We start from the raw sequence: 288,358 nt of genomic DNA, 5'->3' as shown, positions 1-288,358 counted from the left end.
TGTTGAAGCTGAAACTCCAATACTTTGGCCACCTGAACTGACTCACTGGAAAAGACCCTGATGCTGGGAAAGATTGAAGGCAGGAGGAGAAGGGGATGACAGAGGATGAAATGGTTGGATGGCATCACTGACTCAATGGACATGAGTCTGAGTGAACTCCAGGAGTTGGTAATGGACAGGGAGGCCTGGTGTGCTGCAGTCCATGGGGTCGCAAAGAGTCGGCAATGACTGAGCGACTGAACTGAACCCTGAGACAAGTCCAAGAATGGCCCCTGCCTCAGGGAAGGGCAGAGAGAAGCAGCAAAAATCCCATCACATGGCTTTGACATCTGCAGTGAAATCATATTGGTTGGCGCTGGTATTTGATGCTTATGAGTAAAAAGAGAACAAAAGCTGGTATCAGACTGAAGTTCAAGTCCTGGCTCTTCCAACTACCTTTAAATTACAACTTCTCTGAGTCAGTTTTACCATCTACAAAATGGGGAGAATTGTAACTCCCTAGGATGTTTGAATGTGGATCAAATGAGATAATTCACGGACAGTCCCTAGCATGTACGAAGTTCCTGAACATATAGGAAGCATTTGTAAAATACGATTTTCCATTCTTGTTTTTGTGTACTAGTGACCCATCTGGTCATTTGGAGAATTTACACCCTGCCTTCCTACAGGATGTGAAGTACTCTTTAACAGTCATGGTAGGTCATCTGGAAAGTCAAATTCAAAGTCACTTTGGACATGTCAGAAATATAAATGTCATGAGATGAACTACCCCAATGGTAACTGAGCTGTAACAATCCTCTCTCCCCTCCTCCTCCCCAGCAAGGCCTGTTCAGCTACATTATGTGACTACACAGGAGGAAAATGCTGATAAGAAATTTCCAAAAGCTCTAGCTCTAATCACTGCCCTTTGAACCCATGAAAACAAAATTTAATTGAATGGTCAGGGGTCCTCTGTGGGTTTGGAACATTTAGGGATTTATATATATGTATATGAAGTTGGAGATATCTCTGCAATAGACCTTAGGTACTAGGGATATTGAGTGAATTAGGGAGAAGATGGACTAATTCATTATTGTAGTATTCTGGTTGTCTTTTTCTGTATAACAAATTTCCCAACACTTTGTGGTTTAAAAGAACAATTTCATTTTCCTTCTCATAGTTCTGGGGTTCAGATGGGCTTATGTGGGGTTTTTCCAAGCAGCTGAGGTCAGATAGGGGGCTAGGGTCCTCTCCTTTCTCAAAGAAAATGATAGGACTTTTTTCTTAGGCTTGACAAGTCATTTCCCTGCAGGCAGCATTAGGTGATTGGGGATAATCCTAACACTTAATCTGGATGGGAGGGGGGTGGGCAGGGGTAGGGCACAGGCCTGAGAAGGTGCTATGGAGGCATTAGGACACAGTGGTTAAGAGCAAGGGCTTTAGAGATGGAGACCTTCGGCTCTGCTGGCTTCTCCACCACTTCATCAACTCTCCTGCTCACAAGCTGTGTGGCCTTGGAGTAAACTCTTATCCTCTGTGAGTTCCATTTTTCCCATCTTTAAAAGAGGCTAACAATGCCTACCCTACCTCGCAGACCGAATAAGACAATAAAGTGCAATGCCCTGTGTTTAGAGGATGCTTGTTAAGTTCGGTAATGGCAGGAGGAAGCATTTCAGAAGCCAAGCCTAGATGCAGCCCAACAAATGAGAAATCCCAGAGCTGAGAAATTTAGTCAGTTCCAGAATCTCTGGCAGTGACTAAAATCAAACATTCCCTGTATTACTTTAATCCAAGAAGGCAAAATATAACTTTTGATGAGCTAACTCGATTATGGTTACTTGTTTCTACCTGCATCCATCCATATCCTTGTAAGGTATCCCCAAAAGCAAACCATGGTTGGGGCTTATTCTGGTGCTTTGTAAGTGAGGGTTATTATTATTGTTATTATAGAGGTGTGTTTGGCTCTGGGGAGAGGGGACACTCAAATCACAGCACGCTCTAAGCGGGTGTGTGCTAGGAATGCCCACTGCTGGTCCTTTCCCATAAACTGTCAGATCTCTCCGTGACAACTAAATACACACTTTAGACATGTTTTAAAAATCAGGCATGCCAGGCCCAGCTCAGATTTCATCCCACTGAATCACCTTCTGCATTGGGCCAGAGGAAGAAGGCAACAACCTCAAATACAGATTAAGCTGCTTTCAGGTAGAATTACAGGACAGGAGGCCAGGCTGGGGAAATGTTTCTACGATTTAGGGACATCAGGGAGGACCCTACTGCTTGAGTGCTTCAAGAACTATAGAAGTTGGCAAGCATTTTGCTTTTTTTTTTTTTTTCAATCTTTGTAGGGCTTTAAAGCTCAATTTTAAGTACCAGTGAAAAACTGAATAGGCAGCAACAATTTATATCTCCATCAATATTAATGTTGGGGACAAGCCCTCCACCCAAGTGACAAGAAAGCATCCAGAACTAATCTGAGTCCCCGGGCAGATTTAGAGGATTATTATGCCTCGACAGGGGGTAGAGTTGAAACTCTCTGCTTCTGGCCCACTTTGGAAGATGATCTCTTCCCACTACAAATAAACAGATGATGGAAAATGCAGGCCAGGGGTGGAGAGAGCCTGACTAGGAAATTTTAGCCATCGACACAGAGACATTTTTGCTGCTCCAACAAGATCAAGGCTCAGCTGGGAGTGGGCAGAGTTCCTCAGCATCTTCTGTAGTCAAATATGCATCTTGGCCATTGGTCAGGAGAGGAGTGAGCATAGAAGATGTGCCCCTACCAGCTCAGTCACATGGCTCAGCCAGGCTCTTCACAAGAAGGGGCTGTTTGTGTTCTGTTCCTCTAAGGGAAAGGGCATTAAAAAAAAAAAAGACAGACAAAACTTCTCGGCCAAATTTGGATTATGTGATCAAGGAATAAAATAATCAGCAAGTCTAAGTGGAAATAGACATCATGGGAATCAATTAATCTAGAATTAGATGAGGTGAATACATAATGTCACTGAACAGCTATTTCTCGAAGCCTGAAGTACATCCTCTGCTGCGATTTCTAAATATAGTTTATTTGAACCATGTAGAGATGGAAAGAGATTTCCCAGGTTAATTAACCACCAAAATAATGTGACCACTAAAAATCCAGCAAGGCTTAGGCAGCATTAAAAGAAGTACAGAAACTTGAAAGAGGAAGATGATGTCATTGCTCCTTCTAGTGCTGTGGGTGCCACACCACATCTGAAAAGGGAGGAGCAATAACCCGGGGCATGTTCAGAGAAGATGCAAAACCCTGTCACATAGAGATTGTTCAGGAAGGGGATGCTTGTGGGGCACAGGGAAGGTGCTCAAGGGGCAAAGGGACACAATACCTCTTCTTGGTTTGTTCTATTTTTTCTCAATTTGAAAGTCAGTCATGTGGTTTGGCTTGTTTGTTGACTTGTTTGTATAGAAGTATAGACGTTCCAGGACAAATAACTGAATTTAAGCAGCAAAAAGTCCCTCAAATATTAGGTGAGAATTAGGTGCCCTGAGTTTCTTCCCTTGGTGAGGATGCATGGTCTATTGACAATGCTATGTGGAGCGATTTGAACAGTGGATAAAACTGGACCCAGACGAGGGGGATCCAGAGGCAGAGCGGTGCAATGGTGACATTTACAGCTCAGCTCTAGAGACAGCCAGATCTGGGGGCCTCCCCACTCATTTCATATGACCCTGAACACTCTAACTTCTCCGAGCTTCATTGCTTCACTAGGAAATGGAGATAAGAGTGCCTGTCCCATAGAAGTGTTTTGAGACGTAAACACATGAATGCATATAGAGACCTTCACATGCTGAGTGCGTACACAGTGCTTAATAAATGGCATCTATTCTTAGAGTTAGTCATGAGTATTAGGCATTTTATTGCCCCGATAGTCAACTTTCCAAATTCTCTAGATTCAAGGAACTTCCCTATAATATTACGCTTCCAACCACAATGAGACAGACAATTGATACCCTAATTCATGCTCTGGGATCTAGCTGGGAGGTGAGAAGCAGTAAGAAAGCAGTAAATGATGAAAGAGAAGAAAGAAATGAACCTGGACCCATATGTTCACAGCCAGAAACAAAGCAGGGTGGGACCCATGAAATCAGGCCAGGAATTTACAGGGAGTTCACTAGACTTTGACTTTCATGTGATTACTTTTTTTGTTTGGCTTTTGTAGGAATAAAATATCTGTTGAATAATAAATAGGGGTTTTCCTGAAAGCTGATGCTTGTGGTGATTTTACTCAATGACAAGGAGACTAGTGGGGAAACAGTGGTTAGAAAAGGGAACTATGTGTTTACAGCTGTGCAACGAGTATACTAGGCATATAAGCAACACCCTTCATACCATCCTCAGATCCAGGCTCAGATCCAGCCTTGCATCTGTTTGCAAGGAGATATAACCCACACATACAGGCACTTAATAGTCCTTTCTTGTCTACTGTTCCTCCAAGTTCTGTTCCCCCAATTTTTAGCAAAATAAATAAAATAAATGACACGGGCTTTCCCTGGAGCAAGGACTCTGCCTTTAGGACCAGGTGAATGGACTGTAGTCCCAACTGGTTTACTTAAATAACTGGTTTGACTTGAACAAGTGACTTAATGTGTCAGTGTTCTAACTCACATGGCAAAGGAAGTAACCTAGCCCTGACTGATCTTCTAGAGGTTCTCCCATCCTAATGATCACTTACTCTCCAAAGCAGAGAGTAACAGCCTTCTCTGAAGTCTAGTTACCTGGCCCATGAATCACAATTTACTTGAAAGCATCCAGATATTTACAATGTTAGAAGAAGTGGAAGAAGTCCTGGAAATAAAATAGCCTTGACTCTTCAGTTTATAAATGAAGAGACTCAGAATGACAGAGAAGTTTTAACAAAGAGAGACAGCCAATTAGATAATCAGGCCAATACTGACCAAACACGGTAAATGTGATTCTGGCTGTAGATTTTTCACAGAATCCCTTTATCAAGTGGTGGTGGTGGTGGTGGTTTAGTTGCTAAGTCCTGTCTGACTCTTGTGATCCCATGGGCTGTAGCCTACCAGGCTCCTCTGTCCATAGTATTCTCCAAGTAAGAATACTGGAGTGGATTGCCATTTCCTTCTCTGTTATCAAGTGGAAAAATTCTTTTCCATTTCTAGTTTATCAAAAGTTTTTATCATGAATGGGCATTAGATTTTATCAAATTTGTTTTGTGCTTCTATAGAGATGATCAGAGAGGTTTTGTCCTTTACTCATATCATCTTATTAATGTGATATTGCATCAATTTTGAGAAAATTAACCAACTCTGTATTCCTGGGAGAAATCCTACTTGGTCATGGAGTATAATTTTTATATATAGATGAATTTATTTTGCTAATATTTTGTTGAGAAGTTTTATATCTAAACTCATAAAGAATATTGAACTATAGTTTTTCGGTGATGTCTTTGTCTGGCTTTGGTATTAGAGCAATATTAGTTTTATGGAATTAGTTGAAAAGTGGAAGACTTTGTGGAAGACTTTTTGAAAAATCAATATTATTTTTCCATTGAATGTTTTATACAATTTATCAGTGAAGACACCTGGGTGTAGACTTTTCTTTGAGGGAATATTTTCAATTGCTAATCCAATTCTTTGTTTGTTATGGGTCTATTTAGATTTTAGTTTCTTCTTAAGTCAGTTTCATTAATTTGTGTCTTTGTATGAACCTTAATTGAATCAAAATTGTCTTATTTGTTAGCATAAAGTTTTTTCATAGTATGCCTTTGTAATCCTCTTAATTTCTATAAGGTTGGTAGTGATGTCTCCTTTTTCATTTCTGACTTTGATAATTTGTTTCTTCTCTGATTTTTATTTGCTTTGATCAGACTAAATCAGGCTTCTCAGTCTCAGTGCTACTGATATTTCGGTTCAATAATTTTTATTATGGAGGGTTCTGAGATGCATCATAGGATGTTTAGCAGCATCTCTGGCCTCTACCTCTAGATGGCAATAGAGCCCACACCCTCTCCTCCCCCCACCACCCCCATTCCCTGCAAGATACGACAGTTAAAGCTATCTCTAGCCAAAGCCTTTGACTGTGTGGATCACATAAACTGTGGAAGATTCTGAAAGAGATGGGAATACCAGACCACCTGCCTGCCTCTTGAGAAACCTATATGCAAGTCAGGAACCAACAGTTAGAACTGGACATGGAACAACAGACTGGTTCTAAATAGGAAAAGGAGTACGTCAAGGCTGTATATTGTCACCCTGCTTATTTAACTTATATGCAGATTACATCATGAGAAACAATGGAGTAGAAGAAACACAGGCTGGATTCAAGATTGCCGGGAGAAATATCAATCACCTCAGATATGCAGATGATACCACCCTTATAGCAGAAAGTGAAGAGGAGCTAAAAAGCCTCTTGATGAAAGTGAAAGAGGAGAGTGAAAAAGTTGGCTTAAAGCTCAACATTCAGAAAACTAAGATCATGGCATCTGGTCCCATCACTTCATAGGAAATAGATGGGGAAACAGTGGAAACAGTGTCAGGCTTTATCTTTTTGGGCTCCCAAATCACTGCAGATGGTGATTGCAGCCATGAAATTAAAAGACGCTTACTCCTTGGAAGGAAAGTTATGACCAACCTAGATAGTATATTCAAAAGCAGAGACATTACTTTGCCAATAAAGGTCCGTCTAGTCAAGGCTATGGTTTTCCCAGTGGTCATGTATGATTATGAGAGTTGGACTGTGAAGAAAGCTGAGCACCAAAGAATTGATGCTTTTGAACTGTGGTGTTGGAGAAGACTCTTGAGAGTCCCTTGGACTGCAAGGACATCCAACCAGTCCATTCTAAAGGAGACCAGTCCTGGGTGTTCATTGAAAGGACTGATGCTAAAGCTGAAACTCCAGTACTTTGGCCACCTGATGCAAAGAGTTGACTCATTGGAAAAGACCCTGATGCTGGGAGGGATTGGGGGCAGGAGGAGAAGGGGACGACAGAGGATGAGATGGCTGGATGGCATCACCGAATTGATGCACATGAGTTTGGGTGAACTCCCGGAGTTAGTGATGGACAGGGAGGTCTGGCGTGCTGCGATTCATGGGGTCGCAAAGAGTCAAACACGACTGAGTGACTGAACTGAACTGAACTGAACTGAGACATTGAAAAGTGTACCCTGATGTGCAAAATTATCCCTGGTTTAGAATCACTGGTCTAAATAAAGTTTTAATTTTATTGATCTTGTCAAATAATCAACTTTTTTTTCATTAATTTTATCTTTTTTTTTTTTGGTTTGGTTTTCATTTCATCAATGTCTGTTCTAATCTTAAACTTCTTACCTTCTACTTGCTTGGGTTTAATTTACTCTTTCTTTCTAGTTTCTTAAAATAGCAAAACTAAGCTAGTAATCTGGGGATACACGAGGTAATTTTAAGACAGATTATATTTTGGACAACTTGGATTTTAATAAATCTAGCCTCTTAACTAGAAGAACTGTTGGTATATTAATAAACAGAAACTGTAAATAAGAATTTTTCCCCAGCCCTAAATCTTGCCTTCTCTAAGCAAAATATTATGGAAAATAAACTTAGATGTGAGTCATTTCCAGTCAACTCTCTTATCTAATAGTGCTGGCTTTTCTAAATGACATCATTTGTCAGTTTTTCTTAAAACTTCTTTTTCACCTCCCATGTACATCCTGACCCCTTTTAACTCACTCATGTTGATTAGCTAATCTGGTTGAACAATTGCTATTTCTTATATAAGAGAATATTATCTTTTCTAAGTGCTATAAATAATGAATAGTACATGTAAGTAATGAATAAACAGTGATTACTAATGTAATTACTATCATAGATGATACAGGCAATGAAGGAAGTACCTTTTGGAGTAATTAGACTTTAAAACAAGGACATTTTCAATCATGCAAAGGCAGAGAAGATAGAATGAGGCACACTAGAAAGGAAAACTCAGTTTAGTAGCCAGACTGATGGCCAACTTCCATTCCAAGAGTAGATGCTAAAAGTAGGATGGAGTTACTTCCAGGAGCTAAAGGGAGAGATGGCATCAGAGCCGAGCCATGGAAACTAAACTTAGTCAGTGAGCACCAAGGTCAAAGCAGAACTGACAACAGGAAAATGGATAAAGATGAGAAGCAGGAAAGAATGTGACAAAATAAAGAAAGCCTTGAGGTGTGTCAGTGGACTGATAGGCTCATAGGTTAAAGGAAAGCTGCCGTCAACTGGCAGCCTGTTCCGTCTGTGTGCTCTGCACAGGAGGCAGGTGCTATGCTCCATCTATCCAGAGGCACGTGCATGGTCTAAAGGCCAGTCGGGAGGAAGGCAGTGCGGCTCCACAGTGATCCCACTACCTCTCCCTCTCTCAGTCTCTATCCCCAACACAGTCCTTTAACCAGTCCCAGTTCACCTTCTTTAACCTTCACCCTTCCAGTCCTTCTCCCTTGGTCCAGACCCAGCTTCTCTCTCACATATTACCGTACACATGCTAACTTCAGGGCCTCAGGAAATATTCTTTCTCTACCTCAAACTCTGCTGATTTTACATAAAATATAAACTCTTGTTTCAGGACATCTTTGGTGCCCTGCTGTTTACTGTCCAAAAACATATTGTAGCTTACTGAGTCACATAACTTGGAAAATGTTGAAATAGGAAAACCTGGGCTGCAGCTGATATCCCGTGGGTACCTTTGTTCTGGGCTATGAGACATGTCTATGAGCATGAAAACAGAGGAATGTTAGCAGAAAGAGATTTAAAGAAAAGGGAGAAGGGATCCTACAAGGTACAACCTTGTGATAGGAGCTAAACATGGATTATCTGATTAAATTTTACAATTCTATAAAAGAAATCACATATTCCTTATTTCACAGAGGGTGAAAGTGAGGCTCACAGACCCTAAATAACCTGCTTGCCATGGGTATGTGGCAGAACTGGGATTCCAACCCCAAACTAAATTACCCCAAAGTTTTCCTCTGACACCACACTGCTTCACATACCACTCAACAGGGAACATTATGGTTACCTTAGTAACCTCTGTGACAGTTTTCCTTTGTCTATCAGTGGTCCTTAGAGTAGAAAATTCCTAAAGAATGGCAGCTTGAATATGCTGTGACTGCCTTCGCTCCAGTCCAGCTACTTGTCCTGGATTAAGCACCACCATGATCGAAACTGACAATGATCAAAGCGGAGATCACTTTGTGTGCAGGACTTTTTCCACCTAAGCAAGGTGAGAACCTAGAAACAGAAATAGATACCTTAAGTTCAAAGATTAGAATATTGTGGATCCATGAAGAGAACTCAGTCCCCTGAGATCTGTGGAACCCCCACCTCTTACCCAACAATACTGCCAAGGGAATAACAACTAGGCCTGGATATGGATGTCTGGGCTCCTTGCCTCTGAAATGCTGAACAGGAGCTGAAAGGGGAAATTTCTTCTTTTTGCTCCCATTGTGGGAGAACTCAGGGAAGCTAAGAAACACAATGACTTCTTCCTGACACTGACACTTTGGTAGAGGATGATAAAGTGCCTGTTGTCCTACCACTGGCTCAAAGGAGCAGAGACCATCAAGCTTTCCATCACTCATGGGACACTCCTACTTCCAGTACATCAGCAGCTGAACCTAAGCCTAAGTGAGCAAACCATCAAGTCAATTAACAATTATAAACAATAATGTCTGGCAGTTAGAGAGAGGAGAACAAGCAGAACCATTCTGAATAGTGAAGTAGAGCTGCTGAAGGAGACTAACAAAATACTGAACAGGAAAGACAGTACTAAAGGTATTCAAGGCTAATACAGAGACGTTTGTCAGTACTAAAGGAAAGTGAGTAAGAACTAATAAAGTCAGTAAATGAATCAACAAAAGAATCACTATGAGATTCAAATCATAAGCCGGACAAATGCAAGAAATATTTCAGTGAGCTGAGCAACAGTATGAAAACATAAAAGCCATGAGATGAATGATAAAAGGCTTGGAGAAAATACTGAGGCATCTTGAAAAACAAGTCAGTCCCACAAAAGGAAAAAAGAAGAGAAAGATATGAAGCCGTCATTAAACATAACTAAATAATAGAAGAACACAGTTCTGAGGTAAAAGATGACTTGTGGCTGCAAAGTAAAAGGGTTCACGTCATTATATGTTTAAAATATAAATTAAAGCAATGAATTGTGTGGTTATATACACATAAAAGTAGAATGTCATGCAACAACAGCACAAAGGAAAGGAAAGGAAAGGTACAGGGGAGTACTCTGTTAAGGGTCTTAAGTTGTATATGAAGTGGTATACTTATTAACTCATGGTAGACTGCAATTAATTAAGAATGAACACTTTAATCCTGGAAGCAACCACTAAAAAATAGAGCAAAGAGGTATGACTAAAATCCAATTGAGTATACAAAAACAAACATTAAGCAATATTCAGTTAAAGAAAATTAAACCAAAAACAGATAGGACAAATAAACAACAAAACTGTGGGCTCCAACCAAACTGTCAATAATTACATTAAATGTAACAACTAAATAATTTTTAAAAGTGATTGTCATACTGATGTTCAAAAAAAGGAAAACCAACTATATGCTGTCCACAAGAAATGCACACTAAATATAAATTCACAGATAGTTAAAAGCTAAAGGATGAAAAAAGATATACTATGCAATCATTATTTATATATTGTTTAAAAGTGAGAGTGGTTATATGAATATCAAATTAGACTTCAAGACAAAGTGCATTGTCAGAGATAAAGGGACACATAAAAGGGTCAAATAATTAAGAAATATAAGCATCCTAAATATGCATGCATGAAATAACAGAGTTCTAAACTGTATGATGCAACATCTGACAGAACCAAAGGGGGAAAAAAAAAAACCTGTAATTAGACTTAGAGATCTTCATACTCCTGATAGAACAGGTAGACAAAAAATCAGTATAGACAAAGTGTAACATCTTCGTGTGTAGTCTATCACTGGGGGGGAGGGGGGCGGGGGTCCCTCAAACTCTTTCAGGAAGTCTATAAACTCAAAACTGATTTTATAGAAATACTAAGAGGTTATGTGCCTTGTACTCTGACTCTACACTAAAATAAAGCACAAGTGAGTATCTTCACAATCAGTCCAAATTTCCTGGATGGGATATAAAAAGTACTAATGCCACAAAAGCAGAATACACAAAGCTAATTACCAAAATTTAAAGCCTTCACCAAAATTAAAAATTACTACTAGCACAATAAAAAGGTAAGTCGCCGACTAGAAAAAAATATTTGCAACAAATATATCTGATATGGTAATTAAATGTAGAATATATAAAGAACTCCTACAAATTAATAACAAAAGTTGCTCAATTATTTTAGTGGACAAATAATTTAAATAGATCCTTCATAAAAGCAGATATACAGCTGGATAAGAAGCATATTAAAGGGTAAACATCATTAGTCATCAGGGAAATGCAAATATAAATGCTAATGAAATACCATCTTACTACAATGACTAAAATGAAAACATCTGACAACATCAAATGCTGGCAAGGTTGAGGAGCAACCTGAATCCTCACAGACCACTGCGTGGAGTACAAAATCATACAAACACTTTTGAAAACAAATTAGCAGCTTCTTGGAAAGTCAAACACGTAACAGTTCACATCATCATGAATGCATCCCAAAAGCATTGCGATAAGCAAAAAGCCAAACACAAGAGAGTATATTCTGTTATTTCTATTACTTTTAGAAGTTCTATAAAAAGTAAAAATTATGATATCCCTGGTGTATTTTAGCTTTATAAATTACATTTCAATAACAAATTAAAAGGAAAATCATTTCACTATCTTCACCATACAAAAAGCCCTAGATAGTACAATCTATAAATTCACTAATCCAGGCATTCATGGATTACACTAGGTCAACTCTTCCTCAGTCTGGAATTCCATCTCCTCCTTCAGACTGTTAAACCTACGGGAGATTTGATTGCCTTTATGTGGTATGAGGACTGATTGAATCCACCAGTGTCAATTTTTACATTGCACATTAGCAAATTTAGCTGTCTCACTTTTGAGAAGTTCTAATATTTTTCCTTGTAGTCTAATGGGTCATCTTGCACACACTCTAGATATGTGTCTGTCACTTACAACATCACTGGTTTAAGTCCTTTGCATCATGATTTTCTGCCATCTGCAGCTGAAAGAATTTAACTGATAAAGCTTGACATTGAAGAAGGAGCCAGATCGTGAAGGTGATTCTATCATGCTAAGGGAATAAGACTTCATCTTGCTGACAGTGAGCAAGTTCCAAAGTCTTTCAGAAAGGAGAGGGAAGTGCCTAATAGTGCTGTTCAGAGACTAAAGGCAAGGCAATCAGTTTTAAGTCCTAGAAGAGGAATATGGCCTGAATCAAGGCAGTGACAATGGAATGGAGATGAGGAGATGGAATTAAGAGGCTTAGCAAGCAGAATCCAAAGATGTTCAGGTGCAAACACTGACAGGTCTTGGTAGTGAATCCGATGTGGGAAGTGAGAACATGAGAGCCATCATGACTGATACGCAGATTCTCAGCTCAGAAAGTTCATTATGGGATACAACCTTCACTAAGGAGGAAACCCAGGGGGTGGAAATGATGACAATGATTCCAGCTTTGGGCATCTCAAATCTGAGGTGCCCAGGCGATATCCCCTGAGCCACTGGGACTACAGTTCTGATGCTCAGCAAGGAAATCCTGGTTATTGAGTTGGCCCCTTAGGTATCCTCTCGAGGCTGAGGCCTTTGCCTTAATGGCCGCAGTATTGCAGCCCTTCCTTAGCTCACACTGATGTCTGCAAAAAGCCCCATATTTACCCCCAGTGTCATTGCTGGTCTCTGCTCCTCACTATACTTGAGAAGAGCTGACATGGATGGCATCTCCCTCACCTGCTCCCATTTACTCTGTCTCTAGGTTTGATGTCACTCCTACTTCCAGCGGGAGGGCCCTAATGAAGCCTTCAAGTTTGCAGGCCTGGTGACCGACTTTCCATTTTCTTCATCAAGAGCACAGACCTGCATCCATTCAACATTTACGGAACTTTGCAGCATGCCACGCTTTGTGCTAGAGATGAGATACCCAGAAATGCAAAAGCATGGCTTCTGCCCTCAAGGAGCTTGCTGTGAAGAGACAGACATATACAACTATAGTGTGATACAGTGATCAGATTGACCTGTGTATGGTTAAAATTCAGGAGGGCTTGAAAGAAGGGAGAGTGAGTCAGGCTGTAGAAATCAGAGAAGGTATCCAAGCGGTGACAGCCTTTGGCCTGACACTGAAGAGTGTATAAGAATCAGCTAGATGCAGCAAGATGCAGCAGATATTCTAAACAAAAGCTCTGTGTGAAAACCCGAGATGGGAGAGAGCCTGGGGCTGAACAGCAAGTGGTTGCAGACAGCTCAACATGGCTAGACAGGGATGGGCACGGATGGGAATGTTTGAGGTGGGCCTGGAGGGAGAGAAAGTGATCTGCACAGCAAGTGCTAAACTAAGCCTTGCGTGGAGTTTAGAGCTTCACAGGGCAGTAGGCACAGGCTTTCTCTCATTTGGATTCTCTCCCATAGGGGAAGCTCATTAAGAGTCTGGAGTGGGAGAAACATAGCTTTGTCAGCGTCATCATGAGGTGATGGAGGAGAACACTTTGCTGGCCAGTCGGGGTATTTGCAGCTAGAGCAAAACAGGTTGTGCATTCAAGATGGGGCATTCCTGGGAGAGTCTAGCCAAGTGGTAACCGGAATTGGGCTCGGATACCAGTACCAGCTTGGGCTTGAGATGGCAAGATGACCTGCCTCAGTGCAGTACCAGGGTTCAGCTTGAGGTGAGGCCATCAGACCCAGATCCCAAGCCTTGGCCCAACTGCGCTTTCTGCCTGGAATAGGGCTAATTAACTCTAGTGGACATGGCAAAGTGACCAGGGTCCCATGGGAAGCAGTAGTCATAACAAGAGCCACGGGACCAGCAGGAATCAGACAGGCAGGGAGACTTTGGCCTCCAGCATTGAAGCAGCAGTTACAATGGCCGTAAGATGGGGGGGTGAATACAGGACAGAGAGAGGGTCAAGAGTGGTGGACAGGACCCAGCTCCTCCCATTTACATGCAAAAGGCACAGCTTTGTCCCAGCAGCACCCATAAATACATCTTGTCAGTTTCTGGAATAGTTTATTGGCTAGGAGTGTTTTTATGACCTTGAAAGTGAAAGTGAAGTCGCTCAGTCGTGTCTGACTCTTTGCGACCCCGTGGACTATAGCCCACCAGGCTCCTCTGTCCATGAGATTTTCCAGGCAAGAATACTGGAGTGGGTTGCCATTTCCTTCTTCAGGGGATCTTCCCAGCCCAGGGATAGAATCTGGGTCTCCTGCATTGCAGGTAGATACTTTACCCTCTGAGCCACCAGGTTATGACCTTAGACTTTGATTTTTACCCGATGTGTTGGTGAGGCTCGGAAGAAATTTATTAATAGTCTCATGCACGTTTTTGTGTGCTAAGTTGCTTCAGTTCAGTTCAGTTCAGTTCAGTCGCTCAGTCATGTCCAACTCTTTGCGACCCCATGAATCGCAGCACATTAGGCCTCCCTGTCCATCACCAACTCCTGGAGTTCACTCAAACTCATGGTCATCAAGTCGGTGATGCCATCCAGCCATCTCATCCTCTGTCGTCCCCTTCTCCTCCTGCCCCCAATCCCTCCCAGCATCAAAGTCTTTTCCAACGAGTCAACTCTTTGCATCAGGTGGCCAGAGTACTGGAGTTTCAGCTTTAGCATCATTCCTTCCAAAGAACACCCAGGACTGATCTCCTTTAGAATGGACTGGTTGGATGTCCTTTCAGTCCAAGGGACTCTCAAGAGTCTTCTCCAACACCACAGTTCAAAAGCATTAATTCTTCAGCACTCAGCTTTCTTCACAGTCCAACTCTCACATCCATACATGACCACTGGAAAAACCATAGCCTTGACTAGATGGACTTTGTTGGCAAAGTAATGTCTCTGCTTTTGACCATGCCATCTAGGTTGGTCATAACTTGCCTTATCCAACTCTTTGCCACTGTATGGGCTATATCCTGCCAGGCTCCTCTGTCCATGGGATTCTCCAGGCATCCTTGGGATTCTTCAGGCAAGAATACTGGAGTGAATTGCCATGCCCTCCTCCAGGGGATCTTCCTGACCCAGGGATCAAAACCATGTCTATTATGTTCTTGCATTGGCAGGTGGGTTCTTTATCACTAGCTGGCTACCCACTCCAGTATTCTTGCCTGGAGAATTCCAGTGATAGAGGAGCACGACAGGCTACAATCCATGGTGTCACACAGAGTTGGACACATTTGAGTAACTAACCCTTCACTTCAATAAATCCATCAAAATAATATTTCACAGAATTTAAGAGACCACAAATTGTAAGGAGCACCATTATTTAACCTATTACTAATAAAGTGAAATATTGCTGATTAATTACAAGATAACAACCAATTTTAAGGCATTTTGTTGTCATTAATCTTGTTGTCAAGTATTTTCTGTTCTCCCCCATTCCGAATAAATGAGAGGATACCACTTGCTGATAGCTTTGTTATTGGTGAAGTCATGTGAGTGATTCTGAGCTAATGAATTGTGAGTGGAAGTGACCCACTAATTACTTGCAAGTTTGAGACCTTCTAGGCCCCTTTTTCTAACCTGTGCAAAGTTACCACATGGGTTAGAGGCAGCAGTGGACAGGGCACACAATGCCTGACACTAAGATCACACTGAAATCAAGCCCCAAGTTGGAAGTTAGCTCTGGCATGTCTTCTTTGTGCTTCTGCCTCCCTGACATTTGAAAAGGTCATGGTTTCTGAGATTAATGAAAACTACTGTCACTCTGGGAAGACATTTCAGGATATACTACCGGCATCAACTAACACACGTGTCTAAACAAAGACATGTGTTTTCAAATGAAATGATAACAAATCACAACTTTAAGACACAACAAAAATGCCAGATTTGACCAGGGAAAACTTTCAGGACTGAGAAAATGAAATGTATACATTACATTTTCACTTTTCCTGTCCACCATCATTTGCTGTATTTGGTCTTCTTTTGGAGGGTTGATATATTTAGAGCATTTGGGAATTCATATGGAGAGTAAATGCTTTGACTGGGTCCTAATTCAGTTTTGAGACACCCAAGATGAGAAAGAGAAAAGGATTTATGGACTTTAGTCCTAAGAATTAAAGAGACATAAGAGGCAAAGTAACTCCCTGAACCTTCTCAGAAAAATGTTGGGAAATACAGACCAGGGAACAGGCTACAGATTCACAAACAATGTTTAGAAAGTTTGAACTCTACCCACACTTGCCAATTTTGTTTCATCACATCTGTGTGAAGATGTTGAAGAAGATGAGGAAGGTCTTTGCCCTTGTTGATGGACAGAACTTACAGAACCTTCCTGATTTAAAAGGCCTTGATCCATTCTATCCATAAGAATATTTAAGCTTGCGAGGTTATGTATTGAAATTTCCTAGTCTGGGGCTCATGGTTGCTATAGGAATTGGTTGGACAGATAAATTCTGAGGGGCTTGCATCCTAATTTATAGCCACTAGAAGATGTGTTACTAAGGAAATGACAACAGGCAGGTAGAATCTTCTTCCTGGAAGGCAGAAGGCAGCACAAGAACTGATGTGGAAGTGGAAAAGTGAACCATGAGTCTTGTAGTAGAAAGGCCCAGCAAGTTTCATAGAAGTGAAATGATGAAAACAGTGCTTGTAAAAGTGTCATTTGGGATATCCTGGTACAACTAAGCAAACTGAGCACCAGATCTGAAATTCCAAATACCATTCTCCACTAAAAGGGGTCAGGGTTCTTTGAAAAATAGTTGATTTTAGGGGTGGGGCTCAGAAAGTACAAGATAAACATGGAACATCTTGCTATACCTGAAAGTAGAGATGTACTACAAGAATATGGGGACAAGTCAAAAAGATAAGGAGTCAGCTTAAAGGGACTCAATCTGGGACAATTTGAGCCTCAAAATAAATACTGATAGTACAGATTATAACCCATGGAATGAAATAAGAGTCCATGTACCTGTACTTATGCAAATATATAAATAAATAATGAGAAAGAATAAAAATCTCTTCCTTACATTAGAATGGCGCCTAATAGATACGGAAGAAATGATGGAAATAAATATGGAAAGAGAAGTGAAATTAGAAAATAATTAGCCTTGGGCACAACCAAGAATCACCATGATACTAAAACCAGTGAGAAAGTTTGATACGAAACATGATTTTTATGTAGTCTAGAAGTATCTCTCACAAGACCCTTACTAACAAATGGAAAAAAAACTTACTTTACAGTATACAAATCTCACAGACACCACTTTCTCCAGCTACTCAGTTGTAACCTATAATGGACAATACATATCATTTGTCTTTTGAGATAATGTATTAAGAAAAACATTATTTCTGTGGTATGCCTTCCAAAAATGTATAAACTGAATCTAATCATGGGAAACATGAGATAACCCCAAAATTAAAGACATTCTACAGATCAACTGTCCAGCAATCTTCGAAAATGTCTAGGTCATGAAAAGGCTGTGGAACTTGAAGGATATTATAGAGATGTGCTACCTAAATGCATCATGTGACCCTAAACTGGAGCTTATACCAGACAAACACATTTTTCTTTTGCTATAAAGCACATTAGTGTGACAACTGATGGATTGTGAATGTAGATTAGATAACAGCTATGTGAATGTTAATTTCCTGGTTTTGATGAGTGTACTATAGTTATGTAAAAGAATATCCTTCTTTCATACACCTTGAAGAATTAGGCATAAAGAGGGCTTTGTACTTTCAAAAGATTCTGAAAGAAAATGATAAATCAAACTGATAAAACATTAACATGTTGAGAATCTAGGTGAAGGGTATATAGGGATTCTTTGCAACATATATATATATATATATATATATATATATATATATATATTTTGCAGTATAGGAACCCTTTGCAAAATTCCTGCAATCTTTCTACATGTCTGAAATGATTTCCCCCCAAATTTTTTTTTCAAAGAATGAATGAATAGAATATTACAGAATAGAATTTTTAAGGGAGTTTCTACAAAAGAAGAAAAAGTGTTGCATAGAGTATCATGCAGAGGAGACTCAAGTAAGGCTGGGGGCAGGGAGATCTTTCTACATACACACCTAGTTTGGGTCCAGAGCCATCTTTTCTGTTTTCTAATATCAAATTACACAATGTTCAGGTTCTCGCCCTCACACAGGAACCTACGTGCTCAACATCAAGGTAGCTCTTCAGATAGGACACCTGGAATCATCTCTGAGCATCCCAAGATTAGATCACCTGAAGGACAACACCCACCTCTAACTAGAGACACGTTATATTGCTGATTGTGTCCATACTATCTTTCATCTACAGTCTTTGCCCCACCTCTGAGCACCTAACCAAAGTTTTACAAGTTTTCAATAATGCCAATGCACAATCTCCTCTGAGTTTTAATCATATACTATTTGAGTTCATATTTAATCATAAATCAATGAAGGAAAGAATCCCAAATTCAGAGAAACTACATGCTATATTGAGAAAAGCATAGAACGTGGAGTCTTGCCTTAATTACTAATAGCTGTAGGTGAGCCTGGGTGAATTACCTCTATAGTCCTCGCCCATAAAACTGGAAATATGAACTAAATCTTCTTAACAGTGGCCTTCTCCACTTCTAAAAAAGATGATAACTATTTAGGAAATGGTCCTTCTAAATCTGACAGTTTTCATACCCATAAGAATAAACTTTTCCTCCTGAATTAAGAAATTAAGTTTTTATACTTGATTCTCAAGGTTGACCTAGGTTTGAGTTGATAGCATTGACACTGCTTTACTCAAGAAGATTACAGCTAAGAGGGAGCATTGCTACACCCAAGTTCTATTTTCTATCAACCATCGACAGCTATGCTATGTTTAGCTTAAACTATTTCTGGATATACAATAGTTAATCACCTTTTCAAGTGAAAAATTACATGAGGAAAAAGAAAAACACCAAAAAAATCCTATAATCTCTCCTAAACACCCTAACTCTTCTCCTGGATGCCTGGACCCCTGCCCTTCATCTCCAAGGTTTCTCTGTAATCACTGTAACAGCATGCACAAAAGCTGTCCCCATGTCTGTGGTATTCAGGTATCTATTTCCTTCGGGCCTGGCTCAGATTCAGCAGCTCTGAGTCAACAAGGAGTTGGTAAAGAGAGATTCTCACTGTGCCAGGTCTTGCATAAAAGCAGGACTCAGGCACACACACTGGACACTCATTCTCAAGACTCTGTCCTCCCGCTTGGGTTGCCCATCTGTGCTAAAGTGAAGTCGCTCAGTCGTGTCCAACTCTTTGCGACCCCATGGACTGTAGCCTGCCAGGCTCCTCTGTCCATGGGGTTTTCCAGGCAAGAATACTGGAGTGAGTTGCCATTTCCTTTTCCACATCTGTGCTAAAGTCTTTGCTAAAGGCATAGAAGTCTTTTCCCCAAAGTCCCAAACTTCCAGAACACAGTCTCTCCTACTAGTGAACACTAAGCACAACTCCATTTACTTTTTCAGAGTTTGCTCTGATGTGACTGTTCCTTTTCCCAAAGCAAAAATAATCCAAGTAAGAGAGAGAAAGTTATGCTAAATTTCCCTTGTGGGGCCAGACAAAGAAATACAATGGGGGCCTTATATCCTGGAGGAATGCAAGGAATCCCGAAGATGGGCAAAGGCCTCCTAAGCCGAGTGCATTTATAACAGGAGGTATAAGAGCACTGAGCTCGGACTGTGTCTAGTTGGGGCAGGAGGATAAACTGGCTCTGAGCTCTAGAGGGGTCCCTGAAGTCATGGAATTTCTGTGAAAAAAGAGCAGGCAAAACATATTTTAATTCCTCTTAGATGCCAACTTTGTACAATTATAAAAATAAAGTAGGAAAAATGTCAAACATACAAAAAGTGAAAAGATTAGTACAATAAACATCTATAATATCTTTACTGTATTTGTTCTCTTGCACTTGGATATGTTTCCATTATACATATATGTAAATATATACATGCACACATATGCAAAAGGCTGAAGTATTTTAGAGGAATCACACACTTCAAGATATTTCACTTCTAAATATGTAAGTTTTTATAGTCCCCAAATAAGAACATTTTACAGTTTACAGGAATAACATTGCTATTCTTAAAAGTAACAATAACTCCATAATCTCATGTAATACCCTGTCTCCAGTAAATGGTCCCAGTGGTACCAGAAATGTATTTCATGGTTGATTTCTTCAAAATAGTATATAACCAGACCAGGCCAACTATCTGGTTGGCTGTAACATTTTGTATTTATATAATGGTTTCCTCATGGTGTCATTTAAATTATTTCTCTAGCCCTGGTGGTTTTTTTCTTTTTCTTTTCTTTCTTTTAACAGTGGAAGTCAGATCTAAAGACTTGATTAGCTTCAGGCTTAAGATTTGGGGTTAGAAACTTTCACAGGTGGTGCTGTATAGCTCATATTGCAACATATCGGAGGAACACAATGTCTAGTTGTACTATTCAGTTCAGTTCAGTCGCTCAGTCGTGTCTGACTCTTTGCGACCCCATGAACTGCAGCACGCCAGGCCTCCCTGTCCATCACTAACTCCTGGAGTTCACTCAAACTCACGTCCTAGGGAGAGTAAATTTCAGCACTGGGTAAAGTAACAGTTTTGCTATAATGCTGCTGCTGCTAAGTCACTTCAGTTGTGTCCAACTCTGTGCGACCCCATAGACGGCAGCCCACCAGGCCTCCCCATCCCTGGTATTCTCCAGGCAAGAACACTGGAGTGGGCTGCCATTTCCCTCTCCAATGCATGAAAGTGAAAAGCGAAAGGGAAGCCACCCAGTAGTGTCTGACTCTCCACGACCCCATGCTTATACATATATCCTTAAAAATCGCCATGTTAAGCAAAATTACACAGTAAAAACCACAAGGCTTATGGGGGAAATGGAAATATCGATACAACATTCACAAACTTTGTTGGTGACACATAACGGAAAAAATAGAAACCTATTAAAAAATGGTAGCAGTTTTATATATGTGAAATGGTTAGGAAATAAATAAATACTACAACAAATATGACACTTAATAAATTATCTGAAGCTTTCTTGTGGAAGTGGGCAATCAGAAAAGTTACAGCTCATGAGTTATAAAGTGATGGAGGTAGAGTTGCCTAAAATTGAACAGCAAGATCCGATACCAGATGTAGACAGCTGTGGTCATCACACGTGTGGTGAAATAAGGTAGCCGGCATATGCCTGAGATGTGCACAGGGGTGCATTTTGTGTATTTCTAGGTGACTTGGTTCAACTGAGTTCAACATTCACCTGTTTCTTGTGCACAGAATCACGCACAAGTATATGAGAAAGTGTGTCACACTCAGTGTTTCATAGTTCACCAATTGCATTGGAAAGAATTTGCATTTCAAAGCAAATGTTATCAAAATTGAATGCATTAGCAATTTACATCTTCTCTCTTTGTTTCTTTGGTCAGTCGTGCTAAAGTTTCATCAATTTTGTTGATAGTGTCATAGAAAGAGCTGCTGACTTCAATAAACTTTTTATTCTTCTGTCCTCTGATCCATCTCTTGTGCTCTTTGTCACTCCCTTGTTCTAGCTGAATACATCCTTAGTTGCTCTGTCATGTCGGACTCTGCGACCCCATGGACTGTAGCCCACCAGGCTCCTCTATCCATGGGACTTTTTACAGGTAAAAATACTGGAATGGGTTGCCATTTCCTATAGTTACTCTGAGTTTAATTTGGCCTTCTTTTCTAGCTTTCTCAGGTGGAGAAGGCAATGACACCCCACTCCACTACTCTTGCCTGGAAAATCCCATGGACAGAAGAGCCTGGTAGGCTGCAGTCCTTGGGGTCGCTAAGAGTCAGACACAACTGAGCGACTTCACTTTCACTTTTCACTTTCATGCATTGGAGAAGGAAATGGCAACCCACTCCAGTGTTCTTGCCTGGAGAATCCCAGGGACGGGGGAGCCTGGTGGGCTGCAGTCTATGGGGTCGCACAGAGTCAGACACGACTAAAGCGACTTAGCAGTAGCAGCAAGGTGGAGGTTTAGATCACCAATTATAGATCATTTTTATTTTCTAATACAACTTTTTAGATTTATATATTTCTTGCTAAATACTACTTTATCTGCATCTCACAAATTCTGATAAATCACATTTTGTCATTGCACTAGAAATATTTTCCAAGATTTCCAAATCTGCAAATATAAAGTAGACATACTTTGCTCAATTTTTTCTATCAAGTACAGCTGAAAGTCTGGGACATTTTGTTATAAAAGAAACACAAGAAGACTCTGAAAGGTGAAGGGCAAAAGGCAAACAGGCTAGGGACCTTGAGACTAGTCTAATGACAGGGTAAAAGGGGCACTGTCAGTAGGAGTCACCCCCACATCTAGTGTCATTAGAGGCCAATTGGAAACCTAGACTTCCAACCCCACCGGTCAACAACAAGCCATGCCTCCTTTTTCTAAACAGGAATAAATGATAAAAGAGGGGATCTTGGAATACCAGGAAGAGAGAAAGAACAATGGAAAGAGCAAAAATATGAGTAAAGAAGGCTTACTTTTCCTCTTGAGGTTTTAAAATTGTATTTGACATTGGAAGCAAAATTACACTATTTGGTTCTCAATATATGTAAAGGAACATTTAAAATAGTTAAGATAGTTATATTAATATTATAAATGAAAGAGGGAAAAAGGATATAAAGTGAGAGGATATTTCTATACTTCATTCTAACTGGTAAATTGCTAACACTAGTAGACTATGTGGCATACATATGATATATATATATCCCTTAATTACATTAATTAATTATGTGTTAATTATTGCTTAAGGTATTATATATGCTCTCTATATAATAATACCTTGAGCAATTGACTTGAAAGTTATGTAAAATACTATGATTAATAAGTAAAAATGATAAATAAAAATGGAAGTCTAAAAATTGTTAAAATAACCCACAAGGAAGCAGAAAGAAAAAAAAATAGAGAAGCTGAAATCAGGAGGAACAGACAAAAAATGAAAAACAAAGGGAAGACTTAAGGCCTAACATTAGCTAAATAAATTATCTAAACACTCAACTGAAAGACAGACTAGTAGAGTGGATTTTTTAAAATGGAGAAATTTTAAGGATTCTTTATATGCCATCTGGATAAACAAAGCCAAAGCACTTGGCCTAATTGGTCCTCTAATAGCTAACTCTTTTCACGATCTGTCACCTAAGCCACAGCCAGGTGCTCTTTGAATTAATTCAAATATCACAGCTCCTATAAGACACATGCTGCCATTTTACAATGTTCAAAAATAAACCAATGGTGTAGGCCTATTTACAACAGCTCTAAATAATATATATGAAGAGAAAAATCACACTGGACCCAAATACAAAATATGCTTATAAAAATAAAAAATTTTCAACTAGGGCTTCCCTGGTGGCTCAGTGTTAAATAAAGTTCCTGCTATGCAGGAGATACAGGAAATGCTGGTTCAATCCTGGGTCAGGATTACTGGAGGAGGAAATAGCACCCGACTCCCAGTATTCTTGTTGGGAAAATGCCATGGACAGAGAAGCTTGGCAGGCTATGGGCCATAGGGTCACTAAGATTCGAATACGACTGAAGCAACTGAGCACATTGTCTTATTATGTATTACAAATGTGTTAAGTAACTGCTATTTTTCTCTAATCATGGTTGGAGAACATAGCAAGTAATATTTCAATTTTGAAACATGATATCCTAGCAAATAGTCTATTTTGGTGGAAGTCCTACATGCACTGGGAATGAACACGCCTTCTGCAGATGTTGCATGTAATATTCTGACAGTGTTAGGTCAAGGTGTTGTTCCCATCTTTATCTGTCCCAAATTTAACAAGTATTCTATCAATTACTAAGAAAAGAAAATCTTTAATGATAATTGCTGATATTTCCATTTCTCTTTATTTCATGTAGTTTGAAATTATTGAATATGTACACATTTATGATTGTTTTATATTCTTAATGAATTAATCTTTGAATCAAGTGTTCCTTTTTATCTCTGATAATCTGTTTGCTTGATGTCTACTTTATTCGATATTAAAAATCTGTACCACCTTTCTTACACTTCTGTTTGTAGGAAATTACTTTTCCTTTGATTTTAGTTTTATCTATTGGTTTCCTTATATTAAACTGTGTCTCCTGTAATCAACATATAGTTTAAATGATTTTTATCCATTCTGACAATCTCTGAATTTTAATTAAAGTGTTTAGCTCATGTACATTTAATGTAATCACTGATGCAGTTGACCATAAGTTTATCAACTTGCTGCCATCTAAAAAGATGTTTTCATTTTTCTATTTTTAATTTCCTACCTTCTTTTGAGTTAGTTTTAAGTAACCTTTTTGAGCTCCTCTATAAATCTTTTAGCTATACCTTTCTATAAGCTTTTATTTATGTATCTTTATTTTTAAGTGTTCACCCTAGACATTATGATAAACATTTTTAACTTATAAGAGTTTACTTTGAAATAATACAAGCAGTCCCCACTTTGCATGGCAGTGCACAACTGTAAAAATGATCCTGTAAGCTGAAACTGCAAAGCAATTTTAATAATCAATGGGAAAAATTACAGTTGTTCTGTGACCTTTAAAAATTTTGTCAAAATATAAAAAACTCTCCTACTGTTGATTATAAATGAATAGGGAAATGGAAAGAAATGGTAAAACTAGTGTTTATTTAGTACATTGTAATTTAGAACATTAGGAACACTGAACATAAACATGTTTTATTTGTTCATTAAAAAACCAGCCAAGAACAGTTTAAATAGTGTTTGCCTTTTCCTTTTCATCACATAATTTATGATCTAGAGCAAGCAGTGTTGATATGTTGACAAACTGTGACACTCCTTTCTGTGTTAGGGTCTACTTCCAATATTCTATCCTTTGTACTTGCAAATGTCATCAACTATCTCCGAGAGTTCCTCTATTAAGACATTCTTTGCCAGATACCCCTACTTCCTCTGGGGTACCTCCATCCCTTTTGTCACTTTCTTTAATTTAGACACATAATTTCACCTTCCCTAAGTTTCTCCAGCTGCATTTTTAGAATCTTTCAAACAGCAGCCCTGTTTGAAAGGGCTTTCAACAACATTTCCATAGTCAGCAGTACTTCTATAACTCCACTTGTGTTTGATTCAAATTTCACTTCCAGGGTTATCACTTTTCATTTCATCTTTGCACATTTATTCTTTGAGGGCCAATTTCTTTTTTGATTATTCACTTTTATAAAATGTCTTGTTGGTTTATCACTGGTAGACAAGAAGTCCCTTTGCTGACTGTATGAACTAAGAAAGGATGTGTATAGACCAATCCCTGGCAGACTTTGAAATAAGTGGCATGCATGATCATGTGTGTGTTATTTACATAGTTATTTGTTGACTGAAGAGTTAGGAGCAAATTTATATTGTACAATTACAGTTAGTATAACACGGCAATGGAACTTGAATTATGTTTTCGTGGTACTGGTATTATCTAACTAACAAGCTCATGCATAGTGAGCCATGCACAGGGAGGGCTGTACTACTTCATGTAAGAGCCTTAATATGGACCTTCTCATTCAACCCTTGAATTCACTTAGCTGTTCCAGAGATTGGCTTGCCTTTGACATCTGCATAGAGAAATCTGTCCACAATCCGTTTCAGTGTTATCACTTAGGCTGGGAAAGTTTTTATTGTAACAGAATCCCAATCTGGACAATTAAACCACCAATTTCACTGTAATTTCATGTTCTCTTTAGCAACAGATAATTTTCTAAGCAGGCTCAAAATTGCAGTATGTAATATTAGTCAATTTAGGTTTAGAATTGTTTTTTAAAAAAATAGCAAATGTACTTTGAGCACCTGTTTGTGTAGCCAATAATCTCTTGGAGATCTTAAAGAGCCATATATTTTATGGCCCCCAGGTCTGGGGAACCAGATTAACAGACCTCAGAAGATGACTAAGTATATAAAGGGAGAAACAGATTCTGTAAGTATTCAGATATTGAAGAGTACTTTGCTTAATCATATATTCAGAGGTCTCATGAAAGATAAGAAACATGAGAAGAGTTGCAGTTTAAGAAAAGAACATAGAGGAAATCACCTAAATTATGAGCATAAACAAACACCTATTTGAAGAGGGGGCATGGCATGGCACAGTGCAATTCTCAATCTTGGCCAACCATCAGAAAGACCTGGGAACTTTGAACAACATAGATTGTTAAGGGCCCACCAGAAAGCTCCCCAGATGTTTCCAATGATGAGCCAGGTGTGGGTAGCTGCAGTAAAAACAAGTTTAACACATGTTCACTGCTTCAATAACTGTGAAGCAACATTTGGCTGTTTCCATATAATCATTTGATTCCTATAAAGCAGATTTAGTCCAAAGACTACAAAGTCCATCATGAATATAACACTAACTTTGGTTAGAATTGATTAGATGGTATGAGTCACTTCTCCACATATAGAAAAGTGAGCCCAGGGACAACACCACGTTTATGGAAAAGTCTAATAGGAAGATATACACAAAAAATATTTTGTTTTCAGATGGCAGCTTTTGCTTCCTTTTTTGTTGCCATTAGCTCCTTCCACCCTGGCATGCCCTCTGGAATTCCTAGGGTGTGGGCTGATTCAACAGGCTTCTTTAGGCGAATGGGGAAGTCTTGCTTAGAACACTTCCTGCAGCATTCAGCTCCTTCTCCTCCTTGAAATATTTTTCCTTGAGCTCGCTCTTCCTCCCCCATAAGGGTAAGTCTCAGAGACCCTAGATTTCAGTGTGGGGGAAAAAAAAAAAGGAGCCTAGGAAACCTCCCCTTCCCCTGTGGAACAGGACCTTAGGCCAACACACTTCCAGTGAGAGACACTGAGGCCACAAGCTGGCCAACCTCAACACCAACAGGTCAGGACCCAACCAGCCCTTTGCTTGTCCTCATCGTCTTCTCCCTCAAGTTCTAACGGACCTGAAGGTTGGGACAAGATGGGTTCTGAACTTCCCAGATTGCCTCACCACCTATAAATCTCCTTTTATAAAATGCATGAGGAGAAAACTGAATCTACAGAATTCCCTGTATTCATGATGTTCTTACAATCCAACTGTATAGCAACCCTTGAAACTTTTCAGAGTGAAGGGGAAATTTTTCACTTTCTCTCTATTTTTGTAGTAAAATATTTTAAATTGCACGAGGGAGAAGGGGAAGGGGAGACAATAACTGAGTTATTTATTTAGCACACATGTGACTCGAACCTCACAACACATTGGATAACTTGATTACATTTCATCTTATTATCCAAACCATGTTAAATCTAACAATGATTCCCAGAAAGCTGGAAATGCTCTTAATAAGAGAGAAAGGTAAGCGGGTTTTCCCTCTGTGGTTTATAGACCATGGTTTATAAAGTGAGGCATTCCTCAAACCTCATCCCAGTGAAAAGGGGCATATTTTAGTCTTGTCAGAATTCTTATGGGAACTCTTACAAAATCTTACAGGAATTCTTACAATCACCAGGTGGTGCTTGAGAATGAACAAGGTCAAAACCAAAATCTTTGGGTCTTTAATCAATGGGAAATTTATAAGCATCTGCTGTGCCTCTGGTATATTACTAAACCCTGAAAGGTTACAGAAAGTAAACACATCTTGATCCTCAAGGTGTCTTGCTTTAGACATACATTCACGTTATTGTTGAGACAAAGGATCTTAAGGAGTCCCTGGCACATAGCAAGCCCCTAACCAAGAGGAGCTTTGGTGATTAACCTCTGCACTAGAACAGAGGCGCAGGAGGCTGTAAAAGCTGCTCCTGCAGCACTGGAAGAGCCTGTCACAAGGAGGCTGTGTAAGAGCTCAGAGATGCGGTGTTCTCAGGCGAAACTTAAAAGGTCAGCCAGAAGTCTCCAGGGGAAAAGACCATTTCAGGCAGAAGGAATAGCATGCACAAAAGCAAAGGCTTGAATGTGCATTCTCACTAAAGGAACCTGAGTGTGCCCAATGCCAGCAGAACATAGGTTGAAAAGATGGGGTAGGGGGAGATGTGGATGAGACGATGAATTGGGCCAAATCATGAAGGGCTGGAAGTTCAGGATTTATTCTGTAGACAATGGGGGAGCAAAGTGTGGATGGGGAGGGAGATTAGACCAAATCTGTGAATTAGAACGATCATTTGGGGGATAAAAAAATAAAAGATTGGGTAGTGTTGGTGAGGGGGAGGAAATGCAGTTAGAAGGCTGGTGATACGGGAATCCCAGGCGGCTCAGCAGGGAAGAATAAAGCTGCCAATGCAGAAGACACAGCAGACACACGTTCGATCTGTGAGTCAGGAAGATCCCCTGGAGGAGGAAGTGGCAACACCCTCCAGTATCCTCGCCTGGAGAATCTCAAGGACAGAGGAGCCTGGCAGGCTACGGTCCATGGGGTCGCAAAGAGCTGGACACAACTGAGTGACTGAGGAAGGATGGATGGAGGTGGGAATGGGGAAAGACATGATGAGGGGACCTAAAATAAGCAGTGAGCCACAGAGAAGGCAGCAGGCAGATGCAGAGAGCGGGCATGTGGACGTGGGCGGGGGGATGCAGAGCGTAGGACAAACTGGGAGATTAGGGTTGACACATATAGCCTGCTGTGTGTAACATGTCCTGAGAGCGGTTTCCCTAGTGGCTCAGATGGTAAAGCATCTGCCTGCAATGCAGGAGACCCAGGTTTGATCCTTGGGTCAGGAAGATCCCTTGGAGAAGGGAATGGCAACCCACTCCAGTACTCTTGCCTGGATAATCCCATGGACAGAGGGGCCTGGTAGGCTACAGTCCATGGGGTCACAGAGGGTTGGAAACGACTGAGTGACTGCACTTTTATAAGTAAGATAGTTAGTGGGAATCTGCTGTATAACACTGGGAGCTCACCTCGATGCTCCAGATGACTTAGAAGGGTTGGATGAAGGGCAAGGTTTGGAGGAAAGTCTAAGAGGAAGGGGATATATATATATTTACATACAGCTGATTCATTTTGTTGTTCAGCAGGAACTAATAAAGCATTGTAAAGCAACTATACTCCAATAAAAACACAGGCTTTTTCATTATGAATTACTGCACTATTATTTTTCCAAGTTATGGGGTATAGTTTTAAATGAGGTTCATTTCTGTAAATGGAGAGCTCTTTGAAAAAAAAGAGCTGGATTTTCCTCTCCATTCCTACCAGCTCTGTACATGTACCCAGAGAGACCTAACCCACTAGACTTTTGCAGACACCGCTTGGTGGCTGCTCTCTGAATTACAGGCACAGGGCCAGAAGTATTAAAATCAGCCCTGAACAAGATTTCCCAAACTGACTTGTGCGTGCCTGTGTGCTAAGTCGCTTCAGTCATGTCCAGCTCTTTGCGACTCCATGGACTGTAGCCAGCCATGGGATTCTCCAGGCAAGAACACTGGAGTGGGTTGCCACTTCCTTCTCCAGGGGATCGTCCCCACCCAGGAACGGCACCTGCACCTCCTGCCTTGGCAGGTGGACTCTTTACCACTAGCACCACCTGGGAAGCCCAAAATAATGCCAAATGCCACACTGAGGTTTCGCTGCACTTTTTCAGAGGTGATATAAAAATGTTATTTCTTGGGTTATGGGTAGGAACATTTAAAGGTGGCTTGCTTCAGCTGACAAAAATGAAAGGCTTCATTCTAGATAAAAGAGCAGAAAGAAGATTGGGGGAAAACAGAGGCCACAAAGGGAAAAACCCTCGATGCTCATGATACATCTTGCAGACCATCCAACCTGACTCACAGACTGCCATCAGTCACACATAGAACAATGAAGGAAGCCACTACGCTGAGGTCCTGCTACCTGAAATCAGAAATCCTCACTGTTTACAGCAGCATAAACAACAGCTGTTCAGCGCTAGGCTGGCGTTAGGAATACAAGAGTTTAAGATGGTTGACGTCTGTCTGGCTTCTATTTAAATCCATCCTCAGGAAAAAATGGGGTCGGGGGAGGGAAACGAGACCCTGGATTTGGCTACTCTCTCTTTTACACATGCTTTATATAATCGGTCCCTGGCAAACCCCAGGAACTCTGTCTTTAAAGTCTTTCAAATATAGCCTAATTTGACCATTACATACCATCTCTGCCGCCACCACCGTGGTCTTGCCGCCAGCATCTCTTGCCCGGACCCTGCGTTAACCCTCAGGCTGGTCTCCTCACTTCCACTACTGACCATCCTTCTCATGGTTTCTCTAACTCCTTACCAGGCCCCCCAGCTCTCCCTGCCTGACCCCTGCTACCTCTGCAACCTCACCTCCCTCCACCACCCCCTCAGAGTCCTGTTTCTGCTCCTCTGGCCTCTTCCAGCCATTCCAGCACACCAGGCACTCTCTTGCTTTGGGGTCTCTGCCCTTGCTGAACTCTCCGCCTGGAATGTTCTTTCCTCTACTGCACACACCTAAAGCAAAACCCTCTATTTTTTTTGTCTTGGGGGTTTTCCTTATATTTTATTATATATTTTTAAATTTAATGCTATATCCCTCCCTGGAATCTAATCTCCATGATGTCAAGGATTTAATCTGTTTCACTTATTGCTATTGTCCACTGATGAGAATAGTGTTGGTACATAGTAGGCTCTCAAATATTTACTAAATGCGTGAAAGACTTACCGAATGAATGAATGATACCTTGCCGTCACTTCCTAACCCAGGCTCATTCCCCCTCCATTCCTGAAATAATATTCATTTGTAGTCTCACAGCTCATCAAAACACCCAGCCAACCTGGCCTAAGTGATTTCCCTCAAAGTGAGGTGTGGAGCTGGATTTGGGGCTGTGAAAGGTCAGTACATTTTCAAGACACCAGATTAAGCTCTTCAGACCACTTCAGCTACTGTCAAGAACTCAGCAGCTGCACCCACTCTGCCTATGGAGGGGAATTCAGAGGGTGCATGGCTTCACAATAAACCTCAGATGGTTAAGTGAAGGTCTGCCATCACTCTAAATGAACTTAATATATTCATACAAACAAGATCTAGCTTTAAATAACGAATGCATGATTTCAGTCTTTTGATTAAGGAGACTTAAAATTAGTATCTCTATGAGGGGGGAAAAAAGCAAGCTTAAGGCTGTAAGAATCAAATTACCGCCAAGGGGCACTCTAGTCAAAGGCCAGAGCGCCCTCTGCTGGCTACTGGCGGCTAACAAAACTATGGGGAAAAAGTCACCAAAAGGAAGCAGCTTTATATTAAAATCCATAAATGGGGTTATTACAAACTATTTGAGTCTTTTCAAAGAAAACAGACTGTCGCTATAATAGGGGGAAATATGTAGTCCCAACTTTCAAAGGAGTTGAAGGTTTCCATGAGGAACAGAAATTTGGAATTAGAGGAGGATAAGTAATGTCATTTAGAACACACAGTGGACATATAATCCAGCAGGCAGGGGTGTGGATTGGTGCCTGAGCTGAGGATTGTAAAAGGAGGAAGAGGCAACCAGGTGAAGGGAGCGATGTGTACACGTGTACATGGGGAGTCAGATCCAGGTGATGGATCCCTAAGTGTAGAGGCATGGAGGTGAGAGAACATGCCCAAGGGCTTGAGGAGTTGAAAGTTATGACAACTGCTCCGTCTTTTCACTGAAGTGTAGCTGATCTACCATAATGTGTTAGTTTCAAGTACACAGCATAGTGACTCAGTATGTTGCAGATTATACTCTATTATAGGTTTTTACAAGATAGTGGGTATAATTCTCTGGGCTATATAGTATATCCTTGCTGCATGGTGGTCTGTATCTATTAATCCATGTCTTTCTATACACTAATAATGAAATTTCAGGAAGAGACAGTTAAAAAATTTGTTTTAATTCCTAGGAGTTGAAAGTCCTATACTCTAGAAACGATAAAACACTGATGAAGGAAATTTAATATGATTTAAAGAAATGGAAAGATAACCCATGCTCTTGTATTTGAAGGATTACTATTGTTAACACAGCCATACTACACAACGCAACCTGCAAATTTAATGCGATCCCTATCAAAATACCCATGACATTTTCCACAGAATTAGAATAAATAATCCTAAAATTTATACAGAAGCTCAAAAGACCTCAAATTAAAAATGGCTCTTGGCTGACCATGTGCCAGCCATTGACAGATCTATTTCCCTTGGTATGTCTGCTTCCATTCTGGTGGCAGGAAGTACCAGTTACCAATTTTCCTAACTGCTCTTCCGGCTGGAGATGGCCACTCGACCCAGTCCTGGCTGATGAGATGTAAAGGACATTGCTGGCAGATGGCGAGGATGTAACTGCCTTCATGATAAGGGAGGAGACACCCACTTAGAGAGCCCCCCACTCTCAAGGTGCTCGTGGAAGTTGCCATGAAAGGATGTGGTCCTTGCAGCTGCTGCAGCCATCTGCTGGCCACAGATGGAGACGTCGACACCACAGTGAGGACATCCATCCTTGACGACAGGACAGAGCTGCTGAACCACCCCTGAGAAAACATGTTGCTGATTCCTCACTATGAAGGAAAAAAAGAACCCTTAGGGCTTAAGCCACTGCTGCTTACATATTCTGCTGTTTCTAACCAATGTATGCTCATCGCAAACACTTATATTGTTATACTAAAAACACATATTATATTGAAAACACATATTATTATATCATTGAAAACACATTATATTACATGACATGAGAAATAATGGAAGATTTTAATAAGAGTGTAACAAAGAATTTTGCACTTCAGAAACATGAAGCTGATAACTATCAGAGAACAACAGAAGAGGGCAAGATGAGAAACCAAAGGGCAATTACCATACTTCTAAAAGTTCAAGTGTGGATGGGGGAGGGGAGGGCAGGGATTAGGGCCTGACCTCTGAACTAAGAATGGAACAGAACGGAGGTATTAAACAAAAAAGTATTTAGAAAGCAAAGTGGACAGGATTTGGTCAGTTATGGGGGAAGCTGGAAGATGAGCTGAAAGGAGAAGTTAGGAGTGAATTCCAAGTTTGGGGCTTGGATAATAAATAGGTGGGTCACTCCTAGATGTGCAGAATTTCAGAGAAGGAGCAGGTCAAGGATGGGGAGGAAATGATGAATTCTTTTTGGCTGGGTTTTGGGAGCCAAGTGAAATCCAGGGAGCAGTTGAATTTTATATCTGGAGTTCAGATGATCTGGATTTTAGATAGAGATTTTCAGCATATCTACAAGGACATGGCAACTGAAGCCATGGAAACAGATGTCGTCAAGGAGCATATTTAGAGTGAAGGAGACAGGAGGAGAGGGCCAGGGAAGAGACTTTGGGATGGCCAGTATTCAGAGACAGATAGGAGTGAATGCTCCATTGATTCTAAGAAATGGCAACGGGAGAAAGCAGAGAGAATCAAGCCTTTCCACGGCAAAGAAACAAGGTTTCCAGGGCGAAACATCCTACTTCAGAGGAGATGAGAGAAATGACACCCCTGCTGACCTAAACCAGAGTGGTCTTGTGGAGCACTGCAGCCAGGTTCGGGACACTGAAGAGGTGACCTGGATATGACCCAAGCAGATGTCCTTCCAAGGAAGAAACCCATGAGGAGGAGGACAGAGGAAGAGAATAATAAGGCAAGCTTGGGGCCCAGGGAAAGGTATCCCTTCAAGAAGGCAGCGGGTGGGGGCAGGGGCGTCAGAGGGTTGTCACGCGAATATATGTTCCTCGGTTCTTTGTCTCGTCACAACAAAGATTTGGAGCGACGGACATTAGAGCCCTCAGCGCGTCACAGCTCTCGGGTCTTGGACAAACTGTGTTATAGCTCTTAGGCAAATCAGTGTTACAGCTCTATTTTATTTAGAAGATAGCAGGAGAATCCATCCTCGAAGCATGAAGGCATGCCAACCCAAAGACTTGATGGGAAGAGAGTGGAGGAGCACGTTGGGGAGGGGGAGAGAGAGAGGGAGAGAGAGAGAAAGAGCGCACGCTCATGGGGGCGGGGGGGGGGGGGAGGGAGAGAAAGAGAGGGAGAACGTGCTTTGGCTCCTCCTTTTATATGTTTTTTCCTCCACCTGGGCCTGCCCTATGCAAATTGGGCTTAGCCGGGAGTGCTGTTCGTTCTAACTGAAGTCTTCACTCTGGTCCTCGGACCTTCTTTTGTTCTATTTTCGCGGGCTTTTCCCTTCCTTGTCTTTTAGCCACTGCCATTTTGGACTCCTTTTCCCTATTCTATCTACCTAACAGGGTTTTGAATGTGTTTCCTTATTTAGGGGAGGGTCCCAGCAGAGGAGGTAAGCAGAGGTATGAGACGGGGGATTGATGGGATAATTGAAGAGGTGAGGACCTTAGGTTTCAGGGGAGACTGGGAAGCATAAACTTCAAAAACCAAGTCAGATCACAGTTCAAAATAACTCTTTGATGGAAACTCCAGTCTCAGTTAGTAATAGCACTCTTCTCCCTCCCCAAATCATGCAAGGGCCCTAGTGTCAGGACATCCAGAAGCCACTCTGGCTGCTGACCACACTGGTTGGCACAGAACACAGAGATGCATACTCTTCAAGCCTGCAGGGCCCAACCTGTTTTGAGGGAGACCGTGAGCCCACAGGCCTGGGGGTCAGCATCCTTAGATTCATCACATGGACAGCCCAGCAGTCCCCAGGGCCCTGCCACTGACTCCTCATCACTGGTGGGAATCCTCCTTTTCTTTCTGCCTTTAGGCTTCGCCTGATCTGTGGGAAATTATTCCCCTCTCTTCTTACCTTTATGGGCCATCCCTTCTCTACCTGCCCTCTCTTCCATAAACTTGGGTATTTATAGAGAACAGGGAGTCCAGCTACCTCTCTAGTTCCATTTGCCACAAAGCATTCCTGAGACAGGCGGCTGTGGGTTGGGGATAAGTCAGGAACACAGGGCAAGCACAAATTAATACCACAATAAATTATTTTGTCGTGGAGGTAGAATCCAAAATTTGTGTTGAAAAATGTATCCATCCTTCACGAGAGGAGAAAATCTCTTCCACCGGCGATTGCTAAGCCATCAGTTACGAGAGGGCAGGAATTTAATGATTTTTCCTGTTGAACAGAAAGGATTCTACTAAAAATGACAGAGATGACACAGTGGAGGGACAGGTACCCTGAGGACTGCAGTACAAATCCAAAACTGCTGTTGAGGAAGGGGAGCGGCAACATGGAAGTATTGCTAGGCAATGATAAGTCCTTGGCTCGAGTTAGAAAACACACACTGTCCTGGCATACGCCTGCACCACCGTGGGGTTCCCTCCAGGGTGCGTGCCGGCCCCAGGGCAGGGAAGACGGTACACAACTGCATCATGGGATGGAATGGGATGCTGCCAGAGACGCGGCAGAAAGACAAAGGGACAAAGCAGACAAGGGTACTGGCTCGAGGCCGGTTAGAGTGTGGACCACGGAACGTAGGTCAGGAATAGACTCCTATAGTTCGAGATCTCTGAGGCAGTGCTATTTTGGGTGGTGGTCATGGAGTGGAAATGAAGATCATTAGAGGTGAAAGTAGCAAGGGACTAAGAGGATAGGAAGATGAATTGGCTATTCCTGCAGACAGGTAGGGGTTGGGGGACAGGATGACCAGGAGACAATGGAAAGTCTCTGAGCCACTTGCCAAAATCATCAGCAAATGTGGTGGGTGGTGAGTAATAGAAAGGGAACATGGAGAGAGGCAGCAGACACGGGAGCCCCAAGTCTCGTTGTGGGAGGCTTGGATACAAGAGCACAGAAGAGTGTGGCTGGGAAGCCACAACAGGAAACAGGAGGAAACAGGAGGACGCTGACCTTACTTCTCTCAGGAAGCAGCTCACAGTGCCTCTCACCCAGGGAGTGTCCACAGATGATTTCAGGATCACATCCCAGAGATTCTGATCAGGACTCTGGTCTAGCCCAACACATCATTCTAGATGAGGAATCAAGGTTCAGGAAGAACAAACTGATGTGCAGGTTCTCATCATCTAGACCCTACTGGTAGCCTTTCCACTATGCCTCTCTGATGCTCAAATCAAGCGCGCTTGTTTTAGAGTTGCCCAACTCCAGGAGGTGGGGTGGGGAGGAGAAGAGAGAGAGAAGAGAAGAAGGATGGGAGAGGAGGGGGAGGAGGGAAAGAGGAAGACAAAGAGAAGCAGACATCCCCACTCCTTTCAGAAAGTTACTCAGTTACAAACTGTGATCACCAGTAATAACAGTCTGCGGAAGGAGGGAGGGCTTTCTGGGTGACACAGGTCTAGAAAGGAAATTCAGTTTCATGGAAATTCAATTTCCTAGAAATTGTCAGTGAGGCTGAACCCAGAGTTGGTATTCTCCCGTGGCTCTCCCAGCACCCAGAGGGTGAGCTGCCAGACACAGTGGGGCCATGAGGACTCTGCAGAGGCAGGACAGGTTCCAATTCCTGTTGTCCTGAAACCCACCCTTGTTTTATAGGGCTTTTTAAGGATGATGTCCCCTCCTCTCAAACACAGCTGTTACATGGGAAATAAAATCCTCAGAGGCTGAAACAATCCCAAGAACAAAAGAGTCCTTCAAGAGGTCCGGACGCTCTGCAGCTCAAATTCTAGCTCTGCTACTCGCCCTTGTGTGGTTTTAGGGAAATTATTACATCTCTGTGCCTCTGTTTCCACATACATAGCTTGGGGATTCCTAGTGGTTCTTATCTTATCAGATCATTGTAAGGACTCACCTAAAATAATCCAAGTAAAATGTATGGCACAGTTTCTGGCACACACCATAAACTCAGCTTAACTCAATTCCTCTGCACCTCAATTTCCTCTGCTGTAACGTGGAAATTGTTATGGACTGAATATGTTTCCTCCCCAAATCCACGTTGAAATCTGAACTTTCAGTGCGCTCGGGTTAGGAGGTGGGGCTTTGGGTGATTAAATCATGAGGGTGGAGCCCTCGCAAATGGGAGGGCTACCTTTATAAAAGGAAACCCCGGAGAACTTTCTTGCCCCTTCTGCCCTGTGAGGACAGAGTGAGAAGATAGCCATCTAGGAACCAGGAAACAGCCTCTTACCAGACACCACATCTGCTGGTGCTTTGGTCTTGGACTTCTCAGCCTCCAGAACTGTGAGAAGGAAATGTTTTTTGTTTAAGCTGATCAGTCTGTTGCATTTTTGTTATAGCAGCCCAGATGGACAAACACAGGGATCAACAACAGCTCTTACCTAACTGGGTTATTATAAGGAAGTGTAAGAAACCATCCATGTAAAATTTTTAGCACTGTTTCTGGCACATAACATGCACGCAATCAATGTTGGGTATAATTCATTTATCTGCCCAGAAATTCTGCTCTTACATATGCTTGTCTAATTGTGTCATTTTCTTTTTTTGACCCAAATAAGTATCCTCTCCTCCATAAGTTGATGTAAGGAAAAGGTGAAAGCTCTCTGCTTGCTCAGAAGTAAAGCAGTGTAGCCAACCTCCTCAATAAAAATACCATAGGAATATGGCTCAGACGGTAAAGCGTCTGTCTACAATGTGAGAGACCCGGGTTCGATCCCTGGGTCGGGAAGATCCGCTGGCGAAGGAAATGGCAATCCACTCCAGTACTATTGCCTGGAAAATCCCATGGACAGAGGAGCCTGGTAGGCTACAGTCCACGGGGTCGCAAAGAGTCAGACACGACTGAGCAACGTTCCTGCTTCCTTCATAGTGCACTAGCTAGGCACTTAAGAGCTGTATTATTAATTGGCTGGACATATGATGTTACACTATCTCAGGGTCTGACCATCAGTTAATTTATTCACTCCAAATCCTTAGTCTGACATTGGTGATCACCCCAAATATGCAACTGTAATCTAACATTCTCACCCAGAAGCCAAACGGCTCTGTGAATTGGATGTTCCTTCTGAAAAGTCCACTGTCCATCCTCAGGTCCAAAGCATGAAGTGAGTCATTTCTGAAAAGCAGAGTCAATGGCCTTCTTAAGACGTGTGAAAGAGGGCGACTCAGTCTTCATGCACTTAAAGCGTGAGGCCTAGGATTCCCCCTGCAACAGCCTGAGCTACAGATTCCAGAACTCTCTAGTTGACCTGCATCAGAAGACACATAAAATGCCATATTTTAAAGATAAAAGGGGAGGTGGTGGTGTGAACTCACTCGTAAAGGGGAGTGTGGCTCTTTACACAACTTGAACAGCCTCCAGCCATGTGAGGGGAAGGGAACTTGACCAGTGGAAAGGTGCATTCCAGACCTCCTGCAGGAACAGCCAGCAGCCCCACGGTGGAAATAACTGCAACAGGCAGTTTCAGCACAGCGAGCTGCACATTACCACCACCAACTAGCTGAACTCAGACTAAGCACTGAGATAGCTTTCTGCCCAGCTCAGCCATGCAAACAAGAAAACCACGCAGCTGGGCTGATACGGTCTATTCAGCCTGTGTGACAGCTTTCATGCTAGCTGGCATCCAGTATTGCTTGGGTGAGTGTTTAACCATCGTTAAATAAATAAAGCCGCCAGTCCTCCTGAGACCTATTACATAGGGCTGCCCATGTGTAAAGCAGCTTGCTCGCACAAATCAATGCCTGCAATTTGAAGCATCTGGCCCAGTGACTTCAATTTTAGGCTTATATCTGAAACCATGGTTTGATTTCTCTGTTTGTTTAGCACATCTCACCCAATTGGCAGTCCCAGGGGCCACTCATCACACCTTGGTTTCAGCCCTTCTGGAGGATAATCTCTAAAAACCCCTGAAGGCCTTCTTGAGATGATTAGGGCTCATTTCACCAAAGTATGTAAACATACCCCTGTTGTCAAACATACTCTCTGTGATGTTAATTTTGTGTCTCGACTTGACTGTGGCCACCTGGCCAGATGAAATAGTACTTCTGGGTGTGTGTCATTGGCATTTGAATGTGTGGATTCCTTATAGTAGCTAGCCCTCCCCAGTGTAGGTAGGCATCCTCTAATCCACTGAGCACCAGAACAGAACCCACTGTAGAGGACGGAGGATTCAGCTCCTTCCTGCCTATCTGCTTCAACTGGGGCTTCAGGCTTCTCCTTCTCTTGGACTGGGATTTACACTATCAGCTTCCCTGTTTCTCAGTCCTTCAGATTTGGACTGGAATTACATCACTGGTTTTCCTGGGTTTTTGGCTTGTGGACTGCAGACCACAAGGCTTCTCAGCCTTCATAATCATATGAGTCATTTCCTCATTAAAAAAAAAAATCTTCTTTATATGTATGTATGTACATATGTAGCAACCCACTGCAGTATTCGTGTCTAGAAAATCTCATGGACAGAGGAGCCTGGTGGGCTACAGTCCATAGGATCGCAAAGAGTCGGACATGACTGAAGTGATGGATGGATGGATAGATAAATAGATAGGCAGATAAATTATTGGGTCTATTTTTCTATTTTTCTGGAGAACCTTAATATGCTGTCCAAAATTTCTGAAAATCTATAGGGCTTTTCCATAGAATTAGTAAATTTCTGAGCCTTTATATTACTTAACTAGATCATAATCAAATAACCTTGCCTTCCTGTTAATTTAGAAGATAAAATAACTTCTTAGCACTTCAGCTGTGGTCTTGAGATCTACTGCTCAAAGGAACCAGGGCTCCTTGAAGAAATGGTGAATTCCAGTTTGGGGGCTCAACCTACCAGATGAGCCCATATATCTCACTACACTAGAAAGTAAGGAAGTTAGCACAGCTGTTTCTATTAAAAGGACTTAAATGCCAACTTAAAGGGATTCACATTGCCAAAATAGGGGCAATTTGAGTATCAATGAGGTTAACTTCAATAAACTGAAACACGTTAAATATGTTTAGACCCATGAATTCATAATGATACAAAAAACTATTGGTCACTATTAGAAAGATGCTAATGAATCAACTACTTTGAAAACAGGTAGAGTGAAAAAATAAAGAATTTTTCCTGCCTTTTAATGCATACAGTGTATCACTATAAAATAAATTAGTAGGTAAAAAGTTTCTCTTTATAAAAATACTCTAGACAATAAATGAAGAAGGCATGACAGAATTAGAATATCATTACTTTGCAACTTCTATTACTGTATCCACAGAACAATTATCAATGACTGCCAAAATTACAGAAGGATAAATGATCAAAGATGAAATGCCTCCTGATGAAAGAACACACTACCTAAGAAGCAGTCTTGCTAAAAACTCAAGCTTGCATTTGATCAAGTCACTTGTCTACATCCAAATACCAAATTATTAGAAACATAGAGGACACTCTACAAAGTGAATCATCCAGTGTCTTCAACAAATTGCAAAAAAAGAGAGGAAACTATCAGTTAAAGTGAGTCTTAAGGGACATATCGGAGAAGGCAATGGCACCCCACTCCAGTACTCTTGCCTGGAAAATCCCATGGACGGAGGAGCCTGGTGGGCTGCAGTCCATGGGGTCGCTAGGAGTCGGACACAACTGAGCGACTTCACTTTCACTTTTCACTTTCATCCATTGGAAAAGAAAATGGCAACCCACACCAGTGTTCTTGCCTGGAGAATCTCAAGGACAGGGAAGCCTGGTGGGCTGCCGTCTACAGGGTCGCACAGAGTCGGACACGACTGAAGCGACTTAGCAGCAGCAGCAGCAGCAGCAGCAAGGGACATATCAACCCCTCTTCCCAATAAAAGAAAGCTATACTGATGTTCCCATGTTTCTTATTGCCTCTGGAATAAACGTGTTCCCTTTTAATCTCAAAGTCTCACAGTTTTCCCAGGACATATAGAAATGGTCAAGAGCTACAGAAATGCTTGTATTCTGAGCTACTGTTAATCCTTGGGTGCCTCTTATTCCAAAGTGTTTGAGATACCACTCTTCAGTGGATTATATAAACTGAAGGCTTACTATTTACTATGAGACACATGAATTCTATATACACCCTCATATCACACAAAATCTCTGATTCAGGGAAGCTAAACAGGATTGAGAAGATGAAACTGGTGCTAGAATCTGGGCTCCACAGGATTTGCCAAGAAAGGAAATCTTACTTAAGGCAGTTGTCCAAAGTATGAAGAGTGGAGGAACACATCTGAGCCATGATTCTTCAGGGGCAGACAGGAGTCAGGGGACCAGATGTCAACATTAAATCTAAGGGTGAGATGATGAGAGGTATTACGCCAAAAGCCAGACACCACTTGGGAACTAGGCTGGAGGGAAGAGGAGAAGAGCGCAGCTGACAGGGCCTTAGATTCTATGTAAAGGGCAAGGAACATTGATTGGCTTCTTTTTGTCTAGTATTTCTCCTTTAATTAGAGAGCTGCTTCTTCTCCAGCCCAAAGTCCTGACTCTCCCACTCCATAATGCAGGGCGACAACCAAGGCTGGGACTCTCACGGGATATTATCCAACTACAGTAGAGACTGGACAACGTGGCTGGTCCAAGGATGGACACAAAGCCAAGCAGGGCCATGTGGAGTTCTTCCATGAGACCCTTGTATTTAGATATTAGAGAGAAAGCGCTCTTTTTTCTGTAAGGACGAAGACAAGGATGTGTCAGCAATCATTTCCCCCATGACATACAGCAATGAGTTGTCTGTGGTAGAAGAGAATGGAGCCAATAAATTATTTGGAAACAAGAAGAGATGAGGGGGGAAGAATGATGTGGTGATCAGTCCCAATGGTGTTGCTTGGGCCCCTAGATCTAGCCTTGCCTGTAGTGAGTGCCATCCTTGAGCCTACCAATTATATGTGCTAATTCATTCCTTTGTTTTTCTTTTGGTGCATATTAGGTTACTGTCACTTGCAATGAAGACTTTCACCTCTACAACATGTAGAACAAACACGGATTGTCCAACCTGCTCAGCCTCCATTTACCCAGTTTGCTACTTTCATGAAAGACATATTGACTCCAACCTTACAAGCTCCTGCTCTCCCTGGCATGAACAATAAAATGGTCTCCTAGGGAATGGATTTGAATTATTCTGTGCTGAATATAATGTCTAAATAACCAAAGACATAAACTATTATTGTTCAATGTTATAAATGTTCATTGAAAAGAGGCACATAAACAATTTGGAGAGTACAACTCATTTTCCCACTGACTTTAGTTACCATTTCAAAAGTGTATTTCACAGAAGATGACTTCGGAGCAGGAGTCAGAACTGATCTTAGCCCAGGAACCTTGGTTTGGTTTTGTTAAACCACATAGCACTGCCACTTTGTGTCACTCTGTTTTAAACCCTTCATGTCTGTTGACTCATTTAATCCTCAACAATCTACTACAACAATGAAGTAGGGGTTATTTTAGTGTCATTTTACAAAGAAATGGAGGCACAGAGGGTCTAAGTAGGCTAATCAACCTAACAAAAGGAGCAAATAGAGAGGGTCATGTGTTTTGAATTTGGGGACATATGTCCCTCATCCACAAAACACAAGTTATGTGAAATGCTGTGTCCTACGGTACCAGGAGAGGGTGGGCTTTGGACTCAGAAGAAATTGAATTAGAATTTTTGAGTCTCAGTTTCATCATATGTAGACCTGGCTGGCAATACTTTTCTCTTGGGTTTGTTGTGTGGATTAAGTGAGATAGTATATGTCAGGAGCTGTGGGAAACTGTTGGAAAAACCCCTTCCTCCTGTGAATCAGAAGAGATTGACAGACTATTTGGACTTTTGAACAAGATACTTGAAGCATGTGAGTCTGTTCCTAGGAAACAGGCCACTCATGTGCAGCAATGAAATTAAAAAAAATGTTTAAAAGTCCCTCTTTGACTAGAAATCATGCTCGCTTGATTTTTATATTTCTATAAAAACACAGGGAGATATTTGCCACAAATGAGGTAAGAGAGTTGCAATCAGATATCACCGCGGGCCTGTATTTTCTACCCTGAGGAAAAATAAAATATGTCAGAACATGTATTCCCCGCCCCCAGGGAACACTCACCCGGTGGTCACCACAGAGGCTTGGCTGGGCATGCAAACAAAGCCCCATCGAGCATCACCAGGGGAGCCTCGCCAGCCCTGGGGGCAGAATTGTGAAGACAACTGAGACGCCCTGCCTTCCACAGGGCCTGCAGTCAACACGGTTAGAATCTAAACAGTGTTTGGCCCTGCATGGATAGTTACATAGGAGAACATGGAACCTTCTCACTTCAGCTCAGGGACCTGATATTTCCATCTTTGTGTGAATAAAACAATCAAGAGCAGGAATTCCAGGATCAACACGGCAGCATCAGATAGAAATTTCCACTTCTCCTCCAGGCAACCCACTCAAGTATTCTTGCCTGGAAAATCCCTTGGATGGAGGAACCTGGTAGTCCATGGGGTCGCAGAGAGTCGGACATGACTGAGCGACTTCATTTCACTTCTTCCAGGCTATCATACAAGATTAATGGAAACAGTAGCAGTGTGAGCGATGACATTTTGAGCAGAATTAGGAGGGGAATAGTCCTCAGCCTCAAAAAACATCCAAGGGTCATGCAAAATAACCAGATCGGGTGAGGAGTTATTAAGGAAGAAACGGTGCAGGGTGATACGCTCAGTAAGCTGGTTCAGGGACTCCGAAGATGCCAGTGAGAATATACTTCCCCAGGTAAAGGGCTTATCCCAATGTGATAGATACATATTCCATGAATATAACAAGAGCTGAGAAACCTGAAGAGAGAAGGGCAGAAATTGGCTGAGTAGAAGCTGCGTGGGGTGGAGGGTGGGTATAGTGTGCTCCTCAGAATCCTCTAGGCTCTACCTCCTCCTGCAGCCAAAGCTGCAGTATCCGCTTCCATGCAAACCTTGACTGGCTTTGCACAGATGCAGAAAGACAGAGCCTTGCCTCCGTTAAGGAGGCTTACTTCTCTTCCTGGGAATCCACTCTTGAATTTAGCCATGAGAAACCCAGGAATGTAGGGAACAGGAGCCAATATATCAATGCCTACCCTTTCATCCCCCAAGAGAATATTTCTCCTGGATCAAACACTAATTGCAAAGCAGGAAATTACCTCAAAAAATGTATCTTTTCGTTTGGCCTTCTTTTGTTTCCCTGTCCTAATTTCCTGCTTCTTGGAATCACAGCCCCCTCCAAGTCCACCCACAGGGAAGCCTTTGTTTCCGTCTCTGGATATCTGGGTATCAGGCTGAGAAAGTCAGTACCAGAAGCGGCCCTGAAAAAGCAAACTCTCTGAGTAGGATTTGGCAGTTGATTGCCTACCTGTGCGTCAGGTGGCAAGGACCTCATTTATGGTGACAATTTGAGTGACAAATCATCACAACTCTTACCTTGGGTTGACAAGATTAACTACTGGTGAAGATGAAGAGAGCTTGAACAGCACAGGAAAATGGTAGTTAAATGACAATTGTGATGTTCACTGCTTTGGTAACTGTTAGACTATCTTGGGGGAGAAGAAAGATAGCTACAGGTCAACCAAGAAAAACTGTGAAAAACAGAGGGCCTCTAGGGAAGCCCTTATGAGACCTTTATCTCATAAGGCCGCTGCACGGCAGACTGTACTGGAAATCAACTCAAAATCTGCCAAGGAAGCAAAGCTGCAAAGAAAACTTATTATGCAGCCTTGACAGTTCCCTCCTGTCACAGCCAGGAAAAGTGGGACCCTGAGGACCCGCATGAAATCGTGGAGGCAAACCAGGCTCAGAACTCTGAACTCTCTAGTCCCCTAAATCACCCCATCAAAGAGAGGCCCACCCTCCCTCCCCTTTGGCAGAGGAGGGCCACCTCCCCTCCCAGGAGCCCCCACCAAGACTTCATCTGAGGCTGCTGATCCTTACTGCTTCCAGGCTAGTGAACAGCATCAGAGCTCAGCACACCCAGAACTCAGAAAGGCAGTCCCCACTCCCAGGGAGAAAGAGTGTCCACAGTGAAGGAAGAGGAGGCTGGTGTGAACTGGCGGAAATTACAGGAAGTTGTGAAGGGACTGGATCTCCGGCATGCTGAACTGGGGTAGGTGTGCAGGATGTAAGGTCAGCGGTGGGAGGCGGCAGGCATTGGGAGGACACTCCTGTGACCCTGCACTCAGCACCTTGAGCCGTCCTAGCTGGTCGCTGAGGAAGTGCTAGAAGCTTGGTAGGTGATGGTCCAAGGTAAATGAGGTGAGGTGCCAGAGCTGTCCAGCAGAGTATTAAGGAAGTGGTGACAAGATTCACAGAGGTGAGCAAGTTAGACAGGATATTTCCCAGAGGGATAGCTGACTATGCCAGTACCATTTATCAATTAAACCATTATCTATCCCACTTAATTAAAAAGTCTCCATTTTTATACTTAAAACAATTCTACTCACAAATTAAAGGTTGCCTAGATGTGGGTGTAGAAGCAGAATTGACTGCAAATGAGAACAAACAACCTTTTTGGGGTGATGGAAATATTCTAAAACTGGATTTCAATGAAGGCACACAATTCTGTAAGTTTACTCAAAATCCTCAAACTGTGTATCTCAAATAGGTAAATTTTATGGTATATAAATTACACCTCAGTAAATCTGCTTTCAAAATTACTCCAAGTATATTGCTTAGACTTTGTAGCTTGTGTTATTGTCTCTGGACATGGCATTTCTTGAAGGCTGTTGTTCAAGTTGAAATACTATGACCTATAACTTCTTTTCAGCTTAGCTTCAGAAACCTGGGGGGTGGGGAGAGCGGTGGGGAGACCAGTTTCATTCCTAGATGATACAACCCTTATGGCAGAAAGTGAAGAGGAACTAAAAAGCCTCTTGATGAAAGTAAAAGAGGAGAGTGAAAAAGTTGGCTTAAAGCTCAACATTCAGAAAACTAAGATCATGGTATCCGGTCCCATCACTCCATAGGAAATAGATGGAGAAACAGTGGAAACAGTGTCAGACTTTATTTTGGGGGGCTCCAAAATCACTGCAGATGGTGATTGCAGCCATGAAATTAAGAGACACTTACTCCTTGGAAGAAAAGTTATGAGCAACCTAGATAGCATATTCAAAAGCAGAGACATTACTTTGCCAACTAAGGTCCGTCTAGTCAAGGCTATGGTTTTTCCAGTGGTCATGTATGGATGTGAGAGTTGGACTGTGAAGAAGGCTGAGCGCCGAAGAACTGATGCTTTTGAACTGTGGTGTTGGAGAAGACTCTTGAGAGTCCCTTGGACTGCAAGGAGGTCCAACCAGTCCATTCTGAACGAGATCAACCCTGGGATTTCTTTGGAAGGACTGATGCTAAAGCTGAAACCCAGTATTTTGGCCACCTCATGCAAAGAGTTGACTCATTGGAAAAGACTCTGATGCTGGGAGGAATTGGGGGCAGGAGGAGAAAGGGACGACCGAGGATGAGATAGCTAGATGGCATCACAGACTCGATGGACCTGAGTCTGAGTGAACTCTGGGAGTTGGTGATGGACAGGGAGGCCTGGCGTGCTGCGATTCATGGGGTTGCAAAGAGTCGGACACGACTGAGCGACTGAACTGAACTGAACTGCAAACATGCATCATTGTAAACTGCCCATCATTGTGTTTTAACTGGACAATTATGCCGTGTGATCCACAACCAAGCTTTCTTTGACAAGAGCAGGATCTCAAGTTCTCTACCTGAACACTGCCCAGTATTTCACTGGGCATCAATCTGATACTGAGATATGCTAAAAATGACTAATTGATTCAAAGGGCAATAGCTTAAGCATCATGCCACTGGGATGAGACAGATCCTAAGGTTTGTTTATACATGATGATTATGAAACAGTAAATTTTGTCAGATTTTTATCTGATTAAAAAAAATTTTTTTTGGCCAGCAGAGGGCAATCTGGTTCTCATGAAATGGGGGAAAATGAGAAAAGAACAAAAGTGGGGGGTGGCAGGGGGGAGAACATAAACAAATATATGATAATAAGATGGCATCAGTGTCTATGTGATTGGGTTGGTTAAAGCATTCAGTCTGGGTTTCCTCAGACTCCTGAACCACTTTCCTCCTTCCTATTCTCTGCCATCCTCCTTCCATCTGCATTTCCTACATAATAAATTCAGATGCATTTATTTCCTAAAAAGAAAAAAATAAGGCAAGAGAAAGACTGTGTCACCACTCCTGCCTGAGGTTAGCCTGTGCAGTTTTCAATACTTTTAACCACCTCTTTTCACGGGAAACACTGGCACTACATGAGGGGGAAGCTGCTTCCTCCCTTCCCCTGCTTAGTTGCCAATGCATGTCTATTAAGGAATCCTCTTCCACAGTACTCACAAGCCTAAGGATTCCCAAGCTTGAACCGGGGCTCCTCTGTGTGCCCTGAAGACTGCCTGCAGAAGCCATGGGTGGTAGGACAGGGTGCCCGTCACAGCTGCAGGTACTGGGGCCCACTCTTGAAAATGCAATCAGAGTCTCAGGCATCAGGACCTGCCTTCAGCACCTCTGCCTGTTCCTGATAGGAATGCAAGTGTGACTGCTGATCTAAGTAAGAAAAGCAAGGGATCTGATATCAGCCCCACCGAGGCACTCGAGTCTCACTTCAGACATGCCTCTCTCCAAGCCCCTCACAAGATATGCAGTGAGCAGTAAAGCGTGAGGAATGTCCAAAGAGAAGGTGGGGATCCTACATGAGCACAGACCCAGGCCTAGGATGTCTGTCCTGCCATCAACACGTGTGGGGGAAACAGGGAGACGCTGGGTTTGCAGGATCTGTCTGAGTGAGGAGGAAATGTGGGTATCAAATGTTACTTCTTCAGGCATCGAAACTGACTTTCAAAAATCAAACCAAAAAGAGAAAATAAGAAAAAGTCAGCAAACAGCTGGCCACATATTTCAAACATTTTTACAGAGACTAGTGCTTCCCCAGTCTGAGTACCACTGGAAAGTTTGCTAAAAAATACTAACAGGAACCTCCATACTGTTGAAAAACTAAAAACAGAACTACCACATGCCCCAGCAATCCCATTTCTGGGCATAAACCCAGAGAAAACCATAATTCAAAATACCACATGCTCTCCAGTGTTTACAACTGCGAAGACCTGGTAGCAATCTAAATGCTTATTAATAGAGGAATGGATGAAGAAAATGTGGTACATATATACAATGGAATATTATTCAGTTGCAAAAAGCATTGAAACTGGTTATTTGTAGAAACGTGGATAGACCTAGAGAGTCACACAAGGTGAAGTAAGTCAGAGAGAGAAAAACGAATATCGTATATTAACGCATATATGTGGAATCTAGAAACATTGTATAGATGATTTTATTTGCAAAGCAGACACAAATATACAGAACAAATACATGGATACCAAGTGGGAAAGGGGATGTGAAAGGAAGTGAGAGATTGGGATTAACGCATATATACTACTGATACTTTGCATAAAATAGGGAACTAATGAGAAACTACTGTATAGACCAGGGAACTCTGGTCAATGCTCTGTGGTGAACTAAATGGGAAGGAAATTGAAAAAAAAAAGAGGAGCTATATGGATACATACAGCTGATGCGCTTTACACCAGAAACTAACACAACATTGTAAAGCAACTATACTCCAATAAAAATTAATTGAAAGGAATAATTGACAGAACTGTCAATTAAACAAACATCTATATAAACAAAGATGGTTAAGGTATATAGTATCAATGGAAGTAACAATCTATAATAGGGGAAAAAAATTAAAAATACTGACAGAGTTCCCAGGGCCTGTTTAAGCAACCACTGTCCCACAGATGATTCGGAATTCCTCAGGTCTACAACCAAATGCCTGGACATCCCCCAAACTATCCTTCTCCACAGAAAGTTCTACTCAGTATGTGAGCACAGAGGACAATTTAGCTGGGGACAATAACTGATGAATGCATCTATGTCGTGCCATCTTTCATGACACCAAGACCAGGGCCTAAATATTAGGAAGCAGGTGACTCTGCCTAAGAAGTGTATTTCATAGAGCAATACTACTCCAAGCGTGGTCCAGGGACCAGCACACACATCATTTTGGAATCTGTTGGAAATGCACACTCTCCACCACCCCTGACCTACTGAGTCAGAATCTCTGGGGGTGGGGCCCAGGCATCTGTCTAAACAAGCTCCAGGGGATCCTCACATATGTTCCAGTTTTAGAGGCACTGTAGTTAAGATTGCTTCCTAAACTTTCCTGATGTTATATATACTTTTCCAGGTGCCTCAACAGGCAATTCTGGTTAAGAGCAGCTGAAAAGAGAACCTGGGAGTTTATGCAAGTAGCCGCACATGACTCTTAGCATCAGGTGAGTTTAGGAGGCTCCACAGGGGCCTCCCTGATTTCTACATCTTTATGAGCCCTGAGGGGGGAAGATGCTTTGCTGAGAGATGCTGGTAAGAATCACTGGTGGAGCTTTTTAAAAATACAGTTTCTATGGATCTTTCCCCAAGTCTAGTCAATCACCGTTATCTGGGATGGGTGGTAAAGCAGTAAATGATGTGTCTTGTTCTACTGGAGTAAGTGACTTACATGAAGAAAGAGTGACTTTTCAGTGGGGATGGCTCTGTGCCCAGGGATGCTGGGTCCCAGGGCTCCAGCTTAGGATTCTCAGCAATGACCCAGAACCAAGCTCAGGCAGAGAGGGCTGGAGCTGTGCTTTCCAGCAGACTACAAAGGCTTGGGCAAAAAAAGCTGGCAGCAACCGCACCACCTAGGCTGAGAACCAGAGGCTCTTCCCCCCAGACAGAACCGAAAGCGCATTGCCTGCCAATTCTGATGGGAGCGGAATGAGAGCCATACTTAAGTGGTGTTTTTTTTGTTGTTGTTGTTTGTTTGTTTTTTACCAGTCACACACAGAAAGATTTTAAGGAAACCAAAACACTAGCAAACACTAGGAAATAAAGTGTGAAAATAGTGCTTTTAAAACTTCTCTCTTTACTTTCTTCACCTCCTATGTCTGACATCTCATAAGATCAGCCTTTTATAAGACCTGATAGTCGCTTTATTTCACCATCAAGAAGCTCACTATTTCTTTGTCTTGCTACTAAGGTATTTCATAGTGTTGGTAAATTCTTTTTCTTTGTTAAGCTCTAAATACCGGTGAACCTGAGACACTACAGTGAGTAAACAGTCAACCCGTTTAAAAAGCTCTCTTTCTTCCAACGTCTAACCCTGAAGTGCCAAGTGTTTTAGGTTTAACACCTTATTCTTCAATTGAAATCACATCTATTGACCTTAACTAAGTGCTCAATACAGGGTAATAAATAATGGTGTTTCCCATCTCTTTCCCTTTCAATTACAAGCATCATCTGATAAAAGTGCAGAATGTGTTTGATTCCCTGGCAAGGAAAGAATGATACAGGAAATTCAACCACAGCTGTAAATACACATCTATTTTTATTGCTTAAAATGCTCCTGAAAGACTATAATCAAGGTAGCCTCTGCCAGGTGAAAAAATCTACATTTCGCCTGCCTGGAATATAAAGGACGGACAATTCTTGAATTTCAGATTTCATGAATGCTGAGAGCATTTTCACATGACATCCAAAAGCAGATGTGACACTTGACACGGAGACCAAGATCAAGAACCGAGATTCCAGAAAGAGCTCCAAATACCTTCGAATTTTCCTGATATTCTAACTTGATTTTCCACCCCTCTACAGTGAACCACTTTGTTATTTCTCATCTGAAGGGACTTACCCAAATCTTGGCCTTGGGACATATGGATGCATAATCACAGAGGGTAGTACAGCAAAAGTCTTGGGCTCCTTTTTGAGAAAGTGAGATGCTGCTCTCCATTCTTTTGCCTCAAAAGCTGACAACCTGCCTCACTCCCATCAAGAATCACAGCTCTAGTTTTTTAAGGAATCTCCATACCATGCTCCATAACGGCTATATCAATTTACATTCCCACCAAATAAAACTACCATATGGCCTAACAATCCCACTACTGGGCATATACCCTGAGGAAGCCATAATTGAAAAAGACACATGTACCCCAATATTCACTGCAACACTATTTACAATCGCTAGGACACGGAGAAGGCAATGGCACCCCACTCCAGTACTTTTGCCTGGAAAATCCCATAGACAGAGGACCCTGGTGGATTGCAGTCCATGGGCTCGCTAAGAGTCAGACACGAGTGAGCGACTTCACTTTCACTTTTCACTTTCATTCATTGGAGAAGGAAGTGGCAACCCACTCCAGTGTTCTTGCCTGGAGAATCCCAGGGACGGGGGAGCCTGGTGGGCTGCCCTCTATGGAGCTGCACAGAGTCGGACACGACTGAAGCGACTTAGCAGCAGCAGCAGCAGGACATGGAGGCAACCTAGATGTCCATCGCAGATGAGTGGATAAAGAAGTTGTGGTACATAGACACAATGGGATATTACTCTGCTATAAAAAGGAACACATTTGAATCAGTTCTAATGAGAGGGATGAACCTAGAGCCTATTATACCAAGTGAAGTCAGAGAGAGAAAAACAAATATTGTATATTAATGTATATATATGGAATCTAGAAAGATGGTACTGATGGTATCTGCAGGGCAGCAATGGAGATGCAGACACAGAGAATGGACTTGTGGACACAGTGTGGGGAGGAGAGGGTGGGATGAATTGAGAGAGAAGCATTGAACATATATTACCATCTGTAAAACAGATAGCCAGTGGGGATTTGCTCTATGACACAGGGAGCTCAAACCTGGTGCTCTGTGACAATCCAGAGGGGTGGGATGGGGTGAGAGATGGGAGGGAGATTCACAAGGGAGGGTACATACGTATACCAATGGCTGGTTCATATTGAGCTATGGCAGAAACCAACACAATATTGAAAGCAATTATTCTCCAATTAAAAATAAATTTTAAAGAAAAAAAATCATAGATCTTCCTGACACAAGTGGGAGGTCACCATCTCTTAGGCACACATGAGAGGTGAGTGACATTCAACAGCCTGACCCTTAAGTGGATAGCTTTCATTGGATCCTTTCAAAAATGGCTTTGTTCTTTTCCCTGGCATCTACTTTAATATGGGGACTTGTAACAGGTCCCAACAGCTGGATCTAGAAATTGCTGGTAGCCACCTCTCCATGTAGCCCAGTAAGTCTTCACCAATTACCACACAGAGTTCCTAATGGAAGCTTCAGGATGTCTCTTTCTTCAGCATTAAGCCCTTCCTGTCACCATCACCACCCCCATGGGATGAAAGGCAGTCTGCAAAGCAGGTTTATAACTTTATAATCATAAACCTACTTTTATTACTGAGGCATGACTTTCTTAAGTGAAGTGTAGTTGGTTTACAATGTTGTGTTAGTTTTCTTTACCCATTCATCTGTTGATGGACACTTAGATTGCTTCCATCTCTTGGGCTATTGTAAATAGTGCTACTGTGAACATCAGCAAACTATTCATTATCACGGTAATCCAAGTCTACACCCCAACCACTAACACCAAAGAAACCGAAGTTGAATGATCTAGGAAGACCAACAAGACCTTCTAGAACTAACGCAAAAAAAAAAAAAAAAAGGTGTCCTTTTCACCACAGGGGACTAGAATGCAAAAGTAGGAAGGCAAGAGATACCTGGAATAACAGGTAAGTTTGGCCTTGGAAAACAAATGAAGCAGGGTAAAGGCTAATAGTTTTGCCAAGAGAATGCACTGGTCATAGCAAACACCTTCTTCCAACAATACAAGAGATGATTCTACATATGAACATCACCAGATGGTCAATACCAAACTCAGATTGATTATATTCTTTGCAGCTGAAGATGGAGAAGCTATAAACAGTCAGCAAAAACAAGACCAGGAGCTGACTGTAGCTCAGATCATGAACTCCTTATTGCAAAATTCAGACTTAAATTGAAGAAAGTAAGGAAAACCACTAGACCATTCAGGTATGACCTAAATCAAATCCCTTATGATTATACAGTGGAAGTGACAAATAGATTCAAGGGATTAGATCTGATAGACGAATGCCTGAAGAACTATGGACGGAAGTTCATGACATTGTATAGTGTCAGGGAATGCTTAACAGTAGGATTCCTGTGTGCTGTTTTCTGTCTTGCATGAGCCCTCTGTTCCTTATCCGTTCCTGGCAACAGGGGCGAGTGGAGAGGCACACTGCTCCTAGGACTGAGGTCATGGGATGGAATGCATGCATGCATTTCCTTCATTAGCTTTTCCATACAGTGAAAGTGATTATTTACAACCCTCTTTCTTTTGATATGGATTGTCTCTGGCTTTATGACCTCTTTTACTCCTTGTTTCCTTGGTAACTTGTAAGTCTGGTCTTTTGATCTTTATCTTTGGTGAAAAGGCTACCTTGTAAAACAGTATATATACTCACAGAGTTCAATAAAGCACCCTTGTTCAATCAGAACCTGGGTCCCCGTGTCCTTCTTTCTCTCTCTCTCTCTCCCCCTCTGGTTAATTCTCTGGAGTGTGGAAACCTGCCGAGCTCACTTTTCTGCCCGGGCTTTCAAGACCTCCTCGAGAGGACGCCCTACGGCTTTGTGAGTGGTTCAAGCCCTGTTCTAGGGCTTTATTGGTTCTCTGTGTAAACCAAGGAATATTAGCCCCTTTCTCTCTCTCGCATTCTTATTATTGACTCCAGACCACCAGGTTCCAGGCCATTAAAGGACTGCAACAGTACAGGAGGCAGTGATCAAAACAATCCACAAGAAGAAATGCAAAAAGGCAAAATAGTTGTCTGAGGAGGCCTTACAAATAACAGAAAAGAAGAGAAGTGAAAGACAAGAGAGAAAAGGAAAAATATATCCATCTGAATGCAGAGTTCCAAAGAATAGCAAGGAGAGATAAGAAAGCCTTCTTAAGTGATAAATGCAAAGATATAGAGGAAAACAACGGAATGGGAATACTAGAGATCTCTTCAAGAAAATTAGAGATACCAAGGGAACATTTCATGCAAAGATGGGCACAATAAAGGACAGAAACGGTATGGACCTAACAGAAGCAGAAGATATTAAGAAGAGGTGGCAAGAATGCACAAAAGAACTATTCAAAAAAGATCTTAATGACCCAGATAACCACAATAGTGTGATCACTCATCTAGAGCCAGACATCCTAGAGTGTGAAGTCAAGTGGGCCTTAGGAAGTATCACAACGCAGAAAGCTAGTAGAGGTGATGGAATTCCAGATGAGCTATTTCAAATCCTAGAAGATGATGCTGTGAAAGTGCTGTACTCAATATGCCAGCAAATTTGAAAAACTCAGCAATGGCCACAGTTTTCCAAGGTGGTAAAGGTCAGTTTTCATTCTGATTCCAAAGAAAGGCGATGCCAAAGAATCTTCAAACTACTGCACAATTGCACTCATCTCACACACTAGCAAAGTAATGCTCAAAATTCTCCAAGTTAGCTTCAACAGTACATGAACCAAGAACTTCCAGATGTTCAAGCTAGATTTTAAAAAGGCAGAGGAATCAGAGATCAAATTGCCAACATCCACTGGATCATAGAAAAAGCAAGAGAATTCCAGAAAAACATCTACTTCTGCTTCATTGACTACACCAAAGCTTTTGACTGTGTGGATCACAACAAACTGGAAAATTCTTAAAGGGATAGGACTACTAGACCACTTTACCTGCCTCCTGAGAAATCTGTATGCAGGTCAAGGAGCACCAGTTAGAACATGGAACAACAGACTGGTTCCAAATTAGGAAAGGAGTACATCAAGGCTATATATTTTCACCTTGCTTATTTATCTTATATGCAGAGTACATCATGCGAAATGCCAGACTGGATGAAGCACAAGCTGTAATGAAGATTGCTAGGAGAAATATCAATAACCTCAAATATGCAGATGACACCATCCTTATGGCAGAAAGCGAAGAGGAATTAAAGAGCTGCTTGATAAAAGTGAAAGAGCTGGCTTAAAACTCAGCATTCAAAAAGCTAAGATCATGGCATCTGGTCCCATCATTTCATGGCAAATAGATGGGGAAACAATGGAAACAGTGACAGACTTTGTTTTAGGGGGGCTCCAAGATCACTGCAGATGGTGACTACAACCATGAAATGAAAAGATGATTGCTCCTTGGAAGAAAAGCTATGACCAACCTAGATAGCATATTGCTAAGTAGCTTCAGTCATGTCCAACTCTGTGTGACCCCATAGACGGCAGCCCACCAGGCTCTCCCGTCCCTGGGATTCTCCAGGCAAGAACACTGGAGTGGGTTGCCATTTCCTTCTCCAGTACATAAAGTAAAAAGTGAAAGTGAAGTCGCTCAGTCGTGTCTGACTCTGTGCCACCCCATGGACTGTAGCCCACCAGGCTCCTCCATCCATGGGATTTTCCAGGCAAGAGTACTGGAGTGGGGTGCCATTGCCTTCTCCAGATAGCATATTAAAAGCACAGATATTACTGACAAAGATCCGTATAGTCAAAGTTATGATTTTTCCAGTAGTCATGTATGGATGTGAGAGTTGGAGCATAAAGAAAGCTGAGTGCCAAAGAACTGATACTTTTGACTGTGGTGTTGGAAAAGACTCTTGAGAGTCCCTTGGACTGTGAGGAGATCAAACCAGTCAATCCTTAAGGAAAACAGTCCTGATATTCACTGGAAGGACTGATGCGGAAACTGAAGCTCCAATACTTCGGCCTCCTGACACAAAGAACTGACTCATTAGAAAAGACCTGATGCTGGGAAAGACTGAAGGTAGGAGGAGAAGAGGATGACAGAGGATGAGATGGTTGGATGGCATCACGGACTCGATGGACATGAGTTTGAGCAAGCTCCAAGAGTTGGTGATGGACAGGGAAGCCTGGTGTGAGGTGGTCCATGGGGTCACAAACAGTCAGACATGACTGAGCGACTGAAACGACTGACTGATGAACGTTGGGGTGTATATGTCTTTTCAAATTAGTCCTCATCTTCTCTGCATATATGCCTAGGATCGGGACTTCTGGATCATATGCTAACTCTTTAGCTTTTTTAGCTTTTGAGGAATCTCCATATTGTTCTCCATAATGTCTCAACTAATTTACATTCCCACCAGCAACTTAGGAGTGTTTCCTTTTCTCCACACCCTCTCCAGCATTTAGTGTCTGGAGACATTTTGATGATGGCCATTCTGATTGGTGTGAGGTGATCCCTCATTGGAGCATTTTCATTTCTCTGATAATCAGCAATTCGGTTCTTAATCTGGTTAATAAGATGGTCTTGAAATGAGTCTTAAAAAGTGCCCACATGGTTTGATTTAGAACTCTAGAAGCTGTCTTGAAAAGAGCCTTGGGATAATCTTAATATCCTAAACCACTGCTAAATGGATATAGAATAAGTGTTGGCAAATTCCAGGGTGTATGTTATATACTATAAGCAGTGTAAGGGAAACTTCAGTTCTCAGTCATACCATTCTTATTGTTCACTTTTTTTTTTTTAGCAAAGAAAAACTAAGGAAAAATAGTTTCCCAGGAAGTTTTCTCTTTAAAACTTTTCAGACATATTACAAAAACAAAAACTAAATGAGACAACTGCCTCATAATTTGCCATATTGGTTCAGTTTAGTTTAGTCCTGCTTCTCTTTCCACCTCTGACAGTTCACTCTAGGATTAGACTTAGGAAAATACACGTATGGGGGTAGATTCACCTTCTCATTGCTGCTAAGTCACTTTAGTCATGTCTGACTCTGTGCGACCCCAAGAACAGCAGCCCACCAAACTCCCCCGTCCCTGGGGTTCTCCAGGCAAGAACACTGGAGTGGGTTGCCATTTCCTTCTCCAATGCATGAAAGTGAAAAGTGAAAGTGACGTCGCTCAGTCGTGTCAGACTCTTAGCGACCCCATGGACTGCAGTCTACCAGGCTCCTCCGTCCATGGAATTTTCCAGGCAAGAGTACTGGAGTGGGGTGCCATTGCCTTCTCCACAACTTCTCACTGGTGACCCACCAAACTGCCAGCTGTTTCTGTATGTAAAGTTTTATAAAAAGGAATTCATTATTCTTCAGTAAAAATAAGGAATTCAGATAGTTCCAAATCTGGAAAAGACTCCCTTAAACATTGAGTTCTTCCTGGAAGCTGTTCTGATTGGTGTGAGGTGATCCTTCATTGGAGCACTGATTTTCATTTCTCTGATAATCAGCAATTCGGTTCTTAATCTGGTTAATAAGATGGTCTTGAAATGAGTCTTAAAAAGTGCCCACATGGTTGATTTAGAACTCTAGAAGCTGTCTTGAAAAGAGCCTTGGGATAATCTTAATATCCTAAACCATTGCTAAATGGATAGAATAAGTGTTGGCAAATTCCAGGGTGTATGTTATATACTATAAACAGTGTAAGGGAAACTTCAATTCTCAGTCATGCCATTCTTATTGTTCACTTTTTTCGTTTGACATTAACGCATTATGAGATTACTCTGTGTGGTGCTGGGTCTTGCTGCTAGTTTCCCTTTGATGTTACAGAACTACTATTACCCAGGTACGGCCACATTGGCATGTGTAGCGTTAAAGACAACAGAACGCTTCATTGGTTCAAATATTGCTTGACTATATATAGGCATCTATCTGGACTTGCTCTTCTGCACGGATCATCTATTGTCCTATCCCTGTATCAACATCACACTTTCTTAATTACCATAACTTCATGTTTTATATCAAGAAAACGTCCTCCATCTTTGTTGTCCTTCTTTAGAAAGAAATATCCACTTGCATTTTCACATAATTTTTATGATATGCTTGTCAATTTTCAAATACAAAAAACTTCCTGAGATTTTGGTTGAAATTGCGCTAAACCTATACGTCAATCTGAGTAGAAATAACATATTTACAATGTTGAGTTTTTCCAATCCAAAAATATCTCTTCACTCATTCAGGGTCTTCTTTATTTTTTCTCAAACATGTTTTATAAATTTTTACATAGAGTTCTTAGATAATTCTCATTAGATTTATATCTACAGACTTGAATTTTTATGCCTTTGTAAATGATGTATATTTTAATTACTTTTTTCTAATTGACCATTACTGGTATATTACATTTTTTGGATATTGATTATACATCCAGTAATCCTATTAAATTTACTTATTGAGTCTGATAGTTTACCTGTGATTCTTCTGGATTTTCTCCATTCACAGTAAAGTCAATGGTAATTTCTTCTTTAAACTGATTTGAAGAATTGATCTGTAATACTCTAACTCACAGGTAGAAAAAAAGTTTCAGTTAGAGAAATTATATATAATATATATGTTAGTTAGTATATCTTCTGTAAATCTTTAGAAGTTAGATTAAAACTACTTGCTTTATATTAGAACTTTTGGATTATTGCCCTCAGCATGGAAGAATCCAAGGACACCCAGTACGCAAAGAACATGTTTATTTTCTCAGGAGCTCAGGAAATACATATTCTGTATGCACTGCTCCCCTCCTCCCACCCCACACCCCCAGTAGACACAGCAAGAGAAAAGAATGCTGGCTTTTGGCCAATCTGTATTTCCATGTCGATTCCTTTCTCATCAAGCATGAAAGAAAACAAAAGACTGATTGAAATGACATCTTTTATTTGCTCCTCTGAACATTGTATTCTTCTCATGATATCAACATGATGCTATCTCATGTAACTTTTATAGAAGTCTTTTTCTTCCTACTTTCTTATCTTTTTTTTTTTCAAATCTCCTCCTTCCCAGGGTTACCAAGAAGTTACCAGTGCCCCGGCTAACTCCTTCTTGATAATGGAACTTGCCCTGCTTACAGAGAAGTCGGTCTGAGTTTGGAAGCAGGCCTGCTTTGGCTGTATCAGAAGGCAATGAAGACTCGTCCACCCACCGCTGGACCCGGGCAACTAACACAAAATAAAGCACCGGAGCCTTCGGTTCTGTCTTCAGCAATATTTATTGGAAACAGCAACGCTTCCCGTGGGAAGGCTTCATACATTAAGCAGTAAGATTTGCCTTTCACTCCACATGATCCACAACCGCAAGTGGCGCATCCGAAGCAGCACATTGAACCTCTGGAAGAATCTGTACAGCTAGATAAATAGAACTCTGGATACCTAACAAGACTTTAATGACTGATACAAAAAAAACAACAACAACTCATAAGCGTACGCATAGCACTGTACACACAAAATGAAGAGGAGATAGAAGGGACAGAAATAAATGTTGTTACTGAACTGCGAAAGAGTCTTGCATATGCAGCCACACATCTTAAACTGCTAAGCACAAAAATCTTCTTTATTTGGTCCTCATTGAGGGCAGAATATGCACAAACGATGTTCAAAGAACACAAGGTGAAAGTGGAATGGGAAGATAGTTACTGTTTCTTGGTCTATGAACTAGTGGAGAAATGGTTTCAAGTGCTCTTCTTGTGTTTCTGTACCAAATGGATTCATGAAACATGTAATTCACAAACAGAACTGAAGTGAAGACATCTGTTCCCCCTTCCGTGTACCTTCAGAAACGCCCTGTATACATATCTGGTTTCTGTACAGCAAGAAAGGAAAGCTTGGCGACCAGGTCCTTTCCAATTCCTCATAGTAGAGAACCTCTTCAGCTCCTCCCACAACATGATGTCTTACTTAGAGATAAATGGGAATCACCCTCTGGCTTTAACAGCAGGGAGGGAAGAAAACCAGCTGAGCCTCAGAAACAGGCAGAAGCAGGGGAACAAAGGAGACTTTTCAGAGAAGGCTTTGAACCCACACTCAACACTTTCTATGAGAGCGCCCAGGAATTCACTCATTCAGACAAGAAGATAATTTGCTGGTGAGGGAGGCTTTCTTGGACAGTTCTGTGACTCACACGTTTGGGAGGGGCTGATGTGAAAATAAGAACTTTCTCTTCTACTTAAATGGAGAACCTGAGACCTTGAGATGGCCCGCCAGTGATATCTTCAGTAGGATATCTTCAGTAGGATATCTTCAGTAGGATGGTGGATATGTGATGTGGCTCATGGTCAAATTCTCAGAGGCCACAGCCTCCTGAGAACTGTGTAAACAGCAGTTCTGTGACTACTGGCTGGTCTCAAATGGTATTGTAAAAGCACATGCCATGCCCACCAGGCTAAGAAGATATCATCCATCACCATGACTCTTGTGGGATCACACAAGTCAACCAAACATACTCAGTGGGGCTTGACAACTTGGACCACTGCAGCCTGCACTTGGGATGTATTGTAAGCAGCATTACCAAAGCAGTGGTTAAACCTAACTATCTGGGTCAAGAAGAGGTGAGGCAGCCAGCGTTAACATCCTAGTGGGGCAGAGCAACCAGAATCTCCACATAATTGATGGGGAAGAAGCCTGACTGGCCATGGAGCATCCCCTCATACCAGTTCTCATCAATCTGGTTAGTGAGTGTGATGATATCACCCTCTTTAAAACCCAACTCCCCTTCATTTTCAGGTTCAAAGTCGTACAGAGCTCGGCAGCAGGGCTGATCCATTGGGGCACCTGGGAGTGAGAGCAGGAGAGAAGAACACAGAGAGACAAGGGGTATTTAACACACGCAACTACTGCCTGTGGCACCTGCCTGCCTTGCTGCCCCTCCTCGGCTCCTCCCTCTCCTCTTCCTGCTGAAGCTTCCTCTTGGCACTGGTCCCCAGTGTCTGCTGCATGGCACCTTGCTCTCTACCAGTCTTCAGAAGTTCTCTCACGTTTCTGGGAGTTGCTGAATTCCTGTTTCTTTTTCCAGTATTAAAAATTGGTCACATCTATTCTTTTGGTACATACAACAAAGTTCATCGAGGCTGGCCTTCCTAACAATGTGCAGAGACGGAAGGCCCAATGACTTAAGGAGTCTTAGCGAGATTTGGACTTCCCAAGTGGCACTAGTGGTAAAGAACCCACCTGCCAATGCAGGAGACGTAAGAGACAAGGGTTCGATCTTTGGGTCAGAAAGGTCCCCTGGAGGAGGGCATGGCAACCCACTCCAGTATTTTTGCCTGGGAAATCCCATGAACAGAGGAGCCTAGTGAGCTACAGTCCATAGGGTTGCAAAGAGTCAGACACAACTGAAGTGACTTAGCACAGCACTGCATAGGAAATTTAGGTTCATAATGGAGCATGGCCAAATTCTTTCCACACTAGCACTTTAAGATCTCTGCCTGTATGAAATAGTACAGTTCATTACATGGACAATGTTTTGCAGCATCAGAATAACAGTGCAGTTCACACTTTTTAAAAATAAAGACCTCAGTCTCTGGAAGTTGCTGTAATATAGTGAAAAACAAGACAATATAAAACATTGTGTTCAAGTGCTTATTCTCTGTGACCTTGCATAAGGTACTTCAGTCTCAGTTGGTTTGTCTAAACCTGGAATGTACAGTTAGAACTTATTCCATGGTATTACTGTGGCTATTAAATGAGATTATATAAAAGTGATATAATTATACCTGTGCATTAATATACCACATATATGACTATGATGTGTGTCCATCAGAGCTATGGCATAGAAAAATAATATATTTACCTTGATTTAAATAATGATGGATGGGCCCTTATCTTAAAAGAGATCTATGTTAAATTAGTAAGCATACTGACAGAGTAGGCATACACATATACTAATAGACCCAGACAGGTGCGTGCAGATCCATGCCACCTAGATGGCTTTGAAGGGGAACAATTACATTTATTTATTTTTATTTAGAGAAAGCAAGTTAATGAGTTTCCGAGAGAAACGTGGAATATGCGATTGGTTTCTGAGCACCAGAGAACAGGTTACCTATAACTTACATGACTAGTCTTTGTAACCAGCTAACTTCTAAAAACCACTGCTGTTATCCACACAAGGAGTGCTCTGAGCAGCAGCTCAGCACAAGGGGCAGAGAGCTCCCACCATCATCACACACCTCACTTCTTTCCTTTGTAGTCTCCTGAGGACACCTATGTTTCCTCCCATCGAACACTGAGCACTAGGGATGCAAGAAACATGGAAGAAAGCTGCATATCCTTACAGTCCACATCTAGTATCAGACAGTTCCTCTTCTTCAACCAAGCAGATTACTAAGGCTGAATATATCGCAAGCACAGGTTTTTACCCGATCTGCATATAGCAGGTGGACAGCAGTGGTATCAGCTAAAAGGATACATTGCTAGGTATACACCAATATCCTTGATAGAAAATGAGTTTTCACTTTTATTGTACCAACCTGTTACCACAGCACAGTGAACTGGCTGGAGGGTAGGGAGGGGAGGAAAGTTGAGCAGCTATTGAGACTCAGAATATATTCACCTGCAAATATATACGCCCATGTGTTTCTTTGACTCCAGAAATCCAGTTTCCTAGAGCTGCTGTCTGTGGGTTATAAGTGAGTGTATGTGGGCACATGCTGTCCAGGGGCATTCACCTTTATGCAGGCAAGATTCATACAAGCAGAAAAACAGGCGGAAAAAAACCCATGACATCTCTACAATGAAACTGACATATTAAGGTGATTTTAAGACCACAAAGTCAGGTCAAAATCAAATGTGCTTGCTGCAGCAGGTAAGTGTGGGCTGATGGTGGACAGTGAGAGAATAAGGGACTTACAAAGATAGTTTAACAGAGGGGAGAGAGTAAAGGAGAGGAAGGGAGAGTCAATGAGACAAGAAGGAACTCCGTTAAGTTTCTATCTGATAACACCATTCTGTAAGAAATCTATTATGGTGTATTCCTCACATAGCCAGACTGGACCACTCCTATAATTTCTGGAAGCATGTCAACTGGGGGTGCCCAAGGCCTGTGGAACGGGTTCTGCAGCTATCAGCTCCTTACCTGCAGGTTTGGGGGTGCCTGTGTGGGAAAGGCCCCCATTGGGCTGAGTGCTGTCCCCAGTTGAAAACTCCAGGCTCATTCGAGGTTTAGGCTGATACTCCCTTCTTGGCTGGGATGAAGCTTGTCTTATTCTGCATTAAAAAGAAAAAGGGGATGCAGCCAATTAAGACACAAGAAAAAAAGCCATAAAATCCCTAAAATACTTAGGTTACCCACCAATCCACTATTGTGGAATACAAGAAAGGATCCTCAGCTTTCTTTTCTGTGTCTTTCTCCAGGTTTTATGCCACAGTCACACCCTCTATGGTTATACCCTCACCGTCTTCATTCTTCCTCTCACTTGCTCCCTCATTTACTCAGAGCTCACTTTGCAAGGATGCACTGTGTTAAGTGCCAGGAACACAAAGACCAATCAGTCACAGGTCTTACCCTCAAGCTCATGGTCTGGTGGGAAGACAGAACATAAACAACCGATTACTGTAAACTGTAGTAAACACTATTATGGAGATCTGCATAAAATGTTATAGGAACACAGAGGTAGAGCTGGGGGTGAGGAGTCTACCTGTCCATGGAGAAGTCAGAGAGGGCTTGAGGAGAAAAGTAAAAGATGGTTAGCAGTCATTTCTAGATGAACAGCTGTTCCCAGAAGACAGTTATTCCCTACTGAGCTTGAGAATGTGTGGAGGGAGGAGAGGAGGAAATACAGTATACTCTGGGTACAGCACAGAGGAAGGAGAAAGAATCCAAGGGAGACGGGAGGCAGTGGGAAAGGTACAGGCAGCAAACGTATTCTGCACACCCCGGAGTGTTTTCCACAGCGCCAGATGCTCACTAAGCAAAGTGCACGGCCAATCCGCAAGTGTGGGGGGCGTCTAGCGTACGGCAATTGTAGAATGACAGCTCTGAACATAGTTCAGAAGGAAGAAAGAAAAGTGGCCTTCCTGCTCAGCAGATGTCACAAAGATGCATCACGCTTCTTTAGTACGACGAAATGCATGGCTTTCAACCCTCCTAGAGGCTTCAGAGCATGACACAGGTTTCCACAAGGGTTCCCTGTCCAAACACTGGTCAAGGAAGACACTGAGGAGAGAAAGAGGCTGGCCAAATGGCAACAGGTTGAGGAAGTTTCTCATAACACAGCCCTATACCTGCAGGAGGCTTTGTGCATTGACAGCTATATCATCAGCTCTGAGAGCCTAATCTGGCCATAAGCTGAGAATAAAATCTCTTGAGGCAATCCTTTGATGTGCACACATTCAGCTCAAATAAAATAACACGTATTACATAGCACAGGGCCACCACACACAGCTGTGCAGGCTGTGCCTCACAGCTCTAATAATTACACCACCCCAGCCAGGATACGGGGCCCATCTGAGCAGGCTGAACAGGCATAAGTAATCAGCTCCCTCTGATGGACCTCCTCACCACTCAGAGAAACACAAAGTGTGAGACGACACAAGCTTTCCAATAGGTCACGCTTACACGGGAGCTCCTGTGGCACCGCTGCATGACCCTGAGCCCAGGTTTGCTGGTCTGTTAGGTGAGGTTAACAATACTTGGTTTACAGGGCTGTTACATGACTGATGATGATGTGCCTTCAGTACCCATAGCATAGCTGGATGGCAAACCACATCCATTATCATCAGTAGCCTCCTGGGGGTCCCATCTGTGGCAAAGTGTTACCTACGTATTGATTGCTCATAAAACACATGATGATTGTCGGTTAGTCACTAAGTTGTGTCCAATTCTTTTGTGACCCCATGGACTGTAGCTCACCAGGCTCTTCTATCCATAGGATTTCCCAGGCAAGAATACTGGAGCAGGTTGCCATTTCCTTTTCCAGGGGATCTTCCTGACCCAGAGATCAAACCTACGTCTCCTGCACTGGCAGGTAAATTCTTCACCACTGAGCCACCAGGGAAGCCCAGACGCAATATTAGGAAGGGATGAAGGAAAGAGAAGGAAACGAAGGAAAACAGAGCCCAGGATAATATAAAATCTAAACAAATGATTCACAAGTTGCTTATGTAGGATCAGTAGGAATCCTGAAGAAAGTTTTTCTTCTAATGTATTCTAATATTTCCACTTCTCTATACACCATTTTATAGCAAGGAAATGGAAATGGGAAATGCAGGGAACGGTACAATACCTTTCCTCCAGTCTGACAGTGACCTGCTGCAGGATCTGGACTGCCTGCTTATGGTACTCCAGCTGGGCTTGGACGAGCGCAGACAGCTGGCTCACCTGCTCGATCTGCAGATCAACAGGCGAATCACATCTTAGTTATCAGGTGACAGTCCTGAATCGTCTGCTACTGCCCAGTCCAAACGACGCAGCTACCCCTGACACACAGCACAGTGCTTGGCAGTGCCCATGTCTGTGCAGGGAGCCAGGCTAACTGATAGCTTTGCAGGTAACAAATTGATTAAAGGTAAGAAAGCATCCCTGTGCTTGGAAACTCTAGTTCTAGGAGAAGAAACATTAGTCAGAATCCTCCCAGAGATCACAAAGCTCTCATCAAACAGTCTCATGCTTAGCGACAACCTTCTGATTAGGATTGGGCTTCTTTGATTGACTTTCTATAGGACAAGAGATGCATTGACAAGAACATTCTTTGCTGTCTATACTTCTCATGCTAAGTCAATATCAGTGCTGTTAATAAAAATGTAAATATTGATTTCTCATATGAGGCACTATGGGAGGCAGTGTGGTTTGACAGAAAATCTTTTGTTCTCTCTGACCCTCATCTGCAATGTAAAAGGATTGGGTTAAGCGACACCTTGGGCTCACGCCACCTCTAATATTCTGAGCATCCTTGGTTACTCTTCATGTTGTGTCTTGGGTTGTGATCCAGTTGAATAGCGGCCTCTGAGTGAATACAGGCAATGCTACCCCATGAGTTTTGGAGTGGGGCTGGGTCCTTGGTGAAGAGAAGGGATGCTGTGACTCAGGTCACCCTCTCCCTCATGGTGTTCCTCCTCGGTAGGTAGATGGACACATTGTTTTACATAATCACAAACTAGCAATGTTCCTGGAGAGTCTGGAAGTCTGGATATGTTCAACATGCCTCCCCTGTCACCAATCAAGGGGGGTGGTAAATACCTAAAGGCTCTGTAAATATCTTGGCAGAAGCTGGTGAGCAACTGATGGGGCTAGAGGTGAAGATGAGCAAGGACAGAAAATCTGGTTAACAGGTCTTATGACATAAGTGGTTAGAAAGCAAATTTTAAAGCCATGCAAAATAATTCAGCATTCTGGAAATGTGAAGGCAACTTTTAAACTATCTCACCTATATCCCAAATGTAGTATCTATGTGACAATCTTCAACCTTAATTGTAATTACCTTTGGAAAGAAAAGGTGAACTTTACCTCAAAATATAGACCATCTTAACCATACATGAAGCTGGCACCGAAGAATCAATGCTTTTGAACTGTGGTGTTGGAGAAGACTGTTGAGAGTCCCTTGGACTGCAAGGAGATCCAACCAGTCCATCCTAAAGGAAATCAGTCCTGAATATTTGTTGGAAGGACTGATGCTGAAGCTGAATCTCCAATACTTTGGCCACCTGATGTGAAGAACTGACTCACTGGAATGAGACCCTGATGCTGGGAAAGACTGAAGGCAGAGGGGGAAGGGGATGACAGAGGATGAGATGGTTGGATGGCATCACTGACTCGATGGACATGAGTTTGAGCAAGCTCCGGGAGATGGTGATGGATGGGGAAGCCTGGTGTGCTGCAGTCCATGGGGTCGCAAAGAGTTTGACATAACTGAGTGACTGAACTGAACTGAATGTATATTGGACACATACTTACTGACTATAATGACTGATTTTCTTATTTAATCTGAAGTCAATTTGCCTTACATTTCACATTTCAACAGAGTATTTGCTTAAACTATTGGACTTATATAGGTCATCAGAATGTGAAAGTCAGTTGTGTCTGACTCTTTGTGATGCCATAGACTGTAGCCTGCCAGACTCCTCTGTCATGGAATTCTCCAGGCAAGAATACTGGAGTGGGTAGCCATTCCCTTCTCCAGGAGATCTTCCCAACCCAGGGATTGAACCCAGGTCTCCAGCATTGCAGGCAGATTCTTTACCATCTGAGCCACCAGGGAAGCCCATGTCAACTGAAACATTCTTTATCTCCCTACTATTTATAGTAGTTTAAGATTATTAGCAGACATAAATCTAGTTACACCGAACTTTTTGTTGTGCTGTCGTGTGTGTGTGTGTGCTCACTTGTATCTGATTCTTTGCTACCCCATGGACTGCAGCCTGCCAGCTCCTCTGTCCATAGAATTTTTCTATGTAAGATCACCGGAATGTGTTGCTGTATCTACTGCAGGGCCTCTTCCTGACCCAGGGACTGAACCCGAGTCTTGTGTCTCCTGCACTGGCAGGTGGATTCTTTATCACTAGTACCATCTGGGAAGCTCACAGCAAACTACAGGAATATAGAAACAGCTTTACAATTTCTCAGTCTACTTTATAATTTTAAATTATTAAAAAAAAATAACCATCTACTGAAGCTTTCACCACATAGTACTATCAGTCACTCACATTTTAAATTACATAACCCTTTAACACATTAATCCTGTTCCTCAAAGGTGACGTTAAATTAAAAACCACAGGAGAGTCACTCACATCCATCTCTAAGAGATTGAACATGCTTGACTCAGCAATCTCCTTAGACTCATCAAATTTCTCCAGAGCTTGACGTAACTCTTCATCAGGAATTTTGCCTTGTCGTTTCTTCTTGTAATCAAAGTCCAGGCGTCGCCCCTCCAACTTCTTCAGATGATGCTGAAAAAAATCAAGGGCAGAAATGTGCTTTGAAGGGACCTATGGAAAAGGACTACTTACAGCTCACTTCTTACCATGTCTACTGGCTTCCAAAATAAGACAGGCTAAATTCTAAAACATCACCTCACCAGAGAAATAAAGAAACACACATCAATGGGGGCAAATGCTTCTAAAGACTAAGACATTTATGTTTGGGAAACACCTTTAAAAATAATTAATAGCAAGGAAGAAATTGTGGAAAATACTGATGCCCTTTATTGTCTGCCCCTGTTGGGTCAAAGCTAAGGTGGACTATATGCCTCTCCACCCTATGACTAGGGGTGGAAGCTAGGAAGGTTTAGAAAGCACAGGCATATGGGGCTTACAAGTCTCCATCTTCAAGGAAATGGTATCTCATGGGAAGGCAGAGGAAAAATGGTTTCCTTGAAATGAAGTGAGAAAGAAAAGTATTCTTCTTTTTTCATATCATAAAACATTTGTGCTGGAAGGGATTTATTTTTGAGGTAATCCAGTCTATTAGAATCACCTTAAGATGTTTACTAAAACTACAGATTCTTGATCACCTGAATTAGAATATCCAGGGCCGGGGCCTAGGCAACTTGGTCTCAGCACTTACCCTAACAGACTGATGCAGCTTTAGAAAATCATGGATTAATTTAAGTCTCCCATCTGACAGATGGTGACACTGAGTCCTAAGACCTAACTTGAAAGAGGCCTTCGTCAGGACCTAACCCCCAACACTGCACAGCAATTCCCCTTTGCATCACCCCTGATGCATACAGTCCAGGAGTGGGACTGCCCAGCCTTGCCCCAACGCCTCCAGCAACCAATCAGGAAAGCAGCTTCGCAAAGCCACAAAGTATTCTTTTCCTACCAGCTGCAGTGTCCCCCTATTAATGGGTGGGGAAAATGTGCTAGACTTCTCTTGACCCTGGGTGTTCAGGGAGTGGGAGGGAAGGAAATGAAAATGGAGTTGGGAGTGGGGAAGGAAGGAGAAGGAGGGAGGAAGAATATCCTTGACCTTCCTGCCACCACACACCCTGCCTCCAGCCCATGCCCTGATCCAAACTAAGTGCTTATTCCTTTGGAAGGAATATCCTTTTAAAATGTCTGAACCTGCAGTCAGCTGCAAAACAGAGCACTGGAATCAGAGAGACACGCTAGGTTTGGAGTGAGTCTGCCACCTAGCAACAGCATGGCAGGGTTGAAGATTTAAGCTAGAGATTGCAGAGACTTCATTTATCTGAAAATCAAATTTCAGACAAGTTAAACAGATATCTGTTGAAAGAATGGATGAGCAAACATTACATACCCAGTTAGAGGTTAAAGCCAGTTGAACATTATTTATCTGGAAAAACTAAACTGTTCTACACGTTTTAGAAAGGAGAGTTGGGTATTCTTCCTCAAGTCTAACAACCATTATGAAAACACAAGTTTATAAAGTAAAAGAAGAACTGCATACACAAGCTAAGAACTGGTACAGCTGGTATTTTAGAGGCTGAAATCATCCCAGAAAACAGAGAATAATTAATAAAATTGTATAGTCAGGGAAAGAATATCCTTCTGGAGAAAAATGCTTGAAAAACTTGAAAACCAAACATGGAAAAATTAAATGTAATACTCGTGAGTGGCACAGTCATAATAGTGGGGCAAAAAGTACTACATTTATCATTTATCTTGATTTTTCATGCTGGATTTTTTACAGTTCACATGCTCAGTGTTGACAACGTGCATGGTAAGTTTTAAAAAAGAGGACCTGCATCTGTACAGTTCCAACATCCGGTTCCCAAACAACTAGTAGCAGGTACCTGAATTTCCCTCAGATCTTTGTCATGAAGATTCTGAAGGGGGTCAATGAAGTTCTGCTTCACTTCCATGTCCAAGGAGTCCTTGACCTCCGAGAGTTCCCTCATGGCCTCCCCCACCTCACCAAGCGCTGGGCCTGCAAGGTAATAAGGAAGCCCTTGAACATTAAAGAACAAAGATGAAATGCACTTGCAATAAAAGGGCCCATCACAGACCAAACCCAGGAACAGCTGCCTGTCTTCTGAAGACAACGAAGACAAGAGACGGTATATAATGCCCTCTGGAGATCAATGTATTCTCCATCTGAGGCAGTTCATGAAATATCACTGAGTACAACAGACTCAATGCCCCTGGGGGTAGGGGCTGGCATTCCTTACAATAGAGAATATAAAAGTTTGCTTTTCCTTTGAAAAGGAATTGGAAGCTCCCTACCCTCCTTTGGAGGAGCCTCTTGATGAAAGTGAAAGAGGAGAGCGAAAAAGTTGACTTAAAGCTCAACATTCAGAAAACGAAGATCATGGCATCTGGTCCCATCACTTCATGGGAAATAGATGGGGAAACAGTGGAAACAGTGGCTGACTTTATTTTTTGGGCTCCAAAATCACTGCAGATGGTGATTGCAGCCATGAAATTAAAAGACGCTTACTCCTTGGAAGGAAAGTTGTGACCAACCTAGATAGCATATTCAAATGCAGAGACATTACTTTGCCAATAAAGGTCCATCTAGTCAAGGCTATGGTTTTTCCAGTAGTCATGTATGGTTGTGAGAACTGAACTGTGAAGAAAGCTGAGTGCTGAAGAATTGATGCTTTTGAACTGTGGTGTTGGAGAAGACTCTTGGGAGTCCCTTGGACTGCAAGTCCATTCTAAAGGAGATCAGTCCTGGGTGTTCATTGGAAGGATTGATACTAAAGCTGAAACTCCAGTACTTTGGCCACCTCATGCGAAGAGTTGACTCATTGGAGAAGACCCTGATGCTGGGAGGGATTGGGGGCAGGAGGAGAAGGGGACGACAGAGGATGAGATGGCTGGATGGCATCACTGACTTGATGGACGTGAGTCTGAGTAAACTCCAGGAATTGGTGATGGACAGGGAGGCCTGGCATGTTGCAGTTCATGGGGTCGCAAAGAGTTGGACACGACTGAGCAACTGAACTGAACTGAACTGATGCTAGGAAAGATTGAGGGCAGGAGAAGAAGGGGACAGCAGAGGATGAGATGGGTGGATGTGATGGACAGGGAGGCCTGGCATGCCACGGTTCATGGGGTTGCAAAGAATCGGACACGATTGAGCAACTGAACTGAACCCTCCTTTGTAAGTACTTGGGCATGTGTGCTAAGTCACTTCAGTCGTGTCTGACTCTTTGTGACCCTATGGACTGCAGCCTGCCAGACTCCTCTATCCATGGGATTCTCCAGGCAAGAATACTGGAGTGGGTTGCCATGCCCTCCTCCAGGGGATCTTCCTGACCCAGGGATTGAGCTCATGTCTTATGTCTCCCGCATTGCTAGGTGGGTTCTTTACCACTAGCGCTACCTGGGAAGCGCTCCATGAGTACTTGCACGTGTGTATTCTAAGTCGCTTCAGTTGTGTCCAACTCTTTGTGACCCCATGAACTGTAGCCTGGCAGGCTCCTATGTCCTTGGGATTCTCCTGGCAAGAATACTGGAGTGGGTTGCCATGCCCTCCTCAGGGGATCTTCCCAACCCAGGGATCGAACCCATGTCTCTTACATCTCCTGCATTGGCAGGTGGTTCTTCACCACTAGCGCCTTCTTTATTTTCATCTATTTATTTATTTATGGCCACACTGCGTGGAGTGTGAGATCTTAGTTCCCTGATCAGGGATCAAACCCATGACCCCTGCAGTGGAAGCACTGATTCTTAACCACTGGACGGCCAGGGAAGTTCCCAGTACTCGCTCTCCCCTGGAGGAGATCTGTTTAAGGTCAATGTATTCAGCAAAAACTTGGAAGGGAGAGCAGGGCTCAATTAGGAAGGACAGTTATTTGCTGTGACCTCACATTGTGAAGGAGTGAAAACAGAAGGTGGTTAGTATGGCAGCTGTGGGTCCAAGGAGAGCGAGGTAAAGGAATTCACCAGGGGTGTCACATTAGGTACCCTACACAGATGAGCAGAAGCTAAGAAAAAGCTTGTGAAGTGGGGTGTTGACCCATTGCTGAGTGTGACAGTTCCCTCTGCCCCAATGCTCAGTCACTGCCAGACACACACAGTGGTAAATATCCAGGCATCTGGCTGTGTCTGCCAGCTATGGTAATGATGGGATCTTATGAGGAAGAAAGAAAGTGAATAAAATTTCTAAGACAAATTACACTAAAAAATGACAAAGCAACTCTGAAAACAAATAAGGGGCCCATGTGTACAAGACCCAAAACTGAGAATCAAAATATGAAATGGTCCTAATTATTTCTTGCAGGGTTTTTTTTTTTCAGTGCCACTAAGATCCCCAGGACAAATGATAACTGAAAATGTGAGGAAGCACACGTTACCAAAGTTGCAGTCATCTCCGAGCTCTCTTCCAAACTTGAGCATGGCCTCTGCCAGCAGCGCCTCTGCCTGGGGGTAACCTGGCCCTTTCTCCTGGCCACGGATTTTTGACATGGTGTTGATCATGCTGAGTTTGGCTCTGGAAGCTGCAGGCAAAGAAATCAGAGACTTCGAAAGTAGGCAGTGTGATGTAGGAAAAACAGGGCTCAGTAGAGAATCAGGCCTTGAGCAGACTCTAAGCCAGTTCAGCTACTGAAAATTGTACCTTCACCAATGTCTTTATCTATATGTACAAGCTGGTCCGCAGATAAAACACAACCATGCCCTTTTCATCACTAAACTCTCCCTTTCTTTCAGAATCTCATGAGGAAATTAGCAGGAAAGGCAAAGCTCTCCAGGTGAAGGTCCCATCTTTGTGTCCTCCTGCCCATCTTCCCATCTCTTCTCACTGCTGTGGCCATGCAGTTCTTCTGTGGACCTGGGAAAGCACTTAAAAACCATGGGGTTATGTGGCCTCTAAGTTCTAGGATTCTGCTTTTATATTTCAATTCTAGGAGCCTATGGACTGAAGTAGGAAATTCATTGTTAATTCTTGCAACGTGGGCCTTCTGCCATGTTTCACTTAGACCACGTATAAAACAGAACTATTTGCAAAATCACTTCTTCACTAAGATTCTGACAGTAAACAGACCCATGAAGAACAGAAATATTGTGTTCATTAAAAAGACTTAATTACTTCCCTTGAACATAACTGCTTCGGAAAATTAGTTTTGTGCCACAAAGACAGCATTTCAATTTCTTTTTTGCTTTTATTTTTATAGGTGAAGTGCCTAGAAGGTAAATCCAGTTTTCATGGAAGAAACAGCTTTATTAGGACACTGTTAGACCCAATGATTAACTTGATGCTATGGTTTCTCAGGTTCATTATCAGAGTTGGGACTGTATATTAATGTAGGATTCCATCTGCGTGGCAACCCCTTACAGAATCCCAGCTAATGCATATACTTCCAATATTTAGTGGCTAACATTTCATCTTGAACATTAGGTTCAAATAGGGTTTTATTTAAACGTTGGGCTTCAAAGGTTGAATCTGGAGACAAGGAGAATTATTATGAGAGGATCCTCTTGTAAGCCTGTCCCAGGGATATTATAATGAACAAGACACCTATGGTCTCTACCTTAACAAAGCTTACAAGGTAGCGTCTATTTTAAAAGCAATTAGAGTGAAGTGCACATACTAAGTGTCATGCAGGGAGATTATAGCAAGTCACAAAAATAGAGCAACACCGTAGTCTGTATGGGTGGGCCCTGCAAAGAAGATTTTGGGAGAGAAGCATCTTTAAACTTTGAGTCACATCATGATTAGCAGTTAGTCCTGCTAATAGCAATATACAAAGCCTGGTGGTACCTGGAAAAATATAAGAATATAAAATTCACATTTTCTTTACTCCTCATAGAAAAGTATATCATACATAGTTTTAAAAATTGAAAATGTCATAAGAAAACACATTTTTTGGGGGGAATAATATCATTAGAGTTTATATTCAAAGATTTTTCTACAATAAGCCATATTTGAAATCCAGGAAAGACAGAGTCCCTGACAATGTACTCATACCATAGGGAGGCATCAGATACGTAACAGTGGCAGCAAATATGCTGGATGCACCACACACAAGGTATCAGGGGAACACAGGGAAGGAATAACAGCAGCACAGATGAAACTGAGCTAAGCAGACGCTAGACAGTAAGAGGGAGCGAATGAATGGAAGGAAAGGAGACAAATGGAGATCAAACAGAGCAATGAAGCCACGCATGGTGGTTAATCCTTCCAAATCCTGTTTTGACCATTTTACACTCTGAAGATTCATTCCTTTTAGGAAAGCTGGTTACTGATTTGTGCGTACATCTTGGTTCTGCTGAGAGCTGTCTTCTGGTAAGTAATTACCTGAAGTAATTGTAATAGTGTAAATATACTGTGGCTGATTTCCAGATTCATCATTTTGAATGTTGTACAGTTGTGAAGAACTTTATTCTTCCACTAAGTACTTAAGAACATCTTAAATATGTTCTACATTTTCATGTGAAGGGGGAACAAAAACCATGTTCTGTTAGTTTATCTATTTCTTCAAATGAAAATATTTACCTAGTGATCCATATATTTGGAGAAATGGGCTTTTAAATTTATTCACAACTGTTAAGTATTTTTAAGACTCTTGGATTAGTAAGCCTCTGTGTTCTTGAAAAACACCATCAGATCTCTAACTTTTTTTTTTTTTTTTTTGCTTCACAAATTTGCATGTCATCCTTGCATAAGGGCCATGCTGATCTTTTCTGTGTTGTTCAAATTTTAGTACATATGCTACTAAAGTGAGCACTAAATTAACCATTTTTAAGTGTTAACATAAGTGTTTTTAAATGATTTTTAAAAGCAGTACTTTAAGAAACAGAGAGGAAGCCTAGAAATTACAAATTGAAGACACTAGAATTCCTATAATCTCAGTCTAGATAGCATCACCAAGTTGGATGTGCTCCTAGGCACCCTTCTCTTGTCTTCTGACGCTGCTGCTGCTGAGTCACTTCAGTCATGTCCGACTCTGTGTGACCCCAGAGATGGCAGCCCACCAGGCTCCCCTGACCCTGGGATTCTCCAGGCAAGAACACTGGAGTGAGTTGCCATTTCCTTCTCCAATGCATGAAAGTGAAAAGTGAAAGTGAAGTCACTCAGTCGTGTCCGACTACTAGCGACCCCATGGACTACAGCCCACCAGGCTCCTCCGTCCATGGGATTTTCCAGGCAAGAGTACTGGAGTGGGGTGCCATCGACTTCTCCGTCTCTGGTCTTCTAGAGGGACCTAACTCCTCTTCTTCATATTATCTTTATGTTTGCCATACCTTTAGTTTTTCTTTCAAATCGTTACCATCTCTGTAACTAGGCCCCCATCTTTACTCTCCCACCTTCACTATTCTAGTTCAAGCTGCCCCCACTAAATTTATTGCAGAAACAGCTTCTTAATAGCAACTTCTCCCCTGACCCATGAGAGCAGGATACTGGTATGTTGCTCTGCATATCTTCTAGACAGGATTAGAATGAAGCTGTACACGCAGCAGATGTGTAACCCTGACTGCTGAAGGAAAGAATAAATGCATAAACAGACTACCTTGGAAATTCATAGATGATCATGGCAGTGGTTTTCATAAGCAGATGCTGCTCACCACAAATAGAGAAAGCCTGTGCACAGAAATTAAGACCCAGTATAGCCAAAAAGAACTAAATATGCTTATTTTTAAAAGCTTTAAAAAAACATTTTATATTTTAATAATATGAGCATATATTACTTCCATTATGAAGAACTAAATTTAACATATTTCCCACTTCCTTTTCCAGCAGGAGACCTAATTTAGTTGTGGAACTGGATAAACAATACTCACAGTATCTTTATAGTCCGGGCACTGCTCTAACCTCATGAGTCTTTCCACTAAAAAGTTCTACTGAAAACTATATTCAGTGGAGCAAAGAGAATTGGCTAGGAAGAGAGAAGTTCATGAGGATTAACAGGTGAAATGCCATCAAGAAAAAACCCTCAGAGGCAAGGTCTCAGTGAGTCCATAGGTAGGTGATTTCTGGAAGAAAAGGCATCGGGCGAACTGAAACAGAAGGAAGTGACATCAGGGTGATCAGAAAGGCTGATGCATCCCCCAGAGGGTGTCCACTGCTTTGCCTTCTGCTAAGAAAGGGGGTGGGGAGGGCAGTTTCTTTTTTGTTCTCAAAAATCCAGATTATCTTTTCAGGAAGGGAAACAGGGGCAGCCAAAGCTCGATCAAATCAGCTCCTGACTCTAAAGCATCATCTGCAGCATCCCTTGACGCGCTTTTTAATTCTGGGCACAGCCGAAGGGAAGTCAAAGCTCTGCTGAGAGTAAAACAGAAGCTCTCGTCACGCTGCCAGATGGACTTATTCTCCTCTGACCTAAAAGTGGTGTCCCTGTGAGTCACTGCTCGGTCTCTCCTGAGTAACTAGCATGGTAACTAACTGGAATGTGGAAAACCCAGAACTTCTGCTAAATCTAAATTTTTAAAAATTCACTTATTAATTCAAATGAACAGGAAAACAAACCATTACATCTTGTCTCTCATGAAAAGCAGCATACTACATTAAAATACACATTAGTTTTGGCTCATTCGAACAAAGGAAAAAAATCCAGGCTTCAAATCTTGCTAGATATGTATCCCTGAGCATCAATTCTTTCTGAAAGCAGTTATCAGGATTCAGTGATAAACAGCCACAAGAGCAACTAGCACACACACACTCCACAGGCACTGGGGACAGGCGAAGGCACCGCTTTCTACCTTCCATGTCCTTTTCCTAGGTGTGAGTGTGTGTGTGTGTGTAGTGTCCCACCAACAACCGGGTTGTAGGGGAAACTATATTTCCCAGAGCCCCTTCCCTGCATGTTTCCAAGCTAGAGCTGCTCCAGAGTGAGGCTGTACGAGATCTGGGAGGCAACAGTGAAGCAGCAGCCATGCATGTGAGCCTCGGATGAACCCCAGTTCCACCATGTCCTCGAGGTCATACTCTGTGCCTCAGTTCAGTCCAGTCGCTCAGTCGTGTCCGACTCTTTGTGACCCCATGAATCACAGCACGCCAGCCCTCCCTGTCCATCACCAACTCCCAGAGTTCACTCAGATTCACGTCCATCGAGTCAGTGATGCCATCCAGCCATCTCATCCTGGGTCGTCCCCTTCTCCTCCTGCCCCCAATCCCTCCCAGCATCAGGGTCTTTTCCAATGAGTCAACTCTTCGTGTGAGGTGGCCAAAGTATTGGAGTTTCAGCTTTAGCATCATTCCTTCCAAAGAAATCTCAGGGCTGATCTCCTTTAGAATGGACTTGTTGGATCTCCTTGCAGTCCAAGGGACTCTCAAGAGTCTTCTCCAACACCACAGTTCAAAAGCATCAATTCTTCGGCACTCAGCCCTCTTCACAGTCCAACTCTCACATCCATACATGACCACAGGAAAACTATAGCCTTGACTAGATGGACCTTAGTCGGCAAAGTAATGTCTCTACTTTTGAATATGCTACCTAGGTTGGTCATAACTTTTCTTCCAAGGAGTAAGCGTCTTTTAGTTTCATGGCTGCAGTCACCATCTGCAGTGATTTTGCTCTTCTCAAATGTTGAGAATGTTGATTCTGGTGACCAAGAGTGCCCTCAGGCCCACCACAAGACTGTGCTGCAAACTCACAGAGGGGGTGACCTTAAAGAGCCAACCAGCTTCCACAGCTTTCCTTCCATGCCAGCTGCCCTTTGCAGTGTTGCTTCCAGAGCTGGGCCTGCCCACCCTCCAGAGTCCCAGAAGTTTATTTGCCTGGGTCAGGGCTGGTCAGTGAACTTTCTCTGATCCTTAACCCCACCTTTTTTACCTTTACTTACCCAGCTCTTTCTACAACTATATAAGCTCTAGTTCCTTTAATAAAAGTCTTAGCCCATAGTAACCACTATGGCTTTGCTTCCCTTACTGAATTCTGACGAATGCAGTGGCTGATGGTCTAATATCTAAACTAACAAGAATTTATGATCTCTCATGGGAAATAGATGGGGAAACAGTAGAAACAGTGTCAGACTTTATTTTGGGGGGGGCTCCAAAATCACTGCAGATGGTGACTGCAGCCATGAAATTAAAAGATGCTTACTCCTTGGAAGAAAAGTTATAAGCAACCTAGATAGTATATTCAAAAGCAGAGACATTGCTTTGCCGACCAAGGTCTGCCTAGTCAAGGCTATGGATTTTCCCTGTGGTCATGTATGGATGTGAGAGTTGGACTGGGAAGAAGGCTGAGTGCCGAAGAATTGATGCATTTGAACTGTGGTGTTGGAGAAGACTCTTGAAGGTCCCTTGGAGTGCAAGAAGATCCAACCAGTCCATTCTGAAGGAGATCAACCCTGGGATTTCTTTGGAAGGAATGATGCTAAAGCTGAAGCTCCAGTACTTTGGACACCTCATGCGAAGAGTTGACTCACTGGAAAAGACCCTGATGCTGGGAGAGATTGGGGGCAGGAGGAGAAGGGGATGACCCAGGATGAGATGGCTGGATGGCATCACGGACTCGATGGATGTGAGTCTGAGTGAACTCCGGGAGATGGTGATGGACAGGGAGGCCTGGCGTGCTGCAATTCATGGGGTTGCAAAGAGTCGGACATGACTGAGCGACTGAACTGAACTGAACTGAACTGAACTGATTCTTGATAGAGCCCTGAAAATAAGTCAATAAAAATGACCATAAATATTTCAATTCTGCAACTCTGTTTTCAGGACAGACATAAAAGAAAACAACTGTAGGTGGGAGTTAGCTGCTAATAGTGGGAAGAACTTTTCCAATAGTCATGTATGGATGTGAGAGCTGGACTATAAAGAAAGCTGAGCACCAAAGAATTAATGCTTTTGAACTGTGGTGTTGGAGAAGACTCTCGAGAGTCCCTTGGACTGCAAGGAGATCCAACCAGTCCATCCTAAAGGAGATCAGTCCTGGGTGTTCATCGGAAGGACTGATGTTGAAGCTGAAACTCCAACACTCTGGCCACCTGACGTAAAGAGCTGACTCATTTGAAAAGACCCTGATGCTGGGAAAGATTGAGAGAAGGAGGAGAAGGGGATGACAGAGGATGAGATGGTTGAATGGCATCACCGACTCAACGGACATGAGTCTGGGTAGGCTCCAGCAGTTGGTGATGGACAGGGAGGCCTGGCATGCTGCGGTTCATGAGGTCACAAAGAGCTGGTGACTGAGTGACTGAACTGAACTGAACTGAACTGAATTGAGAACACCAGAAAGGACAGTCAGTTTAACAAGGTAGGATTAAGACACAGACTTTGGAGTCAGATTGTCTGAGTCCAAGTCCTGGCTATATTTCTTGTTGGATGCTTTGGGCCTTAGTTTCCTCATCGGTAAAACAGTACTTCCCCATTCTTGGGTTAGGATGATGTAAGGATTAGATGATATAATGTATGTCACAATGTTGGTACATGATAAATATTCAATACATGTTGCCTATTGTTATGAATATCAGACATGCCAGTAAGTTCCCTGTGGGATTTTGTGTGAGTTACTTTACCTCTCTGAGTCTCAGGTTCTTCACTGATAAAAAAGGTGAAAAAAAAAGAAGACAGTTGGATAATTACTAAAACTTTTCCAAGATCTCTACATAAAGTGATTCTTCTTAGACAGAAGAATTCTCCAAGAAAGCCTTCAGCCACAGGAAACTTCAGCAGTTTTCTTAAGTTGCTAGGACTGTCCGTCTTCTTAGAATGACCCTCCCTCTCTATTTGCTCAACACAATACCAGGCACACCTTTTCTACAGTCTTTCCCAATTACCCTTTACCTCTGTTGCCTCTGAGTAGACGTGACCCTTCCCTCATTTTATATCTCCACCATGCCCTGTATATACACTGATAGCTCACATGATACTTTGTGTCTCTCTCTTCTGCATGTCTGTTTGCTGCTACAAGCTGAGAAACTACATCCTACTGAATTCTAGCACAGGGCCAAACATACAGCAGGCACGCACTTACTGACTGTGGGCTGAATAATTTTATTTTAAAATTCTGACTTTTTATATCATTTTCTGTATACATCATTTTTTCTAATCCTTAGAACTAAGACTTCCCTGTTCAAAAGCACAACAGTTTCCTATTGTGCTCTGAACAGAGTGAAAGGCTGCTGATAAGATCTAACTATGCAAAAACTCTGAGATCTGAAAGGATGATTTGGGAGAGCAGGTCATGTTGATGGCAATCTGGCTGATGTTTCCCTTACATACAACCAGATTTTAACATTTCCGAAGCTGCTGGGTCTTTTCATGTCTCCTGACTCCATTCTTTAAAGTGCAGAAGGGTGGGACCTCATTTCCTATTCCCTCTTATTATTAAAACCGGGTCTCAGGAAGCAAGTCATCTCTCAACTACACCATGAAATGCTGCTTTATGGGAAAATGGTAAGAAGCTGATCACACAATCTCCCGAAATCAAGACAGAGGCTCTCATTTTTTTCCAAGAAAAGAGGGCTCCTATGTTAAATTATAAGCCCTAAGGGGATAAAAAAAATCAATAAAAATCAATACATAGGGGAACTGGAAACAATTATGTATCCCCCATTACAGAAAAATTATGAATTTGTACTCCCTGAGTGAAGTGAAAATGAAACTCACTCAGTCGTGTTCGACTCTTCGCAACCCCATGGAATTCTCCAGGCCAGATACTGGAGTGGGAAGCCTTTCTCTTCTCCAGGGGATCTTCCTGACCCAGGAATCGAACCAGGGTCTCCTGCAATGCAGGTGGATTCTTTACCAACTGAGCTATCAGGGAAGCCCTGATTGAAGAGGTATTTCCTAAAAATCAGCTTTCTAAAGATTTTTTTCCACTAATTAAATGAACAAAACATTTATTGTCTGAACAGGACTATGACAGAGAGACTCTAAGAGAAATAAGGTCCAGTCTCTGTCCTCATGAGCTTATCGTCTAGTTGGAAAGTGACAGCACGCTCTACTCACTGTGATTTGAGGCAGATTCAGAGTATATTGTGAATAAAGACACAACATATTCACATCACAGGATAGAGCAATGAACTCTGCTAGAAAATTAAGGCTGGGGAGACTTGGGAAACAGGTGACAATCCAGCTGGGTTTCTGGAGGAGTCAGCTGTAGAGGCAGTGGGATGGGAACAGCCACTCTAGGCATCTAGAGAGTGTGAGCAAAGGCATATGGAAATACCTGGCGCATCTGGAAACTCCAAAGTGTCTGTGGCTGAGGTGCAGGGTCAAAGAACAAGGTGAGTAGGAACCAGGTAGTGAAGGGCCCTGAACTGCAAGCTAAGGAGCTGAGATTCTCCTATCGAAGGCTGCTGACAGAGAGTTATTTAACATCTAGACAGTCAAAAGGGCTTTAATTCAAATCAAATTACATTTAGATTTGGGGGAAAAGATTCCCATCATCATTGCAGGAAAAGTGGGATGTGGGAAGGGTCTTCCCCAAATGGGAAGCCACTGGAAGCAGGGAGACCCATTAGAAAACTGTAATTTAACAGATGAGTCCTAAGGAAACAGAAAGGGGTACGGAAGTGAACTTTAAAGTCCTGCGGTGGGTAGCACTAACAGGACCAGGTAATTGATTAAGTGTGAAGAGGAAGAGGGGCATTTAGGCTGGTGTTAGGGCAAAGGATGGCTGCCCATTAGAATTGCCTGAGGAGGTTTTTAAACTAGTGATTCCTTCAAAGGTGGTACTGGGTCAACTAGATTCCATAACAAAAAACCGTGACTCTTAACTCCACCTCACACTATATGTGAAATTAATTCTGCAGATCTAATTATGGACCCCAACACACAGTACAACCTTTACAAAATGATATAGGAGAACACATTCCTGACCTGTAGAGTAAGCAAAGATATCTTAAAACAGGGCACAAAAACACTTTGTCATAAAGAAAAGTATTTCTAAATTGGCCTATGTTAAAATTGAGTATTTCTATTCAAAAGAAATCAACAGAAAGAATTAAAAGGCAACCAAGAAAAATGAGTTAAGATACTCACAATACACGTATTCAAAACAGGACATGTATCCAAAACATTAAAAGGGAAAAAAAAACTCCTATAAATCATTAAGAAAAAGATAATCCAGTTTTTTAAATGGGCAAGAAGTTTGAACAGACAGATCACAAAAGAAGATATTCAAATGTCTAATAAGCATCTGAAAGGGGCTTGACTTCATTATTCTGGCAATGCAAATAAAACCACATTGTAACCACAGTAATGGTTAAAGCAGAAAAAAACTGAAAAAATAAAAAAATATCAAGTGTTCAGAGGATGTAGAACAACCGGAACTCTCAAGTTTTGCTGGTGGGAGTAAGAACTGGGAGAACATTTTGGAAAACAACTTAGCAATATCTATCTACAAAAGCTGAAAAGATACCCTATGCCTCGGCAATTCTACTTAAAGGCATATATCTATCAGAAATGTGTATAAGAGACATGTACAAAAATGGGCTATTCAAAGTAGCCAGAAAATAGGAACACCCAAATGTGTGTCAGTGAGAAAACAGATAAAAAAATTGTGCTCTATTCTCACAATGGAACAGCAACGGGAATGAAAGAACTGCACCTATGCACAGCAAAGACAAATACACAGGTGAGCAAAAGGAGCCAGAGCTGCAGAGTGCATGCTTCATGATTCCATTAAAGCAACACTCTGAAACTGAAAGAACTGTGTGGCATTAGAGGTCAGGGCAGTTTGCATCTGACGGGCACTCGTGGGAGGCCAGCAGTGAGCAGTTTCTTAAACTAGGTAGCGTTATGACAGTATCAGTTTGCAATAATTCACTGAGCCATACACTTAGGATCTGAGCACTATACTTTCTTACACTGTAGATCAGTAAAAAGCTCGGGGGGGGAAAAAAAACACCTTGATGCCTGTGTCCTACTCTCAGATGTCTGAGTAATTGGTCTAACCATCTATAGTTTTTAAAATCCCTTAGGTGATTCTGGCACCCCACTCCAGTACTCTTGCCTGGAAAATCCCATGGACGGAGGAGCCTGGTAGGCTGCAGTCCATGGGGTCGCTGAGAGTCGGACACGACTGAGCGACTTCACTTTCATGCACTGGAGAAGGAAATGGCAACCCACTCCAGTATTTTTGCCTGGAGAATCCCAGGGACAGGGGAGCCTGGTAGGCTGCTGTCTATGGGGTCGCACAGGGTTGCACACGACTAAAGTGACTTAGCAGCAGCAGCAGCAGCAGTAGGTGATTCTAACACACACCAAGTTTGAGAATACACTGCATTCCAATCTCTAGACTGAATACCTGGCTAGGAGATGATAAAAATTTGACATGATTTTGGGGAGACTTGGGGGAGGATGTATAGAGGTGTTTCAATTTCAGCAAATACAAAGTCTAACAGAATATCCACAAGATTGGACCAAACATACAACTAAATACATGGGTCTTAAGCCCCAAAGATGGTAGATTATCTGAAATACCTGGAATCTTTTTTTTTTTTTCTTTCCCAGTTTTACTGAGATATACTTGGCCTATAACACTGAATAGGTTCAAGGTATACAACATAATAATTTGATATACACATGAATGATCACTACAGGAATATGTGTCCTCACACAGTCACAAATTTTTTCTTCTTACAAGAACCTTAAGGACACCCAACTCTCTTAGCAACTTTCAATATGGTATTGAAATACAGAATTTAAATCACGTGGTACTGTTAACTATGGTTATCACGCTATACATTACATCCTTAGAACTTATAACCAAAAGTTTGTACCTTGGCCAGGTTAAATCCCTGGGTTGGGAAGATCCCCTGCAGAAGGGAATAGCAACCCACTCCAGTATTCTTGACTAGAGAATCCCATGGATAGAGAAGCCTGGCAGGCTACAGTCCATGGGGTTGCAAAAGTGTCAGGACTGAGTGACTAATACTTTTTTTCCCACCCCCCACCTCTGGCAATAATCTGATCTCTGTTTCTATGAGTCTGGTTTCTTTAGATTTCATATATAAGTGAGATCATACAATTCTTTTGGTATATATACATACATTCATAACATGGAATATTATTCAGTTATAATAAAGAAGGAAACACCTGGAATCTTGAAGGATAGGCCATTAGATAAAAGGGAGAAGGGGAAGAAAATTCACCCCAAATCAAGATTAAACAAAATTCTACAAGTTTTCTTCTTCATCTGGTTTTATATTTGGTAGGTGAGAATAACAAATATATTTGGTTCAGTTCAGTTCAGTCGCTCAGATGTGTCCGACTCTTTGTGACCCCATGAATCACAGCACGCCAGGCCTTCCTGTCCATCATCAACTCCCGGAGTTCACCCAAACTCATGTCCATCGAGTCGGTAATGCCATCCAGCCATCTCATCCTCTGTCGTCCCCTTCTCCTCCTGCCCCCAATCCCTCCCAGCATCAGAGTCTTTTCCAATGAGTCAACTCTTTGCATGAGGTGGCCAATGTATTGGAGTTTCAGCTTTAGCATCATTCCTTCCAAAGAACACCCAGGACTGATCTCCTTTAGAATGGACTGGTTGGATCTCCTTGCAGTCCAAGGGACTCTCAAGAGTCTTCTCCAACACCACGCTTCAAAAGCATTAATTCTTCAGTGCTCAGCCTTCTTCACAGTCCAACTACCACATCCATACATGACCACTGGAAAAACCATAGCCTTGACTAGATGGACCTTTGTTGGCAAAGTAATGTCTCTGCTTTTGAATATGCTATCTAGGCTGGTCATAACTTTCCTTCCAAAGACTAAGCGTCTTTTAATTTCATGGCTGCAATCACCATCTGCAGTGATTTTGGAGCCCCCCAAAATAAAGTATGACACTGTTTCCACTGTTTCCCCATCTATTTCCCATGAAGTGATGGGACCAGATGCCATGATCTTAGTTTTCTGAATGTTGAGCTTTAATGTATTTGGTAGGTAGCTTTAATTAGATTCATCATCAACCAGGAGCTTTACCTACACAATTTAAATTTAATCTTCACAACCATCACCAGCCTGTGAGTCTCACTGCATCATTCCCATGTGGAGAAAGGACTGAGCTGCATTCACAAGGTGAGGATGTAGAGACTCATGGAGACAGGAAAATCTGCCCAAGTTCTCCTATGTTACTATGAGGCAAAGACAGAATTTAGACTCCTTTGAGGAGCCAGAAATAACCCCTAACTTCTTTCTAAACTGCTGGGAGAACCATCATTGAAGCAAATGCATGACACTGCCCTCCTGGCATGCTGTGCTTACTCCTTTAATATTCTCCTAATTGGACTCCAAATCACCACAGATGGTTACTGTAGCCATGGAATTAAAAGATGCTTACTCTTTGGAAGAAAAGCTATGACCAACCTAGACAGCATATTCAAAAGCAGAGACATTACTTTACCAACAAAGGCCCATCTAGTCAAAGAGATGGTTTTTCCAGTAGTCATGTATGGATGTGAGAGCTTGACTATAAAGAAAGCTGACCACCAAAGAATTGCTGCTTTTGAACTGTGGTGTTGGAAAAGACTCTTGAGAGTCCCTTGGACAGCAAGGAGATCAAACCAGTCAGTTCCAAAGGAAATCAGTCCTGAATATTCATTGGAAGGACTGACACTGAAGCTTAAGCTCCAATACTTTGGCCACCTGATGTGAAGAACCACCTCACTGGAAAAGACCCTGATGCTGGGAAAGATTGAAGGTAGGAGGAGAAGGGGATAACAGAGGATGAGATGGTTGGATGTCATCACCGATGCAATGGACATGAGTTTGAGTAGGCTCTAGGAGTTGGTGGTGGACAGGGAAGCCTGGTATCCTGCAGTCCATGGGGTTGCAAAGAGTCAGACATAAGCGACTAAGCGACTGAACTGAACTGAACTGAATGACCGCTGTGCCAGGGGACACCTTGTCAAGTCACATGGGACAAATTGTGTGGTTGATCTCAGGAAGGCCCCTGCCGAGTGAGTGCTGCAAAGTCTTTGGAGCAACCTGAAAGAAGTATCCTATCATTGTTGGTATTATTTTCCGAGGGCTTTTATAACAAAGCTATCATAAACTGGGTGACTTCAGTCTAATTTTCTCACAATTACTGAAGCTTCTTCCCTACACTGACCCTATCCATCTCCTCCATTTGGCTGTTCCTCAGTTGCATCCTTTATAATAAATGGGTAAACATTAAACAAGTGTTTTTCTGAGTTCCAGGAGTCATTCTAGCAAATCAGCAAGCCCACAGAGGTGGTCAGAAGCACCAGAGGCTCAGGCTTGGGACTGGCATCTGAAATGGGGGCCTTGTGGGAGGACTGAGTCCTTAGCTTATCTGATGCCAACTCTAGATGGACAGAGCTGGAGCTGAGTTGAACTGTATGATCCCGGGTAGTCAGAGAATTGGCTGGTGTGGAGACAAAAACATACACAAACGCATCTAGTGTCAGAAGTGTCTGCAGGCAGAGCACAGAAAAAGCACAGTAGTTTTCCTTCTCCAGCTCTGAAACAGCATGCAGCACACTCATGAGCACTGAGGTTTTGACAGATATTAAACCTTGCAGAGATTGCTTTTCTAGAAAGGTTTCATGAACTGTCAGGCCAAGTGGACCCCAAGTGGACCCCAAAGTGGACCTCCTTTCTTGTGAGGACAAGAAAATGTGGTGTGTTCTAAAGGGGTTTGGTCCCAAAGAAAGAGATGGCAGAAGATGGAGTGCTCTTTTCTGTAGCTCTGGAAATAAGCAGTCTCTTTGGAACAGGGAGGGGAATGAAGAGTCCCAGCACAAACATGAGCACAGGTAAGGGACTGAAGGCAAGCAGGGTGGTGAACATGAGTGCTCACTGCAGGGGACAGGGAGGGCAGAGTCTGCACCTCATCTTTCTCCTCCCACCAAATGATCATGACAGGAGTGTTTACAAAGAAACCTTTCATAAATCATAAAAAGTACAATCTGTTTTAAACTTCTGTAGAATGCTCTCAAGAGTAGTGTCTTCCTCTATTCAACTGGGATATTCCAAATTAGAAAACATATTGACAGGGTGTCTGTCACAACAGGGAAGAAAAAAAGCCACCCCCACCCTGGCTAGTGCTGATGAAGGCAGCTGACACACTCAGGCAGAAGATGTGGCCACAAAATTCCAAGCCACATCCTTGTCTTCTGACAGAGGGGGAAACCTAATGGATTTAGCATCCACCAGGGAATAAATTTTCTGGAAGCCTTTCACTTCTTCAAAGGACTGACTTCCTTTCTCATCTCTACCTACATTACAGAAAACAAATCAAGCTGCCTCAAAGAGCAGAGAGTTTTATCAGACAAATGCTCAATAATTTGTACTAGTCTTCATAAATGCTACCATCTGTTCTGAAAATTTAGAAAAATCCCTGAAATATCTTTGAACAACTGAAGATCACGATGACATTTCATCCCATAGCTATCATTTCAGTAACATCTACTACGTGTAATTCACATACATAATCTCTTTAATTCTCCCCCAAACACAAGAGACAGCTTTGGCTTCTCTCATTTTCCAGATAAGGAAAACGAAGCAGAAAGAAATGATACAGTCACCCAAGGACATGAAGCAACAAGAAGCTGAGGACAAACCGAACCCTAGCTGTGTCTCAAAAGCCAAGTGTCCTCCCATAATGCCACTCCGACTCTGGCTGCTCTGTTACTTCTTCATTAAAATAGGTCAAATTAAGACATGTCAGCAGCAAGACGCAGAGCTCCAGCTATATTTACACGTGTTAGCTGTTTTAAAATGCAGAGGTGAGGGGCGTGTGATACTTGCTGTGATTCAGGAAGTAAGATGAGCACTGCCCCAGAGTGAAGAAACTGGCGATCTTTCCACCTGTGTGACCTTGGATGAGCCACCTAAACTTTGGACCTCTGCTTCCTCACCTTGAACCTGAGAAAACTGATTTTCAGTCTTACCTGATTTTCATAATGCCTTTCAGATCTAACAATATCTTTTACATGTCCTTGAATCCATTAGGATAAGTGAACCAGGTCACTTGTAAATAAGTACATGGTATCTATCCCAGTGTACACAGAGCCTCAGTGTAAAATTTCAAAACCAAAGAAACTTGTCCTTTGCAAAACCATCGCGAAGATCAAAACCAGTAAGTCTTACTTTAAACCTCCAATATAAAGATTTCAACTTTGTTCTATTTTTAACCCCTTCTTTACTCTGTTTTGTTTCTACAAGAATGAAAACAACAGCCAGACTCTTTCCTAATGATATGGTTTATGTGTATGGGTCTCAAGGTAATTTACTCTCCCTTATTGTAGAAAGTTAATAGATTTCATTATGGAAATTAATTACTAAATACAACAGATACTGTGAATGAACACTGGTAAAATCAAGAGGATCAAAGTGATATATTTAGATATGAAAATACAGCCTCTTTTTGAAGATAAAAAAATTGAACCCGCATTTTCCTGTGATGAAATCTATTACCACTGCCTACTAATTAGTGCAAGGACACATGTTGTCAAAGGAATACAGGGACAGGGTTCAGACTGCAGCTTTTCTGAGAAGAGCAAGCTGACCTCACCCTCACCGTGCCTGGGTAAAGCGAGAGATATTAATACTTGGTGACAGAAGTGTAGTGATGGTGAAATGAGGCGATAAGTGTAATCAAAGCAGGGACTCAGCTCAATGTTAGTTCCTTTGCTCCCTTTCCCCACTTTGGCAGGGGAAAAAATGTAGATGACGACCACTGCATGAAAAGGTCCACCAAGAGCTTTCTATTTACCTCCTTATTATTTATCAAAGCTCAATGATATCTTTAGTTGGAACAAAAAATTAAGTCTGGATTGTATCAACTACATTTGTAAAGTCTTTTAGAGAGATGACAATCGGAATAGGAACATCAATCCCCAAATCACACTAAGTTAGACTTGAGACTTAATACTTGCAATAAAATGTATGTAATAAGTAACACTTTGGCATATATTTCATGTTAGCAACTTGTGATGATTGTGTATAATGGCCTAATTTTTCCAGATAAAATCTCAGAATGTCTGCATGTCTGAGATGAACCCTCTGATGCTCCCTGCACTGTGAGCAATGTGTTCCCCAGTCTTGCACACTAACAATTATTAAAAGGGCAAAAGATTTATATGGTAATTAGGACTTAGCCAAATATCTTCAAACATTTGCAGGTTTTCTTATTTTTTGGGGGGGGTTAAGTGTTAGAAGGTATTGAGGAAAGGAAAGAGTATGTTTTTTTCTACTGATTTATACAAATATGCAGCTGTACCAAGGAAGCATGCTACTCTCAACCCAAATAATGGTATTTATAAAACACTTCTTTCCATGGTAGCAAAGCTCTGTTTGCCCCTGCAGAGTGGGAAGCAGCAGGGAGGTGTTTTAAAACAGAGCTGTGATATGCAGCCAGCATCCCTAAGAACCCATGAGATGGGACAGCGAACATCTCCCACCTCCACACTGGGTGTTAGAAGGTACCAGCAGAAGTCTCACAGTGTGTCCTGGGAAGGCAGGCAATTACATCCCAGGAGCAGAGAATGGTTCCTGCTATTTGAAAAGTACACAGTCCTTCGTGGACTAGCATCATGAGCCTCTGCTTCATCAGGTTTTCAGAGCAGACAGAACTAAGAGATTGCTGTGGGGAGGGTCTTGTAGTGGGACTTTTCCCTGGAGGCCTTGTCTGTGGAGGAATTGCTGGGTAAGCACCTGAGATACCCTGAGGCAGGGCTGCAGACCACTGGGAAGAGAAGAAGAGTGACATTTCTTGAGCCCTTACAAAGTTCCTGGCACTGTGCCAAGTGCTCTTCACTGCGACATGTTTCAAAGAGATCTTAGTCTCAGCACCAAGTGGACTTGTCCTACCACCCCCTGAGGGGTTCAGGGGACACCATCCTAAGCTGAAAAGATTTGACAGGTTTTCCCCATCTAACTCCTGCTTCCAGGTAAAAGAGCCAAAAATGATAAAGTCAAATGGCCTTTTGATTCCAGCAGACAGTGATATGCTTGAAATAGGAGCTCTGGCTGGGGAACAAATAGCCATATTGTATTAATTTTTCACTGTATAACAAGATCCCATAAAGTTAGTGACTTCAAGCCACAGATTTATGACCTCACAGTTTCTGCAGGTTAGACATCCAGGCACAACTTAACTGAGGCCTCTGTTCAGGGTCTCATAAAGCGACATTCAATTCAAGTTATTGGCAGGCTGCCTTGTTTATCAGGAAACATCCGTGTGGATGAGTGTGCTCCCCAGCTCCCTCGGGTTGCTGATAAAATTTCACTTCTCTGTGGTAGTTTTGACTGATGGCCCTGGCTTCTTACTGGCTGTTGGCCAGTGGCTACCCTTAGATCCTAGAGGCTACCCCTGACACTCAGTCCCCTCCTAAGACTGTCACAACATGGCAGCTTGCTTCTCATAGACCAGCAGGAGAATCCCTCTCACTCTAGTCTGCTAAGAAAGTTTTATATAATGTGATCTTGGGAGTAACAGCCCACAGTTTCGCCATATAATGGAACCTAATCAAGGGAGTGGTGAGTAGTAACCCTATTATGTTTGCCATATTCTATTAGTTAGAAGGAAGTCATCAAGATCCCACCTATACTCAAAAAGAAGAGATTACCCAGGATGAAATCATTAGGAGCCACTCTAAGTGTGGGCTTCAGAAGGTGGCTCAGAAGGTAAAGAATCCACCTGCAATATGGGAGACCTGAATTTGATCCCTGGGTTGGAAAGATCCCCTGGAGAAGGATTCAGGCTGCCTACTCCAGTATTCTGGCCTGGAGAAGTCCATGAAATGTCCATGGGCTCACAAACAGTTGGACACAACTGAGTGACTTTCACTTTCAGTTTTCTAGAGTATATTCTACACACACAGCCAGACTGAATGTGGCTTCATATTTTGTAGCATATGACAATGAAGACCAAATGGACTAAGGAGATACTCATGTGAATATGAATTCTGGTTCCTTTGCTGCAAGACTTTGGACAATTTATTTAATCTCTCTTGAAGCTTCAATTTTCTAATCTGAAAATAGGAATGACTATTATCTATATAAATATGAATATGCTGTCAATAGCTTCAGCTATTGTTTAATAGTTTAAATAATGTTCAGTCTCTTAAATGTGAGATTATATGCACTTTGTACTTTTTCTAAAGCAACTGTGAACTGTGAAATGTGCATGACACCAAGTAGGTATTATATATACAGAGTAACAGGCTCTGATTCCAGCCTGTTCAGGTCTGCAGACCATGACTCCATCAGAAAGTTTAGCTACTCCTATAGATGAAGCTTAAATATAATTAACATGAGTTGATTCTCTCATTCAGCAAATTAAGCACCTAATAAGCACTACTATGCTAGGGGTTAGGTATTATCTATCTACCTATCTATCTATACACACACATACACACACACACAAAAACAGACATATTTCTTGTCTTTGATGAGTTTATGGTACAGTGGGAGAGAAAAACAGTACTCATTCAATAAATAATGAGGGCACTATTTGTATATTAGTGATAATAAGCAGGAAAAAGTCCTTACTCTTGTGATTATATTCTACAGAAATGTAGGTGGTAAGTGGAATGTTTTTTTTTTTTTAAGGTAAAATAGAGGACAATTTAAAATCATGATAGAATATTAGAAGGGGATCTGAGAGTAATCAGGAAGGGCTATTTGAAATAGAATGGGCAGAGAAGGACTGCATAGGGAGGTGGAGTGACAAGAAAGAACAGTTATAATAGGGGCCAGGAGAACAGTGTTTCAGGAGAGGAATTTCCTGTGCAAAGGCCCTGAGGCAGGAGCCAGCAGAGCATAGCTGAGGATCAGCAACAAATCAGTAAGAGTGGCTATCAACCCAGGCGTAGGGGCAGAGCAAGAGCCAAGGCCCCACAGCCAAGAAGTTTCTTCTCAGCTCGATGGGAAGCCACTGCAGGATAACACGTGGAGGAACCACAGGCATGATCAACACTGGGAATAAACTGGCTGCCGCACAACTGCACTCATCTCACATGCTAGCAAAGTAATGCTCAACATTCTCCACGCCAGGCTTCAGCAATACGTGAACCGCGAACTCCCTGATGTTCAAGTTGGTTTTAGCAAAGGCAGAGGAACCAGAGATCAAATTGCCAACATCCGCGGGATCATGGAAAAAGCAAGAGAGTTCCAGAAAAACATCTATTTCTGCGTTATTGACTATGCCAAAGCCTTTGACTGTGTGGATCACAATAAACTGTGGAAAATTCTGAAAGAGATGGGAATACCAGACCACCTGTCCTGCCTCTTGAGAAATCTGTATGCAGGTCAGGAAGCAACAGTTAGAACTGGACATGGAACAACAGACTGGTTCCAAATAGGAAAAGGAGTACTTCAAGGCTGTATATTGTCACCCTGCTTATTTAACTTCTATGCAGAGTACATCATGAGAAACGCTGGACTGGAAGAAACACAAGCTGGAATCAAGATTGCTGGGAGAAATATCAATAACCTCACATATGCAGATGACACCACCCTTATGGCAGAAAGTGAAGAGGAGCTAAAAAGCCTCTTGATGAAAGTGAAAGAGGAGAGTGAAAAAGTTGGCTTAAAGCTCAACATTCAGAAAACGAAGATCATGGCATCCGGTCCCATCACTTCATGGGAAATAGATGGGAAAACAATGGAAACAGTGTCAGACTTTATTTTTTTGGGCTCCAAAATCACTGCAGATGGTGACTGCAGCCATGAAATTAAAAGACGCTTACTCCTTGGAAGGAAAGTTATGACCAACCTAGATAGCATATTCAAAAGCAGAGACATCAATTTGCCGACCAAGGTCCGTCTAGTCAAGGTTATGGTTTTTCCAGTGGTCATGTATGGATGTGAGAGTTGGACTGTGAAGAAGGCTGAGCGCCAAAGAATTGATGCTTTTGAACTGTGGTATTGGAGAAGACTCTTGAGAGTCCCTTGGACTGCAAGGAGATCCAACCAGTGCATTCTGAAGGAGATCAACCCTGGGTGTTCTTTGGAAGGAGTGATGCTAAAGCTGAAGCTCCAGTCCTTTGGCCACCTCATGCGAAGAGTTGACTCATTGGAAAAGACTCTGATGCTGGGAGGGATTGGGGGCAGGAGGAGAAGTGGATGACAGAGGATGAGATGGCTGGATGGCATCACTGACTCGATGGACGTGAGTCTGAGTGAACTCCGGGAGTTGGTGATGGACAGGGAGGCCTGGCGTGCTGCAATTCGTGGGGTCGCAAAGAGTTGGACATGACTGAGCTACTGAACTGAACTGAACTGATGTGGGAAATGTAAGACATGGGAGTAAGAATGAAGGTTATCAGGATACTGAACAAACGAAAACTTATAAAGGTAAATATTTTGATAAGAACAATAAACAATAAGAACCAGCTTTTTGATACAATGTACAAACAACAATCCTACACTCAGGCCACTTGAATTTTAGTTGCAGAGATAAGTCACACCTTACCAAGTTAAATATAGAATAAAAGCTTAAATAGTAACAAGGGCCTTGAAAGAAAATAAAATAGGGAAATGGCTGAGAATGAAAATGTTTTAGACAAGATGGTTGGAAAAGCCACACAAGTAAAGTGATATCTGAGCAGAAACCTGAGTGAAGACTTTGGGAAGACCTGGAGACAAGAGGTTCAGGCAGGAGGTCTGGTGCAATCCCAGGAATGAGGGTGCTAAGTGCATGGGAGGAGCAGCACAAAGGCTGGGCATGGTGATGTGGATGGACTAAGACAGAAATTGGTAGGATTACAGGAAACAAAGTCAGATCATCGGATCCGCTAACCTACCATGAGGTTAGAGGATCATGTTATTCTATGTTACCTATGTTACCTTTCCAGGTTATTCTAAACGGGGAACCACTGGAGAGATTTGCAGAGGGGACTCGAGTGAAGGTGTCATGACGACACTGGAGTGGCCTTGACTCAGATGGGAGACTCGGGGAATGCCTCTAGAGGAGGGATATTTAGGCTGAGGGAGGAAGGATGATTAAGACGACAGGCCTCACACATGGGGCAGGTGGGGCATTCCAGGAAGAAGAAATAGCCAGTGCCAAGTAATCTTTCGTAATCTGTCCTTATGCATTTTCATTATTTTTCAGTGTCAGGATTTAGAAAAGCTAAAACTCTGGCTGTGAGACTCAGTACAGACTCTTTATTCTTTAAGTGGAAGATGGATATATTCATTTGTGCACTTATTCAACAGACATGTTGAGGGCAAACAACACAGCAGGCACAATGCCAGGAGCCCTGAGAGACAAAATGATGAGCATGACTTGGGTCCTGTCCTCCACAAAATACAGCAAATTCAAGGTGTACTGGAGCCAAGCATTTGAAGGCATGCATGGCAAACAATGCAGGTACTGATTTTCAGCTCTACTGTATAATCACTGTATTTATGCATCTTTGGAAAAAGATGACTAAGAGGGTAGCCCATGGGGAAGAAATACAATAATCTGATGTAGTAGCTTTCCAGGGATTAATCAGATATTTTTAAATTAATAGAGGTAACTTTTATTTCTACAGGCAAGATTCCACAAATGAGGTTTGAAATTATTATTAAGAAGTTCTGAATAGACGTTTAATGACTCTGACTTAATGTCCCAACCTCAGGCATGTGGAGAACCCTAGAATGTATAGCACTCACAGGAAAAGCACTTCTCTAGAGAACCAAATCTCGACGGGGCATGACGTTTTTCATGTTTCAACTGCTTTTAATCTACACATCTTGGAAGTGTGTGCAGCATGATGACATCAGGGCCAGAATAACCTTTCAGTGCAAACTAAAAAGCTTTTCTGTCATCACCTCTCTGCTAAGGCTGGGAAGGAAACACAGGCAATCCGCATGCCTACTGTTTTTTGTCATGGGAAGTTCTCCCCTACAGCGCCAGAAAATGGATCTGCAGATAGCTGAGAAAAAATGGACATCAAATCAAAGATATCCTGATCCAAAATCAAGAGTCCATTTGTCTTGAAAAAAGCAACCGTCAATACACATTAACCAAGAAACTAACTGTCAAACACATATCAAAGTAGAATACAGAGTTTGAATGGTGAACCATCTAGTCCTGTGCTGACCATTATTGAACCACTGGACACACTGGACTACGAGCTTTGACATGTTGTTGTTCAGTTGCTCAGTTGTGTCTGACTCTTTTGTGACCCCATGGACTGCAGCATGCCAGGCTTCTGTATCCTTCATCATTTCCCGGAGCTTGCTCAATCTCATGTCCATTGAGTTGGTGATGCCATCCAGCCATCTGGTCCTCTGTTGTCCCCTTCTCCTTTTGCCTTTAATCTTTTCCAGTATCAGGGTCTTTTATAATGAGTCCGCTCTTCACATCAGGTGGCCAAAGTACTGGAGCTTCAGCTTCAGCATCGGTCCTTCCAATGAACACACAGGACTTATCTCCTTTAGGATGGACTGGTTGGATCTCTTTGAAGTCCAAAGGACTCTCAAGAGTCTTCTCCAACAGCACAGTTCAAAAGCATCAGTTCTTTGTTGCTCAGCCTTCTTTATTGTACAACTCTAACATCCATACATGATTACTGGAAAAACCCCCATAGTTTTGACTCTACAGACCTTTGTCAGCAAAGTAATGTCTCTGCTTTTTAATACGCTGTCTAGGTTGGTCACAGCTTTTCTTCCAAGGAGCAAGCATCTTTTAATTTCATGACTGAAGTCACCATCTGCAGTGACTCTGGAGCTCAAGAAAATAGTCTCTCACTGTTTCCATTGTTTCCCCATCTATTTGCCATAAAGTAATGAGACTGGATACCATGATGATCTTAGGTTTTTGAACGTTGAGTTTTAAGTCAACTTTTTCACTCTCCTCTTTCACCTTCCTCAAGAGGTTCTTTAGTTCCTCTTCGCTTTCTTCCATAAGGGTGGTATCATCTGCATACCTGAGGTTATTGATGTTTCTCCTGGCCATCTTCATTCCAGCTTATGTTTCATCCAGCCTGGCATTTTGCATGATGTACACTGCATATAAGTTAAACAAGCAGGGTGACAGTATATAGACTTGACATACATCTTTTCCAATTTGGAACCAGTCCATTGTTCCATGTCTGGTTCTATCTGTTGCTTCTTAACCTGCATACACGTTTCTCAGGAGACAGGTAATGTGGTCTGGTATCCCCATCTCTTTAAGAATTTTCCACAGTTTGTTGTGACCCACACATTCAAAGCTTTCAGTTCAGTTCAGTCACTCAGTCGTGTCTGACTCTTTGCGACCCCATGAATGACAGCATGCCAGGCCTCCCTGTCCATCACCAACTCCCGGAGTTCACTCAGACTCACGTCCATCGAGTCAGTGATGCCATCCAGCCATCTCATCCTCTGTCGTCCCTTTCTCCTCTTGCCCCCAATCCCTCCCAGCATCAGAGTCTTTTCCAATGAGTCAACTCTTCACACAAGGTGGCCAAAGTACTGGACTTTCAGCTTTAGCATCATTCCTTCCAAAGAACACCCAGGGCTGATCTCCTTCAGAATGGACTGGTTGGATCTCCTTGCAGTCCAAGGGACTCTCAAGTCTTCTCCAATACCACAGTTCAAAAGCATCAATTCTTCGGCGCTCAACTTTCTTCACAGTCCAACTCTCACATCCATACATGACCACTGGAAAAACCATAGCCTTGACTAGATGGACCTTTGTTGGCAAAGTAATGTCTCTGCTTTTCAATATGCTTCTAGGTTGGTCTTAACTTTTCTTCCAAGGAGTAAGTGTCTTTTAATTTCATGGCTGCAATCACCATCTGCAGTGATTTTGGAGCCCCCAAAAATAAAGTCTGACACTGTTTCCACTGTTTCCCCATCTATTTCCCATGAAGTGATGGGACCAGATGCCATGATCTTCGTTTTCTGAATGTTGAGCTTCAAAGGCTTTAGTGTAGTCAATGAAGCAGAAGATGTGTTTCTGGAATTCTCTTGCTTTTTCTATGATCCAACAGATGTTGGCAATTTGACATGTGACTAGTCCAAAAGGAGGGGCTTCCCAGTTGGCTAAGTGGTAGAGAATCTACCTGCCAACGCAGGAGACACAAGGGACATGGGTTCGATCCCTGGGCTGGGAAGATCCCCTGGAGAAGGAAATGAAAACCCATTCCAGTATTCTTGCCTGGAGAAATACCCATGGACAGAAGAGCCTGGTGGGCTACAGTCCATGGGGTCACAAACAGCTGGACACAACTGAGTGACTGAGCATACAACTAAGCACTGTCCAAAAGGATATGTTCAGTATGTGTAAAACATATACCAAATTTCAAAACTTAGTATAAGAAAAAAAGTAAAATCTTCCAATGATTTTTAATATTAGTTAAAATTTAGGATATACCAGATTAAATAAAATATCATTAAAATCAATTTTACCTTTCCTTTTTACTTTTTTAATATGACTACTTAAAAAAAATATGACTACTAGAAAATTCAAATACACACATGGCTTGCATCTTATTTTTATTGGACATTGCTGATTTAGCATGCCTGCCACAGGTATCAGAATACCCACATAAGAAAATGGATTTATATTTTCTCTGATGATCCATATGCTTAGATATCATGAGAATAGGGCCTCACAGTCAGTAGACATACACAGGACTTTTTGAGCTCAAATTACTTCTTATCTAAGCAGGTTGGGAATCTGTACTGGTTTACACTGTTCCTGTCAGAGTAATTTCACAGTCCAAGCTGGAAGACTTCACAGCTCTCTGTTCTCTGTCCTTTAAGCACTGCAGACCTGTGACCCTACTCGCTTGTCCTTACCTCATCAGTTAGCCAGATTTCCAGGAGCAGTTAGCTGTGAAGGCCTCTGGGAAGCTCTCCTCCGAGTATATGTACCTTGTGCTATTAAGATTGTGAGTCTCAGAGGGCAGGGGCCCAAAAGTCGTTCTGTTATCTAACCCTACTATGTCGAGAACTGCATTGGTCTCTGTAAGAAAGTAAATGCATCTGATAAACTTGTTGGTTATATGAGTAGAGCTGATGGTCTGGGGAAAGGAGTTTTTCTTTCTCCCCTTTGTATTACAGCAGTTTTATCACATTAGCCACTGGCTATCAGCTGTGCTCCATGATTCATTTGTTCAAATATTCCAGTGTTCACGGGCTGCCTGGAACAGAGCTGGGTGCTGGGGATATGGGTGGGGAAGGGTGGGGGCGAGAGGTGGGAATAAGGCAGGCAGAGTCTTGTCTTTACTGGGGAGGACAAACCAAAGTACACACACACCACACAATTACAGTCAGTGTGGCATGTGTCACCAGGGAAAAGCAGTGGGGATCATGAGAAGGTCATTAGTCTGGGAAGCTAATGTGGTCAGATGTCCAGGAAGACTTCTAAATGACCGTCTTGCTAAACCTGAGGGGCCTGTTTGCCTGGCAAGGTGGAGGAGAAAGGGGAGGCTGATCACATAGGGAGGGCCCTTTAAGCTTTGTTTAAAAAAAAAATGGTAAAGCACACAACAAAGTCGGACCTGACAGAGTAGGAAAACAGAAACAAACTCCTAAAGGCAGAGAAAAGCCCTCAAAGGCTTTTGTACAAGACAATGACAGGAGCAGATCTGCCTCTCTGGAGGTGGTTGAGAGCAGCTGGGGGCCTACACAGAGCACAGCTACAGATGCACAAGAAGTAACCCACTCTCTTAGGCCATCGTGTCAGCAGGAACGAAGTTTCAAGTCTGTAACAGATGTGTACGCCCATAACCACAAGATCTGGAAGCCAGAATGCATTCTAGAGTATGAATCTAATACAAGATACTCTCAAAGTACCCTTAAAGTATTAATTTCCACAGATGGGCCTGTGCAGATAAACCTGTTACTTTGCATAAGCCTCTCTCCTTACCCCAACCTAATCGTTCTTATTCAAGACCAGAAGCCAGTGATCCATGTGGGATCCAGTGACCCAATTCCTGGGGTCACAGAGAGGCTGAGCGATCAAAGCATTCATTCAACAGCACAAGTTTGGGAATGTTCTGCTCTTCTGTGCCCAAGGACCAGGGACCTCTGGTGGTGGCTGCATTCTTGTGCCCTCTTTGCAAGGACCCTGGGTCTGAACAAGTATACTAGATCAGCCCCCTTGTCCAGGAGCTCCAGCTAAGGTCTGCTCTCAGGGCAAGAAATTCATGGAGGAACTAAGTCATATCTCTTATAAGCCAATTAAACACATTAAATTCTATAGAATGGGCATATGGAATTTTGTTTTGTTCTGGATCCTTTTAGATGACATTTATATCAACTTGTGATTGCCTGGTGATGACCTTAATTGTCCTCCTTGGTGTCAGATGTCATTTCATTTCTAAATAGCCATTCCCAATATGTTGGCAGATAATAAGCACATTCAAAATACTGTTAAAAATAAATCATTTCTAAAAATTCAAATCTCCCCCAATTACCTCTTCCTGTTATCTTTTTTATTAAAATAAAAATAAGCCTCAACCCCACAGTATGGTCTCTTTCTGGATTTCTGTCATATCCACTTTGAAAGACCCTCTGCATCTTAACAAAGAACTCATTCTTCTCAGAAGCAAGACTGTGCAATGAAAAATTCCTGGGCTCAGGGAGCAGTCAAACCTGGGTTCCAGCCCTGGTTACATCCCTTCTTGGGTGTGTGACTTTGGTAAAGTTTCTTAAGTTCTCTGGCCCTTGTTTTTTCCTGAAGAAAGTTCGGCTAGCCTACTAAAACAGTTTTCTAGGCCTTCCATAACAACCTGCCACAAGCTGTGTGGCTTAAAATGACAGAAATTTACTTTCTTACACTTCAAAAAGCTGGGAATCAAGGTGTGAGCATGGCTGGTTCTTTCTGAGGCTCTCTGGGAGACCCCTTCCTCACCACTGCCAACTCTGGTGGCTCCTGACATCACTCGATAATCTTGACCTCTGTCTTCATGGGTTCTTCGGTTTTGTGTCTCTCTGTTTTTGTCTTTGTTTTTTCTTATAAGGACACCAGTTGTTGGATTTAGGGCTCAATATAACTCAAGAATGAGTTCATCTCAAGATCATTAACTGATTCTATCTCAAAATATGCTATTTTCAAATAAAGTCACATTTGGAGATTCTGGGTTACCTTGGATTTTGAGGAACATCCTATTCAATACAGCACACCTCCCTACACCGAATTCCACTATACCCAGGAAAACAGACTAAGGATCTGTGTTCATGGATTTTTAGCCTCTTTCCTACAATATGAATTGTTCAACTGTGTTTGCTTTTTATATCAGAAAATTACAGAGAAGACAATGTATATAACCAGCAACATACTGAAAATGCACTAATGCTGAATAAATACTATATTTTCCCTCCTCTTGCTTATATTTAATCTTAATACAACAACAGTAAGATCAAGTAATCTTAACACCATTTATGGGTATATCCTGGGAAATGAGAGAATACTTTAAGGTCCCATTCAAAGATAAAGACAAAAAATGCCCTGTCCTAAACAATGACTTCTACGGTAAGACAGGGCAAGCAATTCTCATTTCAGAACTGACCTACATCACAGTTGTTTAAATATTAAGGACCATGTTACATCTAAGAGAGGCCCTGCAACTCTGTGGAATACAGAGGGCATGACAAAGGCTCCAGGTAAAAATGAGAAACTTCATTTTTGTTATTGATTACCTAATTTGCCAACCATCTGGTCCATTATCTGTTAAATGCCATAGCGTTTCATTTACTTCTATATTTTCATGGCTTTTCATTTACTTCTGTATTTTTCTTTCTCAAATAATCTCATTTCTGATATGGTTTAAAAACCATTGAGAATGTTATTCCCATAACTTGTTCATCTTCAAAACACTGAAAGCTGAGTGAAAGCTGTAGGCAGCAGCAAGAGGTGGTAGAAAGCCCATCAGCACTGACTGTACTGGTCCACCTCTGCTTATTTCAGGCGTTTCCTTTTCTTTTCTCTTCTCTCACCCACTAGTACTCAGCATCCAGACACTGGGGCTGACAGTGCACCTCCCTGAGCACCATCAAAAACATAGAAATTTTGTCCTGAAGCTCCCAAAGAAACGAGTTTCAAGATAAGCAGCTTTCCCAATATTCATACTTTTCATTTAAATATATTCAAGTTTCTATACTCTACAGTTAGGAACTGCTTTACAGGAAGAGCAGTGAGGAGGTCTATCACATAAAGCTGCTTTGCTCTGTTACACTGTGTGCTCTGGGAGATCACTCCTTGTCTGCCTGGATCTTGTTTTCAAGGTACAGCTCCAACATCTCTATTATAATTCCCTTCTCTTAAGAGTGTAACAGGTTAGTAAGAACAAATGCTGACTGACAAAGTGCTTGGAGAAAAATCAGGGCAAAGAATAGCCCTCCACAGATTTCAGTGGTGTGTATGAACAAAAACCCTCTGTATTTTAAAAAAGCTGTTCAGTTTTCCTACTTTTTCACACCACTGGTACCTTACTCTGTTTTATCTGAAAATTCTCCCTAAAATTCTTCCTTACAATCCCTTTCACATGAAAGTTCAGTTATTACCAGCTTGCAGCTACCCTGACATCTTGTGCCACCCACACTGTCCACACAACATTGTTAATTACACTCTAGTCAGATAAATTGTCACAGAAGCTTCCAGTTACTTCAGTGTGAGCCTTAAAAAGCCCTCCCTCCCCAGTCAAAATGTTCCACCTGAAGACACTGGACCTCCAGAAGGGAGGATCAAGCATGCAGTAGTGCACCAGACATAGCATGTGTACCAAAGAGTAACTAGAAGGTCCCCGGAGGGATGCCATGAATGTAGAAAATGACCCCTTACCTGGATTGGGTTGAAGGTACTCAATTGTTTTCGTCATTATTTCCATCACAGCCCTGCTGGTGACATCCACTTTCTGAAATGACAAAACAAATTTCTAAATCAAGCTAATTATTAGCTTTAGAAACAAAGTTTTTTGCTTGAGCATATACACAACCACTGATGGTTCAACAGAGCAATGATGAGTTCTGCATTGGAAGGTGAGGGGCTTACAGAGCTGTCAGAAAAAGCCAGACCACTGACTTTGCATTCAGCTGTGTTCCATCAAGATTTGGAAAGCCCATTTAGCCAGAGAGGAAGCTGGAAAACATGCTTCAAAATATACTACATTATCTCCTGGTAAAATAAGGCAAATACAGCCACCTTTCACTGTACATTGTCTGAGGTGGTCACTGAGAATGGTTCAGTATTCACTTGGTGCAGGAAACCCCACAGAATCTTGCTCATCCAGAGATTCAAATCTTCAAGAACACTACTGAAGCTGGCCAGGCCATGGAGGGTATGCATATCCAAAGAGCCACCAAGTCTATGAAGGATGTCACTTTACAGAAGCAATGCATACCATTCCATCATTACAGTGCTGGAGTTGGCTGATGTGTCCAGGCCAAAGAGTGGGGCTGGACAAGGGCCCAAAATACAGTGATTTTTTTTGCCTCACCTTCCCAAAAATTCAGGGAGCAATGTTACTCCCTTTTAAGGGTTTTGAGGTAGAGTCCCTGGCACTGAGCACATCCCAGGTGAAGAGAATCGAAGATGAGGCCTGGACTTTCAGAGTTCATGGATGGATTAATCCCTACACAAGACCTCCGTGCCATACTGAGATGACCCCTACTGAAAAAGAGCAAATTGCTCCTCAACCTGAAGAGGAGGTAACACAGAAGGAAAAGATGGGCCCAGAAGAAACTGAAGAAAGAAAAACACATGACCCAGGAATAAATTCAGCATAAAATAAACATTAATTAAAGAAAAAATAAGGTCGATAGTAGTCTCTTATGATTCTTTGTGTTTCTGTTGTCTGTTATGATTTCTCCATTTTCATTTCTAATTTTGTTGATTTGACTTTTCTGCCTTTTTTTTTTTTATGAGTCTGGCTAATGGTTTGTCTATTTTATTTATCTTCTCAAAGAACCAGCTTTTAGTTTTGTTGATTTTTGCTATAGTCTTCTTTGTTTCTTTTTCACTTATTTCTGCTCTGATTTTTATTTCTTTCCTTCTGCTAACTTTGGGGTTCTTCATTTCTTCTTTTTCTAGTTGCTTTAGGTGTAAAGTTAGGTAATTTATTTGACTTTTCTTTTGTTTCTTGAGGTAAGCTTGTATTGCTATGAACCTTCTCAGCATTGCTTTTACTGAATCCCATAGGTTTGGGCCTGTTGTATTTTCATTTTCATTTGTTTCTATGCATATTTTTATTTCCTTTTTGACTATATGATAATAAAATGGACAACTTATAAGAAATCAATGAATTCTTAGAAAAGTATAACCTTCCAAAACTGAACCAGGAAGAAATAGAAAATCTTAACAGACCCACCACAAGCACAGAAACTGAAACTGTAATTGAAAATCTTCCAACAAAAAAAAGCCCAGGACCAGATGGCTTCACAGGTGAATTCTACCAAAAATTTAGAGAAGAGCTAAGACCTATCCTACTTACACTCTTCCAGAAAATTGCAGAGGAAGGTAAACTGCCAAACTCATTCTATGAGGCCAACATCACCCTAATACCAAAACAGACAAAGATGCCACAAAAAAAGAAAACTACAGCCCAATATCACTGATGAACATAGATGCAAAAATCCTCAACAAAATTCTAGCAAACAGAATCCAACAACATATTAAAAACAACATATTAAAAAAATGACCAAGTGGGCTTTACCCCAGGGATGCAAGGATTCTTCACTCTTCACAAATCAATCAATTTTATAATAAACTGAAAGATAAAAACCATGTGATTATTTCAATAGATGCAGAGAAAGCCTTTGACAAAATTTAACACCTACGTATGATAAAAACTCCCCAGAAAGCAGGAATAGAAGGAACATACCTCAACATAATAAAAGCCATATATGATAAACTCACAACAAACATTATCCTCAATGGTGAAAACTTGAAAGCATTTCCCCTAAAGTCAGGAACAAGACAAGGGTGCCCACACTCACCCCTACTATTCAACATAGTTTTGGAAGTCTTAGCCATAGCAATCAGAGAAGAAAAAGAAATAAAAGGAATCCAGATTGGAAAAAAGGAAGTAAAACTCTCACTGACTGTAGATGACATGATCCTCTACATAGAAAACCCTAAAGACACCATCGGAAAATTACTAGAGCTAATCAATGAATATAGTAAAGTTGAAGGATACAAAATTAATACACAGAAATCCCTTCCATTCCTATACACTAACAATGAGAAAACAGAGAAATTAAGAAAACAAGCCCATTCATCATTGCAATGAAAAGAATAAAATTCTTAGGAATAAATCTACCTCAAGAAACAAAAGACCTATATAGAGAAAACTATAAAACACTGATGAAAGAAATCAAAGAGGACACAAATAGATGGAGAAATATACCATGTACATGGATTGGAAGAATCAATACAGTGAAAATGAGTATACTACCCAAAGCCATCTATAGATTTAATGCAATCCCTATCAAGCTACCAATGGTAATTTTCACAGAACTAGAACAAATAATTTCATAATTTGTATGGAAACACACACAAAAAAACTCAAATAGCCAAAACAATCTTGAGAAAGAAGAATGGAACTGGAGGAATCAAGCTGCCTTACTTCAGACTATACTACAAAGCTACAGTCATCAAGGCAGTATGGTACTGGCACAATGACAGAAATAATAGATCAATGGAACAAGATAGAAAGCCCAGAGATAAATCCACACACCTGTGGACACCTTATCTTTGACAAAGGAGGCAAGAATATACGATGGAGAAACGACAATCTCTTTAACAAGTGGTGCTGGGAAAACTGGTCAACCACCTGTAAAAGAAAGAAACTAGAACACTTTCTAACACCATAAACAAAAGTGAAGAAGAACTGAAGAGGCTCTTGATGAAAGTGTGAGAGTGATAAAGCTGGTTTAAAACCCAACATTCAGAAAACTAAGATTATGGCAAATAGATGGGGAAACAATGGAAATGGTGACAGATTTTACTTTGGGGGCTCCAAAATCACTGCAGATGGTGACTGCAGCCATGAAATTAAAAGATGCTTGCTCCTTGGAAGAAAGGCTATGACCAACCTAGACAGCATATTAAAAAGCAGAGATGTTACTTTGCCAACAAAGGTCCATCTAGTCAAAGCTATGGTTTTCCCAGTAGTCATGTATGGAAGTTAGAGTTGGACTATAAAGAAAGCTGAGTGCTGAAGAATTAATGCTTTTGAACTGTGGTGTTGCAGAAGACTCTTGAGTGTCCCTTGGACTGCAAGGAGATCCAACCACTGAATCCTAAAGGTAATCAGTCCTGAATATTCATTGGAAGGACTGAGACACTGAAGCTGAAGCTCCAATACTTTGGCCAACTGATGCAAAAACTGACTCATTTGAAAAGACCCTGATGCTGGGAAAGATTGAAGCTGGGAGGAGAAGGGGATGACAGAGGATAAGATGGTTGAATGGCATCACCAGTTTGATGGACATGAATTCAAGTAAGCTCTGGGAGTTGGTGATGGACAGGGAAGCCTGGCATGCTGCGGTCCATGGGGTTACAAAGAGTTGGACATGACTGAGCAACTGAACTGAACTGAACACAAAAATAAACTCAAAATGGAGTAAATATCTACTTGTAAGACCAGAAACTATAAAACTCCTAGAGGAAAACATAGGCAGAACACTCTCTGACATAAATCACGGCAAAATCCTCTATGACCCTCCTCCCAGAGGAAAATAAAAGCAGAAATAAACAAATGGGACCTAATTAAACTTAAAAGCTTTTGCACAATGAAGGAAACCATAAGCAGGTAAAAAGACAGCCTTGAGAATGGGAGAAAATAAGAGCATATGAAGCAACTGATATAGAATCTCAAAAATATACAAGCAGCTCATGCAGCTCAATACCAGAAAAATAAATGACCCAATTTAAAAAAATGGGCCAAAGGACTAAACAGACTTCTCCAAAGAAGACATACAGATGGCTAACAAACACAGGAAAAGATGCTCAACATCACTCATTATCAGAGAAATCCAAATCAAAACCACAACGAGGTACCATCTCATGCTGGTCAGAATGGCTGCTATCAAAATGTCTACAAAGAATAAATGCTGGAGAGGGTGTAGAGAAGAGGGAACCCTCTTACACTGTTGGTGGGAATGCAGACTAGTACAGCCACTATGGAGAACAGTGTGGACATTCCTTAAAACATTGCAAATAGAACTGCCATATGACCCAGCAATCCCACTGCTGGGCATACACACCGAGGAAACCAGAATTGAAAGAGACACATGTACCCCAATGTTCATCGCAGCACTGTTTACAATAGCTAGGACATGGAAGCAACCTAGATGTTCATCAGCAGACGAACGGATAAGAAAGTTGTGGTACACATACACAATGGACCATTACTCAGCTATTAAAAAGAATACATTTGAGTCAGTTCTAATGAGGTGGATAAAACTGGAGCCTATTATACCGAGCGAAGTAAGTCAGAAAGAAAAACACCAATACAGTATACTAACAGATGTATATGGAATTTAGAAAGATGGTAATGATGACCCTATATGTGAGACAGCAAAAGAGACACAGATATAAAGAAGAGACTTTTGGGCTCTGTGGGAGAAGGCGAGGGTGGGATGATTTGAGAGAATAGCATTGGGACATGTATATTACCATATGTGAAGTAGATCACCAGTCCAAATTCAAGGCATGAAATAGGGCACTCCAAGCCAGTGCACTGGGAAAATCCAGAAGGATGGGATGGGCAGGGAGGTGGGAGGGGTTTCCAGGACGGGGGGGTGGGGGGGGGGGCACATGGCTGATTCATGTCAATGTATGACAAAAACCAGAATATTGTAAAGTAATTAGCCTCCAATTAAATTAACTTTAAAAACAAAAAATGAAAAAACAAGGTTGAACTATGAATCCTACTTTTTCCCAGAGGCATTCACTGGATGTCAACAGAGGGCCAGGCATGGTGGTAGGTTTCACTGCTCTAAAGAAAGAAAAATGAAACATCAACTTTTTGTTCAATAAGAGAAGGAAAGTTTTTATTTAACTTCCGAGAACATTGCAAGTTCTTGAACTTTGGGCTAATTGTAAAGAAAAAATCTTGGTCCTACAGTCTATCCTTGGGAAATTCTGAACAGTCAGTATTTGTACTCAGCAGGTCACCATGCCCTCTCTCTGTTGCACCCTTTGCCCCCACATGGATAGCAGTGCAGGGAGGCCCTCTGTATACCCCTCCATGAAATTCTCTTATCAGCTCACATGGTTCAGTCTACAGGGTAAATGACTACTGAAAATGAGTGCATCCTCCTATCCAAGGTAAGAACATAGAATACATTGAGTATGAAGGAAAAGAACTGATTTTTTGATGGTAGAATACCAGGTATCAATTAAGTTCACAAGAACTTCATTGTTTTGAGTTCAAGGGCACCGTCCTCAATTCAGAATTTTTCCATAACTTACTATATCTATAAAGTCAACCTTTCAAGGGTAGGGTAAAGCCTCCTTCTCTTTTATAATCAGAAACCGAACCATAACCTGAAGATTTTATTTTTCAGCTTTGTTTTTCAATATTCAATCATTTCCACCTCAGTGGTAGTCAGATTAGGAGTTTTAAAGAGTTTGTAACTACTGTGATTAATAGAGGAAAACAACTTTTTCTTATGCCGTCATTATGGTATCAAATTACCATAAAAAACACTCCTATTTTAGAGATACCTGTCCATGTGTATATTATGTACCACATCCTTTTGGCTAACTTGAGTTTTTAACACATCTTAGATTTGAGTACGTGGCTAAGTAGTATTTTATTCTGCAGGAAGTAGTGGTCCCCTGGAATTGTACAGTGCAAGACTTGTGTGGCTATACACGGAGGTCTTGGAAGTATTACCAACCAAACACTATGCACTCGATGTCATGAAAATGAAGTCAAAGGGTGTGTGCAGGAAGAAAAAAAAAACAGGCTGAAAGTCTAGGCTACATGTGTGACAGGATTAAAACACATATTTTCTGCTGGCTATATGGCAGAGCTTAAGGCATCTGATGGCAAATATATTCAAATGACCTGTGTGGTTATGATGGGAATGAAAAGAGTTCCAAAGGTTAAGGTTTCTAAGGGAGAGTGCCAGAGGGACTGAATTGGCCAGTTATTTTCCTGAAAGTGAAACATAGGCACATATTCCTCTGATTTTTTTATTTCAGTCTTTTCAATACAAAGATTTTAGCAACTCTCAATACATTAGGAGGTTCCTCCTCCACTATCCAGCCTTATAATTTTACAATTGTGGGTAGGGAGAGAAAGAACTCCCTCAACTCTCTTATTCATTATCACATTTTCCTTCTTCATGCTGCAACAAGGGTTGGAAAACTATGGCCAGCAGGCCAAATCTGGGCTGTTATCTGTCAACTTTTTTTTAATGGTTGGAACAATTCAAAAGAAGACTATTTTGCTGCATATAAAAACTATGTGAAATTCAAATTTGAGTGTCCTTGATTAAATTTTATTGGAATGCAGCCATGCTCCTTCATTTAAGCACCGCCAGTGATTGCTTTTTCTCTTCAGCAGCAGAGGTGAGGAGCCACAAAAGAGACCACAAACGCCCTCTGGCTCAAAGCCCAATGTATGTATAGAAAATGTTTGCTGCTCCTGTGCTGAGGTTCTATTGTACTTTCACAAAGGCATGCCATGCTGAATCTATGGATGCCCATCGTTCCACCAGCTGCCTCAGTCTTCAGAGACAAGATACAAGAGAACTGAAAAGCGCCAGATTGACTAGAACGGGGCCTTTGTTTTGAGGCACCTAAAAATGACCTGCCCTCATTGGAAAAGGAACAGTCAGCGTTTTCTGAACACAAATGGCTGCATAGGTGAAAAGTGCAGCATTTTTTGTGGACTAACAAAAGGACTAAAAGATATGACTTCATACCATTAGACAACATCATACCAGATTATACAGCATTATACCAGGTGATGTCACAGGGGACACAGTAGCAGAATTTAAGGACAAAAAAATGGACACCTTAAAATGCAACACAGTTTGTGGGTCTAGTGATCAATACTATATGGATGAATTAGGCATCCACTTGGACATGGGGTAAGTTACGGTGTTTACACAAAAGAAATGTTTAAATATTATATGAAACATGAAGAGTATTTCAAATTCTTAACTTTTCTGTCACTGAAGTTAAGAAAATGTACCTATTAAGAATGTACACACACCCACTTAAAGCACTAAGGACCTGAGGGAGAACACATAACTAAACAAGCCACAGAAACCTGATGAAAACGGCATTCTGGGAAAGTCTGTCTGGCAGTGAGACGCAGGCTGGTCCATTAAGGGGGTGTCTTAATAGTTCCCTCCTGACTTGGAAGAATTAGTGTACCTTCCCCAGACTGCTGTGCTTTACAGCAGTTACCTTATGTATTCGGAAAGCCTGATTAACAAACTGTGTGCTCACAACAAAAATAAACAATGCATTAGGCCAAGACTGCCCCAACATAATTTTTTTTTTTTTTTTTTTTTTGCTTCTTAGGCATTTACCTTTAATGAACATTGGCTTGGGAATATGTGGAAAACACTTAACTGAGAAGAAGCTAAGTTTCAGGATAAGCATAAAAATATCTTTAAGCTCATCGTGTTTGTGGCTCCCATCCATCCTATAATTCTATACCAGGGAATGAGTGTCTCAGTACAGTAATCCACACCTTCTCCTTTAACACCACCATGAAGACATTCCCATATATGACAGGTACACTCAGGGATGTGTAAAACCCTGAGCATGCTTGCTGGGACTCTACTCCTTTCCCTTCCATTTGAGATCTATCACTAGAATCCAAGTAAGAAGGACATTATTTAAAATGACACTATCGGTGGTGATTTAGTCACTAAGTCATGTTCAACTCTTGTACCCCATGGGCTGTAGCCCAACAGGCTCCTCTGTCCATGGGATTTCCCAGGCAAGAATACTGGTGTGGGTTACTATTGCCTTCTCCAGAGGATCTTCCCGACCCAGGGATCAAACCTGGGTCTCCTGCATTGCAGGCACATCCTTTAACAGCTGAGCCACCAAGGAGCCCCAAATGACACTATTAGTAACAAATTCCTTGCCACACCACTCAAAGGAGATGGCAACTAGAGTGCTTCATACAGAATACAGGAACTGTGGGTTTAGCCACAGTGATGGAGAATTCAGTAATTCCCAAGGCTTTTTTTTTATTTAAAAAGTTCTGACAGCAGTAAGTTCTTTCTTCTGTTAAGCCTGAATCTGTTTTCCTATAGCTTCTACTTATCAACGCTAGTCTACCATGTGGGGTTTAATAGAAGGATCTAGCCCCTCTCCACCCAATAACTAATTATACATGGAGACAATAGCCACGGGAGCATCTCCACAGCCTGCTCTGCAAACAATACACTCTCTCACTCTCATAAGGAATGACAATCGCTCCATTCTTTCCCAAATCTGCTTGTCTTCAAACTTGAGGCTACTCTTATATGTATGGCTGAGTGAGTCTCTTTGCTGTTGTCCCAAAACTATTACAATATTGTTAATTGGCTAAACTCCAATATAAGGGCTTCACCAGTAGCTCGGTGGTAAAGAATCCGTCTGAGACGCAGATGATGCCATGGGTTTAATCCCTTGGTCAGGAAGATCCCCTGGAGGAGGGCGTAGCAACCCACTCCAGTATTCTTGCTTTGGAGAATCCCATGGACAGAGGAGCTGGCAGGCTACAGTCCACAGGGCTACACAGAATCAGACATGACTGAAGTGACTGAGTATGCACTCCAATATAAAATAAAAAGTTTTAAAAATACTTGAGGCTGCCCCTTGAGATAAATTCCATTGTTGCTAAAATGGTCTATAGCAATGCTCTCAACTTGAGGATTCCTGGTTTTGATAGCTTTATCTTAGCCCCCAAGATGGTAGCTACACTTTGTCTTTGGCTCCCAGACAAGCCCCCAAGATGATAGTGATAAGATATCCTGATACCTTGTCTTGGGATCTCAGATGAGCCCTCAAGATGATAGCTTTAGCTTAGCCCCAAGATGATAGCTATACTTTGTCTTGGGATCCCAAATGAGCCTCCAAGATGATAGTGATAGCTATACCTTGTCCTAGGATCCTGGATGAGGCCCAAAGATGATGACTTACGGTGAATGATGCTGCCAGATTCGTGGTCTCCAAAGCAGAAGATTTAACTCCAGGACCAAAGACAATCTCAGTCACTCAGAGCTTTGTGTAGATTTTTATTTAAAGTGAAAGTGACAGAAAAAGCTTCTGACATAGACATCAGAAGGGGGTAGGAGAGTACCTGCCTTGCTAGTTTAAGTAAAACATTATATACTTTTCTGCTAGTTGCTAAGAACAGAAGAAAATACCTTAAGGCTGTAAAAATTTTGCCCATACCCTTTCCCATAACATACATCCTGGGATGACATCAGCACAAGATTAGCCAGAAGGAACAGATTATCCCAGAGCTCAAGGCTGTGGAAGTTCTACCCAGACCTTCTCCCATAACATACATTCTGAGCTCAAAAAGAGCATGTCCTTGAGCAAGAGATACTGCTGGCTAAGAGGCATATGTGAAATAGGCCTTTCAAAATAATGTGAAAAAGAAAGAATGTTCACCTCCTTCTGAAAGGGACCTTAGGCTTGGACTCCTTATCAACCTGCCTAAGTTAATTCTCTCAGTTTCAACAGCAGGGACTTCCTATGATACTTTTCAGGCTACAAAAGGAGACACTGTATTCCTTGGCTTGGACTTTGCCATAACTCATGTACACAGAAACAAGAGAAAATTTTGGAATTTAGCTCAGGTGCCCTCTCCTCTAGAAACGTTCCACTGATCTACCCAGTCTGAGTTAGGTCTTCCGTGAAAATACTTCCCAAAACACCAAGCACCATGTCTTATAAGGCACTCATCTCTGTGCCTATTTCTTCTATCAAAACTGAAAGCTCCTTGAAGGCAGGAACTGTACCTTAATCATCTTTGTATTCCTGATGTCCAGCAGCATGCCTGTCACATGGAAGCATTTATAGAGATTTCATGTGAATTAATGAATAGTCACACACACACACACACACACACACACACACACACACACACAGAATCACTGCAGCAACTGATGTAAATCTGTGAGGAAACCAGAGGTCCCTTAAATTCCAGTACTTCCTCTTGTCAGGGGAAGCACATTCCCTGACACCACGCATCCTGGACAGGCACTACAGTAACCACCTGCATGAGATATTTTACATGACAGGAGCTCCTCTGTAAGGAACACAGATCTAACAAGCCACTACCAACCAGAAGAATTTGGGAAACATCAAAAGGTGGTCCTACCACCTCCCAGATTCCTTCTCACCGGCATCCATCTTGGCTGAGCAATGCCTTGAGGAAGCCAGGAAGGGCCCTGAGTCAGAATGACTGGCAAAAGATAATCTGAAAGCTAAACTCATCACCGTAAAACCTGAGATTGTGGGCCATGTGGCAGAGCAGTTCTCCTGGGTCCCCTGACCCTACTTCTCTCTGCCCGGGCACCCTTCCCAATAAAGTCTCTTGCTTTGTCAGCTTGTGTGTCTCCTTGGACAATTCATTTCCGAGTGTTAGACAAGAGCCCACTCTTGGGCCTTGGAAGGCATTCCCCTTCCTGCAACACTCTTGCCAAAAAATCTGAAGCTTTTCAAAGAAAACAATCCACACAGTGGATTTTTGAGGAATCCACACAATGTTGGAGGAAGCTTGTAAGCAGCAGATACTATTGAAAATAATGAATAAACAATTCCATGTGAGGCAACTATGGAGAGGACAGAAATGGTGATAGCAGGGTTCCGGTAGAGACAGTACAATGGAAGGATTCCACCCAGTCAGCTCCTCGAAGGGAAGGCTACAAGGGCTAAGAGGTACACAGGTAATTTTACTGCATCTCAGCAGGAGAGTGGTTAGAGTGGCTTTTAAAAAATTATTTATTTATTTAATTGGAGGCTAATTACTTTACAATATTGTATTGGTTTTGCCATACATCAACATGAATCTACCATGGGTGTACATGTGTTCCCCATCCTGAACCTGCCTCCCACCTCCCTCCCCATCCCATCCCTCAGGGTCATCCCAGGGCGCCAGCCCTGAGCACCGTGTCTCATGCATTGAACCTGGACTGGCGATTCGTTTCACATATGATATTATACATGTTTCAGGGCCATTCTCCCAAATCATCCCACCCTCGCCCTCTCCCACAGAGTCCAAAAGACTGTTCTATACATCTGTGTCTCTTTTGCTGTCTCACATACAGGGTTATCATTACCATCTTTCTAAATTCCATATATATAGGTTAGTATACTGTATTGGTGTTTTTCTTTCTGACTTACTTCACTCTGTATAATAGGCTCCAGTTTCATCCACCTCATTAGAACCAATTCAAATGCATTCTTTTTAATGGCTGAGTAATACTCCATTGTGTATATGTACCATAGCTTTCTTATCCATTTGTCTGCTGACAGACATCTAGGTTGCTTTCATATCCTGGTTATTGTAAACAGTACTGCAATGAACATTAGGGTACATGTGTCTCTTTCAGTTCTGGTTTCCTCTGTGTGTATGCCCAGCAGTGGGATTGCTGGGAAACTAGGAATACCCACTTCTCTTTCCAGTAGTCTTGCTTGATGCAAACCTCTAATCTATCTCATTTTGTTGTCTAATTGCACCCCTGATAACACAGCTGAACAAAGGTTCTCTATTCTAAATGCTTGATGAACGGAAAACCAACCATGGAGAGGTGATCCTTCTGCAGGCTTCGGAACACTGAATAAAAATCTTTGAGTAATAAACACATTAACAGAAGGCACAGTTTGGGAGTCTGAATCTAAAGCACGTGTTTTCCAATTACCACATAAGTCTCTACCTTTTTAACATAAGTGGAGAGTGCAAAACTTGGTACAGAACCACAGATAAGGCAAAAGACAAGTGCAATAAAGTGGAATTAAATGATTTCCACACCTCACTTAAATCTAAATCTCTCAATTTACCTAGTTATAAGTCCAAATACAAAACCACAGGTGTGTTCTTCAATCAACAAAACTTCATTATAGGAATACTTAGATTTTGAAATAAAAACTTCAGAAACTCATTATTTTCTAGGAAATAGGAGAAATAAGCATTACCTGGTGGCTCTAACAGTAAAGAATCTGCCTGCAATAGAGGAGATCTGGGTTCAATCCCTGGGTTGGGAAGATCCCCTGGAGAAGGGAATGGCAACCCTCTCCAATACCCTTGCCTGGAAAATTCCATGGACAGAGGAGCCTGGTGAGTTATAGTCCATGGGGTTGCAAAGAGTTGGTCACAACTTAGAGGGACATCTGTGGGTCTTTGTCTGAAGCAGAATATTTATAAGATGTTCTTTTATTTCTATTACGTTGCAAGATTGGTATGGATTCAAAGCCTTAATTAGTCATTCAGTTATAAAGTCTATTCTCCAAATTTCTTCTTTTTAGTCTCATTTTTAAGAAACAGAAAGCTAGTCTCAGCTTTGGCAGTGGGCTACCAAGCTTATTGCCTTATGTCCTGGCAGAGGCTGAAAGCAGGACTCCAATTCTGATTCCTTGGTCCTAAATTCCTAAATATAATACCTGCCAAACCAGTCATTAATGACAGAGCTCTGACCGAGTGGCATATTATACATTTCCTCCAGGGTGGGGGAGGAGGGGAGGGAGACATCAAAGGATAAGAGGGATGAAGGAAGACTGGGTGTAGACAAGATTGGTGCAAATTAACAGACCCATGGGGCTGCTGATAAAGACGGGTAAGGAACTCCAATAAAAACGGTGAAGGAGGAATCAAAGCCAAGTTATTCTGAGCATGTGTGTCAGATTTTAGAGCCCCAGATGCTGTAAAAGAAGGATGGGTAGAATTCTGTTTCAGAAAACTTAAACAGCAGTGGCCTGGCTTTGGCTGAAGGTCAGGTGGTATTTCAAACCGTCCAGAGATGAGAAATAGAGACCAATGCAGACTTCAGTCCAATGGAAGCAAGTGGCTGTCAGGCATTCTGTGTAAAAGGCTGGCTTCCCAGACTTCAGGTCGGGGCTCAGGACTCTCATATTAAATATCCTATCAGAAGGGTCCTTATTCTATCAGTGAGTTCAGCTCAGTTCAGTTGCTTAGTCATGTCCAACTCTTTGCAACGCCATGAATCACAGCACACCAGGACTCCCTGTCCATCACCAACTCCCAGAGTTCACTCAAACTCATGTCTATCGAGTTGGTGATGCCATCCAGCCATCTCATACTCTGTCGACCCCTTCTCCACCTGCCCCCCATCCCACCCAGCATCAGGGGCTTTTCCAATGAGTCAACTCTTTGCATGAAGTGGCCAAAGTATTGGAGTTTCAGCTTCAACATCAGTCCTTCCAATGAACACCCAGGACTGATCTCCTTTAAGATGGATGGGTTGGATCTCCTTGCAGTCCAAGGGACTCTCAAGAATCTTCTCCAACACCACAGTTCAAAAGCATCAATTCTTTGGTGCTCAGCCTTCTTCACAGTCCAACTCTCACATCCATACATGACCACTGGAAAAACCATAGACTTGACTAGATGGACCTTTGTTGGTAAAGTAATATCTCTGCTTTTCAATATGCTATCTAGGTTGGTCATAACTTTTCTTCCAAGGAGTAAGCGTCTTTTAATTTCATGGCTGCAATCACCATCTGCAGTGATTTTGCAGCCCCCAAAAATAAAGTCTGACACTGTTTCCACTGTTTCCCCATCTATTTCCCATGAAGTGATGGGACCAGATGCCATGATCTTCGTTTTCTGAATGTTGAGCTTTAAGCCAACTTTTTCACTCTCCTCTTTCACTTTCATTAAGAGGTTTTTTAGTTTCTCTTCACTTTCTGCCATAAGGGTGGTGTCATCTGCATATGTGAGGTTATTGATATTTCTCCCAGCAATCTTGATTCCAGCTTGTGCTTCTTCCAGCCCAGCATTTCTCATGATGTACTCTGCATAGAAGTTCAATAAGCAGGGTGACAATATACAGCCTTGAAGTACTCCTTTTCCTATTTGGAACCAGTCTGTTTTCCATGTCCTGTTCTAACTGTTGCTTCCTGACCTGCATATAGGTTTCTCAAGAGGCCGGTCAGGTGGTCTGATATTCCCATCTCTTTCAGAATTTTCCACAGTTTATTGTGATCCACACAGTCAAAGGCTTTGGCATAGTCAATAAAGCAGAAATAGATGTTTTTCCTGAACTCTCTTGCTTTTTCCATGATGCAGCGGGTGTTGGCAATTTGATCTCTGGTTCCTCTGCCTTTTCTAAAACCAGCTTGAACATATGGAAGTTCACGGTTCACGTACTGCTGAAGCCTGGCTTGGAGAATTTTGAGCATTACTCTACTAGTGTGTGAGATGAGTACAACTGTGCTGTAGTCTGAGCATTCTTTGGCATTGCCTTTCTTTGGAATTGGAATGAAAACTGACCTTTTCCAGTCCTGTGGCCACTGCTGAGTTTTCCAAATTTGCTGGCACATTGAGTGCAGCACTTTTACAGCATCATCTTTCAGGATTTGAAATAGCTCCACTGGAATTCCATCACCTGCACTAGCTTTGTTTGTAGTGATGCTTTCTAAGGCCCACTTGACTTCACATTCCTGGATGTCTGGCTCCAGCTGAGTGATCACACCATCGTGATCATCTGGGTCGTGAAGATCTTTTTTGTATAGTTCTTCTGTGTATTCTTGCCACCTCTTCTTAATATCTACTGCTTCTGTTAGGTCCATACCATTTCTGTCCTTTATTGAGCCCATCTTTGCATGAAATGTTCCCTTGGTGTCTCTAATTTTCTTGAAGAGATCTCTAGTCTGTCCCATTCTGTTGTTTTCCTCTATTTCTTTGCATTGATCGCTGAGGAAGGCTTTCTTATCTCTCCTTGCTATTCTTTGGAACTCTGCATTCAGATGCTTATATCTTTCCTTTTCTCCTTTGCTTTTCACTTCTCTTCTTTTCACAGATATTTGTAAGGGCCTCCTTGGACGGCCATTTTGCTTTTTTGCATTTCTTTCCCATGGGGATGGTCTTGATTTCTGTCTCCTGTACAATGTCACGAACCTCCATCCATAGTTCATCAGGCACTCTGTCTCTCAGATCTGTCTCTCAGATCTCTGTCTATCAGTGAGTCCACCTCAAAAACTTGGCCAGAAATACCAGCTATTTAGCTGGTTTATCTAAACACTGAATGGTCTATTTCACAAGACTCTGGTCTCTGGGCAACTCATCTTTTTTTCAGGAACTCCAATGCATCCGGTCCTCTCTTGCTTGATGTTTCCTTTACTAGAAATACATTAGGCTCTGCTAATTCTTTCTATCCTCATGTAAATATCAGGAAAGTCTTCCCTGACCACCCTATGTGGGTGAGTTTCCTCTGTTCCAAGCTTCTCTAGTGCCACGTTTCATTACCCTTGCCACACTGGACAGTAATTGTCTAAAGTCTGTTTTCCGCACTAGATTATGATTTTAATTCAGTCAGGAACCTTATCTATCCTGTTTACTAATGTATCCCACAAGCCTGCCTCAAAGAAGGTACAAAACAAAGATTTGTTTTGTTCATCAGTGCACTCTTCAGAACAAAAACTGAAAAAGTCAGGGAAGAAAGCATCTATGAATTTTCTGCTTGATGCTTCATGCAGAAAGCAAAAATATTAATAGGAAAACTGAGGTTGCCCACTGGAACTGATATAGACTAAGTAAAAAATGTGGTTTCTGGGTATCACGGGCTTTTGACATTCTCTCTGTTCAAGTACCCAGTTTGGATTCCCAGATCCTTTACTCACTCACAATTTACCATCTAAAATAATTAATTGCATGATGTAATGTCCATTCTCCATCATAAGCCTATGTTTCGCTTTCAGTGAACAGTCTCAAAATGAAAGAAAAGCAAAAGGGAAAATATGGCACCTGTCCCAAGAAAAATGAAAAGGCATATTTTGTTCACCATCTCCACTCTCACTTGTCGAGCATCTGCTCTTTTAAGCAAAAATGTTACATGATTTATATTATTTTTCATCCTTAATAAATCTCTAAGAATGAACATGTACTCTCCTTTTACATTTATGAGAATACAGAGGCCCAGAGCAATATCCTGACTTGTGTAACAAGCAGTGTAGGTGGAACTCAGGCCAAGAGCAGACAGGCTCACAACTACATTCACTGCACCTGCTGACTCTTGCTGGCACAGTCCCCTCAGGGAAGTTCTCAAAAGCTGGAGTGACTCAAACTCTCCCCAAAACATCTGATACATCATTCCCCACTTTCTCTTCTGTTTGTACCAGCCCAGTCCAATTCAAACACCAGCTCCATATTGTCCTTATTTGGAAAAGTGATGATAAAATCCATTACGACATTTCACCTTCATGGAGGCTTTGTTCTCAGGATAGTTTTACAAAAAAAAAAGCACTTTACATTTTCTGTTTTGCTATAGTCACTAAAAAGAGAGTACTTATAAGAGTAACTTGCATTCTCAGGTACCAGTGGAGAACAGCTTCCCCTTTCCTCTCTCCCTTCTCCACTTAGTATGCTGGGAGATTTCACATCAAGGGAATCTAAGTGATGAAGACTCACCCTCTCCATCTCTTTGAAGTCATCATCTAGCTTGGTTCCTTCAGCTCCTCCAACCTTCTCACTCACTTTCTGTAGAAAATAACCAAAAAAAAAAAAAAAAGGAATTATTATAAATAAATTGCTTTTAAAAATATGTCACAAGTTTTAAGTGCTTTGACAAATATCATCTAATATAACATCACAACTATTCTCTGATATGGGTAGGCAGTCCCATTTTCACAGGAGGCAACTGTGTATCAGAGGATATGAATAATTTACCAAAATCCACGCATCTGGTAGATACTGAAGCAGGAATTCAAAGCTGTGTCTTCTGATTTCAACTCTAGTGCTCTTTCTGTTATATGAATCATCATACAACTGTCAAATCACTAACATTTTCCTTTTGAAAGTTCCAAGGGACAATAGCATCATACAATAATCATTTCCCTCTGATAATGGATCTAAAATGCTACCTAGGTAGAAAATTACTGCATCTTCAACCTATTTTTCAATGGGCTGTTGAACAGATAATCACAAGCATCTATCAAACTGGTATGAAAAATACCAGCCTAACTAATCTTCAGATAAAGGGACTTAAATAGTTATCTTGTAAATCTCCCTGTAGCTGTCCATATCCTTATATACATAAGATAAATTGTGTGTAAAGATGTTGAGAGTATTTCTTTGCTACCCAGTCAATTCCCATTATCATACATTCTATGTTCATCAGTTTACATATGCAAAGGTACATTTTCTACTTGTAGAATTCATTCATTAAAAAATTAGACATTCTATTCTGTTTTGAAATAAAGATCAAATTAAGTCTAATAAAAATTACAAAGGAATCACAAGAAAAATAGTTCACTTTCATTAAAAACAGGATATATTAAATGCTAATGACACCAGAATGTCATTTCTCTTAAAATAACTGTAAAGGTAGTTAGATGCTTTTTACTAAGATGTCACTGTGCTACATAAAGTTATCACATACACATACTGAAGTATAAGCTTCACTCTTTTAATAGCCACTGTGTTGAGGGTCTTTGCAGAAGATCCCCACCATGGTGAGACCTGCAGCAACCTTAGCAACAACTGGGTCATCCAAGTAAGCTTGGTTTACCTCCTTCTAAAAGGGCCCTGGGATACATGGCTCACTTTCTCACCTTGGAAGCTCTGATATCCCCTTATTGAGGGCTGAGGTATAGTGCTCACATTCCCCTTCTCTAACTCTTGTGTTCTGCCACCAGGAAGAGCTTTAGAAGAGATCACTCTTGGGAAAATCAAGAGCCTGAATTCTTTCACCACTCTGGCCCAGATTTCACTTCAACAGCAGTAACAGAAGGAATATACTGAGATGAAACATTATGGCACGGACTGCAGTGGCACACCATGTTGTTATGCAAATTAAATGGTATAAAATATAAAAACTCCTATCTGAACCTATCAGACATACAATATATCCTAGTTCCCTTCTCTCACCAATAACCTGCACCTGCTGGGCTTCCCTGGTCTGCTTAAAAATCCTGGTCTTTTCTATCAGTTTATTTAACTGCTATTTAGTACCTTAAGAAGAATCTAACAATTTTCAGGAAACTGCTACTGCCACGTCACTTCAGTTGTGTCCGACTCTGTGCGACCCCATAGACGGCAGCCCACCAGGCTCCACCATCCCTGGGATTCTCCAGGCAAGAATACTGGAGTGGGTTGCCATTTCCCTCTCCAATGCATGAAAGTGAAAAGTGAGAGTGAAGTCACTCAGTCAGGCCGACTCTTCGTAACCCCATGGACTGCAGCCTACCAGGCTCCTCCGTCCATGGGATTTTCTAGGCAAGAGTACTGGAGTGGGTTGCCATTGCCTTCTCCATCAGAAAACTGAGACTTGCATAAATAAACTTTTTTATGAGGCTTGCATAAATTTTAAAAAATTACCTGGAAGGCAATTTCCCCAAGTAAACCCTAGGTGGCTTTGCATTCACACCGCAGTACTGAAGAGCTGTCCATGGTGCTGGCCATTTCTGCCTAAAGTTCTTTGTATCAAATGGCCAGATGGCCAGAGTTCGATTCACCATTTCAACCCTCAGTCCTTGACATCAGCCCTCTCACTTAACTTGTTTCCTAAGTGGTGGTGGCTATCAATTATTTCAACAAGATCAGCTTCTGTCTATGGGGTCGCACAGAGTCGGACACGACTAAAGCGACTTAGCAGCAGCAGCAGCAGCACAGATCTAGGCTTTGTGTTGCCTCACTATCAACCAAATATAAGCCTGTATCAACTGATCTGGCACAGCAGCCAGTTTTTGCTTACTTTCTTAAAGATGTTACCAAGCCAGAGAGAGATGGAAAGGCCTTAGAATTCAGTTTAGGACCTCCTAGTGGAATTCCAAGTGTCAATAACTTAACCTGCATGTTCAAGTTTAAGTCAAAGAAAATTAGGAATAGAAGGGAACTTAAAGGTTATTGTTATCAAATTTTCCTTATCAGCAAACAAATTTTACTCTGATTTGTACACTGATTCTCTCTCTTTCACTTTGCTCAGTGATGGCAATTTCCATTCATATTTAAGCCCCTCTTGTGTCTTATTCTTGATGTATGTGGTTATCTGTTAAATTTGGGCCGGGAAACTCTATAATCTTGTTGAATTCCTATGCAGTAAAGAAATATAAGCCTCATACTCCCAACTCAACTGTCTCAGTTCTATCTGACTGTCTGCAATGTCATCAGGCCCAAGGCCCCACTTTGATTAAAGAGAATCATTATAGATATATTCCTCCCATGATCCATGAATGAGATGTTTAATTTTCATTTGCAAAATTGTCACAGAAACCAAGTAGCTGAAAAACGTCTCCATTTATAGTAACAGAAAATCCTGGTAACCTTGGTTAATCACATTTTTTACCATATCTAAGCAATAAAATAGGACCTTCATCAAAACCACAGAAGCTTATATTATACTTTCAACCTATACTGCTCAACTGAAAGTAATTTTAATTTCCTTCTTTTTTATATCCATCAATAGGTTAGCACCAGAGTGGCTCACTGTATTATAGGAATACCAAATGAGATCACACTGGCCATTAGTAATTCAGAACTAGTCCTAGTAACTCACGCAAAGCACAATCATCAGTCCATCAGTCCACTGACTTTACCTATGTGGCTTAAGTACTCTGCGTGTGTGTGTGTATGTGTGTGTGTGTGTGTGTGTGTGTGAAAGAGAGAGAGAGAGAAAGAGTGTGTATATGTGAGAGAGAGATGGTGGGGAGAGAGAGACATGAGGAAAGAGAGAAAGGGAGGGGAGGGGGACAGAGAGGAAGGAAGAAAGAGAAAATATGAATCTGTTCTCCACAAAAACTGACATTTGAGCTGCTATAAGAGAAACTGTTCACCAAATATACTGAATGAGGCTAACAGATACTGGTCTTGGTCTGATTGCTTGGTTGATGTAAATTTCTTATCTGATTTGATCCATGGCAAAAGAAAGAGTACTCAAAATGATATCTACACTGTTCTCTGGGCTGTTTTTTCCCCAAGTCACAAAGGATCTAAATATACCAAGGCACTGAATTAAACCATCTGCTAAATAACCATCTTCTCATTCCTTAGGAGTATGGCAAATATTTCCTCCTCCTGTTCTTTAAATAACATTACTAAAACTTCTATTGCTTTTGTGTATGTGAGTCAGGTGAGGAAGGCAGGATCCCTGAGCTCATCTGGCCAACAATGAGTTTTGTTTTCCTTGGTGGTGGTTTAGTCACTAAGTCATGTCCAACTCTTGCAACCCCATGGACTACAGCCCACCAGCCTCCTCTGCCCATGGGATTTCCCAGACAAAAATATTGCAGTGGGTTGCCATTTCCTTCTCCAGGTGATATTCCCAATTCAGGGATCAAACCTAGGTATCCTATATTGCAGGCAGCATCTTTACCACTGAGACACTAATATAGCTCTTGCTTTCCTTACCTAGTACCATTTATTTAAGAATAGTTTTGCTCTACTATATTCCAGAGGTGGTTCCTAAAAAGATCTCATATTATTGAATATTTTCCGATATTGTTTAGTATACTTTAGCTAGTATACTCACTTTTTGAGAAATTGATCCCCTATTTAAATAAACATTAGCAAAAGTTATTTGAATCAAACAAAACAGTATAAATGAGTCAATATGCCCACCTGTACCATCTAAAAACAACTCTCCTGTTCAAAATCTTCCAGTGTACTTACCTAGCACAACACTGAGAACTTGTGCTTCCGATCTTATTTTCTATTACACTCTCCATATATATTCCAACCGAACCAAAAAATCTCATCTTCCTCTATGTTATTCTTCATTGTATTCATCACAAGATATACTCAGTAAAGATTTGTGGACTGAACTACAGTGCAATTTTGTAAATGTTAATGTTAAAAAGACTGAAAGGAGGCATAAAGTAAGGCAAACAGGACTGATCATTTCACTCAGGGGTGGTTTTTCAAAAGGCATAACTCTTCACAGAAAGAAAATAAATAATATAATCAACTCACATTTTAAATTAAAAGTCTTAACTCTGAGTCTGCAGTCGTGTTGCCTCACGCTATTTTTTCTATATGCCAAATAAGAAAAATAAGGGGACCAGCAGCAGGAGGCACCTTAAATAAATGACCACTGTTCTCAGCACAAAGGATGAGGATGCTGCAGGCTCTCCAACAAGGACTCATCCTCCCCTGCATGAATTATCACCTCTAGGCAAAAGACACTCCAGCCTCTGGCTGCAGCTCTGATACTTCCCTATATTGCACTTCAGTCAAACACTGAATACCCAACTACCTTATCTCCAACGGCCTTTTATAAAGGTCTCCTTGAAAATCACATCATCAGTGAAATTCAATAGACTTAAGACCAAATTTATTCATACTCCACACACCTGCAAAGTTATTTACTGTCTGATGTCCCTATTTTTCTTTAGCTTTGTCTCATTATTCATTATACAAAGCCAGATTTTACCAGTCACCAAATATGCTGTGTTAATTCCTTTTGCCTTGTACCTGGACCTATATTATTTCTCTTTTCTAATTTTCAAATCCTGCCAAGTACCTAAGATGTACCTAAGTACCTAATCCAACTTTCACCTTCTCCATCTTCATCTTGAATGCCCACCCTAGATGGAAGTTACTAGATTTCCACTGCACTCTTAATAAAACACACCATCTGTTGGGGTCCCTGGAACTAGCTACTTGATGAGTAAAACTGCTGAGAACTTTTGCTTATCTGATTATAAAATTCAAAGGTGGGAATCCTATCACATGCATCTTTGAAAACTTTTGCAGTACCTAACACACTGCACAGCAGAAAATCATCAGTTGAAACAAAAATGTGTGTCAATGAATTATTCTAAGAGCAAAATAAATCAAAGGAGGACCCTTAATTATGAGTGAGCACTTGTTCTTTATATCATTTCTGAGAGTTTTATCTCCCCTGTAAAATGTTATAACTTTTTTGCTGTTGACAATAAGTAAAAATACAGCAAACTCAAAATATTGCTTTCCCAATATTTGTAGAAAGACATCAACAATTTGTAGAAAGAAAGAAAGTGAAAGTGAAGTCGCTCAGTCGTGTCCGACTCTTTGCAACCCCCTGGAGTAGAGCCTACCAGGCTCCTCCATCCATGGGATTCTCCAGGCAAGAATACTGGAGTGAGCTGCCATTTCCTTCTCCAGGGGATATTCCCAACCCAGGGATCAAACCCGGGTCTCCCGCATTGCAGGCAGACACTTTACCCTCTGAGCCACCAGGGAAATCAAATAAAAGAAGCCCATACTCTGACTCTATGAAAGTTCTTTAATTATTATTCATTGGTTAAGTACTAAAATTAAAATGATAATACTTGACAACATGCCTAATATTCAGAAGGAAACAGGAAAGTCAAAATCACAGCAATATTATCTTGGTATTTAGCTAAATACAAGTAGACCTAGCTTTTCCAGATGGTGGTGTTGCCATGTATGAAAGGGAGGATGGATATACTTTATGGGATACAGGTTTCACACTAGTTTTTCTCAGCTGTCTTTAAATTGGAATGCTTAAATGCCATGATGTTTTGAAAGTGAATTTCAAAAACTATATACTATTTTTCTCAATCAGAAATTTAATATTTTCTTGAAAATGAGTGAAGGCATTTTCATCTATCTAAACTAAGTTAATTGAACTAACTGTGCTAATTCTGCTGCTGCTGCTGCTAAGTCGCTTCAGTCGTGTCCGACTCTGCGACCCCAGAGATGGCAGCCCACCAGGCTTCCCCATCCCTGGGATTCTCCAGGCAAGAACACAGGAGTGGGTTGCCATTTCTTTCTCCAATGCATGAAAGTGAAAAGTGAAAGTGAAGTCGCTCAGTTGTGTCCGACTCTTAGCGACCCATGGACTGCAGCCCACCAGGCTCCTCTGTCCATGGGATTTTCCAGGCAAGAGTACTGGAGTGGGGTGCCATTGCCTTCTCCGTGCTAATTCTATTTCTCACTATACTGAAGAAAAATAAAAAGGTTTGTCAACTACAAACTGGTGCTTGCCAAGGGCATTTGCCATCTGTCTTCATGGGGACTGAATCCCGTGCTGCTGTAGCTGCTGACCTTCGACACATGTGAAGGGAGTTCAGGGTAGAGAATGAGTCACTCTGTGCTTCAGTGAAACTGATAGAACAGGTCTTAAGATACATATTTTCAGCAACTGATTGCATGATCCCAATCCTGTATCTCCTCATATCTAGAAAAACACTAAATCCCTTTATGGTGACATCAGCTCCTCAGGAGTAACAGAAAACCTCTTGTAAAGTAAGTGCTTAATTGCAATGACCACCCCCTTCACCGAAATCACATATACTGACCTTCCCTCCCTGTCCGGAGCAGCTTCTCAGAGCTGTCTCAGGTGCTGTCTCCTGGGCTGCAGTCCTCATTTTGCCCCAAATAAAACTTAACTGCCACTGTCATGTTATGCATCTTTTTTTGGTCAACGGATTCCTCTCACAATTATCCCCCCTGCCCCAAGCATTCAACAGAATGAGGAGCGATTTTCTTTGAATATTTGGAGCCAAAAACTTTAGAATGAGTTAGGAGAACTAAGCACTTGGCCCTTTTCCCAACTTTCAGCCTGTTAGGTAGGTAGAATAGGAAAAAGGAGTCCAAAATGGCGGTGGCTAAAAAGGAAGGTCCGAGGACCAGAGTGAAGACTTCAGGTAGAACAAACAGCACTCCTGGCCAAGCCCAATTTGCACAGGGCAGGCCCAGGTGGAGGGAAAACATATAAAAGCAGGAGCCAACGCACGCTCTCTCTCTCTTTCTCTCCCGCGTGCATGCGCTCTTTCTCTCTCTCTCCCTCTCTCTCTCTCCCACACGCTCCTCCACTCTCTTCCCTTCAAATCTTTGGGTTGGCATGCCCTCACGCTTCGAGGATGGATTCTCCTGCTATCTTCTAAATAAAATAGAGCTATAACACTGATTTGCCTAAGAGCTATAACACGGTTTGTCCAAGACCCGAGAGCTGTGACATGCCGAGGGCTCTAATGTCCGTTGCTCCAAATCTTTGTTGTGACGAGACAAAGAACCGGGGAACATACACTCGCGTGACAAGCTTATCTTGCTTTTTGTCAAATACTATATAGAAAATGCAGAAACTGATTTGCATGATGTTCTAAGCTTCCGGTGTGGTTCGCTTGGGTTAAGAGTAATAAGTTTCTAAGCTCTGTTGCACCAAATTGAGAACTTCCCATGCACTATGTGACTACTTATACACTCACCTCAAAGGGAAATGGTAGTATTTATAATTGACGTATCATGCAAATTTCAGTCCCTCCCTGGAAAGACAGTTTATACTATCACCTACAGCTATATTCACAAGTGATCCTATTTCTGTCTTCTAGAAAAAAAAAGAAAATTAAGTACATAAAATGTACATAATAAAAAACAATAACCACTTCTCTATTTTTCATTCATCCAAAGAATCTAGCTCCTCATCAGATAAAGGGTAATTTGGGAAGGGGGATTCACAGAATTTGAAAATATATCCATAGAGTTTCCCATCCCTGGCAATAGGAAAAAAATCATGCATTTTCATAGTCTACAGCAATAAGCCACCAAAACTGAGTGAAATATAAAAAGACAGTGTCTGCTAAAAATAGACTCCCAAGACTTAGGGCTAGAATTATGTCATATACTATTTTTTTTAATTCTATTTAAAGCTCAGTTATAAAATCCCTTGAGAAAAAAGCAGAATTTAGAAAGAAAAAAAAAAAAAACAGTAATTCATCTGGGATTTCAGGACCCTCTAATGAATGGCCTAAAACCGAAAGCCCTATGACTCAGCTGATAAGGCAAGGGAAAGTCGCCCTAGGTCTTCCGTTGTTAAGAGTAACTATTGGGAAGCTCTTTACTTTTTTGTAAAATGAAACTACAAACTTCTCTGGGCCTCTGTTTCCTCATCCACAATTTGGGTTAGGGTGTGGTGAGATAATCAGGAGAGTTCTAAGGTGTCTTTCAATTTAAAATTTGGTATCTACTTCTAGTATGGTTAATTTGATGAATCAATTAAGCTAGGCTACAGTACCCATGCTAGCAAGGTAATGGTCAAAATCCTTCAAGCCAGTAGTTCAGTCAGTAAAGAATCTGCCTGCAATGCAGGAGACCCAGGTTCAATTCCCGGGTGGGAAAGATACCCTGGAGAAGGAAATGGTGACCCACTCCAGTATTCTTGCCTGGAGAATCCCATGGACAGAGGAGCTTGGCAGTCCATGGGGTCACAAAAGTCAGAGATGACTTAGCGCCTAAACCAACACCAGGCTTCAAAAATATATGAACTGAGAACTTCCACATGTACACGCTGGATTTAGAAAAGGCGAGGAACCAGAGATCAAATTGCCAACATCCCTTGGATCAGAGAATTCCAGAAAAACATCTACTTCTGCTTCATTCATATGCTAAAGCTTTTGACCATGCGGATCACAACAAACTGTGGAAAATTCTGAAACAGATGGGAATACCTGACCACCTTACCTGCCTCTTGAGAAACCTGTATGCAAATCTAGAAGCAATAGTTAGAACTTGGCATGGAATAACTGACTGGTTCAAAGTTGGGAAAGGAGTACATCAAAGCTGTATATTGTCACCCTGCTTATTTAACTTCTATGCAGAGTACATCATGAGAAACACCAGGCTGGATGAAGCAAAAGCTGGAATCAAGACTGTCAGGAGAAGACACAGATGACAGCACCCTAATGGCAGAAAGTGAAAAAGGAACAAAAGAGCCTCTTAATGAAGGTGAAAGAGGAGAGTGAAAAAGCTGGCTTAAAATTCAACATTCAAAAAACTAAGATCACAGTGTCCAGTCCCATGACTTCATGGCAAATAGATGGGGAAATAGCAGAAACAGTTTCCAGATGGGGAAATAGTGGCTGACTTTATTTTTTGGGGCTCCAAAATCACTGCAGATGGTGACTGCAGCCATGAAATTAAAAGATGCTTACTCCTTGGAAGGCAAGTTATGACCAACCTAGACAGCATATTAAAAAGCAGAGACATTACTTTACCAACAAAGATCCATATAGTCAAAGCTATGGTTTATCCAGTAGTTGTGTACAGATGTGAGAGTAGGACCATAAAGAAGGCTGGGCACCAAAGAACTGATGCTTTCAAAATGAGGTACTGGAGAAGACTTTTGAGAGTCCCTTGAACTGCAAGGAGATCAAACCAGTCAATCCTAAAGGAAATGAACCCTGAATAACCATTGGAAAGACTGATGCTAAAGCTGATGCTCCAATACTTTGGCCACCTGATGCAAAGAACCAACTTATTGGAAAAGACCCTGATGCTGGGAAAGATTGTGGGCAGGAGGAGGTGACAGAGGATGATGAGATGTTTAGATGTCATCACCAACTCAATGGACATGAGTTTGAGCAAACTCCAGGAGGTAGTGAAGGACAAGGAAACCTGGTGTGCTGCAGTCCATGGAGTTGCAAAGAGTTGGACACGACTGAGCAACTGAACACCAACAACAACTGTACTCAGTTATTCAATCAAACACTAATCTAGGTCTTGTTGCAAATATTGTGCCTGGCTCTTTAAGACCAATCTGGATTGTGGCCCACCAGGCTCCTCTGTTCGTGTAATTTCCCTGGTGAGAATACCTGAGTGGGTTGCCATTTCTTCCTCCAGGGGATCTTCCTGAACCAAGGATAGAACCTGCGTTTCCTGCATTGGTAGGCAGATTCTTTACGACTGAGCCACCTGGAAAGCCCCATGAGAGTCTATAGATTTGTGGTTAATTCCACAATCAGTTGAGCTTAAGTAAACACAATTGTCCTTGAACATGTGGGAGATTTGCATCCGACCAACTGAAAGGCCTTAAAAACAATACTGAGGTTTCCTTGAGGAAGAAAAAATTCTGTCTCCATATCCTACTGGGTCTGTTTCTCTGAAGAGCCCTAACTGACGTGATTTCTACCTGCTGGAGTGGTATTTGTAGTACATCAAAGGCAGATAACAATTAGAAAAGGAAGAGAAAAAGAAAATACCATGAAAAGTATCTGAAAACAAAATGCCGTGGAACTCTTCCCCTCTTGACCTCATATTCTAGGGTTATTTTGATGCAAATCTCCTTCTAAAATTAAAAAGAAATCCTCTTTGGTAGGAGATGCCAATTAAAGTAGAGTAACTGACAGTCCCTGGGTCTCAGCTGCAGGGCAGGCAGCTGAGAATATGCTCCATTGCTATCACTAATGCTTGGACAGCCTGCATCCACCCACTCAAGGTAAGCTCCTCAGCTTTGCAGAAAGCAATCATCAGGGACAAGCTGCAAGCCAATGGGTATTTGAAGATACTTGAGAGACTTCCTAGAAGTATGTCACATATAAATTCAATCAGTTCTCCATACAGCATTTTATGTCACCAAATGTGGCACCTGAGCTTTATCCTGAGATAAATGCTCCTCTTTTTCTAAAGCCAAAGGAAGCTGGCACCATGCTGTTAGCTGCAATAATAAATCATAAGCTATAACTTAAGTAACAGTAAGGAGAAGATGCGAAGAGGCTGCAGAAATAGTCACGAATGTGGATGGACCACCTCTTGGCATTCAATGAAGAAATACCAGACCCACCATCTTATATAGAAAATCACTGACCTGCTAATGTGTGGGTGTGCTCAGTCATGTCAGACTCTTTGCAAACCCATGGGCAGTAGCCCACCAGGCTCCTCTGTCCATGGAATTTTCCAGGCAAAAATACTGGAGTGGGTTGCCATTTCCTCCTCAGGGGAATCTTCCTAACTCAAGGATTGAACCCGTGCCTCTTGTTCTGCACTGGCAGGCAGATTCTTTATCACTGTGCCAGCTAATAGAGGATTCAACTGGGAACAAAGAATAACCACATAAAACTCAGAAAGATGGATCCCTCTCTGAGATATCAACTTTGGTAACTCATACTGTAGAAATTCCATCATCTGAACCCAAAATGTTAAGAGCACCTTAATGTCAAGGCAGATACAAATATAGATTTCATTTACAATCTGGGCAGAATTTCCTGCGAGCTAAGCAGCCTGTCACTGCCTGAGAAGACTATGCCCTGGTAAATGCACACTCTTGCTTCCACTCTGAGCTTCAGGTTCTGCGGCCTGCACTGCAGACGAATCTCTGGAGACTCACACCTTGCCAGCTCACGCTGAGGTCAGAGAAGGAGAAGAGGAGGAGGCTCCCCACCCCCAATCATACAAACTCCTGGTTTGCCTTTTACTCGTTATTTCTAGTATTAGGATTTTGACTTCTAGTAAATTCTAGAATTCTGCCCCTGCAAGCGACATTTCACAGACAAGGCTGATGCAATAGTTAGAACATGTATTCAGAGTAATGTCACTGCATCCCACATCTGAAAGCTAACCTGACAACTTGTTTGCCAGCACACTTTCAAGGTGGAAAAGAAGCTACTCATTTCACTGTCCCATTTCCTACTGTCTCAGTCAATTCTGTACCAATAGCTATACTCTACACTTCCATATACATATACATATATGACATACATACACACATACACACATATATATACACATATACATATATAACACACATACACATAAACATATATATACCTATATAAACACACAGATACATATATGTGTATGTATATATAAGTGTATATATATATATAAAATATGATAAATAACAGAGAAATATTTGGCATTTCTCCAGGCTTAGAGTTGCTCAGAGTTGTCTATCAAATTGGGGACGTGCTCTAAATACATTTCAGCACTCCAAACTGGCACTAATAGCTTTCTTTCCTTTCAAGTTTCTGCCCAGTGCTTTTCAATCATGTGGGAGACTTGCTCTTGAATCAGCTGACTGCTTGCAAAGCTCCAATAAAAATATGCCAAAAAATAAACTAAGGAAAGGACACAGGAAAGGATACTGTTTTTTAAATTTTTCTCAGGCTCACTAAAGTGCAAAAGTCAGCTAGTGAGTAGTAAGTAGTGGACACAGGGCCTCCGAGAGGCTGTCCTCTTACTTGTTCCATTTGGACATGAGAGAAGAGATAGAGGAATATTTGGAAAGGGCAGACTCTTGAGAAGAGGCTGGCACCTCTTTTCATGACAAAAAAAGGTGACGTCAAATATGTGCCAAAACAGGGGCCCAAGGGTAATTGTTTAGAAGTCACTTTCCTTAAGCTCTGGAGTATGGGGAAAAGAAAAATGAATTAAAATTTTTAACAACTTTAATGACACAAAGATCACTCATTTAAAATACACAATTCAATGACTTTTAGCATATTTATAGAGTTGTGTGACCATCACCATAATCTAATCAAGAAATCAAGAACAGTTTCATCATACCAAAAAGAAACCTGGTACCCATCAACAGACACCCCCTAATCCTCGCCCCGCAATGCTCCCCTGCCCCAGCAGCCACTAATCTACTTTCTGACTATATGGACGTGTCTGTTTTGGATATTTCATATGAATGGAATGATACAATTATGTGGTCTTTTGTTTCTGGCTTCTTTCAGATATCATCATGTTATCAAGGTTCATCCATATTGGGGCATGTGTTAGTACTTCCTTCCTTTTACAGTTGAATGTTTCATGGTATGAATATACCATATTTTCTTTGTCCATCCATAAGGTAATGGACACTTTGTGTTATTTTCTAGATATGGCAAATCATTTTACCTCTCAAGTTTTCTGACATAGGGATAATTCAAAGCCACCTCACAGGGCAGTTACAAAGATTATAGAAGATAACTAAGTGTCTTGCAGACTATGAATCACCTCATCACTGCAAAGGATTAGTGTTGTTACTCTCTAAGCACCACCACATGATCCTGTTACTTAAGAGGAACATGGGGACACCATGGACATGGTGACCATAAGGTGGAGCCTTCCAAAATGCTTCTACCCAAGACTAACTTGTCATAGAAGGAAAACATAAACACTTTCCAATATCCAGGCCAAGTGACGATTTGAGGGCTGTTAATATACACAGCATCATTCCAGAAGAGGATCTTTGAACATCAGGAAGTTCATGGTTCACGTATTGCTGAAGCCTGGCTTGGAGAATTTTGAGCATTAGTTTACTAGCATGTGAGATGAGTCCAATTGTGTGGTAGTTTGAGCAATCTTTGGCATTGCCTTTCTTTGGGATTGGAATGAAAACTGACCTTTTCCAGTCCTATGGCCACTGCTGAGTTTTCCAAATTTGCTGGCATATTGAGTGCAGCACTTTCACAGCATCATCTTTCAGGATTTGAAATAGCTCCACTGGAATTCCATCACCTCCCCTAGCTTTGTTCATAGTGATGCTTCCTATGGCCCACTTGACTTCACATTCCAAGATGTCTGGTTCTAGGTTAGTGAACACACCGTCGTGCTTATCTGGGTCATGAAGATCTTTTTGTATAGTTCTTCTGTGTATTATTGCCTCCTGTTGTTAATATCTTCTGCTTCTGTTAGGTCCATACCAATCTGTCCTTTATTGTGCCCATCTTTGCATGAAATGTTCTCTCGGTATCTCTGATTTTCTTGAAGAGATCTCTAGTATTTCCCATCCTATTGTTTTCCTCCATTTCTTTGCATCAATCACTGAGGAAGGCTTTCTTATCTCTCTGTGCTATTCTTTGGAACTCTGCATTCAAATGAGTATATCTTTTCTTTTCTCCTTGCCTTTCATTTCTCTTCTTTAGGCCTCCTCAGACAACCATTTTGCCTTTTTGTGTTTCTTGGGGATGGTCTTGATCACTGCCCCCTGTACAATGTCATGAACCTCTGTCCATAGTTTTTCAGGCACTCTATCAGATCTAATCCCTTGAATTTATTTGTCACTTCCACTGTATAATCCTAAGGGATTTGATTTATGTCATACATGAATGGCCTAGTGGTCTTCCCTACTTACTTCAATTTAAGTCTGAATTTGGTGGTAAGGAATTCATGATCTGAGCCACAGTCAGCTCCCAGTCTTGTGTTTGCTGACTGTATAGAGCTTCTCCATCTTTGGCTGCAAAGAATGTAATCAATATGATTTTGGTATTGACCATCTGGTGATGTCCATGTGTAGAGTCTTCTCTTGTATTTTTGAAAGAGGGTGTTTGTTATGACCAGTGTGTTCTCTTGGCAAAACTCTGTTAGCCTTTGTCCTGCTTCATTCTTTGCTCCCACAGCTCCTGGTGAAACTAAGTGAGACCCTGTGGGGCCTTCCCAGGGACAGACAGCCCCTACCCTTTGTATCCTACACTGGCCTCTTGTTTGTGAAAAGCTTTTGTCTCCTAGACTTTCCCGGAGTTCCAAAGAACAAATATAATCAGAAAAGTGAGAAAATGCAGAAACAAAGAAAAACAGTCAAGCAAGACTAAATAACAGTAGGTTGCTGCTGCTGCTGCTGCTGCTGCTGCTAAGTCGCTTCAGTTGTGTCCGACTCTGTGCGACCCCATAGACGGCAGCCCGCCAGGCTCCCCCGTCCCTGGGATTCTCCAGGCAAGAACACTGGAATGGGTTGCCATTTCCTTCTCCAATTCATGAAAGTGAAAAGTTAAAGTGAAGTCGCTCAGTCGTGTCCAAATCTTAGCAACCCCACGGACTGCAGCCCACCAAGCTCCTCCATCCATGGGATTTTCCAGGCTAGAGTACTAGAGTGGGGTGCCATTGCCTTCTCCGAACAGTAGGTTAGTCATGAAACAAAGTCAAGGACCTTTGGTTCCTCCTAAGAGCTACAGGTAATATCCTGAGCCATATGCTTGAATTGCTCTGCAGATCCTAAAATCTCCGCCAGGTGGGAGAAGCTAACTGCCTGATGACCATGCACAAACAGCCCCCAGACCAGCTGAGGTCTGAGTGTAGCGCTGACCCCTGTGTCCGCATGTGCTTAGCTCACCAGCCAGCAATCAGAGAACTGTGCACTAGCCAATCATGGACCCCCTGACCCACTCCCTCACTGTGTCTTTAAAAACACTTCCCTAAAAGCCACGGGGGAACTTGGGTCCTTTGAGCATAAGCTGCCCATTCTCCTTGCCTGGCCCTGCAGTAAACAGTATTTCCTTCACCACAACCTGTTGTCAGCACTGGCTGTGCTGCACATTGGGTGAGTGGATCCAAGTTTGGTTCAGTAACACTGGCTCAAACTCTATTCAGCACTTGTTAGGTTTTATTTTGTATTACCATCATCTACTTGAATGCATCTCTAACATATAGAGTTCCCGGAAGGTAGGGATCTTGATTTTGTTCATCTCTGGCTCCTAGTGCCCAGAGTTAGTCTGGCGCATGGCTGGCCTACAAAGTATAAGTGGATGAAAAGGCAGTACACCAAGCTATGCACGAGTTTGGTCTCATTTTTTTTTTTTCCTATTCCATTTCTATTTGCTATCATTTCCCTGAACAATCACTGCTTTTATCTTTTCTTCTTTCCTTCAAAATATCTCTCTGCTGATGGTGATGGCAAAAGTGGATATTGCCACAGGATAATTAGCAGCAGCTCTGGACACAATTTCCAACAGTAGCACCAGAAACAGTTTTTCTAAAATGATTATTAAGATACTATGCTGGCATGACTGCTGATAAGAATACAATGAAAAAAATTTTTTAATTTACAAATGATAAATGCTAGAAAGGGTGTGGGGAGAAGGGAACCCTCCTATATCACTGGTGGGAATGTAAACTGGTATAGCCACTATGGAAAACAGTATGGAAGTTCCTTAACAAATTAAAAATACAGCTACCATATGATCCAGCAATCCCACTCCCAGGCATATATATATATAAAGTCATAATTTGAAAAGATACATGCACCCCAGTGTTCACTGCACCACTATTTACAATAGCCAGGACATGGAAGCAACTTAAATGTGCATCAATAAAAGAATGGATAACGAAGATGTGGTACAAATATACAAAGGACTATTTATTACTCAGCCATAAAAAGAATGAAATAATGTCATTTGCAGTAACATGGATGGATCTAGAGATTGTCATACTGAATGAAGTAAGTCAGACAGAGAAAGACAAATATCATATGATATCACCCATATGTGGAATCTTTAAAAAGGCTACAAATGAACTTATCTACAAAACAGAAATAGTTACAAATGTAGAAAATAAACTTATGGTTACTGAGGTGGGGGTGGGGATAAACTGGAAGAGTGGATCGACATATACACACTACCAACTAATAAGGACCTACTCTACAGCACAGGGAACTCTATTCATACTCTGTAACGGTCTATATGGGAAAAGAATCTTAAAAAGAGTGGATATATGTATATGTATAGCTGATTCGCTTTGCTGTACACCTGAAACTAACACAACATTGTAAATCAACTATATCCCAATAAAACTTAAAGAAAATGGTGAAAATAAGGGAGTAGCATGAAAGTTGGACTGCTCAACAACCATTTAAAACACTAGTGATTAGACCAAACAGTCAAAAGTGGGTCCTTTTTTGTATGCTTGTTGCCTACCACAACATCTCCACCACCACCACCATGTTAGAATCTGGCTACTTTCCAATCTCTATTGTTCATTCATTGGGGAAATACTGAATCCTTTTTATATGTCAGGCATTCAAGAGACCAGGAGGAGGATGTGCAAGGGCCCTAGGGTATATTGGGTAAGCATGGCTCCTCCAAGAGCCCTGCATGAAAGATTAGAGGGGACAGAGAAAGATTCGAAAGGGAAAGAGAAAGCACCCAAGATGAAACTGGAGATGCTGGAAGTGAGAGAGTCAATGCCTAGGTAGGTTGCTAAGAAGTCCAGGGTTCGCGAGGAAGAGAAAAGGGGTCCGGAGCCCTTGAGAAGGAGAAAGGGGTCTGGGGCTCTCGAGGAGAAAAGGAACAATGTTCTTTTCTACATTGCTTTGTCTTAGTCAATATAACAATGTGTCTTGCTCGAGGACATGTTTCTCCTTAACAAGAACCTTCTGACTAATCCCATCATCTTAAAATGTATATCATGGGAGTGGGTCTGGTAAGATCTTTCTATTGTATGTTTTAATCTTGTTAATTTAAGATGTACTTTGTGGGAGTGGGTCTGAAAAAAGTATATAAGGCCTTGATAAGGCTAGCCAGTACTTTGGCCACCTCATGTGAAGAGTTGACTCATTGGAAAAGACTCTGATGCTGGGAGGGATTGGGGGCAGGAGGAGAAGGGGACGACCGAGGATGAGACGGCTGGATGGCATCACGGACTCGATGGACGTGAGTCTGAGTGAACTCCGGGAGTTGGTGATGGACAGGGAGGCCTGGCGTGCTGCCACTCATGGGGTCGCAAAGAGTCGGACACGACTGAGCGACTGAACTGAACTGAACTGAAGGCTAGCCAGTGGGGCACTCTCCGGCCCCCTTCTGATGTCTATGTCAGACGCTTTCTTTATTTTCTTACTTTCATAAAACTCTGCTACACAAAAGCTCTTGAGTGATCAAGCCTGATCCCTGGCCCGGAAGCTAAATCTTTTTCGGAGATCACGAATCCAACATCATTCACCATAAGGTAACAGGAGGCAGACGCTGCAAGCCCTTCTGAAAATATGAGGGTCTTCACTGGAAGAGCAACAAGGGTAAAATGAGAGGATATATGATTTTAAAACCTCATGCTAGATAAATTTAGTGCAAAGTCACTCAGCCAAATAAGAGGTCACAAAAGGATGGTGCTTCAGGAACAGGTTTCATCCCTACTGGGAGGGCTACACATTTTGCTTTCATTTGCAAGACCACAAAATCATGATTGTCACAAGTCTGGCATGCACAGGGGAACATATGGCTTCTTTCTGAAAGAAGTCTTGCCTGCATCAAGTCCCACATTTGCTAATAAAAGCATCCTGCTCTGTAAGGAGGTTTAGAGAACACATTTGGGTGTGTTGTTATTGTCCTTTTGTTTTCATTTTGGTTTCCTTTTATACACAGGGCATGAAAACTCGCAGTGGGATTTAACTTTCTGAAACCTAAGAAAAATGTTCCCAATGAATTATTATATAGTTTTCTGTAAACTGTGTTTCTCTGAAGTGAATTATCGTCTACTCTTACATAATATTTCCTAACTTAGAGCATGTTCAACCTGTCATTTAGAGCTCAGAAGAGCATCTTTAATGTAGCAGGTTTTTGATATCACTACTGAAGGAGAAAATTATACTGTTAAGTAGCTTTTGTAAAAAAAAAAAAAAAAAAACCGAAGGGGAAGTCTCAATTCCATTCCTCTGGTGCACATTCTCTGCTAAATATAGAGTAGGCGCCTTTCTTTTATTCACATAAAGAATTAATTTCACTCAAAAACGTATGATGAACATATCACAGTAGAAGCTGGATTTTAAGCACTACAAGAAATCGTTCTCAAAGAAAAATTAAATTAAAAGAGGAAGACTATTTTCACGAAGAAATCTGGCACATGATTTCAAACTCCAAAATGTAAATACCCATCTACACATGACTCAGCTGTTAAAAAGCTAACCTTTTCTCTTATTTGTTATGGATACTTACAAATAAGTAAAATGTAAAAATAAAATCAAAGCTTCTTTTTTGCCCCCTCTGCCCTCCCCTCTGCTTCCCCTCTCCCTCCCCTTCCTGCACAGTACCTCTCTCCTTTCGTGGTAGTTTTGTTCTTTTCTTGCCCACATGTCTGTCTTAGTTTGCATCTTCCCAAAACAGAGCCTGGGTCATGGATGGAGTGGCAGCAGTTCATGTGGACGGTGGTCCCAGGGAACAGAATGAGGGAGCAGGAAGATGGGGGCAGAGTAAGGCAAGGCCGTGCAGAGTGTGTGCTGGAGCCGGTTACCACATTAGGTAACACGGCTTGCTCCTGTAGGGGACCCTGTGAGGAACCATGTGGTCCCCTGTACTTAACATATATTGCTATGGAGGTTAAAGTGAAAGTGAAGTCACTCAGTCATGTCCAACTCTTTGTGACCCACGGCTTCTCGGTCCATGGGGTTTTCCAGGCAAGAGTACTGGAGTGGGTTGCCATTGCCTTCTAACTGCTGTACAGTGTCCCACTGTAAGACTATATCAAAATTTACTTTTTCAGTGATATATACTTGGGTTGTTTTCTGTTTCACACCATTACAAACAATACAGCAACAAACATCCCTCTGTGAGTGTGTCTTGGTGCATAAGTAAGAGTTTTCTCCACGATATATGCCCTGAAGTAAAACCACTGTCACAGGTTTGCATAAATACAAGAATCTTCAGCTTATTTCATTACTGCCACATTATTCTCCCAAGTAGCTGGACCAACTGATAGCCCCCCACCGGTGTACTGTCTGCATATCTTCCTCAATATTCAGTCCTGTCACACTTCTTAATCTTTGCAAATCTGATGGTTATGAATGTATATTACAATATTGTCATAATTTCCATATTTCTGATTACTAGAAAACCGGAACATCCTTTCACACTAATGGATCTTCTGGGATACCTATTCTATGGGCTGCCTGTGCATATCATGTGCCTGTTTTTCTTGTTGTGGTTGATACTGATATTTGCTCTGCTATTTTTCTTACTCATGCATCGTGTGGTAGTTCTTTGTACCCCTTCCGTTTTTAAAGTTCGGACTGGCTATCACTGGCCTAGGTCAGCAGAATAAGTGCTTCCACACCCAGCAGAGGTTCCAAGTAACCCAAAGCCCCACTGTATACATCATCCACTCTGAGTAAAAACAAACACATCATTTGAAAAAATTTTGTATTCATCCAGTCATCCATCCAGGGACATCTACTGAGTACTTTCTACGGTATTAGCAACAGGGAGGGACATCTACTGAGTACTTACTATGGTATTAGCAACAGGGACATAAAGACATAAGAAACCACAATCTAAGAGGCTCATCCAACTGCAATGGATTAATCACCAGACAAGCTAAATGCCACTTAGCCTGGAGCATAGCTTTGAAAAATCAGGAAAAGAGAGTGTGACGGAATGGTGATGTATCTGAGTAGATGGTGAAAATGGGAGTCCCCTCTCTTCCCAGATCCGGGTCTAGGGCTACGGTTTCATCCAAGAGGCATAGGCTATGCTGCCAGTGCCTCTCATTCCTCCACCCCCAACCCTGCAATGCAGAAGCACAAATCTGGGCAGGTGCTGCTGAGAGGACCACATTTCATTCCCCCACTCCCTTTCCACTTGCAGGGCAGGGCTTAGTCCCAGGAGCACCAGGTTGAGAATACTAGGACTCCAATCATCAAGTGAGCAATCCTAGCTCACGCATCAGGCAAAGATTCCACACTGAGAGGAATAAGCTAAGAGACCACTCAATGCCTGCTTGTTGAGACAGGTTGTCACTCAGGGAGAAGTGAGCTACTCTCCCCACGCAGAGCTCTGATGTAATGGTACAGAGGTTCAGCCCAGAAGAGGCATGCCCTAATGACAAACAGCTCCATCATGCTGCCCAAATCAACTGGTTTTATTTGGGACCTTAGTAGAGAGATGTTTGGGGCTTCCCAGCTGGCTCAGTGGCAAAGAACTCACCTGCCAATAACAGGAGATGCAGGTTTGATCCCTGGGTTGGAAAGAGGCCCTGGAGAACAAAATGGCAACCTACTCTAGTATCCTTGCCTGGGAAATCCCATGGACAGAGGAGCCTGGAGAGCTACAGTTCATGGGGTCTGAAAGGGTAGGACACAACTTAGCAACTAAACACCACCAATAAGGGAGAAGTTCATGCCTAAGGATATTGTCAAAAACCATGAGAATTTTGGTGGCAAACAAATAGTTATCCAGGGCTAGTAGCTTCATGATGTAAGTACTATGATGGACCATATGTATAATAAAATAATAGACCAGTCAAAATTTAACAAAGCTTAAGAGACAGACATTCAAGAATATAATGTTTCTAGGATCACACTCATTCCTGAGGGTTCTAAAGATTAAAGACATATCCTAGGCTATACCCACTCAGGAGTAACCAGAGTTACTAGTGAGAACAACAGCCTTTCACTGGGGAAGACATGAAAATTTCCCAAATCATATGCAAACCCATCAGCAAAAAGCAGAAGCCTTCCTGACTCAAAAGACTTAAGTGCAACCTTTCACCAAAATACTGGCTAAACCATAAGTCACTCTAGCCTAAGAGGAAGAGGAGTAAGATTATATTCATCCCTCACGGTCTGGAAGACTTTGTGCCGAGCCAGGGATGCACCTTTCCTAGAGAGATGGAGAGAAGACCTCTGAAACACTAGACTCTGGTTAATAGTGGGGGGCAGTCTACAAACGACACACACATCTAAGCAGCTAGGGCATAGCATGCATAGCACGTGCTCAGTCACCCAGTCATGTCCGACTCTTTGCAACCCCGTGGACTGCAGCCTACCAGGCTCCTCTGTCCATGGACTCTTTCAGGCAAAAATGCTAGATGCCGTTTTCTCCTTCGGGGAATCTTCCTGATCCAGGAATCAAACCCATGTCTCCTGTCTCCAGCATTGGCAGGTGGATTCTTTACCAACTGGGCTACTAGGGACCCTGAATACTGGAGTGGGTTGCTGTTTCCTCCTTCAGGAAATCTTCCCAAGCTGGGCAACGGACAGGCGTCTCCTGTGTCTCTGCATTGGCAGGCAGATTCTTTATCACTAAGCCACCTGAGAAGCCCCAGCTAAGGCAACTTAAGCACAAACTTTGATCAATAAATAATTTATAAAGACACACCAAGAAGTCAAGTCAAAAATAAAAACAAGAAAAAAAAATCTAAGCAAGAAAATTATAGTGTGGGAAAAACAGATTTCACAGATTTAGTCCAGCCATGTCAATAAACAGATAAATAAATGACTGACCAAACAGCAACCTCAATAAACTTTCTTCAAAAAGGAAGTGGAAAGAGATGTCAGTATTCAGAGGTGCTACAATATCTTACCTAAAATATGCAGTTTTCAGCACAAAATTGAGACACCCAAAAAAACAGAAAAAAGAAAACACAGAAAAGTATAACCCATACACAGGAAAAAAGGCAATAGAAACCTTACAGGTGCTCAGAGTTATAGTTAATAAGACTTGAAAATGGTATACTTTCAATATAGTATATATTATAAATATGCTCAAAGAACAAAAGGAAACCATGCTTACAGAAGTGAAGGAAGATATGATAACAGTGCCTTATCAAATAGAGAATATCAATAAAAAGACAGAAAATTCAGCAAAAAGTATAGCTACTGAAATGATGAATTCGGTAGAGTGGTTCAGCAGATTTGAACTGACGGAAGGAACCTTGTTAACAGATGAATAGAGACTATGTAATCCAAAGAGCAGAAAGGAAAAAGAAGAAAAAAAATTTCAAAAGAGCTTCAGAAAGGTGGGAGACCATTAACTATAGAACATGCATGTATCGAAAGCATGAGAAGAAGAGAGAGGATGGAACAGAACTATATGCAAGGAAATAATGGCTGAAAATATTCCAAATTTTACTTTTTAAAAAATACACTAGTCTATACTTCTAAGAAGCTCCATGAACTCCAAATAGGATGAATGCAAAGAGAACCACATCCAAACTCATCAAACTGCTGAAAGCCAAAGATAAACTGTTGAAATCAACAAGAGGAAAACAACCTGCTCCATTATGGAACCACAATAAAATTGACAGTTGATTTCTCATCAAAAGCAGGGGAGGCCAGAGCGATGAAAGAAAAATCAGGAAAAGGCATATAAGTTTTTATTGTGAGACAGAGAAAATCCCAGAAAATACAGTTGAGAACGGTCTTCATAAGAAGCAGAAATGCTCAAGCCAAGAGAGAAAGAATTATCTCAGGAAGTTAATGCTGAGAGAAAATATGCAGAAAATATGGATCTCATCTGTTAAAAGATTTTACCTAAAAACCTACCTTTTCATTAAAGTCAAATTTTAAAAAATCTCTCATCTACGTGATTTGAAAGTTTGTGAGAAGTTAACAGCTCTTTCATCTCACAGATGACTGAGAAACCAGATCTGTCAGTGAGGCATTAAAAATTTAAACTGATGCATGAAACACATATAAACTCACTTGTTAATATTCAGAAAAAGTGACTAAATTATTAACTGCTTATAAATATGACATGTGGGTGATATTAAAGGCAAAAGTGGGTGAGAATAATGACATCAGACAACCAGACAATTTACTCACTCAATTTTTTAATTAAAAATTTATTATTTCAATGCTTGTAAAAATAGTGGACATTCTGGAGAAACACTAGAAGGCTTCTCGAACACTGATTACTGATGCTACAAAAGAAGTAAGAGATATATAAGGTGAGAATTTGAGGGTACACTTTAAAAACTTCAGTACAGAAATAATGCAAATGAAATCCACAAAGACCTATTTACACCACAGCAGTAAGCTTGCTTCACGTCCAGAAAACACTGCAGTGAGCTTCTTTTCTTTTGCTGCTTTTGTATATTTTAAATGTGCTTTTACTGTAGAGTACTGTTTACCTTTTACAATTGAAGCACATTTACTAATCAGGTACTGGGTGATTCAGATAAAGACATCTCTGAGAAAAAGGGGCATGGGGCACCATGAAGCTGAGATAATGAGCTAGCTCAGAGAACTCGCTAATTATATTTAGAGTGCCCTGGATACACCTACACTTGCTGCTTTCTACTGGAAGCCTGGTTGTTATAATCAGATTTGGACATAAATTACAGAAGAAAATGGCTAATTTGCCAAGAAAATAAGCAGTGGTGGTAGTAGGAAGAGAGGTGACCCAGAAGTGTGCAAACCCTGATGAGCCATTTGGTAACCAAGCACACATTTGTAAACTGACATTTTATGGCACACTCAAAAGCCCAATAGTTAAAACTACAAATCTAAAACAAAACAAAAATATTTCCAAAGGAAATGAATGCCCATGATGGCATGGAGAGAATGTTTCCTCTTGACTAATGGATATTAACTATATTCAGTCAGTTCTTGTCCAGAACAGGGAGGATTTGTCGTTGCTGTTCTGCCGCTAAGACATGTCCGACTCTCCACAACTCCACGGACTACAATACACCAGGCTTCCCTGTCCTTCATTACCTCCCGGAGTTTGCTCAGATTCATGTCCACGAGTTGGTGATGCTCTCTAACCATCTCATCCATTGTCGCCCTCTTCTCCTCTTGTCCTCAATCTTTCCCAGCATCAGGGTCTTTTCCAATGAGTCAGCTCTTCACATCGGGTAGCCAAAGTGTTAGAGCTTCAGCCTCAGTCCTTCCAATGAATATTCACGGTTGATTTCCTTTCGGATTGATTGGTTTGATCTCCTTGCTGACCAAGGGACTCTTGAGTCTTTTCCAGCACCACAATTCTGAAGCATCCATTCTTCAGCGCTCAGCCTTCTTTATGGTCCTACTCTCACATTGTACCTGACTACTGGAAAAACTATAGCTCTGACTACAGGGACTTTTGTTGGCAAAGTGATGCCTCTGCTTTTTAATAAGCTGTGTAGGTAGTCATAGCTTTTCTTCAAAGGAGCAAGTGTCTTCTAATTTCATAGCTGCAGTCACCATCCTCAGTGATTTTGGAGCCCAAAGAAATAACATTTGTCACTGCTTCTACTTTTTCCCCTTCAATTTGTCATCAAGTGATGGGACCAGATGCCATGATCTTAGTTTTTTGAAAGTTGAGTTTTAAGTTAGCTTTTTCACTCTCCTCTTTCACCCTCATCAAGAGGGTCTTTAGTTCCTCTTCCCGTTCTGCCATTAGAGTGGTATCATCTGCATATCTGAGGTTGTTGATATTTCTCCCTAGAATTTTGGTTTCAGCTTGTGATTCATTCACTTGGCATTTCACATATGTATTTGGCATAGAAGTTAAATAAGTAAGGTAACAATATATAGCCTCGTCATACTCCTTTCCCAATTTGGAACCAGTCTGTTGTTCCATGTCTAGTTCTAACTGTTGCTTCTTGACCCACATACGAAATTCTCAGGAGACAGGTAAGGTGATTTGGTATACCCATATCTTTAAGAATTTTCCACAGTTTGTTGTGATCCACCATGGGGTAGCAAAGAGTCAGACATGACTGAGCAGAGAGAAGGGGCTCTTACACTTTGGACCAATACAAGGAGGATAACAGCCACGTGCCTATGAGTACCTTTAAGCTGGTAGGAAAAACTGTTGTAGGTTTAAAAGTGGATACTAAACAGGCTCACTAAATAGAAGATTTACATCATCACATTTGCCGTGTTTTGGCAAGTACAGATGAGGTCTGAGGTTAACTTATATAGAGAGAATAAGCCTGAAAAACCACACTTTCTCAGTTCCGGTTCCCTCAATTTCTGATTATGCCATCGTGGGCACAAGTTTCACTTTCTCAACACTCTCAGATTGCTCATCTTCACAGTCTACAGATTGTACTTCCAAGTAGATATGGACACTGGGAGAAAGTGAATCCTTACCTATACTTATGAGTATTCTACATGCAGCTTGGGCTGCATTGCATTTGACCAGATAAATAAGAGCTTCACAAAGAACCCCAAGCAGATCATCACTTCATATGTACTATTTTTTTTCCCTTTTGACAGGGCTAGGAACTCTGGCCCACCCTAATCAGAGCATTTAACTATGAACAAATTGCTTATACCTTCCAGTGCTTTTTCTGGTTGCTGCCTTTACTGATTCCCTCCCTTGATGGGTTCACTGCATCAGTAACTAGAGTATCAATGAGGCACCGATGTGGTAAGGTCTGCATTTAATTTCCGGAGTGCTGTTCACCATCTCTATTCAACAGACCTTCAATCTTCACACTGTAGACTTTCAAAGTACATAAAAATTTGCTTTGTCTTTTTCCCATTTAAGTGTGAATTATGGTTTAGTAACGTGAAATATCCTCTACGGCTGTGTTTAAGGGTTCATGTCCTCCATAGGATGATTGTAAAAGGCCTCCCAGGTGGCTCAGTGGTATAGAATCCACCTGCCAAGCAGGAGACCCAGGTTCGATCCCTGGGTCAGAAAGATCTTCTGGAGGAGGAAATGGCAACCCACTCCAGTATTCTAGCCTGGGAAATCCCAAGGACAGAGGAGCCTAGTGGGCTACAGTGCATGAGGTCACAATGAGTTGGACATGACTTGGACTAAACCACCACAGTGTAAAGATTAAATAAGCTAATATGTGTGAAGTTAGTTTGAACAGTGCCTGGCACTCAGGAGTGCTTTAAGTGTTGGTTAAAACTGTAATCATATTGCTATTTTACCACTAATGCAGACAGGCAGAGTGAAGACTCTCTGGTCCTGCCTAACTCAGCCTACAGAGTGCATTATCTCCCTCATAAGAGATCTGGAATCACACAGGCAGGAGGCCCGAGCATTACTCCTGATATCACTGTTGGGTTATCTGTAGTCCCAGTTTCATTGTCCTAATTTTCCTACTAGTAGGCAGAGCCACAGACACATACTGAGGCGTATGTGTGCAAGTGCATACGTGTGTGATCACACATGAAAATACATTCTTTTCTTTACTTGAGTTAGAATGGTACTGGGAAATTTAAGAAAAACTTTCCCAAGAAGTTAAGAAACAGACTGGTTAAGTAAAATATGGTACCTTCAGTTTTAGTGGAATACACAGCAACCATTTATAATGATAGAAATAAAATCATATTACATTGCAAAATAAAAACAAGACGAGACAGGCTTGGACTTCCCTGATGGCTCAGTGGTAAAGAATCTGCTTGCCAATGCAGGGGACACATTCGAGCCCTGATTTGGGAAGATCCCACATGCCCTGGAGGAACTAAGTTCATGAGCCACAACTACTGAAGCCTTGTGCGCTACAGCCTGTGCTCCACAACCAATGAAAACCCAGCATAGCCAAAATAAAATTAAAAAAAAAAAAAGACAGGCTTTAAAAAGTATAAATTCTAATTCTTAAAATATACATACAGAAAAAGACTGGATGAAAATACTAAGTCCTCAATATATCAAATACTATTTTCCAGTGAGAAAATGATAGATTTTTCTTCTTTCCTTTGTTAATACTTTTCATAATGAATATATATTACTTTTGTAACCCTAAAAAAAAAAAAGACCTTGAAATTGTCAAGTTCTATGCAGCTATTTAATTCCCTAAGTAAAATCAGGGGTTGGAAGGGTCTGCATCAGGGGTCCTAAAGCATACAGTCAGTCTAACCAAACTGACAGTCTCAAGCAGTTGAACAGAGGTGCAGAATCCGAGCAAGTCAGCAAGGAAAAGAAGAGCTATAGCATTCACAAAGGCCTGAGATATAGACCTTGTTATGTTACCAGTTTGACCTTCCAACAAAGCTTCCTTCCTTTAACTTGCCAAAGCTGTATCCTGCTCAATAACACAGTGCCACTCAATATTATCAAAATGCTTCTTCCAGAAGCCAATGCAGCAATTATGGTAGCAAATATCCATTGAATACATTGACCACATTTTGGTGGCTCACTTATGAAGGGGTCATGCTACAAAAGGACACCACGACTCATAAATTAAGAACTACCAGTTTAGAAGGCTCTATATCTTTAATTCCCAATCACCAAAACTATTGGGATTTTTTTTTAAGTTAAATTTAGAAAATTGAGTATAAGTCCTTCTTTTTATTTTCTCACATTTCCTCATATCTAATTTTACCTCAAATATCAAAAAATGTTAGCAAGTCAATTTCTTATTTCTTTTGTCCTCACCCGACTCCAGAGAGATGGAAGACCATGAAGCTAATTCATTTTCAGGTTATCCTCTGTGTCATCTTGGTACCAGGTTAATTTCTTTATGAGAAGAGAATGATCATTTTAGAGCCAAGCAGAGTAAATGAAAACATCTTTCCTCTTATCGATAAACTACAAATTCTTATCTACCATGTCAATGATTACTTGCTTTGTTTTAGACAACCACAACTTTACAAACAGAATACTCAACATATTAAAAATATATGGAAGTTTTTGTAAATAAGTAACCAAAATAAAAGTAATACTTCTTATTAAAAAGATATATGGGTTATAGTTTATTGTATGCAGGTAGAATAAGAAACAAGATGTATCAAGGACTCTCAACTAATACCATACTTTGAATATCAATAAGCACAATGGCATTAAAATTTTCAAACATACTGGGAAAGACTGGCATCTGACTCTAAAAACTTAGCTTTATTATTTGTTCTTTCTTCCTATTTATAATTTGTCCCGTGAACTGTAGTCCGCTAGGCTACAGTCATCTATTGGATTCTCCAGGCAAGAATACTGGAGCCATTCCTTCTCCAGAGGATCTTCCCAGGGATCAAATCCACTGTGTCTCCTGCATCAGCAGGTGGGTTCTGTTCTGTTAGCGCCACCTGGGAAGTCCAGTCTAGAAATAATTGACTCACATATAGAATGCTTTAAGTTTTAGTATGTAGAATCTTTTTTAGTTAGAGTCGCTACTTTGGAAAACATATTTAATACTAAAACAGGATAAAGTAATATTTCCTATGACTGTGAGAAGGCACTTAATTTCCAATCAGTTTCCCCAACAATCCTGAAGAATAAGTAGGTTGTATTATTCAAATTATACTCACTAAGCTTAAAAATAACCCATTCTAAGTCATGCAGCTACTAAACCAGGGTCTACTGGCATCTTAAGGCTATACTGAAGATTCTTTGAGAATGGAAACTATCTATCTCACCGTTTTGACTCTTCATGACATAAATTCTGATAAAGAGTAGACCCTCAGAATTTGTGAAGGCAAGAACAAACACGGAGACAGAGGCAGGACAAGATTTACTGCCCTCATATCACAGGCTCAGTCCACCAATGTTTCTCAAAGCAGGACACATCTGTTCCAGAATTATCCAGGAACTAACTTCGGGATGCTGCAGCAGTTCTCACCTCTCCCCAAAGCCATCAAATAGCTAAATCAGAGTGTCTGAGGTGGGGTCTGGGAATTTGCATTTTTAAGCCTCCCCAGTGTAAGAAATGCTGCCATATTGTGGCAAACTCTAAACTCAGCATCATGTCACATCATCATACAGTTCTTCCTCTTACTTCCATTTGTTATATTATTGGCAAAGTAAAGAGATGCTTGAAAGTCACGATGAGAAGCTCCAACACCCTGCGAGGGAGGCACAGAGTGACCTAAAACTGCAAAATCATGATATCCAAATTTGCCACTGCTTTCTTCTGAAAGTTGCTTTCTGTTTCTCCATATGGCAAAAGCTGAAGTATTATCATCACCATCTGGAGTTTTAAACAATAAAGCGTTAGTAGAGGTTTACAGTGCCCTTAGCTTGTAACATCTGAATTCACATAAAAATTCACTGAATATAACTGTCTTTTACAAGCCATAAACCCAAACAACGTGCCAGAGCAGGAGGAAGAATAAATTTACTGGCATATTTCTACCCGCTTCGAGCACCATCACATATCCAAACTCATTAATTATGTACAGCCCAGAGGCTTCAAACAGAATTTTCAAGCTTAAATGGTCAGAGACATAGCAGGCTTCAGAAAAAATAATGGGGACAGATCAGCTGTCCGTACATCTTTAACTAACACTAATAACATTACCAAGCACGTGTACAATCCTTTATAGTGTATAGACTACACTTCCAATGTTTTAATTAATTTGATCTTCTCTAAAGTCCTGTGAAGGGCCTAGCGCACTTCTATCAAGAGGCCTTTTTAGCTCTCTGCTGTATCATTTGACTTTTCTTCCCTGGTGAGTTTCTGAGAGGCAGAGAGAGTATATCCTCTTCTGTATCCTTAGCATCTAGCAGGGTATCTCACTCATTAAAGAAGGCACTCACAGATACAGGAATCCTCTTTGCAACTATATCCTAGACCCAAAGCAACTGAGGTTCAGAGAGATCAAGATATTTATCCCAGAGAGATGACCCAGAAAGAAAGCAGGCAATTGGCCCTGAAATGTGAGGGTCACTGTTTTGTGGAAACAGAATTAATTTCACATGACTTCATTTGACAAATCACAAGACTTCATTGGACAAATCTAGAAAAATCTAAATCTTCCAACTAGAATTGTCCAGTTTTAATTGTCCAATTAAAATTTCACATGACTTCATGTGAAAATTTGGAGAGAGAGAGGGAGAAAGATTTTAGCTCATGTAGGTAAGAAGCTTCTAACCATGGGTAACATCTAAACAGGAAATGTGTTCTTTAAAAAGGAGAGTTGCCCAACATGGGAGAGTACAGGAGAGACTACAGAAAGGGTTTTATGCATCAGTTGGAGGATCAGCCACAGGACCTGTAGAGTCCTGTCCAACCAGAAGACTCCAGGAGTCTATCCCTTGGGGAAACTTACACATCTGGTCACTGGTAGAAAGATCTCACAGCCTTTTTTCACTGCACCCAATGGACCACAAGGGATACCTTTGAAAAACATTCAGCTAGCAGGTTTTGAAAATTCAAAAGTATCTTATCAGACTTAGCTCCAGAGCTAGATGGAGTAAGAACTGATTTATCCCTCTGTCTGAAAACAATTAACCAACCATCTATGATATGTATGTTTGCCCATGTGCATGTGTGTGCATATGTGTGTACATGTGTGTAAGAAATAACAGTTTTCAAGACTTGGTATCAGGAAATGAGACATTGAACCCTGACAAGCAGGAAACAAATGGGATGAGCCCTGCAACTACCGCAACTTACTGCTTTGAGAAGGAGACAAAATAAAGCACTTGTATCCATAATATATAACCAATTACCAGAACTTAATAAGAAAATAAACAACCCAACAAATGAGAAAAAAAGATGCAAAAAAGATGTGAAAATATCATCAAAGGAAATCCAGAAATGGCAAATAAACACACTAAAAGATACTTAGCATCATTAGGGAAACATAAATAAAAACCACAATTAAATACCACTCCATACCTATTAGAGTGGCTAAAATTAAAAAGCCTGTCATACCAAGTGTTGGTGAGTATGTGGAGCAATAGACTCTCTCATATACTGCTGCTTATATGTAAAATGGAACAGATACTTTGTAAAGGGTTTGGGAGTTTCCTAAAAACCTAAGCATAAAATTTTTACATGATTCAGCCATTCCACTCCTGGACTTACCCAAGAGAAAAGTCATATGCCTGTTCATATAAGACTTACACATGAATATTCTTAGAAGCTTTATGTGTAAGACCTCCAAACTGGCAGTTACCCAAATATCCATCAACAGGTGCATATGTGTAAACAAACTGTGGTATATTCATTAAATGAAATACTATTTGGCAATATAAATGGATGAACTATTCACATTATAAATATGGATGAATCCCCAAATAAATTGCTGATTGAAATAGATAAAAGTATATATACTGTATAATCATATTTATATAAAATTTTAGAAAATACAAACTAATCTATAGCAAGTCAAAGAATATCCTTGGTTGCCTACAAACATAGAACCAGAGGTGCAAGGGAGAATATATGGAAGAGAGAATTTGGAAGGTGATGGATATACTCATGTTCTATATGTTATGAATTGCTTCATGATGTATATACATAAGTCAAACCTTTGCAAACTGTACACTTTAAACAGGCGCAGTCATTGCATGTCAACTGTATCTCAATAAAGCTGTTAAAAATAAGATATCTCATCAAAGAATTAAGATCAATATGCTATATTCTATCTTCTTACTGCTTCAAATGAAGTAGGAGTAGTAATAATAACAGCAAAAGCAGCTAATATTTAAGGATTTACTGTCCACCAGGCATCCTTTGAAGCCCTTTAGATGAGTTATCAAATGTATTCCTCAGGACTACCCTGTTGTTTTATGAAGCAGATGCTATTATCACATGGCAGAGATGACAACTGGCTTATTTCACTTAGCATAGTATCTTCAAGGTTCATCCATGTTGTGGCACGTGTCAAGATGTCCTCCCTTTTTAGGGCTGAGTAAAATTCTATTGCATTTATTAATATATACATTTTATCTGTCCATCTGTCCATGGACCTTCGGGTGGTTTCTACCTTTTGGCTATTGGGAATTATACTGCTGTGGAAAAGGGTGTACCTGATTTTCAGTTCTTTTGGGAATTTACTCATAAGAGAGTTGCTGGATCATATGGCAATTATACCCTTAACTTTTTGAGGAATAGCCTTACCCTCTCATTCTTAAGTTATAATTCACAGAATGAACTTCCTAGAAAGTAAATCTGACCATGCCACTCAGAAGCTTAAAATTCATTAATGGTTCCCTTATTGAGTTTATTGCAAAATTCAGATTCCTCAACATGGTGGGTCCTTCCCAGATAATTACATCTTACTGTAAGACCCCCTATCCCAAGAACTTCTCTCCTTCCTCTAAGGTTTCAAAGCCTGCTGTATTGGGTTGGTTAAAAAGTGTATTCATGTTTTTCCATAAGATCATCTGGAAAAATATGAATGAACTTTTTGACAAAACCAATACATAGAGTATTTCTATTAGCACTTCCCTCTGTTATTAATGGTTCCACCTTCCTCAGGAGGCTGTAAGCTACTTGATAACAAGATTCACATTTTTATTCACCTTTGTATCTTCATTACCCTTCCACAGTGCCTACTATATAGCAGAAATTTGACACATATATTTGAATGAATGCCAGCTCAGCAGCCCAAATAATAAAAATACTGCCATTTTGTGAAGTAAACAATGTAACAGAAGAGACAGCTTATAGGTTAAACATGTGTGCGTGTGTGTGTAATGCAACAGGTTAGACACACATACATGCACGTGTAATGAGAAAACCTCTTTTCTTTACATGAAACATGTAGTCATTCACATGTCACTTTCACTTTCATTCATAAGTTCCTTATGCTGCAGGCTGGAGGCCCTTTTAAGCACACTGCGGGAAAAGAGGCCAACAATACACAGCCTCCCTTTGAATGACAGACACAGTGCCAGAACAGGCTAATATCTAGGGTGTCTCTCTGCTAAGGAGTGTCATCCATGTACGTGTGGACTGCGCCTTTGATTTTATGAACACGCCAAACAAGAAATGTGTTCTCGCACCTGGGACTAAGAATCTGGTATGACTTCTTGATTAAAGGTTTAATAAGCTTCTGCTTTACACTCATACACAGAGCAAAAATGATTTCACTGCCTAATGATAATATATTACAAGAGTACTTCAGCATGCAGCTAAACCTGATAAAGATTGCGGATAATGGTTTTCCTGAAACATCACTTCAAAGTAAGATAAATGACAGTTTCAAACTGTGCACACTAGATGACGAAGGGATTTTTTTCTTTCATTCTGTCAGTCTCTCTGATAAAGAAAAATGTCCTATTTTCCAAAAAGATTCTGGTTTTCCACACTGCACTGCCACGAGTTGTTGGGGGCGGGGGGTGCAGTGCGGGGGAACTGTCTCAGACCACATTACTGGGCTTTCAATTGATGAGCTGGATCTGAAAGGGGAGTGGTGCTCTCAGCCCACGCCAGGTAACTGTACTTCTCTCACAAGATATATGTAAATAAAACAAGCTTATCCCAGGCCAAAGGCATGCTCCACGGACCCTAACTAAATGAGCAAGCCTTGGGGAAAATTTCAGCGTCCACAATTAGGAACATTACAGGTCAGCAGAATCTCTGAACTAAACACTTCACCTACGCTAGAAATAAGTGTTTTGATAGAAGTAAGAATCATGGCAGCAGGGCATAAATAGATAAAAGTATATGGAGGCCACAGAATCCATTTCTGAATATGGAGAAAAATTAGAGCCTGGTCAGTTAGGCCTCAGAATTAAAGAAAATATACTGGTGCCAGAAGCGGAATTCTTACATAAACTTAAAAAACCTAAAATTCAGTTTTCCAATTCCAGTGAAGACTAAGATCTATGGTAACCAAGAACCTCAAATGCACTTCAAATTTCCTTAGACCTGTATCTTGTAATCAGGTTGGATTTGCATAGCCTAATTTCTTAAATGGGGCCATGCAGACAGCCTTTAAATAGCACTATTAAAACTGAACTCAGAAGTGGATCTCCTTCAACTTAGCAAATTGGAAGCACAACAAAGGACATGTATTATGTGAGCTCCATGAGGTAAGAAAGTGCTCTGTTAAAGCCACCAGAGAGACCTGATCACTGTGCTTCTGGTTAAGGAAATTTAATTTATAAGTGCATTGTAATACCACCATATATTTCCTAACTATATACTTGAAGTTCTAAGAAACTCAAGATCTAACAGAGTCCATCCTTAAATTTTACATGTTTAAAAACCCAAGTGAGAATATTTTCCAAATGAAATTCTACTCCAGGGTTTCTAAATTACTCAAGATATAGTTTATCTATAAAGAAATATCTGTTATGAACCAGGACTAAGAAGGGTCAAGCTTAAAAAATCAAATACATGAAATATGATAATCAATTAAGCTAAAGCAAAATTTAGCATCACCAACTATGAAAAACAAACTGAAGTGTAAGGGGAAACTAGTATAGAAAAAATAAAAGAAAGAAGAAAGGGGTAGAGGTGGTGGTAAGAATGTTAAGAAGCAGGCACAGCAAACGGAAAGAACAAAGATGACCAGGAGGGGAAGAGAGCAGACAAGACAACAAGAATAGTCCAGAATCTAGGAACAGATCATTCTTGACCATCTCAGAGGCCCTGAGGGCAGCCCTGAATCACAGGACATTCAGAATGGAGATGCCCAGAGATAATGATCTGCTGAATGATCTTCAAACACTCGATTTAAAGGGGCCAGCATGCATAAAGTCCACATGCTTCCAAAAGGACAAATGTGAAAATATTCAGGTCTCCCCCTATATTGGAGAAGGCACTGGTGACCCACTCCAGCACTCTTGCCTGGAAAGAGTACCTACCTGAGGAGCCTGGTAGGCTGCAGTACATGGGGTCGCGAAGAGTCAGACACGACTGAGCGACTTCACTTTCACTTTTCACTTTCATGCACTGGAGAAGGAAGTGGCAACCCACTCCAGTGTTCTTGCCTAGAGAATCCCAGGGACGGGGGAGCCTGGTGGGCTGTCGTCTATGGGGTCGCACAGAGTCGGACACGACTGAAGCAACTTAGCAGCAGCAGCAACAGCCAGCTGTATTTGGAATGTAAAGAGTGTGATGGGTATGTATGAGATCAAGTATGTCTACGAGGTTACCTTATTACATGTTTGTGCAAGGACAGGATTTGAATTATCAATAGCAAGTGGAAAAGACTTACGTATAGGCTGTACTTTATGTCTTAGGGGTAAGGAGTTAGGGTAAAGCTTGAATAGCTGTAAAGGTTGAAGCCAATGATAACTCACTCTGCTCTGGCTGAAACGTAAGTATATATTCTCCAGAAGGTGAACAAGTTTTCCACATCAGTGGATGACTGAAATGAAACATTTAAATTTAATTTGAGCTTCTGTTTCTAAACACACCAAGTCACAAATGAGACTGTGTAGCATAAACGCAATATAACACAGTAAGAATCAGGTCTATCAGAGAGAATGCTGTAAGGTGCCACGAAACCAATGTTTTGTCTGCATTTGTTCTCCAATTACACAGCTTTCATATAGACGGAGGACAATAAACAGCCCTAGAGAGATGAGATCTGAAATTAAATACCTCTAGACGATAGGTACTGAGATTACAAACACGTTTTGCATAGACCCAAGAGGCAGACTCAGAAGTAAGAGATGAGAACTAGAAGATACTTTCAGCTCAGCTTCCAAGTATATACTGAGTAATGTGATGGACTGGCCAAGAATAATCGTTATTGTGATCTCACTGAATTCTCACTAACAGCCTAATGAAGTTACTATCAGGAAACTGAGAATCAGAGAAGCAAGGGTTTTGCCTAAGGTGACAAAGAACATGTATTGCAATCAGGACACAGAGATCTACCAAAAGTAAAGGTTCTTTCTGTTATTCTAGCTGCACTTCAAAGCTTCCTGGTCTTCAGGGTGAGTCAAACGGTTGGCTGACTATTGGTCAGCAGCGTGGGAGCTTTCTATGTTAAATCACTATACACAGATGTTCCTGAAAGTTCCTTGTCATCATCAGTTCAGTTCAATTCAGTTGCTCAGTCGTGTCCAATTCTTTGAGACCCATGGACTGCAGCACGCCAGGCTTCCCAGTCAACCATCATCTCCTGGAGCTTGCTCAAACTCACGTCAATCGAGTCGGTGATAATATCCAACCATCTCATCCTCTGCCATCCCCTTCTCTGCCTGCCCTCAATCTTTCCCAGCAGCAGAGTCTTTCCTAGTGAGTCAGTTCTTTGCATCAGGTGGCCAAAGTACTGGAGTTTCAACTTCAGCCTCAGTCCTTTCAATGAGTATTCAGGAGTGTTTTCCTTTGGGATTGACTGGTTTGATCTCCTCACAATCCAAGGGACCCTCAAGACTCTTCTCCAATACCGCAGTTCAAAAGCATCTATTCTTCACTGCTCAACTTTCTTTATGGTTCTCTCATATCCATACAATGGAAAAACCACAGCTTTGACTCTATGGACATTTGTCGGTAAAGTAGTATCTCTGCTTTTTAATATGCTATCGAGGCTGATCATAACTTTTCTTTCAAGGAGCAAGTGTCTTTTAATTTCATGGCTGAAGTTTCACCATCTGCAGTGATCTTGGAGCCCAAAAAGATAAAGTTTGTAACTGTTTCCATTGTTTCCCCATCTATTTGCCACAAAGTGGGACCAGATGCCATGATCTTCATTTTTTGAATGTTGAGTTTTAAGCCAGCTTTTTCACTTTCACATGAAGAGGCTCTTTAGTCCTCCTTGCTTTCTGCCATAAGGATGGTGTCATCTGCGTATCTGAAGTTATTGATATATCTCCTGGCAATCTTGATTCCAGCTTGTGCTTCATCCAGCCTGGCATTTCACATGATGTACTCTGCATATAATTTAAATAAGCAGGGTGACAATATATAGGCTTGGCATACCCCTTTCCCAGTTAGGAACCAGTCATTTCATGTCTGGTTGTAACTGTTGCTTCTTGACCTGCATATAGATTTCTCAGGAGGTAGGTAAGGTGGTCTGGTATTCCCTTCTCTTTAAGAATTTTCCACAGTTTGTTGTGATCCACACAGTAAAAGGCATTTGGCATAGTCAATGAAGCAGAAGTAGATGTGGTTTGTTTTTTTTAATTATCTTGCTTTTTCTACAATCCAACAGATGTTGGCAATTTGATCTCTGGTTCCTCTGCCTTTTCTAAATCCAGCTTGAATATCTGGAAGTTCTCAGTTCATGTACTGTTGAAATCTCTCTTGGAGAATTCTGAGCATTTCTTTGCTAGGGTGTGAGATGAGTGCAATTGTGTGGTAGTCTTAACATTCTTTGGGGTTGCCTTTCTTTGGGATTGGAATGAAAGCTGACCTTTTCCAATCCTGTGGCCACTGCTGAGTTTTCCAAATTTGCTGGCTTATTGAGCGCAGCACAGCATCATCTCTTAGGATTTTAAATAACTCAGCTGGAATCCCATCACCTTCACTAGCTTTGTTCTTAGTGCTGCTTCCTAAAGCCCACTTGATTTCACACTCCAGGATGTCCGGCTCTCGGTGAGTGATCACACCATTGTGGTTATCTGGGCCATGATGAGATGTTACAATTCTCTTACCAAAGCACACGGCTTCAATTTTCTTTCAACACTTACTATTTTATTGAAGCAAAACCCTCCTGCACCTTTCTCTAGCCTTCTCTGGCCTGTAATTAAATCTCTCCTATGTGGGAAGAAGCATCTTTTTTTGTGTGGCATTATTTGTTTTAATAGTTTAAGATTAGCCTTAGACATCAGGAAGAGAAGGACAAATGAGGAAGAGCCAAGTAATCTGAGCTGCCCACCTATGATACAGCTGAAGCTGCGAGGGCAGAAAAATGCAAGTCTTCCTTCACATAAAATAATGAGAATGAAGACATAAACAGTATGGACCATGTAACTGAACACAGGAAAGATTAAATGCACATTCATTTTTATGACAGAGAGATAAAAGACCAGGAAAGTTTACAAGCATAAGAAAAGATAAGAGGAAAAAAAGAAAAGATAAGAGGACAATAAAGTGAGCTATGGTTTTTTTTTTTAAGGAACAGTGACTGCTTCTGCTGCATCTGGCAGCAATTTAGAGCATAGGAAAGTTCATGAAAAAGTACTAGCATCACAGGCAACATGGAGAAAAAAATGGTAAGTAAGAGGCCATAAAAATATATTCGTGTCTATCTGCCCTACTGAAAACTTCAGCACACATTCTAAAGAATTAAAGATAACTAATTTAAAAGTGTGAAAAGAAGTATGATTCTATAGAAAGGGCATGGGCATAGGGGTTGGGAGACCTGGGATCCAGGCCCTACTAAGTGGCCCTGAGTGAGTCCCTTAGCTACTCCAGGATAAACAGGTGTTCATTCTCAAAAAATACTATTGTAAGTTTTACTTCAAAACTGAAATTTACAAACTGAATGAAACTGGCACATGTTATTCCAAACAATCACACTCATTTTAAAAGTCAAATTTGTTATTATGAGGATGGATGGCATCACCAATTCAATGGACGTGAACTTGGGCAAACTATCTGAGATGGTAAGAGACAAGAGAGTCTGGCATGCAGCAGTTCATGGGGTTGCGAAGAGTCAGACATGACTTGGTGACTGAACAACAACAATCAAGATTCGACCTTGATCAATTTCACAATTAGCTGGTCTTACAACATCTTAAATATCTTTATGAAAAGACATTTACATGGCCTAGTTGCTAAAAAAAAAAATTTTATGAGCCACAAAATCCTTACAGAGTTTTCTCTACCCATAGAATGTAGCTGTCATGAGGCCAAGGGTCAGAAATTCTGGATCACAGCTTTGTGATGGTCCAGCTAGTGATCCAGGCTACCTCCACATTTTTTCTGGGTTGAGTCTTCTTTCAAGAACTTGAGGTTCCTACCCATGTCTAATCTATATACATCTTGAAGGATTTAGAAGAGACTGATGAGCTATCTTTTGTCCCAGGCCTAAGAGGAGGATAAAGCAACTGACTTCATCCAGGTCAGAGCAGGAGCCAGGATTAACAAAAGGATAATCACGTGACATAACCAGCTGACTGCAAGGCATTAACAGATTCAAGAGCATTTGGACCACCACAAGGGGGAAGTGTCTAAATTTAGTTTAATAGGATTTTCTGTAGCATATTCACTCTTTTTATTTTTATTTTATCCACTTTTTATTTTTTCTAATATTTTCAATAGTAGAAATATCAATAACCTCAGATACACAGATGACACCACCCTTATGGCAGAAAGTGAAGAAGAACTAAAGAGCCTCTTAATGAAAGTGAAAGGGGAGAGTGAAGAAGTTGGCTTAAAGCTCAACATTCAGAAAACAAAGATCATGGCATCTGGTCCGATCACTTCATGGGAAATAGATGGGGAAATAGCGGAAACAGTGTCAGATTTTATTTTCTTGGGCTCCAAAATCACTGAAGATGGTGACTATAGCCCTGAAATTAAAAGACGCTTACTCCTTGGAAGAAAAGCTATGACCAACCTAGACAGCATATTAAAAAGCAGAGACATTACTTTACCGACAAATGGCTATATAGTCAAAGCTGTGTTTTTTCCTCCATTGTATGGATATGAGAGTTGGACCATAAAAAAAGTTGAGCAGTGAAGAATTGATGCTTTTGAACTGTGGTGTTGGAGAAGACTCTTGAGAGTCCCTTGGACTGCAAGGAGATCCAACCAGTCAATCCTAAAGAATATTCATTGGAAGAACTGATGGTGAAGTCGAAACTCCAATACTTTGGCCACCTGATGAGAAGAACTGACTCACTAGAAAAGACCCTGATGCTGGGAAAGATTGAAGGCAGGAGGAGAAGGGGATGACATAGGATGAGATGGTTGGATAGCATCACTGACTCGATGGACAAGAATTTGAGTAAGCTCTGGGAGTTGGTGATGAACAGGGAGGCCTGGCGTACTGTGGTCCATGGGGTCCCAAAGAGTTGGACATGACTGAGTGACTGAACTGAACTGAATATTTTCAGAGTCACAGAATGTGTCATATGTGTGTGTATACACTTATACACACATATATACATAGGTATTACTACATATATGTGTAGTATGGGTATATGTAGTATATAGGTTTATGTAGTATATGGGTAATACTGCAAGAAGATTCATTTTCCTACTCCTTAAATATAATCATGAATATTAAGGAAACACTTAATTTTTTGTTAAGGTGTTTTTTTAAAGGCCTTTTTTATAAACATACATATTGTACACATATATATATATATACAAACATATATACACAGGTATTGTGTGGATGAGATGATATGACAGCAAAAATTAACTTCAAAATAAACAAGATTAGACATGAGTTGATAATGGCCAAAATTAAGAGATGGGAACATGAGAGTTTATGGTTTTTTTTCCCCTTATTTTTCCATTTGTTTAAATTTCTCCATGACTCTGCAGGGGAGCTTTTGCTATGCACCATGATTTCTTTTTATGTAGATAAATATGTTGGTTCTTTCTTTTATAGTTTCTAGGTTTGAAGTCATAATTAGAAAGGCTTTTACCAAACCAAAATTATTATTTAAATTCCTCCATTGCTACCTCTAGTACTTTTATGGTTTCATTTCTAAGCATTTAAATCTTTATTCCATCAAGTATTTGCCCTGGTGCAAGATATGATCTATGAATCCAACCTTTTAACAAGATAACATTTACTGGATTATCTATCCTGTCTTCACTGTTCTAAAATGCCACCTGTATATTATATTAAATTTGTATACACTCAGGGTCATTAGCCTATTGATCTGTTTTTTGATTAACACACTCTGAAGATAACACACTACTTTAAATAATAAAGATTTTAAAATGTGTTTTAGTATCTGTCAGGGCTAGCTACCTTATGATCCTTCTTTATATTTTCTCAAGCTATACTTGATTATACCCCCATAAAATGCATAATAATTTTACAGCAGCAGTGTTTTACAAGTATCACATTACACTTATAGTTTAACTGCAGTAAAGCTGATACCTTTATGATGCTGAATCTTCTCATCCAAAAAAGAACAAGGTGTGCCTTTCTATTTCAATGCCTTCTTCTAAAAGGGAGAATCTTACTATTATAATTTATTTAAGATAAAAAATTTATTCCTAATCATTTTATCATTTTTTATGCTACTGCAAACAAGGCCATTTCTTCCACTCTATCTTCTAAACTGGTGGTTGTTTTTATCTATGTAAGCTATTTCTGTGGCTTCCCTGGTGGAGCAGTGGTAAAGAATCTGCCTGGCAATGCAGGAGATGCAGAGACATGAGTTTGATCCCTGGGACAGGAAGCTTCCCTGGAGAAGAAAAAAGCAAGCCACTGCAGTATTCTTGCATGAAAAATTACATGGACAGAGGAGCCTTGTGAGCTACAGTCTGTGGGGTCGCAAAGAGTTGAACATGACTGAGGGACTGAGCATAAATCCCTCAAATAAGACCAACTGGGTTTCTCCACCAACATTTTATTATTTGAAAAACTTAAAAAGAACAGTGCAAAGATAATATATATATATATATGTATAAAATCTTAATTTTTTAAATTAACAATTTTGTATATTTGTTTTAATTCTGTGCATACGTATTACATAGGGCTTTCCAGGTAGCTCAGTGGTAAAGAATCTGTCTGCAAATACAGGAGACATAGGAGACGTGGGTTCAATCCCTGGGTAGGGAAGATTCCCCTAGAGGAGGAAATGGCAACCCACTCCAGTATTCATGTCTAAAAGACTCCATGGAGAGAAGAACTTGGCGGGCTACAGTTCATGGGGTTCCAAAGAGCTGTACGTGACTGAGCTACTGAGCACACACACACACGTACATATTATATACACTTTTTTTTTTACTTAACCATGTGAAAGCAAATTCCAACTTCAGACACTTTATCCCCAAATATTTTATTAAGCATCTCCTAAGAATAAGCACATTGTCTCAAATAACCATATGCCAATACCATGGTTTAAAAAAGTAATTTCCTAGTATCATCCATAATGTATCTATTGTGATTTACTTAGGTATCTTCAGAACATCTTTTAAACTCACTTTTCCAAAACACCAATCATGGTTCATGAATGACATTTAGTTTTTACACCCTTCAGTTCAGTTCAGTCCAGTCGCTCAGTCGTGTCCGACTCTTTGCGACCCCATGAATCGCAGCACGCCAGGCCTCCCTGTCCATCACCAACTCCCGGAGTTCACTCAGACTCACATCCATCGAGTCAGTGATGCCATCCAGCCATCTCATCCTCTGTCATCCACTTCTCCTCCTGCCCCCAATCCCTCCCAGCATCAGAGTCTTTTCCAATGAGTCAACTCTTCGCATGAGGTGGCCAAAGGACTGGAGCTTCAGCTTTAGCATCACTCCTTCCAAAGAACACCCAGGGTTGATCTCCTTCAGAATGCACTGGTTGGATCTCCTTGCAGTCCAAGGGACTCTCAAGAGTCTTCTCCAACACCATAGTTCAGAAGCATCAATTTTACATTCTTCTAGTCTTTCAATTCTTAAATGTTTCCCATACCTCTTTTTTTTTTCCTATATTACACCAATTTTTCTGTCTTTCTTTTTTTTTTTTTTTAATAGACCAGGCCAACTGTTTTGGAGAATGTTACAAACCTCAGATTCGTCAAATTGTTTTCTGATGTCATGACTTGTTTCTCCGTGTCTGTATTTCTTGAAATCTCAAAGTTAGGTACAAAGCCTTAATTAGATTCAGGTTAATTATTTTTCTTAAGACTGCTTCTAGCTGAGGATAAATGTTTCATATTATGTCACATCAGAAGGCATACATGTCAGACTGTCGCTCTATTATCAGTATCCAGTTTGATCAGTTGGTTGTTCTATGATAAAAATAAATTTCCACCTTCTCAATTAGGAAGCATTTTCTCTCATGACAACTTAGTACCATATAAACATACTAATGACTCTAAAATCATTTAGTGATTCTTATCAAAATCATTTTTTAAACTGAAAGTTACAGAGCTGAGATTTTCTAACTCTACCTTTCCTTATACATTTAGTAGGTGTCATTCTTCTGAAAAAGGTAAGCCATTTTTTGTTTCATTTAGTTCTTTGCTTTCTACCCTTAAATTTGTCTGATAAGTCATTCAAAATCCTGCTTTTTTAAAATTCTGGTCTGCCTTTACTTGGTATATGATCACAGAGGTAATCAAATTAAAATGAGGTCATACTGGATTAGGATGGACTTTAATCCAATATTAAGAGAAGAAAAGAGGCTAGGAAACAGACACACAGGGAAAATACATTGTAATGACAGAGGTGGAGATGGCATGAAGTGTCCACAAGACAAGGAACACCAAGGGTGCCAGCAGCACCAGCAGCTAGGGGAAATAGGGAACCTATTCACCCCTAGAGTCTTCAGACAGAGCATGGCACTGCCAACACCTTGATTTTGGACTTCTAGTCTCCAGAACTGTGAGAGGAAATTTTTCTATTATTTTAATCCACCTAGTTTGTGACTGTTACAGCAGCCCTAAAATACACATAGGTTTGGCCTTAATTCTGTCATATTTTAGGTAATATTTTGTTTTTAAGCACTTACTTTTTTTTTTTCTACATTTGGATATTTTCCTTTGTATTGTCAGGATATGTATATGTGAATTTTAAAGTTACTTAAGTGTCCCAAGTTTATGAGAGGGTGACTCACTTCCAACTTCTGTCCTCAAAGAGAAGAAAAAACTCGAGCCCTACCATCATGCCCCACCTCCTCTGGTCTGACCCCTTCCCAGCCCAGCTTCTTCCAGGACAAGTCCAGTCTTCCGTTCTTACTTCATTTTTGGTCCCTAATATTTCCTTTACTTTCTGGTTCTCCCTAATACTCATTAAAATGTATAACTGCTATATTTCACTTAGCATTTCTAGGTTTTATAGCAAGATACATTCTTTTTTTCAGGTTTTCTGGTCTTACTCCTCTCAGAAGACTCTATGGCAGATTTTTCCTGTGCATACACATATACTGTATCCATTCAGACCTCAGAGGGAGACTTCCTTGCTGGATTGGAGACTCCACTTTCACTGCCTCCCTCCCTTGCTTCTGTGAGCCCCCTTGAAGGGGAGGGGTTATGAAATGATGGAAGGTTACAGCTCATTTTACCATGAGCAACGAAGGTCCAGCAGGAAAGGGCAGGCACACTGCGACACAGCTGAAAGTTCCATCCATTTCTCTCAGGCAAGCCTTCGAGATGAGTTCATCTGCCACTCTGCTGGATATGGTTCTAATATTAAAAACCATTTGCCTAGCATCTTTACACCATATGTTTAAGTCCTCAGAGTTTGATTCGAAATATCAGAATAAGTGTTGTCTTTAGTCTGTGGAACATCTAGGAAACCATATGGCCTTATTGCTGACAAAATTTTAACATGGACCTTTAACATTTAAGAGAACCTTCAAAACAAAGTGCAGAATACAAGAGATTTTCCAAAGAAGGATAAAATAAAGGGAAAAGACAAAAAGATTTTAATGGCAAGTGAATCTGGCAAAAGAACAAAAGGTAGACAATAACTGGTAATCTTCAAAAAAACAGCAAAGACAAAAATGAGTACTAGCTAACCCAACCTAACCTAACCATCAGGAAACCACAGAAAAAGAGGGCCAAGGGAGAGAGCTCTAACAGCTTCACAGTTCTGTTCAGTTTTCAGCTCACAGCTGTGTTTCAGGATATTGCTTCAGGCAATTTTAATTGGAGTTCCTGAACTTAAATTTTATTCTACTGGGGAAAAAAAATATGTATATGGAAAAACACAATATAAAACCATAAATGCACAGCAGGCTGGGAGAAATCTTGCCACATCTTCAAATACAATGAAAGAATGTGAGATAAATAGCCCATCCCCTCATTCCAAATGGGTTGAAACAATTGATTCAAAACAAACTAAATTTTAAGAAAATGAAGGAAAAACAGTAAGTCCCTAACAGATGGGTCCTGGACACACAGAGGAGCTCAAGTTCTCTAAATATAATTTTGCCTATGTGTGGGGCCACATGTTCTCCTTTGGAGACCGTGGTAGCCAGAACTATTTTCTTCTTTCACAGAAATCACCAGCAAGTGTGACAAAGCAGGGCACTCTCATGCACTCTCACTGGGAGTGTAAATTGTTCCATCTATTCTGGGATGCAAATTTACAAGATGGGTCAAAATTTAACAGGTGTATTTTTTGATCCATCAACGTGATCCCTGGGTGTTAATTCTAAAGAAACAACTGAATAGGGTATCTATTGTTACATAATGGTGACAAATACTGACAATCACCTAAACACTATTAGATGACTGGCTAAACAAATGATGGTACATGTCATCAGTGAACTTCCATGTAATACATAAAATGGATGGGATACCGAACCAGTGAGCTGCCGTTGTTTAAATAGTCACATGGTCTTTCCTGGGAGTTTAGGACAAAACAGTGACATAGTCAAGCATTGCTGGTCAGACAAGTGGAGCCAATGTTCAGCATAGCAGGAGGGCTAATAGGCAGGAAGGTCCATAGGAGATAGACTGAAGCTCTTCCTACTTGAAAGCCAATCTCGGTGAATTTCCTCTTTGAACTGCGTAAACATGGAGTGGAGAGGACAGGAGAGGATATCCCTAGAGGGTAATACTGACATCCTTGTCAATCTGGCAAGTATATATTTCCATGGGTTTTCATATAGTTTGGATAAATGTAAGATGTGACCATTTGTTTCCTTCACCTTGAATGGTATGAAACAGTTTAGGCTGGTTGCACAGAAGTCTAATAATATCTTTACCAAATGATTGACAGTGAATCCATCGGGGTTATGTAGATGGAAATACTCCAGGGAATGTTGGCTTTTTATCCCACACGCCATCGGTAATTTTATATTTTACAGTTTGCCTATACTATACCTTCAGGAAAAGGATAAAAACTGAAAGAAAAAAAAATTGATGAAACATCTAACTTCTCTTCAAGGTCAGAAACATCTTCCACCATACTTGTGACCTACACAGAAGGGGAGCTTAAGGTACAATTTGGTCCAACTCCTCTACGCATGCAAAAACAATGCCAGAGCGCTTGTTAAATGACTTGTCCAGCATCATTTTATTCATCTAGTTTCATCTCTTATTTCCTTTTCATCTTTGTCAGTTATTTAATACTGAGTTGGCCAGAAAGGTCATTGAAACCTGAACGAAAGTTTTGGCCAACCCAATACTTATCAGCTCTGGCCAATGAAATTTTACCTCTTGATACTATCTCATACTACTTTAGTTTACCTGAAGCCTGGGATTCAGAACCATTCTAATACAAACATACTCACACGGATGAAAAAATTAAAACAAAAACTTCCCAAGGAGTTTCTGCTGGTTCTCACCCATTCATGAACACTTCTCAGATATTGATCTAATTCTGTTCTCCTTCTCTCTCTTACACACATACACACACACACAGACACACACACATACTCGCCATTGAGCACAAGAGTCCTCGCTTTCATTAACCCTCTAGAGCTGTACACCATAAAGGTTCTTCAACAACTATGCTGCATTCCCCCAGAGATTTCCCCACATTCCTCCACAATCATTGTTAAATATTCTAACTTAAGGCTCAATGACCACAAGGGCTCTACTACTCTGTCCAACATAAAAGGTAAAGGGGTAAAAAGCACAGAATGAGGCTGCTTTTCAGTCCAATTCCATTTCTACATGGACCAAAAATAGACACTAGTTTAAACAAAATTCAAAAATGCCACCAGCTACATTTTACTTTCCTGGAGCCACTGGTACAGAAAAGCTCATGTATTTGTATAGTCCAGAACTAATTGGAGCAGGTCTGGAAAGCTATCTCAAAGCTGATGTGAAGAGCAGTAAGCATTGACCACATGTCTTGGATTATTCCATAAGGCTGAAATTGAGAGTCAGATGGTACCATGCTTTATTAGACCAGACGATGGAACCTTGAGAGGTTAAGATTTTGACCAAAGCCATAAATGAATTAGCTGTATCTGGAGTTGGGTCCAGGTCTCCAAGTCTTCTTAACCAGGAGTCATCTTTAAGTTCTTCCATGATCCTCTAGAGAAGTACCTGGTCAAATATATCTAAGCCTGATGACAGAATCCTACTCACCACCTATGGAACAAGATTAGGGGTGAATAAGAGTAAGTACAGAAAGACAGAATGCAGAGGATGAATACGCTTTTCAAATTCCTGGAGATTCAATGTCAATCTGGTATTTCTTTTTCCTTTAAAGCAACATCACAACAATAAAGCAAATGAGAAGATAAGAAGAATGCGGGAGAAGCCACCCAGGCCACATGGTAAGGAGACAAGGCTTACAACTCCTAGTGGTTTCTGCATCTGCAAAATTGTGGGATGTTTAAACCCTTCTTGATTCATTTCAAGCTCAGCAGTCAAAAAGGCTGTTTGGGAAGCAATGATGAGGATTCCTTGATGAAATTATTAACAGAATGTATGCACTAGGGGATTTCTAATGAAGTTGCTAATACAAGCATTGTTTATGCCAAATGACTAAAAATGTTGCTTTGATTTCCTCAGGTTATGGTATGAACATGAATGCTGGGACTGACTAATACACTGATGGAGTTTATACAGAAATTCATTTGAGGATGAGCCCAAGCTGAAAATGGAAAGCCAGCTATGAACACAGAAGAGAGCAGACAGTCTGTGCAGCTGTTGGCAGTGTATCTGCCTGCCTCTTGGTACTCACATCCCAGTTTCCATATCCCAGGTGAACTCTAGTACCCATGTGGGGTCAAAGTTCCAACTACACTTAGTCCACTCCCAGCAGTACATCCTTCACATAAACATATATATATATAATTATTTATGGGGGCTTCCCCGGTGGCTCAGATGGTAAAGAATCTGCCTTCAATGCAGGAGACCTGGGTTCAATCCCCAGGTTGGGAAGATCCCCTGAAGAAGAGAATGGTAACCCACTCCAGTATTCTTGCCCAGAGAATTCAATGGACAGAGAAGCCCAGCAGGCTACATATAGTCCATGGGGTCACAGAGTTGGTCACAACTGAGCAACTAACAACAACAACATGATTATTTATATATTTACATAATATATATATTTTTAAATCAGTTATTGTATCTATAAGAGACACTAAAGCTTCTATAATGCTCAGTCTCTCAAAACCACCCTACAATGAGCACAAGTTCAAGAAAGGAAAGGAAGGTAAAAGGATCACAGAGACACCATGCAAAGATATGTATGGAGCTCAGTTTAAGCTTTCACACCCACACAAGAAATGTGGCAGTTAAGATCCAAAAAAGGCAAGCAAGGGCCCGCATCCCTGAGAGTCAAGAGTAATATATGCAAGCATGCTTTCTTTTTCTTTTTGTTTACAAAACTATTTTCTTTACAGTCAACTTCAGGGGACAAACATAAGTCTGAAATCTTCATTATAATATACAAATGCAACAGCAATTTGTGGTTACAAAGTATCCTTTGAGTTGCAAAGCAAGTTATCCTCTTTAAAAGGAAAAAAAAAAAGGTATCTTCATGTCTGTAATATGGGCCTCCTGGGTCCTCCAGCTGCGCCTAGTTAGGATGGCACACTTCAGAGCTGAGAGGGTTTGGGGATTACCCAGGGCCTCCTTGAATCAAACGGCTAAACAAGGGAGACCACAACACAGCCTGGACTGGGCCTGCCGCCTCCTCATCTAGTGTTCAATGCCAAGCTGCCTTTTAAAAATGCAACATCAATACAAAAGGTCTCTATTACTTATGAAGGTCATTCTAAGAAATGACCTGATATTCCCCGCCAGTTCCTTCAGGTAATTTATTTACTCGGCAGCAATGGAGAAACAGACGTAGAGAATAGACCTAATGGACATGGGGAGAGGGGAGGAGAAGGTTAAGGGAAGAGTAACATGGAAACTTACATTACCATATGTAAAATAGATAGCCAATGGGAATTTGCTGTATGTATCAGGAAACTCAAACAGGGGCTCTGTATCAACCTAGAAGGGTGGGATGGGGAGGGAGATGGGAAGGAGGCTCAAAAGGGAGGGAATGTATGTATACCTATGGCTGATTCATGTTGAGGTTTGACAGAAAACAACAAAATTCTGTGAAGCAATTATCCTTCAGTTGGAGAAGGAAATGGCAACCCACTCCAATATTCTTGCCTGGAGAATCCCACAGACAGACGAGCCTAGCAGGCTTCAGTCCATGGGGTCACAAAGAGTTGGACACGAAAAAATAAATTTTAAAAAACGCCATCTCCAATTTGAGAGACTTCGAGATAGTTTGCTTTTCACAATGCTTCCATTAAAAAAAAAAAAAAACTTGAATAGCTTTTTCTTTGCTTATTCCTGCCGAGAAGAAATTCTCTCCCAGCTCTCTGAATAAAGGCCAACCTGATGGAAGAGGGACTGTGATTATGTAATTGCCATTTGACCCACCACCACCACCACCACCGCCATTGAGAGCATCAGTACAGAAAGAGCTTTTTACAGAGAAGGTCAAAGACTCCTGGCAGGCACCCAGGGAGTTCGGATACCTCCTGGTTATAGAAAGTTTCCATCTGTTGGAATATATTGAGACTCAAGCAATCACATTTCTTTCACTGACACTAAAAACCTTCCTGACTTAGTGAAAATAATCCAATTACTCCATTTGTATGTAGAGGAGAGGAGATAGGTAAGGTTTCTACCCTCTTGGAAATAAATATTTCCAATATTTACTGACACCTCAGGCATCTGATCTGCTGTGTATCAAGCAGAAACAAGCTTTCAGGGCCCCTGAATTTCTTTCCCATCCTTCATCATGTGCCTGTCACCATTTGGAGGCAGAGGGATTGCATTCCATTAAGAGAAAATGAAAAGAGCTTGTTAAAATGGTGAGCTGAGAGATAGCACTGCACATTCCAGAGTTTTCACTCACTGAATGAAGCCATAAGAACAGCCAGGGGAGAGAATAAGATGATATTCTGTATGACCTGTTTTTGTTTTTGGTTTTTTGCCTCTTTTCCCTGTAGCAGTCTCTGGCTATTTTCCTAATTTTTTTCTTATTTGTTTATCATATAGTACTCTACAATTGTTATTGGATTTCCTCAAAATTCAGCATTATGATCACTGGGAAAGATATCACTGAAGGGCTGCCTCCCTTACTCCATCACAGACCCCCCAAAAAAGGAAAAAAAAGCTCTACTTGCAAAACCTTTAGTGGGATCTATGAACATGAAGTTTGATGTTTAACTCAATTATTTTAATGCCTCAGGGCACCTCTTTAGGAAATTCCTCATGCCCATTTTAACGGCACACAGAAATCTAAAGAGACTATGCTCACTTTACCTAGATATGGATATTTTCATTTTCACCTGTCAAGCACTTAAAATAGTCACACTCCCAAATATTTGCTTTTTCCTTTGTTTGTTTCAGTTCTACTGTCTCAGCTGACAGAAAGAAAAAAAAAAAAAGTGACATTTTATAAATTGAACTCTGAAGGTTAATTGATAGTTAATACTGTTAAGCTGGTAGAGATATGCCCAGCATATAGCAAATCCAGGACTATGGTACAAAAAAGCAATAGTTGTTTTTAGACTAGAGCACTTGAGAAATTCCCCAGGAAAAAAAAGGAACTAATGTTTTCTTATTAGCATAAAAATGGGCAGGCAGCAAGACTCTTGGTACATTCCAACAACAGCTCCTGTCTCCAAATTCCTCACCGTGATTTTTCTTTTCTGAATAATGTGAAAGTTTCCAACTAGCTAAAAGAGAAAACCACTGCCAAAGAAAATCCTGAAGAGTAGTAGGTATGAAGAAAGTAGTAACATGAAAGCTAACATATATGCCACATAACTTCAGGCCATTAATACACATCCTAAATTTCCATCATACATTCAAGAATAAATTCTTCTATAAGAAGGAATTATCATAAAAATTTCCACCAAGGTATCAGTAGTTAATGTTACTCCAAGTATACTGACGTTCAGTGTCTGTCCTGAGAGCCAAATGAGACCGCTTTCCCATCTATGACTCCTCTGTGCATTCTATGCACTTCCGGCTAGTCCATCCAGCAGGGAATGCATCAATTTCTTAGCAACTTCAGTTCTTACAAAATAATATTTGAGAAAAAATTATAAATTTTCACATGGCAATTCTGCTGCCCTCTTACACATCTATGGAAAAGCTTTTGTACAAAACAGTAGAATAAAAACCAATCTCTCATTTTTTTGTTTCTTTGTATACCACTCACATTCTACCAAGCAAAATAAAAATTAAGATATCACTTCTATTGCCATTTTACAAAGAAGCAATAACACCTTCTAAAAAGTAAAAATTCCGTATTTACTTCATTTCTGCGTGTGTGTGTGTGTGTGTGTGTGTGTGTGTGTATGTATCTAATGCGACTAAAAGTATATCCATTAGGTTTCTTACTGTTGGGATTTCTGTTCCAGGAACCAGAGTTCAGGTGCTTGCCAAAGAACAACAGATGCCAGCAATCAAAAAACTCAAAAAAGGACCCCAATTCATTGTACAAACATCACTTTTTCTTTGCTAATGGAGACATCCAGCAAATTTACAAAACCCATTATCAACACTAGTATACATGTATGGTCCCAAGTGGCCAAGACTTTAAAATAAAAACCTTTTAATGTTAATGGACAATATGGTGATATGGTTCAAAAAATACCAAAAGTATAAAGTATACAGTCCTCATGAACATCAATACAAAAATCCTCAAACGTATCAGCAAGTTGAATCTAGCAATATATAAAAACTATATATTCATATACACATAGCCAAATGTGATTTATCTTAGGTACACAAAGCTAGTTCAACATTCAAAAATCAATTAATGTAATATATCATATCAATAAGCTAAAGACAAAAAAATCACATGACCATATCAACAGATGCATAAAAAATGATTTAACAAAATGCAACACCCACTGAAAACTCAGTAGGCTAGGAATGGAGGGGGACTTCCTCAACTGGATAAAGCATATTTACAGGAAAACCTACAGTTAACATCATATTTAAGGTAAGAAACAAGAAGCTTTTCCACTAAAATTTACTGCAAAGCAAGGATGTGTCCATTTACCACTCCTACAGGTAGTCCTAGCTAATACAAAAAGACCCCCACTCCCCACCCAAAAAAGGAAATAAAACATACACAGATCAGGAAGGAAAAATAAATAAAACCATCTTTGGTTGCAGATGACATGATTGTTTCTGTAGAAAATCTGAAAGAATCAACAAAGAAAACTACTGGACCTAAAAAGCAGTTACACTAAGGTTGCAGGATACCAGGTTATTACACAAAAATCAATTGCTTTCCTATTTACCAGCAATAAACAACTGGATTTTAAAATTAAAAACACAATGCCTCTTATAGTAGCCCACTCAAAAAAGAAATACTTAAGTATTAATAGCAACAAAAAGATGTAAAAAATATTTATGAGGAAAACTACAAAACTGTGATGATAGAAACCAAGAAGAACTAAATAAATGAATAGATATTCCTAAATAATGAAGACTCAATACTGTCAAAACGTAATTTCTCCCCAAATTGATTGACAGATTCAGTCCAATCAAATTTCCAGGAAGATATTTTGTGGAAATCAACAAATTGGCTCCAAAGTTCAAATGAAAAAGCAAAAGACCAGAGGAGCTAGGCCAATATTGAAGGAAAAAAGCAAAGAGGATGGACACCCTTCACTGGCAAGACTTACTGTAAAGTTAAACAACACAGGGTGGTACTGGAAAAAGAATAAGTCAGGATCAATGGAACAAAATTGATGGTCCAGAAATGGACCCACGTAAATATAATCACCTAATGTTGACAAAAGAATCAAGACAATGAAATGGAGTAAAGAAAGTCTTTTCTGCAAATGGGAAGGGAACAATGAGACATACAGAAGCAAAAAATAATATTAACAATGTAAACACAGATCTTACACCTTGCACAAAAATCACCTTCAACAAATCACAGACCTAAATACAAAAAGCAGAAACTATAAAACTCCTAGATGAAAACAGAGGAGAAATTCTAGATAAGCTTGAGTATGGCAATGGCTTTTTCATATTAGCTGTTCTGAGACATCAGATACAGGACTGTGAGTGTCTCAGTGTGATGAATTATTAACCATAGGTAAGGAACTTGGTAATGTCTGCAAGCAGACTTCACCAAGACAGAAGGAGCAAACACAGAGATAGGACCCCCTGGAGTGTAACTGTTAACTCCCTACTGACAGACTTCTTACAGTGAGACCACTGAGCCCAGGGTGGTGAAGGCTCTTTGCTGGAAGACAAAACTCCATGCTGCTGAGCTGCTCCAGGGACTCTGCCAGCAGCTCAGTCAGAGCGGAAGGCAACTTCCCACTCACAGGTGTCGAGAGACCCACTGCTGGACTAGGGATCCGTGTTCATGCTGAGACGCCTGCTTCCCAGACTTCTTGGAGAGGTTCCTCGCTCTCTTTTCTATTTTCACCACTTGACTAACTTGTGTGGTAACTGTGTGGAATAAACTATTTGATTCTTGAACTGAATATTGGCTCCATTTCCTGAGTCTCCAATCCTGTGATTCTTACCCAGCCTCACTGCAACAACAGAACCACTCAGCCCTCTTCTGACAGAAAGCTAATCCCAGTAGGAGAGCGCTGCGCCTTGCTTTCTTCCACACCAGTACACAACAAGCCCCCTCTGCTTTTTTTCAACACTGGCACAGTGACCCATGATCAACGCATCACCACTACCTATCCCCTATTAATATACACGTGTATACATGGTCTCTCTCCAATACTCTGCCATTTCAAGAATGTAACTCTGCACAAATCACTTCACATATAAGTAAGTATACCTCAGAATAAATTCTCAGAAATTGACTGCATTTGTAATTTTGACAGATATTTCCTAACTGGGCCATTTCTTCTAATGACTAAAATACCTCCCCTCCTCAGTATATGTTAATTGCTCAGTCATGTCGACTCATTGCAACCCCATGGACTGTAGCCCACCACGATCCTCTGTCTGTGGAATTCTCCAGGCAAGAGTACTAGAGTGGGTTGTCGTGCCCTCCTCCAGCGGATCTTCCCAACCCAGGGACTGAACCTGAATCTCTTATGTCTCCTGCACTGGCAAGCAGGTTCTTTACCATTAGCGCCACACGGGAATCCCCACTCTTCAGTACATAACCTCAGAGATTATCAGGCAATTGATATGGATTGTGTAGTATTTTATAATAACTGTCAAAAGCATTTAAAATCATTAATTCTAAAGTCAAAATCGAATACTGACTAAATGACAAGTGATGATCAAGGAAAAATGTCTAACATGTGAGAATGGAAAAAAGTGCAATCTATTGAGTTACTAGAATAGCGTGTTTGTTTTTTTAATAAAATACCATGTCAGTGTAAAGCCTTCTGTAACTATAATTTCCATCAATTTTTGTCTGGACACCAAAACAGCAGATTTGACCCCATGGACTATAGAGTCCATGGAATTCTCCAGGCCAGAACACTGGAGTGGGTAACCTTTCCCTTCTCCAGGGGATCTTCCTAACCAGGAATCAAACTGGGGTCTCTTATATTACAGGCAGATTCTTTACCAACTGAGCTATGAGGGAAGCCCCAAGAAGAAAGCAGGTCAGTTCATTTGTAGGTTTAAACAAATCCAGCCATGTTTCACATGTTCAAGTACTTTTAATTAAGTACTTTTGCTTTTTACATGTAGGAATCATATGCAAACAAATGGAAAAACAAGCTTAAACTGACAAAATAGAAGGGACTCATTTGCAGACTACCCTGAAAAATCAAAGTTACTAAGAAATGCACTAAGTACTCACATTTTTCTAAGCAATGCTGGCTGTTTGTCTGGGTTTTTCTGTAACAGTTTATGAAAAAACCCAAGCAAGCTTATGTTTGGCCAACCCAATACTACTAACCAATTGTGTATTATCTGTCCAAGAAGTAAATAAAATATCTTTAATGTTTTTATTGATAATGATGGTAATTTTTCTGATTGATAAGGTAAAGCACTAATGGACTCAGGGTTAGGAAGGAAGTAAAAGGGCAGTTCAGGTCTCAAAAGAAAGGTTCAAAACTGGTAAAAATCTATAAAGCAACAACTAGAACCACAAATAAAGACAACTGAAAAAATACCTGGACATGATTCCACCGGCAAAGAGCTCAACAACCCATAGCTCTGTTCATTGGAGTAGAACAATCAATATGAAGTTGCAAAACTACTGGGGAAGACAGGGGAGCAGCATGGGTCTTGCGCCACACTAGAAAGAACTTTAAGGCATTCTCCTGGGACTTGCCTCTTCTCAAAATTGCCACCTCCAGTGCCTAAGTCCTGGGTTTTGGTTTCCTCACGGCTTTTGTTCAGCATTCAGAGGTATGGAGAACACAGCAGGTGCTCACAGCATAACTGCTGATCGAACAATGGAATCTTCTTACGACAGTCAGGCTGCCCACTGCAGCACCCTCACAGATCTTTCCCCATAAACCTTACTCCACAGCCCCAAATTATACTTCTGTATTCTCCCTCATCAGAACCACACTCTTTCACTGTCCAGTCAATGCAAACAATAAATCTGAGCAACTTATGCAAAAATGCAAATGACTACCAGCAGTTTAAAGTCTTGTCCCTATAAATTCAAATAAGGATACCTATCAATTCTAGAAAAAAAAAAATTCAAAAGCTGTTAATTCAAGTTCCTAGGAGGAAATCGTAAGGGCCTAAAGGAAAGAAAAAAAAAATGTGCATTTTGACTTACCTACTTCGATCTTGTCTTAAAGAAGACTATATATAATTAGATTCTTTAAGCTCCAGATTTATTTTGCCATTAAGTTACCAGATGAAGATAGTTTCACCATTAATTAAATGAGAATGGAAGAAATGAGAAATGTGACAGAAGGAAAACGGGGTTTGTTCCTTTGCTAAAAATGTGGGGAAAGGAGAAACTGCTTTCTTTTCAAGGTCACATTTGCCATCTCTGTATTCTGTATAAAGAATCCAGTCTATGAAAAAATAATAACTGAGACCATAAATTGGGAATAAATACTTCAACAAAGATATCATCCAGAAAAGAAATTAGCTGAACAGAATCAATGGCTTTGCCACAAGCATAGTTCCCTGTTTTTAAAAAATACCATTATGTTCAACTGAACCAGCTTTTTATAATGGCAAAAATTATTCTGAACCAACCTTGACACATAACAGTCATAAAAACAATCTTAAAATAGTCATGACTTTAATTACAAAGACTTTCATAGTTCAAAGGATCACTTAAGAAACTGTTCTCTAAAACTCCTGAGTCCAAAGGTTATAAAACACACAGTGCGGAATGAGACTCCTAAGGAAATTCTTTCCAAAGCAGAGAAGATAAATGCACAAAAAATCTTAATAATTTGGTCACCGCTCTCTTAAAAAAAGAACTTATTTCTTGGCAGAGTAAGGTGAAAACAAAAATACAAATGTTACAAATATAAATATCAGAAATCTAGCATGTGACACCTACAAGGGACAGATCTATCACTGACTTAACCAGCACTCTAAAACTCCGGTTATGAGCTACTGCAAAAGTCTCCACTCCTCAAAACAAGTTCCTTTCTCCATAGGAGGAGCTTATTTAAAAGTATAGTATTTACAACTGCTCTGGGAACGAGTTTTAGGAGGCTACAACACAGGAGTTTGTCTGCTTCCAGCTAACCATTATGCCTACAATTCATTCATGGACACTCTACCAAGTGGACAGGGGATCCTGGCTTAAACTTCATGAACAAATGACCAGGCTTTCCATAGGTGTAATAATAATTCAACTATATGAAGACCATCTATTTGTATTTTAAGTTCTTCAAAGTCTTTGTATTTTATTCAGTTGAGTGTACGCAGTACCTGGCACTTGGCCTGTCATTCTTAATAAAAGTCAGGGGCTAAGAAAAAAGTGGGGAGGGAGTCCATCTCTGACCAGGCAGACTGCCTCCTGCCAGCCACAGAATACATTCACAGTGTTGACTTTCCTCCCCAGAGAGATGCCCTGACATCTGTCTTGAGCTTTGGCTGGCCACAGGAGCCAGGCACCTCATAACCACAGTAACTGGCAAGATGAGCTGGCATCCTACAGGGTTCTACAAACCAGGGCCTTGGTAAAAAATAAAAATGATGTTTCCAATCCTAAAGAGCACGTATGATGCAGCAGAAACCAAGACCAAAGAGAAAGAGGTCAAAATCCAGGAAGCTGAAGCATGCAGAAGTTCACATTACATCTTACGTATTACATCACAGCAAGGAGATAAGCTGTCACATCCCTAAGCAAAGCAGATGTGTCTAACTTCTGCAGCGCCTGAGGCATCCCACTGGGCTATGCTGAAAGCAGTTATAAGACAGATGCAAAGCAGACACAAATATTTATCCCATAAATAGCTACTGAGCAGTAGTTTCCTGCCAGGCACCAAGCTAGATACGACGGGATAGGAGAGACATCAGAGACAGACGACTGCTGCAGTGTAGCAGTTTAGGAGAGAAATGATGTCTCGCACACACGAAACCACAAAGCACAGCAGACCACAATTGCTATGAGAGGCACAGGGAAAACAGCACAGGCATTAACAGAAAAGGAAAGAGCAGAATTAGAGAATTCTTTCATTTACTCGATATTTACTAGGTGCCTACCTACTATGTACCAAGCACTGGTCTAGTATTAACTATAGACACAGGACTAAATATGGCCAACCAAGTTCCTGACCTCATGTGACCTAAGTTCTAAGGGGGTGGAGAGAAAAGCTTACAAATAAATAAATTCAGGAAACACTGAGTATCATGAAGAAAAAGAACACGGCTTTTGAGAGTATAGACTGCACCTGTAAGTAAGATGGTCAGGTGAGGGCTTTCTAATGACATGCTACTTTCCAAAAGACCAGAATCCAGTGAATAGTATACGTGAAAATCCAGGGATGGGGGGGGAAGATTCCAGGTAGAAGAAATGCCCAGTGAAAGGCTCGACAGCAGAAGAACCTTGAGGTGTTCAGGAAAGACCAACAAGGCCAGTGCGCCTGGAGCAGCGCTGAAGAGGGCAGGGCTAACACTGGGAACTGAGAAGAGAAGGCCAGATCAAGTAGGGCCTCCAAGGCTGTGCTCAGGAAGGTCTGAGGGAGGGTCCACGGGGCCTCCTGTTTGTCTCCTGTTATTTACACCTTATACTAGCATGCCGCCTTTGTTACAATTAATGAGACAATACTGATACACTATTACTAATTAAGCGCATAGCTTATTCAGATTTCCTTCCTTTTGAAACCTAGTAACACTTCTTTCCCTTCCAGGATCCCGTCCAGGACACCACAGAATCACTTGCTTCCATGTCCCCACAGGCTCCCCTTGGCCGTGACAGTTTCTCAGACTTTTCTTTGGTTTTGATGACCTTGAGAGCCATAAGGACTGCTGGTCAGGAATACGATAGAATGCCCCTCTACTGGAAATTGCCTTATTTTTTTTTTCAGAATCATACTGCACTGCGGATTTCCCACAGAGGTTAAGTGTCATTTTCATCATAGCACATCAAGGGTACATATTATTAACATAACTTGATACTGTGAATAGGAACCAATCATCCAGCTCAGGCCATGTCTGTCAGGCTTCCTCACAGCCCTCTGTCATACTACAGCACAGCCCTTGGAAGGAAGGCTGAGTAGCCCATACTTAAGCAGTGAGGTGTTATATGCCCTCTCCTTTAGAGGAGAGTACATAGATTATCCGGAAATCTTCAGCATGAGATATTTATCTCTTCTCCTCCATGTACTAATTTATTCCATTATTAACTTATATTAATATGAACTCATACTAAAGAATGAATATGAACTCATTCATGAGCTCATGAATTATTTATTAAATTTGGGTTATGATCCAATACAGGGATTCCCAGGTGGCACCAGTGGTAAAGAACCCACCTGCCAATGCAGGAGATGTAAGAGACGCAGGTTTGATCCTATGGAGGGCATGGCAACCCATTCCAGTATTCTTGCATGGAGAATCCTATGGTCAGAGAAGCTGGGTAGGCTATAGTCCCTAGGGTTGCAAAGAGTCAGACATGACTGAGTGACTTAGCATACCACAGCATGGCATAATTTAATACTATTTTTTTTCCTCAAATTATTCTATCCTTGGCTGTCTCTTAGAACTGATCCAACCCAGATGGCTTTTGCAGGAACATAAGATTTTCCATTTAACACCAAGTTTCCTTTAGTCTAGAGTTATGAGACCTTCTGGTAACACAAACGAATCACAGGAAAGGATATAGCAGGTGTAGAAATAACGTGTGATTTTGTTTTTGTTTTAGGTAAGTTGGGAGAAGACAACACAAAGAGAGTAAAGAAAAAGAGAACAAAAGCATTAATTGATAATATTACAAGGGGGACACTCAATGTCACTGTTCATACAGTGCTTATGTGCCTGCTCAGTCACATCTGACCCTGGGCAACCCCATGGACCGCAGCCTGCAGGCTCCTCTAACCACGGGATTTCCCAGGCAAGAATGCTGGAGCAGATTGAGATTTCCTTCTTCAGGGGATTTTCACAACCCAGGGATTGAACCTGTGTCTCCTGAATTGGCAGGCAGATTCTTTACCACTGAGCCAGCAGGCTTCCAGTCCTATGATTACACAGAGACACTTTGTGCCACTTACCTCTCCGTCCTTATGTTTAAGAGTAATAAAGCATTTACAAAAAATGATTTGTGGTACTTTCCATAATAAGTTTCTTTTTTTCTTTTTTTTTTTTTTTTTTTTGCTCATTTTAATGTGGCTACTTTTAGATTCCTGAGCTTGTAGAAGCAAAGATGGCTAAAAGATCTGGTATGAGTTGTATAAAATAGTAACTCTTTCATTTAATACATTAAGGGAACCATTGTAGACCCCAAAATAAGTGCTTGGTGGAAGGTTAGAAACTGCTGAAGGCTAACTGATACTATCTCAAAGCATTCACTAGACATATCAGCATTGGAATATCACCTGCACGGATGTCAGAGCACGGCATCACTGGAAAACTGTCAAATCCATGTTAAATGCATTAAGGCCAAACATAAAGTAAAGCCAAGATTATTTAGTGAATGTGAACATGGGGATGAGCAAAAAAGAAAACAATGAACAGATTGCAAAGTTTGCACAAGTGGGCACAGATGTAGCTTTTCAGGAATCAAAAAAAAAAAAAATGCTTTTGAAATCTTCGGAGAACAAGTCAGAATGTAACTGTGGGTACTTTGAAGCCAAAAGCTCATGCTCACCCCTGTAGAAATTCCTAAGTTTACAGGGTGCCTGAAGACAAATGAGGAAGGGGGTGGCCTCTCGGAATGGTTTTCATGGGGTACTGGCCTGTGACCTCTCTAAGGGGCGCTGGTGCTGCAACAGCTTCCGTCAGTCACTTCGGGAAGGAACCCAGACAGAGAAGTTAGGGTATTTGGTGCACAAAGTGGGAAAGCCAGTAACAGAACTCAGGGGAGAAATGGGGAGGCAGAAATAGAGGAAGAAGATGCAAAGGCAACCAGGAACAGGTGGACGGGCAAGTTGGGGAAGCACCTACTATGTCTTAGACCTGGTAGTCACAACCTCACTGACTGGATGAAGGCAGAATCATCATCCTCATTTTAAGAGGACAAACCTGAGCTGTGAAAATGATAATTAGATTATACAGGAAAATGTCATTTTTAGAGATGCATAATTATTTATTAAGGAAGAAAATATAATGAGGCCTGTGATAGACTTCTCAAATTTTTGGCAATAATAATTCTAAATACTTAATTATTCTTAGAGTAAAGTTTGGACAGGGTAGAAAAAGGAGGGGGAGAGATACCAGAGATTAAGATGAGCAATTAACTTCAAGGATTTATGTCTTTCAGATAGAACACAGGCCACAGTGAACTGAGCAGTGTCCACAGTCCCTGCACTACAATGTATTTCTCTGCCTTCTTCTAACCGAACCTTTTCCCTTTCCTCACTGTCCAGCTCCCTATGGTATATATACACAGAGCTTCTAAGTACTCTGGGAAGAGCCTCCCATGAAATAAATCCAATATGCAAGTAAAAGCCTTAGGATTTTTACCGGGTTTTACCAGTCATCTGTGAAGCCAATCCAATATGCAACTAAAGCTTTAGATTTTTAGCAGGGTGTTACAGTATAAACAGATAACAGTGCTAGGCATAGCAGGTCTGTACCCTTAAAGCACCTGTAGCTACTCTCTGTCTCTTGTACCAGAGAATTTTGAAATTCCAGGGAAGAAAATAACCTCTGAACAACTTAGAGAACTCTGTAATTAGCTCATTCTTTACAGATAGATACTGACATCATCCAAATGCTTACAATATTTACATGTAGGGCTATTTCCTCAGCTTTAAGAGGACTCAACTAAATCTGCAAGGTGGAGTGCCTGAATTCATTCAGCCTTTGAAACAAGGTCATAATGGTTGTTAAAAGCCCAAGTCAAGGACTTCCGTAGCAGTTCAGTGGTTAGAACTCTGTGTTTCCACTGCAGGGGGTACAGGTTAGGTCCCCGATTTATCCAGCATGGTACAGCAAAAAAACCAACAACAACAAAAAACACCTCAAGTCAGCTAACAATATCTTATTATAAATCACATGTAACTGCACAGGCAATGCTATTTTAGCTATCAGTTCACACCACTATTTCTATCTCAAGAAAGGTATTCAAAGTGGTAGGTAGATAGCCATATATTATATTATTCTCTTACTTCTTTGTATACTTGAAATATTTCTTAATTGAAAAAAGATGATTCACTTGCTAAGTATTTACTGAAAGGCTGCCAAGTTAAAAAATCTGGTATTCACTATGGAACAGTTTTTATTATGCTCTTCCTAAATTCAAAGGGGAAAAAAAAATGACTTAAGTAAATGTACAAGATGTAAGTCATATAAGATAACTACCATGGAAGTAAGAGAATGTGAAAAAAGAATTCAAAAAGTAGAGAAGTCAATTCTAACAAAGAATACTCTGTTGATGGTTAAAAAAAGGTCACAAATTCCTCCCTGAACACACATTACTCTGCAGTGTGACATGACTGCTCTTTCCCAGTTTTCCCCATGCCTTAGAAGATACGGACTGGCCGGACGACTTCAGCCAGTCGGCTCAGCCACTCAGTCGTGTCTTGCTCTAACCTCACGACTTGCTCTAACCTCACAAGGGACAGAGGGGCCACCATGTGACTTCTAGCTTCAGCTTGCACCCTCACTTTGCTGCAGTCCAAGACCATCATGTAAAGAAGCCTGGGCCAGCTCTTCCGAGGACGAGAGACAGGCAGAGCTGACAGCTAACACCAAACTGTCCGATACGTGTATGAGATCATTCTAAACCATCCAGCCCTAGTTAAACCATCGGATGAACGAAGATACCTGAGTGACCCCAGAAGAGACCAAAAAAAGAAACATCTAATCAAACCAAGCCTATTTAGGTGTCCAAAGTTTTCTAAGAAAATAATGAATACAATGTTTGTTGTTTTAAGCACTAGTTTTGGAGTGTTTTGGTATGCAACAATCAACACCCTAAATAAATGCCCAAAAATGTCACTACATCAAATTATCACTGAAAAGACAAAGATCCTCCTTGCTACCACTGTGAAGTTAATTCAGCACATCTTCATAAGAGGATATAAATCAGTTTATAATGATTTCAGAAGCCTTATTAGGTAAGAGGACTATAAGGAGAAATAAAACAAAGAGCTTCCATTCAGGGAACTTAAAGATGAATTCAACCAAGTGAACAAAATTCTACTATAGAGATATGCATAGTGTACCCTATGGGAGACCTTAGAGAAAAATCAACAGACAATCTGAGATGATAGTAGGTGAGTTAGCAAGAGAAATCAAGGAAGGCATCCTGGAGAAGCCACAACATAGTCTTAAAAGCAAAAGTATTACAAGGGGTATAAAGGTCAGTGCCGGGGTCCAGCCCCGGTGGATCTAGGGAGTTCGAAGCGGGGACAGAGTCGGCGAAGAGAGATTAATTAGAAATTTAAAGAGAGATTAGAAGAGAGTAATGTAGTAGAGAAAATAGAGGAGAAAAGAGGCTGAATAACTTGGTTTACACGGAAAACCAATAAAACTCTGAGACAAGGAGTTTGCACCACCTACACAGGCCATGGGTGTCTTTTCGGTCTCCTGAACGAGCGGAGACACAAAGTGCCTCTCCGTTTTGATCTCAGAAGCCCCAGCAAAATTAGTAGGCCTGGCGAGCCTCCGCGTTCCAGATGGGAATTCAGCCAGAAAAGAAGACACGGGGGAAGCCAGAGGTCAGTAAGAAAAGCCTGCATGATCACAAGTGAGGATATGTGAGGCATCATGGTATCCAGGGAATTAAGAGCAGTTCTGAACTGCTGCATTCTGAAGGATGTGTAGAGAATGGCAAGACATTTAGCCGGAGAAGCAGGCAAGAGTGACATCACAGTGGGCTATATTAGGAGTTTCGGCTTTATCCCACTGGTGACCAAACACCAGCCAGGTGTTCAAAGGGGAGTACTGGTCAGAATTCTGTTTCTAAAAGATTACGGTTGCAGTATATAAGATACAGAAGACTGAGAGGGCCACACCCAGTGACAGGTAGAACAATCAAGGTCAAGGTGAGAGACTACAGAAGAGAGGGTAGAATTATTGGGGAGAAGTATTGATAAGGAATTGGCAAGCCATGGCAAATGACTGGATGTAAAGGGTAATAGCAGAGAAATCAAAGAGCACAATAATATTCCCAGGTATCACCTCCAAACAGAACAGAGCAGAATAGGCACAGCAGTATTCTCAGGAGAAGAAGGTAGGTAAGAGATAAATTCCTTCTTGTACTGGAATATACAATAAATTCCAGCATGTACTGGAATATACAAGTCTAAATTCTCTATAAAGAAAGTAAAATTGGAGGTATATACTTGGAAGTCATGTGTTTAAGTACAAGAATTAAAACCATAAGCATAGATGAAATCAACCCGGAAAAGCTTCTAAAGTGAAAAGAGAGATATCAGAGGGAGAATTAGAAGTGAAAGTTTTTACAGGGTTTGATGAATGTAAAGCTTATCATTCTTCGCATTGTTTATTAAATGGTCACTCCTTAGGCCCTCTGTATTGAGGGATGTGAAGGGAAAGAGTCCAAGGTTCTGCTGCAGTTCATTCACCTCCTGATGAGTTAAGAGCTCAGGATCCCCACAGTCATGAAATCAAAGCTTGCAAACTAAATGCCTACTTAAGTCCACCAAATCTTCAAGATCCACGCATATGCCAGAAATTGTACGTGGGCTCCTCTCCTTGGAGAATTAGCCATCCTTTTCACTAACCTGACCATAATGAGCCCAAGTCAAGGGGTTTAGAATTCAGCAGACTACAATGGCTGTTTTCATCTCTGTTCAATCAATTATTTACACTTCAGGAAACTTAACATTAAGCAAGTGGTACATGGATCTGATATTATGTGTTCAGTTGCTTAGAAACCAATATTTCTCAGATTTTCCTTCTCTGCTCCCAGTTTTAACTATTGCCAAACCAATTTCCATGTATTACATTCACAGTAAAATTAAAAAGTCAATATCTACTTTTTTACATATTTTTAAATAACTGTTTAACATGGCAGAGTAGATTCAGGGCAAAATAAAACATCAGATTACAGAGGTCAGCTTCCTATTAGGTCTCTTGTGACATACTAGGCTCTGAAATTAATCCATGGATAACTTCAAGTCAATTTTATACTGATTTAAATTAATTGGTGTAATTTCACGTGAGTCAAGATAGAGGTACAATCATTGACGAGGTAACAGTTGTTAGGAAGAAAGATAAGCACCTAAAGAAATAGTGTTTCAACAAACAGCCACATTATCTCTAGGTAAGGAAGATGTCACTGTTAGTTATAAAGGCTATTATTAAGCTTAAGAAATTAAACATCAGCTTTAACTTTCAGCTCCGCTACAATAAAAGTTAATTATGTGCAGAAAGAGGCACAGAACTGCTAAGGTTATCAAAAAGTCCTAAAGTCAAGGACTTGACTTTTTTTTTAATGTAGAATCTTAGAAAATATAATTAACTTGTCAAATAAAATTCTTCAATATGTAAGATAGAAGCTCTTGCACTTTCTAGCAAATATAGCTCAAAACCAATACGTCTGATTAATAAACACATGATTCAATAAATGGATGACTTAAAGCTGGACTCTTCCATTCCTTTCAGTACCAAGATTTAAAGACCTGTTAGATATCTTGTCTTTTCAGCGGTACAGACATGATGCCATCTCTCCCATACAATCACTCAAATAATGTGAATCACAAGATCTAACAACTTCCTTGAGATACTCCACAAACCATTCTATTAATACAAGCTGCTGCTGCTGCTAAGTCGCTTCAGTCGTGTCTGACCCTGTGCAACCCTAGAAACAGCAGCCCACCAGGCTCCCCCGTCCCTGGGATTCTCCAGGCAAGAACACAGGAGTGGGTTGCCATTGCCTTCTCCAACGCATGAAAGTGAAAAGTGAAAGTGAAGTCGCTCAGTTGTGTCTGTCTCTTCCTGACCCCATGGACTGAAGCCTACCAGGCTCCTCCGTCCATGGGGTTTTCCAGGCAAGAGAACTGGAGTGGGTTGCCATTGCCTTCTCTGATTAATACAAACTACTAGCTCTTAAAATGCCCCCAGATCAGCAGCATTAGCATCATCTGAGATTACAGAAGTGCAAATAACCTGGCCCCCACCCTAGAGCTACTGAATTGGAAACTCTGGGGATGGGGCCCCAAGTCTGTTCCAAGGATTCTGATGCACTTTCAAGTTTGAGAACCACTCAAAGTATGTAGAAGTCCTACTGCTTTGAGTAGATAAAAGAGGAATAAAACCTGATTCTGTCACTTTATTTTCCAAGCTAAATTGGACCACAAATAGCACTGAAGTTGGGAAAACAGGGCATGCTACTTGATGGCCCATTTACAATTCAAAAGGCAGGTTAAATTAGACAAACTCATGTCACGGATATAAAACAACTGTTTCTCCACATTCAAGCCAGAAAATCACTGGAAAAGAAAAGTTACCAAGAGGTATTAGCCAAGACTGTGCAGAAAGGCCCTCTCATACCTTTCTGCTAGGAATGAAAACTGGGATAGCCAAGGGGAATTTGGCAATACTTAACAAAATTACTTATGTATTTACCTCTAACCTGGCAACCTCACTTCCAGGAATCTACTCTACATATACACCTCTAACATTATGAAAATATATATACATAAAGTTATCAACTGCAGCACTGTTTCTCACTGCAAAATTCTAGAAACAACCAAAATTCGAACATTTAGGAAAATGGCTGAATAAACTATGTGATACCCAGACAAACAATACTGTAAGTGAAAAAGCGGAAATGTTAGTCGCTCAGTCAAGTCCAACTCTTTGCGATCTCATGGACCGAAGCCCGCCAGGTTCCTCTGTCCACGGGACTTTCCAGGCAAGAATACTGGAGTGGGTTGCCATTTCCTCCTCTAGGGATCGAACCCAGATCTCCTGCATTGGCAGGCAGACTCTTTATCATCTGAGCCACCAGGGAAGCATTTATGCTGCTGCAAAAGAAGAATGAGGATGATGCCTATGAACTGGTATGTAATGACACCCAGAATATATTTTTAAGTAAAAAAAGCAAAGTTCACAAATATATACCGTATATCACCCTGTGTGCATGAAAGAATGGGAAAATATATGTGCATATTCTTGCAAAAGGAAATGAAAGATAAACCAGAATCTAATGGCACTTGTAGTTACTTACAGGTACTAGGAACTAGGATGTGAACAGGGTGAAAAGAATTGGAGCTGTGACACTTCTGAGTACCTCTTTCACTTCTGAATCCATCTTAATATTTTCTATATTCAAATAAATAAAATCAGCAAGCATGAGTAGAGGGATCCTAAAATGGAATACGACAGAAACGTATGATCCAACTGTATTTCAAACAAACAACATAATTACCCTGAATAAAGGAAAAGGGAATAACCCGAGTAACTTTTGAATGTGGTACTTTCACTACATACCTGCAGTCTAAGGATAAAATGAACCATTAACAACCACTGAACTCTAGGGAGTATGTTTCCCCCCACCCCCCACCCCACGGTAGTATAGGTTAGAAATTCTAAAAAAAATATAAACATTTAGGCTTCCCTGGTGGCTCAAACGTTAAAAAATCTGCCTGCAATGCAGAAAACCTGGGTTTGATCCCTGGGTCAAAAAGGTCTCCTGAGAAGGGAATGGCAACCAAATCTAGGCCTCTCGCCCGAAGAATTCCCTGAACAGAGGAACCTGGTGTCCACTGGGTCATAAAGAGTCGGGCATAACTGACTGACTAACACGTTCACTTTTCACAGATTAGAGATTCTAAAAAGCATTTTTTTAAGGATTGAGCAAGTAGGTATATTGAGAATACTGGAAGCCAGGTTTTCCACAGATGGTGATTGAGTTATAAATACAGAAAGGACAAATGCCAGAAAGAGTTCTGTGGTACTGGACTGAAAGTGATGGTACCAGTAAGAAGTCATGGTTTTGGATGGATGGATGGATGGACGGACGGATAGCTGCATATATACCCCATGTGTATATGTATACACACATTATGTGTAGTATGTCTGTCCATAGATTCTTTTTCTTTCCTTCCAGCTTTGACCTCCAAGAGGGCCTAAAAGTTAGGACACCCTGGTAGCAGTGAATGCACCGCGCACCAAGATCTAAATACTATTCTCCCATAAAATGAACTAGAGTTCCTTGGTGAGTTGGCTGATTCCAGGACTGAAGCAGAGAAGGGAAAAAATGATCTTGGAACTTTATGCTATGCATGAAAGTTAGAAAATAACTCAAATTATGCTGAGGGCATGTCAAAAGGCTAAGAGCCAGGTTGAATGAGCTTCCTTTGGCCGAATTTGGGAGAATTTGAGCATCAAAAGTCAATTAGCAGTATTACAAACAGTTATTAAAAGTTTACAAACAATTGACTAGGAATCCATGAGTTCACAAAATACAAATGAATAAGTAAATGAATAAATAAACAAGCAAAAAATATCCATTATAAATACACTATGAAGAAATATCAGACAAATCTAAATTTAGGTACATTCTAAAGAATAATTTGCCTGTACTCTTCAAAAATACCAAGGTCATGAAAGGACAAGTAAGGATGAAGGATGTTTCCAAATTAAAAGAAACTAAAGAGACACAACAATTAAATACTATTCATACAAATGGATCTTGAATCCAATATTAGGGAAAATGCTACAAAAGTCATTATTGGGACAATAGATAAAATTTTATATGTATTCATTCTTACTAATGTACTAAGGTTATGTTAGAAAATGTGTTTGTTCTTAGGATATATGTATTGAAATACACAAGAGTTAGTCTACAGCTAACTCAAATAGTTCAGAAAAGCACAGTATATAAACAAGAGGAAAGAACCAATATTAAAGCCAGTGAAGCACATGGTTAAACCTTTGTGAGTTGGCAAAGTATATGCATAGTAGGTTTTTAAGCTAATCACTGAATGTTTCTGTAAGTTTTATACCATTTTAAAATAAGAAGTTACTCAAACGCTATCAGAAGAAATAGAAAGATTAATTTTCCAAGCAAAGTAAATCTTCTTAAACCTCCCTCTGTGTTTTGAATGAATCTTCCCCTGAAATGTCACTGTTCTCTAAAGAGTTGAGAGAATTAAAGGGAAAAGAAGATGGGTTAGGAGAGAAATGTTATGCATGGAAGTAGTTGAAAATATTTCTTGACTGTTCCCAAAAAGCATTTTTGAATTTTCTATACAATCACAGAGTCAGTCATTTCCCTTTTCTTTGTCAAATAAGTTTGTTTCTCATGTATTTGACATTAATATATTTCCATATATAATATATATATGGAATATATTTCCATATAACTAAGATCATGGCATCCAGTCCCATCACTTCACGGCAAATAGATGGGGAAACAATGGAAACAGTAATAGACTTTATTTTCTTGTGCTCCAAAATCACTGCAGATGGTGACTGCAGCCATGAAATGAAAAGATGCTTGCTCCTTGGAAGAAAAGCTATGACCAACCTAGACAGCATATTAAAAAGCAGAGACATTACTTTGCCAACAAAGGTCCGTCTAGTCAAAGCTATGGTTTTCCAGTAGTCATGTATGGATGTGAGAGTTGAACTATAAAGAAAGCTAAGCACTGAAGAATTGATGCTTTTGAACTGTGGCACTGGAGAAGACTCTTGACAGCTCTTGGACTGCTAGGAGATCCAACCAGTCCATCCTAAAGCAGATAAGTCCTGTGTGTTCATTGGAAGGACCGATGCTGAAGCTGAAGCTCCAGTACTTTGGCCACCTGATGCGAAGAACTGACTCACTGGAAAAGACCCTGATGCTGGGAAAGACTGAAGGCGGGAGGAGTAGGGGACAACAGAGGATGAGATGGCTGGATGGCATTACCAACTCAATGGACATGAGTTTAGTAAGCTCCTGGAGTTGGCAATGGACAGGGAAGCCTGGCATGCTGCAGTCCATGGGGTTGCAAAGAGTCAGACACGACTGAGTGACTGAACTGAACTGATATATAATGTATATAACTGCAAACCTTTTCTGAGCCTTGAACTCCCTCAGGATCATGTGAGTTCAAACTCACTATAGTTTCCTTTTCTAGAGAGCAAAAAACTAAAGCCAAGACATATAATATTGTGTATACATCTCAGGATCAATAATGCAAGGCAAGCCAAGAACCGAAAATTCCATGAGTCTGAGCCAGTTTCCACATCACAATTGCCTTGATTTGACATGTTTTCCATCACACGTTTCTAGATACTACCTATAGTAAGAGAAATAGTAATAGGAAGCCTACTTTGCTATCATATTCATGGGAATTCATGTTTACTTATAAAAGATTAGAAAAAAAAAACAATGTCAGTGTTTTAACCAGAAATTTAATAACAATGTTCCCAATGGCTACTCCTTAATTGCTACCAACTTCATTTAGGCAAATTCAATGAAAGCTTTTTAATATGAATACAGGAAGGCTAAAACTAAAGACCATTTGCCAAGGACCTTTCTTTTTACTGATAGCCATAATTTCTGTTTCAGAATTTTTCTCCCTTAGCACTCTTTCGTTTAAAACCGCCACAGGTGGTGACTATAACCCAGAGATGCTGGTTGATAGAGTGTCTGTTTCCATACCTGAAAAAAAGTTCCTTTCACAAGTAAAATGGTGAGTCTTTAATCCATGCTATTCCAATAGATATTTTTCAGTTTCGTCAAAGAGGCTTATTTTTGCTTTTGCTTTGTAACTGTTATTTCATTTTCTAACTGAAGTTCAGGCACTGGGAGCAACTTCACTTTAATTACAGATGCATTAACAGTAAGTCTGCAGTGCTGAGGCATGGATTAAACCATCTCACAGTAGATTTATGTCAGCCTTCACATCTCTATGACGGATCAGTCACCAGAACCATTAATGAGAATATAATTAACAAGTAACTGCTAAATGTCAGATTGCAGTCACATAACAACTAATCCATCTTTGCGAACTTAGTGCTCATGTTTTTGATACCAGAATTCCTATTTCCTTGATTCACAACTTTGCTAAAAGCCAAATTTATCTTTTGTAAAACATACAGGTTAAAATTAAAGCCTAACAATAAAATGCATAACATTCCAAACCTTTAGAAGGGAAATCACTAAAAAATTTAATCCATACAATAAATAGGGGAAAACAACAAAAAAAAGAAAAAGCATTAGCACATAGTAAAGAGAAAAATCAAAAGTAAATAGAATACGGAGGAAAAAAATAGAGGAAATAAATCTCAATATAACAGCCATCACAGTTGATGTATCTGTCCTATACAAAAAATCACCAGCTAAGAGACCTATACAAAAAATCACCAGCTAAGAGATCAATTTTCAGTTGGATTTTTTTTAAATTCCAGCAATATGCCATTTAAAATAGATCCATCTGAAACATAATTGCATTGCTCTGGTATGGTTATTACTATATGCTGAAATTTCAGCGATCACATCTATGTGTCTTTTTTGACACAAAGAAATGCTTAGCTGCTTTGGTTTCTCTTAATTCCAGTGTGGAATAAGCACCCAAAGAAGTTGACAACTTTCTCCATAAAATGAGGCACAGAGAAACAAAACGTAACTGTCAAGAATGACTGCTTTGTTATAAAGCCTGTGGCTATTTTTTGTCACCTAACATATTAACTCCTTTCTTTCACATTAGAATATATCCTCCCCAAGAGGTTTATTCAGAAAGGATTTGATCAAAGAACAGAAAGCATATACGTTTACATGTGCTACTGTGAAATGTGAAAACATGTTAATTGTACGGGCTAATGGAGCATGCTGTGTAGTCCATGGGGTCACAAAGACTCAGACATGCCTGAGCAACTGAACAACAGCAAATGTGTCAAAAAAAAAGAGGGCCAAATATTTAAACATCTGCCTAACAGTCACTAAAAGCAAGAAGAATAATGTATCCAGTTCGTTTTATAGAGAGGGAACTAGAAGTTCTGGTGTTCACATTTGACAACAACCATGAGGAGGACAAAGACATGAGAGTCTTTCTGTAAATCTAGAGAGCTGATGGTGACAGGCTCAGATACTAAACTCATGGGAAGCTGCATGGTGACAACACTTCCCTTGTATGGTATCAAAAACCCTACCCTGTGGTTTCTTTGCATTTGTTCAGCAAGGCAACCTCTGTTTCCCATTAGAGAGCCTTTCAAATATCTGGAGCCATAATATTATGTAGGCACTGCAAATGGTGACTGCAGCCATGAAATTAAAAGATGCTTGCTCCTTGGAAAGAAAGCTATGACAAACCTAGACAGTGTATCAAAAAGCAGAGCATCACTTTGCTCACAAAGGTTCATATAAGTCAAAGCTATGGTTTTTCCAGTAGTCATGTACAGCTGTGAGAGCTGGATCATAAAGAAAGTTGAGCATTTTAAGAATTGATGCTTTCGAACTGTGGTGCTGGAGAAGACTCTTTAGAGTCCCTTGGACAGCAAGGTGATCAAACTAGTCAATCCTAAAGGAAATCGACCCTGAATATTCATTGGAAGGACTGATGCTGAAGCTGAAACTCCAAAACTTTGGCCACCTGATATGAAGAGCCTGCTCACTGGAAAAGACTCTGATGCTGGGAAAGACTGAAGGCAAAAGGAGAACGGGCGTCAGAGGATGAGATGGTTAGATAGTATCATTAACTCAATAGACATGAATTTGAGCAAACTCCAGGAGACAGTGGAGGACACGGAAACTTGGGATGCTGCAGTCCATGAGGTTGCAAAGAGTAGGACCCGACTTAGTGACTGAATAACAACAACAAAGCCTTCTCTTCTTTGAGGTATACCATGCTCACTACTCTAGGCACACTGCTGCTACTGCTGCTGCTAAGTCGCTTCAGTTGTGTCCGACTCTGTGCGACCCCATAGACAGCAGCCCGCCAGGTTCCCCCGTCCCTGGGATTCTCCAGGCAAGAACACTGGAGTGGGTTGCCATTTCCTTCTCCAATGCATGAAAGTGAAAAGCGAAAGTGAAGTCACTCAGTCGTGTCCGACTCTTAGCGACCCCATGGACTGCAGCCCACCAGGCTCCTCCATCCATGGGATTTTCCAGGCAAGAGTACTGGAGTGGGTTGCCACTGCCTTCTCCACTGGGCACACTAGGGCCAGCACTTTACAAAAAATCATCTCACTGTGGAGAAGACAACATCCGACTCTCAGCAAATGATACGATTAGGTAGAAAACTAGCAGAGATAGAGAACTGAACAACACATCAACCACCAAGATCTAACTGACCTTTATAGAACACACCACCCAGCAACAGCAGAATACACTCTCTTCAAGCGCTCAAGGAATATCCAGCAAGACACATCACATCCTGGGTCGTAAAACAAACCTCAACAGGTTGAAAAGAACTGAAATTATCCAGACTATATCCTCCCAACATGATGGTATCAAACTAGAAACCAGTAGCTGAAAGTAAGAAAATCATCTCATTGTAACCATCCCAACATATCTTTGAGAAAAGTGCTCCAACACACTTTTACACTTAATGAGGCTCAAAGAAGCTATGTTACCTATGTAAGGCCATAAGCATTAAATGTTAAAGTCAAAACTTTTATTCAAGAATATCTGACTCCAAAGTCTACAGTTTCCACAATGATATGTTACCTCTTAACAAGCAGAGCTTCCAATTCCGTAATTGCCAAGCTTGATCATACCCTCCCATGTTAGTTTTTTTAAAAGCATGTAATCCAAATGTTTTTCACTCATGTATTATAGTCCTACTACCTAAGTCCACATATAAAAAGTGAATAGAGGCTCTAATATTTTCTTTGTGTAACACAGTGATGGTCATGGTATCCCTCAGGATTTAGCATTCCATCTAAAACCCTACCTCTTTTCCACCTGCTTTAAGGTACTCTCTTCCCCATCTTTACTCTTGCCATTCATTTTTCACCAGATTATAGCACTGCCTATTTTTCCTTGTTCAATTACAGTCCACTGCTCCATTCTATAAAGATATCTTTCCATCCCAGGTCTGTGATCATTCATGGACTGTCACTCCCAGCTTCACATGAGCTGCAGTACTGAGGGACCTGCCCTCAACAGCTTTACCCAATCAAGAATAGAGATTTCAACAGGACAGGGCCTATTCTTCAGTTTGTCAGACTGGGATTACCAACAACGTTGAGCCTAAATTTTCAGCTACTTTTAATTTCACTTAATTGTTCTCACAAATTATACGTCACCATTTTCTTTATAGGATATCATACAAGATTTTTTCAAACACCCTGTGGAAGTTTAAGAGTGGTATATACCACTTTTCAGAAGTTCACTACTGGAAGAAATCTTGAGAACCAACCAGTCCAAAGGCTTCAGTTTGCCTGGGAGAACACTGGGATTCAGAGAAGTTAAGTGGTTCTCTCAGGTGACCCAGGCAACTGAGACAGAATCTAGCTCAGGGCTGAAATCACCTGGTTTAAACCTGGGCTATCACTACATCATCAGTGGCCTAATAGAGAAGAAGGGAAACCCTGATGGAGCATGTGATGTATGCCAAGTGTTGCACTCAATGCTACATACTGTCTAATCAAAACCTCCATTTACTGGCAAGAAAGTAAATGCCTACACAATCAGCTAGACAGTGTAAGTGAGTGAGATGGGAAGGGATAAATCAGCTGGAAGCAGTGGTCACACCCAAAGGGGCCACAGCTTAAGCAGCCAGTCAGAGATGAAAGGACAAGAATATCAGATCTGATTTCTTCTGATGCTTACATGTCAGCAGCTATTTCAAATCTGACAAGTTCTGGCCAAAAAAACCATCTCCAAATAGCAAACCACTCAATGTATGCTAGGCATTGTGCATACATCCTCTTACCATGTTCTTTCCAAAACCAGGGCTTTAATGGATGCAGCTCTTGTAGCTTAGAGAGATTAAATCAGGTTGCCAATACAACTAAGAATACCAGACCACCTGACCTGCCTCTTGAGAAACCTGTATGCAGGTCAGGAAGCAACAGTTAGAACTGGATATGGAACAACAGACCGGTTCTAAATAGGAAAAGGAGTACATCAAGGCTGTATATTGTCACCCTGCTTATTCAGCTTATATGCAGAGTACATCATTAGAAACGCTGAGCTGGATGAAGCACAAGCTGGAATCAAGATTGTCGAAAGAAATATCAATAACCTCAGATATGCAGATGACACCACCCTTATGGCAGAAAATGAAGAGGAACTAAAAAGCCTCTTGATGAAAGTGAAAGAGGAGAGTGAAAAAACTGGCTTAAAGCTCAACATTCATAAAATGAAGATCATGGCATCTGGTCCCATCACTTCATGGGAAATAGATGAGGAAACAGTGGCAACAGTAGTTGACTTTATTTTTGGGGCTCCAAAATCACTGCAGATGGTGATTGCAGCCATGAAATTAAGAGACGCTTACTCCTTGGAAGGAAAGTTATGACCAACCTAGACAGCATATTAAAAAGCAGAGACATTACTTTGTCAGTAAAGGTCTGTCTAGTCAAGGCTCTGGTTTCTCCAGTGGTCATGTATGGATGTGAGAGTTGGACTGTAAAGAAAGCTGAGCGCCAAAGAATTGATGCTTTTGAACTGTGGTGTTGGAGAAGACTCTTGAGGGTCCCTAGGACTGCAAGGAGATCCAACCCATCCATCCTAAAGCATATCAGTCCTGGGTGTTCATTGAAAGGACTGATGTTGAAGCTGAAACTCCAATACTTTGGCCACCTGATGTGAAGAACTGACTCATTTGAAAAGACCCTGATGCTGGGAAAGATTGAGGGCAGGAGGAGAAGGGGATGACAGAGAATGAGATGGCTGGATGGCATCACTGACTCAATGGACATGGGTTTGGGTGAACTCCAGGAGTTGGTTATGGACAGGGAGGCCTGGCATGCTGCAGTTCATGGGGTAACAGAGTCGGACACGACTGAGCGACTGAACTGAACTGAACATAACTAAGAAGTGGCCAAGTCATATTTCAAGCCCGTTTAATAAACAACTCCATGATACTGCCTCACTTGATCCCTGTAGCCACCTTAGAACAGTTATCATTCTCTATGTCTGCAGACAGGGGTAAGCAAGTCGGAGACTAGTAAATTCTCACCTGACATACCAAAAACTCAGTTCTATGTCTTCCAGTTTTAATAGGGACGAAGGACTCTTAAGCACTGAGTCTTAAACTAGAAGGTGTTTCTTGACTTTGGCTTTTTATTTAGCTTGGAGGTCACTGTCCAGATTCTTGTGCCTCTAAAATAAGCCAATTTCAACTTTAATCAAACAAATAACACTAAATTTGAATTATATCTGATAACATAATCATAAACCCTGAGAGTGCACTTATTTCTGTTTTAGCACCAGCTCCTAACTTGAATACAAGAGGACATGTAAATAGAATATTCTGTATAACTAGGACTAGTTCTCTCCCTGAATCTAAATGTTAAAGTCCAAAGATGAGCTATTCTATTTTCTGAACCTCTACTCATTCATAAACCTCTCTCCAGCCCAGGGACATACAGAATGTGTTGCTGTGAAAATGTACACACACACCACACTTACTTCAGGGGCTGACAGGAACTCCAGGGATAACTTCCTTGGTGGCTCAGTGGTAAAGACTGCCTGCAATGCAGGAGGCTCACAGGAGGCATGGGTTCGATCCCTGGGTGGGGAAGATCCTTTGGAGTAAGATATGGCGATCTGCTCCAGGATTCTTGGCTGGGAAATTTCACGGACAGAGTAGTCTGGAGGGCTACAGTTCATGCAGACATGACTGAGCATGCACGAGCACTCCACTCCACTTTCCACACCTACCAGGCGCCTCAAAAATAGATGCAATGGTTCCCATCCTACAGCTGCAGCATCTCCTGCTAAGCCTGGGGCTGAGAGTCATCCCAGGAACACACGTTAGAGGACCAAAGAGAATGAAGCATTGTCTGGGGAAGGGATCAGATCCAAACAGGCTCTTCCTTCATATTTCAGATCCCAATGCATATACAGGGAGGTGCTTCCTGCACTCTCCCCTTTCCCTCTTTCCTACAGCTGTATATTCCCTCCCTAGGACCCTCTTCTTCCTCCAGTTAATTCCCTAGGAACTACCACTAACAAGATAATTTCCGTCATCTTTTCTCTGTCTCTCATGAAAAGTCACTTGAGCCTTTGTTTGGCTCCATTCTTACTCAAAGGAAAATAATCTCATGTCTGATTTCCTATTTAATCAGTTACTTCTTAGGGATATTTGCATTTTCAGCAGGAGCTCCCAGAGATGGGAAGACTTGATCTAAAGGACTCGTTTCTCTTGGTAGGTTTTCTAGTCCTTTGGTAGGGCAAGGGGTGTTGATGTCAAGGTACAGTTGGAGGACTTCAGTCACATTAATGGAGCTTCAAGCAACCTTCAAAAAAATAACCAGTATTTTTTTTTAAAATTTGCTATAGTGGATATCTCACAATGTTCATAAATGATTTAGATGTGGTTATATTTTTAAATGCCTAATACTGTAGGTGGTATAAATAGTAAACATTTAATACACAATGTTGTTTGGAACTGTTTCTTATTGTTATTACAAGCCCATTTTCTTTCACACATCCAGTGTGATGATCCAGCGAAATTCAGATGAAATAAAACTTTTGTTAGACATCCCAATGGGAGGGGGATTAAAATATGCCACAAAAAGAAATCAGACAAAGAGGAAGCATTATAATTAGCTACTGAAAAAAGAAATGGTATCAGAAATGGCTACTCACCTTGCTGTGGTTGTCTGAACAAAATAAATGTAGATTTTACTTTTTTTTCTAGAAAAGGAAAAAGTATCCGGAGGAAACTGACTTCAAACATCAACACTACACAGCCCTCACAAAAAAAGGAAAGCGTTTTTTCCCTTGTAAGTGGCCTACTGAAGGGATAGCACCAGACACTCCAGACTGAGGCTTTTCATTAACAATTTATAAATGACTGTTAAAAGGGCAGCATCTTAACCACTCTTCATTAAACCAACTTTCTGCAGCCAGAGTAGACTATATGGTATGAATACCAGAAAGAGGCACCTCCCAACAACTCGGCCTCAAGAGCGCGACTGCGGGAAGCACCTCTTACGGTCCTGCCTGGAGCTGGTCAGTTAACCCGATTCTGGATGCTCATCTATAGCGGCAGTAGTTTTTATTAAGCCGCTAAAATTACGTGGAATCTCCATGCTGAGCGTGCTGTACAATAAGCATGCTGAAAATCTTTCATCATAATCACGGAGGGGTAGGTCAACCTGTTCCTAGAACAATAATTTAAATGATAACCAATTCCTTCTGTGTGCTGGACACTGTCTTAGGGCTTTACATATTGTGACTCATTTAACACTTACAAGTACCCTACATCAAAGAAACTATTATCCCCTTTTTCACACAATAAATACGAAGTATAGAGAGGTTAAGTAATTAGCTCAAGTCACTAGGTGAGGGCCAAGAATGTTAACTAACAGCATGTGTAGGCTGCTTCCCTGTTTACAAAGTGCATTAGCTCTCTGGTCCTTATAACTGTTTCATGAGGCAAGTATTTTTACTTCTGTTCCTAATCCATAGATGAAGAAACCAAATAGAGAGGTAAACAACTTGCCTAAAGGCACAAGTAGAGGCGCTAACATCAGAAACCAAGTCAACCACAATAGCCTACTCAGGCATGTCCTGTGAGGATCTCCTGCCAGAGACCTCACCTCTGAATGGGATGACTGGGGGTCTTTGAGGGCCATCTGCCCCTTACATCTCTCTGCTTTCCTGCCCCCAATTCTCCAACTGGTCACATGTACACACCTTTATTAGTGTTACTATATTTTATTAAAATGGCCCATTCATATATTTTTGTCTCTGATTAGACAAGAAGCTTCTGGAAGACAGGACTATGTGTTATTCATCACATAACATACTCATTCTCAAAATAAAGTGGCTGGCAACTAGTAGGCACTAAAAAAAGCTGAACTGAAATACTAATTCAGTGTGCTTAAGTTTATTAGATTATATTTCTCTTTGAGGTAAATGACTAACCTTTATTTCATGGCCATTCCCTAGGAACAGTCACATGTTATAATTTAAAATGTCTATGTCTATACTACCATGAGTGAGTGAGTGAGTGAGTGAAGTTGCTCAGTCGTGTCCAACTCTTTGCGACACTGTGGACTGTTGCCTACCAGGCTCCTCCATCCATGGGATGGATTTTCCACGCAAAAATACTGGAGTGGGTTGCCATTTCCTTCTCCACTAAACTACCATAGAATACTTCAATTATGTAGCACCTGACAATGTTTTTCATTAAATGAAATCAGCTTTTCAATCTATACCATGAATTAAAATAAATGAACTACTTTTTTATCCTATTTTCCTAACCTAAACTGTGTACTAGTCAGCTTGTCAAGCAATCATGTATATTTTTTAAGCAAATATGAGAATATCCATTGAAAATCTTTTTCTGATAAGCATTAAAGATGTTTAAACATGTTCCTCAAGATGCATGAATGTAATTTAAGTAGCTAGTTATTATTTATTTATTATTTCTTCTTTGCATGTCTGAGAGTAAGCTGAAAGATACCAATCATAGGCACACACTTTAACAATTTATTATTCATTATTGAGTGTGATATTATAAACATAACAGATAATTTTCACCAATGTACAGTAGGCAAGGTTATCTATATTACTTGTAATCTATGCAGCAATGGCATGAAATTATTTTTCTGAATTATAGAATTCTTGAGATTCAGATATAGTTAAAACCTCAACTTTCAATAAACTATTTTATAACTTTTAATAAACGGACTATTTTATATTTTACTGATTTTATGATGTACTGGTCAGTTAGTTAATCCTCTAAGAAAACATTACATTTTAAATAATACTAAAATTTCCTCTAGAATATCCGTTCATGGTTAACTTTCTTAGTACAAACCTGTCCATCAAAATAACTAAAATTGAAAACACTCCTATAGAAATGATTGAGATAATATAGTGCACAGCTTCAACAGCACAATTCAAATAGAAAAGAAATTCAGTATTGCCTGTTTGGTAACAGAGAAATAATCTTTAGAAAACGTATCTAAGGACTGAGTTCTAGACTAGTCTTCCACTTCCAGAAGTCAAACTCTGCTCCTCAGTACACAGCCACCTAATCACTCTGCTTAAAGAGCTGTGGGGAGGAAGGAAGAGGCACTGCGTTTCCCCTGCATTTCTCCTCCAAATCCTCATCCCACTTTTTCATCTGAACGCCTCAGATTTTCTCTTTCCTACATCATCATGTTTAATGTTTATCATGCATTCCATTTGGGGACAAAGAAAAATCCCAGCAACTCTGAGATCAGCTGGCACTGTATCACTAGCCAGCACCAACATTCCTTAAAAGCAAAACCAGGTTAATGAATGACCATAAAAGTCAAATGACCAAAGCCTCTGAGCAAAACACAAGAACTGGTTTTCTAGAGAACAAAAGTTTTAAACTTATCTTTGAGGCATTTTTGACGTTTTTAATCTGAAAGTAGAACTTGGTCACAGATATTATCTAATCCATTCAGAAAGACAAACGATGAAACATCTTTAGGTGCTAATTTTACAATAAACTGTAGTCTTCTGGAATGCTGGATTGATTTTCTTTTTTCCCCTTTACAGCTTTCCCACTCATGAACCCTGGCTCAAAGCCTCGTAGGGGTCCAGAGCATTTCCAGAGAAAAAAGAAAATGCATGCTGATCCAGTTCCTCTCTTCCTCACTGCCCTCTGCTGAGGGATTTTTCACAGAAAGGCAAAGAACTGTTTGATGTCTGAACATCTGCTGAACACTGAACCATGGTTTCTTCCTGGACCCGTTTAATCTCACTGCAGACCTCCCATCACATTCTCAGGGAGCAGCATGTATCTGTCATTAAAAGGAACAATTTAGATGGAAAATATCCTCATGTTACCACACCCAGTTATTTTTCTTTTTTTTTTATTATTACCTCATTTCCTCTACATATTATACTCTTAAAGTTGCAACAGGGTGTTACACTTTTGTCACAAAACAATGTGTTCTTTTATCTTTCATACACTATTTCTTGTTTACATTAACTTACTGGTTAACACAGTCAGTAGTGATTAAATTCACTTTTACCCAGAACTTCATTTGCATAAGGGCTTCCCTTGTAGCTCAGTCGGTAAAGAATCTGCCTGCAGTACAGGAGACCCGGGTTCGATCCCTGGATTGGGAAGATCCCCTGGAGAAGGAAATGGCAACCCACTCCAGTATCCTTGCCTGGAAAATCTCACGGACACAGGAGCCTGGTGGGCTGCAGTCCATGGGGTTGCAAAGAGTCGGGCACGACTGAGCGACTAACATTTACTTACTTAACACTTCAGTTCAGTCGCTCAGTTGTGTCCAACTCTTTGCAACCCCATGAATCACAGCACACCAGGCCTCCCTGTCCATCACCAACTCCTGGAGTTCACTCAGACTCACGTCCATCGAGTTAGTGATGCCATCCAGCTAGTGATGCCATCCAGCCATCTCATCCTCTGTCGTCCCCTTCTCCTTCTGCATAAAGGTTATCTTTTAACATTTTCTTATGAGATTCCTGGACATCTCTGGACACGGCATACATCACTTTCATCATTAAATTCTGTTGGCTGAGCCCTTACCTACTCTTTTGGACTAGTGTTACACAGGCATACTGGCTCAGCAACAGGAGCTCTCCTATTAACAAACCAAAATACTCATTGCCTAGCAAAAACACAAGATTCTTACCCACTGCCACACATTCAAAGACTGCTCATCCACTCACCTGGATAACAAAACTTCAGTGAACAAACAGGAAAGACTACAACAGTCCCCCTTCTCTCTTGCAGTGCAGTTACTCAGGGGAAATGGCACAGAAACCCATCAGAGAAACAACATTATAATCACTAGAGTAAGGAGGCTTTATGAATGATATAAGAAAACAACAACCCAGAGAAGGAAAGGTTAATTTCTTAGCAGGGATCAGAGGGTGGCAGAAAGGAGCAGCGAGAGAAGCATTACCTTTTCCAGTCTGTTTAATTACTTTTTATTGGAGTATAGTTTCTTTACAATGTTGTGTTAGTTTCCACTGTCCAGCAAAATGAATCCCCTTTATTTAGATCCTCCCCCTTTTGGACTTCCTTCCCATTCAGGTCACTACAATGCGTTAGTAGAGTTCCCTGAGCAATACAGTATGTTCTTACTAGCAATTTTATACATAGTATCAATAGTGCATAAGTGTCGATCTCTCAACTTCCCCCAGTCCCTCTTTCCCCCCTTGGGATCCACATATTTGTTGTCTGTGTCTCTATCCCTGCTTTGCCTGCAAAGCAACCTGGTTTTCTTTTGTCTGAGAAAAGGATTTCCATTTGTCAATTTCTTGCCCTCCCACCATCTGTCAGCTCTCTCCTTGGCTTGACACATTCTTGTATCTCATTGCTAATGAGAGTCAAGGAAAAGTCAAAGTTTAAAACACAGACTGAATAATGACAGAAGCCTGGTTATATAAATATACTGTACAACTGTTTTACTCAGGGTTTAAAAAACCTTTCCAGTCATTTCTTTTTTTATGAATTTGATGTTTTCTACTCACTTGAAGTTATCACGTACCCTCCATGTTAGCCTCTTATGAAGATCTCCATGAACATTCCCCAAGGAAACATCTGTCCTTTTATAGAACTAGCTCAGTTTAGCCGTCCATCAGCTGAACTGCTTTCACCCTTCCAACTCCCATGAAAAAGGTAACTTACTCTGAGCAACAAATTGGTCTTTCCTCACCCCACCCCACACATAATCGCACAGCAAATGGGTAACCTAAAGCATCATGACTTTTTCACGCTCTTCTTTTCATGACTGTGTCTTCCCAGCGTATCTAAAGCTGGTGACTCTGCTTCGGACTCTCTCCACCTTTGCTGTTTACCTGTTTCTGAAGTTATTCCCTCTGTAAAATGGGAATGGTAGCTACTTACCCCTCAGAGGACTTCTGCTGGAATTAAATGAGAATACTGTTGCCTGGCATAGAGGTTAATATGTGAAAGAACTCAATTATTGAAAATTATTTTTATTGTTTTTTTTTCCTACCAGCAAAACCTAACTCTAAACAAGTTATCCCATAAGGTCTCACAACTCTTGCTTCAGAGAGTCTTAAATTCTCACTTAGAAAAAGGCTTTTCTCTCCTTTTTTTTTCCATCAAAGCTTTCTCATCTCAAGAAGACATCATCACCAAGACTGGAGATGATTTCAAGGGTAATTAAAAATGAGTCAATGAGTCCAGAGAAGATTTTAAGGCAGCTGAGGAACACAAGCACTAGGAATGAAAAACAATGGTCTATATCATGTAAACCAGGTCATGAAACTCTCTAGATGAGAATCAAAGGAATACAGAAATGTACATGGATGGGGGAAAATAGTTGAAAAGGTAACAGTTAAGAATTTCCAAGAATTGTTGAATTACAGCTGTCAGGTATGTGGTCAGGCTGGGATTATTTTGTATGTCATGTGATAAATTACAATGTCCCCAATTTCTTGAGACTGTTCACTGACTGTTCTTTCCTTCTTGACTCAGAACCATAACATGGCAGTGAAACTCACCTGAGGTCTCGGCAGGAAGGGATCAGATGCATGCAGAAGGTCTACTGACTCGGGGGGAATCCAAGCCCTGTGGAGGCTTAGCCCAAGTCCTGGCAATAGGCCAGGGAAACACCCTTGTGGAGGGAGCACCATGGAGAAATGGTTGGCCATGTTGTTAAGCCAACCCTGAGCCCCAAACAGCTGAATTTTCACAACTCTGACCTGGGCACCACTTGCCAGGAGCCATCACCAAGATGTGAAGAGAGGGCCCTCAAAGCAGTGGGCGTGGAAACGGGGAGAGGGGTTGGGCTTTTTAAATGGGCATTTTAAAAGACACACTGCACTGGAGAGGAGCCCCTATTGGCCCTGATCCTCTAGTCATGAGCCGTCCAGGAAAGAGCCTGTCTGAATACTCTCTGAGTGTCTTCTTTAGAATGTAGAACTTGAAACCTCCCTGGTGGTCCAGTGGTTAAGAATCTATTTTCCAATGCAAGGGGATGCAAGTGTGATCCCTGGTTGGGAACAAAGAGCCTGTATTCCACAGGGCCACTCAGCCTGTGTGCCACAATTAGAGAGAACCCTGCACCAGCAAGTAGAGAGCCGGCACACCCCCGTGAACAGCCTGTGTGCCACAACCAAGACCCACTGCAGCCAAAAGAATAAAGAACTGATTTTTGAAACGTAGAACCTAAGTGGGTGCTTTTTTAAAGTGCTTGAGGTTGTAGGTCAAGGAGAAGCTTTGGCAGCGAGTGAGTACCATTCACAGTGCTGAGTTTTGTCTTTGGGGAGTTCAGAAAGTGAAATATCAAGAAAGGTTCAATCAGAGAGCTGAATGTGGCCCCAGCTAGGAGACAGCAAAGCAAACCTGAGCTCCTGTCCACCCAGCTGAGAGGAGGAAGAGTGCTAAAGACAGTGGGAAGCAACCAAGCCTCTGTCGGAGGGAGCAAACGGAGAGCGCCCTTGCTAACAATATCAAAAACAAACCCAGACTTGGTACAACAAGGAGGGGGCTGCTGGGAGAACAGCAGGTCAGTCCCACAGGGGCTGCCCTCATGGTCTCACCTGTTCGTCCCTGAACTGAGACGACGGAACAGCATACACCTGATACCATTTGTATATTCTCGTGCAACTCCTTCCAAATGTTACAATCAGCTGCTATTGTGAATACACAGATTCACTTAAAAGCAAAACAAAAGAAAGAATTTCCAAGAACTGAGGAGTGCAGGGAGAGGAGGGATAAATAAAACACCCAGTTGAGAGAGTTTCCAGTGGAAGGTAGAAAATAAGAGGAATGTAAGAAAGCAAGCAGGCAAGCAAAAAACAAGCACAGTGAAGATAAAACACAAAATCAGATGGCACATATAAGCCTGATGGAATAGTAATAAAGAAAATGGATGAAACAATGCCAAAAACACTCTCAGATTCGAAGAGTCATGATAGATAAAATGTAAGTATACGAATTAAGGGTAACACATAGACCCAGGTGGCACAGTGGTAAAAATCGCCTGCCAATATAAGAGATGTGGGTTAGATCCCTGGGTAGTGAATATCCCCTGGAGAAGGAAATGGCAACACACTCCAGTATTCTTGCCTGGAAAATCCCATGGACAGAGGAGCCTGGCAGGCTGCAGTCTATGGGGTCGCAGAGTTGGACACAACTGAGTGACTGAGAACACACACAGAACTTTAGAAATACACACTGTGTTCTTTGTAAGCACTCATAGAATATTGACACGAATTGACCATTTCATGAACAACAATGGAATCCTCAAAAAATTACCAAAAAGTCCATCAGATTATATTCTTGCCTCAATAAAATAATAAGTAGAAACAAATAATAAAATGATAATTCAAAGATATACTATCTGAAATAGATGCAAAAGTAATAATGTGATTTCAAGAAACAATGAGAACTATACTTAAAGCATAATGACAAGGGAAGAACTCATGCCAAAATCTGTGAACTGTGCCTAGAACAGTAATAGCAAGAAACTCTGAGCCAATAAGTGAATTCATTAAGGAAGACAAAGCCAAGAGAATAAAGCCAAAAATGAGAAGGCAGTGAATAAAGATTATGGGCAGAAGTAATGAACTAGAAGAAGGTTCCAAAATAAATAAATAAAAGAGATTAAGATACAACCAACTGGTTTTTGCTTTTTTTAAGGCTAATAATTTAGAATATCCTTAGGCAAGGCTTGGAGAAGGCAATGGCAACCCACTCCAGTACTCTTGCCTGGAAAATCCCATGGATGGAGGAGCCTGGTGGGCTGCAGTCCATGGGGTCGCTAAGAGTCGGACACAACTGAACAACTTCACTTTCACTTTTCACTTGCATGCATTGGTGAAGGAAATGGCAACCCACTCCAGTGTTCTTGCCTGGAGGATCCCAGGGATGGGGGAGCTTGGTGGGCTGCCGTCTATGGGGTCGCACAGAGTCGGACACGACTGAAGCGACTTAGCGTTAGCAGCAGCAGCAGCAGCAGTAGGCAAGGCTAACAAGAGAGAAGCAAAGAAATGGCAAAGTTCCCTCCTTCACTCCATTTAAAAAAAAAAAAAAGGCAAAATCCAGAGAGTTTATAGGACAAATAAAAATGGAGGGGATTCTTAAGTCATACAGCAAATTTCCATAGGCTATCTATTTTACACATGGTAATGTAAGTTTCCATGTTACTCTCTCAAACCTGAGCTCCTTAACAACTTAGAGGGGTGGGATGGGGAGGGAGTTTCAAGAGGGAGAGGGCATTGTACTCCTAAGGCTGATTGATGTTGATATATGGCAGAAACCAACACCATTCTGTAAAACAATTAGCCTTCAATTAAAAAAATAAATAAACTTAAAAGTTTTTTTAAGTAAAGAAAAAAATAGAGGGAAAATGACTATTAAAACAATGAGTAAGAGAACAGAAAAAATATCGTGTGAAATCCTCTTTAAAAGAAACAAAGGCTGAAAGAATTAATCATTCACTCCTAAAAATAAAACAGAGGGATGATAAAGTAATGGAAAACTAACGGGAGAGTTTTGCAAAACTGTCAAGTACAAAACCAATCTACATAGGATCAATAATCTTTCTCATCACTGTAATAATCTATTTGAAAATAGAACAAACAATATGCAACAACAAAAGCAATATATCTAGGAATTAACCTAACAAAGGTTGCCCAAGGTTCTCAAGGAGAAAATGTTAAAATCTTAAAGCATATTTTAAAATTTTCATATAAATAGGGAGAACAGATACTCATGGGCAGAATGAGTTAGCACTTTAAAGATATCAAGTTTCTCCAAGATCAACTTATAACATCAGTGCATTTCATAAAAAAATCCCATCAGGAATTTCAGGAAACTTGACAATTTACTTCTAAAAACATGTATGGAGGAAAAAATAAAATTAATAGCTAAGACATTTTATGGAAGAAAATAAAGCAAAAGCTGAAGGGGCTTACCCTGCCAGATATTAAAATTAATCATATCATAGTAATTGAGGACAGTAAAAACTGGTGAAAAAGAATCAAGAAGTCAAGAAACAGAACTTGTGTTCTTTCTATCTTTATCATACACACAGGCACACACACACGTGCACACACACATACACACAGAGGGAAAGATAGGGGTCAGAGAAAAGTTTTGGGGTCAGTGACAGGGTGTCAGAATTCAGGTTTGGGGAAATTCAATGGTTCTGTAATTAGGATATCAGGGTAATCAGTGAAGGAAGCCTTGTATTCCACAGAATAAGAAACACACTTTGGCAGCAGAGTAAAGCTCCCCATGGTCTAAAACAAAGAATTACTATGAGCAATCTCATGTATTTTATATGTTCCAAATAGGACCAGATTTTATATCGTACTAAGATGTGCTTTACCCTTAATATTTACCTACAGTCTTATAAAAAAATATGTTTCAGTTAGTTAACTGAAAACATCATCTGGACATCATGTGGATACTACATCAAATTCATTTCAACCATGGATTTCCAGGGATGCAGAACCCAGAAATATGGAGGGCGGACCACAGTGGACTTCAGCTTCAACAGACTTTGGTATACACGGAGGTCCTAGAACCAATCCCCCATGGCCAGCAGGGGATGACCACAGCATGATGATTAAGGCTTGGGGAACACACACACCAGAGATCATGTTCTTCTGTGTACTTCAAATGATTGCAAATATGGCATTTATTCCTAGTTTAAGTAAAATCTTGGCAGAATCCCATCCTATTTTATATAGGTATAATGTGCAATTTTTCATTCCATAACTGAGTTGAGAATCTGAATGAAAATTACATCATCTCAACTGTTGTTTTTAGTTAAAGTTATAATCAGAGCTGGTATGAAGTCAGCTCTACTCTCTCCAGGGAAGATGTCATTGTCATGTATATTAGAAATGTGTGGGACTCAGAAACTGAACGTGAAGGCTTTTCTTTCAGATTAAGTTAAAGTATGAGTCATTCCTCATTTTTTTCTGGGTAGAACATCTGGATTTATTAAATACCATTTTGATACAAACTTGTCAAAACCATTAACTGTGATTTTTCTTCCTTATTTCTTTGTTATAACAAATGTATAACAAATTGGTTTGAAATGTTTATCTGCTCAAAATTTAGGCAAAGAAGAAAAAGCACCTACATTGCTCTAAGAAAAACAATATACTTTTTATCCAAAATAACTAAAAACATTCATTATTTTCTGCATGCCTATATTGATGCCTTATTTAGGTTTTTATTAAAAGAAAACTGCACTGCCTCATTGAGCTGTCTAATTAAGCAAACTCACCTGTGTTAATTAATTGGCACAGAGAAAACAAAATAAAGTTTTATGACATCCTCCCTGCCCTTTTAAGTGTCATACCATTTGGTGACACAGATTTATCTTTATCATACCATTATTATCTCTTTCATCTAAATCATACTGAAAACCCAGAATACAGTATTTGTGAGGTGGTGAGAGTTGTTAAATTCAAAATATAGCTGTACTTCTGCCTTTAAAAATGTATACTATACACCCCAATGTTCATGACAGCACTATTTACAATAGCTAAGACATGAAAGCATCCTAAATGTCCACTGACAGATGAGTGGGTAAAGAAGATGTGGTATACATACACAGTGGAGTATTACTCAGCCATAAGAAGGAATGAAATAATGTAATTTAAAGAAATATAGATGGACCTACAGATTATCACAGTAAGTGAAGTCAGACAGTGAAAGGTGAAAATTGTGGAATCTAAAAATGATAAAAATGAACTTATTTACAAAACAGAAAAAGACTTACAAATTTAGAAAACAAGCTTATGTTTATCAAAGGGGAAAGGGGAGGGGCTAAATTAGGAATTTGGGAATAACATATATACACTGCTATACCTAAAATAGATAAACAACAAGGATCTACTATACAGCACAGGGAACTCTATTCAGTATTTTGTAATAACCTATATCGGAAAAACGTCTAGATTTCATATACAGACATGGGCTTCCCTGGTGGCTCAGCTGGTAAAGAATCTGCCTGCAGTATGGCAGACCTGGGTTTGATTCTTGGATTGGAAAGATACCCTGGAGAAGGGAATGGCTATCCGCTCCAGTATTCCTGTCTGGAGAATTTCATCGACAGAGGAGCCTGGTAGGGGTCTCCTGACCTGGGGCCTGCTGACAGAGGACTCCTGGGAGAAGAGTCCATGGGGTCACAAAGAGTTGGACATGGCTGAGCGACTAACACTTTCTTTCACTTTCACATATATATATGTATGTGTATGTGTGTGTGTGTGTGTGTGTGTGTGTGTAGGTATGCTTTGCTGTACACCTGAAACTAATACAACATTGTAAATAAACTACCCTTCAATAAAAAAGTAAAAATTTTAAAAATGTATACTGTGGAACCTTATAATGGATGCTTGAATTAAGAGAAAAGGGCATTAAAGGCCACATTAACAGGTTTACTTTAATACACACACACACACTGCATATCACAGAGGAAAAGCACTTATACTCAGAATAAAATAATATACTTGATGAAGTAGTGCTTTTTCTATCTGCATTTCATTGTAGTAATTTGAAAAGATAATCGACTATTGATGTGGTGAACAGTCCACAGTACTTTGCTTCTGGGTTCTCAATTATAACCTATATTGTCAGCTCTCTTCAGGAGTTGTCTTCATCATTTCCACCTCAATGAACCAAACTATCATGGAAAACTCTTTAGAATACATCATATATACCAAAAGACAAACTTGAGACAGAGTCTGAGATCTGAACACACAGTCATTTAGGACAGCAAGGAGATCCAACCAGTCCTGAATATTCATTGGAAGGACTGATACTGAAGCTGAAACTCCAATACATTGGCCATCTGATGCGAAGAACTAACTCATTTGAAAAGACCCTGATGCTGGGAATGATTGAAGGCAGGAGGAGAAGGGGACAACAGAGGATGAGATGGTTGGAAGGCATCACCGACTCAATGGACATGAGTCTGAGTAAGCTCTGGGAGTTGGTGATGGACAGGGAGACCTGGTGTGCTGCAGTCCAAGGGGTCGCAGAGAGTCAGACACGACTGAGTGACTGAACTGAACTGAAGAAGCTGCTTGAAAGAAAAGAATGATTCATTTTCTGAGCAGCTCTGATTCTATCAAGGTACCATCTAAGTACATGGAAAATGAATGTATAAATGATAATGATTACAAGAAAATAACCCCAGGGAACTCTCCTTCTCAAGTGTCTAAATCATTAACTTACAAATGCTAAAGAAAAATGCTGCATATTTTTGAGCAAGTTAAATTGGCAGACTGGCTTTCCAAAAAAAGATAAAACCAGACTTCTTTGCCTGACATTCATCTTTAATATTTTGACCCCAAACTACCTTTGCTAGCCAGCTTCCTATCTTCCTAGGCCAAGCTGACTACTTCGCAGTCCTCAGTCCCATCTCAGGGCCTTTGTACATGCATTTCCCTAATCTTGGTCATGATTTTTTCCACCAACCACTGATCTCCATATACAGAGACGGTGTCAATTTTTAAGGTCCAATTCAAAGGAAGTCTCTTAGTGCCTTTGAGTAGTTAGATGCCATATTCTGTGCTAAGGACTTTACATCCATTTTATTTATCTAAGTCTTTACAACCATAATAACTACTACCATCATGTACTTACAAGTGTATTTTAGCATGACTATATTTATCCCTCATGACAAACTAGTTTGTTATCCCCATTCTACAGATGAGGAAGGTGAGGCTTCAAATGTTAATCATGGGAGTTAAGAACACTAGCTCTGTGGTCTGAATTGGCTTCCCAGTGTCAGTATTTGCATTATCCTAAAGCAGCAGTTTCCTCAAATGTTAAAGTATGTGTGTGTTTGTGTGTGTATGTGTATCTAATGAGAGCTCTTTCACAGAATCTGTTGTAGGCACTAAATGAAATCACCCACATAAAGCATTTAGCGTAGCATCTGGCACACAACAAGCTCTTGCTGAGTGTTAGCTATTATTCGTTTTAGTCTTTGCCCACAATATATAGTATAGTGTTTTTGTACATTTCAGTAACAAAAAATATATTTATAATTAGAGAATATTCCATCTTTTCATAAAATAAATTTCTTTTGCAAGTCAATTTAGAGAAGCGGTTTGTGCCTTGTTAATTTCATCACTGGAAAACAAGAATCTGAGTTCAAAAGGTTTATGCACCTTTGCTCCCACCTGTTATCAGAAGCCTCACACACTCTAAGAGCAGTAGGCAGACAGCAACTGAGCTGAACTTCAGACAACCGGAAAAGCGATTTGCTTGTAAACACTACAGGCTGTCCGAAGGTAAAAATACAATATTCAACTCAAGTACAGAGTGTATACCGTTAGAAAACTGATAAAACAATCAGGATCTACCCACCAAACAAGGCTCCTTCTAAAAGCTTAAAAATGATTTTTACAAATGAACTCATCCAGGTAAAAACCAAATAAAAATTTTCAATTTTGTTATAATCACAAGGATCATACAATTCTGTATCCACAGGCATTGCCAGTACTTTACTTAGAATTTATACATAAATTTAGGGAATCTCTAAAGGCAGGCTTTTCTATATTTACACTCTTCCTTGAAACTAATTTTAAAAGTTGAAATCTTATGCTATTATGCTACATTAGGCAACACAATGAAGGAAAAAATATTCTCTTAGGCCTTAATGATATGTTAACACTGATCTGAATATTTTTATAATATAATCCTCATTTTAAGGACACAATAATAATAAGCAAATGGATAAATAAAACAGTCACAGTAAATAAACATTTCAAGTAAACCTTTTAAAACATTCCCAGGCCTTGGCGCTGAGAAAACTGGGCCAAGTGTCCTGGGGAGGGACAAGAAAGCCACTGGCCGTGTGCTGAGACCGCGCCCTGGTCACAGGCAGTCCTGTCACAGCTGACAGCTGTCAGTTCACCTTCACAGCAGCCCTGCAAGGGCTAGGCCTAGTGCACAGGTAGGAAACAGGTTGAGAAAGATCCTCTTAAAATGCAAATATTACTGGGGTTCTTTAATATGGGGTTGGCCAAAAAGTTTGTTTGGGTTTTTCCATACCATCTCACAGAAAAGTCCACAAACTTTTTGGCCAACCCAACAATATAATATATAGGCTCTCTAGTACAGAACAAACTATGTGTCCCATAAACCTGTCTAGTCTTTTTAATAGCGAGTGGGAAAAAATGCTCTTGGGAAAACAAGTAATAAAGGGCTAGTAAATTGATTTAACCTAGACAGCATATTGAAAAGCAGAGACATTACTTTGCCAACAAAAGTCCGTCTAGTCAAGGCTATGGTTTTTCCAGTGGTCATGTATGGATGTGAGAGTTGGACTGTGAAGAAGGCTGAGCACCAAAGAATTGATGCTTTTGAACTGTGGTGTTTGAGAAGACTCTTGAGAGTCCCTTGGACTGCAAGGAGATCCAACCAGTCCATTCTGAGGGAGATCAACCCTGGGATTTCTTTGGAAGGAATGATGCTGAAGCTGAAACTCCAGGACTTTGGCCACCTCATGCGAAGAGTTGACTCATTGGAAAAGGCTCTGATGCTGGGAGGGATTGGGGGCAGGAGGAGAAGGGGACGACAGAGGATGAGATGGCTGGATGGCATCACGGACTCGATGGACGTGAGTCTGAGTGAACTCTGGGAGTTGGTGATGGACAGGGAGGCCTGGCGTGCTGCGATTCACGGGGTCGCAGAGAGTCAGACACGACTGAGCGACTGAACTGAACTGAACTGAAATTGAATTACTATGGTTTGAAAAAAATACAGAATATGAAAGGGAGAAAGTAACCTCCTTTCAAGTTCTTCACTCACATGATGACTAGTGAAAGAATGAGTATAAAATGTTTAGAAGAATAACCCTTTACTACCACACTTAATTAAGAAACGCTGCAGAATGCTTCATTGGCAGAAGCAAGCAAGATTAAACTGGCAAAGGCTATGTACATTTTAAATGTTTTCACTTTTTGAGGCAAAATTCATAATTTCACTAATTATAATTAAGATAGTAAATTACAGTAATAGTCACTAATTGTACAGTGTGATAAATTTTGTAAATATATACAACCTGTAACCTGCAATACCTCCATTCACATATCACAATCCTATCACTCTGAAATGCTTTCTGGTACTCTTTGCAATAAATATGCACGGACAACTTTCAGCACAGGCAATCACTGATCTACTTTCTATCAGTAGTTTTTTCCTACTATAAAATGTCATATAAATGATATCAGACAGGATTTATTCTTTTGAGTTTGACCTCTCTCACTTAGTATAATCTTTTAAGATTCATTAAAAGTCAATATGTATCTGTATGTATTAATACTTTGTTCCTTTTTGAGTTGTATTCCAGAGTACAGATATGCTGTATTGAGGTTATGTCCAGTTTGGGACTGTTATGAATAACACTGCTATGAACATTTACATAAAAGTCAGATGGACACGTTTTCATTTCTCTTTGACAAATATCAAAATGTTGGACTGCTAAGTGAAATGGCAAATTTAGGTTCACTTTAAAAGATACTGCCATACTGTTTTCAAGTTTGGATTCCCACCAGCAACATACAAAGATTCCAGGGTTTCCACACCCTCACCAACATTTGGCATTGTTAGTCTTTTTAACGTCAGTCATTCTCATGGGTATGTTGTAGTATCTCACTACAGTTTTAATATGTATAATTCCCTGACAACTAGTGATGCTGAGCATCTTTTCTTGTGTTTACTATTAATGTACCTTTTTATGACATGTTTATTCAAGTATTTTGCCCCAAAATTTAACTGGGCTGTCTGCTTTATTATTATTGTAAGAGTTTTTTACATGTTCTGAACAAAAGCCCTTTATTGGATTTATGTTTTACAAATACTTTCTGCCAGACGATGGCTCACTTTTTTATCCCCAGATGTTCTTTGAAAGGTGTTAGGGTTTTGAATTTTGATAAAATCCATTTTACCAATTTTTTTCTTTGTACTTCAGGCTTTTTGTATCCTCTTGAAGAAAGATTAGAGATGTAATTCAATGCCACGAGAGAAAATGGTGACAGTCTCACTCTTATTCTGACAATTCAGAATTCACAAATTCATTCAGCATACCTTTATAGAGCAAATGCAATGTAAATTACACTTGTCTAGTACCCTCTTCGGCCAAAAGTCACCTCCTACCTAGTCAGTGTTTTAACACACCACAGGACTTAATAACTGGAAAATTAGACTTTAGGAATAAGAATAATTAAAATACACACATATGTCAGCCCACAGCATAGGTTATCTTGTATAATCATCATTGAAAACCCTAGAGATGGATACTGTCACTATCTCTGTTTTCACCTAGTGGTTAAGAACATGGGCTCTACACTGCATGTGTTCAAATTCCAGCTCCACCATTACCTGGTTAAGTGATCTTGAAGCCATCTAACTTCTCTGTACCTCCATTTCCTCACCTATAATGCAGACAAAAATAATAACACCTGCCTCAAAGGACCACTATAAATATCAATAACATAATATGAAAAAAGCACTTATTTAGTTCAGTGCCCAGTATACAATAAGTACTATGTAAGTGTATGTTCTACCCACATTTGTATTTACTATACAGATGGATCAAAGGGATGAGACACAGAAATGTATGTATCTGAGGGCAAAAAGATAGCAGCAGCTCTCAAGGTGTGATCCTTAGACCAGCAGCATCAACCTCACCCGGAAACTTGCCAGAAATGAAAATTCTCAAGCCTGCTTGAATCAGAAACTCTGGAGGTGGAGCCCAGCAATGCGGTTCTGAGAATCAACCCCCGTGACTCTGATGTCCATTAACATCTGCAAACCAGGGAAATGAGAGAAGCCAGACCCACAGCATAGAGGGGTTTACCTACAGGCTGATGGGGAGGAGTGGATGGAAGGACCACTCTACTGGAGGGAGGGGCCAGCTTAACTGAAGGGAGGCCCATCAACCTGCTGAGGTTGGTTTAAAAGGCTGAGGTGACCACAGTGGGGGTTGGTGGTTCAGGCAGAGCCCACAAGGCAAAGAGACCTTGGTCTGTAGACCTCCCAGGACCACAGAGAAGAGATACAGTGGCACTGTCTCATTCTAAGCCTCAGCTCATGTCATCTTCCCAAAGGACCCTTCCCTCACCATCGTGTCCAAAGCAGTTTCCATCAGCTCAGCTTCTCCTTTTTATCATTTGGTTTTCTGTGTGGCATTTTTCACAACTAACTATGCCTTCACTGGCTTGTTGACTTTTTTGTCTGTCTCTACCATCCAAAGAATTGACGCTTTTGAATTGTGGTGCCAGAGAAGACTCTTCAGAGTACTTGAGACAGCAAGATCAAATCAGTCAATCCTAAAGGAAATCAACCCTGAATATTCATTTTAAGGACTGATGCTGAACCTGAAGCTTCAATACTTTGGCCACCTGATGAAAAGAGTGAACTCAATGGAAAAGACCCTGAAGCTGGGAAAGATTGAGGGCAGGAAGAGAAGGGGGTGACAGAGGATAAGATGGTGGGATGGCATCACCAACTCAATGGACATGAGTTTGAACAAACTCTGGGAGACAGTGAAGCACAGGGAAGCCTGGTGTGTGCTGCAGTTCACGGGGTTGCAATGAGTCAGACACAATTGAGCGGCTGAACAACAATTAATAAAAGATACCATTAGGATAGGGAACTGACCCATTTTGTTCATTTTCATATGTCAAGCTTCTCAGCCTCAGGCCTAAAATGCAGCAAACACTCAATAAAATATTTGTACAATGGATGAGTAAATAAAACACCCAATAACATAATGACTTTTTTGATACTGACTTGAAAAATTTGCTGGGGATTGAGAAAATAGTTAAGGGCTTCTCTGGGACATGTTGAAAAACACCAGTCCTATGAAAGCAGTGTTTTAAGATCCTAAAGGTAAGTGTCACGGAGGAGTGAAAACCAAGTAATGACATGAGTAACAACTACTTTCTGGCCACCCGCTGGCACCACAGGCACTGTGCTGGGTACTTAATGACATTCTCCAACTCCCTCAAAATAAGCACCGAGGTTGTTCTGAGCGCAGTAACAATGACCTCTGAGGTTATTTCCCCACCTTAACTGGTAAGGAATCTCAGGCTCAGGAAAAAAGAAAACATTTGTCTATAGGTGCATAGCTAGTGAGTGGACAAGATAGGATTCAAATCACACGTCTGTATCCAAAAAGTGTGTTGTTTCCACTATCTCTTTATCCTTACCAAGAACAGTGTAGAACTCCGTCTTTTATAAGAACTCATTCCTTCAGAGATGTTACAACACAGCCCCTGACTTTAAGAGATCACAACTAAGTGAGGAACACTGACACATCAACAGGTAATAGTGAAACAAGTGCTACAAGGGAGGTGGGACTAGGGGTCCATGGGAGTTCAGAAGGGATTCCCAGAGTTCCAAACCAACTCTCAGTTAAGACTGGGGATTTGAGAATGTTTTGTCTGGTCCTAAATCTGATGGCCATATCCTAACCAATGTTCCATTTACCAGCAACACTTTCTCAAGCAGTAATCTGCAGTAATAAAATATGTAGCAAAATGGTGACATAATCTTAAATGCTAGCCTAAAATGTAACATAAATTGAATTAATCACCAAAGGTTTATCCTCCTGTCCAAAAAAACTGTCACAATTTACTGCAAGCTGTACCCAACAACATCAGTTCTTCTCAGAAGACACACCAATTTAGCAAGAAATAGTACATGTATTAAGTCTATCTCCTGATTCTTTTTCCTTCCAGGCAATCAGCACATTAGACCAGGTAGTCTACTAAAAGCAAAATGAAGGAAATTTAGCAGTAACAACATATTCACATGTATGAAATGATCAAAGACCTCCTTTTTGCTCGAGTGTTCAACATGCCAAATTAGTTACTATGAATTAAATCCACAACGAAGATCAGCCAAAATAAGCAGTACAGACAATTGCTTCAACAGCAAAGAGAGACAGTGGGCCTTAATTTTGATACTGACTTGCCTTAATTTTGTCTTTAAAGACAACGCCAAGGATAAGGTAACTAGTGTCGGTTCAGTGGACACAAGAGAAATAATATTTGAATTAAATGTCTACCTTAAATTGTTTTCCAGCATAAGTTAAATATTTGACTTGACGTGAAGGTTATTAACTCTATGGCTAAAAACTTGCACAATGAGAAAATAATCTTCCTGGATGAAAAGAAGTATCTGATTTCCTTTAACATTATAAAAACAGCTAAACTGCTATAAGCTGTATCCTGACATGACTCCACTAGTGAAGAAGGTCATTTTTCAGAGTTAGGGGTGACATACAGAATGGAATAATGGATCTGGGCTATACTATGTTATTGTACATCACAAGATTTCCTTACACAAATAGTTTAGCCGAAAGGAAAATACAACATGTTTGGAAAGACAGGAGTTTTGGCCTGGGATAAAATTCAGGGAATTTTAGGTAGGTTAGGAAGGTTGTTCATGATATGCATAATCCATCCATTTTTGAACACTTTTATGCTGCCCACAATGGCAAGTTTCATACTAGAATCCAGAAATATAATGATAAGACTTCTCAATCCAAGGTCATCTTGTACTAGACACTTCTTTTTGAAGATTTACTATTGCTCAAAAATGCCACCATTAACACTTCACACACAAGCACCTGCACATGTATGTACACACACATATATACATGCACAAGATCCAACATCAATTAGTATTCCATGAAAAGCACAGCAAGAAGACAAGAGACACTGCTAAAGAAGCAAAGCTTTGGCATCGCTGTGCTTGAATGCCTTGGGAGGTCATGTGCCTGCCTAGACCTTAGCCACTGCAGTCAGGACTTCTGGTTTACTTGCTGCAAGCACCTGGCTGATACATGGCAGTTAGGGAAAGCAGCACCCTTCATCTTCTCACAGCTTCCAGTGATACTCCCCCACTGGAGTCCAGAATAACTAAGAAGTCTCCAGATTTTTCTCCCTTGTTCCTGAACCCCAATGGGCACCATAGCTGACTCTAAGAGACATTCTAAGAAGATCAAGTCAAACCATCCAATTTCCCTGATGTGTATTCTTCACAGCAAACACCTGCCTTTTCAGCTTGACTAGGTGCTCTATGAAGGCACAAACTCTGCATCCCCAGCCCCCAGAAGGCAAATGTTCAGTACATTTTAGGGACGTGCTGCTTCTGCTTAGTCGCTAAGTCGTGTCCAACTCTATGATTCCATGGACTACAGCCCACCAGGCTCTGCTGTCCATCGGATTTCCTAGGCAAGAATATTGGAGTGGGTTGCCATTCCCTTCTCCGGGAGATCTTCCCAACCCAAAGATCAAACCCATATATCCTGCCTGGCAGGCAGATTCTTTACAGCTGAGCCACGGGATTCTGAATTAAACTGAGCTCTTAAAACTGAAGCAGTCTAATGCCAAGCTTTATGGCTCAGGCCTGGGTGCTCATCTCATCACCTCTTTTTTTACTTCATCCTACTTAGAGATATTCTGATAAGTACTTGCAATGGACCCTGTGCTGCCCTGCAGATGCTTTCATCACACCATAACATAAAAGGATGCTAATCCTTCTCCATTGAAGACCCTGCTACAAGCTCCAGGAGGCAGAAAGTACACCTGCATAGCCTAGTTCTATAGTTCCTGTGCCACAAGTGTCAAGCATTTACTTTGAGCTCAATATTTATTGGCAAACTGAGGTGTCCAAAGATGTCGTCTCTGCTCAACCGCAGGAGAAAGAAAGAGACAATGAACAGACTGTAGACCAACCAAGTCAAAGGCTGAGAAGACAGAATGACCAAGCTCGGTTAACCTTAATTTTCTGCCTTAAAAGAACACCTAGAAACACCTAAGAGATTTTCCCAAATAACAATAGCAGCAGTATCAAGACATGAAACTAACTCTCTACCAAGTGCCAATGAGCCCATTACTTTGCTAAGTGTAGGTAAAAAGGGGGGTGGGGGTGGGGATTTATTTCAGAGGTGCTGGAAACACCCCATTTATAGAGATTTTTACTTCCTTGAATGGCCAGCACCTTTCATTTCATCATCAAAGAACATTTCAACTCTGAAATTATGGGTTATTTTTTGTGATTTTCTGGTTTTTTCTTTTCTTTTTCTGATTTTCCACAATGGAAAGGATAAAAAGCTGACATAAAAATTCTCAGAATATTAGGATACCTTAGTATCTTAGAATATTTATCATTACCTTTATATCATCATCATCAAAACTAGAGTAGAGTACTATGCTGTGCTCAGGGCTTTGCTAGTATTAACCAACATAACCTTCACTATAACCCGAAGGGGTGGGCACCATCAGGGTCTCCACTGTGCAGATGATAAACTCTCGTAGAAAGCCCAGAGTCACAAAGCCGGCCAGGAGTCAAACTCGAGCAGCGGGAATCCGAGATCGGCATCTTCACAATTATCCGCTATGGCTTCCTACATGGTGTGCACCACCGAGCTCAGAGTTTCTATAAGCCCAAGACAGAATCGGCCGTGAGAGACGTGTACTACAGTGATGAAGAGAGGGCAGAAAGGGGCAGCCAAAGGGTACTGAAGGCATGCCTGGATACTTCAGTCCTTCCCTTTAACCTCCTAAAAGGATTAGGTTAGTAAGACATTTTTCTGCTAAAGACACACTTCCCTAGAGAGATCTTAACACATCCTCACACAGACATACAGCAAAAGGAGCACAGTATTCATTTCAGTTCCAGAAGAGACACAGACAAAAGCATGCTGTTTTCAACCTCCATTTCCCGGTGGCTTTGCCAGAAAAATCAAATCTTCATTTAACTTCATTTCACAGATCTGAGGATTCTACACATCTAAACTGAAAAAAAGAAAATAACTTCAAAATTCTACTGAAAATCTGATAAAATACTAACGAACATGTTGTTGGGAAGGAGGGAAGCCCCTTAACTTCATCATATCCTGTTAAAACTATTCATATTTTCTTATATTACTTAGAATATATGCACAAATTTTAGGATCCTTGCACAATATCTAGACTATTTTGTATTTTGCTTTTACATTTAATACATCCTAAACACCTATCAATGGCACCCCACTCCAGTACTCTTGCCTGGAGAATCCCATGGACGCAGGAGCCTGGTAGGCTGCAGTCTGTGGGGTCGCTAATAGTCGGACACGACTGAGGGACTTCACTTTCAATTTTCACTTTCATGCACTGGGGAAGGAAATGGCAACCCACTCCAGTGTTCGGGAGAATCCCAGGGACAGGGGAGCCTGGTGAGCCGCCGTCTGTGGGATTGCACAGAGTCGGACACGACTGAAGCAACTTGGCAGCAGTAGCAGACACCTATCCAATCACTTGCACGGTCTCTCAAAACAATTTTTAATGTCACTGGCAGCAGTGCAAAGTTGTAGATTCTCATGTCATAGATGTACATCAGTGGACAAGGTTCACAGGGACCACAAGAGCTATCTACTTCACTCCTGCCAGGCAGGGTTAGCACCCACATTACCAGAAAGTCCTATTCTTCTGGCCTTCTCATATGCCTGGGTCATCAAAGTTAGCTTCCTAGACTGCCCAGTTCCACCCCTGAGGACATACTCACTGGAGAGGCAAGGACTACACCAGAAGGCTTGCAAGACTCTGTTGATAGAAAGAGAAAGGCAGTGCTCCAAAGACCAATGAGGTGGCTCAGGGCAGGGAAAACGTGAGACTAGCAAGTTCTAAGTGGTGGCTGGCTAGCAATGGCAGCTCTTGTGCAGACCTCCAACTCTGTCCTCAAGCTAATATCCTCTCATTTTATTGAAACCTTTTCCAGGAATGAGTGTGAAGGACTAGAACACCACAATTAGCTACCGGTTGATAAAAATACTGGATCAACCTAATTTAACTAGCAGAAGGCCCTGAGAGAATCCCTTTCAGGCAGACCCCAGGTAACAGGCATACATTAAGTGCACAAAACCTTCAGAATGCATTCAAACATAAATAGCTTCAGTTATTTGACCCCTGCATTCACTCAACTTAAAACCTTACCCACCACTCGTGACCTAGAGGGCTGGAAGAAGAAAAACTTCTAAAAAGTGTAAAACAGACTGTTATTTCAGGACCATGAAAGTAAATTTGACCCAGAAATTCCAAATTTAAAGTCCAACTTTAATTTTTAAAGTAATCCTAAAAAGGAAAATACTATAGGCAAAAATACTTTTCCAATAATACTGTCTACAGTGTCAAAAAACTGGATACAATCTAATTCTTAACAATCTGAGAATGGTTATAGTAAATCAACTGGATAACCCATTATATCGCCATTTCAGTAATATTTGTACAATAAATAGAAAAAATAAAAAAAGATCATATAAAAAACAAAAATACAAAATAATTACTCTGGATCAAGCAAGTGATATATAGCTCTATGAACAAAAATAAAACCATACAAAACTAAAAACTTGAGCTAGAGATGGTGAATTTTTTATATTATAATATCTTCCTTGCTGCTACAGATATTTTGCTTTTACAGTGAAAGACCTATTTGTTTCTAATATTTTATTTTTTATTTCTGATGCTAAGTTTTGATCCATTTTTAAAGTTCCTTCCCCATGCAAAGACAATTTTAAGCCAGCTTTAGAGAAAATGACATTTGCTAATTAGTGTTATGCTAACCTTTTCATTGATCCCTTTTCCCATAAATTTATAGATGAAATAATGATGCGTGGGTTAAGAAAGTCCTTAGCTTTATTAAAATCTTTCCAAAAATATCCCTTTAAAATAAAATGTACAACCCTAAAAAGAAAATGCTTTTGCCAAGAAAATTAATATTTTAATATGACTAGAAAGAAGTTATCAGATAATTTTCAAATCTAGAGCAAAGTATTGATGTTTTAGGTCAACTTCCAAAATGTAAAGATGAGCATAAGGAGAAGCCCTAAAGCCATCAATAAGCCAACCTACCTACTTTTCAAAGTATGTCTTCCAGGTATATTATTGGGATATAAAAAAGCTCATTTTCAGAAAAAGTATGGAAAATCATAAAATGTTCGCAGAAGTCAGTGAAAAGTGGGTTAGAATAAAGGGTGTTTTAAAGCCCCACAAAACCCAAGATCCTATGCTTAGGGTGGTATTCTAAACATGTAACCCTAGTGCTTTCAAAGCACCCACTTACCAGTACTGTAACCCAGCCCAGGTGACATGAATATCCAGTATGGTGGGTCATATTTTCCATCTATAGAGCTCCTAGGTATTTGTTTGGTGGGTTTACATCATAATAAACCCAGAAAAGAATAGCAAGAGAAGTGGCAGCGTGAAAGAGTTAGAACAGCCGAAGCTCACCAAATACATCCCATGCCAAGGTGAACATTAGCCCTGAACAAAAGGGTATTAGAACACATAAGCTGCTGTTTTCATTTTAATTACATGTTATGACGGCAAAAAAGTGCCTCCCTAAACACTCCCCTCTCAACACACCTCAAGATACACAGTAGTCAATAAAGGTTTGCTGAACTGGACACACTCAAGCAATCATTCTTTATCATAATCTTTTCCAAGGAAAGATAGAAGATTCTATTGCTTAACAATCACACACTGGAATGTCCTAATGACATACACTGTTTTCAGCCAAAGAGACATATAATTGATTCCAGTGGTCTTTTAACCCTGGATACAAGCCCCAATCAGTAAAAATTCAGCATGCAAGCCTCTGATATTTTTATTTAGAAATTATATGGATCTTACATTAATTTAAAATATGAAAACAACTTTTATTTGAGGAAAATGTAGAAATATTAAGTTCTAATATTTTTTCCTACATCTCCACATATCATCTTATACAACCAGTGTGAAACCACCCATTCTATTATATTTCCATATTTATAACACCAATATTTGGTGAAATAGAATGTGTGTGTTATACTCAGACTACAACTAGCATAATTTCTTGGACGACTTACAAGACACTGGTAATCGGAAGCATTCAGTCAGTATTAGGTAATCTACTTCAATGCCTGGCTACTATAACCCTCTCACTTTACTAATGAGCAAACAAAGGCAAAGACACAACCGGTGGCCTCCTCCAACCAACGTCACACAAGCCAGGCATGGCACACCCAGGACTATGTTATGGCCACTATTCCCAGAGACCTCGTGGGCAGAGACTCCTGTCTCCTCACTCCTCATTCACACAAGCAGGGCTTCCTGTCCCAGTCATCACTGCACTACAGCCTGAGAGAGAATCTGGTCAACAGAGTCCAGGGGATGCCACAGCAGAGAAACCCACCACTAGAGGTTTTCATGGGATGGATGAAACAGCAGCTCATCTTGGGAAGACAAACAGTTTATCTAAATTCCAAGTTCAACCTGATATTCATAGTCTTTCTATAGGAAATTAATCAAACTAGAGAATACTCAATAAATCTAGGAAAGGGAGGATAGAGGAGGAAAAATTTTTCAAAGGGAAGATATTGGGAATAGATTGCAAATGTAAAGAAATCTAAAATGTTGCAAGTGTGATCTTAGTTAAACTTAAAATTTAAATTTTTTCATTTAGGGAAAATACTCTCTCATCCAGAATCTATTAGAGCTGAAAGAGGCATTCAAGATCATTTGTAATACAAAACTCTCATTTTAGACAGGAGAAAACTGAGACTCTGGAGACTAGGGAAAAAAATTTCATCTTAGAAGACTAGAAAAATATTTCACACAAACATTGACTGTATGAAGGAGGTGACTGTGAATTCTACAGGGAATAAAGATGGATAACATCCATCTCCCTCTCTGAAAAATGAATTACTACATTTTTTGTTTTATTTCCTAGAAACAAAATGTACTGCCAAAACACAATTATTTAGAAGAAATGTGACAACAGTGAAGAGTCTGCTATGCTCACACTATTAGCTATTAACTTCGTGTATTTCAGCTTTTTAGGTGGGTTTTATTGGCAGAAAAGTTTCTAAGAATTAAGAAAGTTAGAGATGAGTTCAATTCCTCCTCTCATTCACCTCTCTAGAAAATCACCATCTAAAATCACCATCTCTATGCTGTTACTCAAACTCAAGCTATACTATCAAGCAATGGCAGCATTCACAGGTTCTGGATACTACTTCAGTTCAGTTCAGTTCAGTCAGTTCAATTCAGTCCCTCAGTTGTGTCTGACTCTTTGCGACCCCATGAATCGCAGCACGCCAGGCCTCCCTGTCCATCACCATCTCCCGGAGTTCACTCAGACTCACGTCCATAGAGTCAGTGATGCCATCCAGCCATCTCATCCTCTGTTCTCCCCTTCTCCTCCTGCCCCCAATCCCTCCCAGCATCAGAATCTTTTCCAATGAGTAAAGTCTTTGCATGAGGTGGCCAAAGTACTGGAGTTTCAGCTTTAGCATCATTCCCTCCAAAGAAATCCCAGGGCTGATCTCCTTCATAATGGACTGTTTGGATCTCCTTGCAGTCCAAGGGACTCTCAAGAGTCTTCTCCAACACCACAGTTCAAAAGCATCAATTCTTCAGCACTCAGCCTTCTTCACAGTCCAACTCTCACATCCATACATGACCACTGGAGAAACCAGAGCCTTGACTAGACGGACCTTTGTTGGCAAAGTAATGTCTCTGCTTTTGAATATACTATCTAGGTTGGTCATAACTTTTCTTCCAAGGAGTAAGCGTCTTTTAATTTCATGGCTGCAATCACCATCTGCAGTGATTCTGGAACCCCAAAAATAAAGTCTGACACTGTTTCCACTGTTTCCCCATCTATTTCCTATGAAGTGATGGGACCAGATGCCATGATCTTCGTTTTCTGAATGTTGAGCTTTAAGCCAACTTTTTCACTCTGCTCTTTCACTTTCATCAAGAGGCTTTTTTAGTTCCTCTTCACTTTCTGCCATAAGGGTGGTGTCATCTGCATATCTGAGGTTATTGATATTTCTCCCAGCAATCTTGATTCCAGCTTGTGTTTCTTCCAGCCCAGCATTTCTCATGATGTACTCTGCATATAAGTTAAATAAGCAGGGTGACAATATACAGCCTTGACGTACTCCTTTTCCTATTTGGAACCAGTCTGTTGTTCCATATCCAGTTCTAACTGTTGCTTCCTGACCTGCATACAGATTTCTCAAGAGGCAGGACAGGTGGTCTGGTATTCCCATCTCTTTCAGAATTTTCCACAGTTTATTGTAATCCACACAGTCAAAGGCTTTGGCATAGTCAATAAAGCAGAAATAGATGTTTTTCTGGAACTCTCTTGCTTTTTCCATGATGCTACCAAAAGTCACATATTAAATCAACTGCTACTTACCTTCCTTTCCATTATTCTGATTGGATCTATCTGCTGAATACCTAAATTCCTCAACAATTCAAGGGCCCTAATCCTCTATCATCATGATGAGAGAAAGGGGCCAAGACTGAGGAAATTCCCTGATGCAGCCTTGCCTTGACCATAAAGAGCAGGCAGAGACCTGACCTCAGAAACAAAATCCACTTCCCATCCCCCAGATGCCATTTGGGCTTTGGAAGCCCCTCAGACTACATCATCTTTATAAAGTGAAGTAAGGAAATAGGAGGTTTCCAGATTAACTGCTAACTAGCAGTTGTTTCTGCAATCAGTGCATGTTTGGCCTTGCTGAGGCTCCAGTTTTAGTGATGCTATGTAAAAACCACAAAGCTCTAACACAATAAGAAAAAGCAAAGAGCCAGAGCATCCATGTGCCTCTCACTTCTTACTCACCCACCACATCCTGCCCTTTAACTGGTCCATCTGATGGCCTTCTTCACACTGAAACCCTAAGCATACGTTCTCCTACAAGTTTCTCACCATGCGAGTGGTGTGCTTCTGAACACAAGGCGAAAGACATCTGTGCTCAAGTATAGCACAGATTATGCTCAGTATGCACAGATATACTGTTTGGGGAAGACTGTTGTGAAATGAAAGACAGTAGGTTAGAAACTTATCAATGAAAAAATTACTTCCATCACTTTGTTGTCAGCACCATTCGTTCAATAAATATTGCACAGCCTTCAATATAAATGGACTGGTAAAGGTATTTTATAGCTTTCCAGTAACCTACTACATATTCACTTCATGCACTGATTCATTAGCTGAAAAAATAATCATGGAACTCCAGTTATGTTAGACCCAGAGAATATGAACAAAGATAGAGCCTCAATTCCCAAAGACAGTGATTCTGAGGCCAATTTAAATTTGAGAAAATCATTTGGGAAGTTGTCTAAAAAAATTAGGATTTTATTTTCTTACTGCAAGAGACATGGATCCAGTAAGAAAGGGATGTGAACAGGAAACCATACTTTTATCAAGAACCTCTAAGTAATTCTACTGTAGATGAACTGGGAACCAGTGATCTCAGAGAGGTTAGAATATATACAGAAAGACATATTCAAGGAATTATCTAGAGTCCAAATGAGTATCAGTGAACAGGACTATAGGACTTCACTGAACTGAGAAACCTGATCACAGGTGTATGCAGAAGATGGGCCTTGTAGTGGCATCACAAACATCACAGAACATGACAACATCACAAATATCACAAAACATGAAACCTGGGTAAATGGGAAAGAAATTGGTGTAAGGCAAGGTGAAACTGCTCTTTGAATATAGAACAAGAGAATCCACTTGACAGGGCAAGGATATAGTGCCAGACTGCCAAAAATCAATTTCTTGATTCTTTAAATCTCATTTTCCCCCAAACTATTCTACAGAACCACCCAAGCTACACGGTTCTGTTGTTTCATTGCTAAGTTGTGTCCTACTCTTTTGCAACCCCACAGACTGTAGCCTGCCAGGCTCCTCTGGCCATGGGATTTCCCAGGCAAGAATACTGGAGTGTGTGGCCATTTCCTTCTCCAGGACATAGTTCTAAAGGATATAATATCATAATTTTAGGAAAGAGACTTACAAATACTGTATTTCACTTCTACCATGCAGTTACAAAAATAATTTATTGAAATGAAAACATATGGGAGTTTAAGAAACCCCTTATTAAATTGCTGGCCCCCAGGAAACCCTAACACCATACTATCCACAGGTCCTGAATGCCAACCTCCTAGTTTACCTCTAAACTGTCTGCAAAGGCCCATTTCCTGAACTCTGCTGCAATTTCATACAGCTTGGACAGAAGGCATTGAAGGGGGAAAAGGCAATTTCATTTTCTAGAAATTAATTAAAACATAGATTTTTATAAACAGCTGGTATTCCATATCACCATATGCTGTGCTTGGGCGAGTGTTACTTCCAAAAATATTAAAGCTGCTCTGGTGGAATTGGATCCAAGATCGACTCTTAGCTGGCAACCTAGACAAATCCCTGCTTTACACTGAAGATCTAGAAAAGGGTAGCTGGCAGGACTTCATCCATTAATAGTTGGTGCCTGATATGCAGCTCTCCCTTTAGCTAGACAAAAACCTACCCAGAATTTTTGCTGGAAATTAAAGCTACCCATTAAAAACATCCACCAAACAAGTCACTGAGTCTTCCAGCTGTGAATATATGTTGTTACTCTATTTTTTCTCACTTCCAAGTTTTAAAATCAGTCAAGAAGGCTGACGTCACCGAGGCACCCTTCTTCTCATTAGGTAAGACTCTGACTTGTGCCTACGTATACACATAGATTAATACACACACCCCCCATAATAAAGGTATCTGGCCATCTCCAGAGCTAGATATTTTAAGCCTGGCACTGTGTTTGAGAAATAGATTAATGCTCCTACTCTACTTCCTGACAATCTAAAGATTCTATTTGGGCAAGGGGCCCCCAGGGATGTAAGGGGGCAGGGAAGAGATTTGCACACTCTCACAGGGCCCATGTACCAGTGACAATGCCAAGTGCTTGACCTATTTTGGCTCACTTGCACAACCGCACATGACACTGAATGATGGAATCATATTCAAAAGGGGAAACTGAGGCTCAGGGTGCGTAAGCAACTTTCTCACGGCCATATGGTCAGTCTCTGATATGCAGTGATTTGCACTTTGTGCTGCAAAAACACTCCTCAGAGGGACAGTGTTCCTTGACTCAAGGGAGCTTACAGTGATTGCATCATTTGTATATTCATCTCCACAACCAGCCTCACGATGGCTGGAAAAGAGAAAGAAATGTCAGGTGTAGAGAGGTTAAAATACAGCAGAGGAGAGGCCAAAAGCCAAATTTCACAAACCACCACTGTGTGAGTGAGTCACTGTTGCCGAGTCACTAGAAAAAAACAACAATAACAACAACAAAAAACACTCCCCGTGGTTCATGTACAAAGCGCCACACGGCCGCTATGGATGCCAGGTGTCTTTTCAGCTGAGGCCATCTGGAGCCTCTATCTCAGGAGCTTTACCTGGGTTTAATCTTCTGTTTACGTGGTCATCACAGCAGATGAAGGGTATGGAAGGATGACAAATACCTTTACCTTCTCAGAGCACTACCAGAGCACAGCCACCGCAATGTGTGTGTGGTTTTTTTTTTCAGCTGATAATATTCATCGCATTACATACAAATTCAGTTCAGTTCAGTTCAGTCACTCAGTCATGTCTGACTCTGCGACCCCACAGACTGCAGCATGCCAGGCTTTTCTGTCCGTCACCAATTCCCAGAGCTTGCCTAAACTCATTCTATCGAGTCTGTGATTCCATCCTCATCTCATCCTGTCATTCCCTTCTCCTCCTGCCTTCAATCTTTTGCAGCATCAGGGTTTTTTTCCAATGAGTCAGTTCTTCGCATCAGGTGGCCAAAGTATTGGAGCCTCAGCTTCAGCATCAGTCCTTCAGTGAATATTCAGGGTTGATTTCCTTTAGGACTGACTGGTTTGATCTCCTTGCAGTCCAAGCGACTCTCAAGAGTCTTCTCCAACACCACAGTTCAAAAGCATCAATTCTTTGGTGCTCAGCTTTCTTTATGGTCCAACTCTCACATCCATACATGATTACCATCTCACACTATCCATATTGGAAAAACCATAGATTTGACTATACAGACCTTTGTCAGTAATATCTCTGCTTTTTAAAATGCTGTCTAGGTTGGTCATAACTTTCCTTCCAAGGAGCAAGGGCCTTTTAATTTCATGGCTGCAGTCACCATCTGCAGTGATTTTGGAGCCCAAGAAAATAAAATCTGTCACTGTTTCCATTGTTTCCCCATCTATTTGTCATGAAGTGATGGGACAGGATGCCATGATCTTCATATTTTGAGTTTTAAGCCAGTTTTTTCACTCTCCTCTTTCATTTTCATCAAAAGACTATTTAGTTCCTCTTTGCTTTCTGCCATAAGGGTGGTGTCAATGCATATCTGAGATTATTGATATTTCTCCCAGCAATCTTGATTCCAGCCTGTGCTTCATCCAGTCCAGCATTTCACATGAGGTACTCTGCATATAAATTAAATAAGCAGGATGACAATACACAGCCCTGATGTACTCCGACCCCAATCTGGAACCAGTCTATTGTTCCATGTCTGGTTCTAAGTGTTGCTTCTTGACCTGCATACAGGTCTCACAGGAGGCAGGTAAGGTGGTCTGATTCCCTTCTCTTTAAGAATTTTCCACAGTTTTGTGATACACACAGTCAAAGGCTTTAGTGTAGTCAATGAAGCAGCAATAGATGTATTTCTGGGACTCTCTTGCTCTTTCTATGATCCAATGCATGTCACAATTTGATCTCTGGTTCCTCTGCCTTTTCGAAATCCAGCTTGAACATCTGGAAGCTCTCAGTTCACATACTGTTGAAGCCTAGCTTAGAGAATGTTGAGCATTACTTTGCTAGCTGTGAGATGAATGCAATTATGCAGTAGTTTGAACATTCTTTGGCATTACCTTTCTTTGGGATTGGAATGAAAACTGACCTTTTCCAGTCCTGTGGTTACTGCTGAGTTTTCCAAAGTTGCTGGCATATTGAGTGCAGCACTTTCACAGCATCATCTTTTAGGATTTTATCAGCTGGAATTTCATCACATCTACTAGCTTTGTTTGCAGTGATGCTTCCTAAGGCCACCTGAAGGCATTCAAGGATGTCTGACTCTAGGTAAGTGATGACACTTTTGTGGTTTCTGGGTCATTAAGATCTTTCTAGTATAGTTCTTCTGTGTTTTTCTGCTCTTCTTAATATCTTCTGTTTCTGTTAGGTCCATACTGTTTCTCTCCTTTATTGTGCCCATCTTTACATGAAATGGTCCCTTCGTAGCTCTAATTTTCTTAAAGACATCTCTAGAGTTCCCCATTCTATTGTTTTCCTCTATATCTTTGCACTGATCACTTTGGAAGTCTTTCTTATATCTCCTTGCTATTGTTTGGAACTCTGCATTCAGATGGATGTATCTTTCCTTTTCTCCTTTGCCTTTCACTTCTCTTCTTTTCTAAGCTATTTGTAAGGCCTCCTCAGACAACCATGTTGCCTTTTTGCATCTCTTCTTCCTGGGGATGGTTTTGATCACCATCTCCTGCACAATGTTATGAAGTTCCGTCCATAGTTCTTCAGGCAACCTGTCTATAAGATCCAATCCCTTGAATCTGTTTGTCACTTCCACTGTATAATCATAAGGGATTTGATTTAGGTCATACCTGAATGGTCCAGTGGTTTTCTCTACTTTCTTCATTTCAGTCTTAATTTTGCAATAAGGAGTTCACGATCTGAGCCACAGTTAGCTACTGGTCTTGTTTTTGCTGACTGTATACAGCTGTCTAAGTTCTTACACTGTTGCAAAAGTTCTACGGTCCACAACAAATTTCCCAACCTGGGGACCCAGCAAAGGGACTGAGAGCCCCCAGGGAATTTGACTTTGAAGGCCAGTTGGATCTGATTACAGAACTTCCACAGGACTGGGGAAACACTCTTGGTGGGTACAAACAAAACAAAACATACAAATTACACTCCCAGAGTTAAAAACCCTGAACTTCACATTCATATTTTTTCATGCCATTGTAACTACATTAAAAACACCTTATAATTATGATTGCTTCATTTCTGATTTTTAAATTCAGATAATGGATAGTGTCTGCTTGTTAACACGTTACTTGTGTTACTTTTCTCTTTCTGGCAAAATCACTGCAGGCAAGAAGGCCACAGCTTCTGGTCTTCGAGAAGATCTTTCAGCTGGGCCATGAATGAGGGCTCCAGCAAAGTGGTTGGGGAAGGGGCACCTTCTGAGAGCTCTGCTAGTCTTCCCCATGAGAAAGTCAGCCTCTGCCTCTTGCAGCAAGCTTGGCTGCAGAGGACCCCAGGACTCTCTGTACTGTGGGTGCCATGCAGCACTGCAGGATGGCTAGTGTCTCACTGGGGGGTGCTCAGACAATGACAGTAGTGCTTTTGTTCCCTGAGTGTACTAGAAGCAGAGTGGCTTTAGAATCTGCCAAATATGACTGATAGTCCCAGTTCCTCTACTCAATGGCTTGAAAGTGGTACTGAATGTTTCCCATCTCCCTCACAGGAGAATCTTGAGATTAAATGAGGGCAGGTGCACACAACAGGTAGTCCAGGGCCTGACAGTGAGTTCAGGAGAAACAAAGTCGTCCAGGCTCAGAGTTAGGGGAGTTGGGCAGGGCAAAACCACAGTGTTGTAGTAAGGAGAGGCCAAGGCCTCTCTTGTAGTGCAGGTCTCCTCTCCCTTCACTCTTCCAGAAATTAAAGAGCTCAGAAACATATGAGGGACACAAGGGGCAAAGCCAAGGGAAGATGTGAAAGGCATGTTGGAGGCCATGCACTGGAGAGGGGCTGTCAAACACCCGCAAGAATCTTGCAGAAAAACATATTCATGCACACATGTAACATTCTGCACTTCATCTCAGGTTGTCCCCAGACTCCCTAAGAACTCCTGATTCGATGGCCTGCAATTTACTGGGGAAGGGTAGCTGGTTTGCGTCTTGAAATAACTGCTCTAGATTGCCAGTGTTTTACTCTTTAAAAAAAACAACAACAACAAAAACATAATTACTCCCATTTGAAAATAAATGCAAGCTCACGAGCCTTTAACAAAATGATGAAAACAAAACTGGAGCAGGAAATAACAAGAGATAAGAAAACAACCAAACTACAGCCACTCTGAAGCTACATCTCAGGCTCAGCTTCCCTGGTGAAGGTTCAAGAAGAGACAGCTCTGTGGTTCTCTAACCTCAGGCCCCCTCAATATCACTGCTAGTGTTCCCAAATCCAGCCCCAGGCCAGAGGAAATCTGGAGAAACTCATGCGGGGTGAGATGCTCCTGACATATGGTACCGGGCAGAGGTCAGACCCCATCCCAGACTGCACCTGCTGAGGCAGACAAACACGACTCCCACGGGCTTCCGTCTGCTGTGTGCTGTGGCCCGGGAGACCTCTCCCACCCCCGAAGAGAGCCATCAGGTCAGACACAGAGGACCAGGTGCAGAAGTCCAAAAGAAAACAAGGAGAAAAGAACAGCTCCTCCGCTCTGCTTAATCAACCACAGAGCAGGGAGACTGACTTGTGCTCTTTTCTCTAATTGCCTTGGAGGTAACCCTGGAGTGTGGACAGACTGCCTGGGTCTGGATTTCTGTGAGGACACAGAGTGACCTTGAGCTCTCTTTCACTTTGACAAATTATACCCTCGATATATGAAGTTCCACACAGGAAGCTGATTAAGAAGGAAGACATCTACCTTACACCCTATCCCTACCAATTCCCACACCTTAGATCATTTCTAGAGGGCTCACTTAAGCTTCTTCAGTCTTTGAATTTCCAAGACCAAGTAAAGGGGTGTGGAACTGAGAGACAGAAAAGCTAGACTGAAGTCCTGGTTCTCTCACTTACTAGCTGCTTCCCCTTTGGAAACTTACTCTCTGCCTAGCCCCCTCACGTGTGTGTGTGTGTGTATGAGACATGTGCACGTGAGAGACGTGTGTGTGATTACCACACAAGGCTCCTGTTGAGAGGCTCCCATGAGGGGACAGGGAGCCATACGATTTAAATAGCTCCAAACAGAAGCCATCGGCTGTATTGGTGGGCTATAAAAGGACCATGTGTCCCCCTAGCCCTGCAGTTAGGATTCGGCTCACTCTACACAGCAGGACAAGGTGGGGCTCCCAGACAGGACCCAGGTAACAACAGCTGACATGGACAAAAACACGTATAGACCACTCCTGCCGAAAGAGCCAGAACACTGTCCCCTCCCCTCCTCTGCCGTCCATCCACACTCAGTGATCCAGTGTTAAAGGGCAGTCTATAGAGCTTGGTGACAAAGGGCCACCTAAAAGTACAGGTAAGAGAGGGGACCAGTATACTCACGGCACATTCATTAAACTGCAGCACAAACCCTTTCCAGAAAGCTACGGCCAGAGGCAAAGGGACTCCATCTGTCAGGCTAACCCCAACCAAGGCTTACAACCAAATACAAAAACAATCCTTATCCCAGACGCACTCTGAATATATATTCTTCATTTAAAAATGGAAAATCAATGCTGCCCTTCTTCACTACCACAGGATTTCTACTTGATCCAAAATTCATCAAACAAGAAGTTGGCAGTTTCCAAAGCCTGGGCCCAACACCCCATACAGCAGAGAGGATCACCGAAACCGTCTACCTTCAGTTGCTGTATCCTTTCTCTACTTAAAGACACTGGCGTCCTCAAAGAATGGCTGATTTCAGAGGTCAGGTGGAGTAGGGACAAGATGATCCTGGAACATGTCTTTATGCCAGAAAGTAATAAAAGTTCTCAAAAAAAAAAAAAAGATAGGAAATACTACATGGGCATAAAAGCCAGCCAGAAGGGGCTCCCACTGGACAAGTCAGGGACAATTCAAGCACCAGATAGCTGAATTCAACTGTGACTTACAAAGAACTGGAAAATAGAATTCACGAGTCTGTATCGATAACTGATTGAGAGTTAGAGAGACAAGAATGAAGGAAGGAATACTTGCTTAGAGTAGAATGCTAAAAGCTGACTGGTAAACATTGAAGGAGTATTGAATTGAAATTTCGTGATTTTGTACTTATCATAGAAAAGATTGGATCTAGTAAGAATCAACAACGGATGCTAAACACTAAATGGATTTTGATGAGAAGCAGGATAGTTTCATGATCTTAAAGTATCTCCTCATAGATTTATTTTCCCTCTTCTGCAACTAGTAACAAACAGTAATGACAGAGTCAAGACACTGGATCACACCCTGGCAAAGTGATCAAAGCTCTCTCCACCAACAGGACTTATTCATCTCCAGTCGTGACATCCTGAGATGGATACATCATCTCTGCAACATTCCAACTGAGACTGTATAACCAGAATCCATCCCTGAGGAAACATCAGACAACTCCAAACTTAAGACCATTCTGTTTTTTTTAAGAGTGGAGGGGTATACTCTTAAAAACTGTGAATGTCACAAAAGATAAAACAAGGCTGTGGCAGTGTCTCAGATAAAACAAAGCTAATGAATGAAATAAATGGAATGATCTGAGCATAGACTAGATTCTGTATTGGAGGGAAAAATATCATAAAAGATACTTCCTCAGGAAACAACATAGGCCCAGCACTGTACCAGAAAACCAAAGGTATTACTCCATTTGAACTAATATTCTTTCATATTTCCAGTAGTCATAAACAGATGTGAGAGTTGAACCATAAAGAATACTGAAGGCAAAAAACTGATGCTTTTGAACTCTGGTGCTGGAAAAGACTCTTGAGAGTCCCTTGGACTGTAAGGAGATCAAACCAGTCAATCTTAAAGGAACTCAACCCTGAATATTCATTGGAAGGTCTGATGCTGAAGCTGAGGCTTAATACTTTGGCCACCTGATGCAAAGAGCTGACTTACTGGAAAAGACCCTGAAGTTGGAAAAGATAGAAGTAAGGAGGAGAAGGAAGTGACAGAGGATGAGATGGTTTGATGGCATCACCAACTCAATGAGCAAACTCAGGGCGATAGTGAAGGACAAGGAAGCCTGGCATGCCGCAGTCCTTGGGTCGCAAAGAGTCGGATACAACCCAGTGACAGAACAACAAGTTTTTAGTTGGCACATCACATTTTTTTTGTGTGGGGGTAGTCTTTGTAGAGGGATAAAAAAAAAATAAAGTTGAGAAGAGCTATGATAAAACATAGACATCCCATAGTTAGAGGCTGAATCTGGAAACAGGAGATTTTTAACTCACAGGTGGTCTGGGTACTCAATTCCAAATGTCCTTATTCCTATGGGAACACTTTTTAATCAAGCTACTTCCTAAGAGATTCCCGCCCTCTTAAGAAAACTACTGAAATTACTTCCCTGCTTCTGACAGATCCCTGACGAAGAACTGGAAGCTATCCTCCCATTTGGACAGTGCAGATGGCTTATTTGCATATTATAATTCTCCCAGTTGATAACTGTTTGGGGGGGGATATGGGAAGAAGCAGATGGGTGGGCAAACTTCTTTTTTTTTTAATGTGTCACTCTGGCAAGTAACCAGGCTAATAAGTAATCCCTAAATAGTAAACTTTCACCAAAACGCATATGTGAATTCATTAACAGGTTACAAGAAGGTCACTTTATAAATACAGAAAATTCAAAAATGACAAATAGCCTGATTCTAGTTTCCCCAAAATATCATTTGAAAATAATCAAAAGAAGCCAAACTTCATGGCTCTGGAGGCAGGTATTCATAATTCTTTTTAAAAATGCATAAAATAGGAATATTGGTGACGGACAAATGATAGAAATTAAAGGTTGGAAAGTAAAGTTTTTACTGAGCAAAGTGGAAAATGAAGCACAAAACTAAGGCCACTACTGGCATAATTTCAGTCAACAAGTTTTCTTGATTTGCCCAAAATAAGCAGATAACATAGTAAAATCTGTCTTTGTCATGAATTATCCTTGTAATGGTTTAATTCTTCACTTATCCCACACAGAGACAGGTAAAATACAAGCTGAAGTCCAGGCATGTTTTGCTGAATTCCGGGTCTTTATGCCATCATCAGCCAGACTTCAGCAGACAGTCTCAAATGACTTTAAATATCATCCTGCCAACAGCACTTTAGACAGAGGTAAAGAACAATGATGATACTCTCCACATCCTTCAGATGAGCTGTGCAAAAATTCTTGAGAATATGTGAATCAGGTCTTGATCAAAATGAAATACAGACAATATACAAAAGTCTCCTGGGATTGTGATTAGGGGACATGTTATACAAAGCAGGAAGTGAATGATGGTGCCACAGAAATCAAGACAACAGCCAACCCACTGGCTGATCAAGAGGTACATCCTGTACACATTTGGTGGATGTAAACTAGCACAAGAAAGTAATTTTGCGATATATACTCATGTCCAACAGTTCCCGTGCTGATCAATCTCCAAAGAAATAATCCTGAACAGTGGACGTGTTCTCTGCACAGACACTCACTATAAAATTATCTATAACTTATCTAAAGAAAAAAATGGCAATAACCTATCCCTTTGCAGATTGTTGGTTATAGAAATAATGGTACAACCACATTATAAAGCTGTCTATAATCATTAAAATGAGTTTTTTAAAGGGCATTGAAATGACACAATAAAATGCTTGCATTTTTGATACATGAAAACCAACACCATCAACTAAAACTCTGTTGACATCTGTAAAAGCTGTAAAACCTTCTCATAAAGTATACATTGTAAATATTTAATGAAAAATAACTTTCTGATAAATAAACTATCTGGACATCAAACCTAATAACTCTCAAATATTTTGAAGATAATATCCTTCTGGGCATCTCCATCTTTCAAACCCCTGCAATATAACCAACTCAAAACTAGTCATCTCTACCTCCTCCTAAACATACTCCTCTTCGACCCTGGTCTTCCCCAACCTACTGATGGTACCGCCACACAGCAAATCTCTCAGGACAGAAAACCTAGGCTTGGCCCTCTTCCTTCACATCCAATCTGATGAATTTACCAAGTCTGATGAACTCCATCTTGAAAAACCTTTCTGATCTTTCCATTTCTCTCCAACCCCATTGCTGGATCATCAGCAAATACCACCATTTTTTCAGGCCCAGTTTACTGCACCAACCTTCTATGTCTGCCCCCAAAACTAGTAGACTCAGGCTTTGCCTAGGTTCAGATCTTAGCTCATCACTTAGTAGCTGTATGTTTAGAATGATGTTACTTAGCTTCCCTGTGCTTCAATGTCATCAATTAACTGGAGAAAATAATAGTATCTGTCTCACAGGGCAGTGAGAGTTAAATAAGTTAATATGTGTAAGCAGTCAGGACAGCGCCTGATACCTAAGAAGCACTACAAGTATTTGTTCTTATTGTTACTCCTTTTTCCTCACTGCAGCCCAGCACAAAGTGCAGTGTCTGGTACATAGCAAATGCTCTGTGAACACTTAGTGAGCGGCTATTTCAGTCATACACTGATCATATACCAGTAAGATTTGAAGCCAAATATTCCTCAATGTTATATATCCTTATTCCTGCCAACACTTCGTAATAATTTGAAATGGAGCCTCAGTTAACTTCAGGGACCAACCTGAAAAAAAAATGGCTATGCATTTTAATTTCTTTGAAATCTGAAGTTTTAAATTCATTTGTTCCAACTACTTGAGTGTTTTTTCTTGGGAAAATTTTAACTGGTATCCTGAAAATTTTTTTAAATTATACTAAATGCACAGCCATCTGTCCCATCTTCTCAGAAAGCACCAAGATACTACATCTCAGAATAAGAAATGAGAAAAATAAATTTAACACTCAATGCTGATGAGCATGAAAGATTAGTGGGAGTATAAACTAGAAAATTTTGCGGCATATATGAAGTGTTTGTAAAATGTTACACGCTCCGGCTAAGGATTTCCTTTCAAAATATTCCCTAAAGAAATAACCAGAGATGTGAACAAATATTTAAAGATAAACATGTTTGTGTCAATATTCTATTGTGAAAAATTGAAAACAGTCTAAATGCCCAGCAATAGAAGGCTGTTTAAATAAATTTAGGGTCACTCAACTATCCTCTCTAGCTGTTTTGACTATGGATGATTTGTGTCTTTGTTAGAGTTCAAAAAGGCTCAACTCTACCATTTACTAGGTATGGGATCTTGGGCAAGTTACTATGCCACTCTTCACTTGTACACATAAACAACAGAATTCTGAAGACTGAATTAGTTAATTCATGTAAATTGAGAATAGCCCCTGCCACATAGTAAGCACTGAACAGGTGGTTAATAAAATTATTTCCTTTTTGTACTTATCAAATTATTCACAATGATCTTATTTTTGAAGTAAAAAAAATCAATAAATAAACACCAGTAGTTCCTAATTTCTTAGAAGAAACCAAATTAAACAAAAATTCAGTTCAAAACATATAAATCTAAAATCCTTTACCAGAAATCTTTGGGGCTTGAAGTGTTTTCAAGTGCAGATATTTTCATATTTTAGAAAGATGATACAGTGTGCACTGAAGACCAAATATAAACCCCCCAGCAAGGTGTGGACCAGCACCCTACTATCAAAACTCTAACATTTACACAAACTCAAGAAAATCAAGACAATAAGTCAGTGCAGGTGAGATTTTACTGCTAAATAAATTATGCAGAAACTTTACATTTTCAGAGCTTTTAAAATAGTAGAGCAGTGAATAAAGAGTCCTGGATCTGTATTTTCAAATGCTACCATCACGGCAGCAGCCACACTCCAATAACTTACTAAGTCCCCGACCCTGGCATGATCCTACTAGAGCAGATTCATCAATGGAGTGCCGCTCATCTTTTGGACTGGATAATTTCTTGCTGTGGTGTTTTGTTCTGATAACTGTAGGCTGTTTAGCAGCAGCCCTGGTCACTACTAGATGCCAACGGCACTTTCCTAGTCATAATAACCCAAACTGTCTCCAGACTTTACCAGATCTCCCTGGGGGTGGGGACAGGGGCTAAAAGCATGCTTCCTTGAGATTCAGGGCACCAGAGGAAAAAACTACCCCTTTCCTCTCCATATTCCTCAGTAGAAACTCCAAATTCCAAGTTCTGCTTAGTGCTGCTTATTTGATTAAGTCTCACCACTCTCCTTCGCCCACTACTACACCCCAAACCCCAGCCAAAATTAATTTTTTGCTTTTGTCTCCAAGTAGAAAATGACTTCACAACTCAAGGCTTTAGTGCACACTGGGCTCCCCCCAGAATGCTTGATCCCACCTGCCTTCATGCCCACGAACAAAACATGCATATGTGGTCCTGACGCACAGCTTTTCCAAGGCATTTCCCACAGTCAGCGCTCTGGTGAGAGAGGAGTAAACTACAGGTGTCAAGAAACATGACTAAAAAGGCAAGCAATCAGCTGAAGTATCTATTGTTTAGCTAGTTTTTACAAACTATGGAACTGGGAGACAGGGAGGAATCACACAGGTCAACATTTCCCAAACTGATTTGTCCCAGAAGCTGTTTTGACAGATGTTAATACGCATATTGATATTTGTGATGCTCAAGTAAGTTTGAAAAACCATCTTTGATCTTTTTCTCATTGTTGTTAGCACCACATGATCACTTTAACTGTTTACGAATTTCCTTATGAAGCTCCAAGAGAAAACAGAGAACAATGTATTTCCCAAGCCTATTTGGCCATTAAATACTGCTTTTCCTTATACTCCAAAAATATTTACTTCCCTGAAGAGGGTTCTGAGGATCACCAGTCTGGGAAAAAATGACAGAGCCCCAATTTCCAGAGACAATTATAAAACCATCATTCAGCTATTGGTTTCCACTTCCTTCTACACATACGTACCTAAGTTAACAAATTCATAAGTTACAGCATTATTCAAAAGATCGAACTGAAAACATTCACCAAAAGCACAAAGATTAAGTGATGGCATAATTCTAGTACAACAGAACACTAATATTTTGTATTATGCTGACTACATTATACACTCACACACAAAAAAATAAATTTAAAAATGGCTAGATAGTCTAATTTTACCAGTCCTTTTAGAATAGAAATTAAAGAAGTTATTAAAACTGCAGACACCACTAGTAAAGAGGCAAAAAAAAAGAAGCAATCTTTCACTGATAGGATTCTAAAGGCAGATACTTTCTTGTTTTTTAAATAAAGGAGAAAATGTTTTTTGATAGAGTAGTACGATATTTTACTTCCCATCATGACCTCCTCAAGATTCATCATCTAGTTATTCACTTTGCTCTATCACTTATTTGTAGCCTCCTTCAACCCCCAGGCCCTCAGCCTCCTCCCTCCCTCCACACACACTTCACACAAAGGAAAACAAAATCACCACCTCCACAAAAAAATACAACAGCTTCTTTTATTAGCTTAGCGCACATGGAATTCATTTTGGCAGATCTCTCCTCGGTGATTCCAGTTTTTAAAGGTATCACTACAACCAATCAACACAGTTAGTACCCATATACTGGTTTCCCCGCAATGAAACAAAATGCTGCTGCTGCCTTCCTGAAAAATGGATCACTGATTCACTGAGAATATCCCAGAAAGTCATCAGGCCTCTTCGCTAGCACTGTGTTTCTTTGTAACTTTCTGCTACTGAATAAAGGCCTGATTAGTTAAGGAGGCCCAATGAAGGCAGAATGTCAAATGTACCAAAATCTCAATTCCCATAAATACCTTTGTAGATCCACTGAACATACATTTTAACTTTCTTTAACTTATTTTTTAATTTTAAATTTATTTATTTTAATTGGAGGCTAATTACTTTACAATGTTGTATTGGTTTTGCCATAGATCAACATAAATCCGCCACAGGTGTACACATGTTCCCCATCCCGAACCCCCCACCCTCCTCCCTCCTCGTACACTGAAGGGTAATTGCTTTACGTTACTGTGTTGGCGTCTACAAAACACACATTTTAACTTTCTTATTCACAGAACCACAACCTGCCATACAGTAGAGAAAGTAAAATGGTGCAAAACTATTTTTAAAGGGCTACTAGAACAAATTATTAACTGATTAAAGTGATTATGTTCCACTTGACTGGGTTCTACAAAATTAATGTTAAAATTTTTCTATAGGAAAAAATATAGAATTATTTTATAAGGATCTCTTCATAATATGGTAAGTTTTTTTTTTTAATTTAACTTTTGCTCTACTATTTTTACAATAAGCATGTATTAATAGAGGGAAATAAAAAGGCATTACAGGGGAAATTTTGAAGATGAAAAGATACATACATTTTTCAAAAGGCCAAATTTATTCACAGAAAATTAAGTGGTCAATTACATGGCTTTATTTGAGGACTGTCAAAAAGTTCCAGAAAACACTTCCTACAAAACAGACCTTGGGTAGGTCATAGTCTCAACCCATTAGAGGGTGCTCACCAGAAGTCAGCCTCAGATTCACCAAACTGTGCAAGAAACAATAAGTTGTTGCTAGTTACTTAGCAACTGTGAGCAGGCAGCAGGCAGCTGAAGTATCCAGTGTAGTTGGGAGGGGCCGCAAGGTCAGAGGACCCTCAGAGGAAGGAGGGTTGGGCATTCTCAGATGGACCTAATGGGGAGCTTGCCTTCATGAGGGGCTGTCTCTGACATCTGGGCACCTCTGTGGATCCTTGGAGGCCAGGAAAGCTTTCCTGCATCCCAGAAATGCTGCTTATAATTATCTGGATGCAGGGAAATTTGAATCTTAACTTTTCTGGGCCTCAGATTTTGCATTTATAAAGGAACAGTGGTAATAACCACAATAACAATAGCAATACATAGATCACAAGGTTGCTCCAGTATTGGTTGCCAGCCCCCTTGCCCAGAGTTTGACCTACTACCAAAAAAAAATAGCTCTCCTGTGCCAATTCTGAGGCAACTGAAGATACTGACACAGATCATTAGTGGGCTAGCCCAGCTTGCTCCCTGAAATCTAGCCAAATCAATTTCCCTGACATTAGGGCTCAATCCAATATTTCCTATTTCTTCCAACAGAGCAATCTGCTTAACCCAGTCATGTTAATTTCCAAGACTAAGTGAGGCAAGGATTTTTATCTTTTTTTCTCTTCTTGGACACCATGTATTTTTAGCATTACACACACAAATGTACGTACACACAACAGCAACTTTGCTGGGATGCTGATGAGGACCACAATGCTTAAGATTTGCTGAGAATGATCAGTGTTGGGAAAAAACAGTAGTCAGGTTAAAGAAAGAAACTTACTTCCCAAAGAGATCTGTTAAGAAAGTATGTCCCCAAAAGCTGAAAAGATAAATGGCATTTTGCCCAGAGTCTTCTCAAACAGAGCCAAATAATTGAGTCTACCCACCAAAGGAGTGGGAGAAAGGGTATAAAGGAAGCACAAAACCCTTTAGAAAGTGGCCACACAAAATCTCCAAGACTGTCAGTCATTTGATTTACCAGGCAGCCAGCCAAATAAGGCGCTGGTGATGCAGTGGCATTAAGATGAGCTCAGTGAAGGAGGAGAGCAGAGGGCCAAGGAGAGCTGCTCACACTGCTAAAATCAGAGCAAGCGTCTCCACATGACCGAAGAAGGTCATCAGAGCAGCGGCATGCTCAAAACACTTGTGGGCAGGTATGAAAGCATCTTGCAGCCATTCTTCCCCTGGTCATCACACATTACAATGCATTCTGAACTGATCTACAGACAGCCCAAAGGCCAAGCAGACATCTTCCTCAATCAGTATTCTGCATGATAGATTTCTTAGGAGGTCGTTAAACATCTGAATAAAATGAATTTGTCCTTTATCTGATGGATAAAAATGCCAGATCTTAGCACAGACAACAAAAGTAAGGATGTTCTCTTCCTCTGGTAAGCTTAAAATTACTGAACATTCAGAACAGCAGGGAACAGACTGCTTGGGGGAGGGACAATTGTGGTTTCTTGCCAAAAATATAGCTATTGTTGTTATTTATCTGAACACAATATTTTGTCATTTTAATGTTCACCAACATCAGCTGGGTATTTTGTAAAGACAGGCAGAGTTTTCAGCAAAGCATGGATGGCATACCACTGCTTTCACGGAAAAAGTGGATGAAAGTTAAGGAATCAAAACTTGGAAAGAAAACGGAAAATAATACTTTTTATTCTTTTCAACTGAAAGCATGTAACAATGCTCCTAGTATTTCACAGTCACACACTTCTCAGATCCTAGAGCATGGGGCATTAGAAAGCAACACCTGCACTAAGAAATTACTCTTGTTGACTCTTACTGTGCAGTGAAAAAGCTGTCTCGACTTCATCAGGGCAAAGAAAAAAGGCAGCGTATCCCTATTCCTGTTCAAAATAAACTTACAAAAAGTAAAATGGCAGTAAAAGAAAGAAATGAAGTATTGAGACCTGCTACAACACCTCAGATATGCAGATGACACCACCCTTATGGCAGAAAGTGAAGAGGAACTAAAAAGCCTCTTGATGAAAGTGAAAGAGGAGTGTGAAAAAGTTGGCTTAAAGCTCAACATTCAGAAAACTAAGATCATGGCATCTGGTCCCATCACTCCATGGGAAATAGATGGGGAAACAGTGGAAACAGTGTCAGACTTTATTTTCTTGGGCTCCAAAAATCACTGCAGATGGTGACTGCAGCCATGAAATTAAAAGACGCTTACTCCTTGGAAGGAAAGGTATGACCAACCTAGACAGCATATTAAAAAGCAGAGACATTACTTTTCCAACAAAGGTCTGTCTAGTCAAGGTTTTTCCAGTGGTGTATGGATGTGACAGTTGGACTGTGAAGAAGGCCGAGCACCGAAGATTTGATGCTTTTGAACTGGGGTGTTGCAAAAGACTCTTGAGAGTCCCTTGGACTGCAAGGAGATCCAACCAGTCCATTCTAAAGGAGATCAGTCCTGCGTGTTCATTGGAAGGACTGATGTTGAAGCTGAAACTCCAATACTTTGGCCACCTCATGCGCAGAGTTGACTAATTGGAAAAGACCCTAATGCTGGGAGGGACTGGGGGCAGGAGAAGAAGGGGATGATAGAGGATGAGATGGCTGCATGGCATCAGCAGCTCGATGGACATGAGTCTGAATAAACTCCAGGAGCTGGTGACGGACAGGGAGGCCTGGCACGCTGCGATTCATGGCGTTGTGAACAGTTGGACACGACTGAGCGACTGAACTGAACTGAACTGAACAACATGGGTGAAGCTTGAAAACATTTGAGAGGTAAGAAAAATCAGACACAAAGGACCACATTTTGTATGAGTCCTTTCTAATTCACAGAATAGGCAAATCCAGTCCATAAAGGCTAAAGTACATTAGTGATTGTTGGGGCCTTCTGGGAAAGCAGGTGGACTTTGGGGGGAAGTGGTCAGTGTATGCTGATTGGTACAGAGTTGTTTTAGGTGATGAACAACTTTTAAATTGATCATGTTTATGACTGCACATGTCAGTAGATACACTAAAAACCACCCAATTGTATCCTTTAAATGAGCAAATTGCATAGTCTGTGAGTTACGTCTATTAAATTTGTTATTTTTTAAAAGTTGGGTGAGATAAACACATTCTCACATTTACACACATACACAAAATGAAGTATCTCAATGACACACACACACTCACACTCCGCCTCCTCACTTTATTTTCAACTGGAGGATCTCTTGTCCTCTGTATGCTATAGCTGGTGCTCTGCAAACTAAAGGTACACAAGAAGCACCGCAGACTTTATTATGATTCCTCTGTCAGGGGCAGAACCTGAAGTTCTACTTTCTAGCAAGCTCCCAGGTGTGATAACGTTGAGAAGGTCATGTCTTTCCCACACCACAGATGCTGTACCACGTACATGGATCCGTAACATACTAAAGCGCTGAGCCCTGACAACAGATACTGCCCCAAGTCCTGTCACAAGCCACACCCAGGAGCATCCCCGGCAGCGTGTCTCCTCCCTGCCCCTCCCCAGCAAAGGACTACACAGGCAGGCAGGGAGGCAGCGCCTCCACCGAACTCTTGGACTTCTTTACACACAGACGGGTCACGCATTTGCCTTCTATGCCAGCTTCACTGCTGACAGGCCTTGCTCCAGCACCCCCACCTCTTAGACAACTTCCTTGTATGTATAACTGGACCTAATACCTCCACCTGAGGACATCACAGAGTTGTTCCCAGAGTGAGATAAGAAAATGCTTGCAGAAGGAACCTGAAGAACCATGAAGTATTATGTTACCGTATGATGGGGAGAAGTGTTGAGATAGACAAGTTCTCATTCTGATTCGCCTGATGGACTCTAAAGGCAAGAGAAGTGGATTGGACTCTGGGGGTGGGCAATTTCTGCTGCCTCCTCCTTGAAGCCTGAAGACAGAGGCCAAGGCAATGACCTCTTTTACCCTTCAAAGCAGCTTAGCAAGGGGAGCACTGATTCCCAGAGCAGGAAGGCTTCAGCAACCAAAGTGAGCCAGACATGTTCTGAGAGGCAGTAAAAGCTTTAGTCTATGCCTTTGGGATCCACCAACTTCCTGTGAGAAATATCACTGTGAGATCATGAACTTAATAATGGGGAACTTGGGTTCCTAGTCATGGAGTTTCAAGTGGGATGTCCCACCCTCAATTCATGCATATCTCACACCCACCACTGCAGTGCCATGAAAATTCAGCATCTCTGATTCTGCTGTAACCAGAAGACACTGAAGCCAATAAAGTTCTAAATGAACTTTCCTTCCTATGAAATTGTAGTGCCCTGAAGATAAGAGAAAACTTGTCTTACTATAGAATATATTTTAGTTTTACATGATCAACTCAACCAAGAGAAAAAATGAAAAAAGAAACCAAAATGTATCCTATTGTGGACTCATATTTACCCCATAAAAATGAATCTTGCTTTCATAATCATGAAAATACTCAAGAAATATAGTACTTATGGTCTATTTCTCTAAAATCAGCTTCAAAAACAAGTTTAGAAGACTTGTAAAAAAAAGAGTCATCCACTAACTCATTACAAGACTGTCTTAAAATCAGATGAAACTATTTTACCTGTGTTATTTCTTTATAGCAAAATAATTGTTAAACTTTATGAAATAAAAGACTAATAAAGCATATCTTACTGTTTGCAAGTTTCATTCATATGCTATGTCTACATTATAAAACCAAAAACTAAAGAAGTTATTCACACCTTTCATAAAATGAAATCTGTCACAATGATTAAGTACTGTCTTAGAAAACAGGGCAGGGGATGGTGGGGAGCTTCCCTGATGGCTCAGATTGTAAAGAACCTGACTGCAATGCAGCAGACCGGGGTTCAATCCCTGGGTTGGGAAGATCCCCTGAAGAAGGGGATGGAAACCCACTCCAGTATTCTTGCCTGGAGAAGTCCATGGACAGAGGAGCCTGGTGGGTTATAGTCCATAGGGTTGCAAAGAGTAGAGAAACAGGGGGGAAAATTAATTGCTGATTCAAAAAAAGATGCTTAATTAAAAGGAAATGAGAGCCTTATTTAACAACCTGGCATTAACAACTTTCCTTTATCCAGACAGTAACATTTTAACTGTACTGACTTTAGTGTAAGGAGCCTAGGACCTAAAGAAAAAGATGAGTTAAGATAAATTATTCATTGAAAAGGTGTTCCTATAACATAAAAAAGGTCTCTTTTTAAAAGGGTCATTTCCCCATTCTATTACAATTCTCCTGTGAATCACATAAATAGCTAATAGGAGAATACAATCTAAGCTTTTATTAAAAAAAATAAAACTTTAGAAAATTCACTAGAGTTCTTACAATAGCTTTGCTTTAAAAATTTGTATAAAATTTGTGCTGGCCTTCCAAAGGGGAAAAAAATCTAAACCTTGTTCACTCATCACAATGTTTACATCCTCTTTTTTAAGTATATATTTTAACAGTGCAAAGGTCTCCCTAAGTTCCCACTTCAGGATACATTCACCCCATTAAAGTGATTGTAGTCATTTCAAAGTTTTCAAACACTGAAACCAATCTCAGCATCAGACATCCAATTTTATGTGTATCTCACCCTATATCATCAACTCCCCGAGAACAGAAACAACTTTAGTTCTCTTAATGCCCGAGCAGCCAGAATGGACTGCAAACAGAATCAGAGCCCTCTACAGGCTGGGGGTTTCTAAGAGGGAAGATGGCTGGAGGAGAGATAAAGGGAGGTTACAGTTAGCAGATGTAAGAATTTATACACAAAATGGATAAACAAAGTCCTACTATATAGCATAGAAAACTATATTCAATATCCTGTGATAAGCCATAAGAAAATAAATACTTTTATATATGTATGTATAACTGAATCACTTTGCTGGACAGGAGAAATTAACAGTACTATCAATCAACTATACTTCAATAAGAAAATAATAAAAATAATAATATTGAAAAGAATCAGAGCCCTCTGCTCTCACATAGGACTGCTTTCTCTCAGAAAGCTCATTTGTCATCACTTCCATAAATCAAGTGATCAACGAAAAGGATGAAAAGAAAGGAAACTATCATTTGCTGTACTTGCCTGGAGAATCCCAGGGACAGGGGAGCCTGGTGGGCTGCCGTCTATGGGGTCACACAGAGTCAGACATGACTGAAGCGATTTAGCAGCAGCAGCAGCAGCAAACTCCTATGTGTATTTCAGTATTTAATCCTTTCAGTACCCTGAGGAAGATGAATCTTGAGAAGGCAGAACTTGCCCACAGTTGCCAAGCTTCAATAAGATGGGGCCTCAAACCAAATCCATGCCCAGAGAGTCAGCATTGTGTAACATACTGACCAATTTAGGAAAAATCTGAATAGTACAAGGGTTCCACCCTAACTTAGCAAATAAGTACTTACTTGAGCCATACACTGGCATCAGAAAGTACTCTTGTTAGTGACCTGGAAATCTTGGGCCAGCAAAACAGCGCCCTGAGAAGCCCAAGTATGATGCATCTTGCTGTAGCTTTTCAGAGCCTCCCACCCACCGATGAGCCCAGCAGGGATGAGCTGGGGAGCCCAAGCCCTTCTCAGGGGCAGCTCACAGAGTTCAGCCATAGCTCTGTAATGTCATCTCTATAACTTTAGTGAAGTGTTTCCCCCACATTCTCAAACATTCTCCCCAACCACCTTTCGTGTACATGTCCAGGGTTGCACACGAAAGATTGATAAACTTGTTATGGTACAAAGAGATCTATATTTATGACCCACAGATGTTTTTTAGACCTTTAATTATGTGTCCTTCTAAAGATCAGTCATGGGAAGCTCCCCTCCCCATGGCTACAGCTGCACCTTGAGGCTGCCCCCTGGGAGGCTCTCCACCTCACTACAACCCCACCAGGCAGGGTTCGCTCTACCTGCCTCGCTACTGCAGGCATTAAGGTTATAATCGTCCCTACCTGTCAGAGTTTCATAGGTACAGAGACCATGACCCTAAACGTGCTCAATCGATCTTCTTGAACACAAGGTTGAGCATCTTTGCTTCTTCAGACTCAATCCTCCTTCACAAAATCCCAGAAAAAATTTCTCCTAAACTACTTAATTGGTTCTTGGGCTGCATACCCCTGACTACCTGGGTCAAAACTGTAATTCTCTCTCATATAAGTTGTGATTTTGAGAAAGCTATTATCACTCTGCATGTCACAGCCATACCTCTAAATGGAGGTGCCATTAGAAACTCTCTCACTAGGCTATGAGCATTATTGTTCATTAAGTGCTGAACAGTGCTGATCACTAGCACTGTCGCCTGCTGGACTAAAGCCCACTGAGGGCAAGACGTCTTCATCAGCTCTGCAACCCCCATGACCCCAACAATGTGATGCAGACAGAAGACGCTTGCATCAGTTCACCATTATGGATAAGAATAGTGAAAAAATAGGTCACCTTTACATGTCTGTGGGTCACCAGATCTTCATTCACCAAAACAGAACTAATATACTAAAATGTGTTATTTTTGAAATTATAAATGACAGAATTTCAAGTCTTATATTCACTGGGACTGGTTAGATTGTTTTTTCCACTTTTGTGTAACTGAAAATAATTCATGTTTTGATCAACTAAATTTCAACCCCAAAATCCAGCTGACAACTCCTGTGCTTTGAGCCTTGAGTAATTTTATTTTCTGTCTCAAAATGTCTATGTAAGACAAGACAGTGAAGAATCACGAAACCATGAGCAACTCTGAAACTGCAGGGCTCTGTTCCAAACAATGCTCTCCTAGGGAATGTCAAAGCAGCTGAAAATACCACTGTGCTTCATCCATCAACAAACCGTCATGTCACTTGATAAATTATGAGTCAAAAGAAAAATACTTGTCTCTTCCAACCTGGATAGATGAGAACTGGGTAAAGGGGAACCCAATATGTTTACTAACATTTCCTTTACCAGCTTTTTCTACTAAGATCTAAGATCTAACCATAAAGAAGGCCACTTTCAAATTTAAAAAAAATGATTTTATTTCTAAATACGTAATTTCCTCAGTTGTTTATACACAAGTGCAACCCAGCCCTCTACACACAAGTATTCTGCTTAAATTTCAACAGATGAGCTACAGGGAAAGAAAAATCTTGAATTTCTCCAGGGTGAAAAACATTTCTCATCATCAACACACCCAGCACTGAGCACAGATATTTGGGACAGAAAAGTATTCAACAACAAAAAAAATAAAACAAAATGAATCGTATTTAATTCATGAGTCTGAATAATCAGTTTGTGATGATATCACATTTCACACAATTATTTTCATGTACTCTCAATAGAGGCAATTCTGCTATGGGCTGAAACAAACACAAGACAACTCTTGGAGACTGCTGGAAGTTTTAACCATTCAAATTTTGAAAAGGGAGATCATATTATGCACATACCAGAATATGATGTAAATATATCCAGACTAGGCAGAGTAAGCCTGTAAAAAATACCCTGGAAAAGGACTTCATGATTTGGGCTTTCCTGGTGGCTCAGTTCTGTAGTAGAAAAATAGAGATTATATGAAATACGGTGAGGTAGGGAAAGATGCATAGCTCAGACTGTCAAGAATCTGCCTGCAATGCAGGAGACCTTGGTCTGACCCCTGGGTCAGGAAGATCCCCTGGAGAAGGGAATGGAAATCCACTCCAGTATTCTTGCCTGGAGAATCCCACAGACAGAGGAGCCTGGCGGAATATAGTCCAGGGAGTCGCAAAGAGTTGGAGAGGACTGAGTGACTAACATGTTCACTTTATGATTTATTTCAATTAATCATTCAGCTAAATGTGTCATCATTTTAAAGAGACATGGTAAAACAGTCCTTTCCCTGGCACACGAACTCTCTTCCTCTCATGTATTAGAAGAGGAAGAAGAAAGGCCAAGAACTGGTGAAGGTGCTCCTCTGAAGCTCTGTGTGCTTGTCTTTCCATCTTTCACATGAACTCATGCAAAATCACAGCAAGGCCCCATTTTCCGCTGCTGACATTCCGTCTCTAAGCTGCCATTTCACAACCAGAGAAGAAGCTGCCTAGACAAGAAGTGAGGCTGGTCAAAATACACCTTGAATCCCACGCATTGACCTATCTACTGTGGTGGCGTTCTGCACTGAAGTACAGAGAGCACCGAAGACTAAATTCCTCCTTCACTCCTTCAGTCACTGTATACTGACTGAGAGGGCTGAGCCCCTGCCTGGCAAGATCACTGCATTCCTCTTTATAGCTCCAGCCTCTTACCCCCAGCTAGGCACACAGACGCTCAGTACCTGTTTGTGACATGAAGCTACCTTGAACGCAAATGTCCCTGCTAACAATCTTAATTTCAGATGAAGTCCTCCACCATAAGCTGGTGGAAGAGCTAACGAGAGCTGACAAGACAATGAGCCGGTAGTGAAGGGATGCTCAGCATCTCGGTCGGAGACGAAGTACTTGTGAAATAACCCTAACCTCTGTCCCGCCTTGAACTAGGCCAAGTCCTACCTGTAGGCCTTGGGCCAACATCTAGGGACAGCCCCCCCAGAGGAGCCAAGGAGCCCTCCTCAGGAGGCCCTGGAAAGCAGGCCCACGAGAACACCACCTGCAGCCTGGGGCCTGGACAAGGCCAAGCACGTGTGCCCCAGCACCACTCACACACCAGGGCTGCGGAGCTGCAGCTGCAAGGCCGCTGCCTGCAGTGACCTCCCCTTTACCGTTATGACTGACCCAGCTCTGTCGGGCTCCTCACTCTCTTCATCACAGCCACACCACGACAGGCGTTTCACCTGCCCCTGGCACACACGGATTCACAAGGACACTATAAGCAGTTCGGCTCAGGGCAGGGAGCTAAGAAGTGATTACTGCTGAGCCTCAATCCCACCGCCTCGCTCTTCAAATCCTCCGCAGAAACTATGAACAGCAACAGGATGAGAATGATAATGATAATTTTAAACGGCTAACATGTGTCACTTACTGTATGCAAAAACATTATGCTAAGTGTTGAGTGCTAACAACCCCATGGGACACTTCTATGATTCCCACTTGACAGATTCAGAAACGGACAGGAGAACTGAACCTGCGGCTGTGTGAATGCAAGCTAAGCAGCAGAGGCAGTGAAGACTAGGCACTGGGACCCCACAGCCCGCCTCTTAGTATTCTCTCTGCTGCCTCCAGAGGAAACTGGATGAGCCAGAAGGTTGGAGGACTACACCCACCAATGAAGTAGGTAAATCCCTTCACTTGAGAGCCAACTTTCTCACCTGAAAAACGAGTGTCAGAGCTGATGAGGTCTAAGGTATGTTCCAGCTGGTAAGTTCTGCTCACTAATCACAGGACCAAGAGACCCAACCCAACTCTATCCCCAAAAAATGGATTAAAAAAAGAAAAATATAATAACCAACTGTCTTGCTACCACTGTTGGTAATCCTTCTTTCTCAAATTAATAACACTGGGTATTTTGACATGGCTATAGGGTTCCCTGGTGGCTCAGATGGTAAAGCATCTGCTTGCAATGCAGGAGACTTGGGTTCAATTCCTGGTTCAGGAAGATCCCCTGGAAAAGGGAATGGCTGCCTAGTCCAGTATTCTTGCCTGGAGAATTCCATGGACAGAGGAGCCTGCGGGGCTACAGTCCACGGGGTCACAAAGAGTCAGACACAACTGAGCAGCTAGCACACTGGACACTGCTGTGTCCCTGTGGGACCAGGCTCCTCCTAAAGAGGGGTCAGGTCTCAGCTGAAGGGCAAGAGCCACCACTCTGACAGTCTTCATCAGACCAGCCAACCTCGTGGAGGCAAGGGTGAAAGAGAGAAGCAGCTGGTGACCTCTCCAGTAGAAGCCCTACAAAACACTTGGAAAGAGGGAAGCCAAAGTTACATAAAAAATGTTTTGGATGAAATGCACCCAATCAGAGATAGCTCCGTATGCTTCACCCCACCTACCCATAAAATTAACTGACTTCAACTCTGACCTACCACAAACTCCCTAAGTATAACAAAAAGAGTTCATGTAAGAGCAGTTAAACCGATACCACTGAGCAGGATTTTGAGGCAAATAAGCTAAAGTAACATCCTTACATGTGACAATGCATCTTGGGGAAGACAAATGGGCTGAAGTGCAGTCTGCCCTCCAGATCCACGGATGCAGAACCTGTGACTGTGGAGAACCAGCTGCATGGGGCATTTTTTATAAAGGACATGAGCATCCATGGATTCTGGTATCTGAGTGTGGGGGGGATGGGGGGGTGGGGGCAGAATCCTGGAACTAACACCCTCCAGTGCCAAGGGATGACTGCAGTGTGTCAGAAGCCAAGCCTCAGGGCAAGAGAGAGGACGGGCAGACCCAGCTTGTTAAATAATACACTGAGAGCAAATGCAAAGACTACTGCAAGCAATATTTTTTATAAAAAACAAGCAATCCCATTTTAAGTCATGGTCCCATGAATTAAGATCATTTCTGTCTCCAGCTATCCTGATCCTGATGAAGGGTGCTGGGGCATCAAGAGCATTCTACCTCATGTCCAGAGGAGAAATCAAGGATATCTGACTGTCTTTCTTCAATCTTTTCCTCTTAAGTCCTCCCACCAATAAACAGAGTTCTGCAGTTTTTATATAAAGAATGCCAATTTGGTTTTCAAAAAGATGCGAGACAGTCTGGGAAGGAAAAGTTGGATTTCATCAAGGTAAGCCAGAAGGCTTTCTCGGATGCTCTTAAAATGGTAAGGTCTCAGTTTCACATATGTCAAATGATCTATAAAACTCCCAGCTTAAAAACACAACTCACAGTTCCCAAGCCTGACCATTTCTCTTCTTAGCTACTTGAACCAGAACTACTTATAACCATTTGACAGAATCAAACCCAATATAGACAGATGCTCACAAGGACATTCTTTCCCCCATGGCCACATCCAAACTGAGAATTCAGCAGTCACCCAATAAACTTAAATGATCTAAGAAAAACTACTTCTGGCTCTACTTGAGCATTCCAAAGTACATGAAAATTAACAGTGTGATTTAACCAACTCACTGGATTTCTCCTCTATATTCATTTATTTTTAAATTTACTTACTGTCATGGTTTAGTTTTATATATCACTTCACTTTTCTGAAGCTACTATGGGAAAAAGACTTGATTTCTGTAGCAACTAAACAAGACATTTTATAAGAGATAGATAAAGGAAATACTATCCATATAGTCCTCAGACAAAATAATCACATTCCTTTCGATCCTACAGAACCAAATATATACATAGACGTGCATGCTAAATCGCTTCAGTCTTGTCCAGCTCTTTTCTATGTAGCCCACCAGGCTCCTCTATCCATGAGATTCTCCAGGCAAGAATACTGGATGGGTTGCCATCCAGGGAATCTTCCCAACCCAGGGATAGGACCCAGGCCTCTTATGTCTCCTGCACTGGCAAGCAGGTTCTTTACAACTAGTGCCACCGGGAAAGCCAGACACACAGACATGCATATGTACACATAAGTATGTGCAGTTAAAACCAGCATTTCATCCTTTAAATAAAAACAGCCAGCCAAAGAGGGAAACATGAGCCATTAATTACACTCAACCGTTTCATGGAAAGCAGTGAGCTGCTTCTAAGTCTAAAAATGTCCTCTGAACATTAAGCCCTATGTTTATTTTTTTCCACCTTTCACCCATTTTGCTATATGCTCCAATACTTTGGCCACCTGATGCGAAGAGCTGACTCATTTGAAAAGACCTTGATGCTGGGAAAGATTGAGGGCAGGAGGAGAAAGGGATGACAGAGGATTAGATGGTTGGATGGCATCACCGACTCAATGGACATGGGTTTGGGTGGACTCCGAGAGTTGGTGATGGACAGGGAGGCCTGGCGTGCTGCGATTCATGGGGTCGCAAAGAGTCGGACACGACTGAGTGACTGAACTGAACTGAACTTTGGTAATAGATTGGTTCAGATTAAAGAATATGATCTTACTTAAGACACCATGAGTTTCACAAATCAAAGAAAAACAACGAAAACCCCCCAACAGGACCTAAATGGGATGAAGATGCTGAGCAGTGTGATAAAGGTGAACATACAACAACATGCAGAAAGAAAAGCTCAGGTGATGCATCAATAAGATGGTTTAAAGTGCTGAGGGACACACTGATTAAGGGGGAGGGGGACAAGAATCAAAGTGGCTATCACAGAGTTAAAGAAAAATGAAAAAATAATTAAGAAAAAAATCACATGTATCTGTTACCTCCTGCAGTTCCAACAACGTATTACAATTTCCATATCCTAAACCCTAAATTGACACAACTGAGCGACTTCACTTTCACTTTTCACTTTCATGCACTGGAGAAGGAAATGGCAACCCACTCCAGGGTTCTTGCCTGGAGAATCCCAGGGACGGGGGAGCCTGGTGGGCTGCCATCTATGGGGTTGCACAGAGTCGGACACGACTGAAGTGACTTAGCAGCAGCAGCAAACCCTAAATTCACACAGCACTTTTCACCTACGCAGACAATTTATCCCATTCTTCCCTATGCTCTGCCTTCCAGTGTTCCCTCACTGTTCAATGTGTAAAGATTATCTGAAAAATCTCCAACGTGTCCACACATTGTAGATTATCATAAAACCATTCTTGAAAGTCCATTCCCAAAAAATCAAAAACAGTGATACTCACCAAACCAGGTAAGAGTGCTGGATATCAAATGCTGCTTAAGGATCTGAAATCAGCCTAACCCTAGTCACTAAAGAACACATATCTTACAACAGGACAGAAATAGCATACTGCAGATTTATCATTAGCAAAATTATGTAGCTAGATTATTCCTGTCTACAGTGTATGTAGAGCTGCTACATAATTAATGTTTTATTAAACTGTTCTCTGAAGATCTGAGAAAAGATCAGAATCTGAACAAACTGTGCTGTTTAACATTATCTCTGAGGGAGGTGTGCATGGGGATAGTTTGTTTGAAATTCTCCCTCCAACATTATACTGTTATCTTTGATGCTGGTGGTTTCGTTTCTTCCCCTCTTTTGTCTTAGTTACTCCACCTTTTAAGACTAAAGAACATAGCACATTTAATTAAAAACAGAGTTTAAGAACAGTGATGCTTAAAAAGCTGTGTTTCCCTAAACATTGATCCAATTCATCCAGGAAGGCTTTGTGCTGTCGAATAAACTCCAGTATTCATGCAATTTTAATGAAAATGCTTCTGAACCCCATTTCCTACTTTGGTTTTTACTTTCTGTTCAGTATCCTGACTATTTCAAACCTCCCTAATACACTGGCTAAGAACAAACTAGGAATAGCATTTATAGGAACCAAAAGAACAAGTATTATAAGAATTTAAATACTATGGTTACTAAAGGGGAAAGGAGGTAGAGGGACAAATTAGGAGTTTGGGGTTAATATACACACACTGCTACATATAAAACAGGGCTTCCCTGGTGGCTCAGAAGGTAAGGCATCCGCCTGCAATGCAGAAGAGCCAGGTTCAATCCCTGTGTCCAGAAGATCCCCTGGAGAGTGGAATGGCTACCCACTCCAGTATTCTTGCCTGGCAAAACCCATGAACAGAGGAGCCTAGTGGGCTACAGTCCATGGGGTCACAAAGAGTCAGACACAACTGAGCAACTAACATTTTCACATATAAAACAGATAACCAACAAGGACCTCCTGAATAGCACAGAGAAATAGTAATCTCCAGTTCAAGAGAACCCATATTTTCCTTTTGTGTTTGTGAAAGTCACTCAGTCGTGTCTGACTCTTTGCAACCCCATGGACTGTACACTCCATGGGATTCTCCAGGCCAGAATATGGTGTGGGTAGCCATTCCCTTCTCCAGGGGATCTTCCCAACCCAGGGATCGAACCCAGGTATCCCTCATTGCAGGTGGATTCTTTACCAGCTGAGCCACCAGGGAAGCCCTATTTTGCTTTTACCACTTAATATTCTTTTACCTTTATACATTCCAATCACCTACAATCTATTCCAGTATAAATGTGATTAAAGGATCCAGCATTCCAAATGGATAGACAACTATCCAAACACTATTTACAGAATAACCCATTGTTTTCTCTATCATTTTGAAAAACTGCCTTTATCATATACCGAATTACCACAGTACACATATACCACTTACCACTGAACTTTGTATTCCACTCCACCAACTGAATAAAGCAAATGTTAAGACTGGACTGATTTAAAGTCTATTCTAGCATCCAAAGGATGGACTGCCAGTGGCAAATTCTGCCTTCACCATTAATAGCTGTGTTACTATTTCTGTTCATTTTTATTTATTTTTATTGAGGTATTGCTAATGTACAATATTATATGTTTCAGGTGTATAGCATAGTGATTCACAATTTTAAAGGTTATATTTTATTTATAGCTTTTATCAGATATTGGCTATACTCCTGCTGCTGCTGCTGCTAAGTCGCTTCAGTCATGTCCAACTCTGTGCGACCCCATAGACGGCAGTCCACTAGACTCCTCTCTCCCTGGGATTCTCCAGGCAAGAACACTGGAGTGGGTTGCCATTTCCCTCTCCAATGCATGAAAGTGAAAAGTGAAAGTAAAGTCGCTCAGTCGTGCCTGACTCTTAGCGACCCCATGGACTGCAGCCTACGAGGCTCCTCCATCCATGGGATTTTCCAGGCAAGAGTACTGGATTGGGTTGCCATTGACCATACTCCTATGTCATACTATATATCCTGGTAGCTTATTTATATTTTATATATACAGTTTTTACCTCTTAATCCTCTACCCCTCTCTTTCCCCTCCCTTCTTTCCTCTCCCCATTGGTAATCACTAGTAGTTTGTGCTCTATATCTGTGAGTCTGATTCTGTTTTGTTATATTCACTAGTTTGTTTTATTATTTTGATTCCACATCTAAGTGATAGTATAGAGTATTTGTCTTTTCTCTGCCTGATTTATTTCACTTAATAGCTGTGTTACTTTGGATAAGACCCTTAACCTCTCTGTGCCTTAGTTCCCTCATCAGTAAAATGGGTATAATAGTATCTACCTCATAGATGTTTTAAATGAGGTTAAGCTAAATGATAAGCACTATTTTTACGTTACTTATCCTTAACATCAAAAGTCACCAAAGTCACCCTCAAAAGTCAGCAAAGAGAAATTTGATCCCTGCCTTCAGGAATTTAGAGACCAAAGAAGGAGATAAACATTTAACCAAAGGGCCACAAAATTAATACACAACAATGAACCACAGTAAACAGACTAGAGGAGAACCTCATCCAGTCTAGCAGATCATGGAAGGGGCCTCCAAGAAGTAGCATTCGAATTAAGGGCCCAGGGATGAGTAAGGGTAAAGTGCCCCAGGGCGACAGGAGGGTGGGCACACAGGGCAGCCAAGAGGCCCGGCTGCTAGCCCCACGTCTGCCTGTGCCGCGGGCAGCTTCACAAAGGGCTGGTTTCCTCTCACCTCCAACATCTCGGTTTAAATTCCTGTCCTCAGAGAGACACTCTATGATCACTCACTTCTGAAAAGCCAGAGATACCATCTTTGATAAGAAAGCTGATGCTGTAAATCACTATACAGGATCTTATTTTTCAATAGGAATTACTCCAGCTAGAGATGCTCTAAGATCTTGGCTTCAGTAAAATGACAAGTAGCATTGACCTCAGGGCTACCCTTTCTGAATGAACACATGCAGGTGCTGGTGAAACCATCACTGCCTCTTCACGAGCAAATGCGCTTCCTTTCTCACACCTGGAGCTGTCTCTGCTGGGAAGAGCTTCCCTTGCTGTCCCTGATGAGCACCATGGACTGTCCTGCAGGCTGATCTCCAGTAGGGTCTCTCTCCACAACACGACGTCAAGTATGACCCCATCCCACCGCCCACCCCGTCATAGCACCCAAGCGTTTCTCCTTTGCATTTGTGACCAGGTGTAAGTATATATCTGCACGATTATCAGTCTGTCTCCCACATTATACTGCCAGTTCCGTGAAGGCAGGAAATGAGTATTTTATTCAACTCTCTGCACTCAGGACTCAGCACAGACCTGGCAGGTAATCAACTCAAGGCCCACTGTTTGTAAGACAGATGGATGACCACAGTACGGTGTGAGCGGACACTGCCAATCAGGAAGGAGAGGCAAGGAACAGCTCGGGCAGGCCCTGCAGCTCATGATTTTGGATTTTAGTCTCTGCAACCAGAGGTCATTGGAAGGTTTCAAGCACAGATGTGTCAAGGATATATGTAGCTTTGGATCTCTCTGGCTAAAACGTGACCTGACTGGAGGCAGGAAAGATGTCAGGTCACAGGTTGAACCAGGATGGTGGGGGTAGGGGGTGTGGACTGTCTGAGGAATGCCCACAGCATTTCAAAATGGACATTCCAGGGACTTCCCTGGCAGTCCAGTGGTTAAGATTCCACGCTTCCACTGCAGGCAGCTTAGGTCTGATGCCCCAGGGAACTGAGATCCCACATGCCCAGGGTGCAGCCAAAAAATAACAGACATTACCAGTGTTTGATGGGGAGAGGTTTGGCATCAGAAAAAGAAAATTCCACATGATTAGAAACCTCGATACAAATGTGAGACTATACGACATAGGATGAAGTCATTGTAATCAAGAAGCCTATAACACCAAATGGGAGCATGGACTAGAGTAAAGTCTGCTTCCCTTAGAGGAGGCCCAGTTCTAAGCAACTGCACTCACCCAAGGGACAAGCATTGTCAACTGTGCAAAGACAGCTCCCATGTATTAAAAACATCAAATATTAAATCAGAACCACAAAGCTTAAGTGGCTAAAGGCCTTTGCACTGCCATATTTGCAACTCAACAGCACCACGGTTTATTAAATAAATAGATAATACACAATGTTACCAAAAAAAAAACTTTACATGCTTAATCCTCAATGCTCCTAGTGAAAAAGCTTTAGTCCCTCAGCGGTGTCCAACCCTTTGTGACCCCATAGACTGTAGCCCACCAGGCTCCTCTGTCCAGGAATTCTCCAGGCAAGAATACTAGAGTGGGTTGCCATTCCCTTCTCCAGGGGATCTTCCCACCCCAGGGATCTAACCAGGGTCTCCTGCCTTGCGGACAGATTCTTTACCTTCTGAACCACCAAGAAAGCCCTCATTCCTCCTAATATTTCTGAAAAACCTATGACTGCATATTTTTAAGTTCTAATGTGAGAAGGGAAAGGGTTTCTGTATTTGCAAAGGGCTTTTTGGCAGGGGCAAGCCATCTATCTATAGACGTTGCCTCTTGCAGCATTTTGAGAACATCACACTCCTATATTGCTTCTCTCCCTGCTGATCCCGCACAGCCTCCATCAACACATATGGCACCACTCTTGGTGGTTTAGGCACAAACGTCCTGCTGATTGGCAGGAAGGGTGCATAACAAATTTGGGCCACACTCTCCTAACACCATCACCTTTGGAGAAACTACAGGCAAGGTACTCAGACTCCATTTTCTCATATGTTATTATAAGTGGTTCAGCATCAACATGCCTTTTCCGTAGAGAGGTGTTACAATAGTAAAATAAGTATATACACACTACAAAATGTTATGGTGTCACTTCATATGCATCAACAAAGAGGAAAAAAGTTAATGTGAGTTTCCCGGGATGGATGTCAGAAAATCATGTATCTGAGTAGTTTACTCATGAGCCAAATCATAATGATCTAATTAATCGACACATTAAATAAAGACCTTTCATTTGGTAGAAGGGATTATTGAAAAGACTCTAACACTTATTTCAAAATACAGACGATGCCTCCACTTAAGAAATCATATATCAAAACCAAACTTTAGGAACTTCTGAAGAACTACTATTTCATATATGGGTAATCTGCAACAAATCTTTTTATTTTCTTTTTTCAAAAAGAGAAATGAATGAAGGGAAAAAGGAAAGAATAGAAGGAGTGTGGAAAGGAAACAGGCAGAAGGATTAGTAAATCAGCTATTCACAGTCATACCCTGCTTTAAGAATTCCAAACATTCATGATGGTTAGACTCAGGAAATTCTGCAGTACAGAAACATGCTTAACTTCGTTTCCAATATTTCTTAAGCTTATGTGGTCTCAGTAGGTATGTTTCTCCCATGTTCTATGTATTAACAGAAGATTCTTCGGACACAGCAGTCCTTGAAAATGAGAAGCTGGTTATGGGTTTTCGAGTTTTTTAATTGTAATGTCTATGCCCCTCCTGAGATCTATTTCAGATTCCCATGAAGTAAGAACTAGGTGTGACTGACGCAGCCAGGTTTAGGAACCACTGCAATAGTGTTAAGTGGTCTTAAACTACTTGCAGAGATGCTAGGCTAGGGTGATGAATCACTACTAAATGAAGCATGAGTCAAAGATAAATCATACTCAAAAGTATAAAGAAAGTGAAATAATGTAATCCACAGAAACAGAACTGCACACCTTTTTCCAGTCCATGGGTACTTTATAAACCAAGACTTTAGGATTCCCACAGTCCACTCAGGAATAAGAGACTAATGTACTGATACAAATAAGAATGCATCTTGCATTGAAAGTTTTAAAATCAAGATAATTCATTGAGTATCTTGTTAAAGCATATTTTAATATCCTGCTCTAAAAAAAATTCACAACTCTAATAGACTCACACCTTATCTTCCACCAGTAATGCCCAATTCCAAGAGAAATGTCCTGCACAACTCTTCCACTCTTCAGAGAAACACCTAAAAAGGGCACAGTGCAGAATGTATAGATAATAAAGTTCGATTATGCTACATACACCTTAACTCAAAACTCACTCTTACTCAGGGGTATGTTTAAGGTTCAAGTCAAAAAATACTTATGACGACCAAATCTGAAGTTCTGCAGCAAGTAAAGCATCAGTTTAGTAAATGCAGGATGACTGTGCCAGAAAATAAATTTCTTGAGGCAGAGTCTTCAACTCTTATTTCTCAGTTTACAAACTAATATTGATTCCAGAAATTTCAAGGAATTCTGCAAAGGCTGGAACAACAAGCTCTAATCCAGAAATGACTTCACAGCCTATCTGTCCCAGAGCTTGAAGCACTTTTCATTGACTCCGTTAAAGAGTGCCAGGCCCCAGAGAAAGCCAAACCACCCATAAAGTCACACTTGTACCCAATCAGAAGCAACCCTCAGTGCCCCAGTTGATCCTGCCAGGCAAAGCCTCTCTGGGAGGAAGCTGAAAGTGGCCTGGCCATCTCATTTCTTAGGCTGTGTTTTCTGGTCACGGTTTTTCCATTCTGTTCTATTTTGCTGGGGTGGAAAGAAGAAGGTATTATTTTTCTTCTACGCATACCCTCCTAAACTCTGCATTTTCTATCTTTAACAGAAGCCCATGAAAGAATGTTAATAGAACTGTGTATTCGTGTTCAGTGAAGATCACTCAGAATGTCTATCTTCTGTGACTGTCTCTATCATGCTTCATTCTTCTTTGCTGGGATGCACTGCCCGCAGGCCTTCTGCTGAGAAGCTAAGAAGGGGCAGATGCACCGGAGATCCCCGGTATAGTGGCTGCAGAATGAGACTGCTCAGTGTGCACCAGGACTGAAAGCATGTTGCAGAAGCACTTTTATACTTGACATGTCCTACCTGCCCTCCTTCCTGTTACTCAAACCAGAGTCAAAGCCCTGGCATTGTCTTTCCTAAGGATAAGACTAGGGATCTGGGCGGGGGAAGTCATTAAGAAATGGCAGCAAATGTCATTAGCAGCCTTCTTACCCATGAGGCCTCTACCCTTTTTGAAGAAACAGAAAAAGCAGCCAAGCATTCAGAAGAAACCCAAGCAGCACGATTTAATTTAGGACCCTATGGAGGGTGAAGCAGGTGCTGCAATGCTCTTAGGCTAAACAGAGCAAACCTATATTGACTGATGGTTCCCAGCTAGGAAACTGGGTTTGCTCCCATGATGACTTGCAAGATTCTTCTATTCCTTGTTTTTAATTTAACCTGAGGAAGTGAGGATGGGAATAAGAAGTAAGGATGATGGAGTGGAAAGAAAATTCACTGATATATAAAACTTCCTTGGTGGCTCCGTGGTAAAGAATCTGCCTGCCAATGCAGGAGAGCCAGGTTCGATCCGTGGGTTGGGAAGATCCCCTGGAGAAGGGAATAGAAACCCACTCCAGTATTCTTGCCTGAGAATTCCATGGACAGAGGAGCCTTGAAGAGCCTAAGCTACTCCATCTTGTAAAAGAGCTCCATTTTGCAAAGGTACCAGGCAAACAGACTTAGACTTTGGATATTGCCTAAACTTGCCCCGCTATGCATGAGCCAATCAGCCCTTAAGATAAACCTCCTGACTTTAAGTTCAAGGATTTGTGATTTACCTTGGAAGTGATGATTTACCTTTGTGAAATAATGATTCACTGTGTAAGTGAAAAAAAAAAACCAAATCAGAGATCCACACACGACCCTATAGAAGAGGGTAACCAATCAGTAGTCCTTCAGCCTGAACACCCCTTTTTGTTACCCTTTCACCTGAATATTCCCTATATAAGCAGTGTAACCCAAAACTCGGTGCTCCCTCCCTATAGCCGTTGCGTCGGTGGTGGGAGCCCCAGCTCGAGCTTGGTAATAAAAACTCTCTTGCTTTTGCATCGGATACCGGCTCCCTGGTGGTCATTGGGAGATTTTGCGACTTGGGCACATTTGGGGGCTCATCCGGGATCTCCCATCGGCTCCACGGGAAGACGAATACGGAGAGTTACCTATAACCGGTAAGTTTGATAAGGCCTAGTTTCTGAGACCGGTATATGACTCAGGCGGACGCGCCGACGGGTCACCAGTGGGGGTCGTTGGGAGATGTCCCCGACCCTCCAGAAGGGGACGGAGAGCCCCTGTGCTCTGTTGACAACAGCGGTTCGCTCCCGCTGAACGGCCGGAGGCTGCTGTCCTGCTTTCAGTTTTGCCTCTGGACTCCTGAAGGTTTGTTTTTTCTGTCTCTCTGTCTGTCTGTGTGGCTGTCTGTGTTGTTTGTGTTAATTTACCAACGCCTGATTGATCCAGGAACGATGGGGCAACGTCAATCTAGCCCTGCACCCGTGACCTCAATGTTAAAACTAAGAAAGATAAACTAATTACTTTTTGCAGCACAGAATGGCCATTTTTCCATGTGGGCTGGCCTTCAGAAGGCACGTTTACTTGGAAACTGCGCACCGACTCCGAGATATCATCCTCTGACCACAGGCTGGACACCCTGACCAAGTGCCCTATATCGTAGTGTGGGAAAATATCATAGTACACTCCCCTCCTTGGGTAACATTTTTTTTTTTGCCTCAACAGGAACTTTCTACCACTCGGGTGTTGGTGACACGGGTGGGAGAGAATCTGAAGGAACCCAGGAAAACTGGACCCACAGCGCCGTTATGCCCCATCTTACAGGGGGGAATTGTTAGGGGAAGCGCACTGATTGAAACCGCCCACCCTGGCCAGGCACCATAGTAACCATTTGCATGAGCTGTTTTATGACAGGAGATCCTGATAAGGAATCCTCCCCCTTCCTTTTTCAACCTGGCTTACTTTCCTCCCTTGAAATCTTTGATGTTAGTACTTAGATCTGAAGTTCTGTGTCTCTATAGGAGGTTTTCTGAGGGACTGTTTTCTTGTATTTAAGTGCTTCCCTGGTGGAGCCGAGGTTAAAGCGTCTGCCTGCAATAAGGGAGACCTGGGATCAACCATCTCTAACTCCTGACACTAAGGAAAAAAAGAAAAAAAAGACTTGAAGCTAGATCTTGCACTGTGTCTGTCTAAATAGATCTTGGTATGTCTCTGTCTCTGGGTAATATTTTTGAGGTTAATTTGTATATGAGCTCTATTTATTTGGCTTAAAAAAAGGTAAGTGCGTACAAATCAAGTAATTCTAAATTAAACAATAAATTCCGGGTTCATGTGAACTGGGAAATATTTAATGTTAAATACCTGATATTAATGTTTGTTTGTTGACCTATTTAATATAGACATGTCTTAGAGTAATTAACGTTAAGTAGAATATTTTCATTGTACCTAGGTTTAATATAAGTTAAATATTATATCTGTTACAAGTTTGTCAACAAGGAAATTACCTCAAGTGAAAAAAAAAAAACTTCTAAAAAATGTAAATGAGATATGAGCTTTTATATGAACTCTATTAAGAAAGCTTCCTAAATAGAACTCTTTTGAAGTTCTTTTGATCCTAGCTAACTTTGGGATGCTTCAGAGGGCCCCTGGAACATCCCAAAGAGAGATATTAAACTGTTTATCTGGTTGGTTAAATTACATGGAAAAGATTATCAAATGAGTAATAGATCCGCTCATGTTATAATGTATGGTAAAATTACTAATACAGATATCCTAGAAATTATATGGAGTTTTTAACATTCTGATATGTCCTGGTATTTTAATGGAGAACCTGATGACTTCACAAAAGTTAACAAAAGGACTGAATGAACCTGTGAATATGCTTATAACTTTTAAGATTTCTATCTGAAAAATTATGGGTTTGAATCTTATGTTTTCAGGGAGTAGGGAAAATCTTCCCCTCAAACTAAATATGACAATACTTTGGTAAAATTAAATGTTATAAACAAAACAATTATATTTTCTATCTGACTCCTGCAAAAATTGGAAGTTCTTAGGTTTCCAGTAAGTTTATCAAATGAGTTAGGAAGGTTATCTCATGGGTACAAAAATCTCAGGAAATTTTTGAGACCTTAAAAAGGGAAGAATTCACCTAGATTTGTTAGGCAAAATCTGTGATAAGCCTTTGGTGTGAGTTTCCCAGGCCTGTTTTATTTTAAAAGTTCAGTCTGAGACTCTACAAATGTTTCAGAAAAATAAAAAGCCTATAATCAATTATAGGTATAAAAATCATCAGACCAAAATTAGTGAGAACAGACCTATTTTGCAAACAAACTAGCCTTAATTTGGTTATATTTAATAAAAATAAGGGTAACTTTAAGGAGAAAAAGATATTTCAAGATGTTAAATACCAGTTAATGGAGGTCTACACCTAGTAAGACTCATCTCTTAGATAGTTCTTTGCCGTGCTATGTGATATTAATGTAAAATTTAATTGAATTCTTGAAGAACACCCTAAGTTTGTTTCTGAAGCTTATCTCAGTAATCTATCTTTGAATGAAGATCAGATGCCTCATGACCTGCAACCAGGACTGGAAAAAGACATAATTTAAGGGACTGTCTCCAACAATGATGGAAGGACTTTTTTATCAGGAAAACTACACTACACCAGGATGAGAAGACGACGACATCAGAGGTAGACAGCTTCCCCGAGATGCTGGACCTAATTCGTATTATCACTTATGTTTTCTTGACTTCTTAGACCTTTGCATATAAGTCAAATGCTTTTCTATCACAGGCCTGATCCTAAGCTAGTTTTAAAAATCAATCCAATTGTTGGGTTTGTGGCCAATTACCTGTGTCTAGTTCTGGGTTACCTTGGTAAATTTCTCTACTACCAGACTCTAACTGGTTGGCCCTGAGAAAATTTACTTAAAAAATTATAGTCATATTCAGGTCACTGTGATATTACTAGACAGGATCCCCTCACCGGGCCAATTAATAATGCCTGCTCTGACTCTGGCTATAAATTTGAGGGTTTTGTGTTCTATTACCCAAGCTCAATCAGAACAAGAAAAGTTTCCACAAAGGAGAGGAAAATCTCCCACAACTATGGGATGGATTTATATAGATAACATCAGGCTACAGTAATTTAGATTTAAAGTCGCCTCTGTGTTGGGGGAAAAAAAAATAAATCATACTAAAGATAATCAGTCTAGTAACACTAGAAAACTGGGCTATGTGCCTTATAGATGGTGCCAATATATAATTTCCCTGGAAGATAAAGATTCTACAGGGCAGACTAAGTCAGAGAACCTGAAGATATACTGGGCTATGTCTAATGGAAGTTCATAACATAAGTCTTACTTGTGACTTTACTAATACTGCTGGTTATGTTATTTGTATTTCACCTGTTTTACAGAATTGCTGTTTCTTACACTGTATGTGTGTGAGGCCTCTAATAGAAGAATATATAGTCCCATATGAGATCAATGATGGTAACAGTGTAACTCTAGACATGGGAAGAAGCAACAAGAGGGAACATTTTCCTGGACCAAGAAGCTAGTAAGACAGGTGGTCCAGAGAATTTTGGATACTGTTTTATGGCCCAGTCCAGTAACAGCACATTGAGTGGCCTGTCAACACAATCTTTGCCAAACCTGAGAATGGACATTCTCAGCACCATGGGATAAAATAGTCATGAAATGCCCCCTTCAAAATCATGGTCAAGTTTATGAGCAAAAAGGGGCTCTGCCAACTGAAGACTGACACTAGCCATCTACCTCTGCAAAGAGTAAATCATGGCTGTGGCAACTGCTGACATTCAATGCCCCTGAAAGGAGTTCAGGGTGAAAATCAGGAATGAGGCACTCTGTGCTCTGGAAAAAACTGGCAGAACAGGCCTTCAGATAGTTAGATCTTTTCAGGAAAAGATTTTATGAATCCCAATCCTTGCATCTTCTCATACCTAGAGAAACATTGACATCATTAACAGTGAGATCTGCTTTGGCTATCAAGGAAAAGTTACAGTTAAAAGTCAAAATAGAGTAGCTATGGTTCAGATAGCCTGGGAAATAACTAGGTGATGCTATGGGTGTATTTTCAGATTAGATCTTGTATTGCTAAACATTTGAGTTTTCTGAGTCATGTCAGGCTTGGATACCACCATTTTAAGCTGGTTTCAGATGTGAAAAACCCCAACTTAGATCAGGTAGAAAGAGACTTCTGCTCTGCTAGGCAGGCCTACGCCCATGCACAGCAGGAAGAAGTTACAGAAGAAAGAGACCTCCGCCCCAATTCCCAAGAAGTATCTTGAGTATGAGGTCTCTCAGGGGGACTATGTGCTGCGTTAGGGGAAGAATGTTGTTTTTATGTGAATCACTCGGGGATAGTCAGGGAATCCTTGGCCAAGATGAGAGAAGGGCTGAGTCAGAGAAAAAGAGAAAGAGAAAAGTTTGAATCCTGGGTCAGTTCATCTCCCTGGCTCACGACCCTCATCTTCTCTGGCTGGGCCCCTGATCATTTTACTCTTGCTATTCACCTTCAGACAGTGTCTACTAAACAAGTTGATAAACTTTATCAAAGGCCACATCAACATGGTGCAGCTTAGGGTGCTTAGGTCCCAATATGCAGCCCTAACAAGCCCACCCCTGGTAAAAGACAATATAAAGCTAACTACAGACCCATGATTGGGTCTGTCTTGGGTCCTTGAGAAGGGGGAAATGAAGAGCCTAAGCTACTCCATCTTGTAAAAGAGCTCCATTTTGCAAAGGTACCGGGCAAACAGACTTAGACTTTGGATACTGCCTAAACTTGCCCCGCTATGCATGAGCCAATCAGCCCTTAAGATAAACCTCCTGACTTTAAGTTCAAGGATTTGTGATTTACCTTGGAAGTAATGATTTACATTTGTGACATTTGTGATTTACCTTGGAAGTAATGATTTACATTTGTGATTTACCTTGGAAGTGATGATTTACCTTTGTGAAATAATGATTCACTGTGTAAGTGAAAAAAAAACAAATCAGAGATCCACACACGACCCTATAGAAGAGGGTAACCAATCAGTAGTCCTTCAGCCTGAACACCCCTTTTTGTTACCCTTTCACCTGAATATTCCCTATATAAGCAGTGTAACCCCAAACTCGGGGCTCCCTCCCTATAGCCACTGCATCGGTGCCAGTGGGAGCCCCAGCTCGAGCTTGGTAATAAAAACTCTCTTGCTTTTGCATCGGATACTAGCTCCCTGGTGGTCATTGGGAGATTTCGTGACTTGGGCACAACAGCCTGTCAGGCTGTAGCCCACAGAACTGTAAGAATTGGACATGACTGAGTGACTAAGCCACCACAACCAAAATCTAATTACAAAAGACAAATGCAGAAACACAAACTGCTCCTCGATAAGACCAACTGACCAGTAAAACTCACTGTTTAAATGTTAATTTTAAAAATAATCTTAGAGCACTATAGAAAGTGCCTGGCATATAAATTCTCAGGGTATTTTATTTAATACTGCAGCCTTCCCCTTCTCCAGGGATCTTCCCAACCCAGTGTTTGAACCCAAGTCTCCTGCATTGCAGGTGGATTCTTTACCAGCTGAGGCACCAGGGAAGCTCAAGAATACCGGAGTGGATAGTCTATCCCTTTTCCAGCAGATCTTCTCAACCCCAGAATCGAACCAGGGTCTCTGCACTGCAGGTGGATTCTTTACCAGCTGAACCACCAAGGAAGCCCAATTACAAAGACAAATGCAGAAACACAAACTGCTCCTCAATAAGCCCAACTGACGAGGAAAAACCACTGTTTAAATGTTAATTTTAAAAATAATCTTTCAGCATTACAGCCAAATGCCTGGCATATAAATTCTCAGAGTATTTTAATTACTATTGCAGCTCTTTTTCCCAACATTAGACCTACTGCATATCTGTTTTATGGTCTGTTCTTCTTACTTAGCAATCATCATAAATACCTCCCTACACTGATAAATGCCTGCCTATGGACACAATGGCTATAGATACTCTGTGATACAGACAATTTACTTCTCTATCCCTTATCACTTAATATTGAGGTTCTTTCCAACTTTTCACTACAATAACTACAAAAGTGTACTAAGCTGCACACAAGTGTTGGAAGCTCACACATTTCTGTAAATAGAGCCTAAAAACAGAATCACAAGGAAGAAAACTGCTGATATCTACCCTCCCACCATTAAAAGAGAGCCCACACACTTACACCTTTGCTGACTCAGAATGTTATCAGCCCTTTTAATCCGTGCTGATGTAAACAACGATGAATGTCATAAACTGCTGTTTGATTTCCACGACTTTTTTATCTGTATCCTGGCCACTTGCAGTCCTTTCCTATACCATCAACTCTCTATTCTCACAGATGCAGAACCTGCAGATATGGAAGACAAACTGTACCTCACCATTATATAAGGGACTTGAGCTTCCATGGATGTTAGTATCTGTAGAGGTCCTGGTACAAATTTCCTGTGGATAACAAGGGAAAGCTGTATTGCTTTTCCATATTTGTTTCTATTTTTCTATTAAAGTGTTCATCTTTATCTTACTGACTACTAAACATTTTCATATATCTTAGTTTGACATTTAAGGCTGGCATTGGGCTCATAATTGAAATTTACTGCCTGTTATCAGCTCTGAAACTAGGCAGTCTGAACAAAAATCCTAACTCTGCCACCAAAGCTGTGTAACCTTGGGCAACTTATTTAACTACTCTGTGCTTTAGTTTCTTCATCTACGAAATGGGAATAATAATGTTCTTATGAGGCTGGTTTGGGTAATTAATGAATTAACTACCATGGTAGTCATTTTTATCATTAAAATTTATTTTTAATTTCTAATTTTATAAAAGCATATTTTAACTTTTAAATTAACCCTTAAAGCATGTGATGTGTCTTTAAGCAGAAATGAACTTAAAAATACATATACAAAATAACCCTTTTTAAATATATATGTGCTAAGTTGCTTCAATTGTGCCTGACTTCAATTGTGTTTGACTCTTTGCGATCCTATGGATTGTAGCCCTTCAGGCTCTTCTGTCCATGGGATTCTCCAAGCAAGAATAATGGAGTAGGTTGCCATTTCCCTCTCCATTAATGATATACAAATATGGATAAAAAGAAAAGAAACAGTAAGGGGGCATTCATTCAACAAGCATGTACTGAATGCCCACTAAGGAACAGGCATTGAGGAAACAGTGAAGAGCTAAACAGAGTTCCTTTCTTTAGACCCACCCAGGGGGGTATCAGCGAGGAAGTAAACCAACAAGCAGGGCAGTGGGTCAAGCCCTATGCTTAAGAGACACACTAGCCAGGCAGTTTTCATCACACATGGCAGGGCATTTAACCCACGCCAAACGAGGGAAAGATATCTAAGAAATTATCAAGCTGAGACTGGAAACAGAAGCAGTGATTCGTCAACTATAAAGTGGAACACAGGGGAGGGGAGTTTCCACACAGAGGCCAGCACAATGTGAAGGCTGAAAAGCAGGGAAGTGTGCGCAGTGCCCAGAGACTAGGTAAAGGACAGTCACACGCTTGCAGAGCTGTGAGAGATGATGCTAAGCGGGGGACACACCTCAGACCACACTCCAAACTCTCTCATGGGGCTGACAAGGGCTTTAGGGTAGGAGCCATAAGGATCACTGATGAGCTTGAAGTAGGGGCGGGAGGGGGCAAAGTTAGAGCTGTTCTTTAGAAAGATGATTAATAGCTCCATTCAGATATGAATCAGAGGGGAACGAGACAAGAAGCTTGAATGTCAAAACCTATATTCATGTCCATCTTGCCTCAGCTGTGGAACTTAGGAATTGGGAGATGTGGGGGTTGAGATGAAATTAAGTGATTAGCAATTTGTCCAGTGTCTCACAGGTCCTCAGAATGGGAAAACCAGGAGGACATCTGAAGTTTCTGAGCTCCTAAACCCTGGCCCCTACTGATCCTGTTGCACACTAATGATGGCCAGTCTTTCACCACTTTCTGAATGATTTCGAGAGTTCCTCTTGAAGCATTCCTCTGCCTCCCTTCTGAACATTAAGCACAGATGACTCACTGCTGCTCTAAACAAATGACTTCCCTTTTATGATACATGATCAAATCACATCATGGGTGGAAAATTCCCTGAAGGTCAGAAAACAGTCAACCATTTATGCAGTGAAATTTGGGAGGGGGGCAAGTTTTAAACAACACAGTTGACGCAGACTTGTGTCCTCAATAACACTGATTCCTTCAATGAAGATATCATTTGCTTTAGTCTTCTTAAAATCATTCTGAAGGAAAAAGCCTTCAGTGCGTTGTTAGGATATTCACTGCTTGCCTAACATTTGTTAATTTCCTGTTAACAAAAGCAGAATAAACTTCAAGCTCATGGACTTACTCAAGCAAGAAGAGTATGTAGGACTTAACTCTCTTTTTTGTATGATAATTTCCTATATCTCTATTTACCATAATGTGGCTTTCCATCTATCAAAGTGATATGAGTCATTTTAAATTAAAGTCAGTAAACTAAAGATGAATGAAGATGCCCAAAAGTCATGACGATAAAAACGAATGTCAAGTATGGGGAATAGTCAAATTATTCTGCAATAACCTATGGAAAGAGCCTAAAGAAGTCAGAAGAGCCTATAGAAATTCATCTGATCATTTGTGGCAGCAACCAGTAGACAGCAATAATTTAAATTTATAAAGGGCAAGCAAATACACATCACATGATATCAGCATAACTCACTGCTTCATAAAAGTAGAGTAACAGCAATCATATTTAGACAAATGCACTGATATAGAGATTTTATGATAAGCTTTCTGTTTAGAACATATTCTTTCATTTAAGGTGATTTATGGTTAATATGTACCTAAAGGATTTAAATGCACATATCCTGAGACATAGAAAGTAGCTGAAAGAGCTTGTAAAAAATGAATTAAATGCATCTTAATTATCACAAAATACCTGCTGACCAATTTAAATTTTGTAAACAATTGAGTTTTCCTAGCTTCTGTTGGAGCTAAGGCAAAGGAGTTTTCCATGTCTACATCAAAAAATTTAGAGAAGAAATAGATGATGAGCATTATAAGCATCTCTCTAGAAATTCTGGTTTGGATTTATGGTAAAGGTAAAGACCAAAAAAAGTAGAAAATCTAAAGAACTTGGATTTGTGAGCTCCGAAAGGGCCAAAGACGCACAGAGAGTAAGGGACGCCATGGGCAGAAAAGAGCTAAATGAAAAACAAATTTGCTTGTTAAACTTAATTAAAAAGTGGAATAGGAGACAGTACTCAAGTGAAAAGTTGAGCGTTAAGAAGTAGAATAGAATCTCTGGATAATAAGATATTAACTTGCATGAGTAAAATCTTGGTAACTGTAATGAACAGAACATCTCCAGAAAGCATGTCACTCAATCAGTCTACAAACATGATGGAGGCCAGCCAGAGCCAAAGGTTTGGGTTTGCAATGCCTCTTGCCCAGAAGTAGCCACTTGAGCAGTTTAATGAATAAAATAAACATGGCCAGCATTCATGCAACATAAAGAAGCATCCCTGTCACTTCAGTGAGCAGCTGTAACCGCAGGGAATGACAAAGGTGAAAGCTGGACAATTACAGAATGGTGATTCTGCAATCAATTCCTTCAGGATACATCACCTTTAGGTTACTTTACTCAGACCCAAAGAGTGTCTGACTTCTCTCTCCTGGACCAAGCTGTCCAACGACACCAAGTCCTCATGGGACACCTCAGGGTGCAAGACCTCATCCTTTCCAATAGATTCTGGCACTGTCCACCTGCTACACCTAGAAACCCACTCAGGGCTTTGGATCTCATAGTCATGTCAAAGAGCATGAAGCAAACACATCACTGACAAACAACACAAAGTGTGCCACAGGCGTCTGGAGCTCTCAGCAACTACTTAATGAGCAACTTCAAACATGTAGCTGTCTAATGTGCCCGTGCAAGATAAGGGCATTTCCCTGCATCTACACTGGCATCAGTCTTCCACAAGCAAACAGATGTACAGTGAACAGTCGAGCACTCTACTCTCACTGGTAAAGATTCCCTGATGCCTTACTGGAAACTGACAATTCAAAAAACTCTCCAATGTTCTATAGCCTCTCCATTCCAAAGTTCACGAAATTGTCACTGTGCTACCAGCCTACCAAGCGAAGAGGATGCTCAGAAAGTAATTAACAGCCTTGCTGTTTAAAACTAATCAGGGACTACAAAAAGAAAATTGTGTTTCACCAGGGAAAAATCTCAATAACTAAACATAGGGGGAGAACTCCAAAATATAGCACATATTAAAAGAGGCTTATGTAATGAGAAAATCTTGACAGCAAAGGAGACTTAAATTTTATGTGTCAGTGTTTACATTGTATGTGTATATGTGTGTACATATATACAATCATAAGCACACATACAGATAAATGTGTTACCAGCACCCACTTCTACATTCTGGGTACATGGAGAGACCATAGTTCCCAGCCTCCTCCCTTCTTCCCTTGAACTGAGGCATTCCAAGGTTTGGCCAGGTTACAAGTTCCAGCCAACTGAACACAAACATAAATGATTATTCCTTCTATTAGTTTTCTGTTGTTGGATAACAAATTACCACAAACGTAACAGTCGAAAACAATAGCTATTTGTTAGGTCAGACTTCTACAGGTTGGGCCAGCTTGCCTGGGTTCCCTGCTTAGAGTCTCATGAGCCCGCAGGGTGTCTGTCAGCTAGACTGGGCTCCTCTCTGCAGACTCTGGGAAGAAGTCTCCTTCCCTTCACATCGTTGGCAGAATTCAGTTCTTCAAGGCTGTGGACCTTAGAAGGTCCCTGTTTCCTTACCGGCTGCCATCCAAGAGCTTCTCTCTGCTCCTAGAGAGGAAATACACTCCTTCTCACATGGCCCCTTCATCTTTAAATAGCAACAGCACATCCAGTCCTTTCTGACCTCCTCTTCTGCTACTAGCCCACCCCCCCCCCCCCCACACACACACACACAAAATGCTCTTCTTTTAAAGGGCTCATGGGATTAGATTAATCCCAACTGTATAATCTCCCTTTTGCCATATAAAGGAATAATCTCAGGAGACATCTTTCCATAGTGACAGGCTGACCTACACTCAAAGGGACGGGGCCTGTACAATAGGGAGGGTGTCTGAAGGTCTTAACATTTGGCCAACCACACTCCTCTTCCAGGTTTGGCCCATGAATATCTCCATGCTTGTTCCAACAGACACTTTCCCTTTGGCAACCTTGAAAATTATGTGTTAAAGATGGCAGAACTTATTTTGGATTCCTGAAGCATATAACAGGAAATAAGAATAAAAAGAGCTTTGAGTAGCAAAGATCCATTAAGACATGTTGGCTAAACCAAAGCATCAGAACATCTTTCAAAGTGCAGATAACAAAAACCAAATGTACTGGTTGAAAATGAGATCTAAGACAGACTGAATGGATCCAATGGAGAAGAGAAAGATTCATGTGGTAACTGGCAGATGAAATGACAAGAAGAAAACTGGAGAAGCCTTCAGACTTTTTGAAGAAATGTCACCAAGTCAAATCAGCCATGAGCAGTTCGTAGTTTAAAGCTTGGGACTGTAAAGTGACAACCAAGTTTAAATAAACAGGAAGCCAGCTAAAGAATCTATGCAGCATCCAGAGGCCACACTCCTTGTCACTCTCATTAAATTCAGCCAGATTAGAGATAGAACAAGAGAGTTCGTCCCAGATTGCAGAAACAGGGTAAAGCCAAGGAACTTCCTCTTCAGTAGGGGCTGGAAATTGCACAAGGCTTACTCAGCAGGTGGCACCACTGTTATGAAGCACAAAGGCCATGATTTCCATTCTTCCCTTTTCCAGGTGGGAGTGTTCACTGTGGATGATGTTTCTTGTACACTAAAAAGCAAGGCAAACCATATCTGCCTACCTTGATACTAAGATATTGCTTAAACTGCTCCAATGAGGATTTGTTCATAAATTCAATTTGAATTATGAGAAAGATACTTCTGTTTCTATCAGATACCATAATTTGGAAGAGGCTAAACAATCAGTTCAGTTGAGTCGCTCAGTCATGTCTGAATCTTTGCGACTCCATGAACCACAGCACATCAGGCCTCCCTGTCTATCACCAACTCCTGCAGTCCCCCAAAACTCGTGTCCATTGAATCGGTGATACCATCCAACCATCTCATCCTCTGTCGTCCCCTTTGCCTCCTGTCCCCAATCCCTCCCAGCATCAGGGTCTTTTCACATGAGTCAGCTCTTCACATCAGGTGGCCCAAAGATTGGAGTTTCAGCTTCAACATCAGTCCCTCCAATGAACACCCAAGACTGATCTCCTTTAGGATGGACGGGTTGGATCTCCTTGCAGTCCAAGGGACTCTCAAGAGTCATCTCCGACACCATGAGTTCAAAAGCATCAATTCTTTGGTGCTCAGCTTTCTTTATAGTCCAACTCTCACATCCATGCATGACTACTGGAAAAACCGTAGCCTTGACTAGACAGACCTTTGTTGACAAAATAATGTCTCTGCTTTCTAATGTGCTGTCTAGGTTGGTCATAACTTTCCTTCCAAGGAGGAAGCATCTTTTAATTTCATGGCTGCAGTCACCATCTGCAGTCATCTTGGAAGCCAAAAAATAAAGTCTGACACTGTTTCCACTGTTTTCCCATCTATTTGCCGTGAAGTGATGGGACCGGATGCCATGATCTTAGTTTTCTGAACGTTGAGCTTTAAGCCAACTTTTTCACTCTCCTCTTTCACTTTCATCAAGAGGCTTTTTAGTTCCTCTTCACTTTCTGCCATAAGGGTGGTGTCATCTGCGTACCTGAGGTTATTGATATTTCTCCCGACAATCTTGATTCCAGCTTGTGCTTCCTCCAGCCCAGCGTTTCTCATGATGTACTCTGCACAGAAGTTAAATAAGCAGGCTGACAATATACAGCCTTGACGTACTCCTTTTCCTATTTGGAACCAGTCTGTTGTTCCATGTCCAGTTCTAACTGTTGCTTCCTGACCTGCATACAGGTTTCTCAAGAGGCAGGACAGGTGGTCTGGTATTTCCCTCTCCTTCAGAATTTTCCACAGTTTATTGTGATCCACACAGTCAAAGGCTTTGGCATAGCCAATAAAGCAGAAACAGATGTTTTTCTGGAACTCTCTTGCTTTTTCGATGATCCAGCAGGTGTTGGCAATTTGATCTCTGGCTCCTCTGCCTTTTCTAAAACCAGCTTGAACATCTGGAATTTCACAGTTCATGTATTGCTGAAGCCTGACTTGGAGAATTTTGAGCATTACTTTGCTAGCGTGTGAGATGAGTGCAATTGTGCAATAGTTTGAGTATTCTTTGGCATTGCCTTTCTTTGGGATTGGAATAAAAACTGACTTTTTCCAGTCCTGTGGCCACTGCTGAGTTTTCCAAATTTGCTGGCATATTGAGGGCAGCACTTTCACAGCATCATCTTTTAGGATTTGAAATAGTTCAACTGGAATTCCATCACCTCCACTAGCTTTGTTCATAGTGATGCTTTCTAAGGCCCACTTGACTTCACATTCCAGGATGTCTGGCTCTAGGTGACATCACACCATCGTGAGTGATCACGCCATCGTGATTATCTAGGTTGTGAAGATCTTTTTTGTACAGTTTTTCTGTGTATTCTTGCCACCTCTTCTTAATATTTTCTGCTTCTGTTAGTTCCATACCATTTCTGTTTTTTATTGAGCCTATCTTTCTGAGCAAATCTCCTAGGAGCTAAATGGTTCTAAAGAATGGGGGATAGCTTCTCCACAGTCATCATACTGTATATAATTGGAGGAGTTTAGAGCAAAGCAAGAAGATCATTTCTGAATACAGAAGCTGTACTAGATGCAACATCTTCATAAATAGTAGTTATTTCCCAAAGCATCAGACTCAGCCAAGGTCTCCATATCATTTGAAAAATATTTTGTTGATAGTCTGCAGGCACACTTGGCAGGGTCTCACAACAAGGTATTTTAAAAGTTACAGCTAGACATATTTCTCTTCTTAGTCTTTATTATCCATCACAGACCATATAAATCACTCTTAAACTTTGGGCTCCAAAGGGAAGTAAAGAAAATCTAACCCACTCCAGTATTCTTGCATGGAAAGTCCCATGGGTGGAGGAGCCTGATAGGCTGCAGTCCATGGGGTCGCTAGGAGTCGGACACGACTGAGCAACTTCACTTTCATGCATTGGAGAAGGACATGGCAAACCACTCCAGTGTTCTTGGCTGGAGAATCCCAGGGACAGAGGAGCCTGGTGGGCTGCCGTCTATGGAGTCGCAGAGTCAGACACGACTGAAGCGACTTAGCAGCAGCAGCAGCAACAAACCACCAAAAAAAAAGAAAGAAAGAAAGAAAGAAAAGAAAGAGAGAGAGGTTGCACTGTAAAATTTTTAAAACTTCATATTTTGTTTCCTGCTCCCTCAATATCCCCACACTCTCAAGCTGTGAGCACCCCACCCAGGTGACTAAGTGCACCCGTGTGATAAGGTGGGCCCGGCCACAAGGTCCTTTCTCTGCCTGTGACCTAGTGACATTCTCATGCATCAAGGAGAGTCCCTCATGCCTTTTCTTGCGTACTCCATCCTGACCTTCCATAAAGGTGCTTGTCCATTTTGTCCATGGGTCTCCTCTCTTGGCTCCCCACCTGCTGGGCTGAATCCACTTTCCTGGTCCCCCACCCATGTGGCCCGTCTCAGTGTGCAGTGATTCTCTCTCTCCAGGACCTGTGAGTATAGTAAACTTTGTTTACCTAAACTTCTTTGTTCTCTACTTAAGTCCACACTCAACTGATCACATAAAATATATATATAGAGAGAGAGCAAGGGCACAAAGGATTAAAAGTACAGAAAAGAGGAAAAGGAAAGCCACGGACATCCTTTGATTTCCTTACCCCTACTCTCTTGCCTATCTGGCCATCTGAAGGACTACTCATCCCAGGAAAGCCCCACCACTCTGAACCCTGGAGCTGCTCTTGAACTCACCTCACAGTTCTCATTATTCACTTATCAACAGTCTTCCCTTCTGCTCACTTCCTCAAACTGCCCACTCTAAAGAAAGCCCAGGGCTCCAGACACCTTCATGTAGCACAAGGGCTCTGCAGAATGGAAGCTTCTCTGCCAGGGGAAGCAGCCCAATATAAAGTCCTCCCTCCAAAATCACACTTCTTCCCAAAACAGTCACCATCTTACCCAACCAAGTCTTACCATTTTCAAGGGTATTTATAATTAACTTGGAAGGTACTTTAAATTTTCCAAGGAGACTGAAACCAATATTCATATAAACTCAATTGAAAACATTAAGGAATCATTGTGGGGGTGGGAGGGGCCCTTGCATAAATATAACCATGTCAACAACAAACACTTTAATCACAGAGAATTTCAGGAGCTTCCCTGGTGGCCCAGCGGTAAAGAATCCACCTGCCAATGCAGGAGACACAGGTTCCATCCCTGGTCCAGAAAGATACTACAGGCTGCAAGTGGAGCGACCAAGTCTACACACTACAACTCTTGAGCCTGTACTCTCGGGCCTGGGAACCACAACTCCTGAGCCCACATGCCACATGAAGTCCAGCACCGTAGAGCCCGTGCTCCACAAGAGAAACCATGGCAACGAGAAGCCTGCTCACCGCAACCAGAGTAGCCTCCAATCCCCGCAGCTAGGGAAAGCCCTCACACAGCAACAAAGACCCAGCACAGCCACACATACAATTATTTTTAAAAAAGAAGAATCTCAGTCTCAAGCAAAATTCTCAGTCAACACACTCAGTTCAAACACTCAACAGGCCCATTTGCCAAGTGTATCAACAGTCACGTACAGTTGTGAGGGTCAGATCATAAAGAAGGCTGAGTGCCCAAAACTGGATGTTTTCAAATCATGGTGCTGGAGAAGACTCTTGAGAGTCCCTTGGACAGAAAGAAGAGCAAAGCAGTCAATCCTAAAGGAAATCAATCCTGAATATTCACTGGAAGGAGTGATGCTGAAGCTCCAATACTTTAGCCCCTTGATGGGAAGAGCCAACTCATTGGAAAAGACCCTTAGGAAGGATTGTAGGCAAAGGGAGAAGGGGGTGGCAGAGGGTGAGATGATTAGACATTAATAGCACCACCAACTCAATGGACATGAACTTTTGAGCAAACTCTGGGAGATAGTAGAGGACAGAGGAGCCTGGTGTGCTACAGTCCATGGAGTTGAAGAGTTAGACACAACTTAGTGATTGAACATCAATAACTACAAAAAACAATCAGGAAATTAGAGCTTACTAACAACTTTTTAAAAAACATGGCTCAAGTTATTCTAATTATAAAAGCATGGCACTCTCACAAACATCCCATTCAATTCTGACATCTCTAGAAATTTTTTTTTAATGTATGCTTGCCCTAAAATTCACTCAGAGAAAGCTGCCTTTTTGATCAGACATTCTAAAGCCCACTAAAAAATAAATAAATAAATAAACAGAGGAAGGTATTATAAGAACCATTTCATTCTCTCCTGATGACATGATCAATTTCTTACAATGTATTTTTTATTCTAGGAGCGAGAAAGTTAGGAACTAGGAATTCCTTTAAAAAGCTGGTGGTAGGCTAAGGACACTCTCCTGCAGAAAAATGCACACATAAAATGTGGCATAATTTCAGGAAATAAACAGGCCCTCTGCAGTCTATTATAGACACCAGGCTAAGAAACTGAAAGGATGCAGGAATAGAGATGAGCCATACTTGAAATTTCGAAAGCAGCAGAGATTTTACAGCTTACAGCAGGCAATTAAGGAACTGAGAGCCTCACTCAGATAAAATCATAGCTAATTAATTAAATACCTTAACCAGGTTTAAAGTATTTTTAGTTTTAAGGAGCAGCAGAGGATGAGATGGTTAGACAGCATCATCAATTTAATGGACATGAATTTGAGCAAACTTGGAGACAGTGAAGGACAAGGGAGCTTGGAGTGCTGCACTCCATGGGGTTGCAAAATCTCAGGCACAACATAGCGACTGAACAACAACCAGTTTTAAATCTTGCTGAATCAACAAACGCATAGACAGATTCATGTAACATTCTCCAGAGAAAAACATCTATATAAAACACAGCATTTTAAATGCGATGAAACCCTGAAGAAATTAGTTAAAACAGAAAGGTACAAAAGACCAATGTAATTATATGTTTCCAGTTGAAAAATCTGAATGTGACAATAATTACTACCAGGCTATATCATATGTAATTAACACAGGCTCATCAAATACGTTTTATCCTTTTGAAATATGCTAGGTATGTATACTAACCAAACTCACTGAAAAGAAGCCAATGTTACTCGCTCAATTGTGTTCAACTTGTTGCAACCCCATGAACTGTAGCCCACCAGTTGCCTCTGTCCATGGAATTCTTCAGGCAAGAATATTGGAGTGGATCATCATTTCCTTCTCCAGGGAATCTTCCCGACCCAGGGATCAAATCCGGGTCTCCCACACTGTGGGCAGATTCTTTACCATGTGAGCCACCAGTGAAGCCCAAAAAGAAGAAAGCATATCTCATGTGGGGCTTCCCTGGGGGCTCCGTCAGTAAAGAATCCACTTGCAATGCAGGAGACCCGGGTTCAACTCCTGGGTCTGGAACATCCCCCCAGAGAAGGAAAGGACAACCCACTCCAGTATTTTTGCTTGGGAAATCCCATGGACAGAGGAGCCTGGCAGGCTACATACAGTCCATGGGGTCACAAGAGTAGGACACGACTTAGTGACTAAACCACCACCAACTACCATATCTCTTTTTATGCAATAAAAAGTTATTATTTACAGAGTGAGCTGTCCTTTTACATTGAATCAAATACAATATTTAGAAGAAAACTGTAAATACTTTAGGAAAATAAGGACTTGTTATGGAATATTTATGCTCACTCCCAAAATTCACATGTTAAAGTCCTATCCCCCAGTATCTGAGTGTGACCTTATTTAGAAATAAGGTCATGCAAGTGTAATTACCTAAGATGAGGTCATACCCATCAAGGAGGTTGGACTTCCAACCCACCCTATTATCCTGGTGTCCACAAAAGAGAGAAATTTGGAAACAAACAGGGAGACCACGATGTGAACAGGAAGGCACAGATCAGGGTGATGTGTCTACAAATCAAGAAAGGCCAGAGACTCCAGCAAACCACCAGAAACCAAGAAAAAGGCCTGGGACAGATTCTCGCCTAGTGCTTTCAGAGGAAGCAAAGCCCTACTGACACCTGACCCCCTATCTTCAGAAGTGTGAGACAATACATTTATGTTGTTTAAGGCACTCAGTTTGTGATACTTTGTTGCAAATGACACCTTGTCTTCAAAAGGGTGAGACAATAAATTTATGTTGTTAAAGGCACTCAAATAGTGATAACTTCCTTGTTGATACAAAGTGACACTTAGTTGCAACCTACCAAACTAATACAGAGACTAAAAATTTCACTCTGAAAAACGTTCACTGTACAGCAAGATATGTCCCTACCAAATGCTTGATAATGTTTTTTTGTTTGGTTTTTTTTTTTTTTTAAGCACAGATTTTGTAAGAACAGCATGTTAATTGGAACTGGAGAGCTATTTTTACCTAATCTGCTGCTGGTTCAAACCAACAAATGGGGGTGGGGGTGGGGGTGGGAATGGCATTACTATTCCTAAAATGAAATTTCAACATGCATAAAACTCACAAAAGTAGAATAATGCATGCTTATTTGCCCTATTTGATAGTTTTAGTAAGGTGTATCTTATTTATTCTAATTGCATGATAAAGTATATCTTTATGAGCAATTAAGTAATAAAGTATATTCAAGTTAAAAAGACGATCAATTTTTGCTATTCTAACATGTTCTCAAGCTTAAAGGATTTTCCCCTTTAATAAAATTTATTTGGCAAAAGCATTTTTTAACCTCTAAAGAACAGAGATGAAAATAATTGTCAGCAACAAGGCAGAAATAATCATTTCCAAACCAAGAAAACAGTGATGACACATCTAATCAGATTTCCAATCAGATTTCCAAACACTGAAAATTATACTGCTTTATTAACGCAAATATCACCCCTCACACACATAAGCAAAACGCTGGATTTCACAGAGACAAGACAGCTGTTCCTGAAGTGGAGCCTTTCACTTGTAAACACAGTGTATCTAATCTAGCATATCCATTCTCAAAAAGAAGTAATTCTAGGTCTAAAGTTTCCTCTGTAGAGAAGATCAGGTACATGGAATGTATGGTGGGGGAGAGGGGGTTGGGGGAGGCCTGGCTTTAAAATGAGGACATGGCTATTTCCCTTAGTATCTTTGTCACATGTAAACATTAGCACTTGCTTTAAAAGCCCTTGAAAATGCCCATACATGCACAAGAAGAAAAACACTTGCCTTGGGCTTTCTAAGACTGTGCTATATTAGGCTATAGACAAGGGATTGTATGTCCCTTCACCTTTAAAATGGAAGGCTTTCCAGTAAGAAAAAGAAGCAAGAAAGAAAATGACACAGTGATTCTGTGTGATAGACACTAATCTCATTACAAACAGACCTCCTCCAAAGCTCTAAGAAGTTCCTTCATATCACAATTCAAGTTTTTATTCCAAACTTCAGAGTTGCACATAACTTAGCTAAAATGGAGTGGCTTGATTATTTTGTTGTTGTTGTTAAGGCAGCAAAGCTAGAAATCCTAGATGCTAGGCTTTCCTCATGTCTCATTATTAATATAGATCAGTATTTTATACTAATAAAACTATTTTTAATAATAATTTATTGAACACGTTCTATGTGTGTTCTACAAACTCATTTGTCCTTATATCAATTCTAAGAAATGGTTCCTATTCTAGCAAAGACAGATTCAAAAGTTAAATAACTTGCTGAAGGTCACAGACAGCAGAGATGGGTCAATCTTTAGCCTTTCCCACTCCAAAGTCAAGGTTCTTAATTGCCTTTTAGGGCACCAAGGTTTATAAAGGAAGTCTTCAGCATCAAAGTGGAAAAAAGGGGTGGTGCTGGTCAGTTTGGTGCTGGGGGTAAGGGGGATCAGGGTGCTTTGTAGAAATGACAAGTACCGGAAATAAAAATGGTTCGTTACATCAAGGAAGTCCTGCCTGATAATTTACGGATAGCATATATGCTGCTTTTGTAACCCTGAAAGAATGTGAAGTATATAGTTATTAGAAGCCTTCCAAATTACCTCAATAATGCACTTATATTTGCAAATATTTCTGGCACAGAGGTCTCAGAAAGATCCAAGGTGATAAAGCAAAAATACATTAATGGTATTTTTTACCAAAATAGTCTTAGTTTTTTCCATTTCTCAAGTTGACAAATAAAACGGGTTCTATAAAGGCAAGTCTGTGATGATGGAGACGGCACATGGGCACACAGGGGATGAAGTTCACACTGTGTCTGTCACTGTAACTTAACCAAAATTCTGTAAACATAACCCTCACCTTCTCTAGAGGTGGTTTACAATAGAACTGTTATTGTAGCAGCCTTAGAAAACCTCACTAGATCTGAGGTTCTAAAAAATAATGAGAAAGCTCGGTATTAATTATGGGCAAATCTATGAAAAAATATTTAAGGCTAAATTAGGAGAAATAGTTAAAGAAAGCAACAAAGTTCTTAGCTTAAGATCTCTTAAACTAGAACTGTTTCAGAGGGTTAAAAAAAAAAAAACACAGTAATCGTACTCATTATATAAGAAATAGGTCACATTATAAGTATATTCTTATTTTTCCTGTGTATGACTTTTCAACTCAGCCCAGCGAGACTTAAATGATTAGAATCTAAAATAAGTTTTATTATAATCACAGCTTATTAACCCCATAAAGATGAGCACATCCAAAACATAAAAGGCTCGCTAAAAATAATACGCTGAAATACATGATGATTTGGTAATGTTAAAGCTGCAAAACCCATGGGAAATTAAAGGCAAACAGAATGCTGTCGGTCGAGGCTTGGCCTCAAAGGAGTTTCACGACTGAGTTCTCCAGGGAAAAGTTAATGCATGAGCTTCCCAGAAGGAAGACCCAACCTCCCATTCCTTGGGAGCCCGCGGACTCTGTGGAAGGAGGGATTCCGAGACCACAGTCGAGGAGGGCAGACCGCGGGCATCTCCGCAGCCACCCCGAGGGAGGGCCACCTCTCGTGCCAGCACATCCCGGGACAGCCGGGCGCACCGACACCGCAAGGTCACCAGGGAAGAGGCGACTTTACATAATCTCCCGCCGCGCCGCCCGGGCCCCTGGGCCCCCTGCCTGCGGCGCCCGCGCTGGGCCATGCCGGGCGTCTCTGAGCGAGGAGGCTGGGCGCCCGGGACCGGTGGAAGCCCGCAGCGCCGCCCGCAGCCGGGGGTGGAGGACGGAGCCCCGGGATGCCCGGGTCGCCGCCGCGGAGGGCGGGGCGGGCGAGGCGGGGCGAGGCGGGGGCGGGCTCGGCGCGGGCCGGGGTCCCCAGGCGCCCGGCCGGCGGCCTGCGCCCAGCGCGCCCCCCGCGGCTCCTCCCGGGACCGCCGCGCGGCGCACCTGTCTAGTGCCTTACTTGAGTGGCTTTGTGGAACTGCTTCTTGAGCCCGGCCACCGACATGGTGCTGGAGGACGCGCGGGCGGCTGCGGTGCAGGGATCCGGCGGCGGCGGAGCAGGGCGGGAGGACCGAGCCGAGCGGCGCGCTGTCCGGGCCGCCGCTCTTCGTGCCGCCGCCGGGGCTGTGGGCGCGGGGGCGCGGAGCTGCGCGGGACGCGGGCTCGTGCGGAGAGACACCCTGACGTCAGGGGCGGGTGATGCAGCCTCTTAAAGGGGACGCGGGAAGCCCCGCCCCGGGCGCGGGGTTGGTGCGGCAGGTGCTGCGGCACGCGCTACCTGGGCACTGGTGGCCGCCAGGGCACCTGGGCTCTGCCGCACCGGCCGGCAGCGTGTTCAGAGGGCCAAGGGCATTCTTCAGCCCCGGGAGTGTCCTCGTGCCCCGCGGACTGCGCAGCGGCAGCTGCAGGTTGGCAACCCGGGCGCACGCAAGACTCGGGTGATTTGCTTGGCTTCCAGGTAGCCGCAGAGGCGCTGCCTAAGCCAACTCTCCTGCCCTTTGAGCTTGCCCTCTTTGCCGCCTGGAAAGGAGTGGTATTCTCTCTGCGGTAATGAATAAGTCATTGCTCCTTGCTTGCTTGTTCGCAGAAAACATTTCACTGTCCTGGTTTCACTATCCCTTAAGCCTCCTTAACGTTGGCGAAAGCCACCAATGCTGGGTTTTTTGTTTTTCGTGTTGTTGGTTTTTTTTTTTTCCCCTAGATCTGTCACAATTTGATGACTTAAAAAGAAGATGAAAAAAATGTTAAACCTTAAAGCTGGTCAGGTAAATAGAATTGAAGTAGGATATTACTAATAGTAATAACACTTAATCCTCTGTTTACAGTTATAAAAACATATGACTATGACATTCCTTTATGACAGTAGATTTAGGATTTAATCTAAAATAAGCATTGGGGCTTCCCGCTTGTCCAGTGGCTGAGAATCTGTCTCCCAATGCAGAGGACACAGGTTCAGGGAACTAAGATCCCACATGTCATCAGGCAACTAAGTCCGAGCGCTACAAGTACTGAGTCCCCCAGCAGCAATGAACACCTATGGCAGCCAAATAAATAAATAAATATTTTAAATTAATTAAATAAGTATTACATAATGTAAAAAAGCATGAATCAAAGTTGTACAAATACTGCATATGTAACAAAGTATACATAATTGGGCTAAAGCAAAACCACTGTAACTTGACAAATACTGTTTCACTTATACGAGTTACCTAGAATAGTTTAATTCATAGAGTCAGAAAGTACATTGGAAGGTGTCAGGAGCCGGGAGTGGAAGGGTGGAGGGAATCGGGAATTAGTGTTTAATGGGGACAGAGTTTCAGTTTAGAAAGGTGACAATCTTGAGAGATGAATGATGGTGAGAGTTACACAACCATGTGAATGTACTTAGTGCCACCGAACTGTACAGTTAGATGTGATTAAAATAGTATGTTTTATATTATGTGACTTTTACCAAATTAAAAATAAATTTAAAACTCTGCCGTAACTAGATGAATTGGTAGAGCAGCACTAGTTGGCTTCTGTATTCTGGTCATTAACCACTTGATCTGCTTTTTCTAGGACTAAGAAGCACATAGAGAAGAACTTGAATTGTGTCCTCATGTGGGGACCAAAAGCTATAAGGAGAAAAAGCCAGAATGGCAGAACCCAAGGTGAGAGACACAGCCAAGAATGAGTAAGAAACAGCATGGCAGAATAGGAGTATTGAGGATGCCTGGCATCATCTCTTCAACCCCTGCCACCTGGAAGGAACCACAGACCCGCCCCGACCCTTCCAGCCAGGTCGCTTGGGCACAGGGCGAACAGATGATCCTATACATCAGCTGATCTACCAGTCACAGCCCTTGATAATGTGAATTGAAACTCATATAGGCAGACTCAAGCAGTTAGTGGTGGGGCGCAGACCAACAAGAGCACATGGACTGCTGATCCCAGGCTGCCGAGTGAAGCAGGCAAAAGAAGCAGATCTCCAAAGTGAAAGTCATTCCTGATGTTTAGGTACCTTTCAGATACAAGGTGGAATTGCATTTTCCAAACCCCTTGCGGTTAAGTGTGTGTGCTGTGACAAGTTTTAACTAGTGGGCTAGGGAGGAAAGTGACTGTCACCTCTTGGTAGAGAATTTAACTGTTGGAACAAGATGCGACAAAGCCCTTTCCCCTCCCTAAGGGTAGCTCAGGTGGTTGTGGTCTGTCAACCAGAATCCAGAGTGCAGACGAAGCAGGGCAAGGTCTCAAAAGACATTTAGCGTGAGTGAGGAATAGACCTGAGTCATTTTGATTCACTGAGTCTAGGGTGGTTACTGTGACAAACCTAGTCTGCCCTCCCTAGTGCACAAAAGAGAAAATGCTCTCCCCCTTCTCAGAAGAGGAAGGGAGACTTTCTATTTCCTGCCATGTGTATTTTAGTTTTTGTCATTAGATGTCCATGAAGTGGCCTGTATGTTCTTACAAAAGCCTCACTTGGGGAGGTGTGTTCTCTACTTTGCAGCCTCACTGAAGCAGTGGGCAGACTCAGCCCCGAGGCCTGAGGGTCAGAAGGAAGGGTGACTCCAGGCACTGACCCTACCCTGACCTCTTACCCTGTGTTCTCCTTACCAGTTAGAGATAGTTCTCCAGTAGTCATGTATGGATGTGAGAGTTGGACCATAAAGAAAGCTGAGCACCAAAGAATTGATGCTTTTGAACTGTGGAGTTGGAGAAGACTTCTGAGAGTCTCTTGGACAGCAAGGAGATCCAACCAGTCCATCCTAAAGGAAATCAGTCTTGAATATTCATTGGAAGGACTGATGTTGAAGCTGAAACTCCAATACTTTGGCCACCTGATGCAAAGAGCTGACTGTTTTGAAAAGACCCTGATGCTGGGAAAGATTGAGAGCAGGAGGAGAAGGGGATGACAGAGGATGAGATGTTTGGATGGCATCACCGACTCAATGGACATGAGTTTGGGTACACTCCGGGAATTGGTGTTGGACAGGGAGGCCTGATGTGCTGTGGTTCATGGGGTTGCAAAGAGCTGGACACAACTGAGCGACTGAACTGAACTAGAGATAGTTCACAGTTAGCTCTGGGGAGCCATAGGAAATTCTAAAGGAATGTCAGAGCAAGAGACAGTCCATGTTTCACAAGAACATCAGACAGGGAAAGATGAAAGTCCTGCTGATAGTCAGGTGGGGCTACTGATCCATCAGCACCCAGGACAAACCAGTAATGTGAGGTTAATCAGGTCCCAGCAGTGGTTTGCCCAGGGCACATTTACTCATGTCCGTAAGGTCCACCATGTTGATCTCTAGATTCTTTTTTTTTTTAATTTAAATGTATTTATTTATATATTTTTAATACATTTATTTTTAATTGGAGGATAATTGCTTTACAATATTTTATTGGTTTCTGCCATACATCAACATGAATCAGCCATAGGTATACATACGTCCCCTCCCTCATGAACCTCCCTCCCACCTCTCACACCATCCCCACCCCTCTAGTGAGGGCTATGTGTCATACAGCAAATTTCCACTGGCTATCTAGTTTTACACATGGTAATGTATATGTTTCCATGCTACACTCTTAATCAGTCCCACCCTCTCCTCCCTGCCCGTTCCCCCACCCACCCACCCCCCGTCCAAAGTCTGTTATCTATGCCTTGATACTAGGAAACTGAAGGAATTTGGACTCCAGGACTAGGTGGAGCTCTAGGCTAGAGAGATAAGAGTGTTACAATGGCTGCTTTTGCACTCTAACTGTTGATGAAGCTAGTATGCACAAACACGCACTCATGAAAAGGCTGCCATAACATGCTCATTACAGTTGGGCTGCCAGAGCCATTCTCAAACTCTCCAGCATCAGAATCCCCTGAAGGATTTGTTAAAGCACACACTGCTGAACCGCCTCCCAATTTCTGATTCACTAGGACTGGGTGGGGCCTGAGAGTGCATTTCTAACAAGTCCCCAGGTGATGCTAACGTTCTGGTCTGGGGACCACACTTTGAAAACCCCTGGGCTGGAGTAGAGATGTTAGGAATGAACTTTCTCCTCTATTCTCCCAATTTTTATAATGTTTTCCCATTACTTGTATAATACATGTATTTTATAGTTGATTTTTCCTTCCTGGTTCCTTATCTGAGCAATGGAACATGTTCAGAAAAGGATAGGACTCAGTTGAAGGCGCTAAGAGAGTGAGAGGGAGGAATTAATCTACAAAGAGGAAGGGCCTAGGGGTGTGTGAGTTCTTGTCTCTAAATGTGAACAGTGTGAAGGGGGCCCTGGAAAACCTCCCCCCCAACCCCGCCCCAGAACTCTGAATACACAACAGAATCCTAAAAGTAACAAAACCAAGTCTCTCTCTTTCCCTGAGTCTTCATCCACCAACTTAGCCTGCTCATCCAGCTGTCCTTCAAAGGAACTCCTGCGGGAGAAAGGACTTTAAATCATTCTGAAACCATGGCTAACTCCCCCAGATACCCTCTGGATTTCATGTAAAGCCAGGATTTCTATTGAAGCCACAGCTTATTCCCATAAAGAACTTTAAGATGTTTTCAAAGAGATTTGTTGAGTTCCTTCTAGCAGGCACTGATAGCAGGCACGGGGGGTGAATATAGTGTGAACTACCAAGACACAGACTATACATTGCACCCCAAGGAGTTTCCACACTAGCAATTTGGAAAACACAGATGTTTATTGTGACGTGAATGTGGAGGAGAAAATGCACCAGACATTGAAAAAAATTCAAAGCTGGGTGCCCTTTTTGGTTGCAAAGATGCCCTGACAGGGGCTTTATGGAGAAACGCAGAAACACAGTGCAAGAAAGGGAATCAAAGGTTAGTGAGGAAGAACTTTGTTTTACAAAAGGTTATTGTAATGCAACATGCTGCCCTCCCATCTCTAGAGATCAAATCAAAGTAAAATAGTAAATAAACCTAGATCTGCTTTGCAAAGTTCCAATTAAAAGAAACTCCACACAATCTCACCTCACTAATTGGGCAGGAAATTCATGGTCAGCAATAATTCCATCACATCATTCATGCACTATTTCTCCTTGCATTACGCCAAGGCTTCTGGCAAATACCAGACCTCTAGTTTGCACAGAGCTGCTGAACCCTGACCCCTTTCAGAGGGCATCTCATTACAAGCAAGCAGAGGACAAGCAGCGCTTCTCATCCTTTGCCCTTCAGCCCTGATGCCACTCCTCTGGCCCAGGCCAGGACAAACTGCTTCCAACTTCACCTTTACGTATAAGCTCATGAAGCACAGGAAACTAGAGGAATGCAAAGGCATGAAATTCCAGCTTCTTGTTTAACAGAAGGGCAAACCAAAACAAGGAAAGAAAGTGATGTAATCATTATTACTTTTTCTACTCCAGCCTCTGGCCTCAGTTTCAGCCAGAGACTGCCATCAGTGTTGATAAATATAGATGGGGATGAACGAGTAAAAGACTGAATTGCTTATCAGTGTCACTGACGCTGTGTTCTTATCACATTGGGTCTGATGTCCAACAATACTCACCCAGCAGCCTTGTATTAAACCCTGGGTTGTGCAGGACGCAGTTTGTTCTGGAGTAGGTGTCACTTAACATAAGAATTTGTGCCTTCGGATGCTGCCAGTAGCATTGGGCCCCTATCCAGTATCAACAGGGCTCTTGAGCCTTTCCCAGAGGCAGGAAATCAAAAAAAGGCCACATTCATCTCCGTGCTTTCACCCCACCACTCACACCCCATCAGATACACACTTTAGTCTCTTGGAGATGGAAGGTGTGGGGCTCTCTCTCCCCTCCAACCTTTGCTTCTCTCCCACACAGCCCTCCTCCCTTCAAAGCACAGGGACCTCTCCCTGCAGAACTTTTCTCTTCATTTAGTAAACCCTATGAACTCAATCACGAGAGGAGGAGGAGGGGACTTCACCAAGGATGTGGCTCACGTTAGGCTCTTACATCTGGGTCTCTGTTTGTTACTTGCAGCCCATTCTGAAATGCTTCCAATTTCCCTAGCAAAATCCTGCCATCTCCAATGCCATTTCCAGAGTCTTTCTTTTGAGGTCTTTCCCCATCCTTCTAACCCTATATCTTCTCTTCATTTGTCACACCTCAAAGCCCTAATTGGGCATCTCTGCCGTGAACTGGGTATAACATGTTTTACATATTGATATGGAGTGCTGGACTCCTAACTCTTTGAGTGTGGGATCTTATCTTTACTTCTACAACTCTATGCAGAAAATATAAACATCAGATATGTGTTATGCACTGAGCCCGTATCTCCGAACTGACCGAGAGAGCGAACAAGTCCACCACAGTAATGCAAAGGCAAGAAGGGAATTTTATTTCTAGCGCGCTAGGGCTCAAGCCTCATTCGACACAGCGGAATCAGTCGAGAGCCCCTAACAAAGGAGTATGGCGGCTTATATACAGGCAGTTCTTTGTCTCAGTTACAGGAGTAGCTGGCGTTACATGATTGGCTAGGCAGGATGAGCGCATGTCCTGTCTCTTTCTGGTTGGTGTGTATGGGAAGTCTTCCTAATTTGGTCAAGGAATGCTGTTTTTTCCCAGCTAACAGGAAACATGACTCAGGTCCCTGGTGCTATGCACCTCACTGAGCCGTCCGGCCTGCCTGACAATATGGTCTGATGGC

At 41.1% G+C, this 288,358-nt stretch overlaps 1 protein-coding gene and 1 non-coding gene across 2 annotated transcripts; both read right to left on the bottom strand.

The window, feature by feature from the left end:
• Positions 1-58,602: 58,602 nt before the first annotated feature.
• On the bottom strand, positions 58,603-282,209 carry SH3GL2 (SH3 domain containing GRB2 like 2, endophilin A1). The gene is made up of 9 exons (XM_069576632.1): positions 281,704-282,209; positions 117,657-117,725; positions 100,880-100,952; positions 71,606-71,749; positions 69,098-69,231; positions 67,131-67,289; positions 64,631-64,734; positions 62,482-62,612; positions 58,603-60,179 (listed from the first exon to the last, which is right to left on the bottom strand). The coding sequence occupies exons 1-9, from the start codon at positions 281,746-281,748 to the stop codon at positions 59,980-59,982; spliced, it is 1,059 nt and encodes a 352-aa protein (XP_069432733.1). The 5' UTR covers positions 281,749-282,209; the 3' UTR covers positions 58,603-59,979.
• On the bottom strand, positions 73,872-73,978 carry LOC138434828 (U6 spliceosomal RNA). The gene has a single exon (XR_011254906.1). It is a non-coding gene; the product is annotated as a U6 spliceosomal RNA (small nuclear RNA).
• Positions 282,210-288,358: the final 6,149 nt, after the last annotated feature.

The sequence above is a fragment of the Ovis canadensis genome, chromosome 2, assembly GCF_042477335.2.
Source record: "Ovis canadensis isolate MfBH-ARS-UI-01 breed Bighorn chromosome 2, ARS-UI_OviCan_v2, whole genome shotgun sequence".
Classification (NCBI taxonomy): Eukaryota; Metazoa; Chordata; class Mammalia; order Artiodactyla; family Bovidae; genus Ovis; species Ovis canadensis.
Note: the sequence above shows the minus strand (reverse complement) of the source record. Positions and strands in the feature narration are given on the sequence as shown.

Coding starts and splice junctions, on each gene's coding strand:
- SH3GL2 (XM_069576632.1), bottom strand. CDS start 281,748: ATGTCGGTGGCCGGGCTCAAGAAGCAGTTCCACAAAGCCACTCAA. Junction 67,290..69,097: donor AAGATCTGAGGGAAATTCAG/GTACCTGCTACT, acceptor GATTTTTTTCAG/CATCATCTGAAGAAGTTGGA. Junction 64,735..67,130: donor TCAATCTCTTAGAGATGGAT/GTGAGTGACTCT, acceptor GTTGATCTGCAG/ATCGAGCAGGTGAGCCAGCT.